This window comes from Rhinatrema bivittatum, chromosome 3, assembly GCF_901001135.1.
Source record: "Rhinatrema bivittatum chromosome 3, aRhiBiv1.1, whole genome shotgun sequence".
Taxonomy (NCBI): domain Eukaryota; kingdom Metazoa; phylum Chordata; class Amphibia; order Gymnophiona; family Rhinatrematidae; genus Rhinatrema; species Rhinatrema bivittatum.
This window is the reverse complement of record NC_042617.1, coordinates 7,341,811-7,630,168: the sequence shown is the minus strand read 5'-3', so window position 1 is coordinate 7,630,168 and position 288,358 is coordinate 7,341,811.

The window sequence follows — 288,358 nt, the reverse complement described above, 5'->3', positions numbered from 1 at the left end:
ACTTTCGAATAATAGAAGGACTAGGGGGCATTCCATGAAGTTAGCAAGTAGCACATTTAAGACTAATCAGAGAAAATTCTTTTTCACTCAATGCACAATAAAGCTCTGGAATTTGTTGCCAGAGGATATGGTTAGTGCAATTAGTGTAGCTGGGTTCAAAAAAGGTTTGTATAAGTTCTTGGAGGAGAAGTCCATTAATGGCTATAAATCAATTATACTTAGGGAATAGCCACTGCTATTAATTGCATCAGTAGCATGGGTTCTTCTTAGTGTTTGGGTAATTGCCAAGTTCTTGTGGCCTGGTTTTGGCCTCTGTTGGAAACAGGATGCTGGGCTTGATGGCTCTTGGTCTGACCCAGCATAGCAACTTCTTATGTTCTTATGTTCTTAAGTACCTGCTGGCATCTGACGTCACTGAAAGGGGCGGCCCGCGGTCTGGTGGGAAAAGCCCTTTAAATTCACCCTCCTTGCACGCGCGCACGCCTAGGAGGGTAAGGGCTGTGCTCAGTGCAGTGGCGTAGCCACGGGTGGGCCTGGGTGGGCAGGTGCCCACCCAACTTAGACCCAGGCCCACCCAACTGGCACCGGAACTGCAAGGCTGTCGCGGGATCCCATCCCCGTGACAGCGAACAAGAGAACCCACGCCTCGCGCGCCATCACGGCACACATGGGGAAGCGCTGCTGCGGCCGTATGGCCAACCGGTCTTCCTGTTGAGGGGGGGGGGGAGTGGAAGCGCCGCGCGCAGCTTCCGCTTCCTCCCCCCAATGCAGGAAGATCAGCTGCCTCTCCTGCTGCCACCCGTTCTCCTGCTATCTTCGGACCAAACGGCCTGCCGAACTTCCTGTTTGGGGGAGCGGAAGCGCCGCGCACAGCTTCCGCTTTCTCCCCCAAAGCAGGAAGATCAGCTGCCTCTCCTGCTGCCACCGGCCTCCTGCTATCTTCGGGCGTCGGGCCGTACTGCCCGCCGATCTTCCTGCTTGGGGGGGGGGGAGGGAGGAAGCGGACGTTGTGCGCTGCGCTTCCGCTCCCCCCCCCCCCCGACAGGAAGTTCGGCGGGCAGTACGGCCCGACGCCCGAAGATAGCAGGAGGCCGGTGGCAGCAGGAGAGGCAGCTGATCTTCCTGCTCTGGGGGAGAAAGCGGAAGCTGTGCACATGCTTGAATGTGTATGTGTGGATGAGAATGGGAGTGTGTGTGGGTGAAAACTGGAGCCTGGGTGTGTATGTGGGTGAGAATGGAAGCTTGAATATGTGGGTGAATGGGAGCTCGAATGTGTGTATGTGTGGTTGAGAATGGGAGCCTGGGTTTGTGGGTGGGTGAGAATGGGAGCTTGAATGTGTGTATATATGGGTGAGAATGAGAGCCTGGGTTTGTGTGGGTGGGTGAGAATGGAAGCTTGAATATGTGGATAAGAATGGGTGCTTGAATGTGTGTATGTGTGGGTGAGAATAGTACCTTAAATGTGTATATGTATGGATGAGAATGGGAGCTTGAATATGTGTGGGTGAGACTGGGAGCATGGGTTTGTGGGTGAGAATGGGAGTCTGGGTTTATGTGTGTGGGTGAGAATGGGTGCCTGGATGTGCGTCTGTGTGTGCATAAGAATATAAGCCTGGGGAGGGGTGAGAAAGTGAGAACTTGAATGTGAGCTTGGGGGGGGGGGGGGGGGGGAGAGCATATGAGAGTGAGAGCTTGAGAGTGTGAGAGGGAGTCTGTGAGAGAAAGCGCGTGTGTGTGTGTGTGTGTGTGTGTGTGTGTGTGTGTGTGTGTGGAAGGGAAGAAGACAGTAATAGAAGAAAGACACTGAAAAGGAATTAGGAAATGAGCTATAAGGGAAAAAATGGGAAAAAGAGACCAGGACCAACTGATTAGAAAAATACAAAGATCAGACAACAAAGGTAAAAATATATATCTATATTTTGAGATGTTAGCAATTTAAATATAAGCAACACAACCGCTCTCTCAAAATTTATGGACAGGTAGGAGCCATGTATAAAATCATAATAAGAAGGCTAAAGTACCACAAATCACCGTGAATTATGTTTGTATCATTAAGTAAACCTCATACTTAGGCGTAGATGTGAATGCTATGCTGCATAATTTGGCATTATTTATCAGTAAAAAAACAACTAGTAGACCTGTATGCCTACAGCCCACCCATGTTAACCTTGTGCCCACCCAAAAAATCAATTCTGGCTACGCCACTGGCTCAGTGACTCGACGGCGTCTCCTTCGTGGAGACGCCGCCGCTGAACAGGCCGTGCGGCCCACCTGGGCACGGAGGTTGCCGCCGGGAACCAGGTCCATGGAGCGGCTAACCGGAGCGGAGATCCTGGCCCCAGGACCGAAAAGGTAAGGTCCCGGTCGAAAGTGCTGCGACTGGGACCGCAACAGTACCCCCCTTCTTAGAAGTCCCAGGTTTACCGGGATGCTGAAGTTGAAACTGTTGAAGAAGGGATTTTTCCAGGATGTTACGGGCTGGTTCCCATGTGTTCTCTTCCGGACCACATCCCTCCCAGGAGAGCAGGTACTCCCAATGTCGGAGATGAAACTGGACATCAAGAACTTCCTGGACTTGATAGGTTCGTCATGGACGGGCATGTCCGTGGTGTCGGGAACCTGACGGTGGTACCTGGAGAGGATGAGAGGTTTTAACAGGGAAACATGGAACACATTATGTATACGCATGGAGGAAGGCAGGCATAGCCGGTATGACACTGAACCCACGCGCTCAGCTTTTCGGAATGGGTCACAATATCTCGGAGCCAATCTTCGGGACAGAATCCGAAGCTGAATGTTTTTTTGTGCTGAGCCAGACTCGATCTCCAGGAAGGAAGATGGGTGCCGGCTGGCAATGTCGGTCTGCCCATCTCTTCGTAGCCTTGGCTGCTTTGGTGAGTTTACATTGGATAGATGTCCACAGTGAACGTAATTGCTGAGCCAAGAGTTGAACCGCCGGTAATGTGCTAGGTAGAGACAGAGGCAGAGGTGGTTTTAACTGCTTACCGAAAACAGTTAAAAAAGGCGAGCTTCACGTGACCGAATGGGTATGGTTGTTATATGAGAATTCGGCCCACGGTAGCAACTTCACCCAATTATCTTGCCTCTTATTGGCGAAAGAGCGGAGAAACGTTTTCAAGGAACGATTGGTGTGTTCCATCTGCCCATTACTTTGGGGGTGAAAAGCGGTAGACAGATTGAGTTGCACACTGAACTTCCTGCACAACGCCCTCCAGTAACAGGCGGTGAACTGGGGTCCCCGATCCGAGATGATGTCTTGTGGAAGGCCATGGATTCTGAAGATATGTTGCGCGAATAGTTGAGCCAATTCAGGCACAGATGGAAGTTTAGGCAGTGGAACAAAGTGAGCCATCTTAGAAAATCGGTCTACGGTTACCCAGATGACCGTGTTCCCTTCTGAGGCTGGGAGATCCACCACAAAATCGGTGGCAATGTGGTCCATGGTTCCACTGGTACGGGCAATGGCTGAAGTAGTCCCCAGGGCTTCCCAACTGATGGCTTCTGTATAGCGCAGGTGGGACAAGAATCAACAAAGGTGCAGACGTCTCGTCTTAAGATCGGCCACCAGTAGAAGTGAATTACCAAGTCGAGAGTTTTTTCGCGACCAGCGTTGACCCCCTGTGAAAGAGTTGTGGGCCCAGACCAAGACCCCTGTCCGAGAGCGTCGAGGAACCACCGTCCTTCCTTGAGGACTTACTGTGGTGCTGGATAGGTTAATTTTTGCAGGATCTAGAATATATTGCGGTTGATCCCCGTTCTCCACTTCTGCAGTGCGGGATAAAGCATCTGCTCACACGATCTTGGAAGCAGGCCGGTAGCGAAGCACGAAGTTGAAACGATTGAAGAACAGGGACCAACGAGCCTGTCTAGGATTCAGGTGTTGTGCGTGGCATAAGAACTCCAGATTCTTATGATCTGTGTATACAGTAACAGGGTGGATGGCTCCCTCCAGCCATTGTCTCCATTCCTCGAAAGCAAGCTTGATGGCTAAGAGTTCTTTATCACCGATACTGTAATTGCATTCGGCTGCAGAGAACTTCCTAGAGAAGTATGAGCATGGTAGTAGCTTACCGGAACAAGTGCTTTGACTAAGCACGGCCCCCACAGCGACATTGGATGCGTCCACCTCCACTATAAATGGACAGAGAGGTTCGGGGTGACGAAGGCAGATGTCCTGTAGAAAAGCCTCCTTGAGAGTTTCAAATGCTCGACAGGCTGAGTCTGGCCAATCCACAGCGTCAGCCCCCTTCCGGGTGAGTGCAATGAGCGGAGCCACCTTGCGGGAATAGTGGGGAATGAAATGTCTATAAAAATTTGTGAAGCCGAGGAAGCGTTACAAGGCTTTTAGTCCTTTTGGGTGAGGCCAATCCTTGATTGCGGCCACCTTCTCGGGGTCCATCTGGAATCCGGTGGCGCACACTATGTATCCTAAAAAAGGAAGGGAGTCCTTTTCAAAGAAGCAGTTCTCCAATTTTGCGTACAAGCAATTGTCTCTGAGGATTTGCAAAACCTGTCTTACGTGTTGACGATGTGATGACAGGTCACGGGAGTAGATCAAGACGTCGTCCAAATATACGATGACGGAGGTATGCAGTAAGTCACGGAGTATCTCGTTCATGAGATGTTGAAATACTGCCGGGGCACTGCACAGTCCAAAGGGCATGATGAGGTACTCGTAGTGCCCATCCCTGGTGTTAAAGGCAGTCTTCCACTCGTCACCTGGACGAATTCGGACTAGATTATAAGCACCCTGTAAGTCCAGCTTTGTGAAGATTCTGGCTCCTTGTAATCTATCCAGGAGTTCGGGAATCAGCGGGAGTGGGTAGCGATCCCGTTTCATAATAGCATTGAGGCCCCGATAGTCGATGCATGGCCTTAGGGACCCATCCTTTTTACCCACAAAAAAGAAGCCTGCCCCAGCGGGTGACGTGGAAGGTTGAATGAATCCTCTCGCAAGATTTTCTGTGATGTACTCAGACATAGCTCGAGTTTCAGGTAATGATAACGGGTATACTCTCCCGCGAGGAGGGATTGTCCCGGGTAAGAGATCAATAGCGCAGTCGAAAGGACGATGCTGGGGTAAGATCTCCGCCTTCTTCTTGGAGAATACATCAGCAAACTCTGCGTAAGGCTCCGGGGGAGCTACGGCAGTGTGTAGGAGGGGAAGGCTTGCTGCACTTGGAACCTTTAGGCAATTAGAAAAGCAGAAGGAACTCCACTTAGTAATCTGCAAGGTATTCCATTGAATGACCGGAGAATGTTTTTGTAACCATGGCAACCCTAGCACCACGAGGTGGACGGCCTTCTCCAGGACTAGGAAGGCAATCTCCTCCGAATGGATCGCCCCGGTGCGTAAGGTTATGGGTACTGTGGAAGCGGAGATACTCCCTGGAAGAAGTGTTCCCCGAATGGAAGTAATCCGCAGCGGGACCTCTCGGGGCAGAGTGGGGATCTGCAGCTGGCGCACCAAGTCTTCTAGAATGAAGTTACCCCCCACTCCTGAGTCTAGGAAAGCGAGAGTCTCAAAAGATCCGCCTGGGTATTCCAAAGTGACTGGTGCAGTACATTGAGGAGCAGTATTGGCACAACCTAGGAGTAGCTCCTCACAACCTCACAACTTCCTAGGCTCTTTACAGCGAGCCAAAAAGTGGCCTTTCTGACCGCAATAGAGGCATAGGCCCAGAGTTCGACGACGTTGTCTCTCCTCCACAGAGAGTGACATACGCCCCAACTGCATAGGCTCCTTGGTGGCAATCTCTTGTCGTGGTGCCCCTGGGGAAGAGGCTGAAGATAGCGGTCTGGAGAATACAGGAGCTAGTGACGGGGTACGTCGAACCGGTCGTACTTCCTTAGCCCTCTGCTGGAAACGGCGGTCAATTCGCCCAGCCAAGTCGATGAGACTGTTAAGATCCTCCGGGAGATCGCGGGCGGCCAATTCATCTTTGATGCGCCCTGCCAGGCCCTCCAGGAACACTCCTCGAAGGCTATCGTCCCGCCATCCTACCTCAAGGGCTAGCGTGTGAAAGTCCATGGCGTAGTCGGCTAAAGAGTGGGAACCTTGGTGTAGTTGCAGCAATTCCGAGGTGGCGGTGGCTAGCCAGGCCAGCTCATCAAAGGCTTGTTTAAAACTGGAGATGAACTGCGGCAAGTTATCTAGCAAAGGGTCATTTCGCTCCCAGAGCAGGGAGGCCCAAATTAATGCCCTCCCATCCAGCAAGGACAGGATATACACCACTTTTACCGAGTCCGTAGGAAACTGATTGGGTAGCAGGGAGAACCTGATGAAGCATTGGTTCAAGAAACCTCAGCAGGTTTTAGCCTCCTTGGAGTAGCGTGAATGTGCTGCCAACTGGGTGGGTGAACTAATGTTCACCACTGGAGCAGGTGGCGGAACGGGAGGTGGATCCAGAGGCATAGCATCCAGGCGATTTGCAAGGCGCTCCACCGTAGCTGCGAGCACATCTAGGCAATGTTGTTGCTGTTGCAAACGTTGAGCCATTCCGGGAATGGTCTGAAGGCCAGGCATATCCGCCGGGTCCATGGCCTTGCAAACTGTGAGTGTATTGGTGGACCCTTGGGCCGGCCTGACGGAGAGAGAAGATAATGAGAAGAGAAGTCTCCGTGGAGGGAACACAAGCTGGGAGGCGGATGCTTGGCAGAGGTAAGAGATGGATCTTCACCCTGGAAGCCAGAATCCCCCCGGGAGAAGCCCTTGAGGATCCAAGCTGCTGGGACTTAGGTGACCGAAGAAGATGACTTCACCCTGGAAGCCCGAGATTCCCCCAGGAGGAGCCTGTAGGAGCCTGGACCGCTGGGACTTAGGTGATCAGCGAAACCAGTAGAGACGATCTGAGGTCGAGGCAGGCGGCTAACATGAAGAGTCGGAGGCAGGCTGAAGTCGGAACCAGAGAAGCAATAGCAGGACAAGCAGGGAAGATCCGGAACCAGAACAAAAGCAGGTACAAGAACTCAAAGAAGAAGGACTGGGATTGGAACTGAAGCGGGTGCTGGAACAGGAGAGGAAGAACCAAACTGGAACTGGAGACGAAGACCCGGACCTGGAACTGGAACAACAGGAACAAGATACCAGCGAGGAAGCAGGCAAGCGCCCGGAGCACACAGCAACTAAGTACCAGTAGGTAACCTCGTTGCAAGGCATTTGACTGAATCAGACGCCGGCCTTAAGTACCTGCCGGCGTCTGACGTCACTGAAAGGGGCGGCCCGCGGTCTGGTGGGAAAAGCCCTTTAAATTCACCCTCCTCGCGTGCGCACGCGCCTAGGAGGGGAGGGGCTATATGCTCAGCGACTCGGCGGCATCTCCTTCGTGGAGATGCTGCCGCTGAACAGGCCGTGCCGGCCCACCTGGGCATGGAGGTTGCCGCTGGGAACCAGGTCCATGGAGCGGCGAACCGGAGCGGAGTTCCTGGCCCCGGGTCCCCGGAGGAAAAGTTAAGGTCCCGGTCGAAAGTGCTGCGACCGGGACCGCAACAGCTCTGGGTCCTTTCCACAAGTTGTCTGAGTCATGGAGATACCTTGGGGCTTCTGATGTCACTAGATGGAATCTGGGAATCTCACTGCCTTCCCAAAGATTTACACAAAGAGGGGGCCCCTACTTGACCCCTGCAATCCCACCTCTCTACCGTTTATACTTGTATAATGGGAAAACCCACATGGTCAATGTGGCCCTTGGAGATTGAGAGGAGAGGCTGAAATGCACAGATAAAAGTTATTCCACTCCGAGTAGGTTGGACTCAGCAGGGGCATAGGGTGACTGTTGAAGTTGGTGGTGCATCAGAAGATTTGCTGCTGCCATGTGACCAACTCTCTGAGCTGCCTCAGAGACATCACCTCTAAAGGCCAGGCTCAAAATGTCTCCTTTAACTGCTAGCATGCGCGACTGTGGGAGGCAGTTCTGAGCTTTCCTTTATCAGTAACGGATGCCAGCAGTTAGGAACAGCTCATGAAAACCTGCTGCCTGAGGCAAGGGATAAGATAGGATGAGATGCCCCCCACCACCCCGGCACTCTCCAAGATTGGAAACAGACCCACACCAATTCACCATACAAAAGAAACTTCAAAATCTGGTGTCACCTCAGGAACAGCCACACAAACATCGTTCACTGCCGAAAGCTTTTTCAAGTAACACTTGGGAACGTTTGATTTTCAGTCACCTTGAGATTGGCATGGATTAATGGAGAAGAGGTGGAGGGGAGTGGGGAACATATAAACCTTCTCCTCTCTCATAAAACCCTTCTACCCTCTCTTCTTCTTATTTCCCTCTTCCACCTCCTAATTCCCCCTTCCCTCTCAGTCACTCACCCCCTCCCTGACGCTCACCCCCACTAGGGTGTCCCTGACATCTTCCCTCTAGGTCACTCAACTCTGCCTTGCCACTCACTACCACACAGGGCCTCTTCTCACTGAGGAGGGATGGGAACCCCTCCAGTGCTTCATCACAGAGCGTTGCTGCGCAGGGCCACTGCTAGCTTCTTTGCTGTCCTATGTGAATAATTACCATGCTAGCCCCTCCTCATTCTGTTTTTTTGTAACACTTAATTTAATCTTTTTCTAATGAGGATCAATACAAAGGTATTAGGCACCCTAAGTAAATCTTACAGCTTTGTGACCAGGCCTCCCCCCACCACAGCCCTCTCCACACACAATTAAAAATTAGTCATTTATAATAGAAGATTCTACGTGAAAAAGGATACTCAAAATACAGTCTTTTGAAATAAAAATATCACAACACCATGTATATTATATTTGCATGCACTGCTGTGGTGTCAAAAGAAAAACCCTGCACAAAAGCCAAAAAGACACTTGGAACATGGTATTAGGACTATTGTAATGCATATTGGGTGTGGACTAGGTCTTCAGAAAGCCATGAGCAAGCTAAATTACAATTACAATATAATAAACCTCCCTTCCAAAACAGTACTAACTGCCAGCACTCAAACAGTAACAACCCTACCTATGAAAAGGCAGCACTGCAAATATTACACCAGGCCTTAAAACACAAATATACCACTTATCAAGAAAACAGAACAAGCCAGGTTGCTCTAGATCCCTACAAAGAAACTACACGCTAGCAGAATACCTCACCTCAGTCACATATGCAGAACACAGACAAACCTTAATTAAATACAGAATAAAGAGGCATAAATAGAAGCACACAGACAAAAACTGAACTGGAAATCACAAGTCATACTTTGTATGTAGTGCACCAATGGAAAAATAGAAACATCACCATTCCTCAGAAAACATCAAGAAATCTAAAGCATCAATTATAATGGTAAAACCATACTAGAACAATATCCAATAATTAAAAACACATATATTATCTTTTATTTTTACACTTCCCAAATACCAATAAAATATTTAAAACATCATACAGATCAAATAACACCCAATTAATTAATATCAATAAGAATTAATAAAAATCAGTCTCCATACCAGGGATGTTTTGACTTCTAGTCACCCTGAGATTGCCAATGTTATGACCGTTGGCTGCGGCCGCCCACGGCCGACCCAACTCACGTCATGTGCTGCCCTGCTCTCCTCTCCGGGCAAACTCGCGGCTGTGGCTAGCCGCTCCCGACGCATGCCGTCTACCTCATCAGGGACAGCCCGGCTGGGCTTTAAATCTTCGCGCTGCTAGGCGCCATCTTCTTTCTCGCTGCTCCCGGCCCGCATCCACTACCGGAGACCTGCGCGACCGGCGCCTAAGCCCCACCGGGGGAAGGTCAGGTTAGTGTACGCCTTCCTCACCCGGGGGGCTCCAGCGCCAGCCGCACGCCGAGAGAAGGAAAAAATAAAAAAATACCTGCAAAAGAAAGAAAAAAGCTCCGCGCCAATACCCGCCCACAGAGAAGGCACCACCCTATCAGGGACAGCCCGGCTGGGCTTTAAATCTTCACGCTGCTAGGCGCCATCTTCTTTCTCGCTGCTCCCGGCCCGCATCCACTACCGGAGACCTGCGCGACCGGTGCCTAAGCCCCACCGGGGGAAGGTCAGGTTAGTGTACGCCTTCCTCACCCGGGGGGCTCCAGCGCCAGCCGCACGCCGAGAGAAGGAAAAAATTAAAAAATAACTGCAAAAGAAAGATAAAAGCTCCGCGCCAAGGCCCGCCCACAGAGAAGCCGCCACCCTATCAGGGACAGCCCGGCTGGGCTTTAAATCTTCGCGCTGCTAGGCGCCGCGCGCCAAGCGTCGCACGCCAAAGGAGCGCAACAAAGGGGCTGGCCCCTTTGTGCGCCCCTTCGTGCAGCCCCGAAGAGCACCATTGAACTCCACCACAGCTTACCGCATCAACCTCCCGCCCAACAAGACAGCTGCATCAGTCTCCGCAACCCACGCAAACCCCCAGAAGAAGTCAGTGCACAACTCTTCTACCCGTGATAGCAACTGTTAGACACCATTCCCTCCAACCGCAAGTAACTTATGATAACCTCCACATTTTCTATGAAACTATTGCCACTCCTGTACTTACTGAAACCGCCTACTAGTCATTTAACCCCCACCCTCCTATCTAATCTATTTGCATCTAACTGTACTTTATAACTTGTACCTGTACTTTGTAACTTGTATTCTCAGCAAATGCTTGTATCCTCAGCAAATGCTAATTACACATCATCCTAAACTGTGTCAGATCTAACCCCTCCATTGAACACACCATACCCACTCTCTCTCCTAATTTTCCCAAAATCTCTGAGACCGTCCTCTACCCACCCTACTCCCAATTACCCTTCCTTCTCCTCCTAAAATGTGCTTCCCTACTATACCTGTCATACACCACCCCCATCGGCGGATCCTCCGCCCAGCACACCCTCACTCCTTTATCCAGCATAAATCCCTAGTGCCCATCATGATTTCACCCCTCACACAGCTGCTAGGCCTAGCCACGCTAGCCATCTCCCTCTTAAATGCGCAATCCATCCTAAAGAAAGCCCCTATCCTCCAAGATTTGCTCACTGACACCAACCCTGATATCTGTGCCATCACAGAATCCTGGCTAAAGAACTCAGACCATGTTTTCATCAATCAACTCCCAACACAGACATACGACATTTTCTCCATCCCAAGGCCCAAAAAAAGGGGAGGAGGCATACTCCTAGCTACCAAGAAACACCTTAACCTCAAACTACAAACCAGCTCCCCCCCACCAAGACTTGAAATTGGTCTTTTTAAATCCAAATCCCTGCAGGTCTGCCTTGTCTATGCCCCTCCTGGTATACTTGAACAGGACCCATCCCCCCTCATCGAATACATCACTGACAACATAAAGCTGGATACACCCGCAGTGATACTCGGAGATTTCAATCTCCATGTAGATACCCACCCTACTACGCCTGCTTGCGAAACTCTACTTGTCACCCTCAAAGCCCTGGGCTTCAGACAGCTAATCTCCGAGCCTACACATAAAGCTGGTCACACACTCGACCTCCTTTATGTTAACACAAGCATTACAGCACCCCAAGCACCCATCACCACCCCTATCCCTTGGTCCGACCATTTTCTCATCAATGCCCACCTCACCATCAATACCAACACTCCGATCTCAAATTCACATAAAAAAACGATCTCTTTCCGTAAACCATGTTCTTCGGAGGAACTATCTCTAGCCTTCAACAGAGTAAGTGAAAACCTCGACCTAACTAACCCAGATACCGCTCTACTGTCATGGGATAAGTCTATTTCCAACATAGCCAATGACATCTGCCCCACCATCCACAAAATAATTACCCCTACACAAACCGAGAGAAAACCATGGTACACCAACGAACTAAGAAAATTAAAGCAAGACCTCAGATCCAAAGAACGTAACTGGCGCAAACAACCCACACCCACACACAAAGCAGCCTACAAATATACCTTGCATATATACCGACAAGCAACACTCCACGCCAAACGTGACTTCTACGCAGCAAAAATCCATAGCTATAAATTCAATCCCAACGCCCTCTTCTCCTTTGTTGCAGAACTCACAAAGTCCCCCTTTCCCTCCTCCCAAGAAGAAAACAGCATAGAAAAATGTGAGAAACTAGCAGACTACTTTAAAAGTAAAATTTCCAAAATCCTTACTCGACTCCCCTCCAATCCCGCCCCCACAGACCCACTACCTATCGACAATAAAGTTAACCTCGACTCCCTTGACCCTACCTCCTTGAAGGAAGTTGAATCCATACTAAAAAAGATGCGACCGGCCACCCACATCGCAGACGCCATCCCATCAAAAATTCTCCTCACCATTCCATCCGCCATTGCAAAACCATTAGCAGATATTATAAACTGCTCCATCACCTCCGGGAAAGTCCCTGACCCACTTAAACTTGCCATCGTGAAGCCACTACTAAAAAAACCCACCCTCGACCAAAATGACCCTGCAAACTACAGGCCCATTTCCAATCTACCGTTTATATCCAAAATCATGGAGAAAGTGGTCAACACGCAACTCACCGATTTCCTAGAAGAAAACAATATTTTACACCCCGCTCAATATGGCTTTCGTAAAGATCGAAGCACCGAAAAACTCCTACTTGCAATAACAGATACCATCCTCAAAGGCATGGACCACGGCCAATCCTACATACTTGCCCTTCTTGATATCTCAGCCGCCTTCCATACCGTGAACCATCAAATCCTAATATCACGCTTAGCGGAGATAGGCATATCAAATACAGCCTTATCCTGGTTCTCCTCATACCTTGACCACAGAAAGTACTTAGTCAAGATTGATAATTTCAAATCCGTTCACATTCCCCTTACACAAGGCGTACCCCAAGGCTCCTCTTTATCGTCCACCCTCTTCAATATATATCTACTCCCACTCTGCCACTTACTCACTAAACTAGGACTAAAATTCTTCTTATATGCAGACGATGTACAAATACTTATCCCCATTCAGAAATCCCTCAAAGAAACCCTGCAGTACTGGGAAATATGTCTGACATCCATTAATTCCCTCCTCTCCAATCTCCACCTTGCACTCAATGCCTCAAAAAACTGAAATCCTTATACTAACAAATCAACCAATCGACTCGATCCACCAAATGATTCAAAACGCCTCACAAGCTCACACACTACCGCCCAATGTCAGAGATTTAGGAGTCTCCCTAGACAATCAACTAAGCTTCAAATCCCACATTAAATCGCTTCTAGAAGGGGGTTTCTACAAACTCCAAACCCTCAAAAAACTGAAGCCTCTCCTCCACGCCCACGACTTCCGCACTGTTATGCAAACCACTATACTATCAAAACTCGACTATTGCAACTCCCTTCTCTTAGGCCTCCCAGCCTCCACCATTAAACCCCTGCAAATCCTTCAAAATGCTATGGCTAGAATCTTAACAAACACCAGAAAAACTGATCATATCACTCCCATACTACAAGATCTCCATTGGCTCCCCATTACCTTCCGTTCCCAATACAAAACACTTACCATCCTCTATAACACGTTATACAAAAACAATTCCCCCTGGCTTGAAGATATGCCACAATTCCGTCAATCCAATCGCCCCACTAGAAACTGCCTTGCTGGCACCCTCCAAACCCCCTCACTCAAAATTGGTCACCTTACTACCACTAGAGATAGAGCCTTCTCCATTGCTTGTCCTACCCTCTGGAACTCCCTTCCCGCCAAACTCCGCTTATAACCGTCCCTGAGCCATTTCAAAAAAGGAATCAAGACATGGCTCTTTAAACAGGCATACCCTAACTCCTCTCAATCCTAGTCAATGACCTCCCCTGAACCACTACAGCTCCCGCCCGGCCCACATTCCTTCTCATTGACCTCCTCTGCACCACCCTAGCACCCTCCCTGCCCCATCCCCTCCTCTGCCCCATCCCTCACCCTCATCCCCTGCAAAGCTAAGACTCTCCCTGCCTTTTCCCCTCACCCTCTCCAGCGCCCCGCAGCCTACCCCTACCCCGCCCTTTCACCCCCCAGCATCTTTTCCTCGAAAGTACCCCTGCTTGAAAGTACCCTTTTTCCCCTTGCCCCACTTTCATCCCCCGCACTAGTCCCCCACCCCTTCCGCCCTTTTTCCCTCCTCGCTCCCTTCCTCCCTTCCCCCCCGCCCCTGCATTCAATTGTACAGTAGTGCACATACTTTCTTTATATTGTTTATAAGTTCATATGCTAAGTTTATAAGTGCACAAGCCTCCCTAACATTGTTTATAAGTTCATTTGCATATCTAATTTTAATATGGATAATCAAAATCCATTTCGTTCTACCAAGTTGTATTTCTGCTCGTTGACTCTCTATCTCTGCACTGTCGTATATAATCTAGCTAGCCTTCTTTCATCGTTCATTGTAATTTCCTTTCACAGTTACCTGTAAACCGACATGATGTGTCCTACGAATGCCGGTATATAAAAAGCGTTAAATAAATAAATAAATAAATAAATGGTGGCTGAACGCTGCCGACCTCCATGCCTCCTCTAGGCCTTATTTATTTATTTATTTATTTAATATACTGTCAATCTGTAGGTCAATCTAGATTTGTACAATAAATCATAAGTAGATATGTATAAATAAAATAACATAATAAAAACTACTCAGTAAATATATAAACAAAAAATACATTAAATTCAACTTTATAAAATAAAACTATTAATCAATAAAGTAAAATCAAGTAAAACAATATAAAATAAAAATTTTAAAAGGCTAGCGAGGGACCCATCAAACGAAGCAATCAATTCTCTGCCAATATTTCATACGTGTTTCTGAATAGTAATGTTTTCAGATTATTTTTAAAAATATTTGATGTCCTTTTGAAACCTTAGTTCCATAATTTGGGACCCGCAACTAAGATAGCTCGTTCTCTTACTTCAGATAAATGTGCCGTGCCACCGAGTCTACCTTTAAGGACGCTATGGCAGGAACCTCTGGGACGTCTCCTATTGATGACATCACCAGCCAGGATTCATAAGCACTGCCCTGGGCCTGCACTAATCGACTTGGCAACGAGTTCCTTCGCTACTGGTGCTTGTGCCTGTCTGCCCAGATGTCTGTTCCTGCTTGGATCTCTACCTCGGTTCCTGGACTCTGGCTCGGGTACCCGCTCCTCGGGTCTGGTTCCTGCACCTCTCCAGAGGTCTTGCCTTGTCCTGTGTATGCTTCACGGGAGACTTGTCTCCAGACCTCCCCACTCCTCGGGGTGGTTCCTGTGCCTCTCCAGAGGTCTTACCTGTTGGCCTCCCCGCTCCTCGGGGTCACCCTGGAACTACCTTATAGACACTTACTCCACACTTCTCCGCTCCTCAGGGCAGTGCCTTCATCTCTACACTAGCAACTGGCTCTGCACTTTCCTGCTCCTCGGGATAGTGCCCACGTTTCTATGCCAGCAACTTGCCTTGCACTTCCACGCTCCTCGGGGCAGTGCCTACATTTCTACACCAGCAACTTGCTTTGCACTTCCCGCTCCTCGGGGCAGTGCCTACTTCTCCACGTCAGCAACTTGCTCCATTCTTCCCTGCTTCTCAGGGTAGGGCCTACATCGCTACATCAGCAACCTGCCTCACGCCTCCCCACTCCTCGAGGCAGCGCCTTCATCTCTACTCGAGTGACTTTGCTCTTGCTTCCCTCAGGGTAGTCTCCATTACTACTGCTAAACTGACTCTGCATTTCCCTGCTCCTCGGGGCAGCCCCTACATCATCATGCCAGAGACTCTGTTACTACGCTATACTACAGTTGTGTCTCCTACTACTACTACTACTACTGCGGCTGACCACGCCTCCTGATGGTGAGGACCTGTGGGGCTCCTCCCCTCTGGCTGTAACAACACTCACCTCGGGCCAAGGGTCCACTAAACCCACGAATCCTAACAGATTGCCAAGTCCAGAGGTCTCAGCTATCCAGGCCATCCCTGGACTGGCACAACAAATCAGTGAGCAACAAAAGTTCCTGGAAACACTTGCAGCAGCTATTGATAACTTAAGCACTCGTTTGGATGCCGCAGTGATTACTACTTCAAAGTCTCCTAAGCTCACCACTTCCACCTCTATGCCGGTTCCCCGGCCTACTGTGCCCTTGCCAACACCTCCACGTTTTTCTGGGAATCCTCTTATGTGCAGGGGGTTCCTGAATCAGTGTAATATGCACTTCTGCCTACAACCAGCTTATTTCCCAGATGTGATTACCAAGACTACCTGCATCCTTCCTTCCTGGATGGTAAGGCATTGGCCTGGGCATCACCCCTCTGGGAGCGTGCCGACCCAGTCCTATGGGACCTGCCTGGGTTTCTGGCCCTATTCCACTCTGTCTTCGACGATCCTGGCAGAAGATCTGCTTCCGGATCCGCTCTTCTTCACCTTCAACAAGGCACCCGGCCGTTAGCAGACCTTGTTGTCCGAACTCCATTGGAACTCAGATTGCTTACGGTCCATTTTCCTCAAGGGACTGGGCCCCCGGATCAAAGATGAGTTAGCGGCTTGGGAACTGCCTGCATCCCTGGATTCATTATTAGACCTTGCTGGTCGCATCGACCGCCGGCTGCAGGAGCGCTCACAAGAGTCTAGAGCGTCCAAAAAATCTACACCAAGCTCATCTCGAAGTCAACGCTCATCTTCTCCCAGGTTGGACGTGGCTCCAAGCAAAATGGAAGATGAGCCTATGCAGATGGGCTGGAGCAGACTCTCTCCCATGGAACGACGCCGTCGCCAGCAATCAGGCCTCTGCTTATTCTGCGGTCAACCCAGACATGCCATAGCCACATGTCCAGTCTGTCCGGGAAACTCCCGGGCCTAGGTTCAACAGGAGGACTGCTCCTAGGCTTGACTTTGCCTTCTTCTCCGTTGACGCTACCCGTCTCTATCAAATTAGATAACCAAGAGTTCCATACCCTGTCCTTAGTGGACTCGGGGGCTGGTGGGAACTTTATCCTTAAACAATTGACTGAGCATCTCCAAATTCCCACCATCCTCTCCCTAGTGCCTTTACTTCTCTCGTCCATCCACGGAGAACCACTACCTGGTGAGATCACTCACACCACTACTCCTCTCCAGCTCCGCATGGGGTCACTGCATGTGGAGTCCATTTCATTCTACATTCTGGACAAAGCCATACACCCAGTGGTGCTAGGACTACCGTGGTTACAGCAGCATATCCCGCAGTTTGGCTGAGCCACCTTACAACTCTCCCGCTGGGGCTCCGCCTGCCACGCCAACTGTCTGGAGTCTGTCTTGCCTCTGCCTTTCCTGACCTCTTCGCTTTCACCTCCTGGCCTTCCTCCGCAATACGCATCATTTGTTGATGTGTTCTTGAAAAAGGCTGCGGATACCTTGCCCTGCATCGTTCCTATGATTGCGCATTCAACTTGTTGCCTAACACGGAACCTCCTCAGGCTAAGGTCTACCCATTGTCACTTACAGAGACTCAGGCCATGTCAGAATACATCTGCGAGAACCTGGCAAAAGGCTTCATTCGACCGCTGGAGCGGGTTTTTTCTTTGTAGTAAAGAAAGATGGCTCTCTCTGCCCCTGCATCGACTACCGGGGTCTGAACGAGATCACCCTAAAAGATCGCTACCCTCTGCCTTTGATCTCGGAGCTCTTTGACAGACTTCAAGGGGCTAAGATCTTCTCCAAATTGGACCTTAGAGGTGCCTATAATTTGGTTCGTATCTGCAAAGGCAATGAGTGGAAGACCACGATTAATACCCGAGACGGTCACTTTAAATACCTTGTGATGCCGTTTGTCCTTTGCAACGCCCCTGTGGTATTCTAGAATTTGATGAATGAGGTCTTCAGAGACCTGCTTCCTTCCACACTAATAGGTTATTCAATTGTTCATTGTACACCCCTGTTATATGTAAACCGGCATGATGTGATTGTATCATGAATGCCGGTATATAAAAAAATCTTAAATAAATAAATAAATAAATAAATATGTTGTACCAATGCATGGTGGTGTACCTTGATGACATCTTGGTGTTCTCCAAGGACTTACAGAGTCATCCCCACGACGTTCCTCATGTCCTCCAGCGTCTACGGGACAATCAGCTCTATGCCAAGCTCGAAAAGTGTTCTTTCCAGCAGGAGACTGTTCCTTTCCTGGGCTACGTGGTTTCCAGTCCAGGTTTTTAGAATGGACCCTCAAAAGTTGAAAAGTATTTGTGACTGGCCTCAACCTATGGGCCTCAAGGCCTTACAGAGATTCCTTGGCTTTGCCAATTACTATCGGTCGTTTATTCACCATTATTCCACACTGACCACTCCCCTTACAGCCATGACTCACAAGGGGGCCACCCTTCTCTGTGGTCGCCCAAAGCCATGACCGCCTTCCAGGATCTCAAGGCCGCCTTTCTCCGGGAGCCATGTCTCCGCCATCCGGATCCCAGGTGACCATTCATCGTTGAGGTCGATGCCTCCGACATGGGAGTAGGGTGGTTCTAAGTCAATAAGCAACCACCCATTCCTTACATCCTTGCTCCTTTTATTCCCGCTTCCCCCTAGCGGAACGTAACTACGCGATCGGGGATAAGGAGTTGCTAGCTGTCATGTTAGCCTTTGAAGAATGGCGCCCCTGGCTCGAAGAAGCCCAACACCAGATCACAATGTATACTGACCACAAAAATCTCGAGTATTTACACCACACTTAGCACCTAAACCATCAGCAGACCCGTTGGGCCCTCTTTTTTGCCCGCTTCAATTTCCTGCTGCACTACCGACCAGCCAACAGAAATTGCCAAGCCGATGCTCTCTCCCGATCCTTTGTTCCAGAGGATGTTTCTGACACTCCATGGCACATAATTGAGCCCTCCAAGGTCCTCCTTTCCGCCACCTTTCCTGTGCCATCTGGGAAGACAGTGGTCCCTCGTCAATTGCGCCGGAAGGTTCTCTGCTGGCTCACGACTCCCTGACTGCCGGACACCCAGGGCAGTCTAGAATGCTGTCCACTCTCCAGCGGTTCTACTGTTGGCCTACCATGAAGAAAGATACACAGGCCTATGTCGAGTCCTGTCCCACCTGTGCCCGTCATGGGGTCTCTTGCAACCGCTGCCCGTTCCGAGCGAGTCATGGACCATATCCCTACAGATTTCATCATGGATCTTCCTTCCTCTGTTGATAACAACACCATTTGGGTCACTGTCGACCATTTTTCAAAGATGGCCCATTTTGTGGCTCTACCTGGACTTCCTTCGGCACCGCAGCTGGCCAAATTGTTTATCCGCCACGTGTTCTGTCTCCACGGGCTTCCTAAACTATCCTCTTGGACTGAGGAGTCCAATTTACTGCTTGGTTTTGGAGATCTCTCTGCAAAAAGTTTGACATCTCTTTGGATTTCACTTCAGCTTATCACCCCCAAGCCAATGGACAAACAGAGAGAACCAATAGGACCCTGAAACAATTTCTATGGGTATACGTGAATTTACGGCAGAATGATTGGGCTGACCTTCTTCCCTGGGCAGAGTTCGCCCTAAAATCTCATCAGTCTACATCCACCGGCTCATCACCGTTCCAAGTGGTTTACGAGCGTCAGCCTCTGCCACCACTTTCACTTCCACTAGCCGTTCCTTCCCCAGCGGCTCAGTTGACCACCCAGGAACTGCAACAATTGTGGAATACCTGTTTCTCTTTATGGCAGAGACTTTGGCACCTCTGCTCTTAAGGGCTGACTTTGTCAACCAAGCTAAGCAGATGCTGTCCAGGTTCAGGGAAAGAGGGTACCCTTGATGTGTTCTCCGAAGAGCATTTAAACATGCCCTATATGCCAATCGTGACTTTTTGTTTATTCCTCAAGTCAGAATGTCTGAGGGTTGTATAAACTGTATTCTGCCGTTTTCTACTCATGTACGTGACATCACTGCTATAATAAGCCATCATTGGCCTGTTTTAGCCTTACACAAATGTTTTGACTGTCCCCTAAGATTTTCTTTTTGTCAAGGTAGAAATCTGAGGGATATTTTGGTCCATTCACACCTTAGAGACCCTGTGTTGTCAGATTCACAAATCTTTTCTGGTCATCAACCATGAAGGCATTGCTCGGTCTGCCCCCATGTTTTACCGATGATCACTTTTGAACATCCGGTTTCTCACACTAGGTATCAGTTACAATTTTTCACTACATGCCAGACTAAGGGAGTCATTTATGTAATTATATGCCTATGTCTTAAGCTATATGTAGGCAAGACCACTCGCCCGGTCTGCTCACGGATCATCGAACACCGATCAAGTATTAGGACTGGTTGTGAAACAGCTCCTCTAGTATCTCATTGGCTTACTTCAGCACATTCTGAAAATGATCTAAAATGTTTTGTGATCGACGTGTTACCTTCTCCAACTCGGGACGGCAATTTCTCAGAAATATTGATTCAAAGGGAGCAAAAGTGGATCCATAGATTGGACTGCCTGACCCCTAAGGGCTTAAACAATGAAATAGAATGGCAATATTTTGTTTAATGTTGAAGCTTTGGATGGCTGTCTTTCAATTCTCTCTATTGTATACCTGTTCTGATTGTATACCTGTTACGTTGACATGACTTGCTTTATGATTGGCTTGTGCCATCTTGAGTTGGTGCTTTCTTATTGGTCTGATTTTTCACGCCAATACTACAGACCCTTTAAATGTTTGTATCCTTCTTTGCCGTCCTCTCTCCTTGCCTTGACAAATGTTAGAATGTGACTTCCCATATAAGGTATGTTTATCAGCAAAATATTTTACGGTATACCATTATATATTTCGGATCCTTGCATTGACAATATTTGAAGTGTTTTTGTATTTATTTATATTCTATTTGTTGAAATTGTCATTAATTCCTGTCCCTCCTGACGCAGCCTGTTGGCAAAACATGGGGTCTATGTTGGGGGACCCTATCGAGAACGGCATAGTTTGACAGATGAGCAATGGAGTTGCCGAATTGAAAAATTAAAATAATTCTTTATATATTTATTCACGATTTGGACCTTATTCATTTTTTGCATCTCCTTGGATGTGTGGATATTTAATAGTTGGAGTGCAATTTTTCTTGCTCCATGAACACAAACTTTGGTCTGGAAAGCACTCAGATTTCAACAAAGATGTTAGTGGGATTTCCGGGAAGCAATACAATTCTGATCAGAATTTCTGATCTCATGGCTTGTGTGTGTATGTGTACGAATACACTTGGAGAGGGCCACAGTCAGGTGCAGATGCTGAGAAGCAGGTCCCTCAATGCAAGGTTTTTTGGACCCTCTTGATCTTGTGGCTCTAGCTTCCAGAAATTACCTACTTCCCTATATCTTCCAATCCCAGCACTTTGTATTGTGCACATGAGTATGTCTCCTGGACTAAGTGAGACATAGTCTTTATGAAAGGTCCTTTTCTAGCAACTACTCCAGCAAGCTCCACTTTATCCAACTTCTTACACAGTTCAGCAACTTTTCTACAGCAGGCATGCAAGTCTGCTCAAGTGCTGGCTTCAACGTTTTTGGATTCCCCTAGGGTTTGACTCTCCTCCCAGCGTTATTCCCAACTCTGGAGAAGAGGTTTAATAATTCCCCTTTCTCAAGACCTGTCTCCTATTATAAGAGAGCCTTCAGATCCCCCAGTGTCTCTGTTCCCAGGCAATAAATATCCATTTTAACTTGCCTCCAAACTATTCAGGCATCAGCCCCTTTGTTCCTTACACTTGTCTTGTAGACGTCCTGCTGTAATTAATTTCTAATCCATGCTAAATCTTCCCGTGTGTCTCGCTGTCTGTCCTTTGCATGCCACAGGCTTTTTCTTGCATGACATCACACTCTCAGCCACCAGCTCCCAGCTCCACTTATTCATGGATTTAATTATTTTATTTACATGCATTTCTATACTGCATATGCAGAAAACTGATCAGAGGGGTTCACAGAATCATGCTAAAACATAAATCAGAACAATACAGTCCAATAAGAACATAAAAACCCGAAGAGGCTACCAACCTTATTATGTTCTTGCCTAGAGCCATGCCTTCACGGTCTTCCTAATTGCCAGATAATTGGTCTCCAAGCTGATGTCTAAAGCTGCTGAATTGCCTGCAAACATCCCATTCTGAAAGGCTGCCTTCACTTAGAGAGAGAGTAGCAGCCACCATCCCATAGGCAGGGCCAGTGCCAGCTTTTCTGCTGCCCCCTCCCTCTCCCCTGATTCGTTCAGTGTCTGTCCCGGGCCCATCAAATAAAGCCCAGCTCCCTCCTGCAAGCTATAGTTTTTTAAATTGACACACCTCCCCCCCCCCCCCCCCAACCCCAGAACCCATGGATAGGGAAGGGTATTAGGTACCCTAGGCAAATCTTACTGCCTTGCACACAGCCACATCCTTTACAGACACACACAATTCAATTATGCATTTATAATACATTTTACATGAAAAAGAACATTTAAAAGTACAGTCTGCTGAGGCAAAAATAACACAACATGCAAATTATATTTACTTATATTCCTGTGGTGCCTACCAGAAAACTCTGCAAAAAAGACACTCGGAGCTCCGATGGAATTAGACTTTTTGTAATGCGTATTGGGTGTGAGCTTGGCCCTCAGAAAGCCATGAACAAACAGAATTACCATTACAATATAGTAAACCTCCCATACCAAAATAACCCTAACAACCTTATCTATGAAAAGGCAACACTGCACATATTACACCAGGCCCTAGAATACCAATAAAACACTTATTAGGAAACCAGGCTGCTTATAGATCCCTACACAGAAATTACATGCCAGCAAAATACCTCAGCTCGGACACATATGCAGAACACAGACAGACCTTGACCAAATACAGAATAAAGAGCTCAGAAAGTTTAATCAGAAATGTGCTGAGAAGAACGGAGCTGGAACCCACAACAAGCCAGCCGCTGTATGCAGAGCAACAATGGAAAAACAGGAGCATTACCATTCTTCATAAAACATTAAATCATAAAAGCAAGAAATATAAAACAATCATAATGGTAAAATCATATTCGTAAAAATATTTCAGTTATTGAATAGAATATACAAAATTTCCCAGTCACCAAGAAAATATTTCAAAATATCTGATGAATAAAAAATCCAATAATTAAAACATGTTCTGTTCCCCTCCCAAAAATTAAAAATTTTGAAAGAGCAGAATTATCAAATTATACCCAATAATTGAAACTAATAAGGATTTAAAAAATCTCTGCTCTCCATACCTGCGATCTTCTGATTTCCAGTCACCCTGAGATTGTTGTGGATTGGGGGAGGTAGGGACACCCAAATTTTATTTTCTTTCTCACACATACGCACAATAGCACATTCATTCTCTCATACGTTCCCTCTCTCTAACATACACAGGCTCCCTCTCCCAAACAGATACATTATGTGTGTGTGTGTGTGTGCCTGTGAGAGCCTGTGTGTGACACATGGGCTCTCACAGGCACACAAACATGCACACAGGCTCTCACACAGACCCATTCCTGAACATACCCAGATCAGTCCAGACAAATGGGTTTTATTCATCCCTACCAGCAGATGGAGGTAGAGAACAAAACTTTGGGCACTGCCACATATACGAGAGTGCCACCTGCAGTCCCTCAGGATTTCTCTACCTCCCGCAGATGGTAGAGGTGCTAACCCTGCAGTCCTGACTAACTGGATATTTTAAGGAAGATTTACTCCTGGGGGAATTCTGCACTACTGCGGAATGCAGAATTTGCGCAGAATTCCCCCTTCCCGCAGATTTCCTATCTCACCTCGCAGATTTCCTCCCTCGTCACCCTTCCCACAGATTTTCACCGTTGCTTCGCCGATTTCCTCCCTCCAAAACTGGAAGCACACGGACAGCGGCCATCGCGAGAGTGGAGGCATCTCAGCACGGCAGAAAATAGCAGAGGAGACCCTGGCATGCCGTGAACGGAGCGCTTCCCGCGGCACATGGGACACGCTCCGTTCACGGCGAAGATGAAGGCCCAGCGTGCCGAAAAGGGAAGGCCCCCTGTGTGCCGCCAACGGCGTGCCGGACCTTCATCTTCGCTGCGAACGGAGCGCGTCCCGCGGCGTGCTGGTGAAAGAGAATGTGTGTGTGAGAGAGGGGAGGGTGACAGAGAGCATGGTTGGTGAGGGGGGTGGGGAAGGTGAAAGAGAGCATGGTTGGGGAGAGGAGGGGTGGGGAGGGTGAGAGAGAGCAGGAGGGTGTGAGAGAGAGCATGGGAGGTAAGAGAGGGTGGATGGGAGGAAGCTTGAGTGTGGGTTTCAGAGAGAGGGAGCCTATATGAGGGGAAGGGGATGCCGGTGAGAGAGAATGTGTGTGAGAGAGGAGAGGGGGTGTGGGGGAGGGTGGTAAGAGGGGGAATGGGGGGATGCTTGTAGATTTCAGAGAGGGAGCCTATGTGAGGAGAGGGGAGGGTGACAGCAGGAGGGTGAGAGAGAACATGGGAGGTAAGAGAGGTGGGCTGGGGGGATGCTTGAATGTGGGTTTCAGAGAGAGGGAGCCTATATGAGGAGATTGTGAAGGAGTGTGTATGTGTGTGAGAGATTAGGAGCTCGTGTGTATGAAAAAGGGGTCATGTGTATGTGAGGGTGATAGCTACAGTGCCTGAATGTAATCCACTTTGAAGCGCTGAAAAATAGTGTGAAAAGCAGAATATAAATCTAAATAAATAGCTTGTGTGAAGGGATTGTGTATGTGAGGGAGCCTGTATGAGGCTGTGTGTATGTGCACTAGAGAGAGGGAGGGACAGAGGGAGCCTGTGTGAGGGGCAGTACTGAGAACGGGGTCAAACTCTGGGACTGGCAATAGAGTGGATGGGATTGAGCCTAGAGGTGGAGGGGAGAGATACTGGCAGGTGGAGGAGTTGGGGCCTGAGAGGGCAAACTGGCCAGGGGAGTAGGGAGAGCGAGTGGGACATTCTTACAGTGAATTTCTAGGGAAATTCTGCTCAAAATATTTAATTATTAAAATGTAATTACTTAAAGACTGTCATGTAAATTGTGTTATTTTGACCAATATAAAGTTTGCAGAATTTTGCAGAATTTTCAGTTTTTGTGTGCAGAATTTTAAATCTTTTTGCGCAAAATTCCCCCAGTAGTAAAGATTGCTCCCCAAGGTGACAGGCTCCTGCAGAAGGGTTGTCCCTTGGGTTGAGCCTGGCAAATGGGAGGGTTGGATGCCCCTGGCCAGCTTCAGCCTGCGACCCCGGGACCACTGACAGCCAGTGGTCTGGCTCCCTCAGTGGGCCCGAAGCCCTTCCGCCTGCCCAGGACAGGGAAGTACCCCTTACTTTTATTTTTGTGCTTTCTTCTGTGTCTGGGCCTTTAAATCTTTGTTGTAAAAAAAAAAAAAAGGCACCTGCAGCTGTCTGCTTTTGCAACAGCAGACGCATGTGTGCAGGCTATGCGGCCTAGCAGTCTGAAATCCTCAGTGAGATCGTCGGGTGCATACCGGGCAGTAAGTGGGCGGATCGGGGGATCATTCGGAGGAGGATGGTCCCAGTCGGGGCAGATTCACGCCAGTGGGGGCTGGCTGTCCTCCCGAACGAGCCGCACGATTTTCAGTCGCAGCAGCGGTTTATTCACCGCGCCGATGGGAAATTCTTGGGGCAGTGCGCACTCTTCAGGGTTTGACAGCTGTCGTGTGGTGCGCCCCTCCCCCTCGCGATCCAGGCCGCAGGAAACCGCGGCAAGCATAGGATTGCCTGTTGGGATTTTTATTTTACCTTGCTTTATTTCTTGGTGCTTGTTATTGTAACCGTATCCAAAAGTCAGTAAGGAGGCCCAGACAACTGAACCGCAAAGATAGACTTTTATTGCCAGCAAGATGCAGCTAAGACAAGGGCTTAGTACAACTGCATGCATCGCCCCCTTAGGAGCAAACTTTTATACACTTTACAGTTCTTATCTTTCACACATGCGTTCTACTAACTGCTGAACAAACAATTTACAAACTGCTGAACAAGCATTTGCTAGCGTGGTCTTCTAGTAGGTGTAGCTTATGATCAGACTATTGTTTCGTCATTTAATTGACGTGTTAGACATTTTATAGCGGCGATCGTATTAATACAATACAAATTATTATTCCAAAATGGAGTCACGTTCCACTAAATGTTAGTACGTAACTGCGTCACTACGTATTACATGCCATTTGCGTTTCAAATGTTAATACATTCAAGATGGCCGTGCGTTTCACTGCTGGCATGGTTAGTTGAAAGGTTTTCAGTCGTCTCATTCTTCAGACGTTCACAAAATCGAACTCCTTCATTCCCCCCTTTGATACTTCAACTTCGGTAGAAGGCAGAAGTATCACTTTCATCTGTCAGGTAGCTGAAAAGACAGACAATAGTTAATACAGTTATCACTCCAGGTGGGCCCTAATATGTAGCTAGGTTGTTGGTTTCTTCACGGGTTTCAGACGGGTGGGCCCTATTGGCGTCACCCCCCTTTGTAGCCCGGCTTACCCAGCTAACAAAATGGCCCAGGTAGGTTAGTTGCATAAATGACTTTATAAGTTAGTATCAAGGTATTCATCTTCGGAGTCAGATGAATCTGATGAGGGAAATGTGGAAACTGAAGCATATTTGTTCATCATCATAATGTGGGCAGCTGCTCTTCGATCAGCAATTCTTTCAATCATAGAGCGTAAGTTCCTGAAAATAAGAGGGAGACATAAAGGAAATAAAATACAAGTAATTAGAAGGAACAAGAAAGGAAGAAAGAGTTCTTTCAGCCCGGGAATTGAGGTCAGCCAGTTGGGTAGTGATGCTGTCCAATCAAGAACTCCAGTCCATGTCTGTACAGGAACATGGGCTAGGCGTACCATTCGGTCAGTGATGTCTTCGATGACCTTGCTCTTATCATCAATCTGTAAACAACAATTAGACAGATTAAATTTCCCACACACACCTCCTTCCTGGGCTAGGAGATAGTCCAGGGCCAACCGATTTTGGTAAACGGCTGTAATAATTTTAGTGTTTTGCTTGGCTAGGATGTTGAGAGCCAGAGCAGAATCATTAGTTAGGAGTTCTAATACTGCTTGAAGTCGAATAATACGGTTTAGCATATAGATAGGGGTTCTATATCCGTAAGAACCGTCTTCTGCCCATGTAGCAGGTCCATAATACTGCACAATTCGTTCGGGTGGCCACTCCTGGTCAGTCCAATCTCCAATAGAAACTTTGTTACTTCTACGACGTCTGTTTGGTTTCATTGGACTGTACACAGGGACTCCTAATGTCTCTCCAGCTGTGACTGGCAATAGGAAGAAACTTGGGCGGATCGTTGCCAAGAAGCAAGTTCCATACCAGCTTGTAGGTAGTTGTTCATACGCCCTTCGACCGCATACAAAATAATACCCGTCAGGAGCGGTGAAGGAAGTAGTAGGTATTCCAGCAGTTGTCCATGTTTTGTTCAGAGTTGGTTCAGTCCAGAAGGGAGCAGGCATGGTAGAATTCTCTGTCTGCCACCAGGTATGATTGTTTGTGCTGACAGTAAGGACCCCTGTGCAAGGGGAATTTCCAAATAGGTACGGTATATAATTTTGAATGTTGTCGAGAGATACATTGTCTGCCAATGACATCAGTCTGGAGAGCCCATTCGTATGGACTGGTTTTTTGTTTATAAGTTACAGTTGTATTCAGAGTATTGAGGTCAGATTGAAATACTTCTTTGGCCTCCCAGGGCCATTGCTCTCCTGTGTTTGTACCTCCACATACAAAGCAATTTTTGACTTCTAAAGAGAGAGCTATATTCTCAGCTAAATTCACAAACATATTTTTTGCTTGATGTGAAGTTGTATGTTTTTGTAGTTCCTCAGTCAGATGGGATATTTCATCGAAGAATGATTGATAACCAACCACAGTGGTTTGGTGGATGATGGGACGGGGTTTGTCTCTCCGCTGCGTGATTGTAATGTAGGTCATAGGATCTCTTCCTGTTCCGTCGATTCCAAATCCCCATGTGTCTTGCCATGGGGATCCTTCACTCCTGAGTGGCCATTGCAAGGACACAATGTTTCCAGTCGCTTTCGTCAGTCTACCTATTCCTTGGCAGCCTTGGTAACCCCCTCCAGTATAGTCACACACCAGGGCCCATCCGGATAGGGTAAGATCCCCAACACAAGGCATCCAGCTAGATGGGTTAGCTGCTCGATTGTAGGGACAGAGGTATTTATGATAGTAAGTATAGGATTCTTTCCAAGATTGAGATCCGCAGTGGAGTGCATTGGGATGTTTATCAATTGCGTCACAGGCATCGAAAGTGAGCGTAACACTAGATCCTCCTCCCACTAGGATCTTGGTAGAGTTGATGTAGTACAAGATTCCTTTTCCCTCTGGTACAATGCTGGTTGTGGGACTCTTTGGCAACCCAGCAGTGAGGGTAATGTTGTAGTACTTGGGAGTGGTTGGAGAGTGACAGATGACTTTATTGCCGTTCAAGCATCGATGAAAGGATTGATACCCTTGGGTTGTATTTAAAGCACAAGCAGGTCGTGCTGTACAAGGCGATGGAGGTTGAGATTGATGTATAATTGTAGAAACAAGTTGAAATCCATCTTGAGTTGTAGTACGTATTTGTTTGATGCATTCAGAACAATTCTTGCTCAAGGGAGGTTTAGTAGATAGAGTTGATGCACATGAGATCAGTAGTAAGACCTGTAGACATCTTGACAGTCGAAGGAAGGAATAAGGAGCAGCGTAGATCTGGAGGTTTAGGCTGGGGTAGCACCCCATCTTCAGAACCTGTGAGATGGCTTTTTAGCACTTCATTTTGTGATGAGGAGGGTTGAATTCATGTATTATTGTCTCTAAAAGAAGGAAAGAAATGGATACATTAGTATTCTTCAGTAGTTTACTTAAGTCTTTTACTCAGGAATATCTCTCTGCCTGCCTTGAGTGAATTTTAGTTTGTGGTCCCCAATCCTGGAGACCTGCCAGTGAGAGGAAGCAGGTTTGAGTCGAGTCCAGTGAATCCATGATGGACATCCAGAGACTTTTACAGCTGTAGGAGTGGTTAATAGTACAGTATAGGGCCCTTTCCATCGTGGTTTGAGGAAATCAGATTCATCCCATTCCTTTATCCATACGGGATTTCCAATTTGAAATGGATGAGTTGGTGTCAGCAAGACTAGCGGTTCAGTCTCACAAGTGTAGTTACGAATGGCAACGACTGTGTCATACAGTCCTTTGAGTTGGTTGCTGAGAGACATTTCTCCTTGGATTTGCAGCGATTCAGGAAACATAGAAACATAGAAACATAGAAATGACGGCAGAAGAAGACCGAATGGCCCATCCAGTCTGCCCAGCAAGCCTCACACATTTTTTCTCTCATTCTTATCTGTTACTCTTAGCTCCTTGTTCTATTCCCCTTCCACCCCCACCATTAATGTAGAGAGCAGTGATGGAGCTGCATGCAAGTGAAATATCTAGCTTGATTAGTTAGGGGTAGTAGGGGCAGTAACCGCCGCGATAAGCAAGCTACACCCATGCTTATTTGTTTTACCTAGACTATGTTGTACAGCTCTTGTTGGTTTTTTTTTTCTTCTCCCCTGCTGTAGAAGCAGAGAGCCATGCTGGATATGCATTGAAAGTGAAGTATCAGGCACATTTGGTTTGGGGTAGTAACCGCCGTAACAAGCCAGCTACTCCCCGCGTTTTGAGTGCGAACCCTTTTTCTTCTCCCTTGCCGTTGTAGCAGAGAGCTCTGCTGGATGTGTGAAGTATCAGTTATTCTTCTCCCCTGTCATTGAAGCAGAGAGCTATGCTGTATATGCATTGAAAGTGAAGTATCAGGCATATTTGGTTTGGGGTAGTAACTGCCATAACAAGCCAGCTACTCCCCTCTTTGTGAGTGCAAATCCTTTTTTCCATTACCTCTTGCTGTTGAAGCTTAGAGCGATGTAGGAGTCACAGTAAGCATGTGTATGTTTATTTAATAAGGGTATTGTGTCAATATTTATTTATTTATTTATTTATTTATTTTTAATTTTTATATACCGAAGTTCTAGTAGGGACTACAAATCACTCCGGTTTACATAAAACGAAGAACTGCTCAACAGATAGCGGAGCTTTACATGGAACCGTATAACATATGGAACAGTATAACTGGTTGACAATTTAACATAGTGCTAAATAAAGTGATAATATTTTAACTGGTAATAAATAAAGAAATATAATATTTTATATAATAAATAAAGAAATATAATATTTTATATAAGAAGTATAACTATTTAATGTAGCAATAAATATAAATATAGGCAATGCCTAATATATATATGAAATAATAGCCATATGAAACAATAGCCATCATTCTGGCGAGTCACCCACTCTTCATTGGCGGCCTCTTGACTTTATGGATCCGCAGTGTTTATCCCACGCCCCTTTGAAGTCTTTCACAGTTCTGGTCTTCACCACTTCCTCCGGAAGGGCATTCCAGGCATCCACCACCCTCTCCGTGAAGAAATACTTCCTGACATTGGTTCTGAATCTTCCTCCCTGGAGCCTCAAATCGTGACCCCTGGTTCTGCTGATTATTTTCCTACGGAAGAGGTTTGTCGTTGTTTTTGGATCATTAAAACCTTTCAAGTATCTGAAAGTCTGTATCATATCACCTCTGCTCCTCCTCTCCTCCAGGGTGTACATATTTAGACTCTTCAATCTCTCCTCGTACGTCATCCTATGAAGATCCTCCACCTTCCTGGTCGCCCTTCTCTGTACCGCTTCCATCTTGTCTTTGTCTTTTTGTAGATACGGTCTCCAGAACTGAACACAGTACTCCAGGTGAGGCCTCACCAAGGACCTGTACAAGGGAATAATCACTTCCCTTTTCTTACTTGATATTCCTCTCTCTATGCAGCCCAGCATTCTTCTGGCTTTTGCTATCGCCTTGTCGCATTGTTTTGCTGTCTTCACATCATTAGACACTATCACCCCAAGGTCCCTCTCCTGCTCCGTGCACATCAGCCTTTCCCCCCCCATCGAGTACAGTTCATTCGGATTTCCACTCCCCATATGCATGACTTTGCACTTCTTGGCATTGAATCTCAGCTGCCATATCTTAGACCACTCTTCCAGTTTCCTTAGATCCCGTCTCATTCTCTCCACTCCTTCTGGCGTGTCCACTCTGTTGCAGATCTTAGTGTCATCCGCAAAAAGACAAACCTTACCTTCTATCCCGTCCGCAATGTCGCTCACAAAGATATTGAACAGGACCGGTCCCAACACCGATCCTTGCGGCACACCACTTAAAACCGCTCTCTCTTCAGAGAAGGCTCCATTTACCATCACACATTGTCATCTGTCCGTCAACCAATTTGCAATCCAGGTCACCACCTCGGCACTCACTCCCAAGCTTCTCGTTTTATTCACCAGTCTCCTGTGCGGAACCGTATCAAAAGCTTTGCTGAAATCCAAGTAGATGACATCTAGTGCTCTTCCTTGATCCAATTCCTTGGTTACCCAGTCAAAAAAGTCAATCAAATTTGTCTGACAGGATCTTCCCCTGGTGAATCCATGCTGCCTCTGGTCCATCAATTCTCCAGACTGTAGATAGTTCACTATTCTCTCTTTCAGCAGTGACTCCATTACTTTTCCCACCACCGAAGTGAGGCTAACCGGTCTGTAGTTGCCTGCCTCTTCCCTGTTCCCACTCTTGTGAAGCGGGACCACCACCGCTCTTCTCCAATCACTCGGCACCACTCCCGTTTCTAGGGATCTATTGAACAGGTCACACAGCGGACCTGCCAGAACATCTCTGAGCTCCCTCAATATCCTTGGATGAATCCCATCAGGCCCCATGGCTTTGTCCACTTTCAGGTTCTTTAGTTCTTCCCACACATTTTCTACTGTAAAAGGATTTTCATCTATTCCCCTTCCCTCCAGTTTCTTGTTGTTTAGAGATGGTCCTTCTCCAGGGTCTTCTTTAGTGAACACAGAGCTGAAGTATTCGTTTAATATTTCTGCCATTTCTTCGTCTCTCTCCACACATTGATCATTACCACCTTTCAATTTCACTATACCACTTTGGACCTTTCTCTTTTCGCTGATGTATCTGAAAAATGTTTTGTCACCATTTTTTATCTCCTTGGCAATCCTCTCTTCCGCTTGACTCTTTGCCAACTTGATTAATTTCTTTGTCTCCCTCAGTTGATACAAATATTCTTCTTTGTGCTCCTCCCTTTGGGATCCTTTATATTTCTTGAATGCTGTTCTTTTAGCTTTAATTTTGTCAGCCACCTCCATTGAGAACCAGATAGGTTTCAGTTTTCTTTTGCTTTTCTTTACATTTCTAACATATAGAGCAGTTGCCTTGGTGATTGCTCCTTTTAGATTGGTCCACTGCTGATCCACATCTCTCTCGTTCTCCCATCCTTTAAGTTCTTCCTCCAGGTAGTTCCCCATTTCCTCAAAGTCTGTGTTTTTGAACTGTAAAACTCGGGTCTTTGTGGTTCTTTTCCCTATTATTTTAGTGATATTAAACCATACCGTTTGATGATCACTGCTGCTGAGGTGGGCGCCCACCTGGACATCTGAGACATTATCTGCATTAGTGAGCACTAAGTCGAGTATAGCTCCTTCTCTCGTGGGTTCCAACACCATTTGTTTGAACAAAGATACTTGCATGGCATCCACTATCGCTCTACTATTTTTAGTTTCTGCAGATGGGATTTTCCAGTCTACATCTGGCATATTAAAGTCACCCACGATCACCACTTCTCCCTTCTTACCTATCTTATGGATGTCTTTAACCAGATCTCTGTCCAGCTCTTCCTTTTGGTTTGGAGGCCTGTAAACCACTCCAATATAAATGGATGCTCCGTCATTGTTTTTTAGGTCGACCCATAGAGCTTCTTCAATACCCCAACTTCCTTGTAGCTCAGTTGCTTGGATGTTGTTTCTGACATAAAGAGCCACACCTCCCCCTTTTCTATCCTCTCTGTCCTTCCTTAACAAGTTGTAGCCTGGTATTGTTGTATCCCATTCATGAGATTCTGTGAACCATGTTTCTGTGATAGCAACAATGTCCAATTCTGCCTCAGCCATTAGGGCCTGCAGATCCGGGATTTTATTTCCCAAACTATGAGCATTTGTGGTCATAGCCTTCCAGGTACTCTCTTTACGGTTATTGCATTTCCTGGACTCCTTGTGAGATATTTGTTGAGATTTGTTATTCACTTCACTATTTCTTTCTGCGGTAGTGCCACTGTTGACAGAGTTTTCCATCTCAATTAGATTTATTTTTTGCTTATGGATCTTTAAATACTGCATGCATTGTGTTTTCTCTCTCTTTTCTGGTAATACTGCAATGCTTTTCTCAAGAACTTCAGTTTTTATTTTAGAGAAGGCTTGTTGTTCTTTTTGCATTTGGTACATTGTGTGTCTCCTCATCACAGGTCTAATTCTACCAGAGCCAACTGTATTCCTGGTTTTTAAAGAATTTCCTAATGATCTGTTTGAGTGGGGCGGTATACCTGTTGGCTGCTCTTCTGTCAAGAATGGGTGACTGAGGGTCCTACCTGAGCCTAATGGATCTCCTTTTCTTGACTCCTGGTTTGTTTGTGGTATTGGGGAATTATTTTCTGAGTAATGCAATGTGGGTGTAATTCTTTTAATTGAAGCTAATTGATCTTTAATCACAGTCAGCTCCATTTTCAAGGAAGAGAGTTGTGCACAAATTGGGCAAGCTCTAAGTTTCCAGATGCTTTCCCTCAGAATAAAGGCTCCACAGCAGTTACATTGGATAGTCCTCATCTTGGTAATTTGTGACTTTATTTCCTTGACTGTAACCAATGTACTAATTTATCTTGCTGCCAATGGTAATCTAGGCAGTCTTTATTAGAAACAAGCCCCAGGGGTGGGTGGGAGTCAAACAGTTTAGCCTGGGACAAGCTGGGTAAAGCAGGGCACTACTGGACTGTTGTCTTTGCCTTTTGGTCAATTCTTTTTTTAAAAAAAAAAACAGTCTTTATGCCCCAGTTTTTTTAGTTGTGCCAGCTAACCCCAAACTAGAGAGATTTTCCCAGTTTAAAAGCTTATAGCTTTGCAGACAGGAAATAATCAACAGAAGCTTTCTACACAAGCTTCTACACAAAATGAAACAGACTAGAAAGAAGTTAAAACACAGGCAGTAAATAATCACAGAAGCTTTCTACACAAGCTTCTACACAACTTCAGATCAATAAGCAAAAAGAAGTAAAAATAAACAGAAAATACTTAGCCAGAATGAAGATTTTGCAATGCAGTTAAACAGTTCCACCAGAGAAATCCCTTAGCATGTGCTCAGGACAACAATGGCTAACAATGGCTCCCTTCCTTGCTCTGATTACCTTGCACAGGTCTGAGCCACACCCAATTTAGTTAGATTACGTCACTTCTGGACTGTTGTCTTTGCCTTTTGGTCAATTCTTTTTTTAAAAAAAAACAGTCTTTATGCCCCAGTTTTTTTAGTTGTGCCAGCTAACCCCAAACTAGAGAGATTTTCCCAGTTTAAAAGCTTATAGCTTTGCAGACAGGAAATAATCAACAGAAGCTTTCTACACAAGCTTCTACACAAAATGAAACAGACTAGAAAGAAGTTAAAACACAGGCAGTAAATAATCACAGAAGCTTTCTACACAAGCTTCTACACAACTTCAGATCAATAAGCAAAAAGAAGTAAAAATAAACAGAAAATACTTAGCCAGAATGAAGATTTTGCAATGCAGTTAAACAGTTCCACCAGAGAAATCCCTTAGCATGTGCTCAGGACAACAATGGCTAACAATGGCTCCCTTCCTTGCTCTGATTACCTTGCACAGGTCTGAGCCACACCCAATTTAGTTAGATTACGTCACTTCTGGACTGTTGTCTTTGCCTTTTGGTCAATTCTTTTTTAAAAAAAAAAAAAAACAGTCTTTATGCCCCAGTTTTTTAGTTGTGCCAGCTAACCCCAAACTAGAGAGATTTTCCCAGTTTAAAAGCTTATAGCTTTGCAGACAGGAAATAATCAACAGAAGCTTTCTACACAAGCTTCTACACAAAATGAAACAGACTAGAAAGAAGTTAAAACACAGGCAGTAAATAATCACAGAAGCTTTCTACACAAGCTTCTACACAACTTCAGATCAATAAGCAAAAGAAAGGATGGGAGAGGTGGAGGTCTTGCATACATCATTTCATAAGGTGTTAGGCCAGACTTCCTGGGGCTGCATCGGATGTGTAGTAAAGCTAACGGTAGGATGTCTGGCCATTTAGTCTTTGTTTCCTGACACAATTTAGCTATTTGATTTTTCAGAGTTCTGTTGGCTCGTTCAACTGCTCCGCTACTTTGGGGTCTCCAAGCACAGTGCAAATGCCACCTGATACCCAGAATTTTACTTAATTGTTGAGTGACTTCACTGGCAAAAGCTGGTCCATTGTCAGAATTAATCTGCCTTGGCAATCCGTATCGTGGTAAGATTTGATGAAGAAGTAAGGACACTACCTCTTTGGCTGTTTCAGTTGGTGTGGGCACGGCTTCAATCCAACCAGTATATGTACAGACTGCCACTAACACTGCTTTGTATCCTTTTGACGGAGTCATGTGAGTGAAGTCGATTTGACAAACTTGAAATGGTGTAGTTCCTCGTAGGATATGTCCAGGGGCAGGACCAGGTCCATTCCGGGGATTGTTTATTGCACATGTGACACATTGATTAATGGCATGCTTTGTTAGCTGAGTAATTCTGTTGATGTAATATGTTTTCTCCAATAGTTTTGTTAATGAGTCTCGACCAAGATGGGTTTTATTATGGGCTTCTTTAACTATCGTCCAAGCAATAGCTTCCGGTATCCATATTCGACCATCTTGTATAATCCACCAACCATTTTGCTGGTGAAACTGCTCATTCTGTGCCCAGCCGTTCTCTTCGACAGAGTAGACAGGGCTTTCATTTGGGAATTGTAGGAGTGGGCAAGCTTTAGCTGTTATTTGCAATGACTGTACACGTGCTGCTTCTTTCGCTGTTTTGTCCGCCCATTGGTTTCCTTTTGCAATGGGGTCTGTTTTTCCTGTATGTGCCTTGCAATGCATGACAGCTACCTTTTTTGGTGCCCAGATAGCGTTTAGCAAATTGTGTATCTCAGGTGCGTTAGTTAACTGCTTTCCTTCAGCAGTCAGAAATCCTCGTTCCTTATATAAGGCTCCGTGTACTTGGATGGTAAGGAAAGCATATTTAGAGTCAGTATAGATGTTTACGGTTTTTCCTTCTGCCAGCTGCAGAGCTCGGGTTAGTGCAATTAGCTCAGCTTTTTGTGCAGATGTTCCTGGGGGTAGAGGCTCGGCCTCGATGATGTCGTCTTCAGAAACCACAGCATAACCAGCGACCCGAATTCCATTTATAACCTGGCTACTTCCATCAGTGAATAAAGTCCAAGCTCCCTGCCAGGGCTGATCTCTTAGATCGGGTCGACTGGAATGTACCGTAGCCATAACTTCTTCACAATTGTGGGTGACTGGTTTGGGAGCTGGCATTAAGGTTGCAGGATTCAGGTTTTTACTGTCTTGTATTTGGATTTCGGGAGTTTCACATAATAAGGCTTGGTATTTTACAAGACGAGAGTTAGTCATCCATTTTGGTCCATGAGTTTCAAGTAGTCCTTGAATGGTATGAGGAGTTGTTACTTGCAGAGTTTGTCCAAAGGTTAGTTTGACTGCCTCTGGAATTAATATGCACGCAGCCGCAATGCTTCGAAGACAACCTGGCCATCCTTTTGCAACATTGTCCATTCCTTTTGACAGATATGCAACAGGTCGTTCCCATGAGCCTAGAGTTTGAGTCAATACCCCAATGGCCCTTCCTTTCTTTTCATCGACAAACAGATGAAATGGCTTCATTACATCTGGTAACCCTAGAGCTGGGGGTTCAATCAAGGCTTCTTTCAGTTGATGCAATCTTGCTAGTTCGTGTCCTTCCCATTGGAAAGGTTGAGATTCTGCTTCTTTACCCCGTAGCTTGTCGTACAGGGGTTGGGCAATAATTGCATAGTTGGCAATCCACAATCTACAGTATCCTGTAGCTCCAAGGAACGCTCGGAGCTCTTTCTTACAAGTGGGTACAGGTTGATCTCTTATAGAACTAGTACGAGAGATTCCAAGACGACGAGTGCCTTCACGGATTTGGAAGCCCAAGTATTTGACTTCCAATTCACAAATTTGCGCTTTCTTTTTACTTGCACGGTATCCTTTGGAGTACAAAGTCTTTAACAAGTGGAGGGTAGCTACTGCACATTCAAGATACGTTTCTCGAAACAACAGAAGGTCATCCACTAAGGGGCGGATTTTCAGAGCCCTGCTCGCGTAAATCCGCCCAAAACCGGGCGGATTTACGCGAGCAGGGCCCTGCGCGCCGGTAAGCCTATTTTACATAGGCCTACCAGCGCGCGCAGAGCCCCGGGACTCGCGTAAGTCCCGGGGTTTTCGGAGGGGGCGTGTCGGGGGGCGTGTCGGGGGCGGTCCCGGTCGTCGCGGCGTTTTCAGGGCGTGTCGGCAGCGTTTTGGGGCGGGTACGGGGGCGTGGCTACGGCCCGGGGCGGTCCGGGGGCATGGCCGCGCCCTCCGTACCCGCCCCCAGGTCGCGGCCCGGCGCGCAGGAGGCCCACTGGCGCGCGGGGATTTTCGCCTCCCTCTGGGAGGCGTAAATCCCCCAACAAAGGTAAGGGGGGTATAGGGGGGGGGTATAGGTAGAGGAAGGGAGGGGAAGGTGAGGGGAGGGTGTTAGAGGATTCCCTCCGAGGCCGCTCCGATTTCGGAGCGGCCTTGGAGGGAACGGGGGTAGGCTGCGCGGCTCGGCGCGCGCCGGCTATACAAAATCCATAGCCTTGCGCGCGCCGATCCAGGTTTTTAGCAGATACGCGCGGCTCCGCGCGTATCTACTAAAATCCAGCGTACTTTTGTTTGCGCCTGGAGCGCAAACAAAAGTAGGCTATTCGCGCTCGTTTTAAAATCCGCCCCATATTGTATAACTGGCCCATACATAACTTGATACATCTTCAAGTCTTTTGCCAGTTGCTCACCAAACAACGTAGGTGAATGCTTGAACCCTTGAGGCAAACGAGTCCATGTGTACTGCTGCTTTATTCCAGTGTGTGCATTTTCCCATGTGAAGGCAAAAATCTTCTGACATTCCTCCGCTACCGGAACGGAGAAGAAAGCATCTTTGAGATCAATGACACTGTACCACTTTGACGCAGGAGAGACTTGAGCCAAGATTGAATATGGATTTGGTACGAGGGCTACTAGATCTGCTACTTGATTGTTTACTCTCCTCAAATCTTGTACTGGTCGATAATCATTAGATCCAGGTTTCTTTACGGGTAACAAAGGGGTGTTCCAAGCAGATCGGATTCGCCGAAGAATGCCCAAATCATACAGTCTCTGCAGATGTATCTGGATTCCTTGCCTGGCCATATATGGAATGGGGTATTGAGGTTGATTGATCACCTGTGCATTCTGTTTCATCTCTATCCATATGGGGGTAGCGTCGATAGCTATTCCTCCCGGGTTCTGTTCAGACCATACTTGGGGTACACTATCCATCAGTTGTCTTCGTTTTTCATTGAGGAGGGTGTTATCTTCATATCGATGTTCGACAGTTCGTTCGACTATGGGAAGATGTAGTCTCCATTCTTCTTGGAGAGGACAAATGAGAGAGACTGGATTATCAGCGAAGGATGCCTTGATTTCACCAGTGGAATCGAATTGTAAATTGGCTCTCAATTTGCAGAGAAGATCTCTCCCTATGAGTGGCACTGGGCATCCTGGGACGTAGAGAAATTGGTGGGACACTAATTGCCCTCCCACTCGAACCTGTCGTTTCTGAAGAATGGGAGCGACCAGTGGCTTTCCAGAGGCTCCAACTATAGAGATGTTCTTTGAAGTGGGCGTGGTTATAGCAGTTGTCATTACTGATCTTTGCGCTCCAGTGTCCAGTAATCCTTTAAATGTCTCGGTTCCCACTTTTATTTCCACCAAAGGATCAAGGGGAAGATTTCCTTTGTCTAGTCATGCTTCGCTCTCTTCGCCGGATGTTTCACCCACGGCCATCTGCCATTCAGCTTCCTTAGCTTTGGACGGAGTATATCCTTCCTGCTTCGATTGCAGGGACTCCAGACACTCAGACTTCCAGTGTCCTTCTTGTCTACAAAATGCACATTGATTAATTCCTAACGTCATCCTTCCGCCTCTAAACGGTCCTCCCCTACTCGATCTTCCTCTTGGCGGCCCTCTAGAGGGCGATCTGCCTCTTCCTCTGGGTCCAGGATATCCTTGACAGTGCCTGGACGGATTCCCAAAATTAGTCTCTTCCAGAGCTGCGGCCAACAAACTAACACTTTCTCTTAACTTTCGACCACTTTCCTTTTTATCCTTCTTTTCTCCGTCCGGTTCTCGGTTTACATAGACCTTGTCTGCCATTGCCTTTAATTGGCTGATAGTCATCCCCTCAAATCCTTCTGCTTTCTGTAATTTCCGGCAGATGTCCGGACAGGACTCTCCGACAAAGCTCATCACTAGGATGGATTGATTTTTAGAATCTTCTGGATCAAATGGACTGTACTGCCGATATGCCCATCAACCGCTCCAAAAAATCTCCGGGGGTCTCATCTCTTTACTGCACCACGTCCTGGATTTTTCCCATGTTTACAACTTTCTTTTTTCCCTTCTTTAAAGCTTCAAGAAACGCTTTTTGATAGGCAGCGATACGCTCGCGCCCCGCTGAGGTCTGGTAATCCCAGGCTGGATCTACAAGCGGGGCGGACTCTTTTACTGCTTCTTCGGGATTACCATCTGACCCAGCTCCTTGCCGAGCTGACTCTTCCATCTTTAATTGTATTTCTCGTCGTTCTTCAGTGGTAAAAAGGATGGAGGCTAGATGCCGAATATCAGCCCAATTAGGATTGTGGGCTGTAAAAATTCCTCGTAAAAAATCTATCATCTGATCTGGTTTATCAGCGTAAGAGGGGCCGAGCTGTTTCCAGTTAAAGAGATCACTGGAGGAAAAAGGTATGTAGGTAAATAATTTTATAGTCTGCGTAGTGCGATATTCGTTTTCTTCGGTCGGGACCATGGGAACTACTGTAGACGTTTCCCTGATTGGCAGGTGCAAACTTGCGGCTTGGGTTTTGCTACGAGTGCCATCTGCAATGGACGACTCACCGCCGTCTTCAACTTTCGCTGCCTCAATTTCAAGTCTTACTTCGGGAGACGGTTCTAATCTAGGATCGGCCTGTGCATAGGCGGGGGTTGGTGGTAAGTTATACAATTGAGGACAACTAGGAACATATGGTGGTGGCAAGAGATGTTCCGCTTCAGACGGCGCTGCGGGCGGCAGGGGTTTAACTTTTTTTTCTTGAGTCTCTGCATTCCCTTGCACTACAAATATGGCCGCCGCAGATGACGTATCATCATTGATACTCAAGATGGCCGCTTTTTCCCTTCTCTTCCGGTTTGGGGACTTCCGGTTCCCCATTTTGTGCACCTGAGCAACCATTACGAGGGCGGCTCCCTCCACTAACTTCTTTGCCCATGACGGAGGATCTAAAATGACTGCAATCCAAGCAGTTATGTACGGTATATCTTCAGGACACCCCGGATTCCCTTCTTGGATAACGATTTTCTGGACCCTCGTGGCCGTTAAAAAATCGAAAGTTCCCTTCGGAGGCCAATTTACACACAAACTGGGCCACCTATGGGTACATCGTTGAATCATTCCGGGTTTCGTACATTTATGTCTAACGAACACTTCACTATAGTGATTCGTTATGACTTTTAATGGAGTTGAATAGCCCCCTCCCATTAGGATAGAATCACAGACAAAGGAGGGAAGGGAAGACGGATAGGTAAGGGGTCCGTATCCGTCAGACACAAAAGGGTCACACTCGCCCCGACTAGAACGCGGTCGCCCGGTCTAGAACTGCGAGGCCTTTCACTCAACAAGAAACCTATTCCCGCTATTCTACACTTCGTTATTTTTACGCTCATGCGCGTGGCTTTCAGAACCGGATTCCTACTAACCACTGCGCGGGGTGTGATCAAGGCCCCCTCGGTCCGCTTGGGGACGGACCGGCTACCCGTTAATCTTTATCTATTCTCCACTTAATCCTCTGTTCCCCAAAATACTCGCCTGCAGGGTTCTTCCGATCGTCACGAAAGCCTTCTTCCCGGATCACCGGCCCAGAGGTCTCAGGAGAATTTCTGTGGAACGGTTCCCTCAGAAACCTGATCGCTGAACTCAGCGGTGGCCACTCACCAGGTAAGTCTGGGGGATCGCTCCGCCACCAAACTACCGGACTCACTGGGGGGCTAAAATAGCGTCCCCGGTACCTCCTGGCTGGCTCGCCAAATGTAACCGTATCCAAAAGTCAGTAAGGAGGCCCAGACAACTGATCCGCAAAGATAGACTTTTATTGCCAGCAAGATGCAGCTAAGACAAGGGCTTAGTACAACTGCATGCCACGCCCCCTTAGGAGCAAACTTTTATACACTTTACAGTTCTTATCTTTCACACATGCGTTCTACTAACTGCTGAACAAACAATTTACAAACTGCTGAACAAGCATTTGCTAGCGTGGTCTTCTAGTAGGTGTAGCTTATGATCAGACTATTGTTTCGTCATTTAATTGACGTGTTAGACATTTTATAGCGGCGATCGTATTAATACAATACAAATTATTATTCCAAAATGGAGTCACGTTCCACTAAATGTTAGTACGTAACTGCGTCACTACGTATTACATGCCGTTTGTGTTTCAAATGTTAATACATTCAAGATGGCCGTGCGTTTCACTGCTGGCATGGTTAGTTGAAAGGTTTTCAGTCGTCTCATTCTTCAGACGTTCACAAAATCGAACTCCTTCATTATGACAGACAAGCAGCTCAGAGAGACCTGCAGGGCCTGTGGTAGCCCGTCAGTCGGCCTGAATGACCTCCTCCTCTGCACGGAGTGTGCTGGAGGGGTGGTCTGAAAGGCAAGCAAAAGCGCAGAGGCATTCGCGGACCGCAGCAGTGGCGCTGGGATCACAGGAGGGAGAGGCTATGGCCGCAGAAGCAGAGCCGGATAGGGGGGCTTCTATCCTGGGGGGTCCCCGCCGCTCCTGTCTCTCATGGTTCGACCTAGTGAAAAAGGTCCGGATGTCTCGGGCCCTAGCAGCCCCAAGCGCCCTTTGGGGGCCCCGTGGGGGGGGGGGGGGGGTTTGCCCGAATTTGTACTTTTGTTGCACGAGGCCTTCCTGGCTAGGCAGGCAGGTAAGTGCAGTATCACAGAAGGCCTGATGGGTTCGGCAAAGCGGGGGAAGGTCCCCTCTAAAGATTCCGCGGGCCCGGGAACCTTGGAGGGTCCGGAGGCTGAATGCAATGATCCGCGGGTGATCCGGCTTTTCAAGAGAGAGGAGCTTCGCCCGCTTATACGTCAGGTGTTGAAGGAGCTGGGATTAAGCTCTCCCTGGAGGATTCAGAGGCTGTAGGGGTTAATCCGGTTCTGGATGGCCTATGGAGACCCCCCAGCGCTTTCCCAATTCCGAAGAAAATCCAGAGATTGATCAATCGAGAGTGGGATTCCGCAGACTCGGGTCTGCGAGTTGGCAGAGCGATGTCCAAGCTTTATCCCTTCTGCAGGACCATCTGGACGTTCTTAAGGTTTCAGCAGTCACTAAGAAGACCACTATTCCGGTGGCTGGAGCTTCTGCTCTGAAGGATGTTCAGGATCGGAAGTTGGAAGTGCATCTCAAGCGAGCTTTTGAGGTCCTGGGGCTCGGCCTGCAGGCGGTGGTATGTGCAAGATTGATGCAGCGGGCCTGTTTGTGTTGGATCCAGAAGCCGCAGGCGCAGTCGGCCTCCGGGACTCTTTTCCCAGTCCAGGCGGTCCGCCTGGATGCAGAGGTTGCCTTGTATGACCTGGTGAGAACCACGGCCCACACTATGGTGTCGGTGGTGGCGTCCAGACGACACTTATGGCTAAACAACTGGTCAGCGGATCTGTCATCAAAATCGCAGCTCTATAATCTGCCCTTTCAGAGGAAACTGCTGTTTGGTGAGGACCTCAATCGTCTGATGAAGTCGCTGGGAGAGACATAAGGCAATAGGCTGCCAGAGGATTGAAAGTCTGGCCGGAAACCTTTCTCTTCTCGGCCTCGCTTTTGGGAGTCCAGACGTTCTCGTCAGACGAGGCCCTCGGCCCCAAGACAGTCCTCGCATAGGCAACAGTCCTTTCTAGGGACTGGAAGGTCATCTAGAGGCGGATCCACCCAGGGTGCGGGTGGCAATAAATCCTCACAATGAGATCCAGCAGGTCTATTCCTCGTCTTTGGTAATCAGGGGCAGGCTAGCCCAGTTCTACGGGCAGTGGACCAAAATCACTTCCGACTGGTGGGTGTTGAGCATGATGAGAAACAGCTATGCCTTAGAATTTTCTCGCCCACTGCGGTCGGTCTTTCTGGAGTCGCGTTGTCTTTCCCGAAGCAAGCAGACAGAGGTCCAGGAAATGCTTCAGCGGTTGTTAAGTCTGGTGACTGTTGTACCGGTGCCAGTGTCTGAACAGGGACAAGGCAGATATTCCATCTATTTCGTGGTGCCCAAGAAGAAAGGCACGTTCCGACCTATCCTAGACCTGAAGAAAGTCAGAGTTTGAAGGCACCATGTTTTCGGATGGAGACATTACGCACTGTGGGGGTAATTTTCATAAGGGTTTACACGTATAATACACGTATAAATGTAACTGCTATTGTAGCAATTTTCAAAAGCCATTTACTTGAGTAAAGGACACTTACGTGAGCAAATCCTATGGACAATTCATGGCATATATTGTAGCAATTTTCAAAAACCCACTTACACGAGTAAAGTGCATTTACTCGAGTAAAATCCAGTTTTAAGTGAGTAAATGCTTTTTAAAATCAAGCCCTGTAATTGCAGCAGTACGGGGAGGAGAGTTTTTGGCGACTCTGGATCTCCCCGAGGCTTATCTGCATATCCCCATCCATCAGGAGCACCAGAAGTTTCTTAGATTCATGGTTCTGGGACAGCGCTATCAGTTTCAAGCACTGCCTTTCAGGCTGGCCACTGCCCCGCGGACCTTTACAAAGGTGAAGGTGGTAGTGGCGGTGGCGCTGCGACAGGAGGGATTGCTGGTGCACCTGTACTTGGAGATTGGCTAATATGGGCAAAGTCACTAGAGTAATGTATGCGGTCCGTGGACCGAGTTCAATCGCTCCTGGAATCTCTTGGCTGGGTTATCAATGTGCAGAAGAGCCATCTGGTCCCCTCCCATTCCCTTAAATACTTGGGAGCCCGTTTCGACACCCAGCGGAGCAGAGTGTTTCTTACAGATGACAGGGTGAACAAAATTCAGGGGCAGATAGCGCGTCTGCTTCATATACAGGTGCCGAAGGTCTTGGATTACTTACATGTCCTGGGCTCGATGGCGTCCACAATGGAACTGGTGCCCTGGGTGTTTGCCCATTTGAGGCCTCTGCAGAGAGCCTTGTTGTCCCGTTGGAATCCTCTGTTGCAACAATATTTCTTGTCCCTGGATCTGACGAAGTCGGCCAGGGCCAGTCTGGCCTGGTGGATGACGCGGAACAATCTGGAGAAGGGGATGCCTCTCGAGATCCTGAATTGGGTGGTGATCATCACGGATGCAAATCTTCGGGGCTGGGGGCAGTTTGTCTGGGCAGGTCTGCTCAGGGCCTTTGGTCGACGTCAGAACAGACATGGTCCATCAATCGCCTGGAGACGAGAGCGGTGCGCCGAGCTCTGGAGAAGTTTCTACCCTTGTTCTGCGATCGGATGGTGCGAGTTTTCTTGGACAATTCGATCACAAAATGAGCGGGTGCCTTGAGCGTCCTTGCTGGAACAGTGAAACCCCGGAGGGTAGGTAGGAGCGAATAAGGCCCCCGAGGAGCGGGTTCCTAGAATGCCCTAGTGTAGGCAACGTAACCCCGAAGGGTTTGTAGGAGCGAGAACTCAGAGCGGGTATCTCTGAAGGAAGCCGAAATTAGCTGGAGCGGAATCCTTGATAACTCGTAGCTGGATCGGAGATTGAAGGCTAAGTACCCGGAGGTAGTGACGTCATGCGGTGGGGACGCCCCCAAGGTTCCCGTCATGATGTATTCAAAAGAGAGTGCAGCTCACGCGTGCGTGCCCTAAGTGACCTCAGTGTAAAAATGGCGAACGCAATCGCCCATGCCGGTCTGGGGACACCGGAGAGGTCGGCGGAGAGAGGTGGAGGCAGCCATCTTGCCCAGAGAAGAGGAAAGAGAAAGAAAAGAGGTGAGACAGAGAGAGCACAGCCGTCTGCGACTGACGGGCACAACAGGAGGACTCTGGTCGGCCACGGACATACGAGGGCATCAAGCCCCACCGCCCCAGACTCCCTCCGGCAGCTGAAGAACCTTTGCATCTTGGTATTGAGACTTGATGCCATGAGATCGAACTGCAGGGTTCCCCACCATTCGCAGAGAAGCTCCCAGGCCCTCTGAGAGAGTTCCCACTCCCCCGGATCCAACTGCTGCTGGCTGAGGTAATCCTCCTGGACGTTGTCGACTCCTGCGACATGGGAGGTGGTGATTCCTTCAAGATGAAGCTCTGCCCACTCGAACAGCAGCTGAGCCTCCTGCACTACTGTGGGACTCCTCAGTCATCGTATACTTGGACGATGTTTTGATCTACTCCCAGGATTTGGAAGCTCATCGGCAACATGTGAAACAGGTGCTAGAAATCCTAAAGGACAATCATCTTTACGCAAAGCAGGAGAAATGCCTGTTTGAAAGATAATCACTTCCCTTTTTGGGATACATTGTTTCCCCTACAGGATTTCATATGGATCCAGACAAAGTCTCTGCCATTAAAGATTGGCCTTGACCTATGGAAGTGAAGGCGCTACAGCGCTTTCTGGGATTCGCAAATTTCTATAGACAGTTCATTCCTCATTATTCCCTTAAGGTTGCGCCACTCACCGCTCTCACCAAAAAAGGAGCTGATGCCCACGTATGGCCCAAGGCAGCCTGTCAAGCTTTTGAGGAGCTGAAGGAGGCATTTCTACTAGACACTTGTCTTCACCACCCGGATCCACAGCGCCCCTTTACTGTGGAGGTGGATGCATCCAACATTGCAGTAGGGGCAGTACTCAGTCAAATCTCCAGTAAAGAGAGGTTACTTCCATGTTCATATTTCTCCTGGAAATTCTCCACACCAGAACGTAACTACAGTATTGGGGACAAGGAACATTTGGCGATCAAATTGGCCTTTGAGGAGTGGAGACAATGGCTAGAGGGAGCATTGTACCCCATTACGTCTACACAGATCATAAGAATTTAGAATTCCTATGTCGTGCTCAGCGTTTGAACACCAGACAGGCCCATTGGTCCCTCTACTTCAATTGCTTTGATTTCATCCTTCGCTATAGACCGGCAACCAAAAATATACAGGCTGATGCCTTGTCACTACTGAACAGGAGGAAGTAGAGGAACCACCTCAATACATTCTGGACCCAGCAAGAGTTAATATAGCAAGCACCGACTTAAATCTTCTGGGCAAAACAGTGGTTCCACGGCGGCTAGGAAAGAGAGTGCTGTCTTGGGCTCATGACTCCCTCACCGGGGGACACGCAGGTCGAGAGAGAACATTGGAACTGCTGACCCGCTACTATTGGTGGCCTCGTATGGGGCAGGATGTTCGTACCTATGTCAGCTCCTGTCCTATCTGTGCTAAGCAAAAGCCTTTGCCAGGGCAACTGTGGGGACTTCTTCAGCCCTTACCCATGCCAGTAGAACCCTGGACACACTTAGCCACGGATTTTGTGGTTGACCTGCCATCTTCGGAAGGGAAGACGGTCATTTGAGTCACAGTGGATCATTTCTCCAAGATGGCTCATTTCGTTCCGTTTCCCAAGCTCCCATCAGTGCCAGAACTGGCCCGACTCTTCACCCAACATATCTTCTGGGATCATGGCCTGCCCCTGAATATTGTCTCAGACCGAGGACCGTAGTTCACTGCTCAATACTGGAGAGCATTGTGTAAAAAATTTGGAGTCCAGTTAAATCTTATCACAGCGTTCCATCCTCGGAGCAATGGACAGATGGAGCGCATGAATTGCTCTTTGAAGACTTTTCTCCGAACCTTTGCAACTGAAAAACAGAATAATTGGGTGACATTACTACCTTGGGCTGAGTTCTCATATAATAATCATACTCATTCGGCCACCGGGAAATCTCCCTTTCAAGTAGTTTACGGCAGGAAACTCAAACCACTGTTACCTCTTCCAGTAACTGTCCCATCACCAGCGGCGCAGCTGTCAGCCCAACAGCTACAAGACCTCTGGAACTCCATTCAGAAGAGACTATCAAGGTCTGCAAAGTCCGCAAAGAAGTACGTCGACCGGCTCCAGTGTTTCTACAGGTGATAGAGTCTGGTTAAGCACCAAGAATATACATCTTCGGTTAGCATCCTGAAGACTGGATCCTAAGTTCTGTGGGCCCATCAGAGTCGCAGAGAGAGTAGGGATGGTTTCCTATTGCCTACGTCTTCCCACTACTTTATGAATTCATAATGTGTTTCATGTCTCTTTACTCAAACCAGTAATTCTCTCTAGGTTTCATCGTAGACCACCAGATCCTACGGAAACTCTTGCCACTGATTGAACCACATATCAGGTACAAGAAGTGCTAGATGTACGATTCCACTATCGACGGTGGGAATATTTGCTGGCCTGGGAGGGATGTGGCCCTGAGGAAAACAACTGGGAATCAGCCCGTAACATCTTGGACAAAGCTCTTCTACAACAGTTCCACATGTATCATCCTGGTAAACTGGGGCCTCTGAGGAGGGGGTGTAAGGGGGGGGGGGTACTGTTGCGGTTCCAGTCGCTAGACTCGCGACTGGGTCCTTACCTTTTCTGGCCCTCCAAATCCGCGACGAACGCTGGCATGTCCCGGGCCTTGTCCGGTCTCTCCACGGCAGCGTCTTCACAAAGGAGATGCCGCCGAGCTCAGACCTCAAGCCCTACCCCCCTTAGGCGCGCACACGAGGGGGAATCTTTTAAAGGCGCAGTGGCGCGAAAACAGGACCAGCCCCCAAGATGACATCAGATGCCGGCAGGGTACTTAAACCCGGCCTCTGACTTAAGACTTTGCCTTGCAACAGGGTTCACTCCTCGGAGTTGCTAGTTGCCTCTGCATTCTTCGTTCCTGATCCAGCTTCCGTGTTCCTAACCCAGCTTCCGTGTTCCTGATCCAGCTTCCAAGTTCCTGATCCTTTCCATTCTCCTGCTTCAGTGTTCCTGACCTTAGGATTGTCTCCCTGGTTCCTGACCCCGGTACGTCTTGGTCCTCTCTTGTCTGCTGCTAGCCCCTACCTCGGACTGTTCCACCTGTTTGTAGTCTGTTCCAGGAGACCGCTCCTAAGTCCCAGCAGCCCGGGTCCTCATGGGCTCCTCCCAGGGGGACCGCAGGCTTCCAAGGGTGAAGCTCCTGCCTGGCCTCCCGGCTCCATGCCGTCACCCGGCCATTGCAGCGCTACGAAGATTTGCTCTTCGCCCATTCTTCATCCGCACGGCCGGCCCAAGGGTCCACAAATCCAGCGATAACACTTGACTTGCTACAAGAAACAAACTCAACCACTTCATCAACCTTCTCAGTTTTTCGTGTTATATGATCCTAACACAATGGTTGTGTCAGTCTCCATGTTACGTTTAGGCAGTGGTCAGATGTAGAGAACACTACCTGCAGGGGTGCCCCCGGGTGGAGAGAAGCAGGAGTGAATAGTACTGGGTGATGACTGGAACCTGTGGAGCAGAGTACTGGCTGGCAAGGAGGCTGGGGCTGGCTGGAACCTGAGGAGCTGGATTGTAGCTGAGTGCTGGCTGGAACCTGTGGAGCTGGATTGGAGCTGGGTGCTGGTTAGAGGGAATTCTATGCAGGCTGAGGGAGTCTCAGATACAAGGTGCGTGGAGGTAAGGGTGAGCTTGATACACATAAGCAGCATGGAGGTATGTATGGAAGTGAGTGCGGGTAAGGGTGGTCAGAATACAGGAGCAGAGTGCAGGTAAGAGTGGATACAGGTTAGTGTGCAGGTAAGAGTGATATAGACTGTGAGTATGTGAACTGAAACTGAGGGAACCTGAGGAAGACAGACTGACAATGAACAGACAGACAAACCAGGACAGCACTAACACTGAACACAAAACACATAAGCCCGAAGGCTACACAACAAGGCAGAAGCCCAAGGCAAGGCAGCAGGGCAGAAGCCTGAGGGCAAGGTAGCAAGAGAGGCTAGAGCAGGGAGCCCAAACGAGCTCAATGCCGAAACACTGGAGTCTTGGGTAGGCAGGGTTATAAAGACGGTCCTGGACACAGAGCAGCTGACTAGGGCAGATTGGATCAGCCAGGAGAGCAAGCTCTTGAGGGACCCCTGGTGGTGAGGCGGTTGCACAGCAGCCATAGCCGTAACACTCCAAGCATACATTGTCCAACTAGATAGCAGAATTCATTCAACACTGGTGCACCTTAGCAGGTTTACAGATCACAGACTCCATCAAAGCTCATCAAGTGAGAGCAATAGCCTCTTCCATTGTTCATCTATGAAAAGTACCCCTTGAAGATATGTGCAAAGATGCAACCTGGTCGTCAGTTCACACCTTTATACCCCATTAGTGTGTGGACAACCTCTCAATGACTGACAGTAAATTCAGACAGGCAGTTTTGTGCAATCTGTTCTCACAGTAGTTGATTTTCCACAGTGGGATCCAGACAGCCCACTGCTTTGCTGAAACCCTCAGCTTGGAGCTCCACACATGTAATGGTTAATTCTGCCTGCTTATTGATGGAAAAAAACAAGTTTGCTTACTGTAAATTGTGTCCATAGATAGTAGGATGAATTAGCCATGGAATACCTGCCCGCCTCCCTGGAGAGTTGACTACATAGCTAGATTTATCTGTGATATAGACAAGATGGCTTATGAGGCAAAGCCCATATGGGAAGACTCACATATGCTCAGTAGAGCTCAAAGCTGTACTAGCTCTGGAATTTGTTGCCAGAGAAGGTAGTTAGTGCAGTTAGTGTAGCTGGGTTCAAAAAAGGTTTGGATAAGTTCTTGGAGGAGAAGTCCATTAATGGCTATTAATCAATTATACTTAGGGAATAGCCACTGCTATTAATTGCATCAGTAGCATGGGTTCTTCTTAGTGTTTGGGTAATTGCCAGGTTCTTGTGGCCTGGTTTTTGGCCTCTGTTGGAAACAGGATGCTGGGCTTGATGGACCCTTGGTCTGTCCCAGCATGGCAATTTCTTATGTTCTTATGTTCTAAATTTAAAAAAAGTGTTGCCATGCCTGGACGTTTTCGTATATGCTCTCCCAGCAGGTTTAAATGGTGATTTGTCAAGGTGGTACCTCTATGTGCACGCACTCTTTAAGGTTATTGGGCTGAGAAGACGAGTTCCAGTCAACACTGCATTTCTCAGAGCGTCGCCTGTGAGTATTTCATAGCAGTAATGGGTGTATTTCGCAGGCCCGGCTGTGCTAACCAGGGGTCAGTCCCAGTTTGATAATCCTCTTAGCTTTGCCATCAGGCTTCATTCCCCATTGTATTGCAAAACTCCTCATTTCCTGGCTTGAAAAGGACAAGTATTCCAGCATTTCTCCCTGTATTGCAGAAGCAGAATGATGCGGAATTGTCTGTATTTTACCCCTACTCCTCTGGGATTGCAGCGCAATTGAAACCAGTCTTTACTGGACTCCAGCACTATGAGCGTTCATTCACAACTACCAACTCACATCAGTCATTGCAGTACTGGCCTCTCTAGATCGTTAGAATTCCTTGGGGCAAAAAAGGCATGGAGAGAGAGGGGCAAGCTGAAGCAACACATCATACTCCTGTCTTTTTTGCATGTACCGGGATCATGGCAAGGGATTTTTAGAACATAAGACAAGTTGCTGGTTGGATGGTCCCCTTCCTCATTCCTGTGAGCTGTATAGTAAAGAAATACAACATTTAGACACTTTTAGGCAGAAGGAAAGAGCACGGCAGGGATGCAACATAGTGAAGGACGGCACATAGACCAAAATGGCCTTTCCAGTCTGGCCAGCTGTCCACTTTGAAGATGTGCATACAAATTGCCTCCCCCATGTCTTTTACCCAACTTCACAAGCCTTTACCTACCACTCTTAGCCTCTTTGACATCTGTATTTATTTAGCATTTTTTATATACCGAGGTATAGCAAAGTTGCCTTCACTCCGGTTTACATACAGAAACAACATGTTACATTGAACGATGTATGAAGTTTACAATTTAAAATTAACGATAAATAAAGACATAACAAGGAAAATGTATAACAAGAAAACAGGATAGAACCCTGATGTACATATATCTCATGAAGTATTGAATGGCATCTGAATCATTGAAACAGGGAAATTGGTAAATAGCAGAATATATAAAAGTATTTTAAAGTCGTTGAGAGCTATCTTTAAAAGATTGGCTGAGTAGCCAGGGTTTTAGGTCTTTTTGAAGGATTTTAAGTTTTCTTGATTGGTGAGGAAATGAGGTAACGAGTTCCAGAGCTTAGGGCCGATGATGGAAAAGACTCTGTTTCTGGTGGAGGATAATTTAGCCTGTGGAAGTGAGGGAATCACTAGATTAATTTTGCTGGCAGTTCTTGTAGTTCGTTGAGAGCAATGAATGTGAATGATGTCATCAAAGGCGGAGTAGTCGGCTTTGTATATTACTTTGTGGAGTATGGTGAGAACTTTGAATTCTGCTCTTTTTTCAATAGGGAGCCACTGTAATTGGTTGAGAACAGGTGTAATGTGATCAGCTTTTCTTTTGCCTGTTAGTACTCTGGCTGCAGCATTCTGAAGGAGCTGCAAGGGTCTCAAAGAAGATTTTGGAAGGCCGATCAAAAGGAAGTTGCAATAATCCAAACCTGAAAAAATGAGGGCTTGAAGGACGGTTTTGAAATCATGGGGGTGAAGTAGGGGTTTTAGATGTTTTATTATTTGAAGTTTGTGAAAGCCTTCCTTTATTTTTGTGGAGATGTGTTTTTTGTAGATTAGGTCAGTGTCTAACCAAACACCCAGGTCTTTAACGCTCTCTTTGAGATGGACGAGGGTCTTGTCAAAGTGGAAGGGTGGAATTGTTAAATGTCCAGGATTTTTTTTGGCAATTAGGATACATTCGGTTTTGCTTGTATTTAGACATAATTTAAGATGAATTAGCAAGTTTCTAATTGCATCCAGGTGTAGGGCTGCTTTAGACATAGCATCTTCTATCGAGGAAGAAATAGGAATGAGTAATTGTATATCGTCTGCATACATGTAATACGTTATGTCAAGTCTAGATAAGAGATGGCAAAGAGGGGTCAGGTAGATGTTGAATAAAATTGGTGAAAGTGCTGAACCTTGAGGCACACCTGTATCGAGGGGGATAGGAGACGAAGAACTATTGTTGTGAAAAACTTTGAAGTGTCTGTTACTGAGGAAGGATGTGAACCAACTGAGAGTTTTGCCAGCAAGCCCAATGGATTCTAGACAGGAGATGAGAATTTTATGATCCACTGTGTCGAAGGCTGCAGAGAGGTCTAAGAGTATCAGAAGGTATCCTTTTTTGTTGTCAAAACCTCTTAGGATGGTATTGGAGAGTTTAAGGAGGAGGGTTTCAGTGCTGTGGTTTTTTCTGAAGCCGAATTGGGAGGGGTAAAGAATTTTATTATCGTCTAGATGGTCGTTGAGTTGTTTCAAAGCCGCCTTCTCTATCATTTTTGCGAAGAAGGGTAGGTTGGAGATTGGGCGGTAGTTGTTTAGGTCGTCTGGGTTGAGGTTTTTTTTCTTTAACAAAGGAGTGACGGTGGCGATTTTTAACTTGGGAGGTAGCTCGCCTTCCTCGAGCGATTTGTTAATGATTGCTGAAATTGTTGGAGCTAAAGGATAGGGAATTTCTTTAAGAACTCGGGTGGGAATGGTGTCAAGTTCATGACATGCAGGGTTGATTTTCTTCAACATTTTTTCTGTTTCTGGGATGGATATAGGTCTGAAGTCGAGCCAAGGAAGGATGTTATTTGATGAAGTTTGTAAATTGAAGAATGAAGAGGTGATGAAGGTGTTTGTTATTTTGGAGATTTTATCCTTAAAGTAGATGGCTAAATCTTGGCTTAGGTTTTTTTTGGTAATAGAAGTGTTGGAGAAGTGGATATCAGAGATGAGGTTGTTTACAAAGTTGAATAAGGATTTGGGTTTGTTAGAGGAATTTAAAATTTTATTGCCGAAGTAGTTCCGTTTTGTGTTTTGGATAGATTTCTTGTAGGCTGCTAATTGTGAACGGTATTTTTGTAGTATTGCAGGCAGCTTATTTTTTTGCCATTCTTTCTCTGTTTTCCTGAGAGCTGATTTCATGTTTTTTAGGGTGGTGTTAAACCAGGGATTTTGAATTTCTTTTTTGTTCTTTAGGTGTTTGATCTTCTCCGGGTTGATGTTGTTAGCGGTTGTTTCAGTGATTGAGGACCAAGATTGGATAGCGTTGTTTATGTTTGATAAGTCAAGATTCACTAGTTGTAGTCCCAGCTCTTGAAGGAGAAGATTAATTTGATAAGGGGGACAGAATTTGAAGGATTTTTTTGTAGAGTTATTATTTGTTGGGTTGTTGAAGTTCGTTTGGGATTTGCAGAGTAAGAGATGGTGGTCAGACCATGGGACTGGGTTGTGAGAAATGGAAGAGTTCATGAAGAAGTTGTTGGTGAAAATCAGGTCAAGAGTGTGACCTGCTTTGTGTGTGGGGTTGTTCACTTGAAGGATGAAGTTTAAACTTGATAGCATGTCGAGAAGAGTTTTGCAGCTAGGAGAACGGGGGTTGGCGTCTGTATGGAGGTTGAAGTCACCAAGAATGATAACAGGTTTTTTTATGTTGATGTTAGAGATGAGAAATTCAATGAGCAGAGAAATGTTGTTGTCTAGTAGTTTAGGAGGGCAATAAACGAGGCAGATTTGTAGATGTTGGGAGTCGAAGAGAGTAACTTCAAATTGTTTAGGGAGGTTATGTGGGATTATTTTCATTGAAAAGTGTTTTCTTATGATAAGAAGCAGGCCTCCTCCTCTTTTGTAGTTATGGGGAATTGAAAAGGTATCGTAGTCATTGTGGTTAAGGTGGTTCAGAATTACTTGATCGGTGTTTTTTAGCCAGGATTCAGTTATGGCGAAGAAGTCAGGATTGTTTTCTTGTAGTATGTCAGAAATTAACATGTGTTTCTTAGACAAGGACTGAGCATTGATGAGAAGAAAGGTGAGACATAGAAAGTTTTTGTTGTTTTTCAGTAGGGGGATGTTTATAAGGTGGCTGTGTCTGTTTTGGAAATGAGGGTTGGAGAAAGTCGCCATCTTTGATTGGGTGAGGGAGAGGAAGAAGGAATCGGGTGAGGGGTACAGGAAGATGAAAGAGACTGAAAGGGCTGAGTGGTGGATGCTGGAGGTTGAATGCAGACCGAGTGGTGGACGCTGGAAGTTGAATGCAGTCCGAGTGGTGGACACTGGAAGTTGAATGCAGTCCGAGTGGTGGAAGCTGGAGGTTGAATGCGGTCCGAGTGGTGGACGCTGGAGGTTGAATGCGGTCCGAGTGGTGGAAGCTGGAGGTTGAAGGAGGCTGAATGCCCTTAGGTTTAACTTAGAGCTCTAAACCTGAGGTTAGGAATTGTGGGTTAGCTCAGAGAGAGTCCCAGAACAAAGAGAGAGCGGGTTCAAACCGTTTGAAGTGGAAAGAATCTCAGCAGATGGATCATTAATACAGATTATTAATATCATTAATACATAATTAATTAATACATAATTATATTATATATTATAATTATATAATTGATACATAATTGATACATAATTGATTAATACATAATTAATTGATTAATACATAATTAATACATAATTAAGATCATTAATACAGATTAATCTGTATTAATGATCTCCCCAAAGGAATGATGACAGCAGATTAAGACCAATTGTCCCCTCCAATCTGCCCAAGCTTTCTGGTATCCCAGCCTGACTGTTTGCATAGATATTGCTCCATAGATAAGCTGCTCATTGTAGGGGTAATCAAACATGTGTGTAAGTTGCACCAATTTTCAAAGTGACCTTACGCAAGTAGGTTTGCTTTGAAATTGATCCCACCAAGTCTGCCTGCACACAACTACACCTGCTAATTCGTGTGCAGATTTTTTTTTTCAAAAAATGTACATACACACTTTTGAAAATGCAAACATGTACACATAAATGCAAATCATTATTCAGCCCTGCCTCCAGGAACACCTCTGCTCAGTCTGGGTAAACTTACATGCACTCGCAAAATACAAAACCTCCAACACAAATTCACATTTTGCTTAAATAACCAAGAAGTAGAGCACAAGCTAGACTATGCATACCTTGGCCTAACATTAGGTTTGGTTTAGTTTCTTCTTAATATACCTCAAATCCATGAACAGATTGATGTGGTTTATTTGTTCAAAGGTGCTTTGAATGGGCTTAAGGGAAATGTGTTGAACTATTGATTTTTTTTTTTTACTATAATATTGAAATTTGTAAGTTTTATGTTACTGTATTTTAGATTTTGATTATGATAGTGAGATTATGTGTTATTGATTGTATACCTAGAACATAATGATTAGTAATTGGGTGAAAAAGAAATTTCTAGGTTTTCTGTATATTAATAATTCATGAGCTGCTATGCATTATTTTGTATCACAGGACCTCAACAATTAATTTACATAAAATCTTTTAGTATTTGCGAAGGTGCAGGCCTGGATTTGTCAATAGGCACACCAGACCTGTGCCTAGGGCAGCAGAAATCCGGGGGGTAGCAGGCGAGCTGAAGATTTGCTGCCTTCCAATAACAATAATGTAAATAAATTATACTAACCATAGAGTACAACTACTTTAGTTTCATAATGGAATATAAAAGATGGAAATGTTTGCCATTTTTCTTCAGAATTTTTACATTTTGGCCACAGGATCTACCCTTGAGCTGCCCTAGGAAACTAGGGGGTAGCTGTGTCTTGGATCTTTTGCCCCCATTGTCCAACCTTGTGGGGGAGGGAAGAGGGGGATGACAGGAGGCAACAGCACCAACAGTGCCTAGGGGCGCCAAAATCCTAAATCCGTCACTGCGAAGATGTAAAACTTCACAAAGATGAGTTTGTGAGCTAAAAGGTGAATTTTAAAAACTGGGCGGGTGCCAGAATCGGGAGATGGGTGCACCTCTAGCCCATTCACTTGACCACCCAATTTAATAAGTATAGATGCACAAATATCTAACATCGGGGGAAAAAAAGGCCAGAATATGGGTGGGGCATAGGCGTTCCAGGGAGGGGCCAAGAGATCTGATGGTAAGTTTCAAACCAGCATGCGAGTGCCCAGGTATGTGGACATTTTATAACTTGCGCGCCTGTATGTGCACATGTTATAAAATAGCCCGGCCACGCACATGTGTGCGTCTAATTTTAAATTGGCACGCGGCTATTGGGGGATTTACCACATTTATTTATTTATTTAAGTTTTTTATATACCAACATTCAAGACAATAGTCCCATCATGCTGGTTCACATGGAACAGGAGTGCAAAATAAACTTAAACATGAACAATGGTGCGGAAAAAGCAGTTACATGTAACAAGGAAAATTAAACTTAGAGTAAGAAGGAAAAGGAAAAACCAGATGATTACATATAATTATATTGTAAGAGGTAGTTAATAGCGATATTGATGGTGATGTGTATTGATTGTTAGGAGTTAAATAATATTGGAGTTAGGAAAAGCCTGCCTGAACAGCCAGGTCTTGAGTCTTTTCTTGAAGGTTGAGATGCTGGGTTCCATTCTAAGATCTGGGGGGATGGAGTTCCATAAGGTAGGACCGGCTGTGGAGAAGGCCCGATTTCTTAGCGTAATGTGTCTGGTAGTTTTGGCTGGGGGTACTTGCAGTGATCCTTTGTAAGCATCTCTTGTCGGTCTTGTTGAGGTGTGTAATCGGAGGGGGATTTGAAGATCAATTGGGGCTAGTTGATGGATGTTTTTGTATATGGTGAGAATGACCTTGTAGATTATTCTGAAGTATACTGGGGGATTTTAAAAGGGGCATGTGCCAATGCCCTTGCTAGTTTCACCAGTTCTTCCACCAGTTCACCCAGTTAAGAGCTAGGTCCTCAAACCTCCCCCCCCCCCTGTAGTTTAATAGCCTTCACTCCCCCCAGTTAGCCCAGAGCCTTAAAACCACTCAGATATAGCTAGTTTTCTTTTTTTTCAAACTTAAACCTCCTCCATAGCAGAAATAAACGTACACAGTACTAGACCCGGGTGCGCGCCCTGGCACATAAGTATTTGCACGCATATTGCTTGGCCCTGCGCTGTAATGCCCATGCCCCACCCAGACTCCGCATCGGCGAGAGGTGTGCACACAGTGGGAGATATGCGTGTATCTGGATGACTTTTAAAATACGGTCGGTGCATGCATCCCCTAATTAATGCTTTTAAAATTCATCCTTATGCGCATAAGCAGCTACCTACCTGAGCATGTGCACAGGTATATTTCAGCGTAAAGTTACTTCTACTGTAGATGAGAGGTAAGTCTTAATAAAATGATTTCCAGGCATCTTTGAAGTGTTTGGGTTATCTGCGGGAAGTTCAGGCTAAAGAACCAGGGGGATTTGGAGGACCTAAGCTGTAGACTGGCACTGTGCATTCATCTGGAAAGAGGGAATGGACATTTATTATACTGGTGTAATATACAGCCCTCCATCACAGACAGAGGAGAGGGACAGAGATTTAATGGAGGTTATTCACAGGATTACTGTGAAAGGGGAGGTGCTGCTGCTAGGGGATTTTAATCTTCCAGATGTTGACTGGGATATCCCAGTTGCAGTATCTTCTAGAAGCAAGGAGCTCCTGGATTCTCTGCAAGGAGAACTGTTCTGTCAACTGGTACTTGGTCCTACATGGGCGGGGGCAATACTGGACCAGGTGCTTACCAACAGGGAAAGTATTTCTGATGTTGTAGTGGTTGATCATTTGGGAGCCAGTGACCACCGGATGGTGTGGTTCAATATTAGGATACGAGATAAAGGTTCTTTCTAAGGCAAGGATTCTAGAATTCATGAAAACTAACGTTCTCAAATGGAGGAGCACCTCAAGGAGTCGTTAGCTGGATGGGAAAATCTAGGGGAACTAGAAGGCAGTGAACAAAACTAAGAGGAGCTATCATAAGGGCAACTAATCATTTTGTTAGGAATGTAAATAAAGGGAACAAGAAAAAGAGACCATTATGGTTTTCTAAAGAAATAGCTGGAAAGATAAGGGAGAAAAGGTTAGCATTCATAAACTAGAAGAGATCATAGAAAGAGGAAGACAGGCAACGATATCTGGGAAAATGAAGAAAATCTGGGAAAGAAGTCAGGAATACAAAAATTGAAATAGAAGAAAAAATAGCAAATAAGTAAAATGGAGGGACAAGACTTTTTTAGATATCCTAGTGATGAAGGAAGAGCGAGAGTGTTATTGTGAGACTCGGAGGTGAGGGGAGGAATATGCAGAGGCTGAGGAGGAAAAAGCAAAATTGTTTAACAAATATTTCTGTTTGGTGGTCACTGTGGAAGGGCCTGGAGCAGGACCACATAAAATGAACACAAATAAGACTGGAGGTGAGGTAAACCTCAGTCAGTTCTCAGAACAGTGCGTTAGTGAGCAGTAACTAAACTTAAAGTAGATAAGGCGATGGGGCTGGAGGGGATACATGCGAGGGTGCTAAGGGAGCTCAGACTTGTCCTGGCAGCTCCGCTGGGGACCTTTTCAGTGCTTCCTTAGAGTCAGGAGTAGTTCTGGAGGACTGGAGAGAGGTGGATGTTGTTCCTATTCATTAAAGTAGAAGTAAGGAGGAGACTGGGAACCACAGGCCGGTTACTCCGACCTCTGTGGTGAGCAAACTAATGGAATCCCTGATAAAACAGAGGATGTGGGATTTTTGGAATCCAGGGAATTGCAAGATTCAAGGCAGCATGGTTTTACCAGAGGTAAATCTTGTCAGATGAATCTGATCAATTTCTTTGATTGGGTGACCAGAGAGTTGGATCAAGGGAGAGCGCTAGATGTAGTGCACTTGGATTTCAGCAAGGCCTTTGTGTTGTGCTCAGCGGTCTGTGGGCTGCTCACACAAACCGCCATACTCACCTTTCAGTGGGGCCTCTCTCATCAGCTCCTAGTGCGGCCCGGGCTCCCGGCATCTTCACAGCATACTGCCATACGCCAGGGCAGCAGAATGCTGCCGATAGATATCTTGACAGCATGTCTAGCCAAGGCTGGATCACTGTAGTGCGGGAAGATTGCTTGAAGAACAATGATAGCTTGTAAAAAGCTTCACCAGGGGCTTTGGTGACTTTCTTCCTGTTAACATTCAGAAAAGCCTTCGGGGATCCGCAAGATAATCACTAGTTGCCCTTCTCTTATCTGGACGATGGTCTTTGATCTTCATGAACGATGGACTATGGCACTGCTAGGTTAAAGCACTTGCAGCTTTAACCTGTATTCTCTATTGTACTCTTGTTTATTATCTGCCTTACCTTTCTTCCAGCTACGTTAGCTTCCAAGTTCTTACCCCTTGTTGAATGTAACTTTGCCTTATTCACCTCTTTTGTTTAAGTTACTTTAGTTACGCTTCAGTTATACCCTTGTTAAATGTAAACTGATCCGATATGGTTATTACTATGAAGGTCGGTATAAAAAAAGTGTTAAATAAATAAATAAATAAATAAAAATAGATGCCACCAACACTGCCTGCTCCCACTCTTCCTAGAGCGTGCCCGCACCCGACGTCATTAGTTTTAAAAGGGCCCACTGTGGGAAAGAGCTGGAGCACCTCTTGATGACATTATCCCTTCAGGCCTATAAAAGGTCCCCTGCGAACTCTCCACCAATGACTTGGCAACAAGTCTCCCCTACTCTTCAGTAGTGCGTGTTGCTCTAGCATTTCTTGTCTTCAGTTCCAGCATTCCTTGACTTTAGTTCCTGCCTCTGTGTTTTCAGTTCTTCAGCCCAGTCTCCATGTCTTCTGTTCTTCAGCCCAGCCTCCGTGTCTTCAGTTCTTCAGTCCTCCTATTCATCTTCCCTGCCTACCCACCTGTTCTTCTCCTTGCCTTCTTCCCCTATCTATCCGTCCCAGCTTTCCCTTTGGACGGATACTTGCTATTGACCTCGGCCTGACTTCTGGGATATTCCTGATTGACGCCTGCCACTGATCACTGCCCGCCTCTGGATTCTGATCATTGCCTGCCACCGGATACGCCTAATCTACTCCTTCTCAGACCCTGCTGTCTTGACGGATCTCTCCACCTTCAGCAAAGGCCCCCACCTAAGACCTGCCAACCCAGGCACCCAAAGGCTCAACCTGAGTGGAACATGGGCTGGTAAAGGCGAAGCTGCATTTGGGCCTCTGCCTCATACACATCCACCTGCTGATGGTGGGAACTTGCAGGGCTCCTTCCTTCAGGTTGTGTCAACCCCACCTCAGTCTAAGGGTGCACAAATGCAACACTTTGACACGATTCCGTACAGAAGACTTATAAATAAATTGTGCGCCCTTGGTATAGATCCTAGAGTGACTAAGTTAGAAACTGGCTGGATGGGAGGTGACAAAGTTTTGTGGTAAATAGAGTTTTCTCTGAGGAGGCAGTGGTTTCTAGCTCTGTGCCTCAGGGATCGATCCTTGGATCAGTTCTTTTCAACATTTTTGTGAACAGCATAATAGTAGGGTTGTCAGGAAAGGCTTGTATTTTTGTCGATGATACCAAAATCTGTAACAATTCCACTTTCAATGAAAAGAATGTGAGTTTGGAAGGCCACTTGTTTCCCATTCAAAATCATATCAAAAGCTTAGGTGTACTCATTGATAACACCCTTTCATTCCGCCCACAAATCAAGCAAGTCATTTCTCAAGGCTTCTACAGACTCCGTGTTCTCTCTGGCCTAAAAAAACTATTACACTCCCCAGAATTTCACACAGTTCTCCAAGCCTCTATTTTTCCAATTCTCGACTATTGCAATAGCTTATATTCTGGCATTTCTCAAATTCATATTTGATCTCTACAGTTGTTGCTAAATTCGGCTGCGTGGCTTCATGCTAGCATAAAATGACATGAACACATTACTCCAATCTTAGTCGAATTACACTGGCTCTCTATCAACGAGTGCATTAAATACAAACTCGGAATAATCATGCATAAACTCTTCAATGACCAAACCTGTCACTGGGCCAATGCAATTCTCAAATCCTATCGACCTTGTAGCAGCTTTGCTCCTCAGAAAGAGGTTTACTGGAAATTCCATCTCACAAATTAACCAGGCTTGACATCACTCATGAGTGCGCTGTCTCCATCATAGCACCAACTTTATGGAATTTCCTTCCTATAGATATCAGACAATGTGATTCACTTAACAACTTCAGAAAACAAATCAAGACTTTTTAATTTAATTTAGCTTATGGTTAGCTTTACCTTGGTATTTTGCTTAAAAATTTTTTATGTTTTGCCATTCATTTAATTCTATTATTTTTTTGTAAATTTTTAAAAATAAGTTAATATTAGTTTATTTTACAACATTTTAATTGTCTTGTCATTTAGTGTTGGTGATTTTATGCTGTCTTATGTATGTTTGTTTTATTATATTATGTATGTAGGCCTAACAGTGTTAGGTGGTTTATAAATCCAAATAAACGTAAATGTAAACAGGTGGATAAAGCGATGGTAAAAGCCAGAAAGCTGCTTGGCTGCACAGGGAGAGGACTCGTCAGCAGAGAAAGAGAGGTGACGCTGCCCCTGTATAGGTCCCTGGTGAGACCTCACTGGGAATACTGAGTACAATTCTGGAGACCGCACCTTCAGAAGGATAGAAACAGGATGAAGTCACAGGGGTTATCGCATGTAAATTGTAAGAGGGAAAGAAAGGTGCAGTATAGGGGTTTTCCAAAGTGAGGTTAATAAGTACACATACTTTGTAAGCGATACCTGCGCATTACCAAACTTGTCCAAACACTATCCCAGTTGCTAATTGACTCTCATAATTGAAATCAGACGTCTTTTGACTACAGTTTTTGGGTAGTGGTGAACTGGTGGGGTATCGGTGAATGGACAATTCCAAGTATGGAAGTATTTTCAGAATGGTGTACACACAGCCTGTGTTTAATTCTGGCTTACTATGCGCATATTGTTACAATTATCTCAGATGTTTTTCTTACGTGGTTAGAGAAAGAATATGTGTTCCTGCATGACAAAGAGACGCGTGCACAGCAAGACATGCAGAGATACTTTTGTGGCAGAAATACTGTGTCACTCCCAATACTGCCACAAATCTCTGTCCAGTGGACAGTTCTGAAAGCTCGGCTGGGAGAGTACAGATTTCAGTAGTCTGCGTAAGTTACCAAATGCGTGAGTCAGTGAGCCGCACTTACTATGAAATAGTAAAATACTACATCTTTCTGCCCTGAAAGTATGCGGGTATGTTTCAGCATGCATGTATATTTGTAAAGCAGGAAAACGCATACTTTCTTGATCCATTTTATAAAATTGCACACACTGGTAATTTTCAAAGGAGTTACACACATACATGTAACTTATTATCATAGCAATTTAAAAAAAAACCATTTACCCATGTTAAGTGCACATAACACGGGTAAAAACCCATTGACAGTTCAATGGTGTATATCGTAACAATTTTCAAAAGACCACTGACACAGGGAAAGGGCATTTACACGTGTAAAACCCAGTTTTAAGCACATAAATGGTTTTGAAAATCAGGCCCATAGTACATACTCTTCTGAAAATACATGTGCGCATGATTGGAATCACTAGTTTGCCAACACTTCTATCGGCTCACCCTGACCTCCCACCAAAAACTACTGACAAAAGACAAGTGGAATTTCACTTCTGCACAAACTTGAGAGTGAAAGGGGCAGACTCAGGAGTAATCTTAGGAAATATTTCTTTACAGAGAGGGAGGTGGATGTGTGGAACAGCTCCCAGTGGACATGGTGGAGATAAAAACAGTATCTGGATTCAAAAAAGCATGGGATAAACACAGGGGATCTCTGAGGGAGGGGTAGGGATTGTAGAGCAGATCAGTTGGTGTGGATGGACAGACTGGTCTTTTTCTGCCATCATGTTTCTATGTTTACTTCCAAACCCTGATTCAGATGTCTCTGGGAGAACACCTGTCACAGGTAAGCAACTCTGCTTTCCTGGATGGTAACTGCTAAGACAGAGCCCAGCACTGTGTATCTCTGCTTTGGGCATCACTTTGTACTTGTTCACATTAAATCTCATCTACCATTTAGATGCCCAGGTCCCCATTCTCGCAAGGCCCTTCCGCACTTCCTCACAGTCTGCTCATATTTTAACTACTTTGAATATTTGTGTCAATTGTATATTTGATCACTTTACTCGTGGCTTCCTTTTCCAGATTGTTAATGAATAAGTTAAACACAGGTCCCAGTAGAGATCCCTGAGGCACTCTACTGTTTACCTTTCTCAACTGAGAAAACTGTCCATTTAATCCTCCGCTCTGCTTCCTATCTTTTAATCAGTTACCAAGGCACAATAAGACATTGCCTGCTATTTTATGATTTTTAGTTTTCAGAGGAGTCTCTCATGATGAACTTTATCAAACACCTCCTGAAAATCCAAACACATTACCATATATACTTGTGTATAAGTCAAGAAGTTTATGCTGGAAAATAAGCCAAAAAAAAGCTGGTTCGACTAATGCATGCACTCTATCCACTTTTCCTTGTATACTATAAAGTTCCCGAGGTATACGTGTTCATACGCACTTCCAACAAAATGGAGCAGATTTAATAGCCAATACCTTCCCATACTATATTAATTCCGGTTTCCCCACCCTCCTTTTAGGCCGCTTTCGTTATCTTCTCTTTCCATCTTCCAAGTTCCAGTAACCTTCGTTCATTGTAACTTATCTCTATCTGTAGCTTTCCTCGTTATTGTTAAAGTTTAATACCCCTGTTCTATGTGAACCGATATGATATGATTTGCTTCATGAATGTCGGTAATAGAAAAGAGTCAATTAAATAAATAAATAAATAAGTTAAGCAGCTAACCTGATATTCAGAGTTAGCCACTTAAGACATAGAAGGGGACTTGGGTTTTAGATTTAGTGTTGGTTTTGTAAGAATTAAAGAGGAAGATGACCAGGCTTGAAATGGCGTACCACTGAAAGTTGTGGAGGTCTTGGAGGCCAGTACTTTTAACAGATTCTGGCATGCTTGGAACAGATACAGAGGGCAGTTGTAGAGCTAACTCTGGTCATGGCACTGACCTGTCAACTTATACACGGGTCAATGTATTTCAATGGATTTTAGTCTCAAAATCATCTATCGACTTATACATGAGATAGACTTATAGGCAAGTATATATGGTATGTCAATTGACTGGGGACAGGATCTCCTATTAGGCCAAAGTGGCTGAAGACACTTCCAGAGAAATTGCAGTGTCCACAAGTCTCTTGTGCTCCAAAAAATGGAATTTATTGTAATACACAAAAATAATAGTAGCCAAAGCATTAGTTCTGATTTTCAGTCCATTCTCTTAGTCATGTAGCTTATCGTCTTGTTCAGATCACAGAAAAGACAGTCCCCAAACTCTCACTATTTTTCAAAGGTATTCTTTGGGCTATAGATTACTCCTCGAGTCTTTAGAAACCCCGGTTCATCTCCCTTGTGGTCAGTTTTTATAGAGGTTACTCTCAATGCACACAGGCCCAGTTCACCATTACACAATTTAGGATTTGGCTCACTTTTTTCCCCACAGGAAATCCTACTGAACTCCACTCCACACTCCTCAATCCTCTCAACTCTCAGACTATTTCTCACTTATTTGAGGACCCAAGAGAGGTCCTGGATAGTTAATTCTTTCTGAAAGAGAAATCTCAAATTGATACTCACTCTTTAGAAATGTTAGGATTTCAGACACTTCCCTTCTTCAGCAGCTATGAAGACAGTACACCCCCGGTTCTTAGGAGCCAGTGCTAGTCTCGAGCTCTGTGAAGAAATAGCCAGCTGAAACCTCTCCCCTTGGCCCTGCTAACACAGTTCCTTGGAGAAATCTCCAAGTTGAGAACCTCTTCTTCCTTTCTCAGAAATCCTTGACCTCTTCAGTGGATGGTTCTCTCCGATGCTCCTGCACACTTGCACACTTCCAGCAGTGCCTCTGGGTGAAGCACCAGTGCTCTCCTTTCTCTCTTGTGGCCTGGACTCTCCAGTCACTCACACACCTTGAGCTCCTTCCTCAGTGACCAGCCCCTTTCACAGGTCCAGCTTCATGCTTGCCACTCACACACAATGCATGTACCTCCACTGTGCATATCCTAAAATACTATCTGGAAATTTCCTAGGTCAAGAGGGCTACCCCAAAATGTCCTCCCCCCAACATTCTTTGCCCAGGCTTACTCAGACTACAACCTTCCCAATTGATAACCATGCGCTTTTGTACTTTTAAACTTTCAAACACTGTACAGAATAAATCTATATAAACATTTAGTCTCCCCCCCCCCAAAAAAAACCAAACAAAAACAGGACCAGAGCCCATTTAGTGGCAACCTTGCCACAGTACATATAAGACAAGACAAGGGAAAAACAGACAAGGAGGCCTAAGCAAGCCATAAGGCAAGGCAAAGTGAGACTAGAAGGCATGAAGGCCACAAGGCAGGCCAAAAAGGCCAAGGAGGCTGCAGGACAATGCAAGGAGGCCACAGGGGCCATGCAGTAGCAAAGCGGGCCAATGCAAGGAGCCAAGGTGACTCGATGAAGAGGCAGTGAGCTGTGGGAGAATCAGGGCTAAATAAGGCTGGCCTTGCTGCATATTGGAGCCATCAATTAGGTGGCTAGATTGGAAGAGAGCATGGCTCAGTGAGGACCTCTGCTGGTGGGTGGCTACCTAGCAGCCAGAATTGTTACATATGTTCCTTGGACAGGCTTTTAGATTTAGATAGCTAGTCTGATATTCAGTGCTAATTAGCTAAATTAAGCTGAGTAACTCAAGCTAAACAAATGACAGACCCATATCTGCCCACTTAGATTTCCAGAAGATCGATTTAGCAGACATTCAGCCACACATCCACCCAAGTAAGTGCAGCTGAATATCCATGTAAAGTTAACCATGTAAAAAGAAGCGGGTTTTTGAATGTCAACCCCTTTGGACTTTATCTGCTGCCTTCTACTGTTACTATGAATAGATATACAAATAACTCTAAGTACCAAGATGATAACAAATAAATAACCAACCTAGATTAGGAAGGAATAAATCATGCTAAACTAACCAAATATAATAACAGACAGAGAAGACGTGGTAGATGTGATACAGCCTGACTTTCATTGAGCTTCTAATCTTATCTCTAACTATACACTCATAAACACACCAGGAAAACTGAATTACAGCATGGCTCAATGCCTGCCTAGGAGGACATTTCAGGAGTATGCTATAGTTCTGTAACCCCAACTCAAATGAATTTGAAGAAATCTCTTTCCATGCAATCCCATATTGATTCTTTACTCCAGTCATCTTACTGCAAGCTGCAGCTACTGCACTCTCTAATGCCCCCTTATCTCACTCAGATTTTGGTATTGCAACTCAATTCACTGGTCTCCTGCAATGTTCTATTCTTTGGGCTCCCCGATACAGATTTACGGGCCCTCCAGCCTCGGCAGCGTGTCTCATTTCACATACCAGAATGCGTGGCCATATTTCACCAACTCTAGCTAGCCTTCACTGGCTTCTGATAGCCTGGAGGGTGAAGTTTAAAGCTCTCCATGGTCTGGCCCCTCCAGTCGTTGTGTCTTCTATAAGCAGACACCGCCCCACCTGCTGCCTCTGCTCCTCATCACGGCATTTGCTTGAGATTCCATCGCTCTCCCATGCCCGATGTTTTGTACCACAGGCCGTGCCCTCTGGAACAGCCTTCCTGCAGCTCTTAGAGCAGAGAATGATCTTTCTCAGTTTAGGAAGAACTTAAAGACTTCTGTCTTTTCTCTAGCCTTCCCAGACTGAGTATTGCTCGGTCTTGTTAAGCTATTTTTTTTCCCCCAAGAGATGCATAGCAATGTTGCTTTTTTGTTGTTTATGTTTTGTGCTGTGTAAGGTTTTGTTATGCTTTATTGTGTATATTGACTGCAATCTGCTGAGATTTGAGGCACAGTGGAATAGAAATTGTGGAACTAAATAAATAAGCAATACCAGGCCTGAATCTCTGTCAATACTGTTTAATCTCTTTTTCCCCCCGATTGGTGGATTCTCTATATGGGGGAAGGATAATTCTCCAAGACCCTGGTGTTACATGTATTCTCTTCTGGAAACAGGAGTACTGTTCCAACTTAAAACTCAAACGTGAAAAGTATGGCACGTGGTACAGTTCTCAAAGATAATAGCCATAAAGTAGTAGTAAATCTATGAATCTCTGGTCCCTCAAGAATATGAATCTGCCCTGAGCAAACTGAAAAATGGGGTTCTCCTATCCTAATTTGGTTTTCCCTCCACAATACCTGGGATCCATTGCTTGATCTTGACATCTCCAATCATTATTATTTATTTACTAAATAATCCAAAGAAACCAAATGGTTAATAAGCCAAAAGATACATACATAACTGACATAAAACAAGAATAATAAAAAATGCAAACAGCACAAGTCACAATGAAGTGATCAAAGCACATCGCAATATAATTAGCACTAAGCAAATAAGGTAATTTAAAGTAATATAATCATAATCAGGTCTAAAAAATGTTCTTCTTGTCCTCTGTGTTGTACACTGTGGACATCTCCTTAGCTGTTTGCGAGCAACAGTCTGGTAGCTCATTTCCACCTCTGTCCTCCCAGTTAGGGTGCCAGCTCCTCTCAATCAGCTGCTGGATTGCCCAAGAAATCACTCGGACTGAGGGGGCCTGTGGATGACTTGAAAATAACCTCAAATCGCCACTCCTCTGTCTCTCTCTTGGGTAGGAAGGGTGGGTATAACTTCCTCCAAACCACAATCCCACACTGAACATAAACTTTAAAACTACAGAGAGATGGTTTACCAGCCATTGGATACTTAACTGAAGATGACTCCTCAGTCAAGACTTTGGGCCAGTTACTATGGACACTTAAGGGAAATGAAAAAAACAGCTCCTAACCTTTCAAATGCAAATCAAAAACTCCACACAGATCCTGGAGGGCACCTGTCTATATGCAAACAGAATGAACCATTGCAGCAGCTTCCAGTGCGTGTGGGCGGCCAACATGGTACATTCCTCTACACTGCCTTGACCTACCTCCTTTGCAGGGATCCTGATGAGGCCGTACATTTTTATTAATGATTTGGATGCTAGAATACAGAGTCCACTTGAGAACATAAGAAGTGCCCTGCTGGGTCAGAAAAATTATCCATTGAGCCCAGCATCTGACAATTGTCGACCCAGGTCACTCGGCAGATCCTGATGCAATACCCTGGAGGACAGAGGGGGCAGGAGTCGATTAAAAAAGAAGACTACGGGGGGGGGGGGGGGGGACGACACCTGATAGACAATTCAGATACAGAAAGGGAATAATAGTGAAGACAAGAGACCAATCCCCATCTCCGCTGGGGGAAGGACATGGAAGAACTGATGGAAATCTCTGTGAAGGGGAGAGCAGAATAGACAGAGGAGCGGGAGAAAAAGGAGAGAGGGAGTGTTGGGGAGAGGAAGAAACGCCAAGGAAGAGAAGGGAAAAGATGGGAGAGGAAGAGAGAAATGGGAGGGGAAGGAGGCGGGAGAGAGAGCCCTGAGAAACCAGGACTGGCTCAGCCAATGCTAGCTGACATGGAGTTATGTGCTGCTCCTAATCATAACCCACCAGCGCTCCTAATGGATCTGGTTCTCACAGGAGACTTTGGACCAGTGCTGGCTTTGGAATTTACCTCCCAGTGCATTATAGGATTTTATAGTCCTTTTCTTGTGTTAGAAATCCGCACTATAAATACCAGAATGCACCAGGAATGAGTGCCAGTAAGTGAGGACTGGCCTAACGTTGTCCGCCTTTCTCCTACTGTTCCCCCTTAGTCTCACTCGGCATGGCCCTCACTGTGGCTCTGGGGTGCTTAGGTTGGGGGGGATTAGGTTGCAGGGACACAGGGAGCACTGCTGTCATCAGAGGTGACCCATCCTGCAGACAACACAGACCCCCACCCATTCCTCACAGACCGAGCCTCAGCATGTCGCTTCACTGCTTTTATTTATAGAAAGGCTATTTATCAGGTCCAATAAAGTAACCAAACTAAACTGTCACCCAGTGCTTAAAAGGAACAAGAATCTGCCACTCACTTTACAGAAAGAAGCAGAATCAGTGCTGCGAAAGAAGCTCAGCTGACAAGTCCTCTAGTTACAGGCCTTCCCCTGCCAAAGCACTGCCCTTGACTCTGTGTCTGACCTTGCATCCGGTCACTTTATCTCACTGTGCATCTCCCTATCACATCCATATGTCACGGTTAATTTCCAGCAAGTTACTACTCACAGCGACGCTGTATTCTTAGCCAGATTACAAAAAAGGACCCATTATCCTTGGCTCAACAGGTCAATCAATAAGAAAACTGTGCCCTTTGATAACTCGTCCAGTGGAGATGAAGGACAAATTAAAACCTATTTTTTTAGGATATACGTGTCGGGTGGGGGGGAGCGCCAGACTGAATTGTGGACATCAAAGAGAGACCTGCATTTGCAATGCAGGATGATGGACTCGTTTGCCATCGCAGGCCTCGTAGCTCATGGAAATTCATTTTCAAGCATGAACAACCTTTTGGAACTGCATGGTAATTAATTACTGCGAAATAATTATGTATCAAGTTCTTAATCAACAGTAATTAACATCTCAGATAAGAGATTGTCAAAATGCAGGAACAGATATTAAATAAAGGTTTGTCCTTTTATTGATTTATTTATTTAAAAGTATTTATTGCCCGCCCCTCCTAAAAGTTCAGGGCGGGATACAATAAAACATACACAGTAGTTAAAAAAATACAAATATACACAATTACATGACCTGGGAAATACTTGCTTCTTGGTAGACCTTGTGCGTGGTAGCTCTGGTAGTGGTCTGCAGCGCGGGGTAAGCCAGAGATAGATGTTGGCAACTGGCACAAGACAGCGTGGACCCGGTAGTGGTCCGCAGAGTGGGGTAACCCCAGGATCCACACAGCAAGATTGAAGCAGTAATGTAGAGCAGGTCTAGTACTCACTCCGTCATGTTGCAGTAGAGAATTCGTAGTAACAGCAGCGGAGACCCGAAGCAGGAACAGTGAAGGGTCATACGAGGAAGCTGCGAGAGGAACTCACTATTTATTTATTTAACACTTTTCTATACCGACCTTCATGAAAAATTCACATCAAATCGGTTTACATATAACAAGGGGATAACATTGATCAACCATTTAACAAGAAGCGAAAGTTACATATAACAAGGAGGTAGAACTTGGTGTGGCTAGGGTAGCCACACCAAGTATCTGAATAAATTAAACAAAGGCATAAATATAACGTTTAAGCTAGGCACATTTTATGTTTATGGGCACACAAACATAAAATGAACACTAAATAAAATAAACACTAGCTGGTGAAGGTGAGACAGGCAGATAAGGCCTTAACCAGGAAGCTGTACATGCACAGGGCCTTCCCCAGCGCTCTATGCGCCCTCTCGATCACCACTCCCGAATGATTTGGGTCGGCCCCTGGATCTTCCGTGGTGATCAGCAGTGCGGAGCAAATCCGGTGGGCCAACTCCATAGCATTGGTATACTCTGGGGTTTCCAGCAGCCCCCTTATCCTAAAGTTTGACCGCCGCGATTTATTCTCTAGATCTTCCAATTTTAGAGACATCGCCTCCTGTTTCTGATTATATTCTTCCATACTGGTTACCAATGCCGATAGCTTTGTCCCCTGCTCCTCCACCCTCTTGCCTAGATCTCTCAGATCCATCCAGAGATCCGCAATAGATGCACAAAAGTCTTCCCGTAAAGTCCGAATATCTTGTTTTAAATCTTGGAACCAAATATTAAAGTACTGCTTTGTCAGCGTGCCCAGGCGCTCTTCGCATTCCGGGCTCACCTGCTCTTTCGCTGAGGCTGCGCCATCGGCCTCCGCCGCGTCGACCATGCTGGACAAGGCCTCAAGTCTCGATCCACCCGCATCAGATGAAAAGTGGGTTATATCAACCTGCTTTTTCTCGTTAGTCATGTTGCCACATTCAGGTAGCTGTTACTGGTGCCTCCCGTCCAAATCCGTTACTCTTGAGGGGAAAAATATCAAGTTTGCCGGGGAAGGGGTGCGGAGAAGGAGGCTCAAGCGTCCATTCTCTCCGGAGGACGTCACATCCCCCGACTCAGTGTTCTAAGAGAGCTCCTCCACCTAGCTGCCCGGAGGTCGCGCCAGACAGCATGGCTGATTCATCTACTGTCTACAGAAAACACCGTTTACGGTAAGCAAACTTGCTCTTCCTTTCTCCTCTTAGTAAAAAGGGATTTCATAACATTTCCTCCGAGTCTCCCCCCCTCCCACCTCATATTAGGAGCTCTTGGTATTAGGGTTACCCCGAGAGGCTGAGCCAGTTCTGCTTGTAATCCATTGCCTCTGTGCTTTTCCTGTACAAATGCAATGCAGCAAAACCAGAACTGGATCAACCTAGCAGGGGCTTCCCAAACCTGTCCTGGGGACCTCACAGCCAGTCAGGTTTTCAGGATATCTGCAGCGAGTTTCCAGTATCTACAGATTTATCTCATGCATATTCATTGTGTCTTTCTTTACCGAATATGCCTTCTTCCTCTACCTTATGGAAACCTTCATAACTGCCCCTACCCCCCAGCACAAACCCACATTTCCTCTCAGATTCCCTCTCTTTCATGCTATTTCTCTCTGATTAGAGCAACAGGTTGAGGACCAGGGAATCCAGGGCTCCAATCCCAGTTCTCCCACTGCCACACCTTGGGCAAGTCACTTCACCTGCCATTGCCTCAGTGTAATCTAAGGGGCCGATGCAAAAAATCAACATGGAAGATGAGCTCACAGCGTTGAGCGTCCACTTTCCTAATGCGCACCCAGCGCCTCTCTTGGTCCCAAGATTGAATATTTAAATGAATGGGTCGTGCTGCCAAGGAGGCACTAGAGACAAATGTGCACCCCTAGTGCCCCCTTGGCAGCGGGCGCCCAGGAGATGGATTTTCCGAGTGTCCATTTTCCTAACCTGACCGTGGGCATGCTTTTTATTAATTTATTTGTTTTTAAACCTTTTGGTTCCTCCAACTTTATATCGCCACAATATTAAGTCGGAGGATGTACAAAAAAGCAGTATTTTCGGCTTTTCTGTACACATTTCTGAGCATAAAAATGTGCGGGTCGGGCACACTTTTTGTTTTGGACCTGAGGAGAATAGCTAATAGCCTCATTAACATGCATTTGCATGTGATGAGTGCTATTGGTTTCACGGGGGGATGGACACACGTTTTGGACGCTCTAATCCCCTTATAGCATAAGAGGTTGTGGCTGCTCTGTATTGCATCAGCCCCTTAGATTGTAAGCCCTCTGGGGAAGGGACTTACCTGCTGTACCTGATTGTAATTCACCTTGAACTGAGTTTGAAAAGGCGAGTAATTACATCTAAAATGTCAGATTCTTGGTCTGTCTGAGAAGAATGAGAGCAGATCTGAAGGACTCCTCAGCCGGGTATTAGGAAGTTGACTTGTGCTGGAGGCAGGCAGGGAATCACTAGGCAGTCAGCGGCACTTCAAGCTGCTCTGAATTGGGTTCATTAAACTCTTATCAGTGCTGGTGAGGTTTGCTCCCATCACAGAGGGCAGAGAGCCATATCCAGGTCTGACCCTGGAGAATGCTTGGGGGGAGGGGAAGAGAGGAGAGATTATTTGTCATGGGAGTTGGAAAACGAGGACTTTAGCCTTAAAGTTTTCCCGTGACCCAGAACTAGAGCAGCATAACATGGTCTAGAGAATGCGAGGAATTCAGAAACCCAGGAATAGATCCAAAGAACAGCAGGACAGCACTAAGTTGCATTACATGGCCAAGGCTCTCCAAGAGAGACAGAGGGATAAACATGCAAACAGACTGACAGAGGGAGAAAGAGACATGTGTAACCCTTAGTGGGGGTGTTTAATCCCAAGGGCACACAAACGTATTTATTCTTCGGGGCTGTTCTGGCTAGCACTCCTCCCATACATGACTCTCTTTCTCCCAAGGGTGGGTCCTTCTTCTGGGGGGAAGCCAGGGGCGGATTCCCGATGACGACCAGCCCGGGGATTCGCCGTCCAGGCAGGCCCAGGAGATACAACATGGTCTGCTGAGCGCGGCTCTGTCACAGCCACGCTTGGCAGACCATGTGATTAGAGCGACCGGCCCACCGGGGGATGCCCAATCCCCCGATAGGCTAATCCACCCCTGGGGGAAGCTCTCACTTATGGCCCAGGCCATGGTGAGTTTCTCCCTGTGTTGTGTCAGCTGCTGCTCCCCAGGGTGTGAGATGCTGGGACAAAGCACTGGGTGTTAAATTAAATGTTTACTGATTCTGTAATAATTAAATCAAAGTCCATTTTTCAATAAAGGAGAAATTACAGCTGACTGAGGTACAAAGGTGGGTTTTTTTCTCTTTTGGGTAGGTGTCCTTTATTTTTCAGGTATCTGGGCAAAACGTCCCATGGAGATTTTAAATGTGCACAAAGCTTTCCCAGCGTGCCAAACAGGAATCCTATTGGAGGGGGTCCCATCAAACACAGAAAGGTCCTACCTGCCCCATTTTATTTGTGATCACTCAGCCTGTCCTGGTCCCATGGCTTGGAAATCCGAGTGGGAACTTCCAGGATCTTGGTCCTTCTCCTCCATGTTAATACTGGTGACGAGTTCTCTGGCAGGAAATGTCTTTAGAGCGTAGAAACCAGGCTATCCCAGCTCTGGAATCCTGTGGAGAAGGTGAGTCAAAAATCCTCCCAACAACAAAATCCAAATACTTGCTGACTGAAAAACTCTCAAGGGCCAATGCAATAAAGGGCACCCAGCCTAGCACCCTGGTTTGCACGCAGTTGGACACGCTAGACTAGCACCCAATGCAATAAGGAGATTAGCGCGTCCAAAACGCGTGCCCAAACAAGTACATAGCCAATAGCCTCATCACTTGTAAATTCAATGTAGTTGAGGCTATTAGTTATTACTCCCGATGCAGAAAATCGCTGGGCACCCAACGCACACTTTTTAGTGTGCCAAATTTGACTCCAGCCCCAGAGGTGGCGATACGTCAATCCGAGAGTCAAGGGCTCATGAGAAATTTAAAAATATGGTCCTCTGTAGCTCCTCCTACTTAGTAGTACTGAGATTAACTCTAAACCCCCAAAAAACAAAAATTGTGCAGTTAATGAGAAACACAATTATCAAACCGCCAACCCTAAACCTAAGAATTACTAATATCACTCCCTCAGATCAAGTAAGAGACCTAGGAATTCAGATCAACGAGAAGTTCACTATGAAAAAGCATATAAGCATATTAATCAAAACTGGATACTCCAAGCTGAGAATACTACATCGACTGAAACCATTGTTAACAAGACAGGACTTCCGCACTGTCGTACACAGACTTAGGCTACTGTAACTCCCTTCTACTAGGCCTACCCTCAAGTCTACTAAAACCACTACAGTTACTTCAAAATGCCTCTACAAGACTCTTACAAGGAACAAGGAAATTCAAACACATCACCCCCTCACTGATTGTTTTGCACTGGCTTCCTGTACAATCCAAAATTCATTATAAAGTAAGAACATAAGAAAATGCCTTACTGGGTCAGACCAAGGGGCCATCAAGCCCAGCATCCTGTCTCCAACAGTGGCCAATCCAGGCCACAAGAACCTGGCAAGTACCCAATATTATCAGCAATATTAACCCTTGTTTATCAGGAGTGACAATTCAACACTGCACACCACAGAGAGACCTAAGATCACAAAGCAAAGGACTTCTAATGGTACCTTCCATTCGGAACACACACCTAATGCATATAAGAGACCAAATGTTCTCCATAGCAGGCACCAAATTGTGGAACTTACTTCCTGAGTCAATATGTCAGATAACAGAATGAAAGCGTTTCAAGCATGAACTGAAAACATGGCTCTTTAGAAAGACATACGATTTAATGTAAAATGTTTTCCATTGCAGACCCCAAAATTCTGGAACTCACTTCCTGAGTCAATACGGCAGATAACAGTGAACTGAAAACACGGCTCTTTAGAAATGCATATGATTTAATGTAAAATACCAATATGCAGCAAAGTCAGTACCAAAGATAGTGTTAGCGGAGCAAGCAATAAGTAATGAATGATTTAAAGTGTATTATGAGTAGAATTAGAACTTGTGTTTACTATTATGTCGACCATGAAATGTATGAATATGAACTCAATTATATAACAGCTATTGTGATATCCTAGAATATATATGCCTTCATAGCAACATAGAAACATAGAAATGACGGCAGAAGAAGACCAAACGGCCCATCCAGTCTGCCCAGCAAGCTTTCACACTTTTTTTTTCTCATACATATCTGTTACTCTTGGCCCTTATTAGTAACTTTTTGGTTCTAGTTACCTTCCACCACCGCCATTGATGTAGAGAGCAGTGCTGGAGCTGGAGCTGCATCTAAGTGAAGTGTCTAGCTTAATTGGATAGGGGTAGTAACTGCTGCAATAAGCAAGCTACTCCCACGCTTATTTGTTTACCCAGCCTGTGCCATTCAGTCCTTGTTGGTTGTTGACTGAATATAATTTCTCTTTTCTTTATTCCCCCCTGCCGTTGAAGCAGTGAGCTGCATTGGATATGTATTCCAAGCAAAGTATCAGGCTTAATTGATTTGGGGTAATAACTGCTATAACAAGCAAGCTACACCCATAATTATTTGTTTACCCAGACTATGTAATTCAGTCCTTGTTGGTTGTTGCCTGAATATAAATCCTCTTTCCCCCCTGCCGTTGAAGCAGAGAGCTATGCTAGATATGCATTGAAAGTAAAGTATCAGTCTTCACTCCGGTTTACAGTTATAACAACATTTTACAATATTAACAAGAACATTTTGGGTTTGCAACATTGAAAAATCATAACGAAAAAGCAGTGCAACATTGAAACGTCATAACCAAACATTATAGGTTTGTACATTGATAGAGGTAACTTGCAGATCATCATTATAGGATTGAACATTGATAGTTAACTTGCAGTATGTCAATAAGTAGTGATTATGTTAACTGTAGGTGATACCTTGACAGTTTCTTCTATCTAAATATAGTACAACTGTAATGCTGTCTGAGGGGGATAGGTATGTATTTTCTCAATAGATTGGTAGAATGTTATTGTAAGATGATTCATAGAATAGGGTTTAAATGGGGGAAATAATAGAAAGAAAAAGGAAAAAGAAGGGGGGGGGGGACTGATTGGTATGCTGTAATGGTTAACTGAGGGTGTAGCGTGAGTGTGATTTGTAATTTATAAGTGCATGGGGGGATCATTAGTGCTTAGTATATTAGATGTTATGAGTGTTGTGTTTCATAGTTTGTTGTTGTTTATCCGATGCCATCTTTGTAGGCTCATTGGAAAAGCCATGTTTTGAGACGTTTTTTGAATGGTTTTGTATTCTTTTGCAGCCTTATGTTTTCTGGTAGGGTGTTCCATATCTGGGGTCCAGCTATCGAGATCGCTCTCTGTCTTGTGGAGGTGAGTTTGGCAGATGTGACTGGGGGTTTAGTGAGTAAGTCTTTATTTGTTGATCTGGTGTTTCATTGCAGCTTCTATTTTTGTATGATGTTATCTAGGCAATTGAATTCGTTGTTATGCATTGATTTGTGTAGGATGGAAAGTGTTTTGTATTCTATTTGTTTTTCGACAGGTAGCCAGTGAAGTTCTTTTAGGGTTGGGGTGATGTGATCTGTTTTTTTGTGGCCGGTGAGTATTCTACAGTGGTGTTTTGTAATATTTGCAGTGGGCATGTGGTTGTTTTGGGTAGACCTAATAGTAAAGAGTTGCAGTAGTCAAAGCTTGTGAAGATCAGGGATTGAAGTATGGTTCTAAATTCTAGAGGATTTAATAGGGGTTTTAGGTGTTTAAGGATTAGTAATTTGTTGAAACCCTCTTTAATTTTTATGGCTATGTGTTTTTTGAGGTTCAGTTCCTGGTCTAGCCATATACCCAGGTCTTTGACATTTTCTCTTAGTTTGATGATGGTTGTTGTCAATTATCATATTGTTGTTGGAGGGTTCGCCTGAGTTTTTTCTTTCAAGCAGAATGTATTCTGTCTTGTCCATGTTAAGGCAGAGTCTCATTTGGTTTTGTCATTTTTCTGTTTTGTAGTTTTAATCTGTTTTATGTAAAGCCTGTTGCTGAATTTTTGTTCCCTGTAAACCGATTAGATGTTCCAAACGATTATCGGTATATAAAAACACTAAATAAATAAATTAAATAAATAAATAGGAGGTTTTTTATGTTATCGAGGTATCTAGCTGATAATTTAAGGGCATTGTCTAGAGTGTCTGTTACTGGGATGATTAGTTGGATGTTATCGGCATACATAAAGTAGGTGATGCTGAGACTCGAGAGTAATTGGCATAGTGGGAGAAGGTATATATTAAACAAGGTGGCAGATAAGGCACTCTGGTTTCTAGTGGAATTGACTCTGAGGTGATGTTGATGTTTACCTGGAATGATCTGTTGTGTAGGAAGGATTTGAACCAATTTAGAGTTTTATCGGTTAGGTCAATTTCGTGTAGTCGGTCTATGAGGCTTTTATGTTCGACAGTGTCGAAGGCCATGGATAGGTCTAGTAAAATTAATATGTATCGTTGGCCATTATCAAAACTTAAGATTGTGTCTGATAGGTTAGTAGTAAGGTTTCTGTGCTGTAGTGCTTTCGGAAACCGTGTTGAGTGGGACACCGAGGCCTGGCTGAGCTCGCTGCTGAAGCAGAGGAGGACAACCCAGGACCCGTGGGAGTCTTGGTGGGGTGACTAGGCCTGGACGCAGGCCGAGTGCGGACAGGACGCGCAAAAATAACATATTTTCTGTCAACATTCACTGTTTAGTTCTATGCAACAGTGAATATTCTAGTTGTTAATCAGCTCTCTTCTCCGCTGCCGGCCTCGAGATCACAGACTGACTCCCTCCGCAACAAAGTGCATCAGCCCGACAAGTTGCTCCACACGGCCTCGCACCGATTGCCAGACCCAGCACCGCGCCATCTCCCCCCCTCGGTTGAGGGACACGCCCCCAACTCAGCATCATCAAGGGTGCCGAGGAGGTACAAAACGCAGGCGCCAGGCCGACTTTAAAAGTCCCCCACCCAGAACCTACGCTCTCTCTTCTCCGCTGCCGGCCTCCAGATCACGGATGGACTCCCTCCGCAATGAAGCGCATCAGCCCGACAAGCCGCTCCACATGGCCTCGCACTATAGACCCAGCACTGCGCCACCTCCCCCCCTTGGTTGAGGGACATGCCCCTGACGCAGCATCATCAAGGGCGCCGAGAATGTAAAAAATGCAGGCACCAGGCCGTAGGCATCGCGCGCCAAAGGAGTGCGACCAAGAAGCCTGCCCCTTGGTGTGCCCCTTAGTGCTGCCCTCAGCAAACAGAGTAGAATACTCCACACCGAGAATCCATTCACCACTGCACCTCACTCATTAGGATCGCATAACTCGACACCATCTTGCACACTAATTACCTCCCTTACCTCTGGTCATCGCTGCAGAATCCAGGCCCTCCAGCTGCTTGCGCGATAGGCGCCACACGATAAGAGCCCCCACCTTCGGACTGCATCTGACCGACTCGGACGGACCCTCCGACGAGTGAGGCCTTCCTCCAAAAATCACCATTAAGAATCCCGAATCTGAAATCAGACCTAACCTCAAACACCTAAAGATGATTCCCAACACTCCAAAACTCAAACAGGAAAGATACCGAAACCTGGTAAATATCCACATCAATAACTCTCTAACAAACATGATTTTCTTGGTATTCCTACTCATAAATGCTCATTCAATCACAAAAAAATTATGCTGATTTCTGACATCCTGCAAGATAATAAACCAGACTTCATAGCCATAACTGAAACATGGCTTAAAAAAACTGACCAGGTAATATCAAATCAGATAACCAACAGCTCATATGAAGTTTTCTCCATAACCAGAACCGCATGTAGAGGAGGAGGAATTGTGTTAATTACTAAAAATTGCCTCGCCATGAAATTAATCCCTCACTCACTCCTACAGCATTATGAGATAGCACTACTCAACTCACAAAATCTCCAAATATGCCTAGTTTACTGCCCCCCCCCCCAAACTACTTGACAATGACATCTCCCCTCTAATAGAATTCTTCACATCAAACAAAAACCACAAAAAGCCAGAAATTATTCTGGGAGATTTCAATCTTCATATTGATGATAGCCTGCTATCACACTCCAGCCAAACCCTGATAGACGTATTATCTGCCCTCAACTTCACACAATTAGTAAACAACCCAACATATAAAGCAGGCCACACCCTTGACCTCATCTTTACAAATGAAAAATTCTCCTCAAACCCCACTTTATCATGCTCACCAATACCATGGTCAGACCACTATCTCACACAATGTCAAACAGAATTCGACACAAACACCAAAGTTAAAAAAAAAGCATTCCCACATTTCCACATCCTTCAAATACCACCTTTTTCAAATCGACCTATTACAGCAAGAACTCAAAAAAACAATTAACAAGCATAGATCTATCAAATATCAACAAGGCCTCCCAATCATGGCTACAAATTACAACAGAAGTAGCTAACACCATAAACCCTGAAAGAACCAAGAGGTTTGATAAAAAAAGAAAAAACACGAACCCATGGTTCAACAATCAACTGAGAGAGACCAAGGCAACCCTAAGAAAAAATTAAAAAGATTGGCGCAAAAATAAATGCCCACTAACACTAGCAAGATACTGAACACACCTAGCATACTATAAAACCATGATAAACAAAACAAAACGTGAATATTACAGCAAAAAAAATCCAAAGTTACTCAAGCAATCCAACATAGTAAAAAACTTAACCTCAGACAACAACAATACCAATACACACCCAAACAAAAACCTAAGCCAAGAGCTAGCAAACTTCTTCAAAAACAAAATAACCAAAATTACAGAAAACATAAAGAATATCACAACACACAACATAAACCTAAGCAATAAAGACATAACATGGTCCACATTCGAACCTGTATCATCCAATGAAATCAAGATTCTAATCAAAACTCTAAACCCTGCGTGCCATGAACGTGATAAAATACCAATTCGAACCCTAAAAGAAATATCACAAACCATTACCCCAATCATCATGACAATCATCAATAAATCTCTAGAGAAAGTAGAAATACCAGACAAACTAAAAAAAGCCACAATCTAACCAATCATAAAGAAAAAGAATCTAGATCCCGCTGAACTAAGCAACTATCGACCCATCTTCCACCCACCTTCCACCTCCAGCCAGGCCTCTCGGCGGGGCTCGGCGTCCTCCGTGGTGTCAGCTCCGCCCCTAGGCACATGCGCGCGGACCGCCCGGCTCCTTAAAGGGCCAGGGGCGGATTCCAGCTCCACGGTGCGCCCTGATTAAACGCTGCTCAAAAGGAAGTGCCTGCCTGTACTTCCTTGCCTTGACAATTGGGTTGATCACGTTGTGATTTTTAATTTGCCTCTGCGTTTCCAGTGTTTGTTCCAGTCTCATTCCAATCTTGATCCAGCCTTGTTCCAGTCCTGTTCCAGTGTCCTTCTGTTCCAGTGTCCTCTTGTTCCTTCATCTCCCCAGGTAGTACCTCTCAGACTGTCTTCTCGGTACTGACCTTTGCCTATTCTTGACTACGTTGATCGCTGCCTGGATTTGACCTTTGCCTGTTTCCTCAACTTTGTCTGTACGCTGCCTGGAACTGACCTCTGCCTGTCCACTGACCATGTCTGCACGCTGCCTGGAACTGACCTCTGCCTGACCACTGACCACGTCTGACTGCCACCTGGAACCTGACCCCAGCTTTGGCTGACTATCCATGGACTGACTACGGGTATTGACCCCTGTTTGGCTGACTACGCTATCTTTACTCTGGCCTTGATCCTTTCCATACATTCAGAGACTTTATTCTGGCGTTCTCTGGCACCCCGGACTTCTAGCCTGAACATCGACCGCTCACCCTTGATCGTGGTGGGCACACCCCTGAACTTTCTCTCAAGGAGATCCTGCGAGGCCCACCTAAGACCAGGCGGCCCGGGTAACCAAGGGCTCAACCTGCGGGAACCCCGGGTTGCTATTGGCGAAGCTCCAGCTAGCCTCTGTCTCCTCTTGTGCTCTGCCTCCTGGTGGCAGGCGCTCTCTGGGTCCATCAAGGAGCCTACCAATCCTGCACTAGGCCAGGGGTCCACCTCCAGTGCAACAGTTATCATTGATCATGAATATGAATACTGATTTTTTAAACCATTGTGATCTTCTTTTGGAATGACGGCATATAAAATGCGTAAATAAATAAATACATAAATATCATTGTGACATTTAAATTTACTGCTTGCGTTGTTTAAAAATAAATGTATATTGGTTTATTTATTTATTTAGCATTTTTTATATACCGAGGTAGAGCAGAGTAGCCTTCACTCCGGTTTACAATTATAACAACCTGATACATAAAACTATTGAAGACATTGAAAAAAACAGCCATTTTGCGCGCCATTTTGCGCAAAATGGCGCCGGCCGTAGACAACACGATTCAACTGCAGGAGGTCGTTCCGGACCCCCGCTGGACTTTTGGCAAGTCTTGTGGGGGTCAGGAGGCCCCCCCAAGCTGGCCAAAAGTCCCTGGGGGTCCAGTGGGGGTCCGGGAGCGATCTCCTGCCACGAATCGTTTTTCCGTACGGAAAAACCAAAGGTAGCGCCGACGCCATTTCTACAAGCACCGGAGGTCCGAGAGTGGAAGATCACAGCGGGACCCTTCCTCTGGACCCCAGGTAATTTAAGGCATTTTGGGGGGGTTCGGGAGGGTGGGGGATTTATTTTAAAGGGTCGGGGTGGGTTTTAGGGTTTTTTTAGTGTGCCGGTTTTCCTGCCCTCCCCCCCACTGGACCCCAGGTAATTTAAGGCATTTTGGGGGGGTTCGGGAGGGTGGGGGATTTATTTTAAAGGGTCGGGGTGGGTTTTAGGGATGTTTTAGTGTGCCGGTTTTCCCACCCTCCCCCCCACTGGACCCCAGGTAATTTAAGGCATTTTGGGGGGGTTCGGGAGGGTGGGGGATTTATTTTAAAGGGTCGGGGTGGGTTTTAGGGATGTTTTAGTGTGCCGGTTTTCGATTTTCACGATTTTCACAATATTTTTAAAACCCAAACGGCGACGATCCGATTCCCTCCCCCTCCCAGCCGAAATCGATCGTTAAGACGATCGATCACACGATTCACATCTCTACTAGATATTCCTCTCTCTATGCAGCCTAGCATTTTTCTGGCTTTGGTTATCTCCATGTCACATTGCTTTGACAACTTCAGGTTGTTAGACACTATCACCGCTTGAAAAGATCTGTTAAAGTTCGCATGATGGAACACCGTTCTAGGATTAGAAACAATGTGCTGTCGGCACCTTTGGTTGAGCATTGCATTGCATCAGGATACAGTTTTGAGGACCTTAAATGGACGGTTTTGGAGAAGGTGAACGCGAGGGCTCAGTTTTCTGACATTGCATCGTTGCTTAATTACAGAGAACAGTATTGGATACATAAATTACAAACGGAATAGCTGGTTGGATTGAATGATCTGATTGATTGGTCATCTTTACTATGATTTGGTCTCCGTATAGACTTACAGCTGTCTTGGTGGCTACGCTGAGTTATGCTATAGAGGATCACATGATCTGGTCCCTTTAAGAAGAGGACGCTGAGAGTGGGAACTTAGGTTCGTCATTTTGAAAAGTTTTGAGGCAGCACTTTGCGAGTGAGCTGGTTCAAGAGAGAAAACCTTTATGGATTAATACCTAGGAGTAAGGTTACAATGAAGGATAAGAACTGAGACAACATGTGGGTGAGCGGTGACCCCTGATGAAGAATTCTTTCAAAACCTGGCCACGTCAGGTTCAAGCACTCCTGTTCAATTGATCAAGCTAAGTGCTCTTTCACGTCGTCATTTTCTATAGCCATATGTGCTCTTGTTCAGTTGACATAACGAAGTGTTCTCTTTTACTTCGTTAAGATCGAAACAAAGATTTTTTCATCTACAAAGGAACTGTGTGTTTAAAAGAACGCGGCGGCGAGCTGTTCTCACTAAAAAAATTTGTATTTATTATCTTTGAAATTTAAGAATTTTTTAATTTCTTGATTAAAAGTGATACAAATAAGTGGGTGGATGGTGGTTCGTTCATGATTAAAAGTAAGAGTCAGATTAACCTGGATGGGACCTGTGCTCGTTTATGAAACAACCACCTTACACATCAAAAACATTTTTTTGTGTCTTTTATAAGAAATTAACAAAAGCGATTAAATTTCAATTAAAAAAAAAAATTTCTGTTTAAAGATTTTTTGTGCATGAGGGTTGTGATTTTGTTTGATTTAGGTATCACCTGCATTGGTGGATTTTTTTGCTTCTATGGTTTGTTATGCAAATGCATTCATGACATCAGACAGCAGGCACTGTGATAGAGGTCTTTAAGATCATGAGAGGTCTTGAACGAGTAGATGTGACTCAGTTATTTACACTTTCGAATAATAGAAGGACTAGGGGGCACTCCATGAAGTTAGCAAGTAACACATTTAAGACTAATCGGAGAAAATTCTTTTTCACTCAACGCACAATAAAGCTCTGGAATTTGTTGCCAGAGGATGTGGTTAGTGCATTTAGTGTAGCTGGGTTCAAAAAAGGTTTGGATAAGTTCTTGGGGGAGAAGTCCATTACCTGCTATTAATCAAGTTTACTTAGGGAATAGCCACTGCTATTAATTGCATCAGTAGCATGGGATCTTCTTAGTGTTTGGGTACTTGCCAGATTCTTGTGGCCTGGTTTAGCCTCTGTTGGAAACAGGATGCTGGGCTTGATGGACCCTTAGTCTGACCCAGCATGGCAATTTCTTATGTTCTTAGGTTCTTATGCTTAGGGAGTGAGAAGGCGGCACTTGAAACTCGGCATGCAATTTAGCTCGCAATGGCTTCAAGCAGTGGCTGGAGGCCTTGAAGCATTGGATATGTGGCTCTGGAGCAGCTTTTTAATCAGCCTAAAATTAGGGTTAACATCAGTTTAAACTGACTATTACCTTTGGAAAAATCCAGGAATTTATGGGTGAAAATCGGTTTAAACTGAAAACAAAGGGCCTTATGCATCAGGCTGTTTTCTCTGCTCAGTGGGTGAGTTTGTCTATTATGCTGATACCTCCATGGACATGTTTATGGTTTTTTAGGGGGGGGATTAGAAGAAAGATATCAAGAGTCCTGTCTCCATAGGTGTTTATCTATTTGTTTCCTATTGTCCTGCTTACACAGCAGCCCTGTCTGTTTCTGTTTGCTAATGCTGTGTTCATGCTTTTCTTTGTTTACTGTTATACTGACAAATTCTGGTCAGGCTGCACCTTCACTGCTTGCGCTGTGTTCGGTACCACTGGCTCTGAAGGATTAACCTCTGACTTGGAAGCAGAGCTTCCTGCAGGTTTCCCCCCTGTGTTTTCACTCAGTTCTGGCCAGTCTGTATGCTTCCGCAGCTAATCTGGCCTAGTCCTACAAAATAATCCTCTTTTTACATGTCTTTATTTGCAGACTGCTTTGGTTGCTGTTTTCTTCAGTTTATTTTCTTCAGTTTATTTACAGTAAGACTCTATTTGCCTATTAATAAAGTCTGGAGATAAAGAAGCAGCCTCCTTTGTATTCAAATAAAGACTGAGTTAAGCTTTCTTTTTAAGCTATGTATACAAAACGTGTAGCAGAGACAGAATAGTAAAAAGAAGGGTTAATCCGTGGGGTTAGTAAAGAAGCAACATCCCACTAGCTTCCACAGCAGAGTTATTCATGTGGCTATGTCTCTACTGCCAGGCCTCTCCTCACAGCCATGTTCAGACACACAGTCAAATCTAGGACCTCAGCCAGGCTCTAACCAGTGCCATCTGAACTCTGTCAGCTTTCATCCTTGCTGCAAGGTAATTACCAGTGCTACAGACTCAAACAGTGCATCATGGCAGAATCGAAGTCCACAGATAGCACTATCCTATCTCCAGAAACCACAGAGGCTGAAATCCCACCTCAGCAAATTCAGAAAAATGGAAGGTCTGTGATTCTCACACAGAAGACCAGCAAATCTAAGAGACCAGTAGCTTAAGGAATTGGATAAAGCCTAAGAATGATGTGTGTAATATTACAAGCACAGAGAAGAGGCAGAGTTAACAGCACACACATATAGGAAAATCACAACAAAAAATGTGCGGCATCCAATATACTGGACAATAATATAGCAACAAAACAATTATTTATTTTACATTTACACACTGGAAATGTGCAAGAAATTTAATATATAATTTACAATGTTGTAAGAGCAACAGAGCCCCCAGCTGACAGCAAGTAAACAAGCTGTCAGCTAGTTCAGATATGCTTACAGAAGCTGCCAATTCTTGTCACAAGAATATCTTACTTTCCTACTACAAATCAATAGAGAAAAGCTTGCAGAAGCGATATCTTCATCAACATGACAATTTGATCACAGATTATAGCAGAAGTAGAATCTTAAATGGAATGTTCAAAAGAGATCGCAATGCCCCAGGTCCTCTAGATGCACAACAAGTTTCTCAAAATCAGTGCACTCAAACTTGTCTTCTGCAAGTGCAAGCTGCTGCCAGAGCATGCAGTGAAGCAGAAGCTGCACAGGTACGTACATCTTACAGCAGGAAAGAGGCAGCCTTAAAACTAGAACAAGCTGGAGTGGAGAAGCATGAGAAGATTGCTGCTGCCAACACTGCTTTATACAAGAGAGCAGAGTTGGAAGATCAGGAGTGGACTGCCACCACGGCTGCTGCATACAAGAAAGCAGAGTTGGAGGATGAGGAGTGGACTGCCACCACGGCTGCTGCATACAAGAAAGCAGAGTTGGAGGATGAGGAGTGGACTGCCACCACGGCTGCTGCATACAAGAAAGCAGAGTTGGAGGATGAGGAGTGGACTGCCACCACGGCTGCTGCATACAAGAAAGCAGAGTTGGAGGAGCAGGAGTGGATTGTTGTTTCCACTGCTGCTACCATTGCACGCACAAGAAAGTCAAGTTAGAAGCTCATCTAGAGGTATTACAACAAGAAAAGGAAGCAACTTCAGCTAAGGCCCAGGCTGAGAACCTTGAGACGGCTGCAGGACAGGATGGCAGGAAGAACTGGATTAATCAAATTGCCTCAGAGGATCTAGCCCAGTGTACTACTAGATACTATGTACTAAGTCACTCCACCAGGTATTCCAGCTCATTCTCCCATACCAATGAGGAGCTGTCAGATGTTCAAGCAATACAGTTTTCTAATGAAGTTAATATTGCAACTGACAGAGATAGACTCAATGCACGCCCTATCTTGGCTACATTACCACTGACTCCAGATTCATGTATGTCTGTACTGAGGTATACACTACTCATGACCACACTCAATTACCCCACATGAAATGGGGTCATGATATGGCGCAACCTTGCCTCCATCAATGATACCTGACACATATCCTTCACATGGTGTTACGAATCCGGATAGGATTGTGGACCTTTGACCCGATGCAGAGTTGGCACTACCTGAGGGAGTAAACCCCCACAGGTCTCCACTGTCGAGAGGCGAGGCTGGAGAGACTCAGGGGCCAGCTGGAGCTTCGCCACTACCAACCCTCGCCGGTTGAGCCCTTGGGTGCCGGGGCCAGCTGGTCATAGGTGGGCCCCTGTGATGATGGGAGGAGAGAGCGTGAGTGTCTAGAGGTGAGGCGGAGTCCGGACAGGAGCAAAGGAAGGAGATCAGACAATACCACAGTCCAGTTCCAAGATCGGGACAGGCGGAGAGAAGCAAGGAGAATCTGATCTGAGATCAGGGGCTGGCGGCGAGAAGCAAGACGAGAGCCAGTCCGGGGTCAGGAAGCCAGGAGATCCGTCCGAGGGCAAGAAGGGCTGGAATAGGAGCAGGCAGGCTGGATCAGGAACAGGCAGGCTGGAACAGGAGCAGGCAGGCTGGAACAGGAACAGGCAGGCACAAGAATGCACGCACAGGAACGCTGAGAGAAGGAGACCTGATTGCCAAGTCGTCTAATGGGAGTCTGTTGCCAGTATATATATGCCCTGGGCCCTGACGTCATTCAAGAAAGCCGGCAGCGTTTTCCCGCCGCAGGCCCTTTAAATCTTCACCGGAGGCGCGCACACCTAAGGAGAGGGCAAGGAGAGGACGGCGTCAGCGGCATCCTGCGTACTGGGAGGCCCGGGACAACCCCGGTGGCGAGGAAGGCCTGCCGACCGCTTCGGGAGGAGCCGGGAGACGCAGCTTGAGCCGGAGATTGGGTTGGAGCCTTGAAGAGCCGGGGAGGCCGGCCGGGACGGGCTGAGGCCAGTAAGAATAACACATGGCCAGAGGGCACCTGACCAAACTCACCCTTCCTTAGTACTCAAAAATGACGTGCCAGGCGATGAACAAAGACATACAGAGGTCCATATTCAAAAGCCATTTAGACAGATAACTCAAAAGATATCTGTCTAAATGGCAAAATATATATACTCAGCCACTTATCTGGCTAAATTATAGCCGGATAACTGTTTATTTGGCTATAATTTAGGCGGATATAAAAAAGGGGCATTCTGGGGAAGGGTTTAGTTATCTGGCTAACTTAGCTGAATATGTCATGTATCCAGTTAGGTTAGCCGGATAACTTGCTTCTTACCCAGATAAGCTTTAAAAGATATCCAGGTAAGCAGCGCTGTTAAAGAGACAAATAAAATAGAACTCTGTGGGTCAGAGGCCCAATTCCAACCATCTTCCCCCACCAGAGCGAGATACTGCAACCCTCTCAGCCCCCCCAAACCAAGATACTTTTTTTGGGGGGTGCACTGAGTGCTCAAACCCCATTCTCTCTCATTTTGGCATAATTAAAACGTTTTCCTACCCTCTCCCACCTACAATCAAAATACTTCCCACTCCACCCCCATCCCTGAACCTGCAGAAATCCAGCCAGGACTGAGGTGACATCCTACCTGCTCCTGGCACATCCAGAATGGTTAAAAGGGGAGGTGAAAGAAGCTATTTTAGCCAAAAAATCTTCATTCAAAAATTGGAAGAAGAATGCAACAGAAGAAAATAGGATAAAGCATAAACGTTGGCAAGTTAAATGTAAGACATTGATAAGACGGCTAAGAGAGAATTTGAAAAGAGGCAAAAACTCACAGTAAAAACTTTTTAAAATATATCCGAAGCAGAAAGCCTCTGAGGGAGTCAGCTGGACCGTTAGATGATCGAGGGGTTAAAGGGGTACTTAGAGAAGATAAGGCCATCGCGGAAAGATTAAATTATTTCTTTGCTTCGGTATTTACTGAAGAGGATGTTGGGGAGGTACCTGTACTGGAGAAGGTTTTCATGGGTAATGATTCAGATGGACTGAATCAAATCATGGTGAACCTAGAAGATGTGGTAGACCTGATTTGCAAACTGAAGAGTAGTAAATCACCTGGACCGGATGGTATACACCCCAGAGTTCTGAAGGAACTAAAAAATGAAATTTCAGACCTATTAGTAAAAAGTTGTAACCTATCATTAAAATCATCCATTGTACCTGAAGACTGGAGGATGGCTAATGTAACCCCAATATTTAAAAAGGGCACCAGGGGCGATCTGGGAAACTACAGACCGGTTAGCCTCACTTCAGTGCCAGGAAAAATAGTGGAAAGTGTTCTAAACATCAAAATCACAGAACATATAAAAGACATGGTTTAATGGAACAAAGTCAGCATGGCTTTACCCAGGGCAAGTCTTGCCTCACAAATCTGCTTCACTTTTTTGAAGGAGTTAATAAACACGTGGATAAAGGTGAACCGGTAGATGTAGTATACTTGGATTTTCAGAAGGCGTTTGACAAAGTTCCTCATGAGAGGCTTCTAGGAAAAGTAAAAAGTCATGGGATAGGTGGCGATGTCCTTTCATGGATTGCAAACTGGCTAAAAGACAGGAAACAGAGAGTAGGATTAAATGGACAATTTTCTCAGTGGAAGGGAGTGGGCAGTGGATCTGTATTGGGACCCTTAATTTTCAATATATTTATAAATGATCTGGAAAGAAATACGACGAGTGAGATAATCAAATTTGCAGATGATACAAAATTGTTCAGAGTAGTTAAATCACAAGCAGATTGTGATAAATTGCAGGAAGACCTTGTGAGACTGGAAAATTGGGCATCAAAATGGCAGATGAAATTTAATGTGGATAAGTGCAAGGTGATGCATAGGGAAAAATAACCCATGCTATAGATACACAATGTTAGGTTCCATATTAGGTGCTACAACCCAAGAAAGAGATCTAGGTGTCATAGTGGATACCACATTGAAATTGTCGGTTCAGTGTGCTGCGGCAGTCAAAAAAGCAAACAGAATGTTGGGAATTATTAGAAAAGGAATGGTGAATAAAACGGAAAATGTCATAATGCCTCTGTATCGCTCCATGGTGAGACCAAACCTTGAATACTGTATACAATTCTGGTCGCCGCATCTGAAAAAAGATATAATTGCGATGGAGAAGGTACAGAGAAGGGCTACCAAAATGGTAAGGAGAATGGAACAGCTCCCCTAAGAGGAAAGACTAAAGAGGTTAGGACTTTTCAGCTTGGAGAAGAGATGACTGAGGGGGGATATGATAGAGGTGTTTAAAATCATGAGAGGTCTAGAATGGGTAGATGTGAATCGGTTATTTACTCTTTCGGTGTTGTGGAGCGCTAGGAGAGCGATCCCACTCCTGGGTGATGTGTGTCCTTGGGCCACGGCTCGACCCCAGAGGACTCTGAAGAAGTGCCGTGGGAGGCGTGGCATGCCCGAGCATGGGCTGGACGGGGGCAGGGCTGGAGTAACACGGAAGACAGGCCCTCCTCCGGACCTTCGCGCTTCGGAAGACCCAACAACGCAATGTTGGTCTTGTGAACAGTCCTCCGACCGTTCCTAGCCCTTTCGGACCTGCCGCAGGGTACGGCACGAAGCGGCAGGCCGGATGGAGGCCAGGGCAGCGAAGACTGGAACATGGATTCAGACGAGACTCAGGAACAACGTAGACTCAGGCATTGACGTGGACTCAGGACGAGGTGCAGGGTCCATAGACGTGGACTCAGGCAAAGACGTGGACTCAGGACGAGGTGCAGGATGCATAGACGTGGACTCAGGCAAAGACGTGGACTCAGGAATGAGGTGTAGAATGCATAGGCATGGACAGGCACAGGCATGGACTCAGGACTGGATGCACAGAGGTAGAATCAGGAACGAGGGCTGAAGGTAGACAAGGGCACTGACCCTCAGGGCGCCCTACTCAGGCCACCCGCGGGACTGAGTCACGGACCACCCTGTCCCATGCGCGCCCTACACAGCCCTGGAAGGCTGGTCACGGACCACGCTGAGAGCGGGAGGATGCAGGAGAGATCCAGGCGAAGCAAACTCCGATGCTGGGATACTGACATCCGAAGTGCCATCGGCTGGCAGGAACGGAAGCTCCAGAGCACAGGGACGAATCCCACCTGTTGGCCACTCCAGGGCCCAACAGGACAGAAGGCTCAGGAGCCAGACGAGACGAAGGGCAGAACATATGGACTGGGTAGGAACAGGATCGGGCACCGACATCTAGGTAACAGGAAAGAAGCTGGTTGCTGCACACCGGCAGCCAAAGCAGGATTCGCTGCACTCCTGGCAGCTCAAGGCAGGTAGAAGCATCAGGATCAGGAACAAGGATATCAGGAACATCAGGACTGGAACACATATACTGGAATAGGAGACACACCTCTGGGGTGGAACAGGAACATCAGGACTGGATCAAGAGACAGACCTTGGGACTGGAACGGCAGGCAGACATCAGGATTGGAACACTGAAGACATCAGGACTGGAACAAGTTGACAAGAAGCTTCAACAGGAAACATGGAACACTGGACCTTGCAGAAGGATGGAATACAAGGCATCTCCTGGAACGAGGAACTCAGGAGTAACCAACTCCTTGCGAAGGCCAAGACACAGTGAAAGCTGAGCCCTTTAGTAGAGCTGAGGTGGACAACGCCCAGGGAGGGGTCAGCAGGGGGCCACACCTGGCTGGCCCTTGAAGAGAAGCAGAGAGAGGAGCGCGCTCGCGCCCTAGGAGGCTGGAGAGAAGAGCTGGAAGCTGGTAGCGTCCTCAGCCATGTGGAGGGCCCAAGGAAGCCGTGGAGCAGCCCTGGACTGGAGCTGGGTGAATGCAGGTCGCTGGAGCGGCTCCCAGCCACCAGGACTGAAGCAGAGAGAGAGAAGTGCTGGCTGCATGACGAGCAGGGAGCTGTAGCAGGCTGCAGAGGAAACGGGGGAAGGGCTGACTGCAGGAACGGCTCCACGCTGTGAGGACAGCCCCAGGAGGAGAGGTAAGACTGCAGGCAGAGTGGAAGCTGTAGTAAGCTACAGGCACAGCTCCATGCTGCAAGGCTGAAGAGAGAAGTGCTGGCTGCAGGGAACTGTGAGAGAGAACCGAGAGGTGCAGGCACCGGCCGGGACGGCTCTCTGCCAGGCAAGGACCCGGGATCACAGCAGCACGTTGGGGGAAGGCAGGAACAGTAGCAGAGAAGCAGACCGCGTGGCAACAGCTGATTCAGGGAGAAAGAAGCAGCGTCAGCAGCCCGGCTGGCTGTGGCTGTGAGAGGTAAGAACCTGCACACGCTTCTTGTGGGCAGGAGCATAACATTCGGATAGTAGAAAGACTAGGGGGCACTCCATGAAGTTAGCAAGTGGCACATTTAAAACTAATCGGAGAAAGTTCTTTTTCACTCAACGCACAATTAAACTCTGGAATTTGTTGCCAGAGGATGTGGTTAGTGCAGTTAGTATAGCTGTGTTTAAAAAAGGATTGGATAAGTTCTTGGAGGAGAAGTCCATTACCTGCTATTAAGTTCACTTAGAGAATAGCCACTGCCATTAGCAATGGTTACCTGGAATAGACTTAGTTTTTGGGTACTTGCCAGGTTCTTATGACCTGGATTGGGCACTGTTGGAAACAGGATGCTGGGCTTGATGGACCCTTGGTTTGACCCAGTATGACATGTTCTTATCTTCTTATGTTCTTAAGCACTGGATAACTTGAAAACTACCTGGCTATATTGAAACATAAGGAAACCAAGTAAGGTCAATACAAAATGAGTGCAGACCCTCTGAATATATCACATGAACGTCATCAAAATGATCAGAGGTACATATCTGTTAAAATAACAATTATTTCCACAATCCACCTAATGACTTTTTATTAACATTCTTATACAAACTATCTTTTTAAAGATAGAGAGTGATCCTGGGGTGGAGTTGCAAACCAAGCTTAAATCTATTTTGGAGGTTGCTGTACCAGAGAAAGTGATTACATCTAAGGAGTAGAGATATTTATGGTCCGCAAGTTTCACCACCCCTTATATGTATTTTGTACCAAAAATACATAAATCTCTTACAAGTCCCCCCGGGAGACCTCTTGTGTCTGGAATTGGGTCCCTTTTTTTTTTTTTATAATTTCTTTATTGAAGTTTTTATGTTATTTATAATACAAACTCTCACAGCAGAACATTCGGTAACAAGAAACAGGTGATACAACTATCCCCCACCCATTTCCCTCCCTACATCCCCCCTCCCCCCTTTATGCCGTCCGTGCTAGGAAGTTTAGAGTTCTTAAAAGATCTTAAAAGTACTCAAAAGTTCTTAATATGGTACAAAGTACTTGGTGATTGGTTAGATAAGGGAGCTTGTAAGGCGTCAGGACCCACTTGTCTCTCGGGTGGATTCCTTGTAATCCATTCGCAATTGTAGTTGAATGGACGCCTGTAGTGGCTGTGGTAGACTATGCTGGTATCGCAGCCATGTCGCCTCCCATAAGCTCATCTGTTTGTTAGTCGAATGTCTGGCCGACATATATTCGAAAAGCATTAAGGTCACCATCCGTGCCTGCCACTGGGCCTTCTCTGGTCGATCCACCACTATCCACTTTGCCATTATAGTTTGTAGTCCAATCAGCATAGCTTTCCTTGCAAATGCTGCAGCCGCAGGGTCTAATACGTCCAGGTCTTTAGCCGGTATACCTAGGAGGCAAAAGTTAGGATCGCAAGGCATTGGAAAACCCAAAACTCTACCGACTTCCGAAGTAATCGCAGACCAAAATATGACAAGCTCCCCACATTCCCAGAGAAGGTGGTACAAAGATCCCTCGGATATGCCACATTTTAAACATTTAGCATCATCACACATTTTGGCCGCATACATCTGTGTTCGTGACATGTACATACAGTGCAAGATTTTATAGCGGACTTCATTAAGAATTATATTGTCAGTCAATCTGTGGCATTCCCGAATACTAATTATTATTTCGTCGGTACTTAAGACAAGATTCGCCCTTTTTCCCCATTTTTCCTGAATACCCTCAATGGCGGAGTTATTCACCAACGATTTCAATACCCTAGAGAAGGTCCCACTGGAATTAGGTCTCTTCCCCAGAGTAGTAAAGAAGAGTTGCAGATCAAGGGCTTTGGAAAAATCTTCCGCTATATGTTTAAGGGAGAATATGTAGTGCCTTATCTGGAGATAGGCAAAGAAATCTTGAGAAACCAAACCATACTGGACACGTAGATCCTGGAAACTTTTTAGAACTAAAGATTTAAGATCAAAACAGCATTGAATATTATCTAGCCCCTGATTAGCCCAAACCTGAAACACATGACAGGACATTCCACTAGGAAACTGCGGATTTCCCATGAAGGTCACATAAGGGGTGATTGTACTAGTCAACTTTAATTTTGTCCGACAGAGATATCTCCAGGCTCCTCTGCTCGAGGAGACAATCAGATTACGTTTAAATCTGAAGGGTACATCTTTCCCCGGGACTTGTACTAGATTCATAGGTTTGTAAGGATACATCCACTCTACTAAAAACTGCGTTGGAGAGTAAGTGCTAGTACCGTTGAACCAATCATATATATGGCGAAGGATACAGGTAAGATTGTACTCCCTCCAGTTTGGACACGCCAGTCCCCCTTGCAATTTGGGCAACATCAGTATAGATAACGGTAGCCGTGCCCTATGTGTCCCCCATAAGAACCGTCGCACCAACCCATGTATTCTCAGGACCTCTACTTTCTTTAACCAGAGAGGAAGTTGTTGTAACACATAAATCCATTTTGGTAATTCCATCATTTTCAAAAGAAAAATCTTTCCCGTACGGGACAAAGGTAAACTCGCCCAGCCTTTCAACCTATTCTGCATATTCTGGTATAGGGGAGTTATATTGGCCTTATGTAAATGCTGAACCTCACTGGTGAGACGGATCCCGAGGTATCTCATATCTTTATCAACCCACTTTAGGGGAAAGGGACCCATCCACTCCCTCCGTAGGTTGGGTCCTAGCGCCATGGCTTCAGATTTTTCCGTATTAATTTTCAATCCAGCAAACGCCCCAAATTCCCTCTGATATTGTAAGACTTTAGGTAAAGCCTGCTGAGGGGATGTGAGGAACACTAACACATCATCCGCAAAAGCAGAGATATTAAAGTTCTGGGCGCCCATGGTATAACCTCTGATTTGAGGATCTCCCGCTATCTTCCGTAATAGTGGATCTATGGACAAAATATATAGTAGGGGAGAAAGCGGGCATCCCTGGCGTGTACCTCGACAGAGCCGAAAGTCTGCAGAAACCTGACCATTCGCCAGAATTGCTGAAATTGGATTACGGTATAGCAGAGATATACATTTTAAAATTTCCCCCCTAAAACCATAACGCTCCAATACAGAAAACAAGTAAGCCCAGGAGACCCTATCGAAGGCTTTTTCCGAATCGAATGTGACTACCATCGCCTCCAGTTCGTTGGTTTGACATTCAGCCATAGATACCAATAACTTTGACATGTTAGTACTTATAGCTCTGCCCTTGACAAAACCCGCTTGGTGCTCCATGATCAAATATGGGAAGACAACACTTAATCGGTCTGCAAGTATTTTAGCAAAGAGTTTCGCTTCACAATTTAGCAGAGATATTGGTCTGTAGGCTGCGGGACGTGACAAGTCCTTGCCCGGTTTCTCAAAACCGTGATGAAGGCTTTAGTCACTCCGTCCGGGAACTGCCCCTTGACCTGGGCCTCATGGAAGAATGCCAGCAGAGCCTCCGATGCATCATCCTTGAGTATTTTATAGTATTCAGCGCTTAATCCATCCGGACCGGATGCCTTATGTCTTTTACTGGCAGTAATAACCCCTTTGAGTTCCTCCAAAGTTATGGGTTCGTTTAATTTGCGCAAGTGATCGTCATTGACCTGTGGTAGATTCAGTCCCTCAAAGAACTGGTTTTCCTCTGCAGAACCCCCAACTCTATCTTCTTGGTACAGAGCCATATAGAATCGTCGAAATTCCGCAGCCACTTTTTCACCAGTAGTAAGGGGCCTCCCCTGGTCATCCTTTAACTTATCTATGAAAGATTTGCCTCTTTGCACTCTTACGAGATTGGCCAAGAGTCGTCCAGCCTTGTTACCAAACCGGAAGAGTTTGTGTTCGCCCGCCAACAGACTTCTTTGCGCTCTGAGATGTAACACGTCATTAAGTGCCTGGAGACACTCCCTGTAGCTGGCCAAATTCTCCTTATTCCGGCGAGCCCCCAGTTCTTTCTTGGCCTTCACCAGACTCTGTTCCAAATCCAAGATTTTTTTGTGCATAACTTTCGATTGCGCTATCACGTAGGAGGAAATCTCACCCCGCATAACGGCTTTGCTAGTTTCCCAGTATAGTCCTGGCTGATCTACATGTTCCTTGTTATGTTCCGCAAATTCCTTCCATCTCGCTATCAAAAACTTCCCAAACTTCTGATCTTCTGCCAAATGCACAGGAAATCGCCACAATTTCGGTGTAGGCGTATTAAGGCCTACTTGCACTCCCATCCCAATCACTGCGTGGTCCGAGATTGCCACATCGCCTATAGTCGCCTCCAGGACCCTTGGAAACATTGCTTCAGATATCAGAATATAGTCAATCCTGGACAGCGTCGCATGTGCGCGTGACACATGCGTGTAATCACGCTCGGTAGGGTGCAAAGTCCTCCATATGTCAATCAAGGTAAGTTCTCTGCATAAATATGCAATCCCTTTCCCAGTTGCAATATCTGCTCTCGCCCCAGGCTGTGATCTGTCTACCGCGGGGTCGTGAACACAGTTGAAATCACCTAAAAGAATTAGCTGTCCTCTCATCATGGTCATTAGTTGCCCTACGAGCTTTTGAAAAAATATATGTGAGTACTGATTAGGAGCATATATGGAGCAAATGGTTACCTCCCTCCCCTGTAGCTTGCCTACTACAATTAATACCCGTCCTTCTGTGTCAGCAAATTGCTGTACCAATTCAAATCTCAAATTTTTGTGTATCAGTAGGGCCGTGCCCGCCTTCTTCTTGACTGCCGGGTTGTAAAAACAGTGCCCAATCCAGCCCCGTTTCAGCTTCTGACTCTCCACATCTGTCAAATGTGTCTCTTGAAGCCCCACAATATCCGCCTTCAGACGTTGTAGTGTGCTCAATATTTTCTGGCGTTTGACAGGGGAACCCAGTCCTCCTACGTTCCACGAGTTCACCCGTAATTTGTTCATTTATCCATAGGATACCAAGAAAGGTGGTCCCAGAACTAGTCGTCTGTTACTGGTAAGCCCCCCAGCCTGGGCTCCCAGTCCGTCTGCTTCCAGATGTCTCCCTGACCTTGCATGGAAGGCCATACCAAGCCTGTCCCCCCCCTTGTCAAGATCCTGATTAATGTACCATAGTTCCCTTCTTCCTAGTCCATGTACAACTGACGATCCCCCTATTCCCACTTTCCCCAATCCCCCTCCTCCCCCCCCTCTAGTGTTCCCCAGATTGATCGCTCCCCTCAAACTGAGTCCCCTCAGACCCACAAGTCTCTGCCCCCAATCCTATGGGGTTGGAGATCCGTATTGATGTGACCAGGTTCTGCCCTCCCCTTATCACAAATAACCAGCCCTCTCCATTCCTCATCCACCCCCCATGTACCGGGTGCAATCAAGAAGATATAAAGGCCATATAACCTAGTAAACAGAATTACTAAACTGGGAATGGGCCTAATATTTAAACTATCACACTCCACCCATAATTTGCTGCTTTCTTAGCTATGTGCCATACTCATAGTAAGAGACAACTCCCCCCTCAGCAAGACATTCATTTTTCTTTTACTAAGGCTGTGAGCCAGTCTGCTGCCCTCTCAGGGACATCGAATGCCAGAATCTGCCCCTCGTTCCATATTTTTAAGACCGCTGGGAACTGCAGTGCGAACCGGATATTTTTATTAAAGAGGGTACTGCAAGTCGGCGTAAACAGCTTCCGTTTGGCCGCCACTGCGGCGGAAAAGTCTTGGAAAATTATTATCTTACCCTCCTGATAACGCAGCTCCCTATTTTTTTTATAAGCGGTAAGTATTAAATTCTTCTGATCCCAGTCTAGAAATCGGGCAATTACCAGCCTGGGGCGCCTGTCCGAGTCCCGTTTTGGTCCTAGGCGATGGGCCCTTTCAATCTGCAATTTGCCTTCCAAAGCGGGCAAATTAAGGGCAGACGGCAACCAACGTTCCAGCGTAGTTTTAATCTCCGTCTCCGGTATATTTTCTGTAAAGCCCATAAATTTCAAATTGTTTCGACGGGCTCTGTTTTCTAGATCTTCAAGTTTTTCTTCCGCTGATTTTACTCTCCGTTCCACCGCTGTTAGCCTCGTGGTTGCCGCCATGATGTCTTCCTCTGCTGCTGAGACCCGACCCTCCGCTATATCAAGCCGTCGGCCGACGTCTCCCAGCGCTTCTTTTAAGGCCCCAAATTGCCCTGATAAATCATCAAACTTCGGCTCCAGCCCTTTTATCACCGCTTCCGTGATTCGGGCTACGGTCTGTTCGTCTAGTCCTGCACAGTCGCGGGGAGCAGGGGCGTCCGCCATTTTGGGCTCCGGCTCAGCAACTTTTGTTTTGTCTTTTCTCACCGGCTTGGCACTCATTTCAGCGGCCCCACTTTTTCCGGTGTATCAGTACACGTTCCCAAGATTTACCCTGGGGGTTTCGCTTATATTCTTCGGTTTTTCAGCGCTGTTCTTAGAGTTCGGGGAGGGCAGAACCCGGAGCAAGGAAAGTCAGCGTCCTTCCTCGTTCACCACATCACGTGATCTCCATTGGGTCCCTTTTTGAGCCTTAGCTAAGTTTATTGATGTCATGTTGCAACCTTTGGTGAAGAGTGTAAAATCATATGTCCGGGATGCCACACATTTCATCAATTTGATGAATGGACTGGCTCAGGTACTATACATATGGAAATTGGTAACCGCCGATATCACTTTGCTGTATACAAATATCCCTCAACAGGAAGCCCTTGAAATCGTACAGCAAGCTTTACATGGGTTAGAGATACCATCTCTTAGAAATAGGTTTGTTATGCAGTTGGCTGATATTGTTGTAAAAAAGTTTTATTTTCAATTTCAAGGGATATTGTATAAGCAAGTGGAAGGTATTCCTATGGGTTCTCCCCTTGCACCTTCTGTGGCATGTTTGTATGTTGCATCTTATGAAGAACAGTATATATACCCATCTCCGCTGTTTAAATTTATACCTTTTTGGCAGAGATATATTGATGATCTGTTCTGGTTATGGCTGGGGATGAGCATGATTTGGAGAGTTTCATTACTTTAATGAACACATATGATCCTAATTTGATTTTCACAGTTCAAGTTAGTGACTCTCATATATCCTATTTGGATGTTATGGTGTATAAACATCAGGATAAACTCAATACTTCTATATTCGTTAAGCCTTCAGACAAAAATTCCATTTTACATTTCCATAGTTTTCATCTCCACAAGTTGAAAGAGAGTATCCCGATTAGTCAATTTTTTAGGTAGAGACGGATTTGTACTACGACCTTTGATTATAAGATTCGGGCTAAAGAACTTATTTCTAAATTTACAGCACATGGTTATCCCTATAAATGCATTAGATGAGCGTACAAAAGAGCATTTCTGCATGGGTTAACCTGCACTGAGTGACAATTACTACCCTTAACAGAAGGCATGGGGTAACCTGCACGGAGCGGCAGTTACTACCCTTAACAGAAGGCACGGGGTAACCTGCACAGAGCAGCAGTTACTACCCTTAACAGAAACATGGGGGTAACGTGCATGGAGCGGCAGTTACTACCCTAAACAGAAGGCAAGGGGGTAACCTGCACGGAGCGGCAGTTACTACCCTTAACAGAAGGTATGAGGGTAACCTGCATGGAGTTGCAGTTACTGCCCTTAACAGAAGGCATGGAGTAACCTGCACGGAGAGGCAGTTATTACCCTTAACACAAGGCATGGGGTAACCTGCACGGAGTGGCTGTTACTACCCTTAACAGAAGGCATGGGGTAACCTGCAGGTAGCGGCAGTTACTACCCTTAACAGAAGGCATGGGGTAACCTGCACGGAGCAGCAGTTACTACCCTTAACAGAAGGCACGGGGGTAACCTGCACGGAGCGGCAGTTACTACCCTTAATAGAAACATGGGGGTAACGTGCATGGAGCGGCAGTTACTACCCTTAACAGAAGGCATAAGAACATAAGAACATGCCATACTGGGTCAGACCAAGGGTCCATCAAGCCCAGCATCCTGTTTCCAACAGTGGCCAATCCAGGCCATAAGAACCTGGCAAGTACCCAAAAACTAAGTCTATTCCATGTAACCATTGCTAATGGCAGTGGCTATTCTCTAAGTGAACTTAATAGCAAGTAATGGACTTCTCCTCCAAGAACTTATCCAATCCTTTTTTAAGCACAGCTATACTAACTGCAAGAACCACATTCTCTGGCAACAAATTCCAGAGTTTAATTGTGCGTTGAGTAAAAAAGAACTTTCTCCGATTAGTTTTAAATGTGCCCCATGCTAACTTCATGGACTGCCCCCTAGTCTTTCTACTATCCGAAAGAGTAAATAACCGATTCACATCTACCCGTTCTAGACCTCTCATGATTTTAAACACCTCTATCATATCCCCCCTCAGTCGTCTCTTCTCCAAGCTGAAAAGTCCTAACCTCTTTAGTCTTTCCTCATAGGGGAGTTGTTCCATTCCCCTTATCATTTTGGTAGCCCTTCTCTGTACCTTCTCCATCGCAATTATATCTTTTTTGAGATGCGGCGACCAGAATTGCATGGAGGTAACCTGCACGGAGTGGCAGTTACTACCCTTAACAGAAGGCATGAGGGTAACCTGCATGAAGTGGCAGTTACTACCCTTAACAGAAGGCATGGAGTAACCTGCACGGAGAGGCAGTTACTACCCTTAACAAAAGGCATGGGGTAATCTGCACGGAGCGGCAGTTATTGTCCTTAACAGAAGGCATGGGGTAACCTGCACAGAGTGGCAGTTACTACCCTTAATAGAAGGCATGGAGTAACCTGCACAGAGCGGCAGTTACTACCCTTAACAGAATGCATGGGGTAACCTGCACAGAGCAGCAGTTACTACCCTTAACAGAAGGCATGGGGGTAACCTGCACGGAGCGGCAGTTACTACCCTTAACAGAAGGCATGGGGTTACCTGCACAGAGTGGCAGTTACTACTCTTAACAGAATGCATGGGGTAACCTGCACGGAGCGGCAGTTACTACCCTTAACAGAAGGCACGGGGGTAACCTGCACGGAGCGGCAGTTACTACCCTTAATAGAAACATGGGGGTAACGTGCATGGAGCGGCAGTTACTACCCTTAACAGAAGGCATGGGGGTAACCTGCATGGAGCGGCAGTTACTACCCTTAACAGAAGGCATGGGGTAACCTGCATGGAGCAGCAGTTACTACCCTTATCAAAAGGCATGAGGTAACTTGCATGGAGTGGCAGTTACTACCCTTAACAGAAGGCATGGGGTAACCTGCATGGAGCGGCAGTTACTGCCCTTAACAGAAGGCATGGGGTAAACTCCACAGAGTGGCAGTTACTACCCTTAACAGAAGGCATGGGGTAACCTGCATGGAGCGGCAGTTACTGCCCTTAACAGAAGGCATGGGGTAAACTCCACAGAGCGGCAGTTACTGCCCTTAACAGAAGGCATGGGGTAACCTGCATGGAGCGGCAGTTACTACCCTTAACAGAAGGCTTGGGGTAACCTGCACAGAGCAGCAGTTACTGCCCTTAACAGAAGGCATGGGGTAACCTGCATGGAGTGGCAGTTACTGCCCTTAACAGAAGGCATGGGGGTAACCTGCATGGAGTGGCAGTTACTGCCCTTAACAGAAGGCATGGGGTAACCTGCACTGAGCGGCAGTTACTGCCCTTAACAGAAGGCATGGGGGTAACCTGCACAGAGCAGCAGTTACTACCCTTAACAGAAGGCATGGGGGTAACCTGCACAGAGCAGCAGTTACTGCCCTTAACATAGAAACATAGAAATGACGGCAGAAGAAGACCGAATGGCCCATCCAGTCTGCCCAGCAAGCCTCACACATTTTTTCTCTCATTCTTATCTGTTTCTCTTAGCTCCTTGTTCTATTCCCCTTCCACCCCCACCATTAATGTAGAGAGCAGTGATGGAGCTGCATCCAAGTGAAATATCTAGCTTGATTAGTTAGGGGTAGTAGGGGCAGTAACCGCCGCGATAAGCAAGCTACACCCATGCTTATTTGTTTTACCTAGACTATGTTGTACAGCCCTTGTTGGTTTTTTTTTCTTCTCCCCTGCCGTTGAAGCAGAGAGCCATGCTGGATATGCATTGAAAGTGAAGTATCAGGCACATTTGGTTTGGGGTAGTAACCGCCGTAACAAGCCAGCTACTCCTCGCTTTGTGATTGCGAATCCTTTTTTTCTTCACCCCTGTCGTTGAAGCTATGCAGGATATGCGTGAAGCATCAGTTTTTTGTTTTTGGTTTTGGTTTTTTTTTCCCCTGCCGTTGAAGCAGAGAGCTATGCTGGAAATGCGTGATGTATCAGTCTTTCTCCCATGCCGATGAAGCAGAGAACCATGCTGGATATGCATGGAAAGTGAAGTATCAGGCACATTTGGTTTGGGGTAGTAACCGCCGTAACAAGCAAGCTACTCCCCGCTTTTTGAGTGCGAACCCTTTTTCTTCTCCCTTGCCGTTGTAGCAGAGAGCTCTGCTGGATGTGTGAAGTATCAGTTATTCTTCTCCCCTGTCATTGAAGCAGAGAGCTATGCTGTATATGCATTGAAGGTATGGGGTAACCTGCACGGAGCGGCAGTTACTACCCTTAACAGAAGGCATGGGGGTAACCTGCACGGAGCGGCAGTTACTACCCTTAACAGAAGGTATGGGGTAACCTGCATGGAGCAGCAGTTACTACCCTTAACAGAAGGCATGGGGTAACCTGCACGGAGCGGCAGTTACTACCCTTAACAGAAGGCTTGGGGTAACCTGCACAGAGCAGCAGTTACTACCCTTAACAGAAGGTATGGGGTAACCTGCACGGAGCGGCAGTTACTACCCTTAACAGAAGGCATGGGGTAACCTGCATGGAGCACCAATTACTACCCTTAACAGAAGGCATGGGGTAACCTGCATGGAGTGGCAGTTACTACCCTTAACAGAAGGCAAGGGGGTAACCTGCATGGAGTGGCAGTTACTGCCCTTAACAGAAGGCATGGGGGTAACCTGCATGGAGTGGCAGTTACTACCCTTAACAGAAGGCATGGGGGTAACCTGCATGGAGTGGCAGTTACTGCCCTTAACAGAAGGCATGGGGTAACCTGCATGGAGCGGCAGTTACTGCCCTTAACAGAAGGCATGGGGTAAACTCCACAGAGCGGCAGTTACTGCCCTTAACAGAAGGCATGGGGTAACCTGTATGGAGTGGCAGTTACTGCCCTTAACAGAAGGCATGGGGTAACCTGCATGGAGTGGCAGTTACTACCCTTAACAGAAGGCATGGGGTAACCTGCATGGAGTGGCAGTTACTACCCTTAACAAAAGGAATGGGATAACCTGCATTCAGTGGCAGTTACTAGCCAGGAAAATTGCTGGGCAGACTGGATGGACCATTTTTTCTTTATTTGCCATCATTACTACATTATTAGGAAAATTATACGCATATATGTGCGTGTGCAACTGAACACATGAAAAAAGGGATGGATTTAGGGCATGTCAGGGGCATTCCGGGCCCATAAATCCTGATTTTAAATCTGTCAAATGCAGTACCTGTCGGACTCTTACCTGAGCAGATTTACTTCTGCTCCTTTCAGCTGTAAGTCAGAATAAAACTCATATAGCCCAAAACTGCCTGGGTGAGGAGTCTGAGTAAACTGGGGGGAGTGCACGCTGAAGAACCAGAGGGGCCTTAATGCCTAGAGATAGACTGGTGGAGTAAATGGTCAAACTGGTTATTTCCTTCACATGCGGCATATTTTATAATGTGCTCAGGCACGTATGAAAGCCAAGTCCTAAAGAATGAAACACGAATAACGTTTCCTTGTGTAACTGCTTAAAATCGAGCATCGGTATATTAAAAAAATGTAAATAAATAAAATAAATAAAATTAGGAGCACACATGCGCATGCTAGGCGTATTTTAGATTATACGCACACATGATTTAAAATTGCAGTGTGTGGGGATGTGTACACTCATTTGAAAGTTACCGTACCTGCGCAATTCCTTGAGAGGTTAAGACCTGTTTGGATGGTGCTTTCAGAATATTGGTTAGGAAGAGATATGGCTTTGTCTTTACAGTTTCATATGCAGTAGTCTGATGATGGCCAAGGGCTTGTAGCAATATTATATAAACCTTGATTATGTTTTATGCAGTAGCTTGTTCTTAGCAAGTTTGTATCTACTAAGACTATGTTTTATATTGTATTGTTTGATGTTACTGTTTGTAATTTTATTATGTTGTAGTTTGATTTTTAGTCTTGTATTATGTATGTTATGTATTGTTTATGGATATTTGTTGATGTTTTATTGCAACCCTCTTGATGTTATCTGATAGTGAGAGAGATACATTTGCTAGATGGAATAAAGAAATGAATACAACTTCCCCCCCCCCCACTTCCAGCCTGCCTCTCACCTCACCTCATAACCGATCTGCATGGGATCTGCAAGCCAGCTCTCTCTCATAGGCCATGGAGCAGCTCAGCCCAGACCCCCCCCCCCCCTTCTGTGCCACCCGAAGACCTCCGCAGGCCCTAATGAGCTCTTCCAGGGCAGCAGACTGCTGGGTCCCCACTCCCCCACCGCACTGCTCTCTCTCTCTCTCCTGTCTCTCTTTGTCGTCATCCTTTCTCGTTAAATGTCTTCCCCCTCATTTCTTGTACCTTTCTCTCACCCCTTCTTTCGCCTTCCCTCTCTCCCATCACCGTTCCCTCTGTGTACTCCTCCCCCTCTCTCCTCACATTCCCCTTTCTGATGTCACTTTGTCCCTCCCTGCTTTTATTTAAAATAAGAAATGCCCGCTGGGTCAGGCGAAAGGTCCACCGAGCCCAGCATCCTGTTTCCGACGGTGGCTAATTCTGGTCACAAGTACCCAGCAGTTCCCAAAAAGTAGATCTCGTTCCTTTTACCCATCATGGCGTTTTTTCTCTGCTCATCTTTCTCCCATTCTCTCCTCTCTTCCCTCTGTTCCAGAACTTCCCTCCATTTCCTCACTTTTCCAGGTCCAGGGGTTTCTCTCCTGCTGGACATCCTGCCTAGGACGGGCTTCTCTCTAGCCCATCTCGGCCCTCACTTTCTCTTCTCTGCCTGCTCTCTGTTGATGGCTCTTCCTTTCTTTTCATGTAATTTATTGTAGGCTATTGGGTCCTGTCTAAGTGCTCCGAAAAAGCATCTGTTCAGAAGATGCCATGCAAACAAATAAATACATAAAATAGAAATTATACTCCCCGGCCCGAAGACAAGGGCTGCTCCTTCACCCACTGAGGGGGAACAAGAGTCCGAATGAACCAGAAATTCCCAGAATGCAGCAACAGCAGTGTTTATAAAAACAGAGCCTATTTTCAATTCTAAAACATCAAAACAGCTGAGAATGGGACAGGGGTCAGAGACCATGCCAAGTTCTGCAGAATTCCACGTCACGGAGAAGGGGAAAGTGCATTGTTCTGGGCTCCCTCAGGCGGCGTCGTGAAAAGCTGCTCGCCTTGTCCAGCTCCGCCACTGCTGGTCAAATAAGAGATTGTTTTGGCCTGAAAAGGGACGATAGTTTTTACTGTGGCCTAGAGACTCGATAAAGTAAAATCTGAGACCAAAACAAGATTCCCCTGCAGTGCAGAGGACCAGGAGCACGCTGGCAGCAGGGACCTGGGAGAAAGAGGCAGAAAACGCATGCTAAGGAAAAAACCAGGCAAGCAAAAGAGAAGAGTCAAAATAGGAAGGTAGGAAGGCCATAGAGAAGAAAAAATGAGAGAATAGAACAGAAAGACACGATAGAAATACTGTACAAAAGAGAGTCACACACATGCGTACATAGGACACACACACATAGGAGAGAGAGGCACATACACACATATAAAGGACAGAGACATACATACATATATAGGAGAGACAGAGACACAGACAGAGGAGAGAGACGGGCACACACACACACATAAAGGAGAGAAAGAGCACTTACAAATATAGGAGAGCGAGAGGCACACACACACACACACACACAGGAGAGAAAAAGGCACACATATATACACACATAGGGGCAGATTTTAAAAGCCCTACGCGCGTAAATCCAGCTGGGGGGGTTACGCACGCCGAGCCTATTTTGCTTAGGCCCGGCCATGCGCGCAAGCCCCATGACGTGCGAATGTCCCGGGGCTTTGTGAAAGGGACGGGGCGGGGCGGAACCGAGGCCACCGGCACAGCGGCCGTGTCAGGGGATCACGTGCCGGCACTCGGCCGGCGCATGCAACCTACGCCTGCCCAGAGGCAGGTGCAACTTATGGAATAAAGGTTGGGAGGGGTTAGGTAGGGCTACGGGGCAGGTTAGGGAGGGGAAGGTGGGGGGGCGGGAGGAAAGCTCCCTCTGAGGCCACTCCAATTTCGGAGCGGCCTGGGAGGTAACAGGGAAAGCCATCGGGGCTCCCCTAGGGCTCAGCGCGCACAAGGTGCACAAGTGTACACCCCCTTGTGTGCGCCGACCCCGGATTTTATAACATGTGCAAGGCTGCGTGCACATGTTATAAAACTGGGCGTAGATTTGTGCACGCCAGGTTGCGCGCACAAATCTACGCCCGTGCATAGGTATTAAAATCCGGCCCATAGGACATAAGAACATATCATACTGGGTCAGAATAAAGGTCAATCAAGCCCAGCATCCTGTACCCAACAGAGGCCAATCCAAGTCACAAGTACCCAAACATTAAATAAATCTCAAGCTACTATTGCTTATTAATTAATAGCAGTTTGTGGATTTTTTCCTCTAGGAACTTATCCAAACCTTTTTTAAACCCACTTACACTAACTGCTGTAACCACATCCTCTGGCAATGAATTCCAGAGCTTAACTATGCGCTGAGTGAAAAAGACAGAGAAAGAGAGACACTTAGAAGAGAAAAACACACACACATACACAGATATAGAGGAGAGAGACACTCACACATACACAGATATAGAGGAGAGAGAGACACACACATACACAGATATAGAGGAGAGAGACACACACACATACATAGATATAGAGGAGAGACACACACACTCATACCCAGATATAAAGGAGAGAGACACTTACACATACACAGATATAGAGGAGAGAGACACACACACATACACAGATATAGAGGAGAGACACACACACACATACACAGATATAGAGGAGAGATACACACACACATACACAGATATAGAGGAGAGAAATACACATACACAGATATAAAGGAGAGAGACACTCACACATACACAGATATGGAGGAGAGAAACACACACACATACACAGATATAGAGGAGAGACTCACATACACAGATATAGAGGAGAGAGACACACACATACACAGATATAGAGGAGAGAGACACTCACACATACACAGATATGGAGGAGAGAAACACACACACACACACACACAGATATAGAGGAGAGACACACACACACATATACAGATATAGAGGAGAGAGACACACACATACACAGATATAGAGGAGAGAGACACTCACACATACACAGATATGGAGGAGAGAAACACACACACATACACAGATATAGAGGAGAGACTCACACACTCATACACAGATATAGAGGAGAGAGAGACACACACATACACAGATATAGAGGAGAGAGACACACACACATACACAGATATAGAGGAGGGAGACACTCACACATACACAGATATAGAGGAAAAAGATACTCACACATACACAGATATAGAGGAGAGAGAGACACACACATACACAGATATAGAGGAGAGACACACTCATACCCAGATATAAAGGAGAGAGACACTTACACATACACAGATATAGAGGAGAGAGACACACACACATATACAGATATAGAGGAGAGAGACACACACATACACAGATATAGAGGAAAAAGATACTCACACATACACAGATATAGAGGAGAGAGAGACACACACATACACAGATATAGAGGAGAGACACACTCATACCCAGATATAAAGGAGAGAGACACACATACACAGATATAGAGGAGAGAGACACACACACATACACAGATATAGATTGGACCCTCTCCTCCTCCTCCACCTCGTGGCTGTTGACCCCTCCCCCAGCTGGAAGACTGCCCTGCTTCTAACGAATGTGCTTTTAAATCTCCGTACAGGTACTTGCCTTTCTTTTCTCTGCTCTGCAAGCCAGGATCCAGGGCTTGGATTGAGCTGTTTCCTGCACCCAGCCCTCCATTGGACCCTCTCCTCCTCCTCCACCTCGTGGCTGTTGACCCCTCCCCCAGCTGGAAGACTGCCCTGCTTCTAACGAATGTGCTTTTAAATCTCCGTACAGGTACTTGCCTTTCTTTTCTCTGCTCTGCAAGCCAGGATCCAGGGCTTGGATTGAGCTGTTTCCTGCACCCAGCCCTCCATTGGACCCTCTCCTCCTCCTCCACCTCGTGGCTGTTGACCCCTCCCCCAGCTGGAAGACTGCCCTGCTTCTAACGAATGTGCTTTTAAATCTCCGTACAGGTACTTGCCTTTCTTTTCTCTGCTCTGCAAGCCAGGATCCAGGGCTTGGATTGAGCTGTTTCCTGCACCCAGCCCTCCATTGGACCCTCTCCTCCTCCTCCACCTCGTGGCTGTTGACCCCTCCCCCAGCTGGAAGACTGCCCTGCTTCTAACGACTCCGCTTTTAAATCTCTGTGCTGGATGCTAAGACCCATATTGATGACATCACTTTTGAGCGACACAAAAAAGAGTCATCTATAAAAATCTAACCTGGTCAAGCGTCACGCGCCTAGCGTCACGCGCCGAAGGAGCGCAACAAAGGGGCCTGCCCCTTTGAGCGCCCCTTCGAGCAGTCCCGTTCGATAGACCGGAAGGACGTCTCCCTTGTGTCTGTCATAACCTGCCGTAGATACTGCGGTCGGAGTAAGTCTCAAACGGTTAGTCATACAAGTATCGGCAGTAATATCAAAGTGTTCCTGCTTGAACCAGCGGGTACAGCCTAAGCTTAGACAAGCTTAACAGTACGATCATTTAAAACTACTAACAGTAAGGCTAGCAAACGTTATAGCACCTGTCAGTGAGCCTCTGGTAATCTGATTCTGAACGACAATTAACTCTATGTGCTTCATGTGTCTGTTGCTTAATATTGTGAAGGCTATTTAGCACGCTGTACCATCCTCGCTCTCTTTACCAATGCGTTAGCGGGATTAATGCGTTGTTTCTGTGCCTAACCAGGACCTCTTTTAGAAGTAATCCACTCATATGCCTCTTTGCTAGTTTTAATGCATATGCACGTTATCAATATCAGTGTTTTACATCCTTTGCTATCCAGACACCTTTAAATAAGATAATCTCTGTCAGAATTGTTTAACCCACTGTACAACCGGCTTTATTAATCATTATCGCCGGAAACACTATTAGAATGGTGCTTTATCTGTAAACTGTATGACAATAGTTCTCGGTACCTTTCTGCCTTACAACTGTCTCACCAAACTCTACACTTTTAACACACTGTAGGTTAACAATGCCTCCTTTAAGTGGAAACTGTTCTCTATCCTGCCACCTGGGACACAACCCATTTTTTCCCTTTACATTCTCTTATCAGACCCCACACCACCAGACTAAGCTCAGCAAAAGAAGGCTTATCCCAATATACACCCTCACACGCACTCAAGCCATCAGTTTATCTCTTATCTCCATTATTCTATTTAACGCACAATCACTCCAAAAGAAAACCCATCTACTACATGATATTCTCACAGATTCTAAACCAGAAATATGTGCTGTCACGGAAACCTGGTTTAAACAACATGACACGCCCCTCATCAACCAGCTACCCTTAGAAACCTACGATGTTTTCTCTATCCCTCAGAAAAAGAAAAGAGGTGGTGGCATACTCTTGGCTGTAAAAAAGGAGTTTCAACTACTACCCCAGAATTGTGATATTCCAAACCAGTACGAAATCGGCTTTTTCAAATCTAAGTCGCTCCAACTATGTCTCATTTATACGCCCCCAGGCCTACTGGAGAAAGATTCATCTCCTCTTATCGAATTTTTTGCAAATTCTCTATCCCCTGACATACCCACAATTCTCCTAGGGGATTTTAACTTACACGTGGACACCTCCCCGCAATCTCCAGCATGCGAAGCATTCCTTTCCTCTCTTGAAGCAATGGGTTTCCAACAAATCGTGAACGCTCCTACACATAAAGCTGGCCACACACTTGATCTGATCTTTGTCAACTCCCCCATCAACATAAACAATCCCCCTACATGCAACACAGTACCTTGGTCTGACCACTCCCTGATTCAGACTAAACTCTCTCTCCCGCAAATGTCCCCCATCACACCCCAGCAGCCCTTTTCTTTTAAATTTCGCAAACCATGCGATATAGATACCATCTCACAAGCATGCGCTGACATAGACAACCAAATTGACGCCTCATCCCCAGACAATGCCTTCTCTACCTGGATCAATCTCACCCTCAACATTGCTGACAAACATTGCCCTCTTATAACGAAAACTATTAACCCAAACCGTAGAAACAGAAAACCCTGGTATACGCCTGATCTTAGGAATCTGAAAATCCAACTCAGAACAGCTGAGAGGTCATGGCGCAAATATCAATCCCCTGCAACCAAAACTTTATACTACCAGCGAATGCACGAATATAGAAACTCCATCCTCCAGGCTAAACGTAGTTACTATGCTAAAAAAATACATGGTATGCAATACAACCCTAAGGCCCTTTTCACCATGGTGGCGGACCTCACTTCTCCTGCCCCCACGCAAATATCAGCCAATCCCTCTAAAAACCACTCCAATGAATTAGCTCAATTTTTCAAAAACAAGGTCTCCTCCATCACTGCACAATTCTCACATAATAACGTCAATATTTATCTGCCCACCATCAACTCTCCAGTCTCCCTCTCGTCTTTTGACTCTTCATCCTCTCTCGAAGTACAAAACATCCTTAAAAAATTAAAACCATCATCTCATCCTTCCGAAACTATCCCCACTAAACTCCTGCTAGCTATCCCCGAGGTGATTGCCAAACCCCTCTCAAATATCCTTAACTGTTCCCTAGAGCATGGCACAGTCCCCAATGTTCTTAAACAAGCAGTAGTGAAACCACTACTCAAAAAACCTAATCTTCACCCCGACACTTTATCTAATTACAGACCTGTCTCTAACTTACCCCTCCTAGCTAAAGTTCTTGAAAAAATTGTCAACTCACGGCTCTCAGATCACCTGGAGCAAAACAAGATTCTCCCATCCACACAACACGGTTTCAGAAAGCAATTAAGTACTGAAACCCTGCTACTCTCTCTACATGATACCCTCATCAGAGGTACAGACTCAGGTTCTTCTTATCTGATTGCCATGCTTGACATCTCAGCGGCATTCGACACAGTCAATCATGATGTCCTCCTTAACATCCTCAGGAGCATCGGGATCACTGGCAATGCCCTTTCCTGGATACGATCGTATCTCCAGGATCGCCTTTTCACAGTATTAGTTGATAACAATGAATCTGACCCCATCAGTCTTCCCCAAGGTGTGCCCCAAGGTTCTTCACTCTCCTCCACCCTCTTTAATATATACATGCTCCCCCTTACCACCCTCCTCACTAACCTCCACATCAAGCATTTTATTTATGCGGACGATGTGCAACTTATTTTCCCATTCTCTGACTCTCTCCTTACTGCCCTTCGCAACTGGGAATCCTGTCTCTCAGCCATCAACAAATTACTAAATGACATGCAACTAGCGCTAAACCCCAGCAAGACTGAACTTTTAATTATATCTAACAGGCCACCGCTCCCAGACATCCCACCTGCATACTCTTCCACAACTTTCCCATCACACGTTCGCAACCTTGGTGTTTTCATTGATAACCATCTTACATTCAAACCTTTCATTAAATCTATCATTAAGGAATGCTTCTTTAAGCTCCAAACCATAAAAAAACTCAAACCACTGCTACACTTTTCTGATTTCCGCACTGTACTACAGTCTATCATTTTATCTAAGGTAGACTATTGTAATGCACTTTTTCTAGGCATCCCCGCTACCCATATCAAACCCCTACAACTACTACAAACGCTGCCGCCAGGATACTATCAAACACGAAAAAAAGAGATCACATCACCCCCACACTCATCGAACTTCATTGGCTCCCTATACACTCTCGAATTCTCTATAAAGCCTGTTCCATCATCCACAAAAGTCTGTTGAACTCTAACCTGAATTGGCTTAACCCCCCACTCCTCCCCCGCACCTCGAACAGACCCACATGTACTGCCCTCCAAGGAACCCTACGTGCACAACCTATCAAATCTTTCAAATTATCGTCCACTATAAACAGAGCTTTCTCCCTAGCCGGCCCCTCTATATGGAACTCCCTGCCTCCTGATATACGCCTGGAATCATACACACCCCACTTTCAAAAAAAAACTGAAAACATGGCTCTTCCAGCAAGCTTACCACACATCACCTCCCATTACATAAATCCTTACTGATTAAATAAGTGATTCTCCTAGAATCTGATACGCGACTTATGATTTATTTCTCGGATTACGTTGTATGCCTATCGATTTTGTACTTTGACTCGGCTATTTATGTACTTATCTTTTGTATATAGTTTTGGTGATATGTATATAGTGATTTTGCTGTTCTCAATTTTATGTAAGGGCCCTGCCCAAAAGTTAACCTGTTTGCAATGTTATATGTAAGGGTTCTGCCCAATGGTTCCTGTTTAACTGTAAACCGATACGATGTGTGAACGGTTATCGGTATAAAAAAAGACATTAAATAAATAAATAAATAAATAAATAGAGGAGAGAGACACACACATACACAGATATGGAGGAGAGAAACACACACACATACACAGATATGGAGGAGAGAAACACACACACATACACAAATATAGAGGAAAAAGATACTCACACACAGATATAGAGGAGAGAGAGACACACACATACACAGATATAGAGGAGAGACACACACATACACAGATATAGAGGAGAGAGAGACACACATACACAGATATAGAGGAGAGAGACACTCACACATACACAGATATGGAGGAGAGAAACACACACACATACACAGATATAGAGGAGAGACACACACACACATACACAGATATAGAGGAGAGAGACACTCACACATACACAGATAGAGAGGAGAGAGACACTCACACATACACAGATATAAAGGAGAGAGACACTCACACATACACAGATATAGAGGAGAGACACACACATACACAGATATAGAGGAGAGAGAGACACACACACAGATATAGAGGAGAGACACACACATACACAGATATAGAGGAGAGACACACACATACACATATAGAGGAGAGAGACACTCACACATACACAGGTATGGAGGAGAGAAACACACACACATACACAGATATAGAGGAGAGAGAGACACACACATACACAGATATAGAGGAGAGAGACACTCACACATACACAGATATAGAGGAGGGAGACACTCACACATACACAGATATAGAGGAGAGACACACACATACACAGATATAGAGGAGAGAGAGACACACACATACACAGATATGGAGGAGAGAGACACTCACACATACACAGATATGGAGGAGAGAAACACACACACATCCACAGATATAGAGGAGAGACACACACACACATACACAGATATAGAGGAGAGAGACACTCACACATACACAGATATAGAGGAGAGAGACACTCACACATACACAGATAGAGAGGAGAGAGACACTCACACATAAAAACAAGGTTTCGTTTGTGAGGGGAACAGGGTGGAACGCAGTTCCAGCACTTCTCATCAGTCTTAAGAGGCAGTGCAGCAGGGTTATTCGCTCCAGCTCTTGCCCTCCAGGAAGCCTGCATGAAAGAGAAGAGAGGGCCTGAGCCTGAAGCACACACAGACGAGAGCGGCCACTCTGCTCCTCTCTTCTTCCCCCTCCCTCCCCACCTCTCCTCCTATATTGCAGGGAACACAAGGGGAAGGGCTGATACTGAAGCAGAGCAAAGAACAGACCCCCAAAAAGAGGTGAATTAGCACAAGTCTGAAACCTGTGAGCAGTGACGCTTATTGTTACGGCTTCAACCCTGGCCTTGATGAATTATGCTAATTCATTTCCTTTTTGTGTCCATGACTGAGGACTTAATTTCTGGCAGAACAATTGAGAATGGCGTTCTGCCACCTTTTGTCTGGGATCGGAGAAAGCGGAGCAGAGCCGGCAGTGTATATTAGTTGTGGCTCCCCTGAGGAAACAGAACAGACCCAGCAGGTGCATGGATCATTTATGGACCCCAGCCCTTGGAGGAAGCAGAGAAGAACAGAGAGTGTTGGAGCTGCTTAACCTGAGACGAGGGCAGCCACATGGCTTAGATTCGGGGATGTATGCATGTATGTATGTGTGTTGTGTCCGTGTGTGTGAGAAAGAGTCACACCTGGCTCTGGTCCCGCCCCTTTGCACAAATCAAACCTGGCCCTGGCTCAGGGGCGGATTGGCCTATTGGGGGATCAGGCATCCCCCGGTGGGCTGGTCGCTCTAGTCACGTGGTCTGTGACAGAGCCGCGCTCGGCAGACCACGTGGTATCTCCTGGGCCGGCCTGGGCGGCGAATCCCCGGGCCGGTCGTCATCGGGAATCTGCCCCTGCCCTGGCTCCACCCATCTCATCCTCTCCATAGTTCCTCTTCCATTCTGCTTACAAATTAAGTCCTGCATAAACATCTAGGATTAGAGGAGGATGAACAATGCAGCAAACAACACTACAGGAGACTGAAACTAATACTGAACAGTGCTTTAACAGTCTGGAATAAAATGCAAGTCTTCAATTTATTTGCAATCCCTGTCCTCTCATAATGGCTTTGGAATCGTAGACTGGCCATAGAATGATCTCAATCAGTTGGATAAAAGAACAAGAAAATAATCTCACAACTATTGTGTGCCAAGATTTTACATCCCAAGAGCTGAAGGCAGTTCTTAGCCATGGGATATGAAACATGGATATCGTCTCATTCAGTGCAGGGTTTATTTATAACATAAAGCTAACAGATTCTCTCCATCTTCATTAACCTAATCTATTTTATATAATTATATATATATATATATATATATATATATATATATACATGTACAGCATATAAAAGGCTTGTGTTGGTCCATCAATCATGTCAGTCGGTTATGTCAGTCACACTGCCATGTCTGTCTCTGGTCACTAGGTGGTGCTTGGAACAGTGGAAGGTGCAATGTACGAAGACAATATGGAAGCACAAACACACACACAGCACACAAACATACATACATAGGCACACACGCGCACCCATATGCAGGTAGGCACATCCAGGCAGACACACACACACAGGGACACGCTCACACAGACTCCTCCAAACACACACAGGCACTCGCACACATCCTGAGGCTGTTATTGACCGGATAAACCAAACAATGCCAGCTAATATTCACTAATACTCTCTGCCTGTGAAGCCCTGTCTCACATGCTCCCCCACATAAGAACAGGCAGGCACAGGCACACACATAGAGGTACACAAGGTGTGGAGGAGTAGCCTAGTGTGTTAGCGCTGTGGACCCTTGAGCCGGCACGAGAGCTGGAACCTGCACTGAGGGGAGGCGGTGCAGGACCAGGGGACCCGACAGGAGCTTCACCTATACCAACCCTCGTTCCCCGCAGGTTGAGCCCTTGGGTATCGGTGCCGGCAGGACTTAGGCGAGGATCTCCCTATGTAGAGATATTCACGAGAGGAAGCAGTGTTTGGCGGTCTGGGTCGAGGCTGGCAGCGGTCCGGATGAACGAGGACGATCCAGGAGTCAGGGCAGGCAGCGAAGTAGCAACACAAGGAACCAGGCCAAAGGTTGGGGCAGGCAGTGGACAAGCAGGAACCGGGAACACGCCAAGAGTCAGGACGGGCAGCAGACAGCAGGCCAAAGTGAGAACCAAGAAGTCAATCCGAGGGCAAGGAAGCAGGAGAAGGAAGCGGAACCACAGGTACAGGAGCAGGCAGGAGCAGAAGATCGGGAACAAGCAGGAACTCAGGGACTGGAACGGGAACAGACAGAACACCAGAACAAAGCAACTAAATACTCCAAGGAGTAGACCCGTTGCCAAGGCAAGGAATGGTGCAGAGAACTGGACTTAAATAGCCCCTGAAGATGACGTCCTCGTTGGGGGTCAGGCCGAGGTTTCCCGCCGCGGCCCCTTTAAGCGGCAGCACCAGCCGCGTGCGCCTAGAGGGGCGGGTGCCAGGAAGGTGTCGGCGGCGTCTGCCGTGTGGAGAGAATGCCGCAACAGGGCCTCGGAGCCGCTGCAGAGGAGGGCTGGAGCCGGCGCCTGCCGGTGAAGGTAAGGGGACCCAGCTGCGGTGACCCGCGGCCGGGATCCCCCACATAGTGGTGATTAGAGCAGCGAGCTACAAACTAGCAGGACGATTGTAGTGTGGGAGAGCCGGCGCTCCCGCACCTCTCCTGGGCGCGCGAGTCTCTCTTCAAATGAGGTGGTGCGCTAAGAAGGAGGCGCTAGGGACAATAGCGCGTCCCTAGCACCTCCTTATTAGCGGTAGAGCTGACAGCCACAGATTAGGAAAACGGACGCCAGTAAAATTGAGCGTCTGTTTTTCTAACCCGCTGACCTGGTGGGTTAGATTTTTTTTTAATTTAAAATTTTAAGTTCCTCCAACTTAATCTGATATTAAGTCGGAGGGTGTACAGAAAAGCATTTTTTTCTGCTTTTCTGTGCCCTTTTCCCGGTTGTTTCAAACTGAACGCCTGCCCTTGGGCGTTAATTTCTAAGAGTAGAATGTGCGGCTTGGCCACACATTTCACCTTCAGTATCCCGGGTGACTGACTAATAGGCTCATCAACATGCATTTGCATGTGATGAGCACTATTAGTTTTCGGGGGGTTGGCCGCGCGTTTTCGACACGCTATTACCCTCTGCCACTCCTTGTGAGCCTGTGCAGGTCACTTTACCCTCCATTGCCTCAGGTACACATTTACTGGCAGATGCATCAAGCTGCAGTAGGGCTCTACTGTGTGTTAAATAGCATATAATCACACAAGATTTTGCATGGCCCTGCCCAGGTTCCCTCCTCTGTTACAACTAGCTGATTTGCATGTGATTTGCATGCATGAAAAATGCTAATCCTGGGCAAAGCAGCTCACTAATAGTCAATTTCATGTTAATTTTTTGAGAAAGTGGTCAGCTGTGATAATACCTCCTGGGGATTATTTAAATGTAATGCAGAAGCCCCAGGATCCTAACGCAGGTCCCGAGGTTCCTGTGTTCCATTTAAAGGGCCATGCAAATCTGAACAGCAAAACTGAGCAGGGGTCAGGGCTGCCCTGATACCATGAGCAGGCCCTGACACCAAAAAGAATACAAACTAGATTGATTTCCATGTTTTGAAGTGCCAAGAAGAGGAATATAAATAATAGTAATAAAAAAATTGTTCACAAGCCTGCACCCAAAGACACAGAAGCAGGCACAAGCTCACAAAAGAGCACACACACTGACTTGCACAAACACACAGACATACAGGCATAGCCACCTGAATACAGAGGGATAGCCCTCACAAGCACACACGCACACTCACGTGCAAGCCTCCACACACACACACAGGCACACACAGGTAGGAAGAAGCATACACACACACAAACACACACACAGGCTCTTATAGACCAGGTACTTTTCGCTAGTTATGATATATAACACAAGGTTCACACACACAGGTGCAAGCCTCCACACAAACAGGCACAACAGATAGGAAGAAGCACACACACAGGCTCTTATAGACCAAGTACTTTTCGCTAGTTAATATATATAACACAAAGTTCACACACACACATACACACACACACACACGCAAGCCTCCATACACACAGGCACACACAGAAAGGAAGAAGCATACACACACACACACACACACACGTGCAAGCCTCCACACACACAGGCACACACAGAAAGGAAGAAGCATACACACACACACACACACACGTGCAAGCCTCCACACACACAGGCACACACAGATAGGAAGAAGCATACACACACACAAACACACACACAGGCTCTTATAGACCAAGTACTTTTCGCTAGTTAATATATATAACACAAAGTTCACACACACACATACACACACACACACGCAAGCCTCCATACACACAGGCACACACAGGTAGGAAGAAGCATACACACACACAAACACACACACAGGCTCTTATAGACCAGGTACTTTTCGCTAGTTATGATATATAACACAAGGTTCACACACACAGGTGCAAGCCTCCACACAAACAGGCACAACAGATAGGAAGAAGCACACACACAGGCTCTTATAGACCAAGTACTTTTCGCTAGTTAATATATATAACACAAAGTTCACACACACACATACACACACACACACACGCAAGCCTCCATACACACAGGCACACACAGAAAGGAAGAAACATACACACACACACACACACGTGCAAGCCTCCACACACACAGGCACACACAGAAAGGAAGAAGCATACACACACACACACACACACGTGCAAGCCTCCACACACACAGGCACACACAGGAAGAAGCATACACACACACAAACACACACACAGGCTCTTATAGACCAAGTACTTTTCGCTAGTTAATATATATAACACAAAATTCACACACACACACACACACACGCAAGCCTCCATACACACAGGCACACACAGAAAGGAAGAAGCATACACACACACACACACACACACACACGTGCAAGCCTCCACACACACAGGCACACACAGATAGGAAGAAGCATACACACACACAAACACACACACAGGCTCTTATAGACCAGGTACTTTTCGCTAGTTATAATATATAACACAAGGTTCACACACACAGATAGAAAGAGACATACACACACAGGCACACACGTACACAAATAGCAAGAGGCATACACAGACACACACACACAGACACAGGCTCTTATAGACCAGATACTTTTCAGTAGTTATAACATATAACACTAGGTTCACACACACACACACAGGCTGCAGATAGAAGCTAGGATAGGCTGGTTAAAAAAATGGTAAGACCTTGATTGATCTTGCTTTATTTTATTTTTTTATTTAGATTTATATTCCGCTTTTTGCACTGTTTTCCTGATTTGCTCCCTGTCCCTTTTCACCCTGGCTCCAGTCAGTCTTATGTCAAAGTGACATCACTGGTTGCTAGTGTGCCTTGAGCAAAAAAATATCTCCTGCAGATTTGCTTGTCCCATAGACTTTATTGGAAAACAAAAAGAAGTACAAACAAAAAATGTCATAGAGATTTTGGGGCACTGGTCATTCATTTTCAATGAACCAGAACAAATCTGCCAGATGTGGTTTGGATTCCTTATTTCTTTTGAATGAATGCATATCCCAAATACCTAGGGTGCTCAGTTTGTTTATGTGGAACTGTGTCAGAGGCCTTGCTGGAATCCAAGTTTACTACATCCAGTGCTCTCTCTCTCTCTCCACAAATAGTGTCTGACATAAAGCTCCTTAGTGTCATTAGAGGAGAGATGGTGGAGGGACCTAACTTTAATCACAGATATGTGAACTTTGCTGCTCCCGAAATCTGACTGGCTGGAGCTAGACCCGGAGATATGCAAACGGTTAGATGGCAGGAAGCAATGATAAGAGTCCCAGCTTCTGACTTCTGGAGAGGGGAAGGCAGAGTGTCCTGGTGGATCTAGAAAAGGAAGTGAAAGGAGCAGTATTTGAACAGTTGACAAACTAATACTATCGCAGCACATAGGGAGATTGTTTTAGAAGGATAAATTGGATGGACTGAGGGGAAGGGGACTTCAGATAAACAAAGCTGCAGGGAGGCTGGTCATGGAGTATCATCAGTTGGGTCAAGTCTTTGAGACACACACACATACACAGCTGCAAGAGACCTGCTAGGGAGGCACACGCACAAGTGCAGGAGACCCACAAGTGACGTGAAGCACACACACGAGTGCAGGAGACCCACAAGTGACGTGAGGCACACGCACGAGTGCAGGAGACCCACAAGTGACGTGAGGCACACACACGACTGCAGGAGACCCACAAGTGACGTGAGGCGCACACACGAGTGCAGGAGACCCACAAGTGACGTGAGGCGCACACACGAGTGCAGGAGACCTGTAGGTGAGGAGCACCACAGGTACAGAAAACCTATTGAGCAGGCACACGGCTATTGAAGCAGTGACGGATTTAGGCACTGTTGATGCTATCACCTCTTCCCACCCATAAGGAGGATCTAAGGCAGAGCCCCACAGGTTCTGTGTAAAAATGAAGCCCAGTGACAAACAGTTCCATTCTTTACATTCCTGTGCGGGATACTCCAGTCCCATACTGAGGAGGCTGACCTGTTTGACCAGCCTAGGGGTTATGGCATTTTTCCTGAATACCCCTAAGGGTTCTACCTTAGCCCAGGTGCAGGGATTGGCTGAGTTTGAGCATCTGCAGTTGTGGTTGTAATTTTGGTTTTTAGATTCAGAAGAGTGCTTTGTTCTTGGAGGACTCTTTTAGGCCTCAAGGCCTATGCCATTGGGTGAAAAGGATTGTGGTTCTTCTCCAGTGCCTTCACAGACCTAGAAAGGACCTGACCTTAGACAGGAGAAGAGAAAATAAAAGAGTTTTGACTTTCGAGACAGTTGTTTTTTTTCCTTTACCTGCTCCCCTGCTTTGCCCTGCATCCAATTCAAGTGGGGTCTACAGTTACCCACAGGAGAAACGTTGAAGATTTCTGGGATGAACATTTTGCCACCAATTCCTACACAGCCAAAGGATGATTTGGATGAACTGAAACAAATCACGGTGAACCTGGTGTTGTGGGCATGGATCCTTGAGCTGAAGTGGAGTTGGCACAACCTGCAGGGGAGGAGTTCTGCAGGTCTCCACCATCGGGGCTCAACTGGGGCTTCACCAATACCAGCCCACATTCCCCTTAAATTAAGCCCTCGAGTGCCAGGGCCTGCTAGTCTTCAGCACGGGCCTCTGAGGTGGTGAAGATCCGATGAGAAGGGAAAGATGCAGGTGTTACGCTCCGTGGCCGCAGACGACTGCAACTGCTGCTGCTCTCCTCTCTTTTTACTGCTTTGGCTCCGTTGGGCGAACTTGCGGCCTCTGCCAGCTACCACCGGCCTTCCAGCCTCCGTTCCCAGGCCTATCTGAGCAGCATGGACGCTGCAAACCGCCATCTTACTCTCGGGGTTCCCTAGGCGCGCGCACGCGCTCCCCGACCTACTTTAATCACATTATGGCAGGAACCTCGGGGGTGTCCCCACCAGATAACATCACTCAACTCCGATACTTAAGCTCGCCAGCCTAGACAACCAGCGACTTGGCAACGAGTTCACTTGCAGTATCTACCTGTTCTCTCTTCAGCTTGGTTCCGGTTCCTGCTTCCATGGTGTGAGACTATCGGGTACCCGCTCCTTGGGGTCCTCCCTCATCTCTTGGCTATCCGCTCCTCGGAAGGCCTTTCATCAGGATTCCTGCCTCGCTTCCCGAGTCTATCTATGGAACTGCTACTAATCTTCAGTCGCTGTGAGTACCACGCTGTGGACCCCTGTTGTGATATCTACGTGGGAACCATCTCCGGTGCACCCCGCTCTGTGGACCATTGCCATGATCATTAGAGGAGCCACTTCCGGGTCTACCCTGCTCTGTGGACCCGTGCCATGATATCCCTGGAGGAACCTCGCCGGTGTACCCCGCTCTGTGGACCACTACCGTGATCTTCCAATGAGGAACCCTCCTGCGCACCATCTTTATGGACCCAGTGTAACTACAGTGACTGTAACTTTGCCCGGCATCCCTGCTCCTTGGGTAGTGCTGCAGCTATTGCTTGACTACAGCCTTTCGATCTGAGTCTGACGTCAGCATCTGTGCTGTCGTTCCGTGGCCCCGCCTCCTGGGGTCACCCTCTCTCTCTCCATCTATACCTCTGCTGTATTCCATCCCACAGCCGAGGCTCTGCCTCCTGATGGTGAGGCTCAGCGGGGCTCCCCTCCCCCCCCCGGGCAGTTCCACCTCTCACCTTGGCCAAAGGGCCCACTTACTTACAAATCCTAACAGAAGGCTAGGGTCTATTGCAGGTAGAACTCAGGTGGAGGTGGAGTCTAGGCAAGAATCAGTAACAGGTGCAGTCGGTGTCCAAGCAGTGTTCGGTGGCAGTTGGAGGTCAAACAGTCAGTCCAGGCAGTGATCAGTGACAAGTAGAGGTCAATCAGAGTTGGTGTCCAGGCAGTGGTCAGTGGCAAGTGGAAAAAAATCTGGGTCAGTGTCCAAAAAGAAGTCAAGCCAAAGATCCGTCTGAGGAACCAGGAGGAATGGAGACGTAGACAGGGGCAAGGAGCTGCACGTGCAGGAGTGGAGACACTGAAGACTGACCATGAAGAAGATGAAGGACTGAAGGCTGATCATGAAGAAGACAAGAACTCAGGAACATAAGAACATAAGAAATTGCCATGTTGGGTCAGACCAAGGGTCCATCAAGCCCAGCATCCTGTTTCCAACAGAGGCCAAACCAGGCCACAAGAACCTGGCAATTACCCAAACACTAAGAAGATCGCGTGCTACTGATGCAATTAATAGCAGTGGCTATTCCCTAAGTAAACTTGATTAATAGCCGTTAATGGACTTCTCCTCCAAGAACTTATCCAAACCTTTTTTGAACCCAGCTACACTAACTGCACTAACCACATCCTCTGGCAACAAATTCCAAAGCTTTATTGTGCATTGAGAGAAAAAGAATTTTCTCTGTATGTATATTGTGAACCATTGTTATCTTTACTGGAATGACGGCATATAAAACGCTTAAATAAATAAAGTCAGCTTGAATGGACTCTACTACCACAATATACGAGGCAGAGATCAGATTCGATTCTACCCACCAAATCAGTTTCTTTCAATACTTGAGGGCTCTTAGTGCTAGACTTGATGATTCACATGTTAACACCATGGTGTTGTCAGACATTACTGACAGGTTTAACTCTGAGAAGTCAGAGAAAACTCTGAAGAGCTAAGCAAATCGCCCTGGTTGCCAATGAATTGATGGATCACTTTGCCTTTTCTACCAACCACTGTCCCTGAGAAATCTATCCCAGATAATAAGCTCCTCAACCTGGGATCAGTCATCACTACAATACAAGCTGGTGGTTCGATCTCCATGTCATCCTCCAAACTCCTGGACATCAATCAATCAAACTCACTTTGACATGAGCCGGCAACCATCTGGAATAATTCTTCAACTGGGGGTCGCATCTGGACAGCAAAGCTCTCTCACTTAAGCTCCTTTGTCCAGGGCACCAGGTCCATGGAGCCCAGAAGCTGCAAATAACTCCTTACTGCTAGATCCCTTACGGACATCAGCAAGTGAACTTGCTGGCGCAGATTCTGAATCTGTAACTCTATTAAGTCAACCAGACCTATGCTTATGTCGATAAAAGCTCCCAAACACTCCAAGACTGAGAGGGAAGCAAGATACTTGGCGAAGTTTACCACTCATCCTAACTCCTGCAAAAAAAAACCAAAACAACTCCACCACCCACTTGATGGCTGAAACATTCTCCTGTTCCAACTTTGTCGTCCAAGTAAAGATGCACCAAAATGCTTTCCTCATGAGAGGCTTATAAAAAAAAGTGGCGATGTTCTTTTGTGGATTAGAAACTGGCCAAAAGACAGGAAACAGAGAGCAGGACCAAATGGACAATCCTCTCAGTGGAGGGGGGAGGGCAGTGGAGCACCCCAGGGACCCGCACTGGGACCCGTGCCCTTCAACACATTCATAAGTGATCTGGAAAGGAACACAACAAGTAAGGTAATGAAATCTGCAGATGATAAAAATTATTCAGAGTAGCCAAATCACAAGCAGACTGTGATAAATTGCAGGAGGACCCTGCAAGACTGGAAAACTGGGCATCCAAACGGCAGACGAAATCCAACGTGGTCAAGTGCAAGGTGATGCACACAGGGAAAAACAACCCATGCTATAGTCACACGATGCCAGGTTCCCTACTAGGAGCCACCACCCAGGAAAGAGATCTAGGTGTCATAGTGGATAATCCACTGAAATCGTCAGCTCAGTATGCACTGACCAGACTGCCAATACAAGAACCAGGAACAGAATCAGGAACAAAGAAGTCAGGAACAGGAACACAGGAACACTAGAACTTGCTGAGGCAATTACTATTTCCAGGAAGTCAACCTATTGCCGAGACAAGGAACAACTGCAGGAGTGGCCTTATATATTCCCCAGGCAGTGATATAATCAGAGAGCACCAATCTTTGTTTTCTACTTCTGGCCCTTTAAGAAGGGCAATGTTGGGCATGCGCATGCCTAGGAGGGCCCAGAGCTAATGCGGTGTCAGAGGCTGGCTGAGTGTGGTGGCCTGCCGCACAGACAGGGGAGAGCAGAGGTGGCTGGTATGCAGGTGGTCTCCCCTGGCATCTAATGGTGATGAGTCGGGCTCGGAGGTAAGTGCGTCGGTCCATGGCCCCGTGTCACTGACTGCCAAGTGAAACACCTAGAAGATATAGTAGGCCAGATTGACAAACTAAAAAGTAGCAAATCACCTGGACCGGATGGCATGCATCCTAGGGTTCTGAAGGAGCTCAAAAATGAAATTTCTGATCTATTAGTTAAAATTTGTAACCTATCATTAAAATCATCCATTATACCTGAAGACTGGAGGGTGGCCAATGTAACCCAAATATTTAAAAAGGGCTCCAGGGATGATCTGGGAAACTATAGACCAGTGAGCCTGACTTCAGTGCTGGGAAAAATAGTGGAAACTATTCTCAAGATCAAAATCGCAGAACATATAGAAAGACATGGTTTAATGGAACAAAGTCAGCATGGCTTTACCCAAGGCAAGTCTTGCCTAACAAATCTGCTTCATTTTTTTGAAGGGGTTAATAAACATGTGGATAAAGGTGAACCGGTAGATGTAGTGTATTTGGATTTTCAGAAGGCGTTTGACAAAGTCCCTCATGAGAGGCTTCTAAAAAAACTAAAAAATTGAACCCTACAGCTACAGCCCCATCTATTAATGGTTTTTGTAGCCACCAGGGCCACCACGAAAACAGTGAAAGAATTCAAAGGGGCGTGGGATAAACACTGAGGATCCCTAAAGGCAGAGGATGGGAATGAAGAAAAGAGTGCATGGGGGTAACTTGCTGGTGCGGAGGTTACTGCCCTTATCCAATAAGCCTTCAGCTCCAACATTGCTCTCTAATTCAATGGCAAGGGGAAAGGGGGAACTGGATTCAGTCAGCAACCGAGGGTCCCGACTTTTACGGTTTGGGGAACTGTTGTGCAGACATAAGGGAAAAAGCCCAGGACTGCTTCTACGGCCAAGTCCATAAGCAAAGCACATCAAGCAGCGCTATTTAAATTTTCAAGAAGGTTAGCTGAAATTCTTATGGATTATCCTAAGACTTGTGGATAACTGCATGGAGCAGCAGTTGCTGCCCTTATGAGAAACATGGGGGTAACCTGCACAGCGGGGCAGACACTACCATAAGGAGCTTGCTGGGCAGACTGGATGGACCATTTTGGTTCTTTTCTGCCATCATTTCTATGTTTCAATATTAATGGTTTTAGTAGCCACCAGGGCCACCACCTCCTCCTACGAGCACCCTGCAGCTACAGCTCCATCTATTAATGGTTCAGGTAGCCACCAGGGCCACCACCCGCTCATACGAGAACCCTGCAGCTACAGCCCCATCTATTAATGGTTCAGGTAGCCACCAGGGCCACCACCTCCTCCTACGAGAACCCTGCAGCTACAGCCCCATCTATTAGTGGTTCAGGTAGCCACCAGGGCCAGCACACGCTCATACGAGAACCCTGCAGCTACAGCCCCATCTGTTATTGGTTCAGGTAGCAAATGACTCTTCAGCTTCTGTTAAATCTGGGGGCAAACTATTGCAACCTGTACCCACTTTATACAAAGCATGAGCTCTCTTGTGTTTGAGATTAAGGAAAGAAAGTTGTTACCTTTCAGCCCACTTACAACAGGGAACCAGAGATCAAGGAAAGTTACAGGGGCCTTTTCATGGGAGTAGCTTAATACGTTTATGACTGGTTTTCGAGACGCAGCGTATGAATATGACTCCCCTCTTCCTATCAGTACAACTCTGCAAGCTGCTCCCAAACCGCTCTAGTACAAGAGGGTCACTTTCTTTCTAATTTCCAATCATCCCCAGTAGCACCCTGAAGAATCCTTGCAAGAAATCTCTGCAGGCTGCTTGAAGAGTTATCATCACCCCAGCTTTCCAGCCCGCTCGCTCTGCTGCTTCGCGTGGGCTCCAGGACACGAATTCCTGCACTTTGGTGCCTCAGTGACTGCCTGCACCCTTGAAATGTTTGGATAATGAAATTTCCAGCCGACTGACTCCACCCCGTGTGTGTGTGTGTGTGTGTGTGGGGGGGGGGGGTGTTACACAGGGGATATCTCTCCAGCTTATTCCTACCACTTCTCGTCTCCCTTATCACACATGTCTGTGGTGCCATTGTTTAGCACCTTTGGTTAAAGCTCCACTTCTGTCCTTTAACCACACCTGACCACCTGTAGCTCCTTCACCCCAAGCACCATTCCTCCAGCATTCACTGCAGGCCATCATCTTTGCCCCTCCCCCACCTCTACACAGCAGCTTTCATGCTTCAGATACTGAGGTGCACTGGGGGCAATGCACTCATTAATTCCACAAGGCATGCGAGGGAGTTCTCTGCACAGTCACTGACCCGGCTACACGCGCTATCGCGTCATGCAAAAACAAACCAAGACAACAAATAAGCCAAGCCAGCACTAGCTAAACCAGTTCAGACCTGACATGCTACTGAAGTATCCCACCTCATCTCTCGCCCCCAGATTTTGCCTTCCGTGCAGATATGTGGCATCTTTTCTTACAAAAATATAATCAGTGCTATGCCATTTCAGTCAGTAAAACATGGGAGCTCTGATGTCTGCTGAGTAACCTGCGGCAAGCCCCAGGAGAAGAGTGTTACAAATCTACGCAGGCCTGGCCCACCAGATCCACTGATCCAAACACGTTCCTAATATCTACTGGGAGAGGGCTTACAGGTGATGTGATATTCAGATAATTTGAAGCTCAGACAGGCCTGTAAAAGGGGAGCCTCCAGACGTCACACTCAGTACAGGGCAGGTTGGGGGCCTTGAGAGATACATCATAACTGCAATATACTCTTCCTGGTAGTCTTGAGAGGCATGAGTTGCAGTTTGTTGAGTTGAGGGATGCAAGGAACTGTGCTACCGCATACCGGCCAGATATCAAGGAATTGTTGGGAGGTAAGCCCTTGCAAAGACCACTAGGTCTCACCGAGCTGTTGATGGATGTAACTGCAACACCCATCACATGAGGCCCATTGGTAACATCACATCGCAATAGCCCAACAGAGAATGTCCTTATAGTGGTTGCAGTTTATGCCCATCCTTCCTGTTGACATAAAGAGTCATCCATCATATCATCCGCTGATGACTTATCCAGCCTGGTCCATCCTCCTCCACCCACATCCTATCACTTAATCCTTTTACAGCTTTGAAAACAAGGAAAGCAAACACTAGCTACTGTATTCCAACCAACCGTACCGTTTACTCAGCACCATTCTTAGCTCATTTTATGCTGACCTGAAGAAGGAAGCATGAATGGTGAAAGACAAGCCACAGGTGTATCAGCTCAGTCCAACAGCTCAGTATCAGAGGCCTCTTTGCTGACCAGCTCTTGGCAGAAAATGACCGCTCGACCCATCCAGTCTCCCGGCTGTCCTTGGCCTACTGACTCTCTGCAGACCCTGCTTGATCCTGTGCCCTCTGAATCTGACCCAGGTATTCATGATTCTGCCATGGCCTTGGTCCTAAAGCTGTTGACTATTTTCTCAAGGACATAATATTCTATACAATGAGACATTAGTAGCTCTACTGGAAAGGTCCTCATGAGCATTACCGGGCCTTCTGTCAACACAGGACCACATTTAAGTCCGGGGCAAATTAGGGTAAAAAATATGGTGTAAAGATCCTATAAGTCAGTCTCTTGCTCAGTCCTGGAACAACATGTCCTCTGCAGGGAGCCTGCTGCAAGTCACAGCTTCTGGAAAGACTAAAGCAGCATGGGAAAAAAAATCAGTACAATTTGCATGGTGGGCCTTCATCCAAATGCTACATGGGAGGCTTGGCAAAGGTGGCACCATAAAATGTGCACAAAATATTGACTGCCTGGAGTTTTCTGTGCAGCTGTCCCCTGCACCTACCTCATGCTCTGTCTCGCCAGTAATGTATCAACTCAGCCGCTCGAATCTCTGTGGCCTGGTGCTCAGGAAGGATCTCTGCACCGCCAGATGCCAGATAGACCGATGAGACTGCTTAAATTAAAAATGAATTAGTGGAGGAATGAGCCTGCCCCTCGGGCTCGTCATTGTTGTCCTATGCTAATGAATAATGCCCATGGGAAGATGTTCCACGAAACTCGGAAAGGGGTCACTTTTTGGTTTCCTCGCCAGGTAGATCGTGCAGTCAAGTAGCAAGATTTGTTGGACAAATGTTTTCATTTTGCCAAGGGAAAGGGTGGTTGAATGAGCCCTTTTTCCCCTCTCTTATCTGGCGAGGCAGCTGCCCCCTTCTCGCTCAAACTTTCCCGGTGCTGAGATATGCCAGAGCTCAGCTTTCCCAGCAGGACCTCTAAAGAGAGGCCATAAAACCTTCAGGCTGGCCACAGGAGACCGCTGGAAGATGTGCAGGGCAGATCTGCTTCACTGAAGAGATAAACAACACTTTCTCACAGGCTCAGCTACTGCATAGTAAAAATTCCTTCAGGCGTAGCCTGGTCCTGTCAGGAGATGACATAGGCAGAGGCCACTAGCCCAGGCTGGCACAATGTGGCACTTCCTGAGCACCACATTTCTTTTAGCCCAAGTTTGAACCATGTGAGCAGTAGCACCAGTCGTCAAGGCTTCGACCCTGACTGCTCTCCACTTGTACACATTGCAGAGTATTTTTCTTTTATAACTTCTTATTTACACCCACACAGATATGCAAAGAAACTTGGTTCACCATAAAAGATAAGTAATAAAAGCATCTAACAATTGTCACAATATGCACATTAAGGCACTCGTACTATACTTATGAAACTCCAATCCTCCGTCTATCGCCAGCCCCGGTTACCAATTTATGATAATTCCCCTAAGACCCTTCCTCATGCTGCCACTCCCAGTTAGGAAGCATCCAGCTCACCGTATGTATCTGTTTGGTCTCATAACATATGAGTGTAAGTTTTTCCATTTGTGCTATGTCAGCCACCTTGCTCTTCCACATGTGAGCGACTGAAAGGCGCGCCGCATGTAAAAAGAGACCCGCCAGATTTCGGCACCCTCTCATGCTGGATCTGTCTTTCCACTGACCCATAAGACACAGGGCTGGGCTCTGCTGCAGCCTTTGAGCACAGACCGCTCCAGTACAGCCCAAAAAGACGGTATATATTGGCATTCCCACCACATATGCATGTATGTTCCCTCTGGCCCACAACCTCTCCAGCACTCTTTCCCAACTTCACTGAACTTAGCGAAAAATACCGGCATTCGATATATACGGTATACTAATTTATATAACAGCTCTTGCCCTTTGCAACAAATCGTGATGTCACATGATCGTTTCCAAATTGATTTCCAGTCTTCACTATCCCAGTCTTCACTCAAGTCCTCATTCCAAAGTTGTATCAATCCAGAGGAGGTTCCCGTGTCACACAATGCAGCTCAAATATCGTGCTCTGGTCTTGCAGCAAAGAACCTACTCTATTCCCACACACTCTTCAGGATAGACTCTACCGGCAACCCCTTCAAAATGTCTTGACAGAACTGCATATACAAATATCTGCTGGAAGGAGGAACCTTGAACTCTCCTAACAAGTCCTTCACTAAGTGACATAAATACTTTAACCCTGTCATAGCCCACTTGTTCATTTGTGGGAGAATGTACACCACAATACCTCCATAGTGAGATCAAGTAAGATCTTGTATCATCTGGCAATGGCATTTGATGTAGAACTGACCTCCAGACCCGTAACACGTGTGCTAATATTTTGTGGTCTCTTATGACCCTCCTTAAATTATTAGATGAAAATGGCATATAGAGAAAGGATCCTAAACTATACCTATAAGCTGCTTGTTTTTCCAACTCCATCCGTGACTGAGGGAGATCGGCTCCTGTCCAATACCTTAAACATATCAACTGGCACACCCAGTAATATCATTGAAGGCCCAGTCCCCCCGTGTTTCTATGCTTCACCATCTCCTTATATTTCACTGCAAAGGTCGACCCTGCCATAGAAAACGTGCAATTGAAAGCCCAATACATCACAAGGCAAATGTATGAATGGATAAATTAACCGGGTAATACAGCCATCTTGATCACATTGACTCTACATCAATGACATTGGGAGATCTTTCCAATTATCCAAATCTTTCCTTATTTTTGTAAGTAATGGGGCATAATTATACTTGGACAATTTAGAAAGATCCTTTGAGATAAATAATCCCAAATATTTAAATCCTGTTCCAGCTTTCTGAAGTATGTTTATTCCCCTGAAGGTCTGTTCCCTCTCTCCCACCAACATAATTAACAGTATACCCCAACAAGGATCCTATCAGTCTTAGCGCTGCCATAGAATTGGAAATATTCGTTAAATATAGGAACGTATCGTCCGCATATAAAGAGATTTTTTGAGTCTCCCCTCCCAACTTTATTGCATGGATCTCTGGTGAACCCCATATAGCTTAGGCCAGGGGCTCTATCACCAAGTCGAATAACAAAGGAGAGAGAACACCCCTGCCTCATTCCTCTCTCTATCATGTCTGATCGCCATTACTTTCATGGCCCGAGTGACTTCATCAACTGTGATAGGAGCCATCAAACCCGAGGTATCCTCAAAAGACGCCCTAGACCCAAGTGCTCCAGGAAAGCAGCAATATCTGCTTTGGCAGGAGCGGGTTGAGCCTTGTAAAAAGAGGAAAAGTGCAATGCAAACTGCTTATTTATTTCCACCTGTAAATATTTAACATTATCTCTAATCCCATAACTATTCGGGGCATCTGATCTTGCTTTAATCATTTTTTGCTAATACTGTCCCTGCCCTGTTCATTCCATTTTTGTTTTGAATAGTGCAATGTCTTTTCTATCTTGGAAACTTGCAGTTGCTTTAATTTGTCCCTCGCCAACGTTAATTCCTTATGAGTTTTTGTAGACCCTTTTAGTTTATGTTCCTGCTCAAATTTTTAATCTTACTCTCCAATTCTTCCTGCTCCCTTTGTCTCTGTCGATTAACATGACATGCATTGATATTATGGCTCCCCTTACCACTGCCTTGAGCGCCTCCCTTCTTAATGTAGGTCTATAATCCTCAGAAGGATTATGTAGTTCATACTTCCGAATGACATCCATAAAATCCTTCCTCCCCAGTAAGGAGGTATTTAATCTCCATGGCTGAAAAGCTCCCCGGTACGGGTACCTGCTGAATGTAACCGACCCTGAGTGATGATCTGAAATTGTGCAGGATAAAATATCGCCATCTGACACTGATGCCACCAATGCTCCATTGCACAGAAAATAGTTTGTACAAGTCTAGGTATGATGCGTAGGGGAAATCCCTACCGCTGGTGTTCCACTTTCTCCAGATATCTACCAATTGAAATAAGACCTCCTCCAGGCCCAAAACTGGAGTGTGAGCAGAGCCGGTGCAAGGGTATTCGGTACCCTAGATGAACCTTCTCCAGCCCCGACCACATTCACTCAGACAGGCCCCTTCTCTTGCACACACTTGGGTTCCTTTTCTCATTCACATATGCTCCCTTACACCGGCTCCCTCCCTTTCACTCACTAACACCATAGCTCTCTCGTACACACATACAATCTCTCTCACTCACACACACACAGAGGTGCCACTTGCAGCCCTCCAAGTCTCTACTCTTTGCCGCCCTTTAATGACTGGCGACCGTCTAGTCCGCTTATAGGGATGCGCCGGCCCTGACTGTGAGCTACCAATTCTATCAATAGATGGATGAAAGCAGCAATTCATGGGCGAGTTCATGTACAGTCCAGCCAGGAGATGTCACTCTATGAAACCAAAAATGGTATTTCCCACTCCAGCCAGCAGCTGGCACAATGAGCAGTGACCAGCAGGCCCTGCAGCAACTGATGCTGGTATTAGGAATGTTTTTTTAGGTGCTTCAGCCACATTCTTCGGATGGAAATTGAAATACTCCTTACATTTTGTTTAATTTTGATATTTGTTTCTTCTGCTCTGTAGTAAATCCAGGTGTGTGGGACACATTGAGGTCCATATTAAAGAATATTTACTAGCTAACTTATTAGCCAGCTAAGTTAGCAGCATTCCAGGGGCATAACTGTGAGGATTTGAGTTAGCTAGCTAAGTTAAGAACATAAGAACATGCCATACTGGGTCAGACCAAGGGTCCATCAAGCCCAGCATCCTGTTTCCAACAGAGGCCAAACCAGGCCATAAGAAACTGGCAAGTACCCAAACACTAAGCCTATTCCATGTTACCGTTGCTAGTAATAACGGTGGTTATTATCTAAGTCAACTTAATTAATAGTAGGTAATGGACTCCTCCTCCAAGAACTTATCCAATCCTTTTTTAAACACAGCTATACTAACTGCACTAACCACATCCTCTGGCAATGAATTCCAGAGCTTAATTGTGCGCTGAGTGTAAAATAATTTTCTCCAATTTGTTTTAAACGTGCTACTTGCTAACTTCACAGAGTCCCCCCTATTCCTTGTATTAACTGAAAGAGTAAATAACGGATTCACATTAACCCGTTCTAGACCTCTCATAATTTTAAACATCTCTATCATATCCCCCCTCAGCCGTCTCTTCTCCAAGCTGAAAAGTCCTAACCTCTTTAGTCTTTCCTCATAGGGGAGCTGTTCCATTCCCCTTATCATTTTGGTCACCCTTCTCTGTACCTTCTCCATCGCAAGTTATCTGATATTCAAAATAAGCTGAGTATCTTAGCCAGCAAAGTCTAGCCTGACCGAACAGCTGTTCTAAAGTTAGCTGGCTAGTGACGTTGAATCTCTCTACAAAGTTAGCCAGATACGTTTATCCAGTTAATTTTGCTATCCAGATTATATCTAAATATGGACCTCATAGGAATACAGTAACATAGTAATGATGGCAGAAAAAGACCAAATGGTCCATCCAGTCTGCCCAATGATTTGCTTATGTAGTAACTGCCGCTCCATGCTGGTTACCCTCATGCCATCTGTTAAGGGTACTAACTGCCGCTCCATACAGGTTCCCCCATGCCTTCTGTTAAGGGTAGTAACTGCTGCTCTGTGCAGGTTACCCCCATGCCTTCTGTTAAGGGTAGTAACTGCCACTCCATGCAGGTTACCCCCATGCCTTCTGTTAAGGGTAGTAACTGCCGCTCCCTGCAGGTTACCCCCATGCCTTCTTTTAAGGGTAGTAACCGCCGCTCCGTGCAGGTTACCCCCATGCCTTCTGTTAAGGGTAGTAACTGCCGCTCCCTGCAGGTTACCCCCATGCCTTCTGTTAAGGGTAGTAACTGCCGCTCCATACAGGTTCCCCCATGCCTTCTGTTAAGGGTAGTAACTGCCGCTCCGAGCAGGTTACCCCCATGCCTTCTGTTAAGGGTAGTAACTGCCGCTCCGTGCAGGTTACCCCCATGCCTTCTGTTAAGGGTAGTAACTGCCGCTCCATACAGGTTCCCCCATGCCTTCTGTTAAGGGTAGTAACTGCCTCTCCATGCAGGTTACCCCCATGCCTTCTGTTAAGGGTAGTAACTGCCACTCCCTGCAGGTTACCCCATGTCTTCTGTTAAGGGTAGTAACTGTCACTCAGTGCAGGTTACCCCCATGCCTTCTGTTAAGGGTAGTAACTGCTGCTCCGTGCAGGTTACCCCCATGCCTTCTGTTAAGGGTAGTGACTGTCACTCCGTGCAGGTTACCCCATGTTTCTGTTAAGGGCAGTAACTGCTGCTCTGTGCAAGTTACCCCCATGCCTTCTGTTAAGGGTAGTAACTGCCGCTCCATACAGGTTCCCCCATGCCTTCTGTTAAGGGTAGTAACTGCTGCTCCATGTAGGTTACCCCCATGCCTTCTGTTAATGGGAGTAACTGCTGCTCCGTGCAGGTTACCCCCATGCCTTCTGTTAAGGGTAGTAACTGCCGCTCCGTGCAGGTTACCCCCATGCCTTCTGTTAAGGGTAGTAACTGCCGCTCCATACAGGTTCCCCCATGCCTTCTGTTAAGGGTAGTAACTGCCTCTCCATGCAGGTTACCCCCATGCCTTCTGTTAAGGGTAGTAACTGCCACTCCCTGCAGGTTACCCCATGTCTTCTGTTAAGGGTAGTAACTGTCACTCAGTGCAGGTTACCCCCATGCCTTCTGTTAAGGGCAGTAACTGCCGCTCCGTGCAGGTTACCCCCATGCCTTCTGTTAAGGGTAGTAACTGTCACTCAGTGCAGGTTACCCCCATGTTTCTGTTAAGGGTAGTAACTGCCGCTCTGTGCAGGTTACCCCCATGCCTTCTGTTAAGGGTAGTAACTGCTGCTCCGTGCAGGTTACCCCCATGCCTTCTGTTAAGGGTAGTGACTGTCACTCCGTGCAGGTTACCCCATGTTTCTGTTAAGGGCAGTAACTGCTGCTCTGTGCAAGTTACCCCCATGCCTTCTGTTAAGGGTAGTAACTGCCGCTCCATACAGGTTCCCCCATGCCTTCTGTTAAGGGTAGTAACTGCTGCTCCGTGTAGGTTACCCCCATGCCTTCTGTTAATGGGAGTAACTGCTGCTCCGTGCAGGTTAACCCATGCAGAAATGTTATACCATCCCATTCCTTACATCTTTAGGGATCCGCAGTGTTTGTCCCATGCTCTTTTGAATTCATTAACTGTTCTCGTCTTCACCACCTCTTCTGGGAGGGCATTCCAGGCATCCACTCTGTGAAGAAATATTTCCTGATATTGGTTCTTAGTCGTCCCCCCTAGAGTTTCATATCATGACTCTTAGTTGTACTTTTTCCTTTCCAATGGAAAAGCTTTAAAGTTTGTGCATCCTTGATACCTGTCAGATATCTGAAAGTCTGTATCAAATCTCCCCTGCACCTCCTCTGCTTCTTCAGCCTCTCCTCGTAGGTCTTCTGAAACAGACCCAACACCATTTTGGTCGCCCTTCTCTAGACCTCCTCCATCCTGTCTCTGTCCCTTTTGAGGTTCGGTCTCCAGAACTGAACACAGTACTCCAGGTGAGGCCTCACCAAGGACCTGTACAAGGGCCTTATCACCTCCTTTTTCTTACTGATTATTCCTCTCTCTGTGCAGCCCAGCTTTCTTCTGGCTTTAGCTATCACCTTGTCACATTGCTTTGCCATCTTCAGATCCCCAGATACTATCACCCCTGATTCGCACGGGCCACTCTTGGCCCGTGCAAATCAGTATTTTATCCCCCATCACATACAGCTCTTTTGGATTACTGCACTCCAGATGCAGGACTCTGCACTTTTTGGCATTGAATTCCAGCTGCCAGTTCTTCAACCACTGTTCAAGTTTTCTTAAATTACTTCTTATATTCTCTCTCCTCCTTCAGGTGTGTCCTCTCTATGCAGATCTTAGTGTCATCCGCAAAAAGGCAAACTTTTCCTTCTAACCCTTCTGCAATGTCGCTCATGAAGATATTGAACAGAACCAGTCCCAAACCAATCCTTGAGGTACTCTACTGAGGATTGTTCTCTCATAAGAGTGGGTTCCATTTATCATTACACATTGTTTCTTGGCCATCAAAATCCACACCACCACTTTGGCACCAACTCCCAAGCTTCTCATTTTATTCATGAGCCTCCTATGAGGGATCATATCAAAAGTTTTGCTGACATCCAAGTAAATCACATCGAGAGCTCTTCCTTGATCCCATTCTCTTGTCACACAATCAAAAAAGTCAATCAAATTTGTCTGGAAGGACTTCCCCTGGTGAATCCATGCAATCCACTGGATTGCATGGAACTCAGACGCAAGACGCTCAGACATAGGTGGAGATCAGAAGTGAATTCTAGAGAGTCAGGCGAGGATTCTGGATACTCCAATGAGGATTTGGAACTGGGGAAGACTCAGACGAGGATAAGGACTCAGGATACTGAGATGAAGACAGAGGCTCAGGAACCAGGAGGAATCCGGGCAGTGCTCAAAGACAGATCCAACCGGAAGAGGGCTCCAGCCACCAAACTCAGACACCGGATAAGAACGGATTTACTCCCAGGAAGGTCAGCTGAAGATGAGGACCGAGGCAAGGTGAAGCTGAACCCAGAGCTTGAGGATTGATGGTACTTCAGGATTAGGACTCGGGACATCAGAGCTGGAATGAGGACATCGGAAATGAATGGACATCGGTATCTCGGGACATCAGGACATCTAGGCGTCGGGACATCTATGGCATCTGGACATCAGGGACTTCTAGAGAGGAGAACCTCAGGGACGTCTGGAAATGACGGGCGAAGACATCAGAAGGCTGAGACGTCTGGACATCTGAAGACAAGGGGACGTCAGGTCATCCAGAGATAGGGAGACATCTGGACATGGAGATTCAGAGACATCAGGACATCTGAAGACAAGAGGATGGGATCCGACAAGAGACCAGTATATGGAATGAAGACAACGAAGGAGGTTCAAGAACCATGGATGAAGACAAGGAGGACCATCGAAGAACAGAGTTCCTTGAAGACGTAAAGAAGGATCATGGAGGACTCCTGGAATGAAGAGCTGGACCTGAAGATACAGGAGAGGTCCGACTCCATGACCAACTCCTTGCGAAGGCGAAAACTGACTGAAGGCTGAGCCCTTTTGTAAGGCTGAAGAGGAAATGCCTCGACATCACAAGGAGGAGCCAGAAGGACTGGCCCTTTAAATCAAGAGAGGAGGCGCAGCTGCACACCTAAGGAAGAGGCAGGACCTTGGAGAATGACGTCCTGCAGAGAAGGAGGAAGGAGGCCTTGACATCAGCGGCTCCCTGCCGCGAAGAAAGAAGAATGATGGCACCTTCCAGACTGCATGAAGAGGAGCTCCGGAGCGGCCTCCAGGCCATGGAAGAGGACCCAGACAACGGCAGCCTCTGGGCTGCGGAAGAAAAGCTTCAAAGTGGCCTCTAGACCGCTGAATAGGAAGAGGACGGCGGCTCCCAGGCCGCGTGGAAGGCCCGGTTGGTGGTGGCTCCCAGGCCGCGTAAAAGGCCTGGTTGGCAGCCTCCAGGTCGTGAAGAGGAAAGTGGTGGTGCTCGACAGGGGCCTCTGGGCCACGAAGATGGCAGCGGCTCCCAGGCCGCAAGAAATGGCGTTGGATGGCTGGTGTCGGCGGCAGCTGGCCCGCCGCATGGAAGGGGATAGTCGGTGGTCTCCAGGCCGTGTGAAAGGAGGGACGGTCAGCTGTGTTCATGGCAGCAGCGGCCTCCGGACCGCGCTACAAAGGTGAGAGACTGCTTGTGAGATTAGTTCAGAAGCAGAATCGTAACAGACAGGTCATGCAGCGGACCCACCAGCACATCTCTGAGCTCCCTCAGCATCCTGCGATGAACCTCATCTGGCCCCATGACCTTGTTCACGTTCAGTTTTAATACCACCTCCCATACATTCTGTTCTGTAAACGGAGTTTCATCCACCCCATTCCCATCTACGGTCTTGTCTACCAGCAACGGTCCTTCTCCAGGGTCTTCTTTAGTGAACACCAAACCGAAGTATTTGTTTAATATTTTTGCCATTTCCTTGTCTCTCTCCACACATTGATCCTCGTCACCTTTCAACTTTCACGTTACCACTTTGGGCCTCCCTTCTTTCTCTGATGTATCTGAAAAATATTTTGTCACCTCGTTTTACCTCTTTGGCCATTCTTTCTTCTGCTTGAGCTTTTGCTTTCTTGCTTTCTTCGCCTTCCTCAGTTTCACCAGATATTCTTCCCTGGTTCCTCCCTTTGGGATCCTTTATACTTCTTGAACGCTGCTCTTTTTGCCTTTATTTTTTCAGCCGCCTCCTTAGAGAACCAGATTGGTTTCTTTTTCCTCTTACTATTGTTTACTTTTCTAACGTATAGATTTGTTGCTTTTGTAATACCTCCTTTTAATTTGCCCACTGTTGTTCCACCTCTCCCATTGTCTCCCAGTCTTCCAGTTCTTCCTCCAGGAACTCCTACCCATCATTTCATATTTCAGTTGACTTTTTCACAATGTATGTGATGATTCATAGTATTCCTAAAATTAAAGTTTCCAGATTAAATGGAAAGCTAATGCTTGAAAGTACATTTTATAGCCTCATCAATAAAACAGGCTGATTACACTGGAAATTAACGACTTTCTTATGGATGGAAAATCATGTGTATAACACAAGAACATGAGAAATGCCCTGCTGGGCCAGAGCAAGGTCCGTCAAGCCCAGCATCTGGTCTCTGAGAGTGGCCAATCGAGGTCACAAGCACCCGGCAGGATCCCAAAGAACTGATCCAAACCTTCTTGCTTATATCCAGGGATATGCAGGGCTTTCCCACTTCTAGATGGCTATTATGGACTTTTCTTCCAGGACCTTCTCCGAACCTCTTTTAAACCCCACTATGCTCGTCGCCTTGATCCCGTCCTCTGGCAGCAGATCCCACAGCTTCATAGTGCTGAGTGACAAAGCACTTCCTATGATTTCTTGTGAATCTGCTGGTCGTTAGTTTCATGGCGCGTCCCCTTCTTTTAGCATTACTTGATAGGATAAATAACTTCCCTTTATTCGCCCATTCCACCCCACTCATGATTGTATAATCTATCAGGTTCCCTCTCAGCCCTCTCTCTTCCAAGCTGACGATCCCTCGCCTGCGTAGCCTCTCATCACAGGAGAGATCTTCCTTCCCCTTTATCATTCTGGTCGCCCTCCTCTGCACCTCTTCTATTTCCACCCCACTTATGATTGTATAATCTATCAGGTCCCCTCTCAGCCATCTCTCTTCCAAGCTGACGATCCCTCGCCTGCGTGGCCTCTCATCACAGGAGAGATCTTCCTTCCCCTTTATCATTCTGGTCGCCCTCCTCTGCACCTCTTCTATTTCCACCCCACTTATGATTGTATAATCTATCAGGTCCCCTCTCAGCCATCTCTCTTCCAAGCTGACGATCCCTCGCCTGCGTAACCTCTCAGCATAGGAGAGATCTTCCTTCCCCTTTATCATTATGGCCACCAGGGCAAGTCTTGCCTCACAAATCTACTTCACTTTTTTGAAGGAGTTAAGAAACATGTGGATAAACGTGAACCGGTAGATATAGTATACTTGGATTTCAGAAGGCGTTTGACAAAGTTCCTCATGAGAGGCTTCTAGGAAAAGTAAAAAGTCATGGGATAGGTGGCGATGTCCTTTCGTGGATTGCAAACTGGCTAAAAGACAGGAAACAGAGAGTAGGATTAAATGCTCAATTTTCTCAGTGGAAGGGAGTGGACAGTGGAGTGCCTCAGGGATCTGTTTTGGGACCCTTACTTTTCAATATATTTATAAATGATCTGGAAAGAAATACGATGAGTGATATAATCAAATTTGCAGATGATACAAAATTATTCAGAGTAGTTAAATCACAAGCGGATTGTGATAAATTGCAGGAAGACCTTGTGAGACTGGAAAATTGGGCATCCAAATGGCAGATGAAATTTAATGTGGATAAGTGCAAGGTGATGCATATAGGGAAAAATAACCCATGCTATAATTACACAATGTTGGGTTCCATATTAGGTGCTACAACCCAAGAAAGAGATCTAGGCATCATAGTGGATAACACATTGAAATCGTCGGTACAATGTGCTGCGGCAGTCAAAAAAGCAAACAGAATGTTGGAAATTATTAGAAAGGGAATGGTGAATAAAACGGAAAATGTCATAATGCCTCTGTATCGCTTCATGGTGAGACCGCACCTTGAATACTGTGTACAATTCTGGTCGCCGCATCTCAAAAAAGATATAATTGTGATGGAGAAGGTACAGAGAAGGGCTACCAAAATGATAAGGGGAATGGAACAACTCCCCTATGAGGAAAGACTAAAGAGGTTAGGACTTTTCAGCTTGGAGAAGAGACGACTGAGGGGGGATATGATAGAGGTGTTTAAAATCATGAGAGGTCTAGAACGGGTAGATGTGAATCGGTTATTTACTCTTTCGGATAGTAGAAAGAGTAGGGGGCACTCCATGAAGTTAGCATGGGGCACATTTAAAACTAATCGGAGAAAGTTCTTTTTTACTCAGCGCACAATTAAACTCTGGAATTTATTGCCAGAGGATGTGGTTAGTGCAGTTACTGTAGCTGTGTTTAAAAAAGGATTGGATAAGTTCTTGGAGGAGAAGTCCATTATCTGCTATTAAGTTCACTTAGAGAATAGCCACTGCCATTAGCAATGGTTACATGGAATAGACTTAGTTTTTAGGTACTTGCCAGGTTCTTATGGCCTGGATTGGCCACTGTTGGAAACAGGATGCTGGGCTTGATGGACCCTTGGTCTGACCCAGTATGGCATTTTCTTATGTTCTTATGTCCTCTGCACCTCTTCTAGTTCCACCCCACTCATGATTGTATAATCTATCAGGTCTCCTCTCAGCCCTCTCTCTTCCAAGCTGACGATCCCTCGCCTGCGTAGCCTCTCATCACGGGAGAGACTTTCCTTCCCTTTATCATTCTGGTCGCCCTCCTCTGCACCTCTTCTAGTACTTTTAGGCTCGAGAGAGATTTATATGTATTGGAAGTGCAGTGCATGAACATTGATCTTCTGCATATTCATTGCGGGTATCCTGCAAACCCAACTGGACAGATCTGGGTAGTCCTGCTCTAACCCAAGACAGAGGCAGAACCTGTGAAAGTGCGAACTCCAGAGTGCTACCCATGTGACAGAAAGTGACAGCAGAGTTCAGCTCTCCAGAGCCCTAAGCATTGGAGAAATCCAATACAATTAACAAATCAATGTCTCTTTTTCTGCTCGGCCTTTTAACCCCTCATCACTCCAACATGGAAAATGTGTGTGCAGTCTGCTCCTGGGCTCTATCACACAGGCAGCGATGTTTATGAGATATTCTGAGACTTTTCCAACAAATCAGATTCAGCTGACACCAGACTGCAGTGAAAGGAAGCCTAGGAGGGAGAGTAAGAAGCTGCTCGGTTCTCCTCGCTATCTTACTGAGGATGGAGAAGGATTATTAACCTGTTAACCTCTGCCTCCGTGATTTATTCATTAACCGGCCAGTGCAATACTGTGCGCTCAGGCTAGCGCACAGGTTAACCCTCAAAAATTGACGCCAGCCCGGGAGCAGCTCCAAACGTTTAACAGAAAAGCAGAAAATACTGCTTTCCTGTGGTTAATCCGACTTAATATCGCGGCTGTGCACGGGTTAGAAAACAAAAGCTGGTAAAACTGAGCGTCAGTTTCCCTAACCTGTACACAGCCGCGCGATGCTGAGGAGGCGTCAGTGTCCCCTAATGCTTCCTTTTTAATGCAGTGGCTCATTAGCCTATTGCACTGTGCACGCGGGAGAGGTGGACGGCACGCGTTAGGGAAGCAGACGCTCAATCATGAGAGCCCGTTTTACCCGCGCGGATATTGCATCAACCTGTAAATGCATGTCAAGCACTGCTTGTGAACGTCCTCGTAGTTCCTGCCATCCCAGCCTTTTCCAGTACGAGGCACTGTAGGGAATGGTGCAGGAGCTCTGCAACATCAGAGTACAATGGAACCCCATGCAGGCGTCACACTGATACACATAAAGCATGAATACAGCATGGACGTCTGAGGAGCAGATCATCAGTGCCCCTTGCAGGCGTCACACTGCTATACCTAAAGAGGGAATACAGCACAAACAGCTGAAGAGCAGATCTTCAGAGCCCCATTCAGGTGTCACACTGATACATGTAAAGCATGAATACAGCACAGTCAGCTGAAGAACAAATCGTCATCAGAGCCCCATGGAGGCGTCACACTGATACACGTAAAGCATGAATACAGCACAGAGAGCTGAAGAGCAGATCTTCATCGGAGCCCCATGCAGGCGTCACACTGCTATACCTAAAGAGGAAATACAGCACATACAGCTGAAGAACAAATCTTCATCAGAGCCCCATGCAGGCGTCAGACTGATACAGGTAAAGCATGAATACAGCATGGACAGCTGAAGAGCTGATCTTCATCAGAGCCCCATGCAGGCGTCACACTGATACAAGTAAAGCATGAGTACAGCACAGAGAGCTGAAGAACGGATCTTCATCAGAGCCCCATGCAGGCATCACACTGATACACGTAAAGCATGAATACAGCACAGACAGCTGAAGAGCAGATCTTCATCAGAGCCCCATGCAGGTGTCACACTGATACAAGTAAAGCATGAATACAGCATAGACAGCTGAAGAGCAGATCTTCATCAGAGCCCCATGCAGGCGTCACACTGATACACGTAAAGCATGAATACAGCACAGACTGCTGAAGAGCAGATCTTCATCAGAGCCCCATGCAGAGTCACATTGATACATATAAAGCATGAATACAGCACAGACAGCTGAAGAGCTGATCTTCATCAGAGGCCCATGCAGGTGTCACACTGATACACGTAAAGCATGAATACAGCACTGACAGCTGAAGAACAAATCTTCATCAGAGCCCCATGCAGGCATCACACTGATAGACATAAAGCATGAATACAGCATAGACAGCTGAAGAGCAGATCTTCATCAGAGCCCCATGCAGGTGTCACACTGATACACGTAAAGCATGAATACAGCACAGACAGCTGAAGAGCAGATCTTCATCAGAGCCCCATGCAGGCGTCACACTGATACACGTAAAGCATGAATACAACACAGACAGCTGAAGAGCAGATCTTCCTCAGAGCCCCATGCAGGCGTCACACTGAAACACGTAAAGCATGAATACAGCACAGACAGCTGAAGAGCAGATCTTCATCAGATCCCCATGCAGGTGTCACACTGATACACGTAAAGCATGAACACAGCATAGACAGCTGAAGAACAAATCTTCATCAGAGCCCCATGCAGGCATCACACTGATAGACATAAAGCATGAATACAGCATAGACAGCTGAAGAGCAGATCTTCATCAGAGCCCCATGCAGGCGTCACACTGATACACGTAAAGCATGAATACAGCACAGACAGCTGAAGAGCAGATCTTCATCAGAGCCCCATGCAGGTGTCACACTGATACACGTAAAGCATGAACACAGCATAGACAGCTGAAGAACAAATCTTCATCAGAGCCCCATGCAGGCATCACACTGATAGACATAAAGCATGAATACAGCACAGACAGCTGAAGAGCAGATCTTCATCAGAGCCCCATGCAGGTGTCACACTGATAGACATAAAGCATGAATACAGCATAGACAGCTGAAGAGCAGATCTTCATCAGAGCCCCATGCAGGCGTCATACTGATACACGTAAAGCATGAATACAGCACAGACAGCTGAAGAGCAGATCTTCATCAGAGCCCCATGCAGGCGTCACACTGATACACGTAAAGCATGAATACAGCACAGACAGCTGAAGAGCAGATCTTCCTCAGAGCCCCATGCAGGCGTCACACTGAAACACGTAAAGCATGAATACAGCACAGACAGCTGAAGAGCAGATCTTCATCAGAGCCCCATGCAGGTGTCACACTGATACACGTAAAGCATGAACACAGCATAGACAGCTGAAGAACAAATCTTCATCAGAACCCCATGGATGCGTCACACTGATACAAGTAAAGCATGAATACAGCACAGAGAACTGAAGAGCAGATCTTCATCGGAGCCCCAGGTAAGGGTCACACTAATACTTGTAAAGCATGAATACAGCACAGACAGCTGAAGAACAGATCTTCATCAGAACCCCATGGAGGTATCACACTGATACATGTAAAGCTTGAACAAGGCATAGACAGCTGAAGAACAAATCTTCATCAGAGCCCCATGGAGACGTCACAATGATACAAGTAAAGCATGAGTACAGCACAGACAGCTGAAGAGCAGATCTTCATCAGAGCCCCATGGAGGCGTCACACTGATACAAGTAAAGCATGAATACAGCACAGACAGCTGAAGAGCAGATCTTCATCAGAGCCCCATGTAAGGGTCACACTAATACTTGTAAAGCATGAATACAGCACAGACAGCTGAAGAACAAATCTTCATCAGAGCCCCATGGAGGCGTCACACTGATACATGTAAAGCATGAATACAGCACAGACAGCTGAAGAACAGATCTTCATCAGAGCCCCATGGAGACGTCACAATGATACAAGTAAAGCATGAGTACAGCACAGACAGCTGAAGAGCAGATCTTCATCAGAGCCCCATGGATGTGTCACACTGATACAAGTAAAGCATGAGTACAGCACAGACAGCTGAAGAGCAGATCTTCATCAGAGCCCCATGCAGGCGTCACATTGATTCAAGTAAAGCACGAATACAGCACAGACAGCTGAAGAGCAGATCTTCATCAGAGCCCCATGCAGAGTGACACTGATACACATAAAGCATGAATACAGCATAGACTGCTGAAGAGCAGATCTTCATCAGAGCCCCATGGAGGTGTCACACAGATATACGTAAAGCATGAATACAGCACAGACAGCTGAAGAGCTGATCTTCATCAGAGCCTCATGCAGGAGTTACACAGCATGGTTTTAGGGACACTCCTCCCTCTGACCCAGTGTCCCGGCACGGTGTTAGGGACCCTCCTCCCTCTGATCCAGTCCTGACCCAGTGTCCCGGCATGGTGTTAGGGACGCTCCTCCCTCTGATCCAGCACTGACCCAGTGTCCCGGCACGGTGTTAGGGACACTCCTCCCTCTGATCCAGCACTGACCCAGTGTCCCGGCACGGTGTTAGGGACCCTCCTCCCTCTGATCCAGCACTGACCCAGTGTCCCGGCATGGTGTTAGGGACACTCCTCCCTCTGATCCAGCACTGACCCAGTGTCCCGGCATGGTGTTAGGGACACCAATCCCTCTGATCCAGCACTGACCCAGTGTCCCGGCATGGTGTTAGGGACACTCCTCCCTCTGATCCAGCACTGACCCAGTGTCCCGGCACGGTGTTATGGACACTCCTCCCTCTGATCCAGCACTGACCCAGTGTCCCGGCACGGTGTTAGGGACACTCCTCCCTCTGATCCAGCACTGACCCAGTGTCCCGGCATGGTGTTAGGGACACTCCTCCCTCTGATCCAGCACTGACCCAGTGTCCCGGCACGGTGTTAGGGACACTCCTCCCTCTGATCCAGCACTGACCCAGTGTCCCGGCATGGTGTTAGGGACACTCCTCCCTCTGATCCAGCACTGACCCAGTGTCCCGGCATGGTGTTAGGGACGCTCCTCCCTCTGATCCAGTACTGACCCAGTGTCCCGGCATGGTGTTAGGGACACTCCTCCCTCTGATCCAGTACTGACCCAGTGTCCCGGCATGGTGTTAGGGACACTCCTCCCTCTGATCCAGCACTGACCCAGTGTCCCGGCATGGTGTTAGGGACACTCCTCCCTCTGATCCAGCACTGACCCAGTGTCCTGGCATGGTGTTAACGACACTCCTCCCTCTGAGCCAGCACTGACCCGGTGTCCCGGCATGGTGTTAGGGACACCCCTCCCTCTGATCCAGCACTGACCCGGTGTCCCGGCATGGTGTTAGGGACACTCCTCCCTCTGATCCAGCACTGACCCAGTGTCCCGGCATGGTGTTAGGGACGCTCCTCCCTCTGATCCAGCACTGACCCAGTGTCCCAACATGGTGTTAGGGACGCTCCTCCCTCTGATCCAGCACTGACCCAGTGTCCCGGCATGGTGTTAGGGACGCTCCTCCCTCTGATCCAGTATTGACCCAGTGTCCCCGCATGGTGTTAGGGACACCCCTCCCTCTGATCCAGCACTGACCCAGTGTCCCGGCACGGTGTTAGGGACGCTCCTCCCTCTGATCCAGCACTGACCCAGTGTCCCGGCATGGTGTTAGGGACGCTCCTCCCTCTGATCCAGCACTGACCCAGTGTCCCGGCATGGTGTTAGGGACGCTCCTCCCTCTGAGCCAGCACTGACCCAGTGTCCCGGCATGGTGTTAGGGACGCTCCTCCCTCTGATCCAGCACTGACCCAGTGTCCCGGCATGGTGTTAGGGACGCTCCTCCCTCTGATCCAGCACTGACCCAGTGTCCTGGCATGGTGTTAGGGACACTCCTCCCTCTGATCCAGTCCTGACCCAGTGTCCCAGCATGGTGTTAGGGACGCTCCTCCCTCTGATCCAGTCCTGACCCAGTGTCCCGGCATGGTGTTAGGGACACTCCTCCCTCTGATCCAGTACTGACCCAGTGTCCCGGCACGGGGTTAGGGACACTCCTCCCTCTGATCCAGCACTGACCCAGTGTCCCGGCACGGTGTTAGGGACACTCCTCCCTCTGATCCAGCACTGACCCAGTGTCCCGGCACGGTGTTAGGGACACTCCTCCCTCTGATCCAGCACTGACCCAGTGTCCCGGCACGGTGTTAGGGACACTCCTCCCTCTGATCCAGCACTGACCCAGTGTCCCGGCATGGTGTTAGGGACACTCCTCCCTCTGATCCAGTACTGACCCAGTGTCCCGGCACGGTGTTAGGGACGCTCCTCCCTCTGATCCAGCACTGACCCAGTGTCCCGCATGGTGTTAGGGACCCTCCTCCCTCTGATCCAGTACTGACCCAGTGTCCCGGCATGGTGTTAGGGACACTCCTCCCTCTGATCCAGCACTGACCCAGTGTCCCGGCATGGTGTTAGGGACACTCCTCCCTCTGATCCAGCACTGACCCAGTGTCCCTGCATGGTGTTAGGGACACTCCTCCCTCTGATCCAGCACTGACCCAGTGTCCAAGTTTTTTTGAAGGGTACTCTTTGTTTTGAGCTGGTATTAACCCAAAATGACACTGAAGGTTGTCAGGGCTAGAGAGATGGGTGCTCTTTAAGTGTAGGTGGGTTTTTGCAGTGCAGAGTTGAGGCAAATGAACAGAAGGACCTAAGCACTCCTGGCCTGTGAGGGATGAAGGACCCTCCAGGTAGCAGAGAGTCACGGATGGGCCTGCAAAGCTGCTTTCAAAGGCTTGCATGAGAGGCTCTGTCTTATAACAGTGCAGGCAGCTCAGCATGCGGCCTGTAAGCAGATAAATGCCTGAAAGGTTCAGGACTTCCTTTACAGGCTCTAAATCCATCACTTAAGAATCCCTGCGTAATCTGTTTCAGCCTTGGGTGGGCTGGGAGATGAATGGAGCACTTCACCCCTGAGACACCAGCCTGATTACTAAGTGAAAGCAGAGGCCTGGCATTGTCACCACAGCGTTTAGTCTCTCTGGTGGGCTGTAATTTACATTCACATGCAAACACCCAGAGACGAAATGCAGGGGATTCAGGGTGCTGAGAAGGTGCTGAGGACGGAGTCACCTTTCACCTTGCAAGCTGTGGAGCCAGCCCTGCTGCCAGAGAGGAGAGCAAAGGCCGCTGTGTCTGAATGGGAGCCAACCCTTCTGTGCAGGGGGCATGGCAGGCACAGTGCTGGAGCGAGCTTCCAGTCCAGACCATGCAAACCCTCAGCCGTCCTCTGCCTGGGAGCCAACCCTTCTGTGCAGGGGGCATGGCAGGCACAGTGCTGGAGCGAGCTTCCAGTCCAGTCCAGACCATGCAAACCCGCAGCCGTCCTCTGCCTGGGAGCCAACCCTTCTGTGCAGGGAGCATGGCAGGCACAGTGCTGGAGCGAGCTTCCAGTCCAGTCCAGACCATGCAAACCCGCAGCCGCCCTCTGCCTGGGAGCAAACCTTCTGTGCAGGGGGCATGGCAGGCACAGTGCTGGAGCGAGCTTCCAGTCCAGTCCAGACCATGCAAACCCGCAGCCGCCCTCTGCCTGGGAGCAAACCTTCTGTGCAGGGGGCATGGCAGGCACAGTGCTGGAGCGAGCTTCCAGTCCAGTCCAGACCATGCAAACCTGCAGCCGCCCTCTGCCTGGGAGCAAACCTTCTGTGCAGGGGGCATGGCAGGCACAGTGCTGGAGCGAGCTTCCAGTCCAGTCCAGACCATGCAAACCCGCAGCCGTCCTCTGCCTGGGAGCAAACCTTCTGTGCAGGGGCATGGCAGGCACAGTGCTGGATTGAGCTTCCAGTCCAGTCCAGACTATGAAAACCCACAGCCGTCCTCTGCCTGGGAGCCAACCCTTCTGTGCAGGGGGCATGGCAGGCACAGTGCTGGAGCGAGCTTCCAGTCCAGTCCAGACCATGCAAACCCGCAGCCGTCCTCTGCCTGGGAGCAAACCTTCTGTGCAGGGGGCATGGCAGGCACAGTGCTGGAGCGAGCTTCCAGTCCAGTCCAGACCATGCAAACCCGCAGCCGGCCTCTGCCTGGCAGCAAAGCTTGGGCAGCGTTCGGCATCAGAGCCAGCAACGGGGGCAGGTTTTGCTCTTTCCTCACTGTTGTTGTTTGCATTGTATTTTCACCCGGCACTTCCCTCCCTCTGAGTCAGAAGCAGGGCTGGGATCTGTGCAGGGGCTTCTCTTCCTCTTAGTGTCCCCACTGCAGCGACGCTCCTCAGGCAGGGGCCACGCACACTGTGACTCCCTCAGGAACAAGTTTCACAGGAGGTATCTGACTCCCCACCTATACTTTCCTCCCAGTGCAGACCCTTTACTAAGACATCATGTGACCTGGAGCCTGGCAGAACTGAGGCAAAAAATCTCCAAAATACAATTTTACATTTTCCCTAAATTAGATGTAGAGGACACCCTTGAGCAGGGATGAGCAAACAGAGCTGTAGTCCCCCTTCCAGCCATTCAATTCGTTGAGTCCCCCCACAAGTCTGGTTACTTCTCTCATAGACAGATAGATAGATAGACAGATAGATAGATAGATAGATAAATAGATAGAGAGACAGACAGATAGATAGAGAGACAGACAGATAGATAGATCAATAGATAGATTGACAGATAGACAGATAGATCAATAGATAGACAGATAGATAGATAGATCAATAGATATATAGATAGATAGACAGATAGATCAATAGATAGACAGACAGACAGATAGATCAATAGATAGATAGACAGATAGATCAATAGATAGACAGACAGATAGATCAATAGATAGATAGACAGACAGATAGATAGATAGATCAATGGATAGATAGACAGACAGATAGATAGATATCCTGGAACAGTGTGAAAGTCTCTTGTCAATCAAACAGCCCGTGAGCCAGTTGCCAAGTAATGACCCACACTGCCAGCCAGTGCCAGGCACACACACATATACACACACACACACACAGATTGAGGAAACGTTATTGGCACATACACACTGCCACACACACTCTCGCTCTCAGACACAAAGACACACTCATGCACTGACAGCAAGAAAGAGAGTGTCTGCATCTTTGTGTCAGAGATATAGATTAGACACCAAGAAATGTCCAAGTTAACCTTTATTTGAGAGGAGACGTGTATTTTGTACGTGTGCCCGACTCAGGCTGAGTTTCGCCCCAGCAGGGGCTGCCTCAGGGGCTGTATATGGATGAACACTAAATGAGCCAGAAAATGTGCTTAACTTTAGTGCACCAAAATTCGCACACAAATATAGTGATGATGCGATTAAGTCTCCGCTCGTGAACGCCTCCCCCTTGCCACAACACCATGTAAAGGTCTTGCTCGCTGCCAGGTTTCTCCTCCCCAGGTTCGGCAGGCAGCTGCCCGTCTCAGAGCTCAGCCACACCACCCGTGCACTTCCTCCTGACTCACCCCTGACCTTTCTGTGCTGCTGCCCCTGACCCCAGCACTGACCTAGATTCTCATTGACTGGGCACTACACTCCGGGGAGGGGGACCAGAAGCAATCCCTGCTGCTCCCTGGACCTGAAAAAGAAAAGAAACTGAAGCCCTGGATGTTCCTGGGGAGGGTCCGGGGGCTCCAGATGCAACCTTGCTTTCCCCCGGGGAGCCAGCAAAGCCAGGGCCGGGGCAAGAGGAAGAGGAAGCAAAGGCGAGTCTTACAGGTTTGCATTCCCCGCTCCCCAAACACAATTACAATGTATGCACCTATAATAACATTCAAAGTATACTCTTCTGAGGTAAAACAACCTGTGCATTATATTTATGCACAATGCTTTGGTGCCAACCAGAAAACCCAGCAAAATCAGAAATAACTGTTGGAACCCAGACGGTATTAGGCCTAATGTAAGGCCTGCTGGGCATTGGCATAGCCCTCAGAAAGTCACAAGTAAACTTCCCTACACTTCAAATATGACACCAGGCCCTAAAGCACCAATACACCTCCTCCTAGGAAAACAGAACAAGCCAGGCTGCTATAGATCCCCACTCAGAAACTACACCCCAGCAGAGAACCTCACCTCGGCCACACGTGCAGAACACAGACAGACCCTCACCAAACACAGAATAAAGGGACCATAAAATAGAAATAGAAATGTGCAACTGGAAATCACAATAAGTCAGGCTCCATGCAATGCAGCAACGGAAAATCAGAAAACACCAATAAAATCAAGAACTATAAAAACATCAGTCACAATAGGAAAATGATACTGGGATATATATTTCAAAACAGCCGATGAATAGAAGATTCAGTAATTTAACTCATATACAAACTTTTTTTAACTGAAGCACCGCAATAACTATTGAGAGACCCTCAATTGCTCATCCTACTGTTCAGTTACTCTAGCTTTCTCTTCTTCTTCCCCCTTGTTTTAGTGTAAGTTTTTTGCTCCTCTCTACTTGTTTAATGTTCAAGGCTTTTACACCCCCTGTTAACTGTAAACCAGCATGAAGTGATTGTATCATGAATGCCGGTATAGAAAAGCTCTAAATAAATAAATAAATGTCCCAAACACCAATAAAATATTTCATAAACAGCAGACTCATCAACTAACATCCAATAATTAAACCTAATAAGGATAGAAAACAATCCCCATTCTCCATACCCAGGAACGTTTGATTCCATTCACCTTGGAGGTGGGAGAGTTAACAAACTCTCCTCTTTCTCATATACACACATTCTCAAACACACATATTCATTATCACACACACTCATATGCTCACTTGTGCACACACACAATCTCCCGCTCTCACTAATGTGCTTGCGTGCTCCGAGACACATGCTTACTGACTCACACATGCTCTGACACACATGCCGACTCATTCACCCTCCCTCACACACATGCTCACTGACTCACACACTCAGTCATGCTCTCACACACATGCCGACTCATTCACCCTCCCTCACACACATGCTCACTGACTCACACACATGCTCACTGACTCACACACTCAGTCATGCTCTCACACACATGCCGACTCATTCACCCTCCCTCACACACATGCTCACTGACTCACACACTCAGTCATGCTCTCACACACATGCCGACTCATTCACCCTCCCTCACACACATGCTCACCGACTCACACACTCAGTCATGCTCACACACACATGCCCACTGACATGTTCACTGGCACACACACACTCACTGACTCATCCATCCAGTCATGCTCACACACACATGCTCAGATGTAAGCACGCTCCCACATGCTGAGTCATTCTCTCTCTCCCTTGCACACATGCCCACTGACATGTTCACTGGCACACACACACTCACTGTCTCATCCATCCAGTCACGCTCACACACACATGCTCAGACGTAAGCACGCTCACACATGCTGAGTCGTTCTCTCTCTCCCTTGCACACATGCTCACTGACACACTTGCATTCGCACATGTGCTGAGGCACTTGCATGCTCACGCTCACATGCCGGCATACACACCCTCACTGCCTCATCCATTCAGTCAGGCTCACTCACGTTCGCTTTTTCTCGCCCTCTGTCTGTGAATACGCAAAGCAAACATTTTTACTTACATTAGTGGTCAGGGAAGGGCCCCGGGAGAGGACTTTTGAGGGAGGAAGTGGTCATTTGGTGTGGGAAGGCCCAAGATCTGTTAGGCCCTGAAGTATTTTTGTAGATATATGTATGTACATGAGGATGAAAGGCGCCTGCCGCAGAGGAAAGCTGTGGGAGCTGGAGGCAGGCATTCAGCTGGCGGTGAGGCAGCAGCAGGAAGTGTGCTGGCAGCGGGGCAGGCATGAATGCAGGCAGTGGGAGTGTTTCCCGCCGCCAGGGTGACAATGGGGGACGGGACAAGTGCAGCGAGTAGGCCGATGGAACCAGCGCTAAGCAGAGGGCCTCGGGGGAGGCTCCCGCTCTCCGAGAAATGCCTCATGGCTGCTGTTGGTCAACGCGACTCTGTACCAGGCGAGTGGCCGCGGCAACCAATACCTATCACATGATTGGGGTGACCGGCCCACCGGGGAAAGCCTGAAGCCCCAATAGGCCAATCCACTCCTGTCCTGGGACAATTCTGCACACAAAAAATGTAAATTTCTGCCAAATTCTGCACGCTTTGATATTGGTCAAAATAACCCAATATACAAGACAAGTCTGAGTAATTAATGCAAAATGTAATACAGAAAAGTTATTCCTCAAAGATGCACAATATTAAATATTTTGTGCAAATTCTCCTAAAAGTGGCCCTTCCATCCTCTCTCCCTACTCCCCTGACCAAACCTCTTTCACTCCTCTCTCTCAGGCCCAACTCCTCCGCTCCTCTCCCCTTACACTCTATCTCCACCTCCCAGCCCTCCACTCCTAGCCCTTCTCACAGGCTTCCTCACTCTCTCTCTCTCTCTCACACAGGCTTCCTCTGTCTCTCTCGTGCACACACATCCCTCATACAGGTTCCTGCTCTTTCTCACTCACCTCCCCCACCCATACAGGCTCCCTCTCTCTCTCTCCACACAAGGCTTCCTCTGTCTCTCTCGTGCACACACGTCCCTCATACAGGTTCCCGCTCTTTCTCACTCACCTCCCCCACCCATACAGGCTCCCTCTCTCTCTCTCTCTCACACAGGCTTCCTCTGTCTCTCTCGTGCACACACGTCCCTCATACAGGTTCCCGCTCTTTCTCACTCACCTCCCCCACCCATACAGGCTCCCTCTCTCTCTCTCTCTCACACAGGCTTCCTCTGTCTCTCTCGTGCACACACGTCCCTCATACAGGTTCCCGCTCTTTCTCACTCACCTCCCCCACCCATACAGGCTCCCTCTCTCTCTCTCTCTCACACAGGCTTCCTCTGTCTCTCTCGTGCACACACGTCCCTCATACAGGTTCCCGCTCTTTCTCACTCACCTCCCCCACCCATACAGGCTCCCTCTCTCTCTCTCTCACACAGGCTCCCTCTCTCTCTCTCTCTCACACAGGCTTCCTCTGTCTCTCTCGTGCACACACGTCCCTCATACAGGTTCCTGCTCTTTCTCACTCACCTCCCCCACCCATACAGGCTCCCTCTCTCTCTCTCTCACACAGGCTTCCTCTGTCTCTCTCGTGCACACACATCCCTCATACAGGTTCCCGCTCTTTCTCACTCACCTCCCCCACCCATACAGGCTCCCTCTCTCTCTTGCACTCACACACACACACAGGTTCCATCTCTCTTCCAGGTCCCTTTCCTTTGTTTCATTGTCTGTGGGTAGGATGGGGTCCACCCAGGCCTGTCTAATCTTTGGCCGCAAGTGGGATGGGCTCCACTTGCAGCCCACCGGGCCCCTCTCTAAATTCTGTGCAAAATCTGAAAAATCTGTGCATATTCCGCGCTGCGTGGTTGTACAGAATTCTCCCCGGAGTAACAGGTACCCTAGCTCCAGCCGTTAGGCGTCACCATCGCGTGATGGCTGAGACTGTCCACTGCCCATGCAGCCTCCCAGCCCTGGCCGAAGAACTGAGGAGCGAACCCAGGACTTCAGCAGGGCTCAGCCACTAGGCCGACCCATCCTGCAGATTCTTGGAAGACTGAGGAATTTGTCTGGTGGGCATTAAATTAAAAGAACCACAACCATATTCCCCAGTATAACATATTCCATACTTTTTGTTAGATTCTTTTTACATGTGTCGGACCTTCATGAGTACAGCTTGAAAATATGGACCAGCTGAGTTCCCCTCAAGCCCACGTTTACTTTATTTATTCATTTATCATATCACTTTGTCATTTCTCTTAAAAACAGTCCTGATACCTGAAGGTCCCTTCCCGGCTCGCTTATAGGTGCGCGTCTTATTTGAACTATTCACCACTGTTCCACCCCAATGTAACCCACTCTACATAATTATTTATATACTTCTCACCCCCCTCTATCCCCCACCCACCCTCACATAAAAACCCCCGGCGAACCAATCTGAATCTCTAAGCAGGTCATTATCTACAACGTTTCCTTGCAAACTACACTCTAAACATTAGTCTCTATAGCTCACGTTTCCTTTCAAGTTACAATGTTGTTATGCGTTATCAATAGTAATCAGTTAACATAATGTATCGCTTTAACCATAATGTAAGTTACCAAGTTACAATGTAAAATAAGCTGCCCACGTCATATTTATCCTTTCAGTTTCATGTAAACCGATGTGATATCTCGATCGAATGTCGGTATATAAAAGCAATTAAATAAATAAATAAGAGAGCAAAAAACCCCAAACTTATCTCCAGTGCAAGGAAGACTCAGCCCACCTATGTGAAGTAAGAGAGCGAGCTATATCAATTGCGGGTCCGAAATTTTGGAATAAATTACCACTAGACTTAAGAGTACAACAAGATAAGAAACAATTCCGGAAGGATTTAAAAACCTGAGTAAAGGGAACATAGGAGTCTTTAGGCAGTGACTGTTTTTTAGCGGTTTCTTAACTTTTTAATCCTTTTTAATCTGTGGTACTTTTACTTTTAACTTTTGTTAATTTTATATTTTTCAATTTTAGCTTTTAGAGATATTTATAATAGGATAATATGTATTTTTCCTTTTTCTAGTTATTCTTCTTGGTTTTATTGCGTTAAATTTGTGAACCGTTGAGATGGACTTGTCCACACAATGGTATATAAAGCTGTTTAAATAAATAAACAGAACCAATGTCAGGAGGTATTTCTTCACGGAGAGGGTGGTGGATGCCTGGAGTGACCTTCCTGACATTGGTTCTGAGTCTTCCTTACACTGAAGATAAGTCTGGGGTTTTTTGCTCTCTTGGTGAAAAGTTCAAATAAGCGAGCCGGGAAGGGACCTTCAGGTATCAGGACTGATTTAAGAGAAATGACAAAGTAATATGATAAATGAATAAATAAAGTAAACGTGGGCTTGAGGGGAACTCAGCTGGTCCATATTTTCAAGCTGTACTCATGAAGGTCCTACATATGTAAAAAGAATCTAACAAAACGTATGAAATATATTATACTGGGGAATATGGTTGTGGTTTTTGGATTCTTTTGTGATTTCCTCAGATTTCTGAGATATTAGGGGCATTTTGTTGTGGACATTGAATTAAAACAAAGGACAAGGGGTCACTATTAAAATGAGGGACCCTCTCTTACCAGGAGGGCCTGCTGGTCACCTGACACATGAACCGCACTAAGAAGCTCATTAAAATGTTAAGACTGGAGCCCAGATGAGCAAAGTGAGTTGTGGGAGTCACCGTGAAATTGCTTCCAAGGCCAGTGACTGGATCAGAGCGAAGGCTGGAGGAGTGAGCATGTCATGTCACTGGCCCACAGGACAAGGAGCGCGCCTGGCCATCGGTGACTCCGTCAGTCCACAAGCAGACATCGCGCCCCCTTTAAGTTTATAAGATTTACCTTGCTCTCTTTATAGAGCCCACACAGTGGCATAGCTGGATAGAGTGAAAGTAGCTCAGGGGTCTCTGCCTGTCTCACAGCTCCCTGCACCATAATTCAACAAAAGGTGGGGGAAAAAAAGTCCCGACACAGTTGTAGCCAAATCCGTAACAAGGAAAAAAAATTCCTTCCTGACCCAGATGCTGTGATCACTGCTCAGGAGGCTCGCTGGATAACCCATAGTTCTGCTTTCACCCCCACCTCCCACTATCTCTTTGCAGAGAAAACAGGTCCACTTGCTTTAGTGCTGCAACCGTAACAACAACATCTGCAGGCAAAATAGCCCAGGATGCACCGGCTGGGGATCCCTCCTGCTTCTGATGTGGGCGCAGGTCATTGTAAGATAATGCGGTGGCACACGGGCCGCTTTTCCTCTCACCTTTTCTGTGCACACCACTGCTCGCAAATACATGCTCTCCTGTTTCCATGGGATTTTTAGGTCTTCGCACCTGGCAGAAATTGCTTCACCGCAGGACACCGTGGTCTTTTTCTTCCCTTTTAGGTATCCTGAGGTAGGTTCTGAAGTTTCCGGTCAATTTTTGATGCCGGTGCACCGCATGGGAATTGACTGCTGGTTAGTCACGAGCGGTCATCGTTTTTTAAATTTTTCTGCATTAATTTTCACTCGGTTCCCCTTATGGATAAGTTGACCAATGGCTATAACTGGTGCCCCTGTGTGACAAGGTCATGTCTATCATTGGCTTTCCATGATAGATGTGTCCTGTGCCTGGGGGTCTCGTCACAACAACCGGGAGTGTAGCCTCTGTGTGATTATGACCCCTAGGGTCATAGGCTTGACCTTATGGAAAAGCGTTTGAGTACCCTAAGTCCAGCATCGGAGGCATCAACGTCAATGGATTTGGGAGCTGCTTTGACTCCATTGACATCGAGCACCAGAAGGGCCTGGGAGACAGGCCTTCCTCTGTACCACCCTGTAACTCACACTGCTCTTGTGTCTCAGTACTGTTTTATTTAATAACTGTGACAAAATAACATTTCCTGACTTATGAGATGCAGGTAATTTAACAGGTGATTCGTAGTTTGGGTAAGACTTACTTCCAGTCCGGGTCATTTCACAGTAGATTCTCTTCATTCACAGCACACAAATACAACTGGCGACAAGGCTTCCACTTACAGATGTGGCACAAAACTTCCAGACTTAACATCATAGTATGACATTAATCCACAGCAGGAGAAAATCTCATGAGCCTTCCTTCGTGATCCCAACCCTTCCTCTGGCCTCCTAGCTGTCTGTATGCTAGGAACACCTAGAAGATGCTCCGGCACTCCTTTTGAATCCCCTGAGGACCAATCTGGATCCTCAGGGGAGGGGCTATACAGCAGGCTATCTGCAGTCTAAGACTGGCTTTTTCTGAGCCAATCTGTGCCTCTGTACATAAGCAGGCAGACCCTGGTTTAAGACCAACAGATTTGGTTGAGGTGGGCTGTTTCTGCCTTCTAAGTCCAAGTTTCTGTTAGGCACAAGATATCTTCCGGTTCATCTATAAATAGGTCTTGATGTGGATGAACCAAGTGTTCAAAATAAGTGTCTGTGATAGAGTATATGACAGAGAGCCTCAGACTGCCTTAAGAGACTGGCTCCAGCTATCTGGCCTGGTCTACCTTAAGACAGACAGGAAAGGGATCCTCGGGTGGGGGCATTTCCCTGAGGTAAGGGATACAAAGGTGAGGCCCTGAGAGAGTTAGATAGGCCCCAGGGAGAAGAAGGAAGCTGTAATGGAGTGCTGTGCTCTTTTGGAAAAACTGTTCTTACATTGTCAGTCTGCTGAGGTAAGCAGCCATTCTGATTCTGTCTTGCTGAACGTTTTGTAATTAAACTGTTGAAAAGCAGAACAAACTGCAGCCTGGTCTGTTCTCCGACCTTCTCCTGTCTTAGACGGCTCCAAGGGCATCACAGTGTCACTATTCTGAGTTGGTTTACTTGTGTGTAAGATGTAATGCTCTGGCTTTGGATGTCCCATGGTACGTCAATGAGGGTTTTGTAGGGTCCATCTACCTGCCTAGTCCCCACATGTAGCTTGGGGAGTGTTTGTCCTCTCCAGTGATTATAGTAATTTGTGAGATTTCAGGGGGTGTTGGAGTTAAGTTTGGTGATAGACACATTTTGACGGTGAGGTAGGATAGCAGGGGGAGGGATGAACAGAATTGGGAGGTGCATGATAGGTGAACGGAAGAGGAAGAGGGATTGGATAGAGTTAAGCACCTGCAGGTGCTGGCTGGATGAGTCGTATGTGGCATTTAGGACTTACTTTCCTATCTTCTGATTACAGATTGTCCTAGGTCTAGCTGTCTGTCATAGATTTGGTTGTCTGTTGGGTTTCAGGAGGGCCTGGATGGTTGAGTGCTTTCTGGGTGCCTAAAGGTATTAGAGACCATCCCTGAAGGGTTATGCATGAAGAAGTGGATAGAGGGGAATGCCCTTTAATGTGAGCCTGTGGCAGATGGGCCCACCTCTGATGTGGCCCTTTAAGGAGCCAGGTGGTCTCTTTTGATGATGTCTCTTAGAAGGGGCAGGAAGCTGGAGCCCTGGTCTTGCTCCAGCTTTGCTGCCGGAGAGGAAGGTGAGGGGGGGGGCCTTTGGGTATTATTGGTGGGGGCTGGCCAGTCACCCTTGTTCCCAGATTGGGCATTGGTTGTCTGCTTTGCAGCTGCAGTGTGGACTTTTCAGGGATTGGGCGTGATAACATCCCTCGGAGGGGCAGGGGGATGGAGCCTCAGTTTCGTTCCAGCCTCCAGAATGAGATTGGGGCTGTGAAAGAGATTGTCCCCATTTCGTGGCACATCAGCATGTCTGTCCTGGATGTCCTATCTCAGGTCTGAGGCCCATAGCCAGGCAAGTCTGTGAGTGCTAATACCCACCGTAGAGAGCTTGATGCTGATTTGAAGTTTGAAGGGACCATAATCCAGCCCTTTGTCCAACAGTAACTCCAGGATTCACACTGCTTTTGAAGAAGCTGCTCTGACAACCCCGTGACATCTTTCAGAATGTTTCACATATAGACCTGATTGGAGGCTGTGAGTGAAAAACCCTCCTCCCAAGAGTGTGAAGGATATGAGAATCCCTCCGTGGGAGTGCCGAGAAGTAGGTCCTAGACATCTTGGTCTTCTTGAGGGCAGATTTGATCACCACCGGTTTGGTAGCTATTGCTTTTCAAATTCGGGAGCCTTTTAGACATAATAAATTGCTATTAGTGTATCTGCATTTAAAAAAGGTTTGGACAAGTTCCTGGAGGAAAAGTCCATAAACCATTATTAAGGTGGAGTTGCAGAAATCTCCTGCTTATTCTTGGGATAAGCAACTTGGAATTTCTCTACCCCCTGGGATCCTGCCAGGTACCTGTTGGGCACAGGATACCGGGCTTGATGGACCCTTGGTCTGACCCAGTATGGCAATTTCTTATGTTCTTATATCCATCTTCTTGTTAACAGGAGCCACAGAGTGGGATCTCCTGCATTCTCATGTTGGCCTCTGAAGGATCTCTTGGATGTTATTTTGTCTTTGCTGTGCATTTCCTATACACAACCTGAACAGATAATTTCACTCAGACAAAGGAAGCCATTTTTTAACCCCAATTTTTATTAACAGGTAAACAAATAAAGTCTTACTCTGCATAAATTGGAGATAACAGCAAGTAGAGCAGTCTGGTCCACAGAAATGAAGACAGGTAAAATGAGGATAATTATGCAGGGCTGGCTAAATTAGCTGCTGAATCACACATACTGACCAGAGCTGACTGAAGACACACGTGCAAAAACACCCAGAAACCCTTTCTTTAAGTCAGAGGGTAACCGGTTCGAGCCAGCTGCACTGAATATCGCAGAAGCAGTGAACATGCAGGCTGACCACCAGTTGGTACTAGAATATTAAAACAAAGAAACTTTATGCAGAGCAAAAGCTTGGGCACAGTATTAGTGGCAGAAACAGAACAGGCTGCTGTATAAGCAGGACATTGTGAAAGTGCATAAACAGGAAAACACCTATGGAGACAGGACAGATGTGACAGCCACAGTATTCATGGGGCTGACCACAAACCAGAGGACATCAAGCATCTTCACCAGGAATTCAAATGGAATGACATCTACCATCCTCATAAACAGGCCGATTCAAAAAACCCCGCGGGAGAGCCTGCACTCCGTGTTGAGCGCCCGCTCTCCCGACGCGCGCCCAGGCACCTCTCCTGGGTGCGCGATTCTCTATTTAAATTAGGGCCCGCACTAAGGAGGCACTAGGGACACTAGCGCATCCCTAGCGCCTCCTTATTGGCGGAAGCGGTGGCTGTCAACGGGTCCAACAACCGATGCTTAATTTTACCGGCATCGGTTTTCGAACCTGCTGACAGCCATGGGTTTGGAAAACGGACACCGGCAAAATTGAGCGTCCGTCTTCCAACCTGCGGGCCGGCGGACAGTTTTTGGGGTTTTTTGGGGGACCTCCGACTTAATATCACTATGGGCAGGTGTTAATTTCTGAGAGTAAAATGTGCGGCTTGGCTGCACATTTTGCTTTCAGTATCCCACGGGGATAACTAATAGGGACATCAACATGAATTTGCATGTGATGAGTGCTATTAGTTTTGGGGGGGTTGGCTGTGCGTTTTCCACGCACTATTACCCCTTATAATATAGGGGGGTAATAATACCGCATGTAAACGTGCAGTCAAACGGGGGCTAAACGGTGCGCTCGGCCTGTAAAGTTAGGAAAGGAGAAGTTCTGGAAGAGACCTGTTAACCCCTCCTGATCCATTGCCATGCCCCCAGGATTACTTTGTCCAAGCCCGACAGATATATGATGGGGGCATGGAATGGGACACCATCCGGATAGCAGTGAAGGTCTCAGAGAGGACTGCACTTGCCTGTTGGGGTCTAGACCCCAATGAAACTCCTCTGCTTTGGGAAAGCTCCCCCAAGTGCCGTGCTAAAAATGAGCGTCAGTGTGGTGATATCCGATGCTGATTCCTGTCTGGGAATTGACAATGAAACCCTTGTATCGGGTACTTGCAGACTCTTCATAAGCTGGGTAGAGCAGGATTTACAAGATTTTATATAAATAAAATCAATAAATAAACATCGATGCTCTGTATCATATCTTCCCAGGCCTTCTGGATTTAGCTGTCTAGTTCCTTCTCAAAAATCACTGATGCCAGCACAGTCTGGGGAGCAGGAGGGAAGGCCACATCTTTCTGGGGCACCAGAGGGAACCAGTGGCTGACACATGGTCCTTGGAGACTGATGTGCAGGGGTGTCATTAGCACAGGGACAGGGGGTCCATACCCTGAGTTCCATCCTCAGTACCCAGAGTCTCAGTCTTAGCTCCCACATAAGAGTAGGCTGCAGCACTGCTGTGTTGGCTGGGCCCATGTGGTCCGAGGATGACGACGAGCCTGCTGCATTGGCCAGGCCCTTGCAGCCCAAAAAGGTGGAGATAGTGACTGCTGCATCGGCCAGGCCTGCGTGGTCTGAAAAGGAAGAGGCAGTGGTTGCTGCAAGGCTGAGTGTGTACAGTATGTGTGTGTGTGTGTGTGTGTGTGTGTGTGTGAAAGAGAGCTATTGCATGAGTGTGAACAGTATGTGTGTGTACAGTATGTGTGTGTGAAAGAGAGCTATTGCATGAGTGTGTACAGTATGTGTGTGTGTGTGTGTGTGAAAGAGAGCTATTGCATGAGTGTGAACAGTATATGTGTGTACAGTATGTGTGTGTGAAAGAGAGTTATTGCATGAGTGTGTACAGTATGTGTGTGTGTGTGAAAGAGAGCTATTGCATGAGTTGTACAGTATGTGTGTGTGTGTGTGAAAGAGAGCTATTGCATGAGTGTGTACAGTATGTGTGTGTGTGTGAAAGAGAGTTATTGCATGAGTGTGTACAGTATGTGTGTGTGTGAAAGAGAGCTATTGCATGAGTGTGTACAGTATATGTGTGTGTGTGTGTGTGAAAGAGAGCTATTGCATGAGTGTGTACAGTATGTGTGTGTGTATGTGTGAGAGAGCTATTGCATGAGTGTGTACAGTATGTGTGTGTGTGAAAGAGAGCTATTGCATGAGTGTGTACAGTATGTGTGTGTACAGTATGTGTGTGTGTGAGAGAGCTATTGCATGATTGTGTACAGTATGTGTGTATGTGTGTGAGACATAGCATGAGTGTAAATTTGTGTGTGCGAGAGAGACAGCGGGAGAGTGTATGTGACAGACAGCATATGTGTATGTGTAAAAGACAGCATCTATGTGTAGGAGAGAGATTCACAGAAGGCATGTGTTTATGTGTGTGAGAGACAGAGCATGTGTACATGCATGTGAGAGAGACAGCTTTTGTGTACATGTATGTATGTGAGAAAGCATGTGTGTAGATGTGTGTGTGAAAGAGGAGGCTGCAGTTGCCTGAATATTCCAGGGAAAGAGAGAGAGCATGTATGTGTGAGAAAGCATGTGAAGGAGCATGTATGTGCATGTGTATTTGAGGGAGCATATGGTAAAGAGAGAACGTGTATGTGTGTGAGCAAGCTAGAGTGTATGTGTTAGAGAGAATGTGTGTATATGAGAGAGAGAAAGAGAAGAAAGTTTGTGTGTTCCCTTCCCCCACTAATCCATGACAATCTCAGGGTGACTGGAAATCAATAGTTCCCAGGTATGGAGAGCATGGGATTTTTTAAATCGTTATTTATTGTCATTATTGGGTGTTATTTGTTGTGTCTGCTTGTTTGAAATATTTTATTGGTGCTTGGGAAATTTTTAAAAATTTGTATACAAGTTTCTAATTATTGGATACTTGTTTTGCCAGCTGTTTTGGAATGCTCATTCTTTCTCTGAGTATAGTTTTATTATTAAGACATTTTATATTTCTTGGATTTATTTTGATGTTTTATATGGCATGATGATGTTTGTATTTTTCCATTGTTGCACTGCATACAGAGTCTGGCTTGTTGTGGTTTCAAGTTCCTTGTCTATATGTTTATCTTTATATGTCATGGTCTCTTTAGTCTGTGTTTGGTGAAGGTTTGTCTGTTTTCTGCATGTGTGATCAAGACAAGATATTTTGCTAGCATGTAATTTCTATGAAGAGATCTATAGCAGCTTGGCTTGTTCTATTTTCCTGATAGGAGGTGTACTGGTGTTGTAGGATCTAGTGTAATATTTGCCGTGTTTCCTTTTCAAAGGTAAGGTTGTTACTGTTTGAGTGCTGGCAGTTAGTGCTATATTGGTATGGAAGGTTTGTTATATTGTAATTGTAATTCACTTGTTTCAGTGGATTCATTGCCAATTTGTTGTCTGCATCAAATTAAAGACAGCACAATTTTTAAATCTCTACATTACTGAATGTAAGTGGCTGTGTGATGTGCTGTGCTGTATCTGGGTCTCTTAGCCAGCTGTAAGTGCACCTTGAGATCAGTGAAAGGTGTCGATGATTGATGCATTCATAATATTTCCATAACTTTAGGAAAATTGATCAATGCACCCATAATACACATAAGAACATAAGAACATGCCATACTGGGTCAGACCAAGGGTCCATCAAGCCAAGCATCCTGTTTCCAACAGTGGTCAATCCAGGCTATAAGAACCTGGCAAGTACCTAAAAACTAAGTTATTCCATGTTACTGTTGCTAGTAATAGCGGTGGTTATTATCTAAGTCAACTTAATAGCAGGTAATGGACTTCTCCTCCAAGAACTTATCCAATCCTTTTTTAACACAGCTATACTAACTGCACTAACCACATCCTCTGGCTACAAATTCCAGAGTTTAATTGTGCGTTGAGTAAAAAAGAACTTTCTCTGATTAGTTTTAAATGTGCTACTTGCTAACTTCATGGAGTGCCCCCTAGTCCTTCTATTATTCGAAAGAGTAAATAACTGATTCACATCTACCCGTTCTAGACCTCTCATGATTTTAAATACCTCTATCATATCCCCCCTCAGCCGTCTCTTCTCCAAGCTGAACAGTCCTAATCTCTTTAGTCTTTCCGCATAGGGGAGCTGTTCCATTCCCTTATCATTTTAGTAGCCCTTCTCTGTACCTTCTCCATCGCAATTATATCTTTTTTGAGATGCGGTGACCAGAATTGTACACAAAATTCAAGGTGCGGTCTCACCATGGAGCGATACAGAGGCATTATGACATTTTCCATCTTATTCACCATTCCCTTTCTAATAATTCCTAACATTCTGTTTGCGTTTTTGACTGCCGCAGCACACTGAGCCGATGATTTCAATGTGTTATCCACTATGACGCCTAGATCTCTTTCTTGGGTTGTAGCACCTAATATGGAACCTAACATTGTGTAATTATAGCATGGGTTATTTTTCCCTATATGCATTACCTTGCACTTATCCACATTAAATTTCATCTGCCCTTTGGATGCCCAATTTTCCAGTCTCACAAGGTCTTCCTGCAATTTATCACAATCTGCTTGTGATTTAACTACTCTGAACAATTTTGTGTCATCTGCAAATTTGATTATCTCACTCGTCGTATTTCTTTCCAGATCATTTATAAATATATTGAAAAGTAAGGGTCCCAATACAGATCCCTGAGGCACTCCACTGCCGACTCCCTTCCACTGAGAAAATTGCCCATTTAATCCTACTCTCTGTTTCCTGTCTTTTAGCCAGTTTGCAATCCACGAAAGGACATCGCCACCTATCCCATGACTTTTTTTTATTTTTCCTAGAAGCCTCTCATGAGGAACTTTGTCATATACAATGTCATATACATGTGCATATACAATTAATGGAATGCATGCATCTATGCAGATTAGCTCCATCATCCTTATGGCATTTCAAATAGATTCATGAGTCAATTTCTCATCATTGATAGCTGTGTTCTGTTGATCCATTGGTAGATTTTCCATTGCCACTGTCCTGGGGATGCTAGAACAGAGGAATGAGGAAAGGCAGGTTCAGGGGCAGTGGTGGCACATTTGTGCAAATTTAGGCAAATGAGGGTCAGGTTGTGTGTCTTTCCTCTCCCCAATCTTCAAGGGTCCAGTCCTCACCTGTGGAAATCTCAACCCAGTGGGGGCAAGGGGGGAGGAAAGGACCTATGGGCCTGTACCTAGCAATGCCCCTGCTGATGTGATTACTGGTCCTGAGGTGAGGATGAGCTTTTCTCCCCATGGGATTGCTTCGGGGGATTCACAGCAGCCACCAGCATATCCACGCTCCCAGCATTGTGCATTGACGGAGACCAATGTCAATGCTACTTAAGTGCCGCAATGCTCATCATCGGAACTTGCCGGTATCAAAGTAGATGCACTTCCTTTGGTTGGAACGAGGTAGACAAAAGTCTATCTGCCCATTCCTGCTGCTCCATGCTGAGTGGGATTGATGCCTCCCTGAGGTACATGCACCACCAGTGTTGATGCCTCCAATGCCAATTGGCTGTACTTAAGTCTCCCAAAGAGTCCCGCCATAAGCTCCCACTGGGAACAATCTCCTCTAGGGCCATAGTCTTAGTAACAATCCAAGACATTGTGGTCAGCCCCCAGGCAAGACAGACATCTACCATGATAGACCTGATGCATTTGCATAGGGGCACTTATCGAAACCACTGGCCTGCTTCTCTACTTGAGTCATCAGAAGAAAACCAAGCAAGGCAAAATCAAATGATCTGATGGCAGGAAACACCTTGACTGATGTCGCTCTAGGGTACCAGACCGGTGCAGTCTGCGGCTGACAAAAAATAAAGGAAATTTAGAACTGGACGAAATCCTACCTAAGAGGACTGGGGAGTGAAAGAAACAACCCACAGGGCCCCTCGAAGACAGCGCCTGCGGTCCAAAGAATGTTTTCCAGCCCAGCAGCTGAGAAAGAAGTCTAATTATTTAAAATCAGTCATATACTGCGAGATGGTTAACAATATTGAAACATACATAAAATGGCATGAAAAAACATAGGAACACAGCAAGCACATGCATGCAGACACCCACAGCCCTCAGCACCGAGGAGCTGCTGTGGCGAGATGATAGAAAACGCCGCTGACCTTGCTACCGTTGGCGATGATTTGTGTGCGTCTTCTTCAGCTGGAATGGCCCCGTTAACCACTTGTACCAAACCTGTGCTGGGATAGCCCTGTCTTAAGTGCTTTCTTAACGCACCCTGATTTGGCCTGGCCCCGTACATGTTCCAAATTGTGGGAGCAGCCACCGAGAAAGCCGTGGGGATGGCGAGGAGTAGGAATTTGCAGGCGGCCTTTGCTGGAGGCGCATAAACTGTGACCTGCAGACTCTGTTGAGTAGATGAGATCAAAGGGCCCGCTCAGGGGAGCAGTCGGGGCTGAGCATGGCCGGGGGGCTTTCTGAAGCCTTCTGGAAGCTTTGAAGTCAACGTTTTGTGCCAGGCTGTATCTGATGATGTGACCCATGTGTGAGGATTGCCATCCTGTTTGTCCTTGGAGAATAGAAGCGGATGTGACACCTGCTGCATCACTGAATTAATTCTGGGTGGGGGCCATGCCTTGGCCGTCTATGGTACAAGATCTCCCAGTAGCCACTGAGGCACCAAACATGTAGCACCGCCGAGACGCCGGGAGCCAAAGAGCTGATGACCTACAAGAAGCCAAGCGGAGGTGCCGCTGATGTATTGGTTCAGGGATCGAGTGAGAGTCACAGGCAATTCCCACAGCTTTCAGCTTGTTTTGTGTTTCCTTGCCTGTAGTATTTGTAACCACAGGGCATTGCTTAACTGCATTTTAAGAGCCTATAAACTTGTCACTGGGGCTCGGCCGCATGTCCTCCGTGGACCCCAGCCAGAGCTGAAGTGCCTTAAACCTGCACCAGCCACTCAGCTCCACGTTAGGCCGAGGCTGAGTTCCAGGAGGCAAAGTCCACCGGCTGAACCCCTCCCTCCCCACAGGAATCCTGACCCCGATGGCACCAATTAACCCCTGGCTTTATGGCCCTCATTTATTACTCCCAGCTTCAGATGCTACAGAAATAAGAGAGTCAAGCAAGGCCTCCACCAAACCCTTACAGCCTGCGTGGTGCGGACTATGGCCCCTCAGGGGACAGGCACCTCTTCCTTCCTGCAGCCCCCAAAGCACCAAATATCTCCCTCTATAAAATTCACTGCCAGTCAGGCTCCAAAAGCCACATTTGCACTTATTCTTTAGAGCATTTTACAGACTGATTTAATTTCTTTACACTCACTTTCCAACCAGAACCTATCCTCTTACAAACATAACTCAAATACAATAAAAATGTCTTTCTCATGGGACACAAAAAGAGAGCAATTTTATTTGTGTTTTATGCAGGTAAAAACATGCCTACATCTGTCAAAAAAGCTACTGAACAATGAATATTATCTCGCCTTGGGATAATGCATGTGCCCTGTTATCTGCTGGGAGACGTGCACACTGTGCCTCATGGCCTGTGTGTGACAAAGCCCTGGTTAAAGGAAATGAATTGTATAAGAGTGCGTGCACTGTTATCTGCTGGGAGACGTGCACACTGTGCCTCATGGCCTGTGTGTGACAAAGCCCTGGTTAAAGGAAATGAATTGTATAAGAGTGCGTGCACTGTTATCTGCTGGGAGACGTGCACACTGTGCCTCATGGCCTGTGTGTGACTAACCCCTGGTTAAAGGATGTGCATTGTATAAGAGTGAGTGCACTGTTATCTGCTGGGAGACCTGCACACTGTGCCTCATGGCCTGTGGGTGACTAACCCCTGGTTAAAGGATGTGCATTGTATAAGAGTGTGGCGTAGCCACGGGTGGGCCTGGGTGGGCAGCTGCCCACCCAATTTAGACCCAGGCCCACCCAACTGACACCAGAACTGCAAGGCTGTCGCGGGATCCCATCCCCGCGACAGTGAAGAGGAGAACCCATGCTTGGCACGCCATCACGGCACACGTGGGGAAGCGGTCCTACAACCATATGGCCGACCGATCTTCCTGTTTGCGGGGGGGGGGGGGGGAGCGGAAGCGCCGCGCACAGTTTCCGCTTCCTCCCCCAGAGCAGGAAGATCAGCTGGCCTCTCCTGCTATCTTCGAGCCATACGGCCGACCGATCTTCCTGCTGGGGGGGGGGGAGCGGAAGCTGTGCGCGGCGCTTCCGCTCTTCTCCCCCCCCAACAGGAAGATCGGTCGGCCATACGGCCCGAAGATAGCAGGAGAGGCCAGCTGATCTTCCTGCTTTGGGGGGAGGAAGTGGAAGCTGTGCGCGGCGCTTCCGCTCTCCTCCCCCCCCCCCCCCCCCAAGCAGGAAGATCGGTCGGCCATACGGCCCGAAGATAGCAGGAGGCCAGTGGCAGCAGGAGAGGCCAGCTGATCTTCCTGCTCTGGGGGGAGGAAGCGGAAACTGTGCACAGGCTTGAATGTGTATGTGAGGATGAGAATGGGAGCCTTGTTGTGTGTGTGTGGGTGAAAATCGGACCCTGGGTGTGTATGGGAGTGAGAATGAAGTCTTGAATGTGTGTGGGTGATAATGGAAGCTTGAATATGTGGGTGAGGAAGGAAGCTTGAATATGTGGGTGAGGTTGGAAGCTTGAATGTGTGTATATGTGGGTGAGGAAGGAAGCTTGAATATGTGGGTGAGGTTGGAAGCTTGAATGTGTGTATATATGGGTGAGAATGGGAGCCTGGGTTTGTGTGTGTGGGTGAGAGTGGAAGCTTGAATATGTGGGTGAGAATGGAAGCTTAAATATGTGGGTGAGGATGGAAGCTTGAATGTGTATATATATGGGTGAGAATGGGAGCCTGGGTTTGTGTGTGTGTGTGAGAATGGAAGCTTGAATATGTGGGTAAGAATGGGTGCTTGAAAGTGTGTATGTGTGGGTGAGAATGGGACCTTAAATGTGTGTATGTGTGGGGGAGAATGGGAGAATGGGTTTGTGTGTGTGGATGAGAATGGGTGCCTGGATGTGCGTCTGTGTGTGCATAAGAATATAAGCCTGGGGAGGGGTGAGAAAGTGAGAGCTTGTATGTGTGTCTGCAGAGACTGTGAGCTTGGGGGGGGGGGGGGAGAGCATATGAGAGTGAGAGCCTGAGTGTGTGAGGGAGTCTGTGAGAGAAAGCATTTATGTATATATGTGTGTGTGTGTGGAAGGGAAGAAGACAGTAGTAGAAAAGACACTGAAGAGGAATTAGGAAATGAGCGACAAGGGAAAAAATGGGAAAGAGAGACCAGGACCAACTGATTAGAAAAATACAAAGATCAGACAACAAAGGTAAAAAAAAATTATATATATATATTGAGAGAGAGAGAGAGAGAGAGAGATGGTAGCAATTTAAATATACCACAAGCTACCGAGCTGCGGCCAGCATTCAAACAGTGAACATAATACCCAATTTAAATATGTCATCTTTGAGAATGTGCATTCTTATATTTTTGTATTTTGCTCTTTCTTAAGTATTCCACTGTTCAGACATTTTAGTTTCTCAGGCTTTCTATTTTGGCTTTATCTACATGTTTCTGTTTCTAATTTATAGTCTCTTATTTCTATATTAGGTAAGGGTCGGTCTCAGTTTTGCCTGTTTGTGACAGAAATGAGTATTTCTAGCATATAGTTTCTCTGTAGTAGTAGTCCAGCCTGTTCTGTTATTCCCATAGGTGATGTATTAATGTTCTAGGGCCTGGTGTAGTATTTGCATTGCTGCTTTTTCATAAGGTTGCTGTTTGAATCCTGAGAGTCAGTGCTGTGATTGTTTGGCAAGGTTCCAGATGCCTCTTTCTTTGCAAGAGTTTGTTACTTCACAAAATAGCAGTGGAGGGTTATTTTTTGCTGAGATTACACCAGAATTTGAATTTTTTTTTCATGTTACTTGTAATGTGAATTGCCCTAGCTCTGCGCTGCACCTGCTCTGATGATTAATTATATTTTATTGTATTTATGAAGATTTCTGGGTTTCTGCAAAGATGGTTCATGAAAGAATACATTAATTTTTGTTTTATTATATGATTGGATTTGATTGTTTTCTATACTTGAAATAATTGAAGTAAATTATTTTAAAGTTTCATACATGACACATAATGGCTGTTGCAAACTACTTAGAAAGCCATTCTAGGGTGCAGTATATGGCATTATTTATCAGTAAGAAAACAACTAGTAGACCTGCATGCCTTGTGCCCACCTATGTTAACCTTGTGCCCACCCAAAAAATCAATTCTGGCTACGCCACTGGTGTGCACTGTTATCTGCTGGGAGACCTGCACACTGTGCCTCATGGCCTGTGTGTGACTATCCCCTGGTTAAAGGATATGCATTGTATAAGAGTGAGTGCACTGTTATCTGCTGGGAGACGTGCACACTGTGCCTCATGGCCTGTGTGTGACTAACCCCTGGTTAAAGGATGTGCATTGTATAAGAGTGAGTGCACTGTTATCTGCTGGGAGACGTGCACACTGTGCCTCATGGCCTGTGTGTGACTAACCCCTGGTTAAAGGATGTGCATTGTATAAAAATGTGTGCACTGTTATCTGCTGGGAGACGTGCACACTGTGCCTCATGGCCTGTGGGTGACTAACCCCTGGTTAAAGGATATGCATTGCATAAGAGTGTGTGCACTGTTATCTGCTGGGAGACGTGCACACTGTGCCTCATGGCCTGTGTGTGACTAACCCCTGGTTAAAGGATATGCATTGTATAAGAGTGAGTGCACTGTTATCTGCTGGGAGACGTGCACACTGTGCCTCATGGCCTGTGTGTGACTAACCCCTGGTTAAGGGATATGCATTGTATAAGAGTGTGTGCACTGTTATCTGCTGGGAGACCTGCACACTGTGCCTCATGGCCTGTGTGTGACTATCCCCTGGTTAAAGGATATGCATTGTACAAGAGTGAGTGCACTGTTATCTGCTGGGAGACGTGCACACTGTGCCTCATGGCCTGTGTGTGACTAACCCCTGGTTAAAGGATATGCATTGTATAAGAGTGAGTGCACTGTTATCTGCTGGGAGACGTGCACACTGTGCCTCATGGCCTGTGTGTGACTAACCCCTGGTTAAAGGATGTGCATTGTATAAGAATGTGTGCACTGTTATCTCCTGGGAGACGTGCACACTGTGCCTCATGGCCTGTGTGTGACTAACCCCTGGTTAAGGGATATGCATTGTATAAGAGTGAGTGCCCTGTTATCTGCTGGGATACGTGCACACTGTGCCTCATGGCCTGTGTGTGACTAATCCCTGGTTAAGGGATATGCATTGTATAAGAGTGTGTGCACTGTTATCTGCTGGGAGACCTGCACACTGTGCCTCATGGCCTGTGTGTGACTATCCCCTGGTTAAAGGATATGCATTGTATAAGAGTGAGTGCACTGTTATCTGCTGGGAGACGTGCACACTGTGCCTCATGGCCTGTGTGTGACTATCCCCTGGTTAAAGGATGTGCATTGTATAAGAGTGAGTGCACTGTTATCTGCTGGGAGACCTGCACATGCTGCCTCATGGCCTGTGTGTGACTAACCCCTGGTTAAAGGATATGCATTGTATAAGAGTGTGTGCACTGTTATCTGCTGGGAGACGTGCACACTGTGCCTCATGGCCTGTGTGTGACTATCCCCTGGTTAAAGGATGTGCATTGTATAAGAGTGTGTGCACTGTTATCTGCTGGGAGACGTGCACACTGTGCCTCATGGCCTGTGTGTGACTATCCCCTGGTTAAAGGATGTGCATTGTATAAGAGTGAGTGCACTGTTATCTGCTGGGAGACCTGCACATGCTGCCTCATGGCCTGTGTGTGACTATCCCCTGGTTAAAGGATATGCATTGTATAAGAGTGAGTGCACTGTTATCTGCTGGGAGACGTGCACACTGTGCCTCATGGCCTGTGTGTGACTAACCCCTGGTTAAGGGATATGCATTGTATAAGAGTGTGTGCACTGTTATCTGCTGGGAGACCTGCACACTGTGCCTCAAGGCCTGTGTGTGACTAACCCCTGGTTAAGGGATATGCATTGTATAAGAGTGAGTGCACTGTTATCTGCTGGGAGACGTGCACACTGTGCCTCAAGGCCTGTGTGTGACTAACCCCTGGTTAAGGGATATGCATTGTATAAGAGTGTGTGCACTGTTATCTGCTGGGAGACGTGCACACTGTGCCTCATGGCCTGTGTGTGACTAACCCCTGGTTAAGGGATATGCATTGTATAAGAGTGTGTGCACTGTTATCTGCTGGGAGACGTGCACACTGTGCCTCATGGCCTGTGTGTGACTAACCCCTGGTTAAAGGATGTGCATTGTATAAGAGTGTGTGCCCTGTTATCTGCTGGGAGACCTGCACATGCTGCCTCATGGCCTGTGTGTGACTAACCCCTGGTTAAAGGATATGCATTGTATAAGAATGTGTGCACTGTTATCTGCTGGGAGACGTGCACACTGTGCCTCATGGCCTGTGTGTGACTAACCCCTGGTTAAAGGATATGCATTGTATAAGAGTGTGTGCCCTGTTATCTGCTGGGAGACCTGCACACTGTGCCTCACGGCCTGTGTTTGACTAACCCCTGGTTAAAGGATGTGCATTGTATAAGAATGTGTGCACTGTTATCTGCTGGGAGACGTGCACACTGTGCCTCATGGCCTGTGTGTGACTAACCCCTGGTTAAAGGATATGCATTGTATAAGAGTGTGTGCCCTGTTATCTGCTGGGAGACGTGCACACTGTGCCTCATGGCCTGTGTGTGACTAACCCCTGGTTAAAGGATGTGCATTGTATAAGAGTGTGTGCCCTGTTATCTGCTGGGAGACCTGCACATGCTGCCTCATGGCCTGTGTGTGACTAACCCCTGGTTAAAGGATATGCATTGTATAAGAGTGTGTGCACTGTTATCTGCTGGGAGAAGTGCGCTCTTTGCCTCACGGTGCGTGTGTCCCTGCCCTGGTTAAAGGATGCGCATTCTGTACTTTTATCTGCTGAGAAGGGGAGTGCTCCCAGGGACAGGGACTGGTTATGGGAGTGAAGGTACACCTGTCAATCTTTTATTCTCCCTCTTTTTTGGCGGGCCTTTAAGGCTAGTCAGCTTATAACACTAAAAAAAAAAAGTGGATGCTAATTCTTTAAATAAATGTATTTCTGAAGAGTTCTGGCGAGAGGTTGGAACGTGCTGTGAAGTGAATGGGTTAAATAATTTGATGTTCTTTCTGAGTTCTCGGATTATTGCTGTTGGATGGCGTCAGGGCAGTTCCAGTGGTACAGACCTCACTGCACCATCCCCACCCATTCTACAGAAGAGACGAGCTTGGCTTCCCCCATGGGGTGAGACTTCAGAGACCAGGTCTCGCTTAGGATAGGGATGACCGGGAAGAGCACGTCTAAGCAATCCGAGCAATATCTTTGGGTGATCTGTGGACTGGTCGGGGGCGGGCTCTGGAGATTGTGTGTAGGTGGGCTTCTTAAAGCTTTTGACTCATAAATAAATAGAGCAGCCTGGGGGTGAGCCCCGAGGTGCTTGATTGTGTTAGAAGCTGCTTGAGAGACCAGCACAGGGGATGGTGAGGGGTAGAATTCATTCTCAGAATAGGCGGGAGAGGGTTATCAGTGGCTTGCCTTCAGTGCTGACTCTCTTGTATACCTTTGTGAGCGATATTGCAGTGGGGTTTGCAGGAAAGCTTTATCTTTCAGCAGAGGACATTAAGATCTACAACCGAGGGGACACTGCTGAGGGAGCAGACAGAATGAGCTGTAAGAAAGCTTGATAAGTGGGATGAGTGCTTAGCAGCTACGGTTCAGGGCACAAATATGCAATAATGCATTTCAGGAGCCAAAATCCAAGGTAGCTGCATGCAGTGAGGTTTGAGATACTGATGTGCACCAGGCAGGAGAGAGATCTTGGGGTAATCATGTCCAGAGGAGGGGCATAATCAATAGAAAAAAGCAAGAGATATTGCCCCTGTACAGATCCTTGCTTGTGCCCAATTCTGGAGACCATAATGTTGTCAGTTTTTGTGTTGTTTGTTAGTAATTGTTAGTATTTCAAGTGTATTTTATTTTAGTATATTTTAGATTTAGTTGTTGCTGTGATAAGGTTTTATTGAATATTGTTATTTGTTTCCTGTAATCTGCCCTTGCAGAATACAAGGTTTTAAATAAATACAAATATCTCTGAAAGGATATGGACAGAGTAGGAGTGATGAACTGTGGGATACTAAATGATGCCGAGTCTATACCAATAGATCTCTAAGGTTTAGTTATCTTTCAAAGGTGCAGCAAACATGGTCCTTCTTCTCTGTAAGGAGAGGCTGAGAAGAGATGGGGAATTCCTCCAGGGAAAGAAGCTGTAGAGTAAGGCGTCATAATGTGGGCTCTGGTGGCGGGGGCGGAGGCAGAATTCAGGAAGGCCCAGCATAGACCACTGGGATCCTCACTTAGCTGGAGATGCACTCTGGTCCGTGGTAGGGAGACAGGTGCACCGGTGGCTGCTGGGGCAGAGGCAGAATTCAGGAAGGCCCAGCCTAGGCCTCTGGGATCCTCACTTACCTGGAGATGCACTCTGGTCCGTGGTAGGGAGACAGGTGCACCGGTGGCTGCCGTGGCGGGGGCGGAGGCAGAATTCAGGAAGGCCCAGCATAGGCCACTGGGATCCTCACTTAGCTGGAGATGGACTCTGGTCCGTGGTAGGGAGACAGGCGCACCGGTGGCTGCCGTGGTGGGGGCGGAGGCAGAATTCAGGAAGGCCCAGCATAGGCCTCTGGGATCCTCACTTAGCTGGAGATGCACTCTGGTCCGTGGTAGGGAGACAGGCGCACCGGTGGCTGCCGTGGCGGGGGCGGAGGCAGAATTCAGGAAGGCCCAGCATAGGCCACTGGGATCCTCACTTAGCTGGAGATGCACTCTGGTCCGTGGTAGGGAGACAGGTGCACCGGTGGCTGCCGTGGCGGGGGCGGAGGCAGAATTCAGGAAGGCCCAGCTTAGGCCACTGGGATCCTCACTTAGCTGGAGTTGCATTCTGGTCCGTGGTAGGGAGACAGGTGCACCAGTGGCTGCCGTGGCGGGGGCGGAGGCAGAATTCAGGAAGGCCCAGCTTAGGCCACTGGGATCCTCACTTAGCTGGAGATGCACTCTGGTCCGTGGTAGGGAGACAGGCGCACCGGTGGCTGCCGTGGCAGGGGCGGAGGCAGAATTCAGGAAGGCCCAGCATAGGCCACTGGGATCCTCACTTAGCTGGAGATGCACTCTGGTCCGTGGTAGGGAGACAGGTGCACCGGTGGCTGCTGGGGCAGAGGCAGAATTCAGGAAGGCCCAGCCTAGGCCTCTGGGATCTTCACTTACCTGGGGATGCACTCTGGTCCGTGGTAGGGAGACAGGCGCACCGGTGGCTGCCGTGGTGGGGGCGGAGGCAGAATTCAGGAAGGCCCAGCATAGGCCTCTGGGATCCTCACTTAGCTGGAGATGCACTCTGGTCCGTGGTAGGGAGACAGGCGCACCAGTGGCTGCCGTGGCGGGGGCGGAGGCAGAATTCAGGAAGGCCCAGCTTAGGCCACTGGGATCCTCACTTAGCTGGAGTTGCATTCTGGTCCGTGGTAGGGAGACAGGTGCACCAGTGGCTGCCGTGGCGGGGGCGGAGGCAGAATTCAGGAAGGCCCAGCATAGGCCTCTGGGATCCTCACTTAGCTGGAGATGCACTCTGGTCCGTGGTAGGGAGACAGGCGCACCGGTGGCTGCCGTGGCAGGGGCGGAGGCAGAATTCAGGAAGGCCCAGCATAGGCCACTGGGATCCTCACTTAGCTGGAGATGCACTCTGGTCCGTGTTAGGGAGACCGGTGCACCGGTGGCTGCTGGGGCAGAGGCAGAATTCAGGAAGGCCCAGCCTAGGCCTCTGGGATCCTCACTTACCTGGGGATGCACTCTGGTCCGTGGTAGGGAGACAGGCGCACCGGTGGCTGCCGTGGTGGGGGCGGAGGCAGAATTCAGGAAGGCCCAGCATAGGCCTCTGGGATCCTCACTTAGCTGGAGATGCACTCTGGTCCGTGGTAGGGAGACAGGCGCACCGGTGGCTGCCGTGGCAGGGGCGGAGGCAGAATTCAGGAAGGCCCAGCATAGGCCACTGGGATCCTCACTTAGCTGGAGATGCACTCTGGTCCGTGGTAGGGAGACAGGTGCACCGGTGGCTGCTGGGGCAGAGGCAGAATTCAGGAAGGCCCAGCCTAGGCCTCTGGGATCCTCACTTAGCTGGAGATGCACTCTGGTCCGTGGTAGGGAGACAGGTGCACCGGTGGCTGCTGGGGCAGAGGCAGAATTCAGGAAGGCCCAGCCTAGGCCTCTGGGATCCTCACTTAGCTGGAGATGCACTCTGGTCCGTGGTAGGGAGACAGGCGCACCGGTGGCTGCCGTGGTGGGGGCGGAGGCAGAATTCAGGAAGACCCAGCCTAGGCCTCTGGGATCCTCACTTACCTGGAGATGCACTCTGGTCCGTGGTAGGGAGACAGGCGCACCGGTGGCTGCCGTGGTGGGGGCGGAGGCAGAATTCAGGAAGGCCCATCATAGGCCTCTGGGATCCTCACTTAGCTGGAGATGCACTCTGGTCCGTGGTAGGGAGACAGGCGCACCAGTGGCTGCCGTGGCGGGGGGCGGAGGCAGAATTCAGGAAGGCCCAGCATAGGCCACTGGGATCCTCACTTAGCTGGAGATGCACTCTGGTCCGTGGTAGGGAGACAGGCGCACCGGTGGCTGCCGTGGTGGGGGCGGAGGCAGAATTCAGGAAGGCCCAGCATAGGCCTCTGGGATCCTCACTTAGCTGGAGATGCACTCTGGTCCGTGGTAGGGAGACAGGCGCACCGGTGGCTGCCGTGGCGGGGGCGGAGGCAGAATTCAGGAAGGCCCAGCATAGGCCACTGGGATCCTCACTTAGCTGGAGATGCACTCTGGTCCGTGGTAGGGAGACAGGCGCACCGGTGGCTGCCGTGGTGGGGGCGGAGGCAGAATTCAGGAAGGCCCAGCATAGGCCTCTGGGATCCTCACTTAGCTGGAGATGCACTCTGGTCCGTGGTAGGGAGACAGGCGCACCGGTGGCTGCCGTGGCGGGGGGCGGAGGCAGAATTCAGGAAGGCCCAGCATAGGCCACTGGGATCCTCACTTAGCTGGAGATGCACTCTGGTCCGTGGTAGGGAGACAGGCGCACCGGTGGCTGCCGTGGCGGGGGCGGAGGCAGAATTCAGGAAGGCCCAGCTTAGGCCACTGGGATCCTCACTTAGCTGGAGTTGCATTCTGGTCCGTGGTAGGGAGACAGGTGCACCGGTGGCTGCCGTGGCAGGGGCGGAGGCAGAATTTAGGAAGGCCCAGCTTAGGCCACTGGGATCCTCACTTAGCTGGAGATGCACTCTGGTCCGTGGTAGGGAGACAGGTGCACCGGTGGCTGCTGGGGCAGAGGCAGAATTCAGGAAGGCCCAGCCTAGGCCTCTGGGATCCTCACTTACCTGGAGATGCACTCTGGTCCGTGGTAGGGAGACAGGCGCACTGGTGGCTGCCGTGGTGGGGGCGGAGGCAGAATTCAGGAAGGCCCAGCATAGGCCTCTGGGATCCTCACTTAGCTGGAGATGCACTCTGGTCCGTGGTAGGGAGACAGGCGCACCGGTGGCTGCCGTGGTGGGGGCGGAGGCAGAATTCAGGAAGGCCCAGCTTAGGCCACTGGGATCCTCACTTAGCTGGAGTTGCATTCTGGTCCGTGGTAGGGAGACAGGCGCACCGGTGGCTGCCGTGGCGGGGGCGGAGGCAGAATTCAGGAAGGCCCAGCTTAGGCCACTGGGATCCTCACTTAGCTGGAGATGCACTCTGGTCCGTGGTAGGGAGACAGGCGCAGACTGGATGAGCCGTTATCTGCTCTCACTTTCTGTTTTCAGGTTTTGGACTCACCCTGGACAGTAACCATAATTGTAATAATATAATCACTCTGGGGATTTAGCATGAGAATGAGGGAATCACTTTAAAGAAAATACCTACAACCATATTTAGAAAACCCTCCAGGGAGACTTCAGGGAAAGGGGAAGGCTGATCCCCTGAGATACTGTCCCTAGGACATCCCACACGCACTCTCTGTAAGACACCAATTGATACCATCTCAGGAAGTGGCTATAGCTGGAGCCCCAGCCTGCCAGGCTATCAGCATACCCACACTGAATATGCATGGGATAAACTTGAATTCTACTGCACGCCAATCTATTTCATGCATATGCATTGTGGATATTCTGGAAACCTGATAGGCTGAGGAAACGTCGGTCTTTAGGACTCCCCTCAGGTCACAGATCTATGGCTCCTCTCAGGCTCTGCCTGTAAGTCTTCCTTTGGCCATCATCTGTAGAGTTCTCCTCAGGCACCATCTCCCCATAGTTATTTCTTTAAAACACTTATATCACTGCACAGCTCATAGGAACCAATAAATACGAACCAAGGAGAAAAATAGCTAAAAGGATCTTCTCAGGCACTGTCGCTAGGGCTTGCCTTGAGTGCTGCATGCATGCTGTCCCTTAGGAAGTGCCCGAGGCCTCCTGTCACCCATTGCACTCCCCCTAGCTCTCTTCTCAGGACTGCGGCCAGGTTTTCTCTCTGGCATCATCTCTTGGGCTCCCTGCGGTATCATGTGCCATGCAGAGGGTTCCCTTTGGGCACTATCCATGCCGCTCACACTCAGATTCTGACTTCAATTCCACAGGGAGAATACGAACCAAGGCAGCAGGTGGCAAACCACTGACTCACTGATCCAGCTAGCCAAGCAGGGGGCTGCTCCACTGATTACATACAGGTGCAGGTCCCTGCCCCAGGGAGCTTACAGTTTAAGTGGGCCCTTGATGCAATGGGAGACAAAATGACTTGCCTGAGGCTACTACAGGTGGCAGTGGCAGAGGTGCTTGGCTCCTGATTCCCAGTCCCGCCCACGCCCACAGCAGGCGCCGTAAACGTGGTTGATGGCTGATACGGAGCATCTTGGGTGACATCTGGCCCAGAACTCTGCGTCAAGGCTTTGTCTTTCTCTTCAGACACTCGTAAGAAATCCCCCCCCCCCGTGCCACTGATTAAACATGCTGTCATCTTTCTTCAAAATCCAGGGATGGTGCCAAAACACGTGGCCGTATCTGGGGCGTAAGTCAAGATTACACAGCGAAATCTCAGGGAAACAAGTGGCAAAAGGCCGCAGACTCACAGCTGGGATACAAACAGTGGCTCGGAAATGCTGCAGCTCTCCGAGGAGGTGGATGGTGCGCAGGGAGAGACTCGGAGCACCCGTCCTCACGAAGACCACAACTCGGGGGGGGGGGCATTCGTCCAGCCACTGCTGAAAACTGCTCATATTTACAAACTGCAAACTGTGGAAATAAATGACCAACGTCAGCGTGCTGCCAGGCTGGCTGGGTGCAGTCTGGGTCACTCTGCTCCCGTTCACCTAGGAGTGGGTTTCCTAGAATAAACCTTTCCCGGTCTCACCGCTGACTCTCTTTGTGCTGCATCATGCACAAGCTTAGAGTTGAGTTGGAGTAATCACTTGGGAGGTTAAAGTCAATGGCATGGGATACATTTGATTTGCATCAGTCAAGGGTTAGGTAGAAGGGAACGAGGAAGGAGCCAGGAGAAAGGCAGAGGGAATACCCTGCTATCTCCGCATTCCTCAGACTCTCTTATCTGGCACTTTAACCCGCTCCTCACTTTTATACAGAGAAAGCGGCTTCAGGGCATCAACAACAAGGCCTTATTTTGAGAACAGCCTATCCCCCACGTCAAAACAAGGCTCCGAGCTGAGCAAGGTCAGGCGATGGGCTCGGAAGGCTGGGCCCCGGGCTCCTGTCGTTTCACAGAGAGAGAGGCTGGGAGGGATGCTCCTCGCGCTCCTCAGGCACTGATTTCCAACAGTTTCATTTAATTTAAATATATTTCCTTTCAGTTTGTCCTCCTTTTTAGGTGCAGTTTATTGCATTTACGCAGCGTTTTATTTTCTTTGTTTGTTCAAGGGCAAGGCAGCTCCTCTACGTTTCTCCTCCCTTCCCCCCTTTCCTTTGTGACTGGTAGTTACGTTTCACACGCACTTTGATTCGTTTTTAGGCAGGGACAGGTTTTCAGGGCTCATTTCACAGGATTTTGTGCTCTGCTCCCCAGCCTTCGGGTTCTAATTCTACTCTTTTATTCAAGTTAGTAATTGAATGTTACCCTTCCCCCAGAATTGTATTTACATTTTATTTTAGTGTAATGCCCCCTTGACCTCACAGTGCGTTCCTGGGTCCGGGATTGACCTGTCGGGAGCCCCCCTAGGGCAGACTCCATCGGTGTTCATGATCTTGGCGCCTGGGGCCTCCACCTGGGGAAGGAGGTGTTAGGGGGTGGGATTTCCCTCCCTTCACCCCAGGAAAACAAATGGGACTGTGAGCAAGGCTGGCAATAAGTATGGGACCATATCTAGGGCATAAGTCAAGATTACACAGCAAAATCTCAGGGAAACAAGTGACAAGTTTATTAGACTAGAAAAGTAGACGCATTTCTGCGTGACTCTATCTATCACTAACAGGATGTGAAGCAGCGCACTTATCTACTTGGGGTTAATGGCCACACAACTATATACATTCCTACAAGACGCAAGAACATTTAATATTTGGAAGTTTGGGGTTGTATACCACCATATAGGATAGAAAGTGACCTCTTGAGTTCCTGCTTAATCAAGTGATTATTATCCTACTCCTTTTCCCCCCAAGTCTCACCCATGTGAAAAGATCAACCAGGCTAGTGGGCAGTGTTGGCCTGGGGGGGGGGGGGTCCGTTGTATCTAAACTGCTGCCATTTCGTCAGTTCCTCTTCCATGCTGCTGAAAGGTCTGTGCCAATGCTGGGGTCAACGCCCTCCTGGGGACCTGACTCCACCTCCCTTTCTGTTGCTGGGATGCATACCCTCCTGTCAGACATGACGCCACCTCACGGAATACTGCTGGGATTCTCGCCCTCCTGGGGAACCCAACTGCTCCTCTGGACGTACTGCTGGGTGTTGCGTCCGTCGCTGCTCGACGCCCTCACTCCGCCCTCTTTACCACTGTGGCGACTCCCTCTGGGTCTGATGGACGGTTGGCTGCCGCTGCGTCTTGTTGCCGTCTCCCTCCGGCGTCTCCGGATCAGCACGACGCTGCGGATCTGCCATGTTCCTGATGACGTAGGGCGCGCGCTCCGATTGATGTACCAGCAAGGGCGTGAACCTCGGGGGCGTCCCCTGAGATGACGTCATCTGCTTCCAATATAAAAGGTCTCAGTATTTGCTAACGGATCGAGTTAGCAAGGATTCGTCCACGCTACTCTGCCTCCTCGGACTTACCAGGGGCACCCGCTCCTCGGGGGGGCCTCGCTCTCTTTTCTCTATTTCAGATTGCAGATAGGAACCGGTACTCGCTCCTCGAGGGCCCATGTTCCTGAACACTCTGAAGATTCTCTACTGCTTGGAAGCTCTCGCAGATACAGACATTGTGAGTTACCATCGCTCTCTCTGAGCTTTCCCTGGAACCAGGTACTCGCTCCTCGAGGGCCTAACCCTTTCCAGCTCCTTGAGACCTTATGTGAGTTTGTCATCCAGTTCTGGATGCATATTGCTGCAGTTAATCCTAACCTCATCAACTGCTGCACCCCCCCAAGTGTGCTGCCTCAACTCCAGCACTGGTTCAGAATAAAATTGGCCCTTGTGCTGCTGCGCACACTGCTCCTACCCCAGCACTGCCAAACACTGGGGCAGAGAGCCCTTTTATGAAGGAATCTTAAGGGGCTTGAACCAGTGGCCAAACTGGTGGTGGGTCCTGTAGCCATAGTGGCGGCCGGCAGGATGTATGAAAAAATAGTCTTTTTCCTCTGTATGCTGGCTGCTACACACGTGGTAATTGTGAGTCTTTGTGTCAACAGAGTCTCTGAAGGTCCCTGGAACGACCGTTCCCTGAGGCAATGTTGATGGGAAGCTGTGCACTCTGGGGGAGGTATCTTCCTCCATCACAGTGATAACCCTGGGGTGCACAGACAGGACAATACACCATATCCTTTCCTATAGACTGCAGGTGACCATGGAGCTGGCTCAGGGAAGAGAGGAGGAGTAGGGTTTATTCATCATCCCACACGATGGGGCCTTGCATACAATATTCTGTAATATAAAGGAGGTGAGGGGCTTCCTGTGCCAGGAGGTGGGGCCCAAAGGCAGAGAAATCCCCAAATCTGCCTCCCCCAAGCCTTCCTCCTCTGCAACTTCCTCATCTGCAGCTGCTGTCATCACTCCAGCAGCTGCTAAAACTTCCTCCCCAAAATCCACCTGTACCTCTGGGGACAAAGGTAGTAGTGTCCCCAACACTACTACTAGGACCCATCCATTTGCCACCAGCAGGACACCCCCTCCACCACCACCATTGTCACAGACCTCCACCACACCAACATAACCACCAGTGCCAAAGAATAGGCCTCAACAGTGGGGACCTCAGGGTCACCTCTGAGTTCTCAACAACAGCCTCCACTGCTGAACCTGAGAATAAAATAGCAGTTTCCTCTCGCATGCCAAAGAAACCCCAAGGAACACCAACAGCGCAGGCCATAGAAACAGTGAGGGTGCAATTTCTCAGCTTTCCACCTCAAAGAGAACTTCCCTTCACCCCAGTGCTGCAGAGGCAACCACCCCTACAAACACCACCTCGCAGGGGGCTGCCTCTGACGAGAATGTGGCAGCCACTCCAGTGATTATTAGAAATGTAGATAGCAGGGTGGCTGGTGGGCATGAGGATCGCTTGGTAACTTGCCTGCCTAGGGCGAAGGTGGCGGACCTCACGCATCACTAGATAGGATTATAGACAGTGCTGGGGAGGAGCCGGCTGACGTGGTACATGTGGGCACCAACGACATAGGAAAATGTGGTTCTGGAAGCCAAATTTAGGCTCTTAGATAGAAAGCTGAAATCCAGAACCTCCAGGGTGGCATTCTCTGAAATGCTCCCTGTTCCACGCACAGGTCCCCAGAGGCAGGCAGAGCTCCGGAGTCTCAATGTGTGGATGAGACGATGGTGCAAGGAAGAGGGATTCAGTTTTGTAAGGAACTGGGGAACCTTTTGGGGAAGGGGGAGTCTCTTCCGAAGGGATGGGCTCCACCTTAATCAGAGTGGAACCAAGCTGCTGGCACTAACTTTCAAAAAGCAGATAGAGCAGCTTTTAAACTAGAACAAGGGTGAAAGCCGACAGTCACTCAACAGTGCATGGTTCGGAGAAAATTATCCTTGAAGGATACTAATGAAACAGGAGAGTTAGGGCATCCCAACAGAGAGGTTCCATTAAAAGCAAACATAGTCCATATGCCTATATGTAAAAAATCACCAAAGCTAATGATTTCCGAAATATCCCAAACAACTGAAAAGCAGGTTGTTAATACAAACAAAAAACACACTTTGAAATGTCTGTATGCCAATGCCAGAAGTCTAAGAAGTAAGATGGGAGAGTTAGAGTGTATAGCAGCAAATGATGAGATTGACATAATTGGCATCACAGAGACTTGGTAGAAGGAGGATAACCAATGGGACAGTGCTATATCAGGGTAAAAATTATATTGCAATGATAGGGAGGATCAACTTGGTGGGGGTGTGGCACTTTATGTCCGGGAGGGTATAGAGTCCAACAGGATAAAGTTCATACAAGAGACTAAATGCTCAGTAGAATCTATATGGGTAGAAATCCCATGTGTGTTGGGTAAGAGTATAGTGATAGGAGTATACTACCGTCCACATGGACAAAATGGTCAGACAGATGATGAAATGCTAAGAGAAATCAGGGAAGCTAACCAATTTGGCAGTGCAATTATAATGGGAGATTTCAATTACCCCAATATTGACTGGGTAAATGTAACATCAGGACTTGCTAGAGACATAAAGTTCCTGGATGTAATAAATGACTGCTTCATGGAGCAACTGGTTCAGGAACCAAAAAGAGAGGGAGCTATTTTAGATTTAATTCTTAGTGGAACGCAGGATTTGGTGAGAGAGGTAACGGTGGTGGGGCCACTTGGCAACAGTGATCATAACATGATCAAATTTAAACTAATAACTGGAAGGGGGACAATAAATAAATCTGCAGCTCTAACACTAAACTTTCAAAAGGGAAACTTTGATAAAATGAGGAAAATAGTTAGAAAAAAACTGAAAGGTGCAGCTGCAAAGGTTAAAAGTGTTCAACAGGCATGGACATTGTTTAAAAATACAATCCTAGAGGCGCAGTCCAGATGTATTCCGTGCATTAAGAAAGGTGGAAGGAAGGCAAAACGATTACCGGCATGGTTAAAAGGGGAGGTGAAAGAGGCTGTTTTAGCCAAAAATACATCCTTCAAAAACTGGAAGAAGGATCCATCTGAAGAAAATAGGATAAAACATAAGCATTGTCAAGTTAAGTGCAAAACATTGATAAGACAGGCGAAGAGAGAATTTGAAATGAAGTTGGCCATAGAGGCAAAAGCTCATAATAAAGGGAGGCGCTGTGGAGGAGAGAGCCCTCTTGCGAGAGGGTTTGGTCGGGACAGAGGTCGGGGCTCCAGCCCCTTGAGAGTGCAGTCGGGAACATCAACGCAGACCAATACGCCCCGCCCCCCACGTGAGGTCATCGACGGGGGACAGCTTGATTTTTCCTTTAAATTGAACTGGCTACAGCGTTTTCTTGGAGGCGCTGTGGAGGAGAGAGCCCTCTTGCGAGAGGGTTTGGTCGGGACGGAGGTCAGGGCTCCAGCCCCTTGAGAGTGCAGTCGGGAACATCAACGCGGACCGATACGCCCTGCCCCCCACGTGAGGTCATCGACGGGGGACGGCTTGATTTTTTCCTTTAAATTGAACTGGTTACGGCGCGCAGCCGTTGGTGCGCAGCCTAAGCCGCGCACCAAAGGGGCGCGCCCCTTCTTGAAAAAATTTTATCGTTACTTTTACTGCTTTTATGGGCAGGAAGAGAAACGTAAAGGTCTGGACTTCCTCTCCAGGGTTGCCTGTGAGGGGACTAATGGACTCGCACATCACTAGGGGGGTAAGTCAACTCAATTTAAGAACAATTCCAGATATTTCCTTTTCCTCTGGATTCCCTGAAGCCCAGGGACCATTGCAGTTATCTCAATCAAGTATGGAGTCTGCTTCAGCATCCCAGTTTAATTCTTCAGGGTCTAGAGAAATTGTTAAAACAAATATTGATGTGATAAATGTTTCTTCAAATATGGGGAAAACTGAGGAGCGTTTGAATCAGGGACAGAGTTCAACAGTCCCTGTATCCATGGTTCCTCAGAATATTACTTTGAGAGATGTTTGGATGTCTTTGGATAACCTGCAGAAAATTGTAACTAATTCAATTGAGCAAAATAGAAATACTACAGCAGAAATCAAAAATGTGCTGGAGAGACATAATAATTGTTTGGTACAGCTAGAGGAACACACTAAAGTTATGTCTAATCAGATTGATAATCTTAAGGAAGTAAACAATTCCTTTATTAAAGATGGGTTGGCAATTCATCGGCAGATGGAAATTCTGGAAAATCAAAATAGAAATAGAAATTTAAGGTTATTAAATTTCCCTGAAACCAGATTATTGTCTGCCATTGAATTGCTAAAAAAATATTTTATTGAAGTATTATCTATTACAACAATTGATGATACAGGTATATCCAAACTTTATTATATACCAAAGTCTAGAGTAAGGACACAAGAAGGACAAGAAGATATGGATGTTGTCCAACATTCCCCGAATTTAACTTCCTTTTTAGAAGCCTCTACAGATGATATCTCACAAAGGTCCACTTTATTTGTAACTTTCTGTAGGGAGAAGGATAAAAATTTAGTGTTACAAAAATATTTTGAACATAAAGACCATAATTTTTGTGGACAACAGATTCAAATTTTCCCAGATGTGGCCAGAGCCACGCAGGAGAGACAAAAACAATTCTTGTCTTTAAAACCTCGAGTGGTAGCCTTAGGGGCTACTTTCTATTTAAAGTTTCCCTGCAAGTGCTCTGTGTCCTATCTGAGGAATAAATTTATTTTTCAGGATCCTTCCCACTTGGAGTCCTTTCTAGTGGACAAAGAAGCAGGTTGAGAAGTTTAACTGCCATAAATGTATATTCTCCTAATTTGTAATGTGTGATCACACAATTTTTGGTATATTAATTTTCTTGCAATAAGCCTCCCATAATGTGGACTTGATACTACTGTTACCGTTTGCTTGTGAGGAGTATTTTGCCTGTTAAGAAGGTTTGATGTAAAAAAGGGTATTTTCTTGTGTTTTTTTGCAATGTTAATTGTTTAAAAACTTAATAAAATATAAAAAAAAAAAAAAAAAAAAAGCTCATAATAAAAACTTTTTAAAATATATCCGAAGCAAGAAACCTGTGAGGGAGTCGGTTGGACCATTAGATGACCGAGGGGTTAAAGGGGCTCTTAGGGAAGATAAGACCATTGCAGAAAGACCAAATGAATTCTTTGCTTCCGTGTTTACTAATGAGGATGTTGGGGAGATACCAGTTCTGGAGATGGTTTTCAGGGGTGATGAGTCAGACAAACTGAACCAAATCACTGTGAACCTGGAAGATGTAGTAGGCCAGATTGACAAATTAAAGAGTAGCAAATCACCTGGCCCGGATGGTATGCATCTTAGGGTACTGAAGGAACTCAAAAATGAAATTTCTGATCTATTAGTTAAAATTTGTAACCTACTGTTAAAATCATCCATTGTATCTGAAGACTGGAGGGTGGCCAATGTAACCCCAATATTTAAAAAAGGTTCCAGGGGCGATCCCGGTAACTATAGACCAGTGAGTCTGACTTCAGTGCCAGGAAAAATAGTGGAAACTATTCTCAAGATCAGAATCGTAGAGCATATAGAAAGACATGGTTTAATGGAACACAGTCAACATGGATTTACCCAAGGGAAGTCTTGTCTCACAAATCTGCTTCATTTTTTGAAGGGGTTAATAAACATGTGAATAAAGGTGAACCGGTAGATGTAGTGTATTTGGATTTTCAGAAGGCGTTTGACAAAGTTCCTCATGAGAGGCTTCTAAGAAAACTAAAAAGTCATGGGATAGGAGGTGATGTCCTTTTGTGGATTGCAAACTGGTTAAAAGACAGGAAACAGAGTAGGATTAAATGGTCAATTTTCTCAGTGGAAAAGGGTAAACAGTGGAGTGCTTCAGGGATCTGTACTTGGACCGCTGCTTTTCAATATATTTATAAATGATCTGGAAAGGAATACGATGAGCGAGGTTATCAAATTTGCGGATGATACAAAATTATTCAGAGTAGTTAAATCACAAGCAGACTGTGATACATTACAGGAGGACCTTGCAAGACTGGAAGATTGGGCAGCCAAATGGCAGATGAAATTTAATGTGGACAAGTGCAAGGTGTTGCACATAGGGAAAAATAACCCTTGCTGTAGTTACATGATGTTAGGTTCCATATTAGGAGCTACCACCCAAGAAAGAGATCTAGGTGTCATTGAAATCGTCGGCTCAGTGTGCTGCAGCAGTCAAAATAGCAATCAGACTGTTAGGAATTATTAGGAAGGGAATGGTTAATAAAGAAAATGTCATAATGCCTCTGTATTGCTCCATGGTGAGACCACACCTTGAATACTGTGTACAATTCTGGTCGCCGCATCTCAAAAAAAGATATAATTGCGATGGAGAAGGTACAGAGAAGGACAACCAAAATGATAAAGGGGATGGAACAGCTCCCCTATGAGGAAAGGCTGAAGAGGTTAGGGCTGTTCAGCTTGGAGAAGAGATGGCTGAGGGGGGATATGATAGAGGTCTTTAAGATCATGAGAGGTCTTGAACAAGTAGATGTGACTCGGTTATTTACACTTTCGAATAATAGAAGGACTAGGGGGCACTCCATGAAGTTAGCAAGTAGCGCGCAAGGTGCACAAGTGTGCCCCCCTTTGCAAGCGCCGACCCCGGATTTTATAAATGTGCGCAGCTGCACGCACATGTTATAAAATCGGGCATAGGTACGAAAATCTGGCCCTTAGGGAATAGCCACTGCTATTAATTGCATCAGTAGCATGGGATCTTCTTAGTGTTTGGGTAATTGCCAGGTTCTTGTGGCCTGGTTTGGCTTCTGTTGGAAACAGGATGCTGGGCTGACCCAGCATGGCAATTTCTTATGTTCTTATGATACCACCATCAGCAGAGGTTTTAACTGCCCCCCCCCCACCACACACCCAATTCTGGCATGGGGGGGGCAGGAACAGTCTTTGATATATCAGCTGCTGCCAAGGAGGTAAGGAGCAGGAACATGAAGAAAACCCATCTCCACTGACTCTGCCCACACTCCTGCCTATGCCCTTGGAAACATCTGCCCTTCCCAATCCCATCTCTACTCCACCACCTACTGATACTACATCTACTGAGTGGGAGGGAGAAATAAAACATGGGAAAAAGGAGAGGGAGTGTATGGATGGGTTGGTTGTGGGGTGAACAAACAGGGAAGAAGAAACCAGCTCCCAAAGTCAGAAGGAGAATGCTGGTTCCTTATGGCACAGGGAACTTGTGATCGGACTCAGAAGATCCAGGCCCAATTACCAGTAAGTCTTGGGATTAGAAGCCTGATGTATCACACCCCCTAGTAATCACACCATCTGAGGTCACGTCTCTGGAAAGGCAGCTCTTATGGGTAGAGAAAGTCCCCCAGCAGATTTCCTTTGGGGAGCTCCCTACTTTACCATCATGACTTAGGGGGATGGAAAATTCTCCTTCTGGTGGACTGCCAAGGAAATCTCTTGACCCTCTCTCCAACCATCATCAGCTGGACTGCAAACCTTTGAGTCTTGGGCAGCTGAAGAAGAGGGGTGAGCCCTTCAAGGTTACCATCTGGCCAGGTTGGGGAGCCAGGTCCAATCCTGGTCATAGATACCGGGGTCAAGATAATCAGTGGGACAGATTTGGCCTTGGGAGAAGTGGAACCAGAGAAAATGGATGAGGAGGAAGGGTTTCTAGACTCCAAAAGGCCCCTGATTTGGCTATGGATACTGGCTCCACAGAAACAACCACTGCTGGAATGCCAGAGGGAGAGGAAGGAACAACTGCAACCTCTTTGGAGGCTGCTCATCCCCTCACTAGCTAACCTCCTGAGGACCCAGGAACTATGACCATAGCTCCTCCAGAGGAGCGTCTCGAGAGGGTAGGGATCATGTTGCTGGAAGCCATTTTCTCATGTCCAGAGGTTTTATACCAGGTGCTTCCAGTGGTCCTTCACTACCTTCTCAGGGCAGTGAGGGAGCACTGAAAATCAAGCTGAGGAACAAGTTTCTCACTGGTTTGGGGGAGAGCTTTGAAATCTTCAGTAGTGGAAAAGGAAGGAATGGTGATCAGTTAGATGTTCAGTCTGTAAGTAGTGCAGAGCTGCAGACTCTGAGATTTCCATCATCCCTAAGCAGGAGATCCTTCAGTTCCTGGAGGAGTCACTGCACAAAAGAAGGAAGGAGTGAGTGGTCCTAGAAAACTGGCCAGAAACTGAGTTACTGCTGTGATCAGTCTGGGCCATTCTCTAAGCTAACCATTGGGCCAAACTGTCCAGAATGGCTGAATATATCCATCTCTGGAAGATTTACAACCATCTCAAGCTCCTCAAGTATGGAGTTGAGAATAACACTATGGCTTTTACCATATGGCACACTCAATGTCAACAGCTGTAGGGTTGGGTTCCAGAGGCTCCAGATACTCAACTTCCTGTGAAGGAAGGGGCATGCTGTGAGTTTTCCTCAAGAGACCCATACCACTCTAGCAGACAAAGCCAACTGATTGCTAGAATGATGCAACAGTGTCTTCTTTAACCACCTCACTGCTACTTCTTACAGGGTGGTGATAATGTTTGCAGAAACCTTTCAGCTTGAGGTGAGGGTTACCATGCCAGTCCAGCTTAAGTGTGAAATCATTACTTTCTTACATGTACGCTCCAAGCGCAAGGCCCAATTGACAGCAGTTCTTCAGCTGGATGTCAATCTATCTTAACAGCTTGGATGTCAATGAGGGGTGATTTTAACTACAGTCCTCCTGAACTGGTGCATCATGCTTCCTCTCTTGCCACATTTAAATCCCATCTAAAGACCCACCTTTTTGAAACCACTTTTTAATGTTAGCCTTGACTAACTTTCTTTTCTTTTAACTAAGTCTCTTGTCCTGTATTTTTGCTTTATTAGATTGTTAGCTCTATTAAGCAGGGACTGTCTTTTTGTATGTTTGTCCTGCGCTGCATATGTCGTGTACTTCTATAGAAATGTTAAGCAGTAGTAGTAGTAGTCCAAAGGCCCTAGACAGAAACAACCAGGAGTGACACCTGCCCTCGTCAGCTGCCCTGAGGAAGTTGGTCTGCTGCTTCTCTCTGATCGACATCTGATGGGAACCAAATAGACCAGCTCTATATATCAATCTACTTAATGTCATGAGCCTGGTCCATTGCCGCCTTTCATGGATCACAATGCTGTGACTATGATGTTGGACCTGGAGTCAGCAGAGCCCTGAGCCACCTATTGGCACTTTAACAACTCCTTTCTGGAAGACCAAGGCTTCGGGATGTCAGTTCAGGAATTCTGGGGTGATTGGCATGTCTACGATGTAGACTTCTCCTCATTGAGTCAATGATGGGATGTGGGGAATATCTGCCTATAGATTCTCTGTGAAGAGTATGCCAAACGTGCTATCAGGAGCTACAATGCTGGGATCAAGCAGCTTGAGGGGAAATGCTTGATCTTGAGAAGTGCCTGCCTGCAGAGGGCTGAGCTCAGGGAACCAAGGCCTGCAGAGCCTGCTTATCGAGAAGAAGCGCACCCTCCAGGACCTAGTCGAATATAGGAACCAGGGAGCTTACATCAGGTCAAGCATCAAAATCCTTAGGGAGATGGCATGTGGCTCACTCTTCTTCTATGGGTTGGAGAAGAGAAGAGGAGCCAAGAAGCAAATCCTGAGCCTGATATTCAAACAGCACTTAGGGCCTGATTAATCAAGGCATTTTCCCATAGATACAGAATGGGAGAAATGTCTTAGTGAATCAGACCTTTAACCAATTAAGTCAGACTTATCTGGCTAAGTGACGGCTGCTGAATATCTGGCTATGTTCAGTGGCTGCCACTTAGCTTAGCTGGATAAGTCACTTAGCTGGCTAACTTTTTAACTGGATAACTTGTGGGTGGGCAGTGGACATAATGGGTGGCACTACTTACCCAGATAAGTTATCTAGTAGCAATATTGAGACTGATAAGTTATCTGTCTAGGTTAGACATGCTCAATAGCAGGTCTAAATTTAGATAGATAAGACTTATCTGACTAAGTAGCACCAAATACAGGGATATTCAATGCAGCTGAATATGCTATCTAAGTTAGCCTGATAAGTCTAGCCGGCTAACTTAGATAACTGGCTATGTTTTGAATATATAGCCCAGTATGTCTGCTGTCTGTGGATGTCTCTCTCCTGACTAATTCAAACAGTATTCAATCCAGAGCTAAAGACTTCTACTCAATGCTTTTCTCTTTGGATTCTACTGACACAGAAGCCTTCAGGATTTTATGGGAGGGGCTTCTCACATTCTGCAATGCCTGATGTACTCTCAGGGCATTGAAAGGCAACCCCACATATAATGAATTGCAGTAGTCTAAATTAAATAGAACCATTGCTTGGACAACAGAACGAAAACTCATAGTATCATGAAGAGACTGAGAACACAGTAAACGAAGCTTGTAAAAGATTGATTTCACCACAGCCCTAAGATGTTATTTAATCAACAAATTAGAATCTAAAGTAACACCAAGCATAGGTGTTATTGAATATAAAGGAATTAGATACAGAGATCTTAGAAGCCCTTTGCAAAACCAGCATCTCAGTTTTCTTCAAATTGAGTGCCAAATTATTATGTGACATCCAGCTTTTTACAGCCCCGAGAGATGTGGTAATCGTAGAAGATGAAGTGTCCGAAGATGTAAGCAGCACAAAAAACTGGATATCATCTGCATATATCTGGTACCCCACACTGAGCCCAGGTATTAGCTTACAAATGGGCGTGATAAAGATGTCAAAAAGCGCAGATGACAAAGTCGAGCCCTGGGGGACATTGGCCTGTAGAGACTGCCAAGATGAAGTAAAGGGGCTGATGGCAATACATTGAATTTTCTCAGACAGATAGGACCGGGAACCAATCAAATACAACTCCAGCAATACTGGCCTCTCTTAAACAGACTAGCAAGATGTCACGACTGAGCATGCCAAAAGCAGCAAAAATATCCAATAGCACAAGAACAAAGCCTTGGCTATGGTCAGATCTGTGACAGAACACCTCCTAGCTGAAGAGTAGCAAGATCTCCATACTTAATCCCTTATAGAATCCAAATTAGAAAGGATCTAAAACTTGGTGGTATTGTAAAATATTGTTAAGTTGTTTCAATAGAGAAGCTACAACAACTTTCACCAAAATGGCTAAAGGAGAAATAGGTCAATAGTTCCCCAAGGATCCAGCTCAGGTTTTCCAACAGAGGCCTAACTAATGAAAGATTCATGATGTTAGCGACAGTGGGAGCAATAGTATCCTTCGCATCTTTCAGTAAAGTAACCCGATAAGGATCCAAATGACAAGATCTTATCCTTGAAATAATTTGAGAAATCTCTAATTAAGACATATTGACTCCATTTCACATCCAAATCTTCTAGGGGGTTCAAGAACCACACTCCAGAGCCGGAAAAGGTAGTGACGTGGAGTAAAAACTTGTCACACCCATGCTGACTAACAGTCTCGGTCGTAGACGTTTCTAAGGGAGTAGTCAGACAACCCGAAACAATTCTCTTGGATTATGATCTGCTCTCTTGAATTGCATTGTGAGGAATGTCACATTTTGACATATAAACATTCAGCTGTCTCTTGTAATCACATAAAGCATCAGCCGCATAATGATAGCTCTGGCATCTCTCATATCTTCTCAGAACCTGGTGTTCCACCCACAAGTACTGATTAAACCACCTCGCAGTTTGTTTGGTTAACTTGAAAGGACTGTACAGGAGCCAGGCTATCCATTAGGTCTGACAACATGCAGTCCCAACTGTTCACAGCAGAGAGAACATCAAGAGCAGATGTTAAAGCATTATTAAACTCAATAATATCAAGATGTTTTCTTCACAAGATGCTGCGTATGACACCAGTACATTGTGCCTGTTTAAAATCAGAAAATTAAAGGTCAATAAAAAACGATGTGACCAAGGGGCTCTATTAATACTTAAGGCAGGTGAAAAAGAAGCAAGCAGTGAGGAGCTGATAAAGCTCAGATCCAATGCGTGGCCCAGCTTGTGAGGAGGGCCTTGTCCTATCCTAGAAAACTCGTGGCATTCAAAAATAAAGCTAGCCTGTGGAGCCAAAGGGACTGCATCCACTCAAACCGCAGCTCATGGCCGCCTTGCAAGAAATTAACATCTCAAAAACCAGCGAGCAGATGAGACGATGGTGCAAGGAAGAGGGATTCAGTTTTGTTAGGAACTGGGGAACCTTTTGGGGAAGGGGGAGTCTCTTCCGAAGGGATGGGCTCCCCCTTAACCAGGGTAGAACCAGACTGCTGGCGCTAACCTTTAAAAAGGAGATAGAGCAGCTTTTAAACTAGAACAAAGGGGAAAGCCGACAGTCGCTCAGCAGCGCATGGTTCGGAGAGAGGTATCTTCAAAGGATACTAATGATGCATTAGAATTAGGGCATCCCGACAGTGAGGTTCCAATAATTAGAAAAGTAGTCCAAGTGCCTGTAACTAAAAATTCACCTGAGCTAAAAAATTCAAACTTATCCCTATCAATTAAAAAGCAGAATGAAAATATAAACAAAAACTACACTTTGAAATGTTTGTACGCTAATGCCAGAAGTCTAAGAAGTAAGATGGAAGAATTAGAATGTATAGCAGTGAATGATGACATAGACTTAATTGGCATCTCAGAGACATGGTGGAAAGAGGATAACCAATGGGACAGTGCTATACCGGGGTACAAATTATATCGCAGTGACAGAGAGGAGCACTCGGGAGGAGGTGTGGCACTTTATGTCCGGAATGGCATAGAGTCCAACAGGATAAACATCCTGCATGAGACTAAATACAAAATTGAATCTTTATGGGTAGAAATCCCTTGTGTGTCGGGGAAGACTATAGTGATAAGGGTATACTACCGTCCACCTGGTCAAGATCGTGACATGGACAGTGAAATGCTAAGAGAAATTAGGGAAACTAACCAAATTGGTAGTGCAGTAATAATGGGAGACTTCAATTACCAATTTTATAACAAAAGGAGTCAATACAGTAACCCAATAGGTAAAACTGTCAGTAACAAAGGCAACCGAATGAAATTTAAATTATAGCCTAAGTGACGGTGTCATCAAGCCAGACGTTGTGATTTTAACCCAAAACCCAACCGGTCCTCTAATCATTCACCATCACTAAAAAATTGATTTTATTAGTTGAAAAAAGGAGTCCTCCTTGCGATGAAGAAGAACTTCTGAGACTTCGTGTCCATCTTGAACTGGTAAATACTCCGATGTTGATATTTATTTATTTATTTATTTATTTCGGATTTTTATATACCGACATTCTCAATACAAGTATCGAATCAGGTCGGTTTACATATAACAAAACTTTCGCACAAAAGGCGTTACATGGAACAGCGTTTCTTAACATATAACGTATAACATATTGCATTTAGCATATAACCTATAACATATGGATATTAATAATAGATTAAATTAAATATTACATAGATAATAATAATAATAATAATAGTAACTCGTCAACAGGACATAGGTGAATGCTCGGCATGATTATAGCGAGAATAAATATCTAGAAAAAAATTAAAGGGTAGACTAAATTGAGATTTGAGGGTACACAGACCATGTTGATGTGCAAAGTATGCGAGAAATCCATGAGTTAAGGAAGACAGATGAATCAGAGAAGAAGTCTTTAAGAACATCCTGCATGCATCCTGCATGATACTGTTCAGATGCCCCTGCATCTGAACAGTATCATCCTGCATGATACTGTTCAGATCATCCTGCATGATACTGTTCAGATGCCCCTGAGGAAGCTTGTTTTGCGAAACACCGGCCAGGTAGGGCTGTGTTTATACCTTGCATTGAGAGATTGCTTATCAATTCTTCTTCACATTGTCAACGGAGTTGAGTGTCTATCAAAGACTGTTTCTGAAAGTCTTTCTGACTGACTTTTTAATTTTATGATAAAATCAAAAATATTTTTTCAAAAATTCAAAAAATTATTTTTTCAACTAATAAAATCAATTTTTTAGTGATGGTGAATGATTAGAGGACCGGTTGGGTTTTGGGTTAAAATCACAACGTCTGGCTTGATGACACCGTCACTTAGGCTATAATTTAAATTTCATTCGGTTGCCCTTGTTACTGACAGACTTCAATTACCCCAATATAGACTGGGTAAATGTATCGTCGGGTCACGCTAGAGAGATAACATTCCTGGATGGAATAAATGATAGCTTTATGGAGCAATTGGTTCAGGAACCAACGAGAGAGGGAGCAATTTTAGATCTAATTCTCAGTGGAGCACAGGACTTGGTGAGAGAGGTAACGGTGGTGGGGCCGCTTGGCAATAGTGATCATAATATGATCAAATTTGATTTAATGACTGGAAAAGGAACAGCGTGCAAATCCAAGGCTCTCGTGCTAAACTTTCAAAAGGGAAACTTTGATAAAATGAGAAAAATTGTTAGAAAAAAACTGAAAGGAGCAGCTACAAAAGTAAAAAATGTCCAAGAGGCGTGGTCATTGTTAAAAAATACCATTCTAGAAGCACAGTCCAGATGTATTCCACACATTAAGAAAGGTGGAAAGAAGGCAAAACGATTACCGGCATGGTTAAAAGGGGAGGTGAAAGAAGCTATTTTAGCCAAAAGATCTTCATTCAAAAATTAGAAGAAGGATCCAACAGAAGAAAATAGGATAAAGCATAAACATTGGCAAGTTAAATGTAAGACATTGATAAGACAGGCTAAGAGAGAATTTGAAAAGAAGTTGGCTGTAGAGGCAAAAACTTACAGTAAAAACTTTTTAAAATATATCCGAAGCAGAAAGCCTGTGAGGTAGTCAGTTGGACCATTAGATGATCGAGGGGTTAAAGGGGCACTTAGAGAAGATAAGGCCATCACGGAAAGATTAAATGATTTCTTTGCTTCGGTGTTTGATGAAGAGGATGTTGGGGAGGTACCCGTAATGAAGAAGGTTTTCATGGGTAATGATTCAGATGGACTGAATCAAATCACGGTGAACCTAGAAGATGTGGTAGGCCTGATTGACAAACTGAAGAGTAGTAAATCACCTGGACCGGATGGTATACACCCCAGAGTTCTGAAGGAACTAAAAAATGAAATTTCAGACCTATTAGTAAAAATGTGTAACCTATCATTAAAATCATCCATTGTACCTGAAGACTGGAGGATAGCAAATGTAACCCCAATATTTAAGAAGGGCTCCAGGGGAGATCCGGGAAATTACAGACCGGTTAGCCTGACTTCAGTGCCAGGAAAAATAGTGGAAAGTGTTCTAAACATCAAAATCACAGAACATATAGAAATACATGGTTTAATGGAACAAAGTCAGCATGGCTTTACCCAGGGCAAGTCGTGCCTCACAAATCTGCTTCACATTTTTGAAGGAGTTAATAAACATGTGGATAAAGGTGAACCGGTAGATATAGCATACTTGGATTTTCAGAAGGCGTTTGACAAAGTTCCTCATGAGAGGCTTCTAGGAAAAGTAAAAAGTCATGGGATAGGTGGCGATGTCCTTTCGTGGATTGCAAACTGGCTAAAAGACAGGAAACAGAGTAGGATTAAATGGGCAATTTTCTCAGTGGAAGGGAGTGGACAGTGGAGTGCCTCAGGGATCTGTATTACTGTATCTGTAATTTTCAATATATTTATAAATGATCTGGAAAGAAATACGACGAGTGAGATAATCAAATTTGCAGATGACACAAAATTGTTCAGAGTAGTTAAATCACAAGCAGATTGTGATAAATTGCAGGAAGACCTTGTGAGATTGGAAAATTGGGCATCCAAATGGCAGATGAAATTTAATGTGGATAAGTGTTATGCTGGGGACAATCCGGATGTGGATCCTTGGGCCGACTGGCCCGAGGGAACAGTCGGTAGGCAGAACTCCCACTGGGCAACAGGATCTTCACCTGGAAACCCGAGACTCCTCCAGAGGAGCTGTGGGAGCCCGGGTTGCTAGGACTTAGGAGACTTCGCCCTGGAAGTCCGAGGTCCCCCCAGGAGGAGCCCGTAGGGACCCGGACCGCTGGGACTTAGGCGAGGCCGAAGAAACCCAGGAGTGGAATCCGGACCGGAGTCTGGGCCGGCAGCGGGCGAGCAGAAGTCGGTGTCACGAACCGAGGTCAGGGCAGGCTGAAGAAGCAGGAGTCGGAGTCACGAACCGGGGTCAAGGCAGGCTGAAGACAAGCAGGAGTCGTAGTCACAGACCGGAGTCAAGGCAGGCTGAAGACAAGCAGGAGTCGTAGTCACAGACCGGAGTCAAGGCAGGCTGAAGACAAGCAGAGTTAGGCAAACCGTGGTCAAGGCAGGTAGCAGGCAAGCGGAGTCAGGCAGAGCGGAGTCAGGCAGGTAGCAGGCAAGCGGAGTCAGGCAAACCGTGGTCAAGGCAAGTAGCAGGCAAACGGAGTCAGGCAGAGCGGAGTCAGGCAGGTAACAGGCAATCCAGAACGCAACTTAGAACTACAGGAAGTAGTGAACCTCGTTGCAAGGCAAAGAAGGGAAGGGACTGCAGGGCTTAAATAGCCCTGCAGCGTCTGACGTCATAGAAGGGAGGAGCCGGGTTTTCCCGCGCTGGTCCCTTTAAAAGTGGAGGACAGTCGCGCGCGCGCGCCTGGGGGTGGGACTGGCCGTGAGGCCACGCCAGCGGCAGCGTGAGAGCCGGCGCATGGCGCCCGAAGGCACTGCAGGCCCGCGGAACGCGGCAGCTCCCCGGAAAGCAGCGGCCGGGGTCCTGAGGCCGCGGAACGCGGCAGCTCCCCGGGACTCGGGAGGAAGGTAAGGCCTCGGGCGCCAGCGTGGCGACCGAGACCGCAACAGTACCCCCCTTCTTACGCCCCCTCCGCCGAGGACCAGGTTTCCCGGGATGGTCCAAATGAAATTGAGTGAGCAATGATTTGTCCAAGATGTTTCGAGCTGGCTCCCACGAGTCCTCCTCGGAGCCACACCCCTCCCATGCCAGTAGGTATTCCCAGCGACGGGCATGGAAGCGAACGTCCAGGACTTCTCGAACCTGATACGTAGTCTCTGAAGATGGAGAGGAGGATAGCGCATCCGTGGACGGATGATGGTACCGGGACAGTACCACTGGTTTCAGCAAGGATACGTGGAACAAGTTGTGGATGCGAAGTGAAGACGGAAGGCGAAGTCTGTAGGAAACGGTACCAATACGCTCCGCAACCTGAAAAGGCCCACAGTATCGAGGGGCCAACTTACGAGAGCGGTTAGGTAGTTGGAGGTTCCGAGTGCTTAACCACACCTTGGTACCTGGCAGAAAAACTGGCGCTGGTCGTCGATGACGGTTGGTATACTGCTGGGACCTTTTTGCTGCGGTGGTCAGTTTAAGTTGAATCCTCTTCCAGAGATGATGTACTTGCCGTGCTGTGGCTAAGGCAGCAGGTGATGGAATGGAAATCGGAAGCGGCAAAGGAGGCCTTGGGTGACGTCCATACACAATCTGGAAAGGGGTTTGTCCAGTGGCAGCATGGGTATGGTTGTTGTAAGCGAACTCTGCCCAAGGCAGGAGAGAAGTCCAGTTATTCCCTTTTTCGGAGATAAAACTGCGAAGGAAGGCTTTAAGAGTGCGGTTCGTGCGCTCTGTCTGACCATTAGTCTGGGGGTGAAAGGCCGTGGATAAGTTTAATTGGACCCCAAATTTTCTGCAAAGGGCACGCCAAAAACGAGCCGTGAACTGTGGCCCTCGATCCGATACGATACTCTGTGGTAGACCGTGAGCCCGGAAGACGTGGGTAGTGAACAGGAGTGCGAGTTCAGGTGCAGAGGGCAGCTTAGGCAAGGGTACCAGGCGAATCATCTTAGAAAAACGGTCTACAGTTACCCAAATCACCGTATTGCCCTCCGAGAGGGGCAGATCCACTACAAAGTCCGTGGCTATGTGGGACCATGGTTCCACGGGAATAGGCAGCGGCTGCAGGAGGCCCCAGGGCCGACCACCGGGCGGTTTCTGCCGGGCACATACTGGGCACGAGTCAACATATACTCGGACGTCTTGTCGCATTCGAGGCCACCAATAATAGCGGCTAAGCAGGTCGAGCGTCCTCTCCCTGCCGGCGTGACCCCCTGAAAGCGAGTCATGGGCCCAAGCTAACACCCTTCTGCGGTCTTTGTGGGAAACCACCACTCGTCCAAGAGTGGAAACTGTGGTGCTAGCTAACTGGATTTTAGCGGGATCTATGATGTGTTGTGGAAGGTCTTCCTTCTCCTCCTGAAGCTCATAACGGGAGAGTGCGTCAGCCCGTACATTCTTCAACGCGGGTCGGTACTTCAGAATGAAATTAAAACGGTTAAAGAAAAGGGACCATCGTGCTTGTCGAGGATTAAGACGTTGGGCCTGGTTAAGGAACTCCAGGTTCTTGTGATCTGTATAAATTGTAACCGGATGGAGAGAGCCCTCCAACCACTGTCTCCATTCCTCCAGCGCAAGTTTGACCGCCAGCAACTCCTTATCCCCAATGCCGTAATTGCACTCGGCAGAGGAGAACTTCTTAGAAAAATAGGAGCAGGGTAGGAGATGTCCGGAGTTAGAGACCTGTGAGAGGACCGCTCCCACAGCAATGTTAGAGGCATCGACCTCAACAAAGAAGGGCCGTGTTGGATCTGGGTGGCGTAAACAGGTATCCTGGAGGAACGCCTCCTTTAATAGTTTGAAAGCCTCACAAGCTCCCTCAGGCCAGAGACGAGTGTTTGCCCCTTTCCGAGTTAATGCGGTTAGAGGAGCCACCAAGCGGGAGTACTGAGGAATAAAGTGTCTATAGAAGTTAGCAAACCCCAAAAAGCGTTGTAATGCTTTCAACCCCTCAGGTCGGGGCCACTTCCTGATGGCGGTTACCTTGCTGGGGTCCATCCGGAAACCTGTAGAAGACACTATAAACCCGAGGAAGGGTAACGACTCTTGTTCAAATAGACATTTTTCGAACTTGGCATACAAATGGTGATCTCGTAAGATCTGGAGTACTTGTCTCACATGTTGCCGATGGGAGGCAAGATCCGGGGAATGTATGAGAACGTCGTCCAAATAGACGATCACGCAGGAATGTAATAAGTCACGCAGAATCTCATTCATTAAGTGCTGAAAAACAGCGGGAGCGTTGCACAGTCCAAACGGCATTACTAGATATTCATAATGGCCGTCCCGGGTGTTGAACGCCGTCTTCCATTCGTCCCCGGGACGGATTCAAACCAGATTATAAGCGCCGCGGAAATCCAATTTCGTGAAGACTTGTGCTCCTTGGAGTCTGTCCAACAACTCCGGAATGAGGGGAAGCGGATACCGGTTCTTCTTGGTGATAGCATTGAGCCCACGGTAATCAATGCAAGGCCGCAAGCCTCCGTCTTTTTTGGCAACAAAAAAGAAACCTGCTCCGGCGGGGGACTTGGAAGGGCGTATGAAGCCTTTAGCCAGATTCTCAATGATATATTCGGACATGGCCCGGGTCTCTGGCTGAGACAAGGGATAAACTCGTCCCCGTGGGGGAGTAGTACCCGGAAGCAACTCTATTGCACAGTCAAAAGGTCGGTGTTGCGGTAACAATTCCGCTTTTTCCTTGGAAAAAACATCCTGAAAGTCAGCATACGGAGCCGGTAGTACCGGTACGGTGTGGGCCAGCGGAATCCGTTGGAATCTTTTCACTTGGAGGCAGGATTGGAAACACTCCGAACTCCACTGGGTAATCTGAAAATCCTTCCAGCGAATCACAGGAGAGTGTTTCTGAAGCCAGGGTAACCCGAGAACCACCGGATGTACTGCTCTCTCCAACACTAGCAAGGAAATATCTTCTGTGTGTAACAAGCCCGTCTGCAAAATTAATGGGACAGTCTCAGTGGAGATGCACCCTGATAAAGGAGTACCCTGAATAGAGGTTATCCGCAAGGCAGGAGTCCTAGGTCGCGTAGGGAGATTCAACTGTTGCACCAAGTCTTTAGTAATGAAGTTGCCCCCAGCCTCTGAGTCAACAAGGGCTTGTGTGAGGAAAGAACCACCTGGATAATCCAAGGTTACTGGCATAGTACATTGAGGAGCAGGACTAAGGCAGCCTAGGGGACACTCCTCCTTTACACCTAGGCGCGGGAGTTTTCCGCCCGTTCTTTACACTGGGCAAGGTAATGGCCCTTTCCTCCACAGTACAGGCACAGACTCAAGTCCCGGCGTCGCTGCCTTTCTTCGGGAGATAAAGATGAACGACCCACTTGCATGGGCTCGTCGGCGGCAGTTGTAGGTGAAGAAGTAGTTCCTCGTGACCCCGAACTCGAACCCGAATTCGAGGACCTGGGAATCACGGACGTCGAGCGTCGGGAAGGGCGCCCCTCTTTCGCCCTCTGCTGCAAACGCCGATCAATACGACCCGCTAAGTCAATCAGGGAACTCAGGGTCTCCGGCAGGTCCCGAGCCGCTAGTTCGTCCTTAATACGACCGGCTAAGCCTTCCAGGAACACACCCCGGAGAGCCTCATCCTGCCAGCCTACCTCGTGGGCAAGGGTGCGAAACTCCAATGCGTAGTCTGCCAAAGTCCGTGACCCTTGCCGGAGCTGAAGTAACTCTGAGGTAGCGGAAGCCTGTCGTGCTGGCTCATCGAAGGCCGCTTTGAACTCTTCCACAAAGCGATTCAAGTCCCCCAGTGCAGGATCATTATTCTCCCACATGGGGGAAGCCCAATTCAGGGCCCGTCCGTCCAGAAGGGCAAAAATGTACGCCACCTTGGTACCATCAGGTTAGGCAGTAGTGCAAAGCGCACATAACATTGATTTAAAAACCCTCGACATGCTTTGGCATCCCCGGCATAGCGAGAGGGCGCTGGGAGCTGCATAGGGGTCTGAAGGGTTACCAGTGGTGCAGGGACAGGTGCCGGTACTGGAACGGGCGCGGGCGGCTCGGTATCCATGCGAGACGCCAGCCGCTCTACTGTAGCAGCCAGGGAATCCAGGACTTGTTGTTGCTGCACCAACCGCTGGGCCAAACCCGGAATGGCCTGTAGCCCGGCAAGGTCTGCCGGATCCATGGCCTTGCAAACTGTTATGCTGGGGACAATCCGGATGTGGATCCTTGGGCCGACTGGCCCGAGGGAACAGTCGGTAGGCAGAACTCCCACTGGGCAACAGGATCTTCACCTGGAAACCCGAGACTCCTCCAGAGGAGCTGTGGGAGCCCGGGTTGCTAGGACTTAGGAGACTTCGCCCTGGAAGTCCGAGGTCCCCCCAGGAGGAGCCCGTAGGGACCCGGACCGCTGGGACTTAGGCGAGGCCGAAGAAACCCAGGAGTGGAATCCGGACCGGAGTCTGGGCCGGCAGCGGGCGAGCAGAAGTCGGTGTCACGAACCGAGGTCAGGGCAGGCTGAAGACAAGCAGGAGTCGGAGTCACGAACCGGGGTCAAGGCAGGCTGAAGACAAGCAGGAGTCGTAGTCACAGACCGGAGTCAAGGCAGGCTGAAGACAAGCAGAGTTAGGCAAACCGTGGTCAAGGCAGGTAGCAGGCAAGCGGAGTCAGGCAGAGCGGAGTCAGGCAGGTAGCAGGCAAGCGGAGTCAGGCAAACCGTGGTCAAGGCAAGTAGCAGGCAAACGGAGTCAGGCAGAGCGGAGTCAGGCAGGTAACAGGCAATCCAGAACGCAACTTAGAACTACAGGAAGTAGTGAACCTCGTTGCAAGGCAAAGAAGGGAAGGGACTGCAGGGCTTAAATAGCCCTGCAGCGTCTGACGTCATAGAAGGGAGGAGCCGGGTTTTCCCGCGCTGGTCCCTTTAAAAGTGGAGGACAGTCGCGCGCGCGCGCCTGGGGGCGGGACTGGCCGTGAGGCCACGCCAGCGGCAGCGTGAGAGCCGGCGCATGGCGCCCGAAGGCACTGCAGGCCCGCGGAACGCGGCAGCTCCCCAGAAAGCAGCGGCCGGGGTCCTGAGGCCGCGGAACGCGGCAGCTCCCCGGGACTCGGGAGGAAGGTAAGGCCTCGGGCGCCAGCGTGGCGACCGAGACCGCAACAGATAAGTGCAAGGTGATGCATATAGAGAAAAATAACCCATGCTATAATTACACAATGTTGGGTTCCATATTAGGTGCTACAACCCAAGAAAGAGATCTAGGTGTCATAGTGGATAACACATTGAAAACGTCGGTTCAGTGTGCTGCGGCAGTCAAAAAAGCAAACAGAATGTTGGGAATTATTAGAAAGGGAATGGTGAATAAAACAGAAAATGTCATAATGCCTCTGTATCGCTCCATGGTGAGACCGCACCTTGAATACTGTGTACAATTCTGGACGCCGCATCTCAAAAAAGATATAATTGCGATGGAGAAGGTACAGAGAAGGGCTACCAAAATGATAAAGGGGATGGAACAGCTCCCCTATGAGGAAAGGCTGAAGAGGTTAGGACTTTTCAGCTTGGAGAAGAGACGACTGAGGGGGGATATGATAGAGGTGTTTAAAATCATGAGAGGTCTAGAACGGGTAGATGTGAATCGGTTATTTACTCCTTCGGATAATAGAAAGACTAGGGGACACTCCATGACGTTAGCATGGGGCACATTTAAAACTAATTGGAGAAAGTTCTTTTTTATTCAACGCACAATTAAACTCTGGAATTTGTTGCCAGAGGATGTGGTTAGGCAGTTAGTGTAGCTGTGTTTAAAAAAGGATTGGATAAGTTCTTGGAGGAGAAGTCCATTACCTGCTATTAAGTTCACTGTGGGGCGGATTTTCAGAGCCCTGCTCGCGTAAATCCGCCCAAAACCGGGCGGATTTACGCGAGCAGGGCCCTGCGCGCCGATGAGCCTATTTTACATAGGCTCACCGGCGCGCACAGAACCCCGGGACTCGCGTAAGTCCCGGGGTTTTCGGAGTGGGCGTGTCGGGAGGCGTGTCGGGGGGCGGGGCCGGAGCGCGCGGCGTTGTGGGGGCGTGTCGGCAGCGTTTTGGGGGCGTGGCTACGGCCCGGGGGCGTGGCCGCGCCCTCCGTACCCGCCCCCAGGTCGCGGCCCGGCGCGCAGGAGGCCCGCTGGCGCGCGGGGATTTACGCCTCCCAGAGGGAGGCGTAAATCCCCCGACAAAGGTAGGATGGGGGTTTAGACAGGGCCGGGCGGGTGGGTTAGGTAGGGGAAGGGAGGGGAAGGTGAGGGGAGGGCAAAGGAAAGTTCCCTTCTAGGCCGCTCCGATTTCGGAGCGGCCTAGGAGGGAACGGGGGTAGGCTGCGCGGCTCGGCGCGCGCAGGCTATACGAAATCGATAGCCTTGCGCGCGCCGATCCAGGATTTTAGCCGATACGCGCGACTACGCGCGTATCTACTAAAATCCAGCGTACTTTTGTTTGCGCCTGGAGCGCAAACAAAAGTAGGCTGTTCGCGCTCGTCTGAAAATCTACCCCTTAGAGAATAGCCACTGCCATTAGCAATGGTTACATGGAATAGACTTAGTTTTTGGGTAATTGCCAGGTTCTTATGGCCTGGATTGGCCTCTGTTGGAAACAGGATGCTGGGCTTGATGGACCCTTGGTCTGACCCAGTATGGCATGTTCTTATGTTCTTACCAGGAGGACAGTAAAGCAAACACAAATGAATATACCTAGATGATAGGGAAGCTTGTGTCCCCACCCCTCTGCTTCTGCCTGGATTGAGGGACAAATCGGATTAATGATGGTAACACTGCTAGTGCTAACAAGAAGCCGGGTCTTGGAGAGGTCCAGAAAGTCAGTCAGGCTGCTGCAAGCATAAAATGTCATGGGCACCGGGACTTTCTGCCTCACGGATTCAGCATTCATCAGAAGGATCTTAAGAACCACGCCTTAGGCTATCCGTGTCACCTTGCCACAGTCTTGGTGCTTTGGCATGTTCTTCTGCTTTCTGAGGAGGACTGTCCACACGTTTCATTAGGACGCCCACATTTGGGACCCCAAAATAGGCTGCATTGCTTCCCCCATTGCCTTTAATAGGAAATGAATGAATGAATGGAACGAGTAAACTTTTTTTTTCATCTGAAACGAATCAAACAAGGTGATCTACAAAATGAATAAGTGAACAGAAATGACATTTTTCCCCCCAACACTTCCCTAGGAAATAACACAAGAGCATGTGTACTGCCCTAACTGAGCATGCACACCCCCGGTTCCAAAGATCTTGCTGAAATGAAACCTGGGAAAGCAGGAAAATGCATGGGCCATTCCCTCGGGTAAGGTAGCTTTCCTGCTCAGTGTTAGGCTGTCCCAAAGATTCAGCTGAGAATATCACCACTCTGACCTCAGTGTAAGAAGGGGTTCTTGGCAGGGCACACGTTAGCATGCGGTTCTGCTGATTTAGCAAGGAGTTCTGCTCCAGAAAACTGTACCCAGATTGGCTCTCTTCCATGTAAATGCCATGTTAATCAAGGCAGGAGCTGTTACTCTCCAGTGCGGAGACTTAACTCCGGTTTTCTTTTAGCTGGAAATGTAACTCCTGGTCAGAGGTGGGTTAAGGTTTCTGGGGCTGAACCTGGAATCCATGGGATCCTGTACTCAGGATTTCTGTGCACAAACCATCCCCGAGGACCACAAAAACATGGTTTATGCTCCCAAACCATTTTTTGTGCTCACAACGTTTATGCACACAAATCCCATTCTAGACTCCGAAAGCATGATGGGTGCAGAAATTGTGTTTTGTGTGCATGAACCATGGTTTGTGCATATTACAGCTGATGTCCTGTAATGCGCACTACTCGCCGGTTTCTGCGCACTTTTAAGTTTCCCTGCCTGTTCTGCATACTATCAGCTTCCTCCATCAGGAGGTAACTTGCTGTTTAGTGTGTGTGTTAAGGCATGTGTGCTGAAATAGAGCAAGTCCCAAGCAACGGAGCCCAGCACCAAGAACTGAGCTGTGACCTTCAGCGGGACAGACTTGGAAACTTGTCATTTGGAACAAAACTTAACAGAAAAGCATCACCACATGTACACTACAATTCTGCGACTATTTGCTTACACGAGGATTGCCAACTGGCTTCAGGGCTTTCAGGAGAGACTGAACCCGTCCTGGCTTTTCCCCTCGGCACACAGGGATGTAGTCTGATGTCCCTTACTAAAGCAGACCACCAAGCCCATTCATTCATGTAATGGGGTAGATGCAGGACTGGAGATCTGCCATTTGGCAGCCCTACTTACCTTGCATAGAGTGGGAACAGCTCATTAAACATTTTCCAGAAAGGCAAATATGAGGCAGACAAAGAGAGACAAAGGGATGGATTAAGACCTAACTATTTATTTAAAGTTTTTTTTAGACTGCCTTTCAAAATCTCTGAGCAGTTTACATTCATAACACATAAAAACTTACAGAGCATATTAGCAATAAAAACAACATAAAACGCTAAAACAATAAAAGCAACAATAAATAACATTAAAAACCACTTGTGCTACAGGACTTTAAAATGAGGAAAAAGCAGGCCAGTGCACTTAACAGATTCATCACTCAAGAAATGAAGGCTTGCTGAAATAAGTTTTTAACAGATTTCTAATTTGGCACATCCTCCATAGGAACCCCAGGCAAACCATTCCATAAGAGCGAGCCTTGGACGCACAAGAGTCGGACATAAAGGAGATTTTGTGATGCTGATCGCAGACTTTATGTTGGCTGATAGATTTTTAAAGCAGCATTAAAGATAGCTGGGGCCAGTCCATTAAAACCCTTAAAAACCATTAAGAGTTTTTTAAAAATTCATTCTTCAACTTATAGGGAGCCAATGGAGCTTCCTCAACAGCAGAGTAATATCTTGTCTCAGTGGAGTCCCAGAGACTCCCCACACTACAGCATTTTGTACCAGCTGGAGTGGCCATACATAAGAACATAAGGAGTTGCCATACTGGGTCAGACTGAGGGTCAATCAAGTCCAGCATCCTGTTTCCTACAGCGGCCAATCCAGGATACAAGTACCTGGCAATTACCCAAAAACTAAATAGATCCCATCCTACTAATGCTGAAAATAAACAGTGGCTATTCCCTAAGTCAACTTGATTAATAATAGTTTATGGACTTCTCCTCCAGGAACGTGTATAAACCTTTTTTAAATGCAACTAAGCTTACTGCCTTAACCATATCCTCTGGCAATGAATTCCAGAGCTTATTTGTGCATTGAGTGAAAAATAATTTTCTCTTATTTGTTTTAATTGTGCTACTTGCTAACTTTGTGGAGTGCCCCCTAGTCCTTCTATTATCTAAAAGAGTAAACAACCGATTCACATTTATCCATTCTACTCCTCTCATGATTGTGTACACTTCCATCATATCCCTCCTTAGCTGAACAGCCCTGACCTGTTTAGTCTTTCTTCATAGAGGAGCCATTCCAACCCCTTCTCCAGTGCATCTATATCTTTTTTTGATAAGTGGTGACCAGATTTGAACACAGTAATGAAGGTGCGGTCTCACCATGGAACGATACAGAGGTATTATGTTATTCTCCGTTTTATTCACCATTCACTGCCTAATAAATCCTAACATTCTGTTTGCTTTTTTTGACCGCCATAGTACACTGAGCCAATGATTTCAATGTATTGTCCACTATGACGCCTAGATCTTTTTCCTGGGTGGTAACTCCTAACATGAAACTTATTATCATGTAACTTCAACATGGGTTATTTTTCCCAATGTAAGGATTGTGAGCCCTTGTCCTGTGGCATGGTTGACACTGCTTCGTGAGCGAGCCCACTATACTCACGCCGACAGATAACACTAATCTTGGACTGGCTGGTGCTTCGCCTAAACCTGCCTCACTCCCCACAGGTTGAGCCTTGTATTCCAGGAGCCAGCATGAGGTCAGTGTCTCCTAAGGTGATCCATAGAGAGTCCAGAGACTAGCAAGGAGTCAGGGAAGGCAGCAAGCAATGGAGTAAGTGAAGTCCATAGCTGGAGGTCAGACTCAGAGATTCAGGCCAAGACAGACAAAGACACACAGGGACAAGATAGACAAGACAAGACTCCAAGGCCAAGGACAAGGCAGATAGAATGAGACAATAGAGACCTGGTAAGGACAGGAGTAAGGCAAGGCTGGATTGGGCAAGGTGAAGCTGGACAAGGCAAGGCTGGATGATCCTAGGCTGAATGAGGCAAGACTGTGAATTAGGCTAGGCTGGACAAGGCACGACTAGACAGACTGGATGAGGCAAGGTTGGATGGGCTGGATGTGTTGCGTTGGTGGACCCTTGCACCGAGGGGGAGTTGACGCTACCTATGGGGAGGAGCCCCTCAAGTCACCACCGTCGGAAGGCAAGCCTGGTGGAAGCAGAGGCCCAGCTGGAGCTTCATCACTACCAGCCCGCATTCCCCTTAGGTTGAGCCCTCGGGTGCTGGGGCCAGCTGGACTTAGGTGAGGCCTCTACAACGATGGAAGTCCGGGTGAAGAGATGCAGCAGATGCACAGGTCTGAGACAGGAGCAGGCAGTAGCGCAGTGATGTAGGACTGGCAGCGGTCTGTTACGCGTGCCGTCCGTGGCAGATCCGTGGCACAGCCCCCTCACCTTTCCACAAGGACTGCAGCCTCTGGTTCCTTCTCGCTGGCGGCAGTGGGCGGCCAGTTCTGTCCTCGGGCTTCCCCCGGTGCCTCCAGCTCTGCCAGAGTCCCCGGTACTCCTGGTCCTGCTGCTACTGCTCGTTGGGCCTCTCCGCGTGGCCCGTGGAGAGACGCCACTACCCGCGCCTTGCCCGTCCATAGGTGCGCACGCATTGTTGATCCTTAAGTAGTAGGGATGTGAATCATGTGCCCAATCGTTTTAACGATCGATTTTGGCTTGGGGGGTGGGGGGGAATTTGATCGGCATGGGTTTTTTTTTTGTAAAAAAATTGGTTTTTCGGTTAGTGCGCACTAACAGAAAATGATACAATTTGACACTTTTCAGGTCAGTTTAGGAATGAATATGGATTCCTATTGGCTGCCCTCTTATTTATTCATGTTACCAAGGTTACCACTGACAATATATGGGGGATGGGAAATGGAAACGGTTGGTAGCTTGACAAAAAAAGTAATGTGATCAGTCAATGTGACTACAACTTGTGCCCTATCCCTGATACCGGGAGTGTTGTGATCTTCCTGCACACAGTGCCCTATCCCTGATACCAGGAGTGTTGTGATCTTCCTGCACACATTGCCCTAACCCTGACACCAGGGGTGTGTGATCTTCCTGCACTCAGTGCCATATCCCTGATACCGGGAGTGTTGTGATCTTCCTGCACACAGTGCCCTATCCCTGATACCGGGAGTGTTGTGATATTCCTGCACACAGTGCCCTATCCCTGATACCAGGGGTGTTGTGATCTTCCTGCACGCAGTGCCCTATCCCTGATACCAGAGGTGTTGTGATCTTCCTGCACGCAGTGCCCTATCCCTGATACCAGAGGTGTTGTGATCTTCCTGCACGCAGTACCCTATCCCTGATACCAGAGGTGTTGTGATCTTCCTGCACGCAGTGCCCTATCCCTGATACCGGGAGTGTTGTGATCTTCCTGCACACATTGCCCTAACCCTGACACCAGGGGTGTGTGATCTTCCTGCACTCAGTGCCATATCCCTGATACCGGGAGTGTAGTCATCTTCCTGCACACAGTGCCCTATCCCTGATACCGGGAGTGTTGTGATCTTCCTGCACGCAGTGCCCTATCCCTGATACCAGAGGTGTTGTGATCTTCCTGCACGCAGTGCCCTAACCCTGACACCAGGGGTGTGTGATCTTCCTGCACTCAGTGCCATATCCCTGATACCGGGAGTGTTGTGATCTTCCTGCACACAGTGCCCTATCCCTGATACCGGGAGTGTTGTGATCTTCCTGCACACATTGCCCTAACCCTGACACCAGGGGTGTGTGATCTTCCTGCACTCAGTGCCATATCCCTGATACCGGGAGTGTTGTGATCTTCCTGCACACATTGCCCTAACCCTGACACCAGGGGTGTGTGATCTTCCTGCACTCAGTGCCATATCCCTGATACCGGGAGTGTTGTGATCTTCCTGCACACAGTGCCCTATCCCTGATACCGGGAGTGTTGTGATCTTCCTGCACGCAGTGCCCTATCCCTGATACCAGAGGTGTTGTGATCTTCCTGCACGCAGTGCCCTATCCCTGATACCAGAGGTGTTGTGATCTTCCTGCACGCAGTGCCCTATCCCTGATACCAGAGGTGTTGTGATCTTCCTGCACGCAGTGCCCTATCCCTGATACCAGAGGTGTTGTGATCTTCCTGCACGCAGTGCCCTATCCCTGATACCAGAGGTGTTGTGATATTCCTGCACGCAGTGCCCTATCCCTGATTCCGGGAGTGTTGTGATCTTCCTGCACGCAGTGCCCTATCCCTGATACCGGGAGTGTTGTGATCTTCCTGCACTCAGTGCCCTATCCCTGATACCGGGAGTGTTGTGATCTTCCTGCACGTAGTGCCCTATCCCTGATACCGGGAGTGTTGTGATCTTCCTGCACGCAGTGCCCTATCCCTGATACCAGAGGTGTTGTGATCTTCCTGCACGCAGTGCCCTATCCCTGATACCAGAGGTGTTGTGATCTTCCTGCACCCAGTGCCCTATCCCTGATACCAGGAGTGTTGTGATCTTCCTGCACGCAGTGCCCTATCCCTGATACCGGGAGTGTTGTGATCTTCCTGCACGCAGTGCCCTAACCCTGATACCGGGAGTGTTGTGATCTTCCTGCACGCAGTGCCCTATCCCTGATACCGGGAGTGTTGTGATCTTCCTGCACGCAGTGCCCTATCCCTGATACCAGAGGTGTTGTGATCTTCCTGCAGGCAGTGCCCTATCCCTGATACCAGAGGTGTTGTGATCTTCCTGCACGCAGTGCCCTATCCCTGATACCAGAGGTGTTGTGATCTTCCTGCACGCAGTGCCCTATCCCTGATACCAGAGGTGTTGTGATATTCCTGCACGCAGTGCCCTATCCCTGATTCCGGGAGTGTTGTGATCTTCCTGCACGCAGTGCCCTATCCCTGATACCGGGAGTGTTGTGATCTTCCTGCACTCAGTGCCCTATCCCTGATACCGGGAGTGTTGTGATCTTCCTGCACGTAGTGCCCTATCCCTGATACCGGGAGTGTTGTGATCTTCCTGCACGCAGTGCCCTATCCCTGATACCAGAGGTGTTGTGATCTTCCTGCACGCAGTGCCCTATCCCTGATACCAGAGGTGTTGTGATCTTCCTGCACGCAGTGCCCTATCCCTGATACCGGGAGTGTTGTGATCTTCCTGCACGCAGTGCCCTATCCCTGATACCGGGAGTGTTGTGATCTTCCTGCACGCAGTGCCCTAACCCTGATACCGGGAGTGTTGTGATCTTCCTGCACGCAGTGCCATATCCCTGATACCGGGAGTGTTGTGATCTTCCTGCACTCAGTGCCCTATCCCTGATACCAGGAGTGTTGTGATCTTCCTGCACGCAGTGCCCTATCCCTGATACCAGGGGTGTTGTGATCTTCCTGCACACAGTGCCCTATCCCTGATACCAGAGGTGTTGTGATCTTCCTGCACTCAGTGCCATATCCCTGATACTGGGAGTGTTGTGATCTTCCTGCACTCAGTGCCCTATCCCTGAAACCGGGAGTGTTGTGATCTTCCTGCACACAGTGCCCTATCCCTGATACCAGAGGTGTTGTGATCTTCCTGCACTCAGTGCCATATCCCTGATACTGGGAGTGTTGTGATCTTCCTGCACACAGTGCCCTATCCCTGATACCGGGAGTGTTGTGATCTTCCTGCACTCAGTGCCCTATCCCTGATACCGGGAGTGTTGTGATCTTCCTGCACTCAGTGCCCTATCCCTGATACCGGGAGTGTTGTGATCTTCCTGCACACAGTGCCCTATCCCTGATACCGGGAGTGTTGTGATCTTCCTGCACTCAGTGCCCTATCCCTGATACCGGGAGTGTTGTGATCTTCCTGCACTCAGTGCCCTATCCCTGATACCAGAGGTGTTGTGATCTTCCTGCACTCAGTGCCCTATCCCTGATACCGGGGGTGTTGTGATCTTCCTGCACACAGTGCCCTATCCCTGATACCGGGAGTGTTGTGATCTTCCTGCACTCAGTGCCCTATCCCTGATACCGGGAGTGTTGTGATCTTCCTGCACGCAGTGCCCTATCCCTGATACCGGGAGTGTTGTGATCTTCCTGCACGCAGTGCCCTAACCCTGATACCGGGAGTGTTGTGATCTTCCTGCACGCAGTGCCCTATCCCTGATACCAAGGGTGTTGTGATCTTCCTGCACACAGTGCCCTATCCCTGATACCGGGAGTGTTGTGATCTTCCTGCACGCAGTGCCCTATCCCTGATACCAAGGGTGTTGTGATCTTCCTGCACGCAGTGCCCTATCCCTGATACCGGGAGTGTTGTGATCTTCCTGCAAGCAGTGCCCTATCCCTGATACCGGGAGTGTTGTGATCTTCCTGCACGCAGTGCCCTATCCCTGATACCGGGAGTGTTGTGATCTTCCTGCACGCAGTGCCCTATCCCTGATACCGGGAGTGTTGTGATCTTCCTGCACTCAGTGCCCTATCCCTGATACCGGGAGTGTTGTGATCTTCCTGCATGCAGTGCCCTATCCCTGATACCGGGAGTGTTGTGATCTTCCTGCACGCAGTGCCCTATCCCTGATACCGGGAGTGTTGTGATCTTCCTGCACGCAGTGCCCTATCCCGGATACCGGGAGTGTTGTGATCTTCCTGCACGCAGTGCCCTAACCCTGATACCAGGAGTGTTGTGATCTTCCTGCACTCAGTGCCCTATCCCTGATACCGGGAGTGTTGTGATCTTCCTGCACACAGTGCCCTATTCCTGATACCGGGAGTGTTGTGATCTTCCTGCACTCAGTGCCCTAACCCTGATACCAGGAGTGTTGTGATCTTCCTGCACACAGTGCCCTATCCCTGATACCGGGAGTGTTGTGATCTTCCTGCACGCAGTGCCCTAACCCTGATACCGGGATTGTTGTGATCTTCCTGCACGCAGTGCCCTAACCCTGATACCGGGATTGTTGTGATCTTCCTGCACGCAGTGCCCTAACCCTGATACCGGGAGTGTTGTGATCTTCCTGCACTCAGTGCCCTAACCCTGATACCGGGAGTGTTGTGATCTTCCTGCACGCAGTGCCCTATCCCTGATACCGGGAGTGTTGTGATCTTCCTGCACGCAGTGCCCTATCCCTGATACCGGGAGTGTTGTGATCTTCCTGCACGCAGTGCCCTATCCCTGATACCGGGAGTGTTGTGATCTTCCTGCACTCAGTGCCCTATCCCTGATACCAGAGGTGTTGTGATCTTCCTGCACTCAGTGCCCTATCCCTGATACCGGGGGTGTTGTGATCTTCTTGCACACAGTGCCCTATCCCTGATACCAGGAGTGTTGTGATCTTCCTGCACTCAGTGCCCTATCCCTGATACCGGGAGTGTTGTGATCTTCCTGCACGCAGTGCCCTATCCCTGATACCGGGAGTGTTGTGATCTTCCTGCACGCAGTGCCCTAACCCTGATACCGGGGGTGTTGTGATCTTCCTGCACGCAGTGCCCTATCCCTGATACCGGGGGTGTTGTGATCTTCCTGCACGCAGTGCCCTATCCCTGATACCGGGAGTGTTGTGATCTTCCTGCACGCAGTGCCCTATCCCTGATACCGGGGGTGTTGTGATCTTCCTGCACGCAGTGCCCTATCCCTGATACCGGGGGTGTTGTGATCTTCCTGCACGCAGTGCCCTATCCCTGATACCGGGAGTGTTGTGATATTCCTGCACATAGTGCCCTATCCCTGATACCGGGAGTGTTGTGATCTTCCTGCACTCAGTGCCCTAACCCTGATACCGGGAGTGTTGTGATCTTCCTGCACACAGTGCCCTATCCCTGATACCGGGAGTGTTGTGATCTTCCTGCACGCAGTGCCCTATCCCTGATACCGGGAGTGTTGTGATCTTCCTGCACGCAGTGCCCTAACCCTGATACCGGGAGTGTTGTGATCTTCCTGCACTCAGTGCCCTATCCCTGATACCGGGAGTGTTGTGATATTCCTGCACATAGTGCCCTATCCCTGATACCGGGAGTGTTGTGATCTTCCTGCACTCAGTGCCCTAACCCTGATACCGGGAGTGTTGTGATCTTCCTGCACACAGTGCCCTATCCCTGATACCGGGAGTGTTGTGATCTTCCTGCACGCAGTGCCCTATCCCTGATACCGGGAGTGTTGTGATCTTCCTGCACGCAGTGCCCTATCCCTGATACCGGGAGTGTTGTGATCTTCCTGCACGCAGTGCCCTAACCCTGATACCGGGAGTGTTGTGATCTTCCTGCACTCAGTGCCCTAACCCTGATACCAGGAGTGTTGTGATCTTCCTGCACACAGTGCCCTATCCCTGATACCGGGAGTGTTGTGATCTTCCTGCACTCAGTGCCCTATCCCTGATACCTTGCTGGTCGAATACTCGTTGCTACTAAGAGATTCGTCTCTACTCTACGTTCCTGATCCTCGTTGTTCCTGTTTCCTTGTTCCTGCCCTGCCTATGCTTCGGATTGATTACACAGACTTTGACTTCACTTCGCCTGACTACACTACAGCCTATTTCCAGACCCAGACCTCTGCTTCACCTGACCACGTATTGCCTATCTCCAGACCCTGACCTTTGCTTCATCTAACTACGCTATTGACTATCTCCATGATCAGACCCCAGTGTTATGGTTTAGCGGTGTTTAGTTGGGTACTGTGGCAGATGACCACGCCCACAGGGAGGAGCCCCGAGGGGAGCCACAGTACTGGGCTAGACTCAGGTTGCACAAACACAGAATTAGATCTTTTATTGTACAGCTGAATGGATACCACCAGAGGTGGCAGTAGTGAGGTGATCCAGAGGTAGCAGTCTTGGGACCCTCGGCAGAGGGGACCTGTCTCACTACGATGGTATAAGGGAATTCCGGTGTAGGTTCCCAGCAAGGCAATGCTATAGATGAGACAGACTGAGAGTTAGATTACTCACTAGATGGTAGCTGTAGGTTGGCGATTCCACCAGGCACAAGTAGATGGTAACAGGCACCGAGGCAGGGAGAGCAGGCCCTCAAAGAGCGAGTACCTGATCTCAGTAAGGCACCTGAAATAAAGCAGAGGGCCCCTGAAGAGCAGGTACCCAGGTTAGAGATTACCCCGAAGGGCAGAGAGAGAGCTTCCAGCGGCAGCACAGAAACGGCAGAGTAGCTTAGACCGGGCGAATCCAATCCTTGCTAACTCAGCAAGCTAGCAAACAAGTACAGGCTATATACCCAGATGGCGTGACGTCACTTGAGGGGGATGCCCCCAAGGTTCGCGCCATAGCTGGAATAAAGATGTGGGTAGTGCACGCTTGCGCACCCTAGTAGGCCCTTGGCAGGAACATGGTGGGAGGCAACGCCATAGCCGTTCCGGGGACACCGGAGAGGGCGGCTTGCAGACGCGGCGGTAGCCATCTTCCTAAGGTAAGCGGGAGGAGCCGAGAAAAAGGTGAGGCATAAGGGGCAAAGCCGTCTGCCCCGACAGACACAACAGTACCCATCCTTTACGTGCGTCATGGCGGGAAACTCGGCGGCGTCCCCACCGCATGATGTCACTAGCGCTGGTATTTAAACTCCTTTCTCGATTCCAACTATGAGTTAGCAAGGAATTCTCCATGCTGATCTCTCCTCGTTACCAGACACTCCCTCTCTGTGTTCTCTCGCTCCAGGACGACTTAGGTACCCGCTCCACGGGGACCTTGCCTCGATCCTCTATAACCTCCGGGGCTATCTACTACCAACAAGGACGCCTAAGGTACCCGCCTCTCAGGGGCCTTGTCTCGCTCCTCTTTACCCTCCGGGGTATTTGCTACCAACGAGGATGCCTAAGGTACCTGCCCCTTGGGGGCCTTGCCTTGCTCCTATTTACCCTTCAGGTTTGTCTACCTATTACCAGGACGCCTACGGCACCCACTCCTCGGAGCCCTTGCTTGTCCAAGACCTCTGCTCTTTGATGCTCTCCCTTTCTACAACTACCAGCATCAGAGTGAGTACTGCCGCTCTTGTTCTATCTTGCTTGTCTTATCTCTCTCTCTCCATAGAGGCTCGACCTATCCTGCACCATGGGTCTGGTGAAACTGCAAACCTTCAGACGGAACATCATTATCTGGGTTCTCCTCTCCTAGCTGGAATCATCACCCGATTCTCGGGTTACCATCTACGTTGCAGTACAATAAAGCTTTCTCTCTGTGTCCATCTCTGCTTAGAGCTAGCCTATCGCTGCATGTCCCCACAGGGTTCCGCCCTGTGGGAGGTGTCATCTCTTACAGCGACCAGGGGCCCATGCTTCAATGTCCAAAGTACAACAGATTGCTAACTCCATGGACCCGGCACAGTTCACAGCTTTACAGGCCATTCCCTGCCTGGCCCAGTGGATTACAGAGCAACAGAAATCTCTGGAGACACTAGCCGCCGCTTTCAACCAGTTGAATGCTCGACTGAACTGAATACGCCGATGGTTCCAGAGAAAGATTCATCTTCTCAAGTGGTTGCAGTTCGCACCACCGTAACACTACCAGCTCCTACACACTTCTCTGGTGATACCCAGATGTGCAAGGGTTTTATTAACCAGTGCTGCATGCACTTCTTGTTGCAACAGAACTACTTTCCCAATGCGGTTTCCAAGACTACGTATATCCTATTGCTACCCTGTTTTGAATGATCTGACTGATTTCTTGAACCTGTTCAAATTCGTGTTTGATGATCCAGCACGTCAAACCATCGCAGGGTCTACTCTTCTTCACCTTCAACAAGGAAGCAAGCCTTTACCAGACTATGTTATTGAATTCAAGACAATAGCATCTGAACTTCATTGGGATTTGGGATGCCTACGTGCTATATTTCTAGAGGGCCTCAACACTCGTATAAAAGACGAACTAGCGGCTCAAGACTTGCCAGACATTCTGGAATCTCTCATTGATTTAGCTGGGAGAGCTGGTCACAGAATATGCGACCGGACTCAGGAAGCACCCTATGGGAGGTAATTGCCCTCGAGCCATGCACACAACTTCAGCCCAATCTTCTGTGCCTGGTGAGCAAGAAGAGGAACCTATGCAGCTAGGACTCAGTCACCTGACTTCTAAAGAGAGATGTTTTCGCAGATACTGTGGTCTCTGTATGTACTGCGGCCAATCTGGCCATGCTGTCCAGACCTGCCCTATCTGTCTGGGAAAAGGCCAGACCTAGGATCTACTAGAGGACTCCTCCTAGGTCTAACTGCACCTTCTCCTCCATTATCTCTCCCCGTCTCGCTCATCTCCAGAGGCCTAGAATTCTCCACTCTCGCGCTCGTGGACAAAGGTGTGGGAGGAAACTTTATGCTAAACAGTATTGCAGATCATCTGTGAATACCTACTACACCCATAGCTACTCCTCTACTGCTGTCTTCTATACATGGAGAACCACTTCCAGGGGAGGTAGCACTTACTACGTAGCCCATATGCCTTACACACTGAGAACATCTCCTTCCTGCTCCTTGAGAAGGCCATTCGCCTCGTGGTACTCGGCCTATCATGGCTACAGGAACATACACCTCAGTTCAATTGGACCACCATGGAGCTCTCTGAGTGGGGCCCTGGCTGCCATGATTGTTGTTTAGCCAAAGTTTCACCACTGCCCTGCATGGCGACAACTCTCTCATTACCTGGTTTACCACCACAATATGCATCTTTTCAGGACGTCTTCTCCAAGCAAGCAGCAGACGTGCTACCTCCGCACAGGACCTTCGATTGTGCAATAAATCTCAAGCCTAATTCGGAGCCTCCCAAAGGAAGGGTATACCCCCTCTCAATAACAGAGACTGAGGCCATGTCAGCCTATATCCAAGAAAACCTGCAAAAAATGTTTATTAGACCTTCAAAGTCCCCGGCTGGTGTGGGGTTCTTTTTTGTTGGGAAAAAAGACGGATCTCTTCGCCCTTGAATCAATTACAGAGGTCTCAATGAAATCACCATCAAGGATAGCTACCCTCTACCATTGTTAACCGAGCTGTTTGAAAGACTCCAGGGGGCCAAAATCTTTACTAAGCTGGACTTAAAAGGGCCTTACAACTTGGTCTGAATCTGTCATGGGGATGAATGGAAGACAGATTTTAACACCCGTGACGGACACTTTGAATACTTAGTCACGCCTTTTGGATTGTGCAATGCACCAGCGATGTTCCAGAATATGATGAATGATATTCTGCGAGATTTACTGTACCAGTGTGTGGTGGTGTATTTAGATGACATCCTGATTTTCTCTCAGGACCTCCAGACTCACCAGGTTGATGTCATGGTGACATGACGTGACAATCGCCTTTATGCGAATCTTGAGAAGTGTGCTTTTCACCAGGAATCAGTGCCATTTCTGGGGTACATTGTTTCCAAGAATGGCTTCCAGATGGACCCTCAAAAGCTGAAAAGCATTCAAGAGTGGCCTCAATCCACTGGCTTAAAAGCCTTACGCTGTTTCCTCGGCTTCACTATTACCGTACCTTTATCAAAAAGTACTCCACCCTAACAGCACCACTCACAGCCATGACTAGAAAAGGAGCTGATCCATCTCGATGGTCCGCTGAGGCTGTTGCAGCCTTCCAAACTAAGCTTGTCTTCACCACCCCAATCCTCAGCATCCTTTCATCGTTGAGGTCGACACCTCCAACGTTGGCTTGGGGGCAGTACTAAGCCAATATAATGATGCCAATGTTCTCCATCCCTGCTCTTTCTTCTCACGATGATTCTCGCCCGTTTAGAAGAATTATGGAATCGGAGACAAAGAATTGTTAGCTATAAAATTGGCCTTTGAAGAATGGCGCCCATGGCTGGAAGGCGCGCAGTACCAAATAACGGTGTATACCGATCATAAAAATTTTGAATATTTACGACATGCTCAACGTCTTAATCATCGGTAAGCGAGGTGGTCGTTGTTTTTCAATCACTTTGACTTTTTATTGAAGTACCATCCTGCAGAAAAGAATGTTAGAGCAGATGCTCTTTTGTGCTCCTTCTCTTCGGTGGACTTACCCGATGAGCCTCGTCATATCATCAGTCCGGAAAAGGTGGTGTTAGCGGCCACGCATACCATCCCCGCTGGGAAAACAGTGGTGCCCCTGAGAATGAGGAAGAAATTACTAAAGTGGGCACATGACCCCAGGTTGGCCGGCCATGCCAGGCAAGAACAAACATTAGCTATGCTCCAACATTTCTATTGGTGGCCTACCATGAAGATTGATGTCCAAAACTAAGTGGCATCCTGCGCCACCTGCGCTAAACAAAAACCTCCTGCCAGATGTCCCTGGGGTCTCCTCCAACCTCTGCCAGTACCAGAGGAACCTTGGACACACATCACAACTGACTTCATGGTGGACTTACCCCTTTCTGCCAGAAACAATACGATTTGGGTGACCGTTGATTGGTTTTCAAAAATGGCATATTTTGTAGCCTTGCCAGGATTACCATCCGCTGCTGAATTGGCTAAATTATTCGTGAAGCACATCTTTCGCCTCCACGGCATGCCCAAACACATTCTGTCAGACAGAGGCGTCCAGTTTACCGCAAAATTCTGGAGAGCTCTGTGTCGAAAGTTCGACATTGCATTGGATTTGACTTCGGCCTATCACCTGCAGTCCAATGGCCAAACCGAGCGAATGAATCAGACACTCAAACAATTCTTACACTCATATGTGAATACTAGACAAAGTGACTGGGCAGAATTACTTCCTTGGGCCGAATTCGCCCTAAACTCACATCTAGCTGCTGCCACGGGATCAACACCCTTTCAAGTGGTCTATGGCCGCCAAACATTACCTCCATTACCTCTGCCATTTTCTGTGACATCTCCAGCAGCTAAAGCCACCACAATAGAATTACACCAATTGTGGAAACAAACTAAAGATCTACTCCTCAAAGCGGAAGAATGAGCCAAAAAGACTTATGATGCTCACCACAGGAAGGCTCCTCATTTTCAGCCTGGAGATAAAGTATGGCTTAGTACAAAGTTCCTCCGCTTAAAGCTGCCATCTGCACATTTTGCTCCATGGTACGTCGGACCTTTTGCCGTCCTCCGACGCCTTGGGAATTTGACTTACAGTTTGAAGCTACCGCCATCCATGAAAATTCATAATGCCTTTCAAGTGGCCCTACTGAAACCTCTTGTACTGTCTGAATTTTCCAGCAAAGCTCCGGAACCCACACCGCTTGATGCAGAGGAGGATATTGCATATACTGTTGAAGACATCCTGGATGTACGCAAGAGAGGTAAACAATGGGAGTACCTTATCTCCTGGAAGGGATACGGACTGGAGGAGAACTCCTGGGAGCCTATGGCTAATATTCTGGGATAAAGACATGCTCCGTCGCTTCCATCAGTCTGATCCTTGTAAGTCGAAACCCCCTGGGGGGGGCCCTTGGAAGGGGGGTACTGTTGTGCTCGTTGGTCGCAGACAGCTGCACCCTCTGTTCCTTACCTTTTTTCTGCCTGACTCAGTCCGTTTTGGTAAGATGGCTGCCTTCGCTTCTCCACACCGAACACCTCTGGCATTCTCGGTCCGGCATGGGTGATTGCATTCGCCATCTTTCTCCAGGAGCCACCTAGGGCGCGCGCAGCCTCGTTCTTTACGTGTGTCATGGCAGGAAGCTCGGGGCGTCCCCACCGCATGATGTCACTAGTGCTGATATTTAAACTCCTTTCCCGATTCCAATGACAAGTTAGCAAGGAATCCTCCATGCTGATCTCTTCTTGTTACCAGATGCTCCCACTCTGTGTTCTCTCGCTCCAGGATGACTTAGGTACCTGCTCCACGGGGGCCTTGCCTCGATCTTCTATACCCTCTGGGGTATTTGCTACCAACAAGGATGCCTAAGGTACCAGCCCCTTGGGGGCCTTGTCTCGCACCTCTTTACCCTCCAGGGTATTTGCTACCAACAAGGATGCCTATGGCACCCGCTCTGCGGGGCCCTTGCTCGTCTGAGACCTTCACTCCTCGGGGCTCTCCCTTACTACAACTACAAATTTTTACTAATAGGTCTGAAATTTCATTTTTTAGTTCCTTCAGAAGCCTGGGGTGCCTACCATCCGGTCCAGGAGATTTATTACTCTTCAGTTTTTCAAACAGGCCTACCACATCCAGGCTTTACCCTTCACTCCCTCACAGCTAAGGATCCTCTGTGCTTATCCCAGGCTTTACCTCTCACTCCCTCACAGCTAAGGATCCTCTGTGCTTATCCCAGGCTTTACCCCTCACTCCCTCATACAGCTAACCTGTTTTGATGGAGGAATTCTTTCTTGTTCCTGTGATTATCTTTTATGTTTGACTTTAATATTTCATTTTTTATACCTCTTGTGTGAGGGCAGGAAATTGTTTTTTCGTTACATTAAATTTGTAAATAATGAAGAGTGAGGGAGGACTCACTGTCTGTATTTTTTAAGCACAAAGATGCAGATAGTAATTGAAGGAATTGTAGTGAGTGCAAGGAGACTTCTTTTGCAAACAAAAAGGATTGCAAAGCAGGTTCTGGTGTAAATTGTCCTATCTTGCATTTGGGTATGCCCCTGTGGGCGCGTCACATTGGTCATATGATGGAAGGTACCAGCATGTCTTCCATATTTATTGCTTGCCATGCTGTGTCCCTGTGCTCTGGTGAGCATAGAGAGAAGGGCTCAGAGGAACTGTCCGTGACTGAAGAAGAGAAGTGGCAGTGGGCTATCACTGGCCTCCAGGCCGACCAAGGCCAGAAAATAAGGAGAGAGGCTGCGAGCCACCACCACTGGAATCCAGGCTGATGGGGGGGGGGGGGGGGGCGCAGAGAATGAGAAGAGACCCCATGTGAGAGAGAGAGAGAGAGTGTGCTTGTGTGTGTATGACAGAGAGAGATCATGTCTGTATTTGTGTGTGTGTGTGAGAGAGAGAGAGGGGGGGGAGAGTGTGCTTATGTGTGTATTGCAGAGAGAGCATTTCTGCATTTATGTGTGAGAAGGAGAGAGAGGGAGCGTGCTTGTGTGTGTATGACAGAGAGAGCATGTCTGTATTTGTATGAGAGAGAGAGAGAGGGGGTGTGCTTATGTGTGTATTGCAGAGAGAGCATTTCTGCATTTATGTGTGAGAAGGAGAGAGAGGGGGTGTGCTTGTGTGTGTATGACAGAGAGAGCATGTCTGTATTTGTATGAGAGAGAGAGAGGGGATGTGCTTATGTGTGTATTGCAGAGAGAGCATTTCTGCATTTATGTGTGAGGAGAGAGAGGGGGTGTGCTTGTGTGTGTATGACGGAGAGATCATGTCTGTATTTGTGTGTGTGTGAGAGAGAGAGAGGGGGGGGAGAGTGTGCTTGTGTGTGTATGACAGAGAGAGCATGTCTGTATTTGTATGAGAGAGAGAGAGAGGGGGTGTGCTTATGTGTGTATTGCAGAGAGAGCATTTCTGCATTTATGTGTGAGGAGAGAGAGGGGGTGTGCTTGTGTGTGTATGACGGAGAGATCATGTCTGTATTTGTGTGTGTGTGAGAGAGAGAGGGGGGGGGGGAGAGTGTGCTTGTGTGTGTATGACAGAGAGAGCATGTCTGTATTTGTATGAGAGAGAGAGAGAGGGGGTGTGCTTATGTGTGTATTGCAGAGAGAGCATTTCTGCATTTATGTGTGAGAAGGAGAGAGAGGGAGCGTGCTTGTGTGTGTATGACAGAGAGAGCATGTCTGTATTTGTATGAGAGAGAGAGAGAGGGGGTGTGCTTATGTGTGTATTGCAGAGAGAGCATTTCTGCATTTATGTGTGAGAAGGAGAGAGAGGGGGTGTGCTTGTGTGTGTATGACAGAGAGAGCATGTCTGTATTTGTATGAGAGAGAGAGAGGGGATGTGCTTATGTGTGTATTGCAGAGAGAGCATTTCTGCATTTATGTGTGAGGAGAGAGAGGGGGTGTGCTTGTGTGTGTATGACGGAGAGATCATGTCTGTATTTGTGTGTGTGTGAGAGAGAGAGAGGGGGGGGAGAGTGTGCTTGTGTGTGTATGACAGAGAGAGCATGTCTGTATTTGTATGAGAGAGAGAGAGAGGGGGTGTGCTTATGTGTGTATTGCAGAGAGAGCATTTCTGCATTTATGTGTGAGGAGAGAGAGGGGGTGTGCTTGTGTGTGTATGACGGAGAGATCATGTCTGTATTTGTGTGTGTGTGAGAGAGAGAGGGGGGGGGGGAGAGTGTGCTTGTGTGTGTATGACAGAGAGAGCATGTCTGTATTTGTATGAGAGAGAGAGAGAGGGGGTGTGCTTATGTGTGTATTGCAGAGAGAGCATTTCTGCATTTATGTGTGAGAAGGAGAGAGAGGGAGCGTGCTTGTGTGTGTATGACAGAGAGAGCATGTCTGTATTTGTGTGAGAGAAGGAGAGAGAGAGAGAGAGAGGGAGTGTGCTTCTGTGTTTATGACAGAGAGAGCATGTCTGCATTTGTGTGTGTGAGAGAGAGAGAGGGGGAGTGTGCTTGTGTGTGTATGATAGAAAGAGCATGTCTGTATTTGTGTGTGTGTGTGTGAGAGAGAGAGGGGGAGAGTGTGCTTGTGTGTGTATGACAGAGAGAGCATGTCTGCATATGTGAGAAGGAGAGAGAGGGAGTGTGCTTGTTTGTGTATGACAGAGAGAGCAAGTCTGCATGTGTGTGAGAGAGAGAGAGGGGAGGTGTGCTTGTGTGTGTATGAAAGAGAGAGCATGTCTGCATATGTGAGAAGGAGAGAGAGGGAGTGTGCTTGTTTGTGTATGACAGAGAGAGCAAGTCTGCATTTGTGTGTGAGAAGGGGAGAGAGAGGGAGCGTGCTTGTGTGTGTGACAGAGAGAGCATGTCTGTATTTGTGTGTGAGAAGGAGAGAGGGAGCGTGCTTGTGTGTGTGACAGAGAGAGCATGTCTGTATTTGTGTGTGAGAAGGAGAGAGAGGGAGCGTGCTTGTGTGGGAGAGTGGACATGTGCACTTGTGTGTGTGCCCTCCACTTCCTCTGCTAATCCATGACAATTTCAGGACAACTGGAGATCAAAAGTTCTCAGATATGGAGAGCAGGGGATTTTCTAAAATCCTTATTCATTTTGGGGTAGATTTTCAGACGAGCGCGAACAGCCTACTTTTGTTTGCGCTCCAGGCGCAAACAAAAGTACGCTGGATTTTAGTAGATACGCGCGTAGTCGCGCGTATCGGCTAAAATCCTGGATCGGCGCGCGCGCGGCTATCGATTTCGTATAGCCTGCGCGCGCCGAGCCGCGCAGCCTACCCCCGTTCCCTCCTAGGCCGCTCCGAAATCGGAGCGGCCTAGAAGGGAACTTTCCTTTGCCCTCCCCTCACCTTCCCCTCCCTTCCCCTACCTAACCCACCCGCCCGGCCCTGTCTAAACCCCCATCCTACCTTTGTCGGGGGATTTACGCCTCCCGGAGGGAGGCGTAAATCCCCGCGCGCCAGCGGGCCTCCTGCGCGCCGGGCCACGACCTGGGGGCGGGTACGGAGGGCGCGGCCACGCCCCCGGGCCGTAGCCACGCCCCCGTACCCGCCCCCAAAACGCTGCCGACACGCCCCCGCAACGCCGCGCGCTCCGGCCCCGCCCCCCGACACGCCTCCCGACACGCCCACTCCGAAAACCCCGGGACTTACGCGAGTCCCGGGGTTCTGCGCGCGCCGGTGAGCCTATGTAAAATAGGCTCACCGGCGCGCAGGGCCCTGATCGCGTAAATCCGCCCGGTTTTGGGCGGATTTACGCGAGCAGGGCTCTGAAAATCCGCCCCTTTAGTTATTGAGTGTTATCTGATGTCTCCTCTTTTGAAATATTTAATTGATGTTTGGTTAATTTTTACATTTTTGTAGGAGTTTTTAAATATTGGATATTCTATTCATCAGTTGTCTTGAAATATTTATTCATTTTATTGCTGTGGTTTTACTATTATGGAAGTTAATATGCAAACCTGACCTTTTAAGTAACTTATCTGGCTAAGTCATGAGGTATATTCAGCAGCATGGCTAAGCCTCTGAATATGCACATATATATGCATAATTAGGGGTGGATTGTAATATCTACGCAGCAGCCGCGTGCATGTTATAAAATCCGGGTCGGCGCACACAAGGGGGTGCACACTTGTGCACCTTGCGCGTGCCGAGCCCTAGGGGTGCCCCGATGGCTTTCCCCGTTCCCCCTGCACCTTCCCCTCCCTTCCCCTATCTAACCCGCCCCCCAGCCCTACCTAAATCCCCCCCCCCCACCTTTGTTTTCTTATTTACGCCTACTTCTGGACAGGCGTAGGTTGTGTGCGCTGGCCAAGTGCCGGCGCGTGATCTCGGGGCCCAGTGGCAGTGGAGAGGCCTCTGGCCACACCCCCGCCCACACCCCGCCCATTGTTTTCAAGCCCCGGGACTTACACGTGTCCCGGGGTTTGTGCGCGTTGCCGGGCCTATGCAAAATAGGCTCGGTGCGCAGGGCTTTTAAAATCTGTCCCGTAGCTGTATAAGTTTAAATCGACTAAGTTTAGACCTGCTATTGAGCCCACAAGTTATGCAGCTAACTTTTTATCCATATAAGGGACTTATAGGGGTAAGCGGCAGCCACTGAACATAGGCTGCCTCTTCAGCATTCAGCAGCTGCTATTTAGCTGTACAGGTCCTGCTTATGTGGCTAAAACGTGCTGCACGCGTTTTGAATATTGACCACAAGATGTTTTATATTTCTTGATTTTATTGTTTGCTATTTTTTGAGGAATGATGATGTTTCTATTTTTCTATTGTTGCACTGCATTCAGAGTCTGGTTTGTTGCAGTTTCCAGTTCAGTTTTTATCTGCACATTTTTAGATATATTCTATGGTCTAGTCTACATTTGATGAGGATCTGTCTGAATTCTGTGTTTGATATTCTTCTAGCATTTAATTTATGTGTAAGGATCTATCGTAGCTTGGCTTATTCTGTTTTCCTAATAGGTGTAATGGTATTTTAGGACCTAGTATAACGTTTCATAGGTAGAGTTGTTGCTGTTTCAGTGCTGGCAGTTAGTGCTGTTTTCGTATGGTAGTTTTGAAATTCAGTTTACTCCTGGCTTTCTGAGGGCAAAGCCCATACCCACATGCATTACAATTAGTCTAATACCATATGGGTCCCCAGTGTCTTTTTTTATGTTTTTGTAGGGCTCTCTGGTTGGCAGCACAGCAGGGCCTGTAAATATAGTATACATGTTGCTATATTTTTACCTCAGAAGACTGACTGCATCATTTTAAATTGGGTTGGGTGGGGGGCCTGCAAGGCAGCACTGGTTTCACGGTGGAAAGCAGGATTACATCTGGAGCTGTGCTGCTTTGGACTCTGCTCTCCCCCAGGGCCGGTGCAAGGGTATTAGGTGCCCTGCTGGTCACACCCTCGCCTCAGACAATTAAAAATTATGCATTTATAATAATAGAGTTTCCATGAACGAGAACATTTAAATACAGCCACTTATAACATGACATTGACATGGAGGTCTGTAAAACCCTGTCAAAAAGTAAAAATGACCCTTGGAATTGGGATTAGGTCTATTGTAATATGTGCTGGGTATGGGCTTGGCCCTCAGAAAGCCACAAGTAAACTGAATTACAATTTCGATATAGGAAATCTCCAATAACTGCCAGCACTCAAACACCAACAGCCCTTCTCACGAAAAGGCAAAGCTGCAATTATTACAACAGGCCCTAAAACACCAATACACCTCCTGATAGGAAAACAGGAAAAGTCAATATCCCTACTCAGGACCTACACACTAGCAGAATACGTCAACTCAGTCACACATGCAAAACACAAACAGATCCTCACAAAAATGCAGAATAAAGAAACCATAAAATAGTAATAAAACTGAACTGCTAACTGCAACAGGCCAGACTATTATGCAGTGCAACAATGGAAAAACAGAAATATTACAATTCCTCAGAAAACATTTATTTATTTATTTATAATTTTTTATATACCGCCGCTCATCAAAGATATCATGTCGGTGTACAGTGAACAGGAATTTACGCCGGAGCGTTATACATTTAACAAAGGTTATACAAGCGTTATACATTTATATATACATATATATATATATATATATATATATATATATATATATATATATATCAAACAAGAAAATCAGGAAATATAAAAGTAAAACCTACTAATAAAAATAATATTTCAAAACAGCTGACAAATAGAATAACATCTAATAATTTAAAACTCATAGAAATTTTCTAAAGACCAATAAAATATTTCAAACACCATCGAATACTTAAAGTTAAAAAGGATAAAAGAATCCCCGGCTGTTCATACCTGGAATCTTTTGATTTCCAGATGCCCTGAGATTGTCATAGATTACCAGGGGAGAAAGGAGAGGTTGATCCTCAGAATCTCTCTCTCTCATATATACACACTTGCTTAATCATAGAACATGCTCTCACACCCACCCACACACAGTCACACATGCTCTCACATACACACACGCAGACCTGCTCTTTCATACACATATAGACATGCTCTCTCAGGCACACTCACACATGCTCTCACAGACAGACACACACAGACATGCTCACCCCCCCACACACACACACAGTCCACACATGCTCTCACGAACACACACGCAGTCCTGCTCTTTCATACACATATAGGCATGCTCTCTCAGGCACACTCACACATGCTCTCACAGACAGACACACACAGACATGCTCACCCCCCCACACACACACAGTCCACACATGCTCTCACGAACACACACGCAGACCTGCTCTTTCATACACATATAGGCATGCTCTCTCAGGCACACTCACACATGCTCTCACAGACAGACACACACACACATGCTCTCACTCGTTCACTTCCTCCCCCCTCCCCAGTGGAAGTACAAGTCCAGTGGCAGCCTCCTCTTTCAGCACCCTCTTCCTTAAGGTTCTGGGCACTGGTATTACTCTGTTTCCTGCGGGCTGGAGGGGTGCTGTTTCTGTCCCCCGCCCTGTGCTCAAATGCCACGCAAACCTGGGACCAGTGCTTCCTCTTCCTGCAATAGCCCTGGGGATGCGCTATTCTTTATCCTGCATGGCCTCTTCTTTTTCCCGCCCGTGTGGACCCACCACTTCCTTTTCTGGGCCATGTGGGCAGGAAGAAAGAGGAGTCCTGCCGTCACTGCCCTCAGACCAGTGGCACCCTGCTTCCACCAGTCCTGCTCTCCCCAGTTTCAGCTACAGCGGTAATGCATATAGTCTTGGCAAAGCTTCATTTTCTTTTCTTTTATTTAAGGCCTGGGGGAAGCTGGCAGCATGGATCACTTCGGGTCCCCCCTCCCCTTGGGTAGGTTAAGAGAGCAGAGCCTAGGGACTGATAAAAGCGAGGCCCTGAGAAGTGCAGGCAAGGAAGGTGCCTGGGCGGTGCTAGTGAGGTGGCTGGGCTGAGCTTGGAGCGGGGCAGCTGGATGTGGAGCCTCCGGGAGAGTGAGGGTGAGAATAGGAAAGGGAGGGGGCTGCTGCTGCAGGCTGAGGAAGGACTGATTACAAGCATCGGCTTTTACCTAGTGATGCTGGGGCAGGGCTCTAACAGGTCAAGTGTCAAAGAGCTGCACGATAGCACCTGCTCCCGTACAGGCGATTTTATAAACCTCAGACCTGCCTGCGCAAACCATGGTGCAGGAACACGTTTGCTTGTATGAAAAAGGGGCAGGCCGGGGTGAGGCCACCACTTTCGCATATAAATTGCTGTTTATAATCTGTCAAAGGGATTACTTGCGTATGTTTACACCTGCTAATTATCTGATGTGAGAGTCACAGTGGGTGAGGAGTCAGGGTAACTTGGGGGCTGCAGGCTGAAGAACCAGGAGGGTGTTTGCATAGCAATGTTAAGTAGTAGTAGGGTCTTAATGACCTAGCGATAGACTGACTGGGCAAACTGGTGGTCTAGTTGGTAAAACCGGTAATTTCCTCCTAGATTTGATGACTTACACCCATAAAAGCCGACAGGTGCTACGGAAAATATGCGAGTTCAATCTCCATTTATAAATGCTTAAAATCAGGAGCAAAAATACTCACATAGAGTAGATTTGTGCCACTTATCCAGGTAAATTTTGATTTCTCTGGGTAAATGGCAGCTTTGCTACCTCTTAACTGGATAATTTTCAAAAACCACTGCTTATCCAGCTAAGTATTATAGCCAGATAAGGGTTAAAATGCTACTTCTCTGGCTATGTTGAAAATACACACTAGGTATCTTTTAGATATGCAAACATACCGATGAGTAGATTTAAGCATATTTTATTTAGTGATTTGCGCATATGATAAAAAAATGCATGTGTGCCCCTCTCTGTGCATTCATCACGCATGTATTAAAGTCATGAGCACATGAGCAGTAGCACAACAGCAACTGTCTTCTTTGTGTGTGTGTGTGTGTCTTTGTCTGTGTCTGCGGCACTGCCTGTCAGGATGGTTGTCCCATTACTTGGCAACTGGTTCAAGAACTGATTGCTTAGCAAACGACTTTAAATGCCAGACCAGGAATGCAGGATATATGAGAGATGTATCAGACTTGTAGTGGCCTGACTGATTGCATAGAGCTGTTAAAGCATGTGAGGGAGTCAGATACCCCATGGGCCGGTTTTGAAAAAATCCCCTGGGTTGATATTTTCCTGCAATCTGCCCCTGAGCAAGGTAGGATGCAACTGATGCAGCTTAGTGTTTGGGTGATTGCCAGGTTCTTGTGGCCTGGATTGGCCTCTGTTGGAAACAGGATGCTGGGCTTGATGGACCCTTGGTCTGACCCAGCATGACATGTTCTTACGTTCTTATGTTCTTATGAAGCGAAAAGGAATAGTGAGTAGGAAACAAGGCATCTAGAAAGGGGTAGAGAAAAGCAGAATTGGTAAATGTGGCGTGCAGCGAGTAATGCAAAACTACTGAGGTGCAATAATACAATTATTCTGAGCTGTCTGGCTGCAAATGTCAAAAGTAACTCAATGTCATTCCATCAAGACGTAAATAGAGGAAGTGGCCCATTTCAGGCTGATCTGGCTAGTGCGGCAGGGAAGGACGTGGGTGAAGATGACCTGGAGGAGGAGTGCACAATCTCGCAAGCAGCTCGGGCACCAGGGCAGGATGCATCTGTTGCTTGGCAAAGTCCACCTTGGATCCTTTCATGTGCCGAGCTCTACTGGCCCAGATTAGGATGCAGACCCGGAATCACACCACTGGATCGATAAGAGAGAGCACAGCTGCTCCATCTGTACAGGAGGGGCTTCCTCTTGGGTGGCCTCAGCGTGCCAGAACTTGGGTCAATGAACTGCCCGCCAGTCTCTTACCCGCTACGAGCTATGGGCCACCACAGATCGGGAATGCAATTACCCTTTCAGCCTTCCCGCACCCTCCTGGTCTCCTTCATGAATTCCAAAAGCCAGCCGAGCCTGACCTTCTGTTATTGAATCACCCGCATGTTAATGAGAAAAGCACCCTTCCAGGACAAAGACAGTGGTCATGGTTCAAAAAATCCACCTGTCCGCATCCCTGGACTCCTGCTGAGAAGGGCACATGTGAGTGGAGAAGACTGAGCCAGGCGTTTCCAAATGTAAGGCATTCCCATCACTGTCAGATGCATTTTATTAAGCTTCCATGGATGATTGGAATTTCAAACACAGATAGGCGGTTAGGTAAGATTTCAGTAGCTGGATAAGCTTGCATGCCTAACTTAGCTGAGATATTCAGAGACATGTGTACACTGCTGAATATACCCAGCTATGTAAAAGGTAGCTGGAAATGTGTATCCCGCTATTTCTAAGGCTGCTCTGCAGCAGTCCTAACGGTAGTGGCCTACTTATCCAGTTAACTTAGCGGGATAGCTGTGCTCCATCCCAGTATGACCGGACCATCCCTAACTTATCCGGCTAACGCAGGGAACTGGCTGAGGAAGGAGATTACACTAACCACAGTGCTGGCTCCTGGGGTCCCTCGGGGCTCGCAGGGCACTTGCTGAGGAAAGGGAATACACTAACCACAGTGCTGGCTCCTGGGGTCCCTCGGGGCTCGCAGGGCACTTGCTGAGGAAAGGGAATACACTAACCACAGTGCTGGCTCCTGGGGTCCCTCGGGGCTCTCTGAGGAAGGGGATTACACTAACCACAGCGCTGGCTCCTGGGGTCCCTCGGGGCTCGCAGGGAACTCTCTGAGGAAGGGGATTACACTAACCACAGCGCTGGCTCCTGGGGTCCCTCGGGGCTCGCAGGGCACTCCCTGAGGAAGGGGATTACACAAACCACAGTGCTGGCTCCTGGGGTCCCTCGGGGCTCGCAGGGAAGTGGCTGAGGAAGGGGATTACACTAACCACAGCGCTGGCTCCTGGGGTCCCTCGGGGCTCGCAGGGAAGTGGCTGAGGAAGGGGATTACACTAACCACAGTGCTGGCCCCTGGGGTCCCTCGGGGCTCGCAGGGAACTCGCTGAGGAAGGGGATTACACTAACCACAGTGCTGGCTCCTGGGGTCCCTCGGGGCTCGCAGGGAAGTGGCTGAGGAAGGGGATTACACTAACCACAGTGCTGGCCCCTGGGGTCCCTCGGGGCTCGCTGGGAAGTGGCTGAGGAAGGGGATTACACTAACCACAGTGCTGGCTCCTGGGGTCCCTTGGGGCTCGCAGGGCACTCTCTGAGGAAGGGGATTACACTAACCACAGTGCTGGCTCCTGGGGTCCCTCGGGGCTCGCAGGGAAGTGGCTGAGGAAGGGGATTACACTAACCACAGCGCTGGCTCCTGGGGTCCCTCGGGGCTCGCAGGGAAGTGGCTGAGGAAGGGGATTACACTAACCACAGTGCTGGCTCCTGGGGTCCCTCGGGGCTCGCAGGGAAGTGGCTGAGGAAGGGGATTACACTAACCACAGTGCTGGCCCCTGGGGTCCCTCGGGGCTCACAGGGAACTCCCTGAGGAAGGGGATTACACTAACCACAGTGCTGGCTCCTGGGGTCCCTCGGGGCTCGCAGGGAAGTGGCTGAGGAAGGGGATTACACTAACCACAGTGCTGGCCCCTGGGGTCCCTCGGGGCTCACAGGGAACTCCCTGAGGAAGGGGATTACACTAACCACAGTGCTGGCTCCTGGGGTCCCTCGGGGCTCGCAGGGAAGTGGCTGAGGAAGGGGATTACACTAACCACAGTGCTGGCCCCTGGGGTCCCTCGGGGCTCGCAGGGAAGTGGCTGAGGAAGGGGATTACACTAACCACAGCGCTGGCTCCTGGGGTCCCTCGGGGCTCGCAGGGCACTCCCTGAGGAAGGGGATTACACTAACCACAGCGCTGGCTCCTGGGGTCCCTCGGGGCTCGCAGGGCACTCCCTGAGGAAGGGGATTACACTAACCACAGTGCTGGCTCCTGGGGTCCCTCGGGGCTCGCAGGGAAGTGGCTGACGAAGGGGATTACACTAACCACAGTGCTGGCCCCTGGGGTCCCTCGGGGCTCACAGGGAACTCCCTGAGGAAGGGGATTACACTAACCACAGCGCTGGCTCCTGGGGTCCCTCGGGGCTCGCAGGGCACTCTCTGAGGAAGGGGATTACACTAACCACAGTGCTGGCCCCTGGGGTACCTCGGGGCTCGCAGGGCACTCCCTGAGGAAGGGGATTACACAAACCACAGTGCTGGCTCCTGGGGTCCCTCGGGGCTCGCAGGGAAGTGGCTGAGGAAGGGGATTACACTAACCACAGTGCTGGCTCCTGGGGTCCCTCGGGGCTCGCAGGGAAGTGGCTGAGGAAGGGGATTACACTAACCACAGCGCTGGCTCCTGGGGTCCCTCGGGGCTCGCAGGGCACTCTCTGAGGAAGGGGATTACACAAACCACAGTGCTGGCTCCTGGGGTCCCTCGGGGCTCGCAGGGAAGTGGCTGAGGAAGGGGATTACACTAACCACAGTGCTGGCCCCTGGGGTCCCTCGGGGCTCGCAGGGCACTCCCTGAGGAAGGGGATTACACAAACCACAGTGCTGGCTCCTGGGGTCCCTCGGGGCTCGCAGGGAAGTGGCTGAGGAAGGGGATTACACTAACCACAGTGCTGGCTCCTGGGGTCCCTCGGGGCTCGCAGGGAAGTGGCTGAGGAAGGGGATTACACTAACCACAGTGCTGGCCCCTGGGGTCCCTCGGGGCTCGCAGGGAACTCGCTGAGGAAGGGGATTACACTAACCACAGTGCTGGCTCCTGGGGTCCCTCGGGGCTCGCAGGGAAGTGGCTGAGGAAGGGGATTACACTAACCACAGTGCTGGCTCCTGGGGTCCCTCGGGGCTCGCTGGGAAGTGGCTGAGGAAGGGGATTACACTAACCACAGTGCTGGCTCCTGGGGTCCCTCGGGGCTCGCAGGGCACTCTCTGAGGAAGGGGATTACACTAACCACAGTGCTGGCTCCTGGGGTCCCTCGGGGCTCGCAGGGAACTGGCTGAGGAAGGGGATTACACTAACCACAGTGCTGGCTCCTGGGGTCCCTCGGGGCTCGCAGGGCACTCTCTGAGGAAGGGGATTACACTAACCACAGTGCTGGCTCCTGGGGTCCCTCGGGGCTCGCAGGGAACTGGCTGAGGAAGGGGATTACACTAACCACAGCGCTGGCTCCTGGGGTCCCTCGGGGCTCGCAGGGCACTCTCTGAGGAAGGGGATTACACTAACCACAGCGCTGGCTCCTGGGGTCCCTCGGGGCTCGCAGGGCACTCTCTGAGGAAGGGGATTACACTAACCACAGTGCTGGCTCCTGGGGTCCCTCGGGGCTCTCTGAGGAAGGGGATTACACTAACCACAGTGCTGGCTCCTGGGGTCCCTCGGGGCTCTCTGAGGAAGGGGATTACACTAACCACAGTGCTGGCTCCTGGGGTCCCTCGGGGCTCGCAGGGCACTCGCTGAGGAAGGGGATTACACTAACCACAGCGCTGGCTTTTTGTTTGTAAATGTGCAGAACCATCCTAGTATCAGGCCTCATTGCTTTACACCACTTTTAATTGCCTATAATATAATCACAGGTCCTTTTTAGTGCATAGAAAAAAAAAGCGTTGGTAGTTTTCTCAAATATGCACTAAAAATGATTCAGCGGCTAACCATTTCAGTCAGAGGCCCGGTCGCACAGGAGAACTTAGCTGCTAGGATTTCATCCCCTGCTGACTTGCTCCCTTCCTCCCTGGCCCTTCTCTCTGGCCCAGAGATGAGCGGGGTTACCTCAGGACGTGCTGTGCAGCTCCTGCAGGCTCACTACACCCTGATGGTGCTTGCCAGAGTCCTGTCTTAGCTGTGACCGTGCTTGGTGTGTGTGTGTGTGTGTGTATGTGTGTGTGTGTGTATGTGTGTGTGTCTGTGTGTGTATACTTACCCCAAGTTATTGATTCCCTGTTACATGTAACTGCTTTTCTGCACCATTGTTCAAATTGTAAAGTTTATTTGAGTTTCACCCCTGTTTCTTGTGAACCAGCATGATGGGACTACCGTCTTGAATGTTGGTATATAAAAAAACTTAAATAAAATAAATAAAAATAAATAAATATGTTTGTGTATGTGTGTATATGTGTATGTGTGTGTGTGTATGTGTGTGTGTCTGTGTGTGTATATGTTTGTGTATGTGTGTATATGTGTGTGTGTGTGTGTGTGTATGTGGTGTGTATGTGTGTGTATATGTTTGTGTATGTGTGTATATGTGTATGTGTGTATGCGTGTGTGTGTATGTGTGTATGCGTATGTGTGTGTATGTATGGGTGTGTGTGTGTGCGTATGTGTGTATGTGTGTGTGTGTGTGTGGGGGGGGGGGGGGGGGGTGATCCCCACATTACAGCTCACAGAGCAGAGCTCGGCTGCAGGACTGAATGCTTCCCAATGCCCGGGCTACGTCCGGGGGCCCTCTGGGGCAGGAGCCCAGCATTTGTCTGTGTGCCTGGAGGGCCTTGCCTATGAGCCTGGCAGGGGCACAGGTGCACACTCAGCGGTGCACATTGCACAGGTCCCTCTGCCAGCTGTCTGGGTGCTGTCGGCAGGTTCCCAGTGCCTCTTGCCTTCCTTCCTGAGAGCTCTCAGCTGAGGCTCAGGATGTGGCACTGGGCAGGCAGGAGGGGGAGGGCTCCGAGTAAGGAACAGTCCTGCCCGTGGGCTTCGGCAGCTCCTGACGCACATCAGGGAGGCCCCAGCCTGCAGCCTGAGCCTCCCTCCAAGGCACATTTTTAATGAAGAGGACTTGGCAGTGAAATCAAACGGAAGGCAGGGCTGCGGCCGGCTTGCAAGCACTGACAGAGCTGGAAAGGAGTCGTGGACACCAGAGCTGTAACCAGCAAAGCCCTAGCCACGTGTCAGCCAGGCCCTGCCCTGTGCGTCTCTTTGGGGCCGATGTAATAAGGTGGGTTTCTGCAAGCCTACACGAGCGCTTTCCTGCTCAAAGCCCTACACAGGTGTGTAATAAGAGTTGTGTGCATGGGGAAACCGTGCTTACTGAGCGCGGGCATGCTAAGGAGGCGATCTATTCACAAGCAGTGCAGGGAGCCGCGCCAGCAGGGAGATCGGGCTAGCAGGGGATTTTAGCGCCTGGCTCAGGGCAGGAGGTAACTGAATGTGCCGGTGTGGAAACCGGATTTCTGATGCTTTTGCGGGTCAGCCAAGCGGCAGACGGAGCGCATAGAGAGAAGGCAGAATTGCCCATCTGCATTTCACGCTCTCGCCGGCACTCAAGAGTCCAATCATGAAGGGGTTAGATATTTGCTCTATACACCCTCGCATCAACTTTTCAAAAAAAAAAAAAAGGTTTTCGCCCCGAGAATCAATTGCAGGCATTCACACGCCGATGAGTTTCTGTGCGGACGTCTGCATGTTTTACTTCACAGGGCCGGGAGTGCACATTACTGAGCGCATTATGGCACCTATGTTTCGTGTGGGCACAGAATTTATGCGCGGATCTAATTTGCATGGGCCTGTCTACCAAATTTTATAAACTGCCCCAGTGCGTGAATATCTCGCATCAGGGAGAAAAGGGGTGTGGTGTGGGCATTCCAGCTAGGCATCTGGGGGCGGCCCACTCTCATAACTCAGAACCAAGGCATGTTACGCCATCCAAACCTTCAAACCCTATCTCTCTCAGCCTGGATGTTGAAAGCTTGATCTTCCAACCGCTCCACCTTTCAACTGATGTCTCTCAAGTGCTTGTAGCCTCACGAAAGCCTTCCACATGAAAATCCTATTGTTCTAAGTGGAATAGATTTGCCATATGGTGCACGCAAAAAGGTATAGACCCCTTTTCCTGCCCCACTCCATCTCTATTAGACTATCTCTGGCATTTCAGACTGGTCTCCAGACTTCTTCAGTGAAGGTACACCTGAGTGCCATCTTAGCGTACCTCAAGGGAGTTGGGGATACCCCGGTAACAGGTTTTCAGGGGTGATGACTCAGACGAACTGAACCAAATCACTGTGAACCTGGAAGATGTAGTAGGCCAGATTGACAAACTAAAGAGTAGCAAATCACCTGGACCGGATGGTATGCATCCTAGGGTACTGAAGGAACTAAAAAATGAAATGTCTGATCTATTAGTTAAAATTTGTAACCTATCATTAAAATCATCCATTGTACCTGAAGACTGGAGGGTGGCCAGTATAACCCCAATATTTAAAAAGGGCTCCAAGGGCGATCTGGGTAACTATAGACCAGTGAGCCTGACTTCAGTGCCGGGATTAATAGTGGAAACTACTCTCAAGATCAAAATCGTAGAGCCTATAGAAAGACATGATTTAATGGGACACAGTCAACATGGATTTACCCAAGGGAAGTCTTGCCTAACAAATCTGCTTCATTTTTTTGAAGGGGTTAATAAACATGTGGATAAAGGTGAATCGATAGATGTGGTGTATTTGGATTTTCAGAAGGCGTTTGACAAAGTCCCTCATGAGGGCTTCTAAGAAAACTAAAAAGTCATGGGATAGGAGGCGATGTCCTTTCGTGGATTACAAACTGGCTAAAAGACAGGAAACAGAGAGTAGGATTAAATGGTCAATTTTCTCAGTGGAAAAGGGTAAACAGTGGAGTGCCTCAGGGATCTGTACTTGGACCGGTGCTTTTCAATATATATATAAATGATCTGGAAAGGAATACAACAAGTGAGGTTATCAAACTTGCAGATGATACAAAATTATTCAGAGTAGTTAAATCACAAGCGGATTGTGATACATTACAGGAGGACCTTGCAAGACTGGAAGACTGGGCATCCAAATGGCAGATGAAATTTAATGTGGATAAGTGCAAGGTGATGCATATAGGGAAAAATAACCCTTGCTGTAGTTACACAATGTTAGGTTCCATATTAGGAGCTACCACCCAGGAAAAAGATCTAGGCATCTTAGTTGATAATACTTTAAAAACGTCAGCCCAATCTTCCAGTCTTGCAAGGTCCTCCTGTAATGTATCACAATCCGCTTGTGATTTAACAACTCTGAATAATTTTGTATCATCCGCAAATTTGATAACCTCGCTCGTCGTATTCCTTTCCAGATCCTTCACAGGTTTCTTGCTTCGGATATATTTTAAAAAGTTTTTATTATGAGTTTTTGCCTCTATGGCCAACTTCATTTCAAATTCTCTCTTCGCCTGTCTTATCAATGTTTTACACTTACCTTGACAATGCTTATGCTTTATCCTATTTTCTTCAGATGGATCCTTCTTCCAGTTTTTCAAGAATGTTATTTTTGGCTAAAATAGCCTCTTTCACCTCACCTTTAAACCATGTCGGTAATCGTTTTGCCTTCCTTCCACCTTTCTTAATGTGTGGAATACATATGGACTGTGCCTCTAGGATTGTACTTTGCCTCTAGGATTGTACTTTGCCTCTAGGATTGTACTTTGACTCGGCTAATTATGTAATTAGCATTTGTAAATAGTTGTGATTTTACTGATTTTGCTGTATCTATTTATTGATATCACGGACGCTCGCGGCATAGTCAGCTCTATACCCTATCCCACTTTTAACCACCTTGTTCTCAGTTACATGTAAGGGCCCTGCCCAAAAGTTAACCTGTTTTTTCAATGTTATATGTAAGGGTTCTGCCCATTTGTTCCTTTTTAACTGTAAACCGATGCGATGTGTAAACGGTCATCGGTATAAAAGAAACTTTAAATAAATAAATAAATAAATAAATAAATAAAAATAGCCTCTTTCACCTCACCTTTAAACCATGTCGGTAATCGTTTTGCCTTCCTTCCACCTTTCTTAATGTGTGGAATACATATGGACTGTGCCTCTAGGATTGTATTTTTAAACAATTTCCAAGTCTGTTGAACACTTTTAACATTTGCAGCTGCACCTTTCAGTTTTTTTTCTAACTATTTTTCTCATTTTATCAAAGTTTCCCTTTTTAAAATTTAGTGTTAGAGCTGCAGATTTACTTATTGTCCCCCTTCCAGTTATTAGTTTAAATTTGATCATGTTATGATCACTATTGCCAAGTGGCCCCACCACCGTTACCTCTCTCACCAAATCCTGCATTCCACTAAGAATTAAATCTAAAATAGCTCCCTCTCTTGTTGGTTCCTGAACCAATTGCTCCATGAAGCAGTCATTTATTACATCCAGGAACTTTATGTCTCTAGCAAGTCCTGATGTTACATTTACCCATTCAATATTGGGGTAATTTAAATCTCCCATTATTACTGCACTGCCAAATTGGTTTGCTTCCCTGATTTCTCTTAGCATTTCATCATCTGTCTGACCATTTTGTCCAGGTGGACGGTAGTATACTCCTATCACTATACTCTTAGGGGCGGATTTTCAGAGCCCTGCTCGCGTAAATCCGCCCAAAACCGGGCGGATTTACGCGAGCAGGGCCCTGCGCGCCGGGAAGCCTATTTTACATAGGCCTCCCGGCACGCGCAGAGCCCCGGGACTCGCGTAAGTCCCGGGGTTCTCGGAGGGGGGCGTGTCGGGGGCGTGTCGGGGGGCGGGCCCGGTCGTCGCGGCGTTCCGGGGGCGTGTCGGCAGCGTTTTGGGGGCGGGGACGGGGGCGTGGCTATGGCCCGGGGGCGTGGCCGCGCCCTCCGTACCCGCCCCCAGGTCGCGGCCCGGCGCGCAGCAGGCCCGCTGGCGCGCGGGGATTTACGTCTCCCTCCGGGAGGCGTAAATCCCCCGACAAAGGTAAGGGGGGGGTGTAGACAGGGCCGGGTGGGTGGGTTAGGTAGGGGAAGGGAGGGTAAGGTGAGGGGAGGGCAAAGGAAAGTTCCCTCCGAGGCCGCTCCGATTTCGGAGCGGCCTTGGAGGGAACGGGGGGAGGCAGCGCGGCTCGGCGCGCGCAGGCTATACAAAATCGATAGCCTTGCGCGCGCCGATCCAGGATTTTAGTGGATACGCGCGGCTCCGCGCGTATCTACTAAAATCCAGCGTACTTTTGCTTGAGTCTGATGCGCAAGCAAAAGTAGGCTGATCGCGCTTCTTTTAAAATCTACCCCTTACCCAACACACATGGGATTTCTACCCATATAGATTCTTCTGAGCATTTAGTCTCTTGTATGATCTTTATCCTGTTGGACTCTAAACCCTCCCGGACATAAAGTGCCATACCCCCACCAAATTGATCCTCCCTATCATTGCGATATAATTTGTACCCTGATATAGCACTGTCCCATTGGTTATCCTCCTTCCACCAGGTCTCTGTGATGCCATTTTTGTCAATCTCATCATTTACTGCTATACACTTGTTATGGTTAAGGGTGTTTTGGTAGATCCTTGGGTGCTTTGGGAGATGACCACGCCCACGGGGAGGAGCCACGTGAGGAGCCACAGCACTGGGCTAGATTCGTAATGCACAAAACACAGTTAGTTCTTTATTAGACAGCTTGAAGATCTCCACCAGAAGTGGCAGTAGTGAGGCAGCCTGTGGTTGTATTCTCAGGGACCTCGGCAGAGGGAGCCCTTCTCTCCTTGATAATGTCAGGAGGTTCCACAGCAGGTCTCCCAGTGAGGAGATACTGTGGATGAGATAGACTGAGAGTTACAGTACTCACTAGGTGTTTGCTGTTGGTATGTGATTCCACCAGGTATGTTGAAGAAGGTACAGACACCAAGGCAGGGAGAGAATGCCCTTGAGGAGCAAGTGCCTGTTCCCTGTAAGGCACCTGAAATAAAGCAGAGGGCCTCCGAGGAGTGGGCACGTAGGTTAGAGGTTACCTCGAAGGGCAGAGAGAGAGCTTCCAGTGGCAGCACGGAAGCGGCAGAGTAGCGTAGACAAGAACGAATTTGAGTCCTTGCTACCGCAATGAGCTAGCAAATTAGTGAAGGTAATATACCCGGATGGCGTGACGTCAGCATGAGGGAACGCCCTTGAGGTTCGCACCAAGGGTAGTATAAAGACGTGGGATGCACGCGCGCACACACCCTAGTAGGTAACTGGAAGGAGCAATGGCGGGAAGCTGCACCATAGCCGTTCCGGGGATGCCGGAGAGGTCGGCTTGTAGACGCTGCGGTAGCCATCTTTCCTAGATAAGCGGGAGGAGTCATGAATAAGGTGAGGCAAACAGGGCAAAGCCGTCTAGCATCGACGGACGTAACAACACTCTAACTGTCCCATCTTACTTCTTAGACTTCTGGCATTGGCATCAGACATTTTAAAGTGTGTTTTTTGTTTGTAATAACAACACACTTTTCAGTTGTTAGGGATAATTTGGAAATCATTAGCTTTGGTGATTTTTTACATATAGGCACAGGGACTACGTTTGCTTTTATTGGAACCTCTCTGTTGGGATGCCCTAACTCTCCTGTTTCGTTAGTATCCTTCAAGGATACATTTCTTCGAACAATGCACTGCTGATTGACTGTTGGCTTTTAGGGATGTGAATCATTTTTTTGACGATTTAAAATATCGTCCGATATTTTTTAAATTGTCAAAAATCGTTAAAGAGTGCGATACAATATAAATTTCCCCGATTTATCGTGAAAAATCGGGTTTGTGTCCACTAACGGGAGTTATATGGGGGGAGGGCGGGAAAACCGGCACACCAAAACAACCCCTAAACCCACCCCAACCCTTTAAAACTAATCCCTTACCTTCCCAAACCACCCCCCCAAACATTTTAAAATCACCTGGTGGTCCAGTGGAAGCCCCGGGACCGATCGCCCGCTCTCGGGCCGTCGACTGCCACTAATAAAAATGGCGCCGATTTTCCGATAAAAAAAAAACCCACCCCGACACTTTAAAACTGACCCCTTAGCCTCCCCCACCCTCCCGACCCCCCCCCCCCCCCCAAAAACATTTTAAAATTATCTGGTGGTCCAGTGGGGGCGCCGGGAGCGATCTCCCGCTCTCGGGCCGTCGGCTGCCACTAATAAAAATGGCGCCGATGGCCCTTTGCCCTTACCGTGTGACAGGGTATCCGTGCCATTGGCCGGCCCCTGTCACATGGTAGAAGCACTGGATGGCGCCATCCAGTGCATACTGCTGGGAGCAGTACACAGATGAGCCTTCCGGTCCTCTTCTACTGCAAAGGGTGTGGGGCCTCTGGAAGCTGGGGCTGTGGAAGTCAATCCCTGGATTGCTTGCGGTGACCGGTATATAGATGAGACCTTCAGGGACATAGTAGTCAAGTCCCAACTTCAGACTGGCAGCCCTGGTGCTGCCTTGGAGGAAGAAGGTCTCATGATGGGAGAGCACCAACCAGGTGCAGCAGGAAAGGATCCTGTAGCAAGGACCTGCTCTCCAGGTGATGCATTGTCCTTTTGCACCGAGGATATCTCCCCAAGGCCTACTGCCCAGGAGGGAAGGGTTAGGTCGGCCGTCATAGTTGGTAATTCGATTATTAGGAATATAGATAGCTGGGTGGCTGGTGGGCATGAGGATCGCCTGGTAACATGCCTACCTGGTGCGAAGGTGGCGGACCTCACGTGTCACCTAGATAGGATTTTAGACAGTGCTGGGGAGGAACCGGCTGTCATGGTACATGTGGGTACCAACGACATAGGAAAATGTGGGAGGGAGGTTCTGGAAGCCAAATTTAGGCTCTTAGGTAGAAAGCTTAAATCCAGAACCTCCAGGGTAGCATTCTATGAAATGCTCCCTGTTCCACGCGCAGGTCACCAGAGGCAGGCAGAGCTCCGAAGTCTCAATGCGTGGATGAGACGATGGTGCAAGGAAGAGGGATTCAGTTTTGTTAGGAACTGGGGAACCTTTTGGGGAAGGGGGAGTCTCTTCCGAAGGGATGGGCTCCACTTTTACCAGGGTGGAACCAGACTGCTGGCGCTAACCTTTAAAAAGGAGATAGAGCAGCTTTTAAACTAGAACAAGGGGGAAAGCCAACAGTCACTCAGCAGCGCATGGTTTGGAGAGAGGTATCTTCAAAGGATACTAATGCTGCATTAGAATTAGGGCATCAGGTACAGCACAGACAGCAGCAGTGCAAGCATCACATGCAGACACACACACACACACACACACACTGCCCCAGCACAGAACAGGAACAGCACAGACAGCAGCAGTGCAAGCATCACATGCAGACACACACACACACACACACACACACACACACACACACTGCCCCAGCACAGAACAGGTACAGCACAGACAGCAGCAGTGCAAGCATCACACGCAGACACACACACACACACACACACACACACACACACACACTGCCCCAGCACAGGACAGGTACAGCACAGACAGCAGCAGTGCAAGCATCACATGCACACACACACACACACACTGAGGTGCAGTACAGGCAGCAACAGATACACAATGTTGGGTTCCATATTAGGAGTTACCACCCAAGAAAGAGATCTAGGTGTCATAGTGGATAACACATTGAAATCGTCGGCTCAGTGTGCTGCGGCAGTCAAAAAAGCAAACAGAATGTTGGGAATTATTAGAAAGGGAATGGTGAATAAAACGGAAAATGTCATAATGCCTCTGTATCGCTCCATGGTGAGACCACACCTTGAGTACTGTGTACAATTCTGGTCACCGCATCTCAAAAAAGATATAATTGCGATGGAGAAGGTACAGAGAAGGGCAACCAAAATGATAAGGGGAATGGAAAAACTCCCCTATGAGGAAAGACTAAAGAGGTTAGGACTTTTCAGCTTGGAGAGGAGACGACTGAGGGGGGATATGATAGAGGTGTTTAAAATCATGAGAGGTCTAGAACGGGTAGATGTGAATCGGTTATTTACTCTTTCGGATAGTAGAAAGACTAGGGGGCACTCCATGAAGTTAGCATGGGGCACATTTAAAACTAATCGGAGAAAGTTCTTTTTTACTCAACGCACAATTAAACTCTGGAATTTGTTGCCAGAGGATGTGGTTAGTGCAGTTAGTATAGCTGTGTTTAAAAAAGGATTGGATAAGTTCTTGGAGGAGAAGTCCATTACCTGCTATTAAGTTCACTTAGGGCCAGATTTTAAAAGATTTACGCGCATAGGGGCGGATTTTCAGAGCCCTGCTCGCGTAAATCCGCCCAAAACCGGGCGGATTTACGCGAGCAGGGCCCTGCGCGCCGGGAAGCCTATTTTACATAGGCCTACCGGCGCGCGCAGAGTCCCGGGACTCGCGTAAGTCCCGGGGTTTTCGGAGGGGGCGTGTCGGGGGGCGGGCCCGAACCACGCGGCATTTTCGGGGCGTGTCGGGAGCGTTCCGGGGGCGTGGCTACGGCCCGGGGAGGCCCAGGGGCGTGGCCGCGCCCTCCGGACCCGCCCCCAGGTCGCGTCCCGGCGCGCAGGAGGCCCGCTGACGCGCGGGGATTTACGCCTCCCTCCGGGAGGCGTAAATCCCCCGACAAAGGTAAGGGGGGGGTTTAGACAGGGCCGGGCGGGTGGGTTAGGTAGGGGAAGGGAGGGGAAGGTGAGGGGAGGGCAAAGGAAAGTTCCCTCCGAGGCCGCTCCGATTTCGGAGCGGCCTTGGAGGGAACGGGGGTAGGCTGCGTGGCTCGGCGCGTGCCGGCTATACGAAATCGATAGCCTTGCGCGCGCCGATCCAGGATTTTAGCGGATACGCGCGGCTCCGCGCGTATCTACTAAAATCCAGCGTACTTTTGTTTGCGCCTGGAGCGCAAACAAAAGTAGGCTATTCGCGCTCGTTTTAAAATCCGCCCCTTAGAGAATAGCCACTGCCATTAGCAATGGTTACATGGAATAACTTAGTGTTTGGGTAATTGCCAGGTTCTTATGGCCTGGATTGGCCACTGTTGGAAACAGGATGCTGGGCTTGATGGACCCTTGGTCTGACCCAGTATGGCATTTTCTTATGTTCTTATGTTCTTATTTTGAAACTCACATCCCACTTGTGTGTTTCCATTTGTTTTAATTTTGCCTTTCCTCTGTACATGACTCTCTTCTCTGCTCTGTTTATAACAATCTGTCTCCCAGTTTCCCTTTCTCTAACTTCCCTCTGCGCCTGAGCATCCCGTCTGCTCTCCATAATCCACACTGCCTCCTCTTCTGCTCCCCAGCCTCACGTCCTGGGACAGTGCACCATCGAAAGGGTGGAGAATGACTTACAGGTAAGAAGTGATATAAAATGCCCTGGTGCAAGGTATGTGGGTACTTGAAACTGGTGTAAAACAAGCCCAGGTTCCCAGTACGGTCCCTGCGTCTCTTGTGTTTGAACCTGGGCTTGTTACGTGGATAAGAGTAATTGTGTGCACGGACGAGAGTCCAAGCAACTGGCGTTAGAAACGAGCGTACAACACGGGTCCTTTTCAAACAATGAACGCACCTGCAGAGCGTGAAACGCGTCCTCTTTGCAGGGCCAGGGGTCCGTGAGTTAGGAAGGCAGGCGCCGAAATCCAGCTGGCCTGGGGGGACTGACTCCAGTTTTGGCCTTGGGGAAGCTGCATAAGCCCAGAGCATTTACTGGGCTAACCTGTCGAACCTTAGACTGGGAATTTACACAGAAACATGGGGAGGAGAATGTCGCAAGGGCCCTGTGCAGGGAGCGAAGCAGCTGGAGCCCTTTCCCTGGAGGCAGGAAGCTATGGGGCTGGGTATTCAGGGCCTTTTCAAATCCCTTTGCATAGTTAACATTTTCAAACAGACTTACAGGCTTATAAAACTGGGGTTTACATGTGTAAATGTACTTTTCCCATGTAAGAGGGATTTTGGAAACTGTTGCAGTGCCTGCCATTGAATTGTCCGCGTTACCTGCACGGCACCTGGATAAATGGCTTTTGAAAATTGCTACAGTGGTAGGCTACATTTACACGTGTAACTTCTCTGAAAATTGCCTCCAGAAATCTACACATGTCCTCTGCAGACCCTCTCGAGTCCCCCCCCCCTGTCCTAAGCCTTGAAGTCCCAGTCAGGACGTGATACTTCCGTAGGAAAATAATCAGCAGAACCAGGGGTCATGATTTGAGGCTCCAGGGAGGAAGATTCAGAACCAATGTCAGGAAGTATTTCTTCACGGAGAGGGTGGTGGATGCCTGGAATGCCCTTCCGGAGGAAGTGGTGAAGACCAGAACTGTGAAAGACTTCAAAGGGGCGTGGGATAAACACTGCGGATCCATAAAGTCAAGAGGCCGCCAATGAAGAGTGGGTGACTCGCCAGAATGATGGCTATTGACACAATACCCTTATTAAATAAACATACACATGCTTACTGTGACTCCTACATCGCTCTAAGCTTCAACAGCAAGAGGTAATGGAAAAAAGGATTTGCACTCACAAAGAGGGGAGTAGCTGGCTTGTTACGGCGGTTACTACCCCAAACCAAATATGCCTGATACTTCACTTTCAATGCATATACAGCATAGCTCTCTGCTTCAATGACAGGGGAGAAGAATAACTGATACTTCACACATCCAGCAGAGCTCTCTGCTACAACGGCAAGGGAGAAGAAAAAGGGTTCGCACTCAAAACGCGGGGAGTAGCTGGCTTGTTACGGCGGTTACTACCCCAAACCAAATGTGCCTGATACTTCACTTTCCATGCATATCCAGCATGGTTCTCTGCTGCATCGGCATGGGAGAAAGACTGATACATCACGCATTTCCAGCATAGCTCTCTGCTTCAACGGCAGGGGAAAAAAAAAAATTAACAAACAAACAAACAACAAACAACGGCAGGGGGAAAAATAAAACAAAAACAAAAAACTGATGCTTCACGCATATCCTGCATAGCTTCAACAACAGGGGTGAAGAAAAAAAGGATTCACAATCACAAAGCGAGGAGTAGCTGGCTTGTTACGGCGGTTACTACCCCAAACCAAATGTGCCTGATACTTCACTTTCAATGCATATCCAGCATGGCTCTCTGCTTCTACAGCAGGGGAGAAGTAAAAAAAAAAAAACCCAACAAGAGCTGTACAACATAGTCTAGGTAAAACAAATAAGCATGGGTGTAGCTTGCTTATCACGGCAGTTACTGCCCCTACTACCCCTAACTAATCAAGCTAGATATTTCACTTGCATGCAGCTCCATCACTGCTCTATACATTAATGGTGGGGGTGGAAGGGGAATTGAACAAGGAGCTAAGAGTAACAGATAAGAATGAGAGAAAAAATGTGTGAGGCTTGCTGGGCAGACTGGATGGGCCATTCGGTCTTCTTCTGCCGTCATTTCTATGTTTCTATGTTTCTATGATACCACCCTCCCTCTCCCATTGGAGCCCAGTCAGACCCTGGACCCCCCCCCCCCCCTTACAGTCCAGAGGTAAACTGCAGGAGGGGGCTGTGTGTGGCTCCTGAGCCGGCTACTCCCAACCCAAAATGAGCAGCCCTGCACCATCAGCCCAGCCGGCATCATTTGAAGCTCGGCCTCCTGCAATGGGAGGCGGATTATGTGAGAGCTCGATGTGCCCCTGGTGGCAGGAGCAGGTACTGCAGGGACAGGGTGAAGCAGCTCAGAGCCCCTGTGGCTCATCACTAGGGGCAGGGATGGCAGGTGGGAGGGAAGGGGCTCTGTGAGAGCTCAATGTGCCCCTGGTGGCAGGAGCAGGTACTGCAGGGACAGGGTGAAGCAGCTCAGAGCCCCTGTGGCTCATCACTAGGGGCAGGGATGGCAGGGGGAGGGGGGGGGGCTCTATGAGAGCTCGATGTGCCCCTGGTGGCAGGAGCAGGTACTGCAGGGACAGGGTGAAGCGGCTCAGAGCCCCTGTGGCTCATCACTAGGGGCAGGGATGGCAGGTGGGAGGGAGGGGGCTCTGTGAGAGCTCGATGTGCCCCTGGTGGCAGGAGCAGGTACTGCAGGGACAGGGTGAAGCAGCTCAGAGCCCCTGTGGCTCATCACTAGGGGCAGGGATGGCAGGTGGGAGGGAGGGGGCTCTGTGAGAGCTCGATGTGCCCCTGGTGGCAGGAGCAGGTACTGCAGGGACAGGGTGAAGCAGCTCAGAGCCCCTGTGGCTCATCACTAGTGGCAGGGATGAAAGACACTTTGGAACCTGCGTTAATTTGTTTTTGCCTTTGTAACTGCAGTCTGGAGGGGAGGGGCGAGCATGTCTCCCCCGAAGGTCTGACTCCATCTCTGACGTCCATCCCTCATTCTCCCTCTTCCTGTCTTCAGCACAGAGTGACCTGCTGGCCGTGCCTTTGTCTCTCTAATCCTTCTTTTCTGCGACTCCCTGTTCTTTTATCACATTCCCCACTTCTGCAGTTGCTAATGACAATTCAGGACAGTGCTTAGCCATGGCCAGCTTGCCCTGCACTCTTCCTTTCCTCCCCAGAAATTATTTCTCCTAGGGAAGGTCGGCGAATCTGAAAGGCAGAGGTGGGTTCCCATACATGGGGGGAGGGGACATACGTGGGGGCTCCATGCTTGAGGATTGACCTTGGCTCCTGGTCCCGCCCCCTGGTCTGAGTGAGGGCAGCCTGGCCAGGACCAGGGAGAGAGAGAGAGCTGCCCCCTCTTCACAGGCACACGGCACTGTTATAAGAACGATTTTTTCATGTTTAGGGCAGTCCCGTGGTAACTGTGCTAATCCACGAGGATACATAAAACTAAAGGGCAAGAAACAGGTGGCAGGTGAGTCCTTTTTATTGGACTAAATTAATGCATCTGTGATAAGCTTTCCAGCGCTCTGCCCGCGTCATCAGGTCAGTGCAGGATGAGCTAACAGATGTTGCCTGAATAAATCTCCAGACAGATTTCACCATCAGTGTGTTATGAATGCTGCAAAATAGAAAGCATGGAGCAGGAGTGCGAGAAAAGTGAGGAGGACAAAGAGAAAATGAGCAAATCAGGGCCAGTGCTTCCATTAGGGGAACAAGGCAGTCACTTAGAGCACCAAACCGATGAGGGCCTCTGGCAGAGCCCATCCCACCAGCAGCTGAAGAGGAGAGAAGAGGCCCGGGGCCACTGGCAGAGCCCATCCCACCAGCAGCTGAAGAGGAGAGAAGAGGCCCGAGGCCACTGGCAGAGCCCATCCCACCAGCAGCTGAAGAGGAGAGAAAAGGCCCGGGGCCACTGGGAGAGCCCATCCCACCAGCAGCTGAAGAGGAGAGAAGAGGCCCGGGGCCACTGGCAGAACCCATCCCACCAGTAGCTGAAGAGGAGAGAAGAGGCCCGGGGCCACTGGCAGAACCCATCCCACCAGTAGCTGAAGAGGAGAGAAGAGGCCCGAGGCCACTGGCAGAGCCCATCCCACCAGCAGCTGAAGAGGAGAGAAGAGGCCCGAGGCCACTGGAGGAGCCCATCCCACCAGCAGCTGAAGAGGAGAGAAGAGGCCCGGGGCCACTGGCAGAGCCCATCCCACCAGCAGCTGAAGAGGAGAGAAAAGGCCCGAGGCCACTGGAGGAGCCCATCCCACCAGCAGCTGAAGAGGAGAGAAGAGGCCTGAGGCCACTGGCAGAGCCCATCCCACCAGCAGCTGAAGAGGAGAGAAAAGGCCCGAGGCCACTGGCGGAGCCCATCCCACCAGCAGCTGAAGAGGAGAGAAGAGGCCCGAGGCCACTGGAGGAGCCCATTCCACCAGCAGCTGAAGAGGAGAGAAGAGGCCCGAGGCCACTGGCAGAGCCCATCCCACCAGCAGCTGAAGAGGAGAGAAGAGGCCCGGGGCCACTGGCAGAACCCATCCCACCAGTAGCTGAAGAGGAGAGAAGAGGCCCGGGGCCACTGGCAGAACCCATCCCACCAGTAGCTGAAGAGGAGAGAAGAGGCCCGAGGCCACTGGCAGAGCCCATCCCACCAGCAGCTGAAGAGGAGAGAAGAGGCCCGAGGCCACTGGAGGAGCCCATCCCACCAGCAGCTGAAGAGGAGAGAAGAGGCCCGGGGCCACTGGCAGAGCCCATCCCACCAGCAGCTGAAGAGGAGAGAAAAGGCCCGAGGCCACTGGAGGAGCCCATCCCACCAGCAGCTGAAGAGGAGAGAAGAGGCCTGAGGCCACTGGCAGAGCCCATCCCACCAGCAGCTGAAGAGGAGAGAAAAGGCCCGAGGCCACTGGCGGAGCCCATCCCACCAGCAGCTGAAGAGGAGAGAAGAGGCCCGAGGCCACTGGAGGAGCCCATCCCACCAGCAGCTGAAGAGGAGAGAAGAGGCCCGAGGCCACTGGCAGAGCCCATCCCACCAGCAGCTGAAGAGGAGAGAAGAGGCCCGAGGCCTCTGGCAGAGCCCATCCCACCAGCAGCTGAAGAGGAGAGAAGAGGCCCGAGGCCACTGGCAGAGCCCATCCCACCAGCAGCTGAAGAGGAGAGAAGAGGCCCGAGGCCACTGGAGGAGCCCATCCCACCAGCAGCTGAAGAGGAGAGAAGAGGCCCGAGGCCACTGGCAGAGCCCATCCCACCAGCAGCTGAAGAGGAGAGAAGAGGCCCGAGGCCACTGGAGGAGCCCATCCCACCAGCAGCTGAAGAGGAGAGAAGAGGCCCGGGGCCACTGGCAGAGCCCATCCCACCAGCAGCTGAAGAGGAGAGAAAAGGCCCGAGGCCACTGGAGGAGCCCATCCCACCAGCAGCTGAAGAGGAGAGAAGAGGCCTGAGGCCACTGGCAGAGCCCATCCCACCAGCAGCTGAAGAAGAGAGAAAAGGCCCGAGGCCACTGGCGGAGCCCATCCCACCAGCAGCTGAAGAGGAGAGAAGAGGCCCGAGGCCACTGGAGGAGCCCATTCCACCAGCAGCTGAAGAGGAGAGAAGAGGCCCGAGGCCACTGGCAGAGCCCATCCCACCAGCAGCTGAAGAGGAGAGAAGAGGCCCGAGGCCTCTGGCAGAGCCCATCCCACCAGCAGCTGAAGAGGAGAGAAGAGGCCCGAGGCCACTGGCAGAGCCCATCCCACCAGCAGCTGAAGAGGAGAGAAGAGGCCCGAGGCCACTGGAGGAGCCCATCCCACCAGCAGCTGAAGAGGAGAGAAGAGGCCCTCAATTAAATTGAAATTGCTGACTTTAGTTTTGAAAGTGTTGTGGTGTTAGGCCCATCCCCTGGCTGACTGCATTGAGCTTTACGTTCCTGCAAGGTCTCTGCGCTCTGGAGGGCAACATTTCCTTCATGTGCCTTGAGCTGGGAGTTGCAAGAGTGAGCAGATGTGATCCCGAGCCTTTTCGTAAATCGGCCTGGTGCAACCCCCTGTTTTAAGAGTACACAAGGATTAGAAGTTGTTTCAGAGACTAATTCATGTATCATCTTTTCGTGTAATTGTTATGTAAAAGTTACATTTTGATGTCTCTGATCGTTCTTTATAAAATCCTCACAGATCAACTGTAATTGGATGTAACGGACTGTAAGAATATAAAATAAACAGATGTTGTCTTGTATTGCGCTATTAAGAACATAAGAACATAAGAACATGCCATACTGGGTCAGACCAAGGGTCCATCAAGCCCAGCATCCTGTTTCCAACAGTGACCAATCCAGGCCATAAGAACCTGGCAAGTACCCAAAAACTAAGTCTATTCCATGTTACCATTGCTAATGGCAGTGACTATTCTCTAAGTGAACTTAATAGCAGGTAATGGACTTCTCCTCCAAGAACTTATCCAGTCCTTTTTTAAACACAGCTATAGTAACTGCACTAACCACATCCTCTGGCTACAAATTCCAGAGTTTAATTGTGCGTTGAGTAAAAAAGAACTTTCTCCGATTAGTCTTAAATGTGCCCCATGCTAACTTCATGGAATGCACCCTAGTCCTTCTATTATCCGAAAGAGTAAATAACCGATTCACATCTACCCGTTCTAGACCTCTCATGATTTTAAACATCTCTATCATATCCCCCCTCAGCCGTCTCTTCTCCATGCTGAAAAGTCCTAACCTCTTTAGTCTTTTCTCATAGGGGAGCTGTTCCATTCCCCTTATCATTTTGGTCGCCCTTCTCTGTTCCTTCTCCATCGCAATTATATCTTTTTTGAGATGCGGCAACCAGAATTGTACACAGTATTCAAGGTGCGGTCTCACCATAGTGCGATACAGAGGCATTATGACATTTTCTGTTTTATTCACCATTCCCTTTCTAATAATTCCCAACATTCTGTTTGCTTTTTTGACTGCCGCAGCACATTGTACCGACGATTTCAATGTGTTATCCACTATGACACCTAGATCTCTTTCTTGGGTTGTAGCACCTAATATGGAACCCAACATTGTGTAACTATAGCATGGGTTATTTTTCCCTATATGCATCACCTTGCACTTATCCTCATTAAATTTCATCTGCCATTTGGATGCCCAATTTTCCAGTCTCACAAGGTCTTCCTGCAATTTATCACAGTCTGCTTGTGATTTAACTACTCTGAACAATTTTGTATCATCTGCAAATTTGATTATCTTACTCGTCGTATTTCTTTCCAGATCCTTTATAAATATATTGAACAGTAAGGGGCCCAATACAGATCCCTGAGGCACTCCACTGCCCACACCCTTCCACTGAGAAAATTGCCCATTTAATCCTACTCTCTGTTTCCTGTCTTTTAGCCAGTTTGCAATCCACGAAAGGACCTCGCCACCTATCCCATGACTTTTTACTTTTCCTAGAAGCTTCTCATGAGGAACTTTGTCAAACGCCTTCTGAAAATCCAAGTACACTACATCTACTGGTTCACCTTTATCCTGCTAATGAAGGCAGGGGCTCCTTTAAAATATCAGAGGCCCAAACCGACAAGTTTTAAATACGCTATTAAAGTGTGCGGAAATTCTCTGTCTGTCTGCACCCCTTTTAGCAACTTCTCCACCTCCATTACAAGGGGAAATCTTGGACGCCTGCTGCCAATCAACCTGACATCCTAACAGCCCTGCAGGGTGGATGACAGCAGAGGGGAGCTTCAGATATGGAGCAAACCATTTTCTACACCACCCTCTGTGGTTGCCTGAGTGGGAGGCTCCCGCTCGCTCAAGGGCAGGCTGAGTCGTAGCTCTCCTTGGCATTGTGAGTTAGCAGTCAGAGGAGCAGGAGTTGTGTTTCCTGATTGAGTTATCCCTCTTCTTGGTGTGTTAGGTCTTACGGCTCGCTCAAGGGCAGGCTGAGTCGTAACTCTCCGTGCTTTGTGAGTTAGCAGTCAGAGGAGCAGGAGCTGTGTTTCATGATTGAGTTATCCCTCTTCTTGGTGTGTTAGGTCTTACGGCTCGCTCAAGGGCAGGCTGAGTCGTAGCTCTGCTTGGCATTGTGAGTTAGCAGTCAGAGGAGCGGGAGCTGTGTTTCCTGATTGAGTTATCCCTCTTCTTGGTGTGTTAGGTCTTACGGCTCGCTCAAGGGCAGGCTGAGTCGTAACTCTCCGTGCTTTGTGAGTTAGCAGTCAGAGGAGCAGGAGCTGTGTTTCATGATTGAGTTATCCCTCTTCTTGGTGTGTTAGGTCTTACGGCTCGCTCAAGGGCAGGCTGAGTCGTAGCTCTCCGTGGCTTTGTGAGTTAGCAGTCAGAGGAGCAGGAGCTGTGTTTCATGATTGAGTTATCCCTCTTCTTGTTGTGTTAGGTCTTACGGCTCGCTCAAGGGCAGGCTGAGTCGTAGCTCTCCTTGGCATTGTGAGTTAGCAGTCAGAGGAGCAGGAGTTGTGTTTCCTGATTGAGTTATCCCTCTTCTTGGTGTGTTAGGTCTTACGGCTCGCTCAAGGGCAGGCTGAGTCGTAGCTCTCCTTGGCATTGTGAGTTAGCAGTCAGAGGAGCAGGAGTTGTGTTTCCTGATTGAGTTATCCCTCTTCTTGGTGTGTTAGATCTTATGGCTCGCTCAAGGACAGGCTGAGTCGTAGCTATCCTTGGCTTTGTGAGTTAGCAGTCAGGAGCAGGAGCTGTGTTTCCTGATCGAGTTATCCCTCTTCTTGGTGTGTTAGGTCTTACGGCTCGCTCAAGGGCAGGCTGAGTCGTAGCTCTCCTTGGCTTTGTGAGTTAGCAGTCAGAGGAGCAGGAGCTGTGTTTCCTGATTGAGTTATCCCTCTTGCTCAAGGGCAGGCTGAGTCGTAGCTCTCCGTGGCTTTGTGAGTGTAGAGAAGAGGGAGTCGTGCAGTGTTTGAAACCCTGTTTTGTCTGCCAGTTTTTGGAAGGGGATTTCTGCCCACAATTAGGTTACCCCTGTCTATCCGGGACATCTTGCTTTCCCAAACCCTGGAGGGTGAGTTCTTCCTTGGCCCATCTGTTCAGGGTCCCTAAGGAAAGTTGCAAAAATGTGATGACAAACTGTTGTGCTAGGAACTGATGTGAATAGTGCCACATCTTGTATCGAAAACTGCCACAGTAAAGTTTGGTTTGGACATCCAAGTATTTCGTTGGCACTTACATCCCTCTCAGCTACAGTGAAGAGAGACCTCCCCAGGAAAGAAAGAGAGTCACCCCCACACTTTGGGCCTTGGAGTATTCTCCCCCCCCCCCCGCCCCCACGCCATGTTGGAAAGAATATGACCCCTGGTGGCTGTGGGATGGAGAGAGAGAAGTTAGCCCTAGGACCCCATGTGACTCCTGCAGAAATATGGCACCTAACACCTGATGGTCACCTGTGGACATACAGAGGAGCCCAGAGGCCACGTGACCAGGAGGATGTGACAGTGTCTAAATGGAGAGGAACAGAATAGGTTGGAGGGGATACAAACCAGAGGCGTGCGGACGGGAATCTGTGGCTGAACAATGGGCCCCCACCTCTGGCTGGAAGAGTCGACAGTGGCTTTCTTGGCCATTGCCTATCAAGCTCTGTGGCATCCCCACCATCAGCCACGGATTTCTGCAGTTTGTGATAGAGAAGGCTGTAGTTAAATAGACGGGCGAACCAGAGGCCCAGGAAGTAAAGCAAGCTGCATTCAGCCACAGGAAAGAGAAACAGAACTCCACAGCTATAGAAAGTTTAGTGACAAAGAAAGGAAACAAAATCCTACCGGGATTAGATCCCAATATGACAATTGGGAGGAGTTCTAGCCTCATCCCTTTCCCAGGATCTCTTCCTCCTGCAAATCCTGATTGTGGGGTGGCGAGAGGGAAAGTATCACTGAGCACTTTTTCTTGGAAATGTGGACCCTTGAGCTGGCACGAGAGCTGGTGGATCCACTGAGGGCAGGCCCTCTAGTGGTGCTCGTAGCCTGGAGGCGGAGCGGGACCAGGAGACCAGACAGGAGCTTCACCTGTACCAGCCCACGTTCCCCCCAAGTTGAGCCCTTGGGTGCCGGGGGTCGGCAGGACTTTGGCAGAGGAAGTCCAGTAGGTGGTCCGGGTCAAGGCTGGCAGAGGTCCAGAGGAATGGAGATGGTCCAGAAGTCTAGGCGGGCAGCAGCGATGCAACACAATGAACCAGGCCAGAGGTCGGGGCAAGCTGAAGACAGGAGAATCCAGATACCAGGCCGAAGTCAGAACCGAGGAGGCAACCAAAGACAGGAGAAGGAGCAGAACCACAGGAGCAGGAACACAGGAACGGAGGCTGGAACAAGCAGGAACACAGGAACGGAGGCTGGAACAAGCAGGAACACAGGAAGAGAGACTGGAACAAACAGGAACTCAGGAACGGAGGCTGGAACAAGCAGGAACACAGGAACGGAGACTGGAACAAGCAGGAACACAGGAAGAGAGGCTGGAACAAGCAGGAACACAGGAACGGAGACTGGAACAAGCAGGCACCCAGGAACAGAGACTGGAACAAGCAGGCACCCAGGAACGGAGGCTGGAACAAGCAAGAACACAGGAAGAGAGACTGGAACAAACAGGAACTCAGGAACGGAGGCTGGAACAAGCAGGAACACAGGAACGGAGACTGGAGCAAGCAGGAACACAGGAACGGAGGCTGGAACAAGCAAGAACACAGGAAGAGAGACTGGAAGAAGCAGGAACACAGGAACGGAGACCGGAACAAGCAGGAACACAGGAAGAGAGACCGGAACAAGCAGGAACACAGGAAGAGAGACTGGAACAAGCAGGAACACAGGAACGGAGGCCGGAACAAGCAAGAACACAGGAAGAGAGACCGGAACAAGCAGGAACACAGGAAGAGAGGCTGGAAGAAGCAGGAACACAGGAACGGAGACCGGAACAAGCAGGAACACAGGAAGAGAGACCGGAACAAGCAGGAACAAGCAACTAGCTACTCAGAATGAGCTGACCTGTTGCCAAGGAAAGGATGTCTGGAGTGGCCTTAAATAGGCCCTGGCTGATGATGTCGGATTTGGGCCGAGCTGAAGTTTTCTGCCGCGGCCCCTTTAAAAGTTGGGCGCAGGCATGGGCATGCACCTAAGGGGGCGGAGTTCCCGAAGAAATCGGCAGCATCTCCCTCGTGGGGAGGACGCCGCGGCAAGGCCCCAGGACGGCCCGAATCGGAGTGGGGAAGGCAGCAGCTGACGCTGGCGTCTACCGGTAAGGGAAGGGGGACCTGACTGCGGCAACCCACAGCCGGGATTCCCAACACTTTCCAAGCACAGAAGAAGTGGAAGAAAGGTGCCACCGCCTCCAAGGTGCAATTGAGGTGCACTTAGTTCTAGCACTGAGCGTCCCGTGACGCTGAGGAAGTCACTTCAGCAGCTTGCACAGGGCTTCTTTCCTGCTTTCCTTCGGATCATTTTCTCCCATTCGTTTTCTTTAGTTCAGTGGTGCTGGTGGATGGTTAGAGTGCTACGTCCACTAAATGGGACCAGTGCATTATTTATGCCCAGGAAACGGGCGCTCAGCCACCTCTCCTGGGTGCAGGAGTCAATATTTAATGAAAAAAAGGAATCACAGAGAGCAGGACCTTTTGTTTTTATACGAGCCCTCGAGTGCTTCGGGCTGGCGTAAACTTTGCCGCGTTGCAATGGGCACATTGACTGCATGAGAAACGTTTTGCATCGGGGTTAATAGCCAACGGCCTCATCTACCTGGGATTTACATGTGATGAGCGCTATCAGCTACGCGGGGGTTGGGCACGCTAATCCCCGTATTGCATCGGGGGGTTACGGACGCGCACCCGAAACGCGCGTCCAGTCACGAGTTAAGCCCTGCACTAGCCGCAGCACGCGGTATCGCATAAAAAGGCAGGCTTGAGTAATCAGTGTGCCAGCCCAGCAGCCCCAGCTGCCGTCGCTGCAGAATGCAATAAGAGCCGTGCAAAGCCCGGGAGATTGCTGATTAGACGTTTCATGGGCAGCAGGGTCCCTCCTTGCCTGGGAATGTGCTGAGAGGATAGCTCTGTCTGGGAAGTGCTGGGAGACGCTGTGATTTATGCCTCGCTCCCCAGTTTTCGGGGAAACGGCTGGTGGTGCTGGATGCTTTGCGTGTAACTGCTGAAGACTGTTATGGAGTGGAGGAGTAGCCTAGTGGTGGTTGGAGCCAGCGATCCTGCTGCCACTCTTTGTGATCTTGGGCAAGCCACTTCATCCTCCATTGCCTCAGGTGCACCCGTGGAAGCCCTTTGGGGAGAGGGAAATACCTGAGTGCTATCTGCTTTGAAGTGTCTGGCCAGTCACAAAAAAAGGCAGAACAAAAATTAAAGTCTTCTGATGTTGCCAAGATTTGATCTTTAGATGTAACCGTGCATCACAGAATTCAAATCTTCTGTCCATCCCAGAGCTGCCTGAGCGACCTCTTCCCCTCCCGTCGTAGGTCTCCTGCTTCCCAGCAGGTATAGCATGCAAAGAAGCTTGACACGCTGAGCTGTGAGCCCCGGGCCTGCAGCTGCTGTCAGAATGTTCTAGAGACAAACAGCCCAGGGGTGCTGCATAGGAAACATTGGTTGTGGGCTGTAGGGGATGGTGCAGGAGCGCTGGCTCCAGCAGTCCACGCCTCACCCAGCAGGAGGCGCTGTAGGGGATGGTGCAGGAGCGCTGGCTCCAGCAGTCCACGCCACTCCCAACAGGAGGCGCTGTAGGGGATGGTGCAGGAGCGCTGGCTCCAGCAGACCCAGCCTCTCCCAGCAGGAGGTGCTGTAGGGAATGGTGCAGGACTGTTGGGTGTAGGGGAGCTCACAGGTCCTGCAGTCCCAGCCTCTCCCATCAGGAGGCGCTGTAGGGAATGGTGCAGGACTGTTGGGTGTGAGGGAGCTCACAGGTCCTGCAGTCCCAGCCTCTCCCAGCAGGAGGCGCTGTAGGGGATGGTGCAGGAGCGCTGCTGTGGGGGAGATCACATTTATTCCAAACCCAGCTAATTGTGGTGGGAATTAATGAGTGATGAAAGTCACCAGAGATGAAACCGGTGATGTTTCCCCTGGATCCAAGACAGAACTGGAAGCCAGAAGAAGGCTGTGGAGGGCCAAGATCCGGTGGCAAGGGAATAGAATTACAAAACCCAGGAAGAGGGAGAACCAGGGTTCATTCAAGGAACTCGGCTAACGGAAGAGAGAGAAAAGGGTTAACATGAGGGAAAGTGTGCAGGGTGAGCACGAGAGGCAGCACAGAAGAGAGAGGAATCAAAGGCATTCCCAGATTAAGGCCAGTGACTCATCTGTTTCGTTATAATTATTATAAATCACAATAGGTAGAAAAAAATCATATCTTACACTCAAAATCCACCTAATTAAGAGACCTATTATGAAATAAAAGAGGAGACAATCATATTTCAAAGCGCTGACTCGTGCCAACTCTCCAGCGTTGGATCTAGCGAAGCTCGAGGAATGAACTAAAGTCTGGCAGCTAAGATTTAATGCTAAAAAATGCAGAGTAATGCATTCAGGGTGCAAAATCCCAAGGGAAAGGTGCAGTATTGGAGGTGAAATTCTTCTAAGCACATAGGAAGAGCGGGCTCTGGGGGTGATCGTATCTGATGATCTTAAGGAGGCCAAACAAGTGGATAAAGTGATGGTAAAAGTCAGAAAGCTGCTTGACTGCACAGGGAGAGGAATGGTCAGCAGAGAAAGGGAGGTGACACTGCCCCTGTATAGGTCCCTGGTGAGACCTCACTGGGATACTGAGTACAGTTCTGGGGACCCCACCTTCAGAAGGATAGAAACAGGATGGAGTCGCTCCAGAGGGAGGCTGCTAACATGGGCAGTGGGCTTCATCCTAAAGCACATGGGGATAGACAAAGATCTAAACATGTACACCCCGGAGGAAAGGGGAGACAGGGGGGATAGGATAGAGACATTCAGATATCTCAGAGGTTTCCATGCACAGGAGGGGAGCATCTTTCATTGGAAATGAGGCTCTAGAACGAGGGATCATGGGATGAGGGTGAAAGGGGGTAGGCTCAGAGTAATCTTAGGAAATATTTCTTTACAGAGAGGGAGGTGGATGCATGGGACGGTCTCCCAGTGGAGGTGGAAGTGCCAAAACAGTATCTGACTTCAAGAAAGCCTGGGATAGATACAAGGGATGTCTGAGGAAGTGATGGGAACTATAATGATAAATTAATTGGCTGGGTGGGCAGACTGGATGGGCCGCACGGTCCTTTTCTGCCATCATGTTTCTATGATTTCTTCTTTTTTTTTCTTTTTATTAAATTTTCAAATAATTACAAAGCATTTCATATCCTTTGTGTTGCGATCCCGGTCACTGGGGCAGTGACCGGGCCCTTACCTCCCTCGGAAGCGCTGCGATTCGCCGGGTCCCGGCCCTCCCGCACCGCGTGGCAGCGGCTGAAGACCGCCGGGTTCTGGGCCTCTCAAGCCGCGTGACAGCGGCGTCTCCACGAGGGAGACGCCGCCGAAGACTCCGCCCCCCTGGACTGCTACGCACGCGCGCGAGGACCGGGGTTTTCTGCCTTCAGCTCCGGATGTCAGGATCCGCCTCCTGATGTTGTCAGACGCCGGTAAGGGGATTTAAACAGGGACCCGGGAACTCAGACTTTGCCTTGCAACGAGGTTACTTCTTGAAGTGCTAGTTGCCGTCCTGATTCTCCGGTTCCCATTTCCAGCCTGCCTGCCTTGAAACCTGCTTGCCTGACCGTGTTTTCTACTTGCCTGCCGCCTGCCTTGATTCCGGTCAGTGCCCCCGTCTCCGCTTGCCTGCCGCCTGCTTCGACCTCAGCCTGTGACTCCGACTCCGCCTGCCTGCCACCAGCCTTGACTCCGATCCGTGACTCTGACTCCGCCTGTTTGCTGCCTGACTTGATTCCGGTTCGTACACCTTCTGGGTTGCATCTCTACTCCGCCTAAGTCCCAGCGGTCCGGGTCCCTACGGGCTCCTCCTGGGGGGACCGCGGACTTCCAGGGTGAAGACTCCTAAGCCCTAGCGACCCGGGTCCCTACAGCTCCTCTGGAGGGTTCACGGGTTTCCAGGTGAAGTCTCGTCAGCCCAGTGTGTGTTCTGCCTCCCGGCCGCCATTCCTGGACGGTCGGCCTAAGGATCCACTTCCGGAATTGGATAGTCTCAACACTTTGTACACAAATGATCAGAAATCAAAATTACATAATAAATCAGAGGAAACTTAATCTTATATTAGTCCACAAAATAAATTTGGGGCGGAGTAGGAACATATAGGAAGCCGAATGCAAACCAGCAATAACAAAAAGAGAAGCAAGGCAAAGCCTGAGAATCTTTACCCCGTATTTCAACAGGACTAAGCAAGGGTGCAGAAACATTCATCATCCTTCCCTGGGGATTAAGCCAGCTCTTAAGATGTTCCGCTGTCAGGGAGATAGAAGGATTGTTGTTAAATGTAATAACACATCTGCAGGGGTTTCTAAGCTGGAAATTAGCTCCCAATGCTCTTATTTCCTGCCTTTCCTCCGCTCCTGCGTGGCTTTGGCCAGATCAGGAAAGATCTGGACAAATTGCCCCATGAAGTGGAGCCCCGTATTTTCAAAGTAACTTCTCATGATTAACCCCACATTATTCTCATAAATAAATTAACAAAGAGGCTCGTTCCACAATCTCAGTAGATGAAGAGTCTAAAAAGTCTATCAAATTCCCCAGATCAGGTTGGTTATTGATCCTGTTATCCCTCGAGCTTGAGAAAGGTGAAAAATACATCTTATTAAAGGCTGGTATGTCTTCAGAGGAAATATGTAAAACCTCGCTCATATATCTCCTGAGAGTGACCCGCGGTAACTCTCCTATAATCTTAGGAAAATTTAGCAGTCTTCAATTGAGTCTTTTAGGGCAATTTTACAACAGCTCAGTTTTTCTATTACAATCTTGAGTCATAGTAGACTGTATTGTTTGAATGTCTTTGAGCTGATTCTCCATAATCTATATTTTATTTCCTTGTTCGTTTAGTTTACTGTTGTGTTCTTGAGTCACTATGTCCATTCTAGAGGACATTCGGGTAATCTGTGCCATACAGGCCTGGAGGGCCACATTCTGCTGGGCAATTAATTCCAAAATCGAGTCCAGTGCAACCTCAGGCGGCTTGGATGGTAACACTGTCTCTAGTCGACTCTCTTGCATTGAGGAAACCAAATCAGCATTCATATCAGTATTAGGAACCGTCTTACCGCTGCCGCGTTGAACAGTTCCCAGATTTGCAGCCGTACTTCAAACTGTGTCATCTCCCTGCCCTGATGTTACTCCTTCCGGCTCCACAATTGCCGCTGCTCCCGCCATGGTCTCCTCCGAGCACTGCTCACCTGGGTTTCCAACGCAAGTTTCAGGCGGTAAGGAACACGAAATTGCTTGTGGAGTCCTTAGCGTGGGAGCGCTGAGTGAGAGCTCCCCTGCCGAGGTGGTGGCTTCCTTCCTGGACTCATCAGCGGGGATCAGCGTCTCTACCTTCAGGTAAAGTTGCGCGCTCTCAATGATAGTCCATTGTCCCGCTGGAAGTGAGGGTACTGAGGGGAAAGACCCTCACCTTCCCATTTCATTTTGGGGGCATTTTCAATTCCAAAGAAGCTCACAATGAGGAAACTAAGCGGGAGCTCTGAGACGCGCTGGTATCAGGCGGCCATCTTAACTCCGCCCCCTTCATTTCTTCTTTATAATCATGGTCGCCTCTCTAGTTTTATTCATTTTTATCTTGCATGTAAAATCCTTGCAATCAAAATTGTACTTATCCCATAATATATGTGAGTGGTTGAGATCCCTTGTGAGCTAAACTGCTTCAGGCTTCTGAGCAAGATCTTTTCTTTAAACCATGGTCTCTTGCAAATACTGGAACCAACCGCCATTTTATGTATTGCAAGCAACCAATCAAATTCAGGTGATTCAAATGAATTGGTGCTTCAGGCTTGGTGAACTACTGCAATGCCTCATCCTATCATAACCTCTTTCTCAGATGACACTAAACCACTCCAAAACTGGACTTCTCCTCCAGGAAGTTATCCAAACCTTTTCTAAACCCAGCTACACTAACTGCCTTAACCACATCCTCTGGTAACAAATTCCAGAGAATAATTGTGCGTTGAGTGAGAAAGCATTTTCTCTGATTTGTTTTAAATGTGCTACTTGCTAAGGTTAATTATATCCAAAAATAAAAGCTGCTTTTGATGGTGTGACATAGTGAAGTGCAAATAGGGATCTAGATTATTCATCCACTGATGAAATTCCTGAAATTGAGGAATAGTAGAATTACATACAAAAAAGATATCATCTATATAATTCAAGTCCAAACCTTAATGCGTAAGAAGGTACAGATGTTGTTCCTCAAAACCACTTCACGTTAGCCAAATCAGCTGCTAGTGGGGAACCCATGGCAATTGCCATGAATTGGCAAATAAAAATCATCCTCAAAACCAAATAATAAATGCATTACACAAGCTTTGCCAAATTTAAAATGAAACTTAAAATGAATATCGAGTAAGAAAAGGGAAATGATTATCCCCTTATACAGTTCCTTGGTGAGGCCTCACCTGGAGTACTGTGCTTAGTTCTGGAGACCGTATCTCCGAAGAGACAGAGACAAGATGGAGGCGGTCCAGAGAAGGGCGACCAAAAAGGTGAATGGTCTTCATCGAATGACTTATGAGGAGAGATTGAAGAATCTAAATATGTACACCCTGGAGGAAAGGAGGAGCAAAGGTGATATGATACAGACTTTCAGATACTTGAAAGGTTTTAATGATCCAAAGACAACGACAAACCTTTTCCGTTGGAAAAAATCAGCAGAACCAGGGGTCATGATTTGAAGATCCAGGGAGGAAGACTCAGAGCCAATGTCAGGAAATATTTTTTCACGGAGAGGGTGGTGGATGCCTGGAATGCCCTTCCGGAGGAAGTGGTGAAGACCAAAACTGTGAAGGATTTCAGAGGGGCGTGGGATAAACACTGTGGATCCATAAAGTCTAGAGGATGTGAATGAAGAGAGGGTGACTTGCGGGAATGACGGCTACTACCTGGAGATAATACCCTTATTCAATAAACATACCATGGTTAATGTGACTCCAACATTGCTCTATGCTTCAACAGCAAGAAGAAATGTGGAAAAAAGGATTTGCATTCAAAAAAAGCGGGGAGTAGCTGGCTTGTTATGGCAGTTACTATCCCAAACCAAACAGGCCTGATACTTCACTTTGAATGCATATCCAGTTCTCTGCTTCAATGGCAGGGGGAATGAAGAAAAGATGATTAATATTCAGACAACAACCAACAAGGACTGAATTACATAGTCTGGGTAAACAAATAAGCATGGGTGTAGCTTGCTTGTTTCGGCCGTTACTACCCCAAATCAATTAAGCCTGATACTTCACTTGAAATACATATGCAGCGCAGCTCATTGCTTCAACGGCAGAGGGGAATGAAGAAAAGAGGATTTATATTCAGACAACCAACGAGGACTAAATTGCACAGGCTGGGTAAACAAATAAGCGTGGGAGTAGCTTGCTTATTGCGGCAGTTACTACCCCAACCAATTTAGCTAGATATTTCACTTAGATGCAGTTCCAACACTGCTCTCTACATTAATGGCAGGGGTGGAAGGGAAATAGAACCAAAAGAGTAACAGAGAGTAACAGAGAAGTATGAGAAAAGAATCAAGAGCGAAAGCTTGCTGGGCAGACTGGATGGGCCATTTGGTCTTATTCTACCGTCATTTCTATGTTTCTATGTTCTATGAAATCTGCCGGCATATGTTGTGGACGGGGTCTATGAATCCTTGAGGGATTCTGTATCCATTGTGACAAGAATTGTGTAGACTTCCAAAGCCCCACACTGGTCGAACCTCCTCAGCCTGTAAGTCGTGCCTTGCACATAGCATTTCATACTGACATTATTTTTCAAAAGGACATCAACAAATATGGAGCGAGATTCCAGAATGAATCCATTAGGATGTCATGGAGGCAAATGGAAAGATTTATGAAATTTAGGCACCCCATAAATAGCCGGTCTCCTACAGTGTTCCACCAGAAGAAACCGATGGTTATTGCTATATAGATGTGAAGTCTAATGTGGGATCACTCTCCGGGGTTCCATTTCCTACACATATCGACCTATCCTCAAGACCACAATTCCTCCCCCTTTGTTGCTTTGACTAGTACACTAATATCAGAGGAAAATGTTTCCAAGACATGCATAGCCTCCAGCTGCAAACTGTAGAAAGAGTTTTTGTTTGTAGCTTTACTCTCTATTAAATCTTTAAGCATCAGATCTCTAAATGTGGCAACATATAGATCTGTTTTTCTTACAGCAGAGGGATGAGAGGGTTCCTTGGGATGCTTTTGTTTATTCTGACGGGTGGTTAGTTCAGCTGGTTAGAGCATGGTGCACAGTGAGAAGGCTGCAGGTTTCATCCCCATATAATATAGAGCCTCTTCCTTTCATGTACAATTGGCAATACAATAATACATTCGGGGTGCCACAGGGACCAGAGCTAAGCCCCATATTTTTCACCAATTCTATAAGTGACACTGGTAAGGGTTAAAAAGGAACATGACCAACAGGAAGATGTTGAGGTCAGCAGCAAACCCCATCCTCTCCACCGTCTACAAGTGACATTGAGAAAGGGTTATAAGGGAAGGTGACCGGCAGGCTGCTGCAGGGGTCAGTACCAAGTACCGCCCTCTTCACTATCTCTGTATGTGACAGTGGGGGCGGGTTAGAAGGGAAAGTGTCCAAAGCAATGGTATTGAGCAGGCTTCATCTGACATTCCTGGCATGATTCAGTTCAAGGGCATTACGATTCCAGTTGTCCACCAACTAAGAAACCTGGTTGTACAAATTATACCTCTTACAAAGGCTCAAACCGTAGATTTTCCGACTGTTCTCCAGTTGCTTGTATGGTCAGGGTTAGACTATTGTAATTCTGTTTACATAGGCTTGCCTGCCAATGTGATCAGGGCCCTACAAGAAATCCAGAATTCAGCCGCCCAAGTTCTTACTGGTGCTTGCTCCTGAGAACACAAAAGTCCTGTCTTGAAATCACTGGCTACCCATCGCGGGGTTGTGTAAAATAGAGGTAGCCACCATTGTTCACAAAGCCTTGAATAATGAGGCTCCTTTGTGCACTGGCTCCATTTTGGAGTTTCGATCCTCTAAGAAAGTTTCTCTCAATGAGGCACAAGAGAGAGCTTTCTCGTTAGCAGGCCCTAATTGAGGAACTCACTCCTGGCACTGCTTGTCTATAGAATGCCATAAGCAGTTCCAAAAATACCTTTAAACATTTTTATAGCAGGCCTTTGATGTATTTGGCTAGCAGATCTATTTTGGCTAGCCTGTTGAGTAACGTATTGGAGGCTGTAGGAGTGATGAATCAGAGCTGTTTGAAGATTGAATGATTAGAAGAGATTTGTGAGATTGAAGAGTGGATGAGTGGTGAAGTTTTGTAGTGGCTTGCTTGTAGATTGGGAGGCTGGTTGAGAGAATGGTGAGATGAGAGTTGGAAGAGGTTAGGTTGAGCGTTGTAGGCTGTGGGGGGTCCAGTGGATGTGAGAAACAATTGGTAAGTAGGTGGCGAGAATCTTTTTTTGGTTAAGTGTTGCACTTGGACTTCCTTAGGTTAGGTGTTGTGCGGCAGGGGTGCACGAAGGGGCGCACAAAGGGGTCTGCCCCTTTGTCGCGCTCTTTCGGCGTGCGACGCCGAGCCGGGCGTCTGATTTTAAAACCCCTGGCTTACCGCTGACGTGCAGGTAGGATTCACCAATCGTCTGCTGTTTCTGTGAGGGGCGTTCAGAAAAGGCAACTATATATAGACTAGCAGGGGTAGCTATTGGGAAGGTAGGGTCTAAGGACAGGGGAAAGGGGTATATAATGGGTATAAAAGGGGGTAAATAAGGAGGTGCAGAGATGTGAGAGACAAATCGGAGTATAATTAAAGGAATAAAGGGAAGGCTATAAGTACGGGAATGACAGGGTTCTTTCTCTGAAGGAGTAGAGGGAGCAGGGGGACTATGTAGGATCCGAGTCAGGGTAGGCCATTTTAAAGAGCCATGTTTTAACCCCTGTTTTGAATTTCCGAATGCATGGTTCTAGTCGGAGCTCAAGTGGCATAATGTTCCAGAGGGAGGGACCTGCAATGGATAGGGCTCTTTCTCTGGTGGAAGTGTGGTGAGCACATTTAAGGGAAGGGTGGGTAGAGGGTTCCTGAGAGTGCGGTTCTAGTAGGACGATTGGAGGAACAGAATCGAAGATCATCCTCAAGCCAGGAGTGATTGTGGTTGTGCAGAGAGTTGTAAATAATGGTGAGGGTTTTGTATCTGATGCGGGAGGAGATGGGAAGCCAATGGAGTTCCTTAAGAATAGGGGTGATATGGTCGGCTTTGCGGGTATTTGTAAGGATTCTTGCTATATCATTCTGTAACATTTGCAGGGGTCTAATAGTAGAGTAGGGGAGGCCTAGAAGTAAGGAATTGCAGTAATCCATTTTTGATAGCATTGTCACTTGCAGGACTGTGCGGAAGTCTTGCAAGTGGAGTAGAGGTTTAAGTATTTTGAGGATGTGGAGCTTGAAAAATTCTCCCTTTATGATTGTGTTAATGTGGTTTTTGAAGTTTAGTTTGTGGTCTAGGGAGACACCGAGATCTTGCACAAAGAAGGGAAGAGCATTTGAAGGGAGGGTGAGGTCACAAGCAGAGGGTGGCGTCCGGTCAGGGTGATTTGAAATGATGAGGAGTTTAAAGCAAGGTGGAGGCTAGAGAGTAGGGAGTTAATGGAGGTGAGGCATGTTTCCCAAAACTTAAGAGATTTGTTGAGGGATTCTTGAATAGGGACAAGGATTTGGACGTTATCTGCATATAAGAAAAACTTAAGACCAAGGTCGGAGAGGAGGTGGCAGAGCGGTAACAGGTATATATATTAAAGAGCATGGAGGATAGTGAAGAGCCCTGTGGGACGCCTTGGGTAAGGGGGATGTGTGATGATTCGGAATTTGCAATCCTTACAGCGTAGCCTCTATTATTGAGGTAGGAGGAAAACCAGTGGATGGCTGTGCTTGATATGCCAATCTCAGTTAGTCGGGTAAGGATTTTGTGACTGATAGTATCGAAGGCAGATGATATGTCAAGAAGGGCCAGGATAAAGGATTGCCCATGGTCCATGCCCTTGAGGAGAGTGTCAGTTAGTGAAAGTAAGAGGCTTTCCATGTTACGAGACTTACGGAAGCCGAATTGAGAGGGGTGGAGAATATTATGGCCTTCCAGATAGTCAGAGAGCTGTGAATTGACTATCTTTTCCATAATTTTAGATATGAAGGGAAGGTTAGAGATAGGACAGTAGTTTGAAGGGTTGATGGGGTCAAGGGTGGGTTTTTTGAGAAGAGGCTTGACAACAGCAAGTTTGAGGGGGTCTGGACTTTGCCATGGGAGAGGGAGCAGTTGATTATGTCGGAAAGGGGTTTTGCAATGATGGAGGGAATGGAAAGGAGTGCTTTAGTGGGGATAGTGTCAGAGGTGTGTGTAGCGGGTTTGATTCTTTTTAAAATGGATTCAATTTCCTTGGCGAAGGTTAAATCAAGAAACTCGAAGTTGAGGTTGGGATTTTTGGGGAGCAGATTGGCTGGAGAGGGGTTGGAAGGGAAGCATAGGAGGAGGTTTGATATTTTATTTTTGAAATAGAGGGCGAGTTCTTCGCATTTTCTCCTTGGGAGATTCCCTTTTGGCATCAGTGCATTTCTCCCTCTATGTCACCTCTGTCCTGCTCAGGTATATCAGGCACTATCTCAGCCTGGCTCACAGCAGTTTCCTGCTCCATTGCTGGCTTGTAGTGAAGTCCTGATTTGGCTGGAGTCCCAAATGACTCTTTTGCCCCTTACTGGGGAACTTCTCCTGGGAGTCATTCATTGTGAGGGGTCAATTTTGAGGGCAATGCACAAACTGTACCTGTGGCCCTCCATCCCATATAGATTGCATTTCACTCACTCAGCACTGCTGTGGCCAATCTGTTCACATCTCTTCAGTATGAGAGGACAATGCATCACCTGGAGAGCAGGTGCTTGCTATATGATCACTTCCTGCTTCGTCTGGGTAATGCTCTCCAACCAAGAGACATTTCTGATCCAAGGCAGCACTGGGGTTGCCAGACTAGATTTGAGACTTGGCTCCTATGTCCCTGAAGGTCTCATCAATGTACCTCTCTAACTGCCTCAGCTCCTCCAAGTCTGCCACTCTAGCCTCCAGAGATCGGACTCATTCTCTGAGAGCGAGAGGCCCTTTGCACCGGGTGCACACATACAATCTCCCACTGGCAGGTAAAAAAATCACACATGTGACACTCGATGCAAAAGACTGGGAAGCCCCCCTTTTGCTGCTGACTGCTGCTTTCATCTTAATTTTGTTGAGTTCCTAGTTAAGTTTAGGTTGCTAAGGGAGTATGAATTAGAGTACTTTAAATTTATAGGTGGATTCACTAATTAATCTGCTAGTGATCTACAAGGAATGATTAAACTTTCAATAAGGACTGGTGCAATAGTATAAATTAGAAAAGAGTCTGATAGATTTTTACTGAGAAAGTGTCTATTGCCTAAAAATCAAGGGCTGAGCTAGGACTGAGCTTGTTGTGGGTGGGAGGGAAAGACAGACACTAGAATTAACTCCTTCTGGCTTGCTTATTATCTCTGGAACACACAAACTCTAAAGAATATATCCCAGAATTAAATATCTCTCCAAACTTTTTTAAGTCCAAGAATTTCCAAAACTATACTTACCAATCCTCTTTAACCACTATTAATTTGATCTTCACTCAAAGAATTGAGAGGTTTGAGATTTGCACGCTTAGTGCCATGTGCTTCTGGTCCTCTTCTACTACAGAGGGTGCAGGGCCTTTGGAAGCTGGGGCTGTGGAGTTCGAAAACTGGATCGCATGATGTGACCTCTAGAGTCCTCTCCCGGGTGATGCTGGGAGCAGTATGCAGATGAGCCTTCCGGTCCACTTCTACTGCGGAGTATGTGGAGCCTCTAGAAGCTGGGGTTGTGGAAGTCAATCCCTGGATCGCTTGTGGTGACCACTGGACTCCTATCCCTGGGGATGCTGGGAGCAGTATACAGATGAGCCTTCCAGTCCTCTTCTACTGCAAAAGGTGCGGGGCCTCTGGAAGCTGGGGCTGTGGAGTTCAAACTCTGGATCGCTTGCTGTGATCTCTGGAATTCTGCGCCGGGGGATGCTGGGAGCAGTATGCAAATGAACCTTCCGGTCCTCTTCAACTGCAAAGGGTGCGGGGCCTCTGGAAGCTGAGGCTGTGGACTTCAAACCCTGGATTGCTTGCTGTGATCTCTGGAGTCCTGTCCCGGGGGGATGCTGGGAGCAGTACACAGATGAGCCTTCCGGTCCTCTTCTACTGCAAAGGGTGCGGGGCCTCTGGAAGCTGCGGCTGTGGTGGTCAATCCCTGGATCATTTACGGTGACCTCTGGACTCCTCTCCCAGGGGATGCTGGGAGCAGTATGCAGATGAGCCTTCCGGTCCTCTTCTACTGCAAAGAGTGCGGGGCCTCTGGAAGCTGTGGCGGTCAATCCCTGGATCATTTACGGTGACCTCTGGACGCCTCTCTCGGGGGATGCTGGGAGCAGTATGCAAATGAGCTTTCCAGTCCTCCTCTACTGCAAAGGGTGCGGGGCCTTTGGAAGCTGAGGCTGTGGACTTCAAACCCTGGATTGCTTGCTGTGATCTCTGGAGTCCTGTCCCGGGGGATGCTGGGAGCAGTATGCAGATGAGCCTTCCAGTCCTCTTCTACTTCTGAGGTAAGAATTAAAGCCTTCACATGCTGGCGGAAAACTTTAAGCTTTTCTTTAAGAAAATCTTCCCAACAAATTCTCGGTCCGGAGGCCAGCAGGGAGTCCCCTAAGTGGAGTCTCACCACATACCTTGCTCTATTCTGCTGTTTTCTAGGCTGATTCTGCTGCTTTAACAGGTCAGAAAATAAAGGTTGGCTTGCAGTTTGCTGTCCTGGGTTTTGTCCTTCCATTTCCTTCTTGTCTTTGTCTTGCTGCCTCGGTCTCTTTCAAGGTGTTTGCTCCCGATCCAGGCACAACGTCTTATCTTTGGCTTTCTCCCTTCATATTTTCTCCAGTTCCAAGCACAATTTCTTGTCTTTGGCTTGCTCCGTTCATGTTTTCTCCAGTTCCAAGCACAATTTCTTGTCTTTGGCTTGCTCCTTTGGTTTCCTGCAAGGCGCTGTCACCATTTTCCCACAAACCTCCTTCCACCTCTGTGCCCGCAGCGGCCGCCACACCCGTGGCCTCTGTGCACTGAGCTTCCATTCCCTGCTTCCTCTCGCCTGAGGAACAGCGGGTGAGTGAGGCAGGCTCAGCGCTGGAGCCACAGGGCATTTCTAATGCATCCTACCTACATATATACGTTCATTACATACATTAGAAAGGCCAAGGAGAAAGCTGCCTCCAGCATGCAGGTCCTGCCGCCAGGTGGGCTGCAGTTAGAGAACTGTAAGCTGGAATGAGGGCAAGGCTGGGCCGCAGACCTCAGCAGCGTGGGAGAACACCTCAGCCAGGCAGCTGACCGCATGCTCCTCTGTTTGTGCAATTAAGCAGCAGAGCTAATTAAAAGTCAGCAGCTGGAATTTTCTCGCCTTAGGTCAGCAGCTTCCTTTCTCCAGTTAATGTGGAAAAGGGATTTCTAGCCTATCTGTTGAATTATTAAACCACCGCCAAAAATGGGGCAACCGGTTACACACGCACACAGAGAGAGAGAGAGAGAGAGACACACACACACACACAGAGAGAGACACACACACAGACACACACAGACACACACACACACACAACCATGTGCTGGGGTCAGGAGCCAGCTGCAGGCCCTCAGTGACAGACAGGCTGAGGCGGACCTGTTTTTCCTCACTCCCTGCCTTTAGTGTGAAGGCTAAAACTACAAGTCCCTGCAATCACTGGGGTAAAATGCGGCCTGGCTGTGAGGAGCCGGAGGCAGCTGGTCACCTTCCTTGGCTCGTCTTAAGGTGCAGAGCAGAGGAAGGAGAGGGACAAATCAGGGAGTTCGTCCTTCAGAATTTGCTCCCTGAAACCTGAGGGCTGAACTGGATGCCAGATACTCCGGATCACCTCGGTGCGTGAGCTGTGGCAGGTTAAGACCCTCTGAGGCCCTCATTCCCATATACAGGGTATATTAAAGTCAACCTAGGTGACATAGCTTACATGATGGGGAGAGCCCTAGGCATCTACCTCCTGGACGATCTGGAAAAAGGTGAAATCTTGTCCCCAGCCAGACTCCTCTGCTGGGTTTCTCCTCTGCACCCAGTAAGGAGCCGGAGCTGCACGTTTTGCTCTCTCCCAGAGATTCGGCCCCAGCATTCCTGCTGCTGGCAGCTGCACTGGTTACTGTGCAAGGGGCAGAGAGCCTCTCTGATATAACTGTCAGTTTAGTGACCCCCCATGGCATGCACCATTACACCAGGTAAGCCAGGTCCTGCGCCTCACCCCACAACCCATGCACTACTGCCCTATGTGCCCCAGCAACAGCAGCAGGCAGTTCTGCTTATTCCAAGGGTGAAGCCCGTCTCTAAATCCATAAGGAGAAATGTGTGCAAATTCCAGAAGTTACTGTATCAGCAGCCCCTTATGGAATAGTCCTCCTGTCCCAAAGAGCTTACACTCTGAGGAGACTATGCAAAAAAAAAAAGCGCAGAAAGCAGGCGCTGAAAAGTCAGCGCCTGCTTTCTTAATGTGCACATGGCGCCTGCAAGGGGGTGCCATGCTATATTGTAATTAGGGGATCACGTTAGCAAGGAGGCACTAGGGTCACTTGCACGACCTTAGCGCCTCCTTGCTAACGCGACCCCGTGGTTACCGGCGTCCTGCCGGTCATGAGCACCAATGCCGATAAACTCGGCGTCAATCCGCCAGTTATGAAAACCAACGCAGAGCATATCTGCGTCGGTCTTCTTAATGCGGCTGGCTGAGTTTTTTTTATTTTCTTATTTTAAAAGAAGTACAGATGTGCACCTCGGATGCTCTCTGGTTTAGGAAGTGCATTTTATAGGTGAATAACTGCAAAAAGCCATGCAAATAGTTCCAAACTCGCTGCTTTATTGTTCCTGAATCTGCATTTCACAGGTACATCATTGGATCTTGCTAAATAGATTAACAGAGCTTGGGATAACAGGAAGAGTTTAAATCGGATCTCTCCACTCGTAAGCAGCAAGTTAGCCCTGATATTGATACCTCAGCATGCTTCACTCTTGAGATCGGAGTCTCACAAGGTTCAGGACTTTCAGCTGCACTTTTTCATTCGTGTCAACTCTTTGCTACACTCGGTGGGACACATAAGATATATGCTGATGACTTACAATTCCTCTTTCCTCTTCAATGTACATGGAAAACAACATTCACTTTTTTTCTTATGTCACTTTCTTTCATCAAGCAATGGCTACATCATCACAGGTTAATGCTTAATTTAAGCAGAACAAAACTGATGATCTTAAGTAGATTTCCTGTCATAGATGCTCCTTGCAGTTTTATGTTTGAAAATATTTCAATACCAGTTGCCAAGGAAGTCAAAACTCTGGGCGTCATCTTAGATCAACAACTTACTATGTTGTCTCAAATTAATTCTGTAATGAAATCATCCTTTAATAAACTCAGGATGCTCAGACACTTAAAGCCACTATTATCTCACCAGAACTTCCACTCTGTTTTTTTCAAATGCTTATTTTTCCAGCCCTCGATTACTGTAAAGCCTTATATTTAAGCCTAGTGGCCAGCCAGCACTATTCACCCATTGCGCTTAGCGCAGAAGCCGCAGCTTGCCTGCTGACAATGTTGTGCTCCTTGCATTGACTCCCGATACAATGGCGAATTGAATTCAAAGTCGTATTACTTGTTCATAAACTTCCTAACAATGTGGCTCCCACATGATCACTTACATCCTCTCAATAAGGTCTTCTCAATGTCCCTGGAATCCGTGTCGCTCCTCTCAGGAGAAATGTGAGATAGAGCCTTCTCCGATGCTGCACTGAATAGTCTGCAATGCCCTTCCATCTTCTCTCTCAGGAAAACAGCAGACACAGAATCTTTAAAAAGTCACTGCAACCTGCACTGTTCAGAAATGCATTGGCTCGACCAGAATAGATATTTTTTTGGTCATACTTTGTTGAAATGTTTTGATGATGTTATAATAAACTCCACTAATAAATCGAAATCCTTGTTCAACATTGTAAACAACCTCATCACAGATAACGGCATCTCTACTGTCTCTGTCTCCAAAAAAAACCTAAGCCAAGACTTAGCTATCTTTTTCAACGACAAAATCTCCAAAATCATAGACTCCCTCAACTCTACATCAAACTTGCATATGCAAATGCATACCTCAACAAATAACATCTCTCCCTGGTTAGAATTCAGACACATCTCCATTTTGGAAACTGAAAAAATGATTTAAAAAATCAACCCTGCACGACATGATTTAGACTCCATTCCCACTCGAGTTCTTAAGGAAATTGCTCATCCTTTAGCCCCAACAATTGCAGCAATCATTAACAAATCCCTAGAAGAAGGCGAGCTACCTCCCATGCTTAAAATTGCCACTATCACACCTCTTTTAAAGAAAAAATACCTCAACCCTGACGACCTTAACAATTACCGCCCAATTTCTAACCTACCCTTCTTTGCCAAACTGACTGAGAAGGCGGTACTGAAACAACTCAATGATCATTTAGATGACAACAAAATCCTTTACCCCACCCAATTTGGTTTTAGGAAAAACCACAGCACTGAAACCCTCTTACTCAACCTTTCCAATACAATTATAAGAGGTCTTGACAACAAAAAAGGATATCTACTGATTCTTCTAGACCTCTCCGCAGCCTTCGATACGGTGGACCACAATTTGCTTATTTCTAGTCTGGAAGCCATCGGTCTCGCTGAAAAAACCCTAAGCTGGTTTTCATCCTTCCTGAAAAATAGATTTTTCAGAGTCTCCTATAACAACTCTTCTTCAAATGCCATCCCCCTCAATACAGGTGTACCACAAGGATCAGCACTCTCTCCCATTCTGTTTAACATCTACCTTATTCCGCTATGTCATCTCCTATCCAACCTTGATATTACCTATTACATGTACGCCGATGATATTCAAATTCTCATTCCAATTTCCTCCTCCATTGAAGACTCTATGTCTAGAGCTGCCTCACTCCTTGATTCAATCAGAAACATGTTACTCCAGCTCAAATTATGCTTAAATATGAACAAAACCGAATGCATTCTAATCGCCAGAAATAATGCCAGACCAAAAATTATCCCACCTTTCCAATTCGACAATACCACCATCCAACTCAAAGACAACGTTAAAGACTTGGGCTTCTGGATTGATAGCGATCTAAACTATAAAACTCACATCTCTTCAAAAATAAAAGAAGGATTTCATAAATTACATGTAATCAAACACCTAAAACCTCTGCTTCACCCCCATGATTTCAAAACCGTCCTTCAAACCCTAATCTTCTCTGGTCTGGACTATTGCAATTCCCTACTAATTGGCTTACCTAAATCATCCCTAAGACCCTTACAACTTCTTCAGAATGCTGCTGCCAGAGTTCTGACGGGTAAAAGAAAATTTGATCATATCACACCCGTATTCAAGCAATTACAATGGCTCACAATTGAACAAAGAATCGAATTTAAGATCCTCTCAACTTTACAGAAAGCAATATACAAAGCAGACTACACCGCACTTGATGACATCATTCATATCCAGTATTCTCCACGCACAACAAGATCAACTAGTAAAATACAGCTAGTGATTCCATCACTCCCTTTTGCTAAACTCTCGTCCACCAGAAACAGAGCCATTTCTATCATCGGCCCAAAACTATGGAACTCTTTACCTCAGTTCCTCGCCTCTTAAGAAAACCCAAAATCTTTTAAGAAAGAACTAAAAGCCTGGCTACTCTGCCAATCTCATACTGATAGCCTGCTCAACAATCTCAAAACTTAATCCCACAGCTTCCCATATTTTGTCATTTATTCCCCCTCTGTCTAATCATCCAGTTTCCTACAGATATCTAAGACTATCTTATCATTATACTTGATCTCTGTCTACTCAATGTACCTTTCCTTTGGTACACCTTTATCTGGTTTATCTTCAATATGCCTATCCTTTGGGATAGCTTGCCTTGTCCATATGTTTTACATGACTGTTCTCAGATTGTTAAATGCTTTTTTTTTTTTTTTTTTCAATGTCTTCAATAGTTTTATGTATCAGGTTGTTATAATTGTAAACCGGAGTGAAGGCTACTCTGCTCTACCTCGGTATATAAAAAATGCTAAATAAATAAATAAAATAGTATTTGTATTTTATTTTTTTTATTAGACTTTTTGAAACTGTGTATGCTTAACTGTTTCTTACGCCAAACGGAAGGAAGGGAGCAGGAAATATATTATTTTAAATAAAGTGGGGTAGATAAACCCTGGCTCGCTAAGTTACTTATCCGGCTAAGGTACAAGGATATTCAGTGGCACAGCTATGCTGCTGAATATCCGCGTACAAAGCAATTCTCAGTAGCAGGTCTAGACTTAGCCAGTTAACGTATTTGGTTAAGTATTAATATCACTACTTAGCTGGATAAGTTATCTGACTAAATAGTGCCACCCCGATTCACCCATTGCCCACCCAGGATAAGTGACTTATCTGGATATCTAGCGGCCACTGAGTTTAACCAGATATTCAGTGGCCGCTAGATAGCTGGATAAGTAGTACCCACTGGAATATCTCGCCCCGTTTGTAGACCGTTTGACGAGAGAACTCCTCAGGTATTCGTCAGCACTCTTGGGAAACCAGTGACTGGCTGCTTCCTGAATCATTCTCTAAAGGGAGGGCCCCCTCTCAGGAGCTGTACCCAATCCACTTCCCATGCTGGCTCTTGCTTTTACTCTCTCATCACTCTGCAGGCAGCTTTTCCAGGCCTCGCTCTGCCCAAAAGAGCAACTTCAGATGATAGTGGGCGAGACCACTAGCTGTGCCCAGGCCCTTGCCCTAGAAATGTGCTCACTTAACCTCTGCTGCAGTCATAGGTGCTTGCCGCCTCTTTAAGTAAGGGTGCAGGAGGTGGAGTTTTAGGGTGGGGCGAGTGTGTCTTACTATGGTATAGGCTGGTATTCAGAGTGAGATGAGTTCAGCTTTGGGCTTGCTGGTTCAACCAGTCCAGAAAAGTTATATAATACCTGAGAAGAAAATCTGTCCGTTAACAAAGGATCCCTTGATATAGAACATTCTTGCCACTATTTAGCAAATTATGTTTGTAGGACCGTCAATAACCAAAGGCTGTACAAGAGCATGCAAAGGTCCATTTTAATGTGAACTATAACCCTAATGTGCAACCTCCCAAATAAATAGGAGTTCATTCTGATTATCGTATGAACAGAAAACAAAAAGCCACTTTTGTGGCTAGCAATAAAGTGACTTAGCTGATATGTGACATATCATCTTATGCTGTTGGGGTATCCTTTCCTCTGGAGAATCTCCATTCATTTATTCACCACCGAGGAAAGATCAGCCTGTGGCTTCCAACTTAATTTCTGCTACCACTTTTATGGAGACTACAATCGTCCTTCTCGAGTCCCGTGGAACTACTTCGGTTTCCAAAGATTTATTGAACAGGTCTTTCAGTGCACCCATGAGCACCTCTCTGAGTTCCCATCTGGCCCCGTGGCTTTACCCAAATTCAGTTTTGCTATTTTCAAGCAGACTCTCTTCTGTAAACAGCATCATATCCACTCCACTCCCAATCTATGTGTTAGGATTCGTGAGTTAGTGGGCCCGAGGTGAGAGGTGGTACCGCCCATGGGGAGGAGCCCCACTGGGCCTCACCGTCGGGAGGCAAGGTCTGTAGCAAGAGATGACACAGCTCAGGGAGTACAGAGAGAGCAGAAGACTGCGGTGTGGACACAGTTGCCAGAATAGGTTCTCCTAGTGGTGAAGTGCAGAGTAGGCTCCGAGGAGCGGGGAATGCAAAGCAGGGTATGGAGGAGTGCTGAGCGAGCGACCCCAGGGGGTGGAGCCACAAAGCGAGTCAGCACAGGAGAAAGGCCGTAGACTTACCCGAGGAGCGGGGAAGCCCAGGGGTCTCTGGCAATGCACGTGGACACTTCCCCGAGGAGCGGGGGAGTGCAGGAACAGTCTCTGAGGTAAGAGCAAGACGCTACCCCGAGGAGCATGGAAGCGCGGTACAGTCACTGAGGTATGCAACTTGCTGCCCCGAGGAACACGGAGCGCAGCATAGTCACAGACGTAAGGCAATGGCCCACGGAGCGAGGTACACCAACGCTGAGTCTCCACGAAGCAGAGTAGTGAGACAATGGCCCGCAGGGCGGGGTACACCTACGATGAATCTCCACGAAGCAGAGTAGTAAGGCAGTGGTCCGCAGAGCGGGGTTCACTGATTTGAGTCTCCATGAGTAGAGTAGTTCTGGAAGCAACCCCGAGGAGTGGGGGAGCTGACAGGCAGCGTGCAAGGTGCAGGGTCCTCTGAGGAGCAGATAGCCAGAGACAGGAACAAGGCCCCCGAGGAGCGGGTACCTGAGAGTGTCTCACGCCTGGAGGAGCAGGATACAGGAACCAGTGTCCGAGGAGAGCATTTCTGTTCTCCACATATTGCTCCTTGTCCCTTTTAATCTTACTATTCCCATCTGTTGTCTTGCTCCGTTCTCTGACATACCTGAAAAATGTCTCGTCACTTCACTATATTTCTGTAGCTCTTTTCTTTTGCTTTTGCTAGGAATGTGCAGAAGAAAAAAAAATTGATTGTTTCTTCCATTCATTTTGTGGGGACCCCAACTGTGTTTTTTGGGTTTTTTTCAAAACCAAAAACAATTTGTTTATTCGTTTTTCATTTGTCATTAAACTCAATGGGAGTAGCATTGCAATCTATTTTGGACTCCTGAACTGGAGTTTTCTCATCAGTTCTCATGGGACTTGTGGGAAGAAGTCATCAGAAGGGGGAAAGAACTCCAAGGTATCGAGACTGCAAGCAAAAGTGACATAAATAGCCTAAGGCTCCGAAAAAAGGCCAAAGAGTATCAGCATTGGCAGGAGTTCTCCAAGGCATCATCATAGATGGAAAGAAGAAAGTTAGTGTAGAAAAAACACCTCTAGGCTCTATAAGAGGGCACCTGCAACAGTGGCATGAACCCTTGATGGCAATATGACAGGCACACTGGCACCATAAGTGGCATTAGCGTCCTAAGATCCTTTTCCCATATTCTGTAGCTGAACTATGGCTTTTCCATTTCCTGATTTTCTGGTTTTGCATGAGTTCTCTCTGCCTTTGTGATAGTTTAACCACAATCAGAACACATAATATGGTTTCTCTCCTGTATGTTTCTGTTCTGCCTGTATTTCATTCTGCAGGCTGAGTGTTGCGCCGGGAGGTGGACCCTTGGCCTAGTGTAGGATTGGTAGGCTTCCTGGTCGGAACCAGAGAGCGCCTGCCACCAGGAGGCGGAGCACAAGAGGAGACAGAGGCTAGCGCCCTTAGCACCTCCTTGCTAACGCGAGCCCGCTACGGCCGTCTGCTAGAAATGAAAACGGACGCCGAGTTTATCGGCAATGTCAGTAGAGGAGATCCACCATAGGAAACACTAAAAGTACGATGGGAGAGGTAAGAAGAGAACCAAGACAGGTCAGAGATCCAAAAACCAAGTGAGGACAGAGTATCAAGGAGTAGCTGCTGATCAACAGTGTCAAAAGTAGCAGATAGGTCAAGGAGGATAAGGACTGAGTAAAGGCCTTTGGCTTTAGCCATAAACAGGTCATTTCCTCTATGCTGTATATATGCATGCCCATGCACAGCTTTTCCTCCCAACACAGGAGGCCTGGCGGGACCGTAGTGGAGTTCATCCCACCATGGCCCGAAGTGAACAAGAGGCCTGACGGTGCCATGGTGGAGCTTATCCCACCATGGCCTGAGGTGCAGAGGAGGCCATGTATGTGTATGAGTCTGTATGTAGGTGTGTGTGTGTGTGTGTGTGTGTGTGTGTGTGTGTGTGAGAGAGAAAACTTGTATGCATTACTATGTGAGAGCTTGTGTGCCTATGTGTGTGAGAACCTGTATGTGTAGTCTGTATGAGAGTGTGTGTTCATGTGTGTGTATGAGAGATTGTGTGCATGGGTCTATGTAAAAGTCTTTTTGTATGTGTATGTGTGTCTGTGAGAGCCTGTGTACATGTGTGTGTATGTGTTTGTCTGAGAACCTGTGTGTGTGTCTATTTAAAAGCCTGTGTGGGTGTGTGAATGTGTTTGTCTGAAAATTGTGTGTGTGTGTGTGTGTATCTGTCTGAGAGCCTGTGTGCATGTCTAAGTGCAATGTGTGTGTGAGAGCCTGTATGTATATGTGTATGTGTGGAAGCCTCTGTGTGTGTGTGTACATGTGTCTGTTGAGAGCTTGTGTGCCTGTGTGTATGAGCCTATGTGTCTGTGTGTGTGAGTGAGTGCCTGTGTATGTGTGTGTAAGAGCCTTTATGCATGTATGTGTGTATGTCTGTAAGACAGCCTGTGTGCATACAGATGTGACAGCCTGTGTGGATATGTATGTGTCTATGTGAGAGCCTGTGTATGTGTGAAAGCCTGTGTGTGAATGTATACAAATATCTGTGTGAGAACTTGTGTGCCTGCGTGTGAGAGCCTATGTGTGTGTGTGTGTGTGTGTGTGTGAATGCCTGTGTGTGTTTCTATGTCTGTGTGAGAGCCTTTGTGCATGTGTGTGTGTGTATGTCTCTGTGAGAGCCTTTGTGTATGTGTGTCTGTATGACAGCCTGTGTGCATATGTGCATGAAAGCTTGTTTGGAAATGTGTGTGTCTGTGTCAGAGCCTGAGTGTGTGTGCTGTGTGTCTTTGAGAGCCTGTGTGCATAAGTGTGTGAGAGCATGTGTGTGAGCATGCCTGTGAGAGCCTAGGTGTCACATATAGGTTCACACAGGCATCCACACATATGCACATAAAGTGTGTGTGAAGGAGAGAGAAGGAGTGTGTGTGAGAGCATTGGCATGAAATGCTAAGAGAAATTAGGGAAGCTAACCAAACTGGTAGTGCAGTAATAATGGGAGATTTCAATTACCCCAATTCTGAGTGGATAAATATAACAGCAGAAATGCTAGAGAGATAAAGTTCCTGGATGGAATAAATGTCAGTTTTATGGTTCAGGAACCCACAAGAGAGGGAGCAAAGGATTTGGTGAGAGAGGTAACGGTGGTGGGGCCACTTGGCTATAGTGATCATAATATGATCCAATTTGAATTTATGACAGGAAGGGGGGACAATAAGTAAATCCACTGCTCTAGCACTAAACTTTCAAAAGGGAAACTTTGAAAAAATGAGAAAAATAGAAAAAAAATGGAAAGGTGCAGCTACAAAGGTTAAGAGTATACAAAAGTGTTTTGGGACTGCGGATAGCGGACCCATCTCTGGTGGAACATGTGCCCTCGGGCGACGACGCAGCTATAGATGAGCTCCAGCAAGTGCCGCAGCAGGTAAGAGGCGTCCGAGTGTAGGCTGATAAGATGGACCTTGACCACTGCCGCACCTGTACGCAGCAGAAGAGATCCAAACAATCGCGATGTTGATTTCATGAGTGGTCCTCCGACTACTCCTAGCCCTTTCAGACCTGCCGCACAGAGCAGCAACTGCGACAGGGCGAATGGTGGTCGAAGGATGAAGACATCAAAACAAAGACTGGAAACGTGAGGGCTTCACGGGTACTTGATTGAAGGTAGACGAACTCAGGTTGGTGACAGAAGGTGAGTCGAGACTCTGGATTGTTGAAGAAGGTGAGATAAGGTGGGACTCAGATAAGTTGAAAAAGGTGGTCTGAGGCAGGGCTCAGATAGGTTAAAAATAGGAGGACTCCAAAAGAGTCACATTGTCCACAATACTGTCTAGGAAGCCACGCTACGAGCTCTACACAGCCAAGCCTGGCTGGTCGCGGACCACACTGATGGTTCCCAATACAGACTGTTAGAAGATTGTGAACGAAGACTCTGATGAGGCCTGCTCCGAGGGGCGCACTCCACAGTCAATCAAGGCCAGGCGCGGAGCACACCGACGGAACAAGTTTTAGGATAGAGTTCATTCGCGATAACGAAGGCAGGTTACGTGAAGAGATCTGGCGATGAAGGTCAGATTATGTAAAGACATCTGGAACACAGAAGCTTGACGAGACAAGAGACCAAGGAACGAAGAACATCTAGACGAAGACAAGGGATCCCACATGGAACGAAAGCCTTGAGAAGCTGGAAGACGAGAGTCCTAAGGAGAACTAGCTTCTTGTGAAGGCAAGGAAGGAATGAAGCTTGAAACCTTTTATACTGCAGAAGAGGCGGATCCATTGATGACATCAGCAGTGCACCGCTCCCATGCTGTTCCTTTAAATAGGAAGAGAAAAGCCAGCCTCGCCCCCTAAGAGGAAGCAGAAAGCTGTGCAGGACCCTGGACAGCGGCCCTGCTACATGCTGAACTCTGAAGGAGCTGAAGAAAGGCCTCAGGGCAGGCCTTGACACCGGAAGCGGTTCCCTTGCTGCTGAAGATGGAGGGAAGGGTGGATCTCTGCTGCAGGAGAGTCCGGGGCTTCAGGCCCTCTTTCCCCGGAAGGCCCCAGGTAAGAATGTGGCCTCCGGGCCACATAAGAATGCTGTGACGCGGCTCCGGACCGTGCTGGGTGTTGCAGCTCCTACTGTGCTGTGACAATGCCTGCGGCCCCCAGCCGCTGAAGATAAAAATAGCGTGGGTCCTGCCGCCAAAGCAGGATAGCACGGCTCCTGCCGCAAAAAATAAAAAACATGTCGGCGGCCTCCGGGCCGCTTGGGAGATGGCAGCGCGGCTCCAGCCGCAAATTGAGAATGGCGACAGCCCCCGGGCTGCTAAAGAAATGAAAGGAAGGTGGAGAGACTGCCCGGACAGGGCACAATCATAACAAAAAGGTGTGGACAATGTTAAAAAATACCATCTTAAAAGCACAGTCCAGATGTATTCCACACATTAAGAAAGGTGGAAAGAAGGCAAAATGATTACCGGCATGGTTAAAAGGGGAGGTGAAAGAGGCTATTTTAGCCAAAAGATCTTCCTTCAAAAACTGGAAGAAGGATCCAACAGAAGAAAACAGGAAAAAAACATAAGCATTGGCAAGTTAAATGTAAAACATTGATAAGACAGGACTAACAGAGAATTCGAAAAGAAATTGGATGAAGAGGCAAAACTTTATAATAAAATCTTTTAAAAAATATATCCAAAGCCGGGCGCCTGTGAGGGAATCGGTTGGACCATTAGATGATCGAGGGGTTAATATAAGAACATAAGAAATTAAGATATGTCATACTGGGTCAGACCAAGGGTCCATCAGGCTCAGCATCCTGTTTCCAACAGTGGCCAATCCAGGCCACAAGAACCTGGCAAGTACCCAAACATTAAATAAATCACAAACTACTATTGCATATTAATTACCATAATGGTAATTCATGGATTTTTCCTCTAGGAACTTATTCAAACCTTTTTAAACCCAATTACACTAATTGCTGTAACCATATCCTCTGGCAATGAATTCCAGAGATTAATTATGCACTGAGTGAAAAAGAATTTTCTTCGATTTGTTTTAAATGAGCTACTTGCTAACTTCATGGAGTGCCCCTGGTCCTTCTATTACCTGAGAGAGTAAATAACAGATTTACATTAACCTGTTCAAGTCCTTACATGATTTTGTAGATCTCTATCATATCCCCCCTCAGCCGTCTCTTCTCCAAGCTGAACAGCCCTAACCTCTTCAGCCTTTCCTCATAGGGGAGCCGTTCCATGCCCTTTATCATTTTGGTCGCCCTTCTCTGCACTTTCTCCAGTGCAGCTATATCTTTTTTGAGATGCGGCGACCAGAATTGTACACAGTATTCAAGACGTGGTCTGAATACTGGAGCGATATAGAGGCATTATGACATTTTCCGTTTTATTTGCCATTCCCTTCCTAATAATTTCTAACATTATGTTGGCTTTTTTGATTGCCACAGCAATTTCAATATATTATCCACTAAGGCACCTAGATCCCTGAGGCACTCCACTGTTTACTTTTTTCCTCTGTGTAAATTGACCATTTAATCCTACTCTCGGTTTCCTGTCTTTTAACCAGCTTGCAATCCACAAAAGGACATCACCTCCTATTCCAAAGCTTTTTAGTTTTCTCAGAAGCCTTTCATGCGGCTCTTTGTCAAATGCCTTCTGAAAATCCAAATACACCACATCTACCAATTCACCTTTGTCCACATGTTTATTAACCCCTTCAAAAAAATGTAGGAGATTTGTGAGGCAAGACGTCCCTTGGGTAAATCCATGCTGGCTGTGTCCCATCAAATGAAGTCTAATTAAATGTTTTGTGATTTTATTCTTTGTAACAATTTCCACGATTTTTCCCGGCACTGAAGTCAGGCTCATCGGTCTAAAGTTCCTGGATTATCCCTGGATCCATTTTTAAATATCGGAGTTACATTGGTCTTCTTCCAGTCTTCAGGTACATCGGATGATTTTAATGATAGGTTACAAATTAATTGAAATAGGTCTGAAATTTCATTTTTTAGTTCCTTCAGAACCATGGGGTGTATACCATCCAGTCCAGGTGATTTACTACTCTTCATTTTGTCAGACAGGCCTACCACATCCTCCAGGTTCACCGTGATTTGGTTCAGTTGATCTGAATCATCACCCATGAAAACCTTCTCCGGAACGGGTATCTCTCCAACATCATCTTCAGTAAACACAGAAGCAAAGAAATTGTTTAATCTTTCCACAATGGTCTTATCTTCCCTAGGTGCCCCTTTAACCCCTTGATCATCCAACGGTCCAACCAACTCCCTTGCAATCTTTCTGCTTCAGATATATTTTAAAAAGTTTTTATTGTGAGTTTTTGCCTCTATGGCCAAATTATTTTTAAATTCTCTCTTAGCCTGGTTGTTGTGGCCTGGTTTGGAAACAGGATGCTGGGCTTGATGGACCCTTGGAGAGACCTAGCATGGAATTTCTTATGTTCTTATCAATGTCTTACATTTAACTTGCCAACGCTTATGCTTTATCCTATTTCTTCTGATGGATCCTTCTTCCAATTAAATGAAGATCTTTTTACTAAAATAGCCTCTTTCACCTTACCTTTTAACCATGCCAGTAATCATTTTGCCTTCCTTCCGCCTTTCTTAATGTGTGGAATACATCTGGACTGAGCTTCTAGGATAATATTTTTTTAACAATGTCAATGCCTGTTGCACACTTTTTACCTTTGTAGCTGCACCTTTCAGGTTTTTTTCTAACTATTTTTCTCATTTTAACAAAGTTTCCCTTTTGAAAGTTTAGCGCTAGAGCCGTGGATTTATTTACTGCCCCCCTTCCAGTCATTAATTCAAATTTGATCACTATTGCCAAGTGCCCCCCACCACCGTTACCTCTCTCACCAAATCCTGCTGTTCTGTCCCCAGCAGTGGGTACATATTGGCATCTGTATATACATTGCAATTTAACTGTGTCTAGTGCAGTCCTTACTTTGTAACCCATGATAAAAGCCTGTGAGCCTTGCCTTTAAGGGGAACTTTGCCCTTAAGAGAAGTTCCCTCCCCCTTTGCCTTCTCTCTCTGGTAAGAGCTTGTATGCCCTCTCAATCTAACTTGAGTTTTCTTAAGTGCCTTATTGGCTCAAGGGACTGCCCTTCATGCTCCCCCCTGTGTCACATGGATCCTAGGCTTGCTACCATTGGATCTCGCCCTCTAGCCCCAGCTTGTGGGGACGTTTCCTGTAATCACTCTCTAAGACTGTCTAAGCCATGCTACTTCAAAGTTAGAAGTGCTTGTGACCTCTGTAATACAATTAGCTTTTTTACATTTCTTCTTACCGCTTTAATTCTAAAGATTAATCAGCTTCAGAAACATTTGTCTTCTCACCCTGAATCCCAAGAAATTCCATCTCCCTTCTCCTGCCTATCTCCAGCTACAAAGATCTCTGCCTGGGGCATATATATGTTTGGAAGCAACAATTGTAAGTAATGGAAAATTATCTGTACAATAAATAATTTCAAACTTAAAAGATCTTTGCCTGAAGACTGACTGGGAAAAAAGTTATCTGTCTGGAAGAGGGAAATCCAGGTATTTCTTACTGAGCCAGCACACCTGCTCTCCATTGAGAATCTAAAACTGCTCCCTCTCTCATTGGTTCCTGAACCAAAGGGGCGCTTAGAGAAGATACGACCATCATGGAAAGTCTAAACAAATTCTTTGCTTCGGTGTTTACTGAAGAGGATGTTGGGGAGATACCCATTCTGAAAACAGTTTTCAAGGGTGATGAGTCAGATGAACGGAACCAAATTACAATGAATCTGGAATATGTAGAAGGCCAGAATGACAAATTGAAGTGTAGCAAATCACCTGGAATGGATGGTAAACACTCCAGGGTTCTGAAAGAACTCAAAAATGAAATTTCAGACCTATTACATGTAACTTATTATTACATAAGAACATAAGAACATGTCATGCTGGGTCAGACCAAGGGTCCATCAAGCCCAGCATCCTGTTTCCAACAGTGGCCAATCCAGGCCATAAGAACCTGGCAAGTACCCAAGAACTAAGTCTATTCCATGTTACTGTTGCTAGTAATAGCAGTGGCTATTTTCTAAGTCAACTTAATTAATAGCAGGTAATGGACTTCTCCTCCAAGAACTTATCCAATCCTTTTTTAAACACAGCTACACTAACTGCACTAACCACATCCTCTGGCAACAAATTCCAGAGTTTAATTGTGCGTTGAGTGAAAAAGAACTTTCTCCAATTAGTTTCAAATGTGCCACATGCTAAATTCATGGAGTGCCCCCTAGACTTTCTATTATCTGAAAGAGTAAATAACCATTTCACATCTACCCGTTCTAGACCTCTCATGATTTTAAGCACCTCTATCATATCCCCCCTCAGCCTTCTCTTCTCCAAGCTGAAAAGTCCTAACCTCTTTAGTCTTTCCTCATAGGGGAGCTGTTCCATTCCCCTTATCATTTTGGTCGCCCTTCTCTGTACCTTCTCCATCGCAATTATATCTTTTTTGAGATATGGCAACCAGAATTGTACACAGTATTCAAGGTGCGGTCTCACCATGGAGCGATACAGAGGCATTATGACATTTTCCGTTTTATTCACCATTCCCTTTCTAATAATTCCCAGCATTGTTTGCTTTTTTGACTGCTACAACACACTGAGCCGACAACTTCAATGTATTTATCCACCAGCACGCCTAGATCTTTTTCCTGGGTGGTAGATCCTAATATGGAACCTAACATCATAGAAACATAGAAATGACGGCAGAAGAAGACCAAACGGCCCATCCAAGCTTCCCAGCAAGCTTTCGCTCTTGATTTTTTTTCTCATACTTATCTGTTACTCTTGGCCCTTAGTAACTTTTTGGTCCTCAGATTATTCCCCTATCCCCCCAGCCCTGGAAGCTCTCTCCTCCTGGGGCAGAAAGGGCAGGGCGGCAAGGGATTATCCAGGGGGAGAAGCAAAGTTTTTAATCAGCAAAAGGCCTGGCTCTTCCTCTATGCAAATCAGCAGTCACTTCCTCTAGGCAAATCACCTGCCCTTCCCTGGAAGCTGTGCAGGATTTCGGAGGCTTGCATGTAGGTGCACGGGCTGCTGGCTACGCCTGCCTGGCACAGCTGGCAGAGCTGCTACATGGAAGCCCTGCCTGGGCACAGAGCACCAGGAAGTATTGCACAGGCTGCAGATAAGGGAAGCCCAATGGGGACTTCTGACCCTGGAGGTCGCTGCCTCTGAAATCTTTGGCTGGCCTGGCTTTACATGCACGAAGAAAGCGAGAAGTAAAATCTGACCCAGCAGGCTCAGAGGCAAACAGAAGAGGGATTTGGGCTGACAGGAGCGACCAACGCGCTTTTCTAAATGAGACCTCTGCTATCTCTTGGGGGGACCAGGGCGGGTGGAACTGGCACTGGACTTTTATAAAGTCACTTTTACAAGTTTGGAAATACGGGAAGGCTGCTGCAATCGTTTCTGACGGAGTAAACAACAGGAGTTTGCCAGGTTTCCTCTGACTCCCACAGGCAGGAGCCCCACGGCTGCAGCAGGCTGAGGCCCAGATCTCCCACCAGAAGCCACAAGGAGCTGAGCGCTCTGCCTGCCACCCATGCCCGCACGCAGGGGCAGCAGGAGATGGCAGCTCAGCAGAGGGAGAGGGGTTCGTACAGGAACCATTTCCTGGGCCGCTGAGATTTTATTCTGCAAGAATCCATTTCACCCCTAAATAATGAATTGCACACTCCAGCTATGGAGAGCGATCCTCACACTGAAAGGAGAGTGAGCAATGTTCCCTACAGCAGAAGGAGCAGGCAGCTCAGCAGAGGGAGAGGGGTTCGTACAGGAACCATTCCCTGGGCCGCTGAGATCTTATTCTGCAAGAATCCATTTCACCCCTAAATAATGAATTGCACACTCCAGCTATGGAGAGCGATCCTCACACTGAAAGGATAGTGAGCAATGTTCCCTATAGCAGAAGGAGCAGGCAGCTCAGGCTCCAAACTGGATTTAGTTTACTTCTGGAAATCTCTTACAGAAAGAAAGAGGGTCCAGATAATAAACGCAGTCAGGTGTTTGCATTTGTGCCTTCCTGTAGACAAAAGATATTGTGCTAATCGAGTTTATAGACAGAGGTTTGTGACAGAACAGTCAAACTGCAATCACTGTCAACCCAGCAAATCCCACTGTCACGCCTTGTGACCTAGAAACATAAACGAGGGCAGGAAAAGACCCTGCGGCCCATCCAGTCTGCACATCCGTCCAATTAATTTAGCATTGTAATTCCCATCCCTCCCTCAGAGATCCCCTGAATGTATCCCAGGCCTTCTTGTATTCAGATCCAGCGTTTGTTCCACGCGTCCACCTCCCTCTCTGGAAAGGAATATTTCCCAAGTCCTACTCGCCTTTCACCCTCATCACGAGCCTCCTGTCCACTGAAAGAGGCTCACGTCCCATGCACGGAAACCTTGCACCCTCATCACGAGCCTCCTATCCACTGAAAGAGGCTCACGTCCCATGCACGGAAACCTTTCAGATATTTAAATGTCTCCATCCTATCCCCCCTTTAGATCTTTTAAGATCTATTTAGATGTTTAAGTCAATGAATGAAGCCCACTGCCCATGTTAGCAGCCTCCCTCTGGAGCGACTCCATCCTGTTTCTATCCTTCTGAAGGTGGGGTCTCCAGAACTGTACTCAGTATCCCAGTGAGGTCTCACCAGGGTCCTATACAGGGGCAGTGTCACCTCCCTTCTTCTGCTGACCACTCCTCTCCCTGTGCAGCCAAGCAGCTTTCTGGCTTTTACCATCGCTTTATCCACCTTAAGATCATCAGATACGATCACCCCCAGATCCTGCTCTTCCTTTGTGCTTAGAAGAATTTCACCTCCAATCCATCCCATGTACCAGTAATGAAGACTTTGTCATGGGACTGAGTAGGACTCCTTCACATTTTGGTGAAAAACACAAAACAGGGGCTCAAATCGAGATATCACAATAGGAGGTCTAAGTCCTGCTGCTCTGATTTTGAGGGTCCAGCAATCAGAAAGAGGCTGAAAATCATCCCTAACCCTCACAGCAGTTCTGTCTATATTTAATTATTACTTGGATTTATTTGCTGCCTTTTTCCATATGAGATTCTCTCAAAGCGGGTTACAATGTATTAGAAACATTTGCTGACAAAGAGGCCATTTATGGCTTCACATTACAAAGCTGTAAACAAATCTGAATGCTATTATTATTTAACATTTCTATAGCGCTCCGGACATACGCAGTGCTGTACAGGAAAGACAGTGCCTGCTCAGTAGAGCTTACGATCGGATCAGACGAACGTGCAAGACAATGGTTAAAAAAAGAAAGTAAGTCAACAAGACTAAATTCAGACAATCAGGCCTAAGATGTAATAGCAGCAAAAAACACACCACCGATTAAGAAAATAACCTGTGCCTGAAGGTCCAACGCTAATTGTACAGTCACACTGTGCCCTAGCAGCAACTCAGAACTGACGAGGACGTGAGAAATAATCCACGTCACAGCAAGACTCTGGACTGCGGCCTCAAGATTCAGGCATTCACGGG